Here is a 288,358-nt window from a genome sequence, read left to right on the forward strand (position 1 = left end):
CTCAGCCCATGGCAATGTAAAGTTCGTGGCAGGGCTGTGCATTGATGGTTCAGATGTTGTTCTTGACTACATCTCAGCTGAGGGTCACTGTTCTTACATGAACTGAACTGATGATCTTGGAATCTGCAGTTGTTTGAGCCAAGAGACATTCCTGGTGGCTCCAAAAGACATTCCTGACCCACCAATAGCCTCCCATTGGTGCACCTGTAGCCACACCTCCACCCCCCCACCCCCGTGTCCCACCCATCATTTCTGTACTAGTCACTGCTTGCCATCCACATTTTAATTTCTTCAATTCCCGAATGGAAACCCTGCATTACACATCAGTATTATAATTTGTGGCTTTGGCACATGGCTCCAACGTCTGAACCAAAACAGACCTGAGGGCAGAAGTCTACAGAGTGAGGGTGATGATGAGAAAAGTCTCTATGTGACAGTGATTCCTCTGGTACCTAATCGTGAAGGAGCCACAGGGCTAACCTCAAAGAGGAAACTGTGGGAGTTGCCACTTTATCAGTTTTTAATTTGAGCTGTCTGCAAAGCCAGGCCTAAATAATGAGCAGATGGATGTGATTCCTACAAAACATCATTAAAACGCTTGCAGCGCTGGCAGAGGCAGAGCCAAAAGGCTCAGAGAAAGGGTCCACGCCTGCTGGGCCAGTTTTGCACCCACAAATAAACGGTTCCATATCTCTCCATTCTCTCTCTCTTTTTATATCCCTTTTAATGTCCATTTTTGAGAGATATTTCTTTGTGTATTTTTTTTTTTTTTGCAGGGAGGGGGGTTAAACGAACCCAGTTGCCATGACAACCCTGTTCCTAGTTTTTTACAGAGCAGAGTAACTGAATCTAGTTCTCCCCTTTTTTCTCCTCCCCATTTCAACATCAGTGCAGCAAGGCAAGCTTTGAGGGCTAAGCCGATTCCCAGCTGAAGCCATTTTCTATTTCTGTCTGCACTAAACAGTTTCCAGCTTGTTTTGACATCGCTGCAAGTGTGTAAAACTGTACTGACATCGACTGCTAGATAGTGTGATTAAGCCTCACTGAAAGTGTGACTGAATCCCCACAGGTGCTTATATTTAGTGCAGACAGGTAAAAACACTGACGCCTAACATTTATATAGCAAATGTTTTGTGAATAAGAGAAAGAAGATGAAGGTTTTTTGAAGGGAAAACCCAACATTTTGGTGAATTAGTCAACAAGCATGTACAGACCTCTTTTAAAAACATTGGGCCAGGGGCTCAGAATGGCTCAGTGGTCTATTGCACTGCCACTATGGCCTGGGGGTCATGAAATTGAATCCAGAGCCATGGCACTTTGCAGTCAGCGGCTGGAGTCTGTGTTGCCTGCCTGACAATGCTGCATCAGTGGCAGTTTGACAAGAGGCAGTGGCTGGTATTGCATGTATTCGGGGCACCTTTACCTTTACTCCTAGTGTCAGAAGCATCGCTAGTGCTAGGGTGGGGGTGGGGGGGTGGGGGGGGTGTTCAATTGATGCTACCAAACTGGGAGTAAAGTTAGATAAACCAATTTATTAAACTAGCTTCTGAGATTGTGAGATTCACATGTTTTCTTCATTATTTCTTATTTGTGATTTGTTCAGTTTAAGAGGAAAATGGGATCCATCATTACACGAGCAGAGCTGCAAACTTTGCAAAATATACTTTACACTGTTTACACAGACAAAAGACTTTTCTTGAGATTTTTAGGAAGATATTAGTGCATCTGGCCCATTGATAAAACAACATTTTGGAAGTAGGTGGTGTGTGTGCAGTACAGCTCCAGGGGGCCTGGGTTTGTGGGTTCGATCCTTGCTCTGGTCACTGTCTGTGAGGAATGTGGTGTGCTCTTCCCATGTCCGCGTGGGTTGGGTTACTCCAATTTCCTCCCACCTCGCAAAAACACATGCTAGGTGAATTGGCTATACTAAATTGCCCCAAGGTGCTTGTGAGTGTGCGAGCGAATGTGTGTGTGTGTGTGTGTGTGGGGAAGAATGGAAACAAAATTGTGTTTTTAAAACATTAAAAAAGGCGCCTGGATGGTCCAACGGATTAAGACACTGTCACTATGATTGGTGGTTGGCTAATTGGCAGTCCAAATTGGGGAGAAAATCAGTGAAAATCTGATAAAATTATAATAATACAACTTTTACCTTTTAAAAAAGTCGAATACTCGCTCAGTCACTTATTCACTATATCCGTCTGTTCGCCTAGTCATCCTTTCATCAGTCCATCCATCGACTAGTCCATCCATCCATCAATCCATGAAATGTACCTGTATGTGTTCATACTTTTAATATCAATAGTGTGTGCAGTTTAGTGCAAGTAATTGGACTGTGGCAGTGTGTTTGATTTAAATTCAAGGAAAAAAAAAATGTGGAGACAAATAATAGTTAATGGTATCCATTTTTTTGCTTTTCTTGAATTGAGTTTTTCAGGCTTAGACAAAATATGTCACAAATAATTCACCTTGGCAAGGATTTCCCTCTGAGCAGTTTTCATTAAAGATTTGGGGCCTATATGTTTAAACTAACGCAAATGTCACAGTAAATCACTCTTCACTGAAACAGCAGAATGCTGTTATTTTCTATGCAATCCTTAAAGGTCCCTCCATGACAATAATTTAAGGTAATGTATGTACCAGACATATATAATATGCTTTACTGGTAGCTGTCTATTCTGGGCTCATGGCCATGACCAGGATGGATAAAACAGTATGGCTCGACAAAAGGCCTTGTGTGTGTCACTGTATTTAATACTGTATAGATGGTGACTGGTCACTCCTGCTTTTTCCATATGCGGCTTGGAAAAGTGACCTTGTCCTTTGAATCATGATTCTGTGTACTGGGCCACTAGAGTGAAGACTGGCTTATTAAAGGGACCCAAAAAAGACCACCAAGTAGTAAATCTGAAATGAGAAAGTCTGGATCCTGTAGTGTGGTATCCTTCAGCTGTGTCACATAATCCTGACTAACTGATCGACCAAGTATACACTGTAGAAATGTCCTGTACAACCATAACTGTGAAAGTACAATGAACTGTCAAAGTTTTTCTTGTAATACATAATCTAGCTGAGTACAATGGCAGCACATGACAGGGATATTGGGATCTGGAGTGCTTTAAAGGATAATCTAAATCCGTCTGGTTACTCATGGGATTTGAGGTGTCAGCCTGCAGATTAGAGTATGGAAATTACAGTACCTTGGTGCCAGGTTTGTAAATGTATTTCTGGATATACAAGCATGACAGAATGCAGTGCGGTATTGTGACAGAAGTCAAAATGCTTCTATCATATCATATCAACAATGCTGCTTTATACATTACACCCTGTAGGTAATACTTCTGTTGATGTGGTAGATATTATGTAGAATTTTCATACTGCAAATTGCTTAATTCAACAATAAAAAAACTATATTTCAATATTTTCAATCATGTGCTCTTCAGTTGTTCCTTATATTGTGGAGATATTTCATGATAATTGAATAAAATGTTAATGAATGAGTAAAAAAAATGATGAGGATAAAATTGTTACATTTATTTATATTAAAAGCTTGAGTTTGGATTTTTGGATTTTATAAATTAAGTAATAAAGGAACAAATCTGATTATTTTGTTTAGTTTTTGAAAAATGAAGCTGTCCTTTCAATTGTGTGAACATTTAGTGTGGAATTGACCAGCAGAATGACTAAAATGCTCAAACATAACAAAGCAAAGTGTGATTATATTAAATATACAGTACATACCAAGCAAAAAAACTTGTATTTCCAAAATACCAACTTAACTCCACATTCTTAATTAATTCCTAATTCTAACTCAACATAATGAAAGAATTAAGTAAACCTAACTTAAATACCACAAAAATGTGGGAGCACTTAAGCTTACTAACCCAAACAAACTCAGAAATGAATAGTTGAGAGACACACTCAGTTCATTTGTATAAGATCAATGTTTTGGCAGATTTTGAGTTGAGTTGAGATTAATTTATTCAGTTGCATTGTATTGATTCAGTGAACTGTGAAGTGAAGTGTTTCAATGGGGACCTCTAGGGTGTGCCTTATGGATGGTTAGTTCAACCTTGATGAGTAAACCTTACACCTTTTACCATTTGCTTATGCCACCATCTATTTGCATACTGTGTGTGCCCCCCTAACCCCTCACTCATTTGCAGTGTGTATTCATTCCCCCCAGGCTACACCTCCGTATGGCCACAATGTTGAAGGTAGGTCCACTTTCTCTGCTGCTAAATGTTGCATTATGTTATTTGAATGCTACAGGGATGTTGCCATGGTAATTGTTTATATGTCTGCTGGCAGTAACCTACTGTCCTAACTTTGTCAGTTTAAATAGTTATTACAATTCACTTAATTTACCACATGTATTCAACATGTAATTTAACACATGCATTCAGGGTATTATTATATGGTACTAAACTGCAATAATTTTTCTCAAGCCATTTAAGTTCACTTAACATCAGGTTCTACAGTGTGGAGCCAAGACTTTGGGTGACAGCAACAATATGTTCTTATAAAAGGAATGTACAGTTATATCATTAATAGTTTTTCTTTTTTTTTTTTTTAGAAAGTTAATGTTTTCTTATGACAGTGGCATTGTTTTACAAGCTTCTTATAATGTAGACTCTAGTCTTTGGCGCTGCGAGGATAGAATGTTTATGCGGTGAATGGAGTGGAGGTTCAGGTGGTTAAAATGGCCTCCTTTCCTTTAGCCCCAGGCACAGAGCTGAGAGAGGAGAGGAATCTGGAAACTAAGCTGAAACAGACAGGGAGAGAGGGAAAGAGAGAGGAGGGGGAGAAGGGGAAGGCTGGAGGTTTAAGAAAGCATATGTAAAGAGAGGAAGGGGGGCAAGAGAACACACACCACTTTACCTCTGAACCCCAAAAGCATGTGGAACTCATTAAATTGCATTATGTCATTTTTTTTCTTTCTCTGAGGGTTGGACCCCTCGGTGGTCACATATGTGGTGATCAGAGAAACTCCTATATCTCTGCATCTCTCAGTCCCTTCTGGTTTTATCAATGACAAAGAGTGTGCAGGAGTATCACATAACATCGTCTCCTTATCTTTAATTTAAGAGTTTCTGAGTGAAGCACCTGGATGTCGTGACGGCTCCCCTGCCTGCTACTCTCTCTCCAGCCACAGCAGCAGAACTTACCACTCATGCTAGCCCTGAAAATGACAAGGAAACTGAAGTAAATCAAAAGAATGAGAAACATCTCTCTATGTGCTCAACTCACAGAGCCAATCAAACATTTACAAATAGAGCTTTCATCTAGCAAATAATAAACAAACATGTAAACAAATGTAAGTTTGGGTCATTTCTTTCTATAAATTATTGGTTTGGAGATGGGTGGTTTTCCGAGGGTTTTTTTTTCACCTGCCTTTTTTAGTCTGGTTAAATTGGACTCGTTTGGCTCATTCTCACCCTTGGTGCAGTTCGTTTGGACAGGTATGAAAACAGTAATTGCACTTTAATTCGGACTGAATTCGAACTTTAATTCGGATCCGAATTGAGGTTGGGTCACATTCTCACCACGAATAAACCGCTCCAGAGTGGAAGACATTATAAAAAAGCTCCAGAGTTCGTTTGGCACTAGGCTCTTGAGAAGAGGTGGTCTCAGTCTAGTTCCAAACAAACCCTGGAACTTTTTTATAATGTCTTCCATTTCTCCATCGATTAAAAGTACAAAGACAAAGTTAATATAATAGAGAAACACAACATAAAATATGTATGTACATGTATAAGAAAGAAAAACATAGCAAACAACCGCACATGAACAAATATGTCAAAAAACAACTTGGAATGAACTAATAAATAAATCTACAATAAATCTACTAATACATCTAATCTAAGATATAATAACCTAAGGATGATATATACTGTAAAAGCCTATGGTCATCATTTATATCTCTTATGCTCTATACTGTACAAGCCTGAAGTCATCATTGTAACCCTTAAGTTATAACATATTAAGAATATTTTATATTGTTCTATACTGTAAAAGCCTGAGGTCATCAATATTTTCTTTAGTTATAATGTCTCAAGGATGATCCATACTGTAAATGTCCATAATGTCTTCATTATAATCCTGTTAAAATATCTTAAGGATGCTTTATACTGTAAAATCCTGAGGTCATCAGTGTTATCCACAGTTATAATATCTTAAGGATGATCTATAATGTAAAAGCCTGAAGTCATCATTATAATCCTCAGTTATAATAGCTGAGGGATGTTCTATACAGTAAAAACGTAAGCTCATCATTATAAACTTTAATAGCCTAAGGATAATATACACTGTAAAAGCCTGAGGTCATCATTATAATCCTCAATTATTATATCTTAAGGATGATCTATACTGTAAAGGCATGATGTCCTCATTATAATCCTGTTATAATATATTAAGGATATTCTATGCTGTAAAAGCCTGAGGTCATCAATATGAACCTCAATAGTCTAAGGATGATATGTACTGTAAAAGCCTAAGGTCAGTCGTCATTATAATCCTCAGTTGTGATATCTTAAGCATGATATATACTGTAAAAGCCTGAGGTCATCAATATTATAATATCTTAAGGATAATCTATAATGTAACAGCCTGAGGTCATCATTATTAAATTCAATAGCCTAATGATGATATATATACTGTAAAAGCCTGAGGTCACCATTTTAATCTTTGGTCATGATAGCCTAATAATGATTAATACTGTAGCTCAGTAACTGTTAGATATACATTAAGATATCTAAGTGGCTAACTGCTCATGTTAGCCATCTATGCTGGCTCCATAAATGTAAGGACTGAAGCTTCTGTGCTCTTTGTACTCTTTAAGTACAAACAGGATAGAATCCATGTCTAAAAATCAGCAGCAACAATAAGAAAGATGTAAAACTTACATGGCAGTTGTTCTTGAAGCTGACAAACAGAGTAGCCGTGTGATCCAGCAGCACAGCATATTAATAAAAAATGAATTGTAGTATGTCATATAAGCATAATGTCATATACTCTACAGTTTGTGACTGGACATAAAAATGCACCCTAAGACAATCACTGGGAAATGTTGGTTTGAGGATGATGTTCACTAATAGATATAAAGGAGGTGCCATCTGTAACGTAAAATACCTCCTTCCTGTATTTACCTACTTGCTCCCACCCCTGACAGGTCTGACCAATAAGTGAAGAGATCTTTCTGACATGGTTTATTGTGATGCATTTTGGTGCGTTAGCATTTTCCCCTGTGTGAAAACAAACTAAACCATGAGGGAAACGCTCCAAGTTTTCAATCAATGCATTTGGTTTTGGACTGAGGCATTTAAATGTCTTCTTAACTTTGTTTAGTTTGAGACTCATAAAGACAAGATGTTAAAGTAAGACCTTTTATATTGTTTACTTCTGTAAATTTCATACACTGATTAAACACAGTGAAAGTGGGAAAGGGTAGATATTTGCTTTAGTTGAATAAATCCAGTTAATGTGTTTGTTACCACACGGAATCCTTTACAAAGCACGTATCCATCAAAACTGATTCCTGTGAGATGGTGCTGTTTTCAGCGTGATGGTGCTGTTGATTCCATTAGGCTTCATGGAGATTCTGTTAGTTTTACCATTTCGTAGAAACAACTACTACACAAACGATATAATTGTCCACTTCTGTAGACAGCCCTAACATTAGAGCCTGAGGCTGGAGTAGAAAATGACTGACCACTTGAAAAAGCAAGAAGTCTTCTTGTTCTTCTCCTCTCTCCAGGTCAAAAGCATGGCCCTGGACAGTGCCCTCCTTTATCTAGAGGTCAAATGCCTGGTGGCTAACCTACAACAATCGCTCCTGTGGCCTGACAATACAGGGTTTGTCTTGGTCTCAGGGTGTGTGTGTGTATGGGGATGTGCAGGAGGTTGTACCTGGTAACTTTATCCCCTTCCTCCGTTTAGCCTTTCATCTTCACACAAAGCCCAGTCAGCTGTCACACTCTCTTTGATAGCGTCCTCATCTCTGTTATGAGCTTAAAGTCCTGCAAAGGATCCTGTTCCAAAAGGAGTCAGTGGAAGTGTACAGTGAAGTTCAGCTAAATGTGATTGTGGATTTCTGGACTGCTTGTGCTTGTGGTGTCAAATACAAAGAAAATCACTACTGTGTTCATATCAAACTACAGTAGCTGTAAAAATGTGTGTTTTTCCAAATGAACTTTTATGTTTTTTGTAATGAAATGCATTGTATTACATAAATATGTGTAATATGTTTACAATATAATGCAGGGAAGCAATGCATACAATCAAATTATAAACTTATTAGTCAAAAAAGTCTAGATGCAGTTATTGCCTCTCTTTACAGCTGAGCAGGTTGACTGACTTGACTGACTCTGGCTGTAGACAGTTGTAGATCAATAGTGTGGAGAAGATATTATAATTATTGCCTTAGTAACAGATTGTGAGGGGTCACTGGGAGCCAGTGTCATTCTGGTTCAAATATACAAATAACATTCCCCTTAAAATAAAAGCAATATTTTTACTGAACAGATGTGCTGGTTCAGTATATTGTTGAGCAAAACTCACACCTTTCCCATTGGCACCTGGCATAATATATTTGCATATTGGACATATCCTCCACCCTCAGTCACTGTCAGTGTGTAGTCATTCCCCTCAGGCTACATTCCCTTAATCGATTGTATTATACATATAATGGTTGACTGTTTGGCCTTACTGTAAGAGCAAGTTACTATTTTCTATACTGCTGAGTGTGGCACTATGCTGCTGAGAATACAGCAGTATTCACACTTGCATTACCACAATATTATACAGTCAGTGTTTTTGACAGATTAATAAAAGACAATTGAATGAAAGAATAAGATATTTAAAAATGCATGATTAGCTGAAACTCAACTGAAGGTGTATAAAGATCCAATTCAAGTTTTAACATTAATTTTGACTAATTCTAACCTAATTGAGTTTAGTTAAGTTTTAGGCTTCGACTTAAGAAATAAATAGATAGTTTGTACTGAATAAGAAAATTAACATGAGAAACATTAGCTTTAACTAAATTAGAAGGTTTTAATTTAATTAAATACAAATGTAAATACTAAGTTAATAGGATAGGAGCAGGGTCCAAAGGCAGCTGGACATCAATTAGTGTACCGACCATTGCTTGACCCCCAAAAAAGCTGTCTTATAGCATGTGCACTGGAGTCTCACAAATAATACTACTGAAATTACAGTAAAGATGAAATCTCAGACAGATGCTTTACACAGGAGGTAAGACAGAAAGCGTCTTGCCTTCTGTGTGGACGCCGAAGCTTGGGGGTCACTGGACCTTCCAACAGGACAGTATTCCCAAGCCGACCTCAAAGTCCACCAAGGGCTGGTTTCAGAAGAAGTCCTGGAAGATTCTGGAAGATTCAGCAGGTCATAACAGCAAAAGGCTGCTCTATTAAGTTCTGAAGATGTTTGTCATGAAGGGATTGAATAACTCTGAGACTGCAGAAACAATCTATTGTGTTTTTGTAGAATGCAGAAGCAGACCAATACTGGATTCATGTAAATTTGGCTGCCACTGCACATTAAAAAGGCTAATTTCATTCATTTTAATATCATTGCTTTTATTACTATTGTAGTGGTCTTTTTACAGAAGTGGGGCCTCTAAGTACACCTGTGCTCAGGGACCTTTCAACGCCCTAATCCATCCCTGCGTGAGGGTGTGTAGACCAATACTAGATGAGCACAGAAGGAGTGAGTAACAGTCTCCTCAGTGAAGAAGATGAAGTGTGAGGAGGAGGAAAGGCACTATAACTGGAAGATGAAAGGCTGAAAGTGATCATGTCAGTGTGTGATTAAGAAGAATGTCAGTCAGCACACAGCATCTGCTTCCCTTTACACCAGTTACTCAGCTCTCTCTCTCTCTCTGAGTCATGCCCTTTTTGTGGGATTTGGAATTCATCCTGCCTTGCTCTATTGCCTCTTGTGTCTCGTTGTCAGCCACTGATATCAGATACGTAAACTGAAGTGTACTGAAGTTAATATACTCAGGTGAACTGGAGAACGTGAGCAGGGCCGGCAAGTTGTGGTCTGGGGTCGAATCAAAAATGTTATGCTTCTAACATCTATATTTCAGCTGGGAAGGGCTGCCATGGCCTGCAAAAAGTATCTGGACTTTACCTGGAGCATCTGGAACCACTTGATGAGGTCTGCCTGATGTGTTTTCTTTCTCATTTGCTTGTTTAACCAAGGTGGCACTAACAAGAAAACAGTATACATTGATCAGCCATCACATTGCAACCACTTGCCTTATATTGAGTAGGTCCCCACCAAAACAGCTCTGATCCATCAAGGCGTGAATTCCATAGGAGTATGCTTGTATGCTTTCCCATTTGTCCTGCTTTTAACATCACCTTCAAGAACAGGCTGTGCACATGAAGCCTAACATACCCATCACCCTCTTTGATAGATACAATTATAGCAAGCTAGTCAATGTTATCCACTTCACCTCTCAGTGGTCTTAGTCTTCTGACTGATCAGTGTATATAGACGGTCAAGGCATTTCATTTGACTTGTCACGTTGCCTCAGTCTACTGCAAATCAGCGGCAAATTTTCACAGTGAATTGACCAATAGAAGTGCCCCATTGTTGATAGACTTCAGTTCAAGCCCTGATGATGCCACAGCCATTTGTAGACGAGAGACCAAGAGAGAGTATAATTGGTCTTGCTCTTTCTAGGTGGGCAGGATAGCCCCACGTCTTTGAGTGGTGACTCTTTGTTAGAGAAGAAAAAATGATCTTAGTGTAAGTTGATATGGGATGTAACAGGTTCCTATTCCTTCACACACCATGACATATACACAGTGTGATAAAACTCAATGTCCTGATTTACGTTGGACTTATGTTGAGCAGTCAGTAATGATGTTCTAACACTAGTGTCTTTTCGGGACTTGCTCTGTGAGTTCGGTGCATTTGGTCAGGTGTAAAAGCTGTTTTTGAGCCTGGGAGCAGCCTAAAGCGCTCATCTCTGGTCCTTCTGAAATTGGTGGTCTGAGGTTCGCTTCTAGTGGATTCTGGTGCAGGCCACTGCAGGTGTAGAAGCTATCAGCTCCTGCCACCATGTGTGGAGTTTTGTGACTGGTATATTTTTAATGTGGCTTTTTCGACTTATTGCCAGCATGGCTCAAAACCTTCTCCTGCGAGAATGGCTCCTTGTTTGCAGGTGTTCCTTTGCTGCTTGAGTGTTTGTATTCAAGGACAATAAGGAAAATCAGTATAGTATACAGTACTGTAAGCAACACTACTAAGCAAACTACCAAAGACTCCAAATCAACAGGATTTAGGCTATTTTTTAAAGCAGCGTAACAGCATGTGTTTGTTTCCCCACTGTGCATTCCAGAGACAGATCCTGGCTGGCCACTTCTGGGGCCGTTCCAGATAAGCGTGCTGGAAACCGGAGAGCAGAACTGATCAAAAACATTCCCAACATCAAACCAGTCTCCTTATAGGGCCTTCACTTCTCCCACTATGAGGTCCAGATTTTTTTTTCCCTCTACGAACCAGGAGTGTGTCCATATGTGTGTATTTAATCACCTCTCCATATGCACACCATTACTTCTCTGTCCATCCCCCTGGCAAATAGGACTTACGTGTGCTGTTTTCTGTAAAGACAGACTTGCGCCTGCGACAGGACTCCTGTTTACTGAAAGCTGAAGAGATGTTGTTCCCGGTACCTTTGAAGTTTGACTGAATGAATATCTATATAATCTAAACCATTCATGGCTGCACATGCGTGTGCATGTATATGCACATGTGCACACATCTACACACAAACACACAGACACAGACACACACACACTGGATTTTCCTCCCAACTTCAGGCTTTATAGTTAGGTTGTTCAATGCTGCCCTCTTCTGGTCAGATTAGGAGTGACTCCCAACCCTCAGTCAAGTCCTGACATTCTTTCCTTTGCCATCGGTTCAAGTTAAACAACTGATTCTTATCGTTTGCTCTCAGAAGACTGGAAATGACACTCGTAAACATCTTCAGCATGACCAAAAACTGTCATTTAATATTGATTTTGCCTTACAAACCATTTGTGCAAAATAGTTTTCTCACAATTGCAAAAAAAGGAAGAAATCAAGGCCACATGGTTGGTATATTACAAGTGTAAACTGTTTGCCAAGTATACAATGCATTCTTAATAAAGCCCGCTCTACAGAGAGCAGGGGAAAAGGATTCACAGTCTTTAATATTAAGTGGTTTTGTCTTGTTGTACAAGTGTGTATGCTAACAAAACGAACACCTGCATAAAACTATAGAGATTCTTGGACACAGAGGTTTAAGAGCACTTATAAATGTCCAGAAAAAAAAGATGGAGAATGGACACATGGTATGATTCGTCCAGAGTTCACACCATATCATCACAGAATATGATGACTACATGACCAGCGGTTTGGACACATTTTTTGACTCGCTGTTGTGTCACACACCTGCAGGTATAATAATATTGAAATATTGTTATAAAAAAAAAAAAGATACAAATTTGTACAAAAATAAACCACTGATTCTAATATCATGAGGCTATGCTCAACGGTGATCTGCCATAACGCCAGTCTCAGTGTCATATCAACATATCAACTATAAGGCATTTCTGTACCCTGAATGACGGCCTGAAGCACGATTGTCTGCAACATGGGGAAAAAAACTGGGTGTCTGGATTTGATAGTTGCATAGCAACTAACTAAAATAAAATGAAGTGAAATAACTACGGACTGGACAATTAACGCTCCCTGTCCAGGCTGGACAAGTCAGTAAGCTGATGTGCTGTAATGTAGTGACACTAGCTGGCAGGTACAGTATTTATCATGAACACCATAAGCAAAGAATCAGAGAAACGCACACGGACTTCATTTCTACAGTAACACAGGAAAACTCCGCCCCCTGGTGGAACTTTGTGTACTTCACACATTAATGACCCTGCTTTAGAAGGACGTTTGATTGAATTGTGCACAGTGGAGTAAATCACAGAAATGGGATCTCGCTGCTGTAACCCTGAACAGCAAATTTCAATCTCAGTGACTGGTTTGCTGACACAATAGGCTATGTGACATGAATATAGCTGGATGGAATATCTAAACAGTGAAGTTTGCATGGCAGAGTATGGAAAATATGTAACATTCAATGTGTCAGCTGTAATTTTCACTGTCTCCTATATGTACAAGACCCTGAAGTCCGTTCTAGGCACTGAACTGCACATAGTCTTGTATGCATACAGTATGTGGATTATATTAAGGCAACGTAAAGACCCTGTATCTTAAGGCAGATGATTGCTGAATTTGTATCCTTTAAGAATAAACTTTATATTGGATTTAGTCCCTATTCCTACAATTTAGACATGTTTATGCATTGGAAATCAGAGTAGACAGAGTAGATATGTGCATGAAAAATATCGGATATCGGTCCACAATTCCCATATCGATATAGCCCTACTGAAAAACTAAGCATTATTCTCAACCAGACAGATAATATGAAAGGCTCTCAGTGTGAACAGTGGGGGGTTTTGCGTGAAAGCAAAAATCGGTTAAATTCAACAACAGTTATGTTTGAAATTGATACGGCAGCAGTTTATGAAGAAAAGGTGGTGGACAGTCAGTAACCCTTGCCGAACAAACTGAGACTGACTGTTGAGAAGCTCCAGAGAGAGACTGGTCTGTGCTTGTTTGTCCATTTTATGTCTTCAGGGAAGATTTCAGCTCCTCACATTAATCGAAAAGGGAACAAAGAGAAATGCTGACGTGGACTCGAGCCATTCAGTCCACTGGAAATGTCTTGAGGCAGATTATGCTGAAAGGCGTATTGACTACGCTCTTATTTCAAGGCCACGTGAGGATTCCTTTGCAAGAAACTGTCATTTTGTTCAAACATGCAGCAAGGAGGGAAGGAGGGAAGGAAAGGTCTTCTTCAGCCATCATACCAACATCATCTAAAGAGGAGATGAGGAAACTGCTTTCCTTTCTTTTCACACTTTTCATATAAAAACACATTAGCATATAAATCTTTACATTCTATTCAGGCTATTTTTATTTACAAAGTGAAAGAAGAACATTTTAAAAAATACCAATAATTATAGTCATTTACAAAAGGAACATTACAAGTCGGCGGTGATGACCGATTCACTATACAGGAGTCTGTTGGAGTCGGCCAGCAGGGCCGCCTGAGCCGGGTCCAGCTGCAGCCCTTTCTGAGTCATGTGTCCAAACATGGGCACTGCGCCACCCTGCATGGCCGGCATGGGGGTCAGGGCCACGCAGTGGGAGAGCAGTGGAGTATTCGCGTCGTGGTTTGAGCCTGTTGAAGGCACGCTGGTCACATGACCGGTGCTGGTGGAGCCGCTGGCACTGCTGGGGGAGCGGCTCTTGGGTGGAGGGCAGTGCTGGACCACTCTGGTGGGTGCCTGAGCTGGGGCAAAGTGGGCAGCTGGGAATGCAGCGTAGCCCGGGGGAATTGCATATCCATTAACAGGAATGAAACGCTGGTTCTGTGGAATAGGTGCTGCCATGAAGCCTGCAATCTGGCCTGGAGGTAGCCCTTGTGGAGCCCCATAGATGTAGCCGGCGTACCGTGGGCTGCTGAGGTTGCTGACCGGGCTGGCGCTGAGGGAAGTGGTCTGAGTAGTGGCATTGCCCCCCGATGGAGTGCTGGAGCTTGCATGAGATGACAGGCCCTCCCAGGCACGCAAGCGAGCATGGATGTCCTTGAACCTGGGTCTCCGGGCAGGACCTTCCTGCCAGCATTCGGTCATTAGCGCATACATACGTGGAGGGCAATCCTCTGGACAAGGTAGAAGCTGCCTCTTGCGCACCATCTCCATCACCTCCTGGTTGCTGAAGCCATAATAGGGCTGAAGGCCGAAGCTGAAAATCTCCCAGAGCACTACCCCAAACGCCCAGATATCAGAGTCTGTGGTGAACTTGCCGTACGCAATGGCTTCTGGAGACATCCAGCGGATGGGAAGTAACGTTTTGGGCTGGACGCGGTAGTAATCGGACGCATAGATCTCCCTGGACAGTCCCAGGTCAGAGATCTTCACGTGCAGCTGCTCTCCTACCAGTATGTTCCTAGCTGCAAGGTCCTTGTGGACAAAAAAACGGCCGGACAGGTACTCCATCCCCGCAGCGACTTGAGTGGCCAGGTGCAGGAAGTCCGCGTGGTCCAGGCTGGATTTGACAGTGCCGTCCTCATCACTGCTGCAGCCTACATCAGAGTGCGGGGAACGCATGATGAGGAACTCATGAAGGTCTCCAAGGGCCAGGAACTCGAAGAGCATGCAGACGGGCTGCTCCTGGGTCACCACACCCAGCAGACACACCACGTTGGGGTGGTGGAGCTCTGTCAGGGCGGAAGCTTCCTGCTGAAAGTCCCCCCACTGTTGTGGACTGGAGAAATCCTTTAGGGTCTTGATGGCCACCAGCTGAGCGTGCTCCATGCCTGGCAGATACAGGTGACCCTTGTAGATTTTGCCAAAGGCGCATTCACCCAGCTCCTCCATGAAGCGCACTGCAGACAGAGGCAGCTCTTTGGCCTTGCTCTAAAGGAGAGGAGATTAGAAAGAAATATTTAGGGTCAACTGTGGTTTTGGGTCCATCTTTCATGTTTGGTTATGTTCCTTTTTTAGGTTTCATCCGCCGTAATTTGATAACCACATTTAACACACAAAAATTAAATACTAAAAAAAAATCCTTTTAAAATGGTTTAAAAGGACCCATTCCTCCACAATTCTGCTAAACCACTGAGTTTACCCAGCAATCCAAAAGAACCTTTTTTGTTGCTGACCACTGCTTTGATGTAGTTTAACCACTGACCCTGTGACTCTGACTCTGTGGCCTCTGACTCCTGCTGTGCCCAGCAGTTGAACAAAGACTATGTGGCCTAAAGATCTGAACAGGCACCCACACATCAAAGTGATATATCTGCTTACACGGACACTTTAGAGCTGCTGTAAAGAAACCAGAGGCAGATTGATTAGCAGACTTAGGTTTTGAGGCTGTATATCTCCTGCTGAATTCAGGCCACCAGATTGAAAATGATGAGGTACCCACAGTAATCAAACACAAGCAGTCATTTTTAGCTGTGATGAAGTGGGAGGTTAGAACTGACTCAACTCAACTCAACTTCTACTGAATCTACCTCACAGCTGAACTGAGGATGTCCAGAACTTTTTAAGACTGAAATAAAAGTTCGATCCCTGATAACTCTTGACAGTCTTGACATACGTCTTGACGGTGAGCTTCAAGTACAGCCTGCCTTGACCTGCAATCCTTTAGGATGCATGGTAGACATGCATGAAGACTCTTCTCTCTCCTGGCACCCAAGTGGTGGAATGAACTTCCAGTCCCTCACGGTCTTCAAACACAGACTCATCTTCAAAAAACTAAGATATTTATTAAACAACGGGTTGCACCCATGATGCGTGTTCTTTTCTATAGGCATGATGTGTATCTGTCTCTCTAGCAGCACTGGCCTTTGTTTTCTGGCAGTGTCTGATTTTAAGGGTAGTTTGGACTCCAACCTATTGTGCTCCTTCTAGGTTTTATTCCCATAATGGACATTAAAGCACTTTTGTAAATCGCTCTGGATAAGAGTGTCTGCTACATGCCATAAACAACAGAACTGATAGTCATCCAGAACTACATTCTGATCTCAGCTATTCACAGCAATATTTATACAGCTTTTCAGATTTACTTAAGGAGATCTCAGCAGATGAAACATTTCACTTCATAGACTGACGTCTTCTACCAGATTGGTCAGGTTTGCCAAGGCGGTGGCAGAGGAGACATAGAGAGATAAAGGGGCAAGAGAAGAATAGAGATCAGAAACTCTTTTCTTCTCTTGGAAAATGAAATTCCAGCCAGAAACCAGGAAGGACGTAAAGAGTGGCTCTCATGAAAGTGACAGCTGGTTTGTGTTAGGATCAGCTCAAGCAAAGACTGGCCACATCTCATCCTTGATCAACTGCATTGTGGATATTACTGATGAGAATGGTGACCTCTGTTTGACCCTGGCTTGAACTTTGCCTCACAGCTGAGTCTGCTTATGAGTGGTTTGAGTACGCTAGACGAAGCTGAGTAAACATCAGTAGTTGGTTACATCTCTTATAACAGAAATGCAAAGTGTGCAGTGAGGGTATGTGGGAATGAACTATGTCCACAGAATAAAAGGGGTTCACTGAATCGGTTTCATTGAAAAGTGCTTATTTCAGCATGAATGAAATACACATTCATGGGTTTACTCTACCTTTTAAAGGTTTAGGATCGGTTGGCATGTTACTAATTAAGCAATAATACACAAGCCTGTGGCCTTCATTATAGCACATACCTCGAGTGTGTTATTGTGATTATACCACAGGATCATTATCAGGGTTTATTGCTAGATTTTATCATCATTCCATGTGGTAAAATAGTCCTGCTCTGTCAGTCACCGTGTTGCTAAAACATCATTCAATTATTCAGTCCTAATAGTTCAAGTAAAATTCAAAAAGTTAATAATTTCCCAATCCCAAAGATTACAAGCAACAGCCAAAACATTAGGTGGAGTTACAGATTATATTCATCCAATGGCTACACACACTTATACACACAGCTAAACTTTCTGTTGCTGTTTCGTAGTCACTTACTCTAAATTCCAGTTATGCCCTCTACCTTAACTGGTGCAGAAAGTTTAGCTCCCTCTGAATTCTGTGTCTCAAACCACACAATGTAACCTACCCTTCTACCGAGCATCACTTTGAATATGTACTGCTGTTTTAAACCCACAGCGTCTGTGATTAGTGTGCTTATGTGTGGTTTGGGACACTGTGTGCTTAACAGAGTGAAATCTCCAGCTTTTAGCCTCAGTTTTCTTCTAGTTTTCACTGGAAGGATCAAGCTGGTTATTAATAGCTTCATCTTCCAAATTGAAATGGAAACCAATGTTTTCAAAGCCAAAAGATTTTGTTATGGCTGGTTTTTGTCTTGTAAACGCGGGCATCGTTGCTAGGTTACATATGTATGTGACTGAGTGATACTTGAAGAGTATTACTATTATTATCATGCAACACTGGCACTCCTGGAACATCTCTCAGCCAATCACAATGCAGGGTCGGAACTAACTGTGGTGTAACGACTGTTATTTTTATTCAATAATAACTTACACAGCTAAGACTAAAAACTATACGCTACACACCAGAACTTATTTTTACATTTTTATTCAATATGTAAAGTTCTTGGGAAGACTAAGAAGATATTAAATGATACATCATATTCTAATGATCTACTAGTAATTTCTTAATAAGTGGTCTGCCACAAGATGTAATCCCCACACTGCAAATGCATTGTGCATTTTAATTTTATCATGACTTCCTTTTCAGTGTTTTACAGCTTTTAAAGTTCTTCCAGAAATCTACCATCTTTTTTTTCTTCTTACAACTTTCTACAAATGAATTTACAGTAAAGACAAGAGCAACCTTTTGTAAATGCATCTTTAGACTGCCTTACTAAATATAGTGTACATCATTTCCATATATACTGTACAAGCACAATTTAGCTTTAAGGTTATTTGTATATGGAAATGGTCTAAAATTGTAGCTAAATTCAATGTATCTAACATAATGCATTTAAGAGAGCGGTGGGGGTGCAATAACTAATAGTGCAGTCACAAAGCCCTGTATAAACGCCCCTCACCTCTCATCTCATGGTTGACTGGAGTGCTGGCCAAGGTCAAGCCTAGTAATATATATAAAGGCAACACTCCATGCTGTTCATTCACAGAAAGAGTTAAAAATGAGGGTCAGAACTCTGTTTTAAAGTATATTTTTTAAATTAAAGAAAATGACCAATGAGAAGTGCAGTGGCAAGATTAACAATTAAAATTCCTTCTCTGAGAAATTTCAGTTGTTTTCAATTGATCCAACTAAACACAATTAACCCGAGGTTAACTAAACCAGCCTGTGTAATGTGAAGAATGCTGTGCAATTACAGCATTTAAATGATTCACAACACTTCGTAAACTACACATTTCAATTAAACTCATTTTAAATAAATGCACCCGAGAGGGCAAGTTTTATCAAGAACAGCCATTAAGTGCTATGTAAAGACTTCATGACGGAATGTGTGTGTGTGTGTGTGTGTGTGTGTGTGTGTGTATGTAAAAACTAAAACGCTTCAATGATTTCTTTTCTTCTTACACACTCTACACATACCCTAACTCTATTAAGACTTCTAGTGGAGCACAGCTGCAACCACTGTATGCTCAGGTAAAATCTGTCAACATCTGATACGCAGGAGCTCAATAAGAAGCAAGTGATGCATTTCACCTCTAAATTTCTGAACACTCTCACTATGAATATATGATATGTGTGTGCCAGTGGGCCCCCACTGAGCGGAGTCAAAACACTGGCTTAGTGCTCTGTGTGTTTTTGAGAAGTCAGAGGAGGCCTCATTTGAAGTTGCTTTGAATGTAAGGAATGCAGAAAGCACAATAATGACAATGTGATGGCCCTTAGATTCTTCAGCCTCAGTTTGATTGTATCCATATGCCCCCTCTCTCTGCCTCTTCTGCTATGTTATTCTTACTCTTTGGACAATAAAGATGAAGACATTTGAAAGGAGCAGAATGGAATGGCAGGAACCCTGTGTGGTAGGAATTCTGAATTGTTGTAATGCTGTTTATCTAAAGAAACAGTTGGCACAAACATTATTTTCCACAATTTCCCACTTACCCCAAATGTTACTGATCAGCAGAGACATGTCTGGTGTCTGAAGTTTACTTCTTTAGTTTTGCAGTGGAGTAATGCAATCATTTTAGCTGACAAGCAATGATGGCTTATACTTTGTTAGCACTGTGCTAACTGCTTTTGACACTGGCGCTGAGCTTCAATATCCTCCAGCTACTCTTGCTTTTAGCCATGCAACTCTATCTGATTTAGATACTGCAAGCTATTTTTTATAGATAACTATGTCAGAAAACATAAAGTAGACACCATATAAGGCAAATTGAGGTTTCAGAGTTTATCCTGTTTTGTTGGCGTAACTGTCTACTGTCCAATGAGGGATTTCTGCCAGATTTAAGAGCATTGCTGTGCATTCAGCGACAAGAGCTTTAGTGAGGTCAGGATTTGGGATGATCACCACCCCCAACCTCATCCCCAACTCCCCAACTCATCCCAAAAGTATTGGATGGTGCTCCATCATCATTTCAGAGAACACAGTTCCACAGCTCTCAATGAGGGGGGCCTTATATGCCTGGCATTAGGGATGGTGCCAACAGGTTTACGTTTATCTGCCCCAGAGAGTCTTATTCTATTGGCAGTGCTTCTTTACAGGGGCTAGACAAACTGTGTGTGTGTGTGTGTGTGCATTAGCACATTTGTGTCAGTAAACTTCAATTAGCAGGGGTGTCCACAAACATTTGGACATATAGTGTTGATCAGTCGTAAAGACACAGTAACAAATACAGCCTGTTTGATTCTAGGATAGGATAAGAGGCTGTTGGAAAATGTCATGTAAACCACACAAATGTGCTACAGGGCCTTCATATTAAACTGTTCAGATGCCTGGTCTTTAGTGACCACCTTTCTCTCACCTTTGGCTTGTAAGCAGGGAGCATGGACATCTCCACATTCTGGCCACGCACTGGCTTTGGCTGGCGCTGGGCAGGAGGGCGGGAAGCTTTCTGGTTGTTTCGGCACACGCAGATAAAGAAGAACAGCAAGCCGATAGCTAGAGGGATGGCCACACTGGGAACCAAGATATAGAGGATCTCCACACTGCCGCCGCGCTTCTCCTTCGAATCTGACCAGCACAAACAACATAAACACTCTGTGTGAGAGCTGAAGTAGTGAGCTGCCCACAAAAATGCTTCATCAGATTTGAAAAACAAACTGCTCAGTTTGTTTCAATCATCTAGACATCCTGCATCCTTCTGAAATACCGCTTCCTGAAAATGCTGCTGTCTAAAGCACTAAAACATCTGCAAGCCATAAAAGTATGTTAGAAGCTCGGTTAAGGAGAGTCGTATATAGTTAACAAGATATCTGTGCAAGTACAACTTTACACCATGACAGATTTTAAGGAATACTTCAAATTAAAACACAAAGCGTCAAATACAATCAATCAGCCCAGACCAAGATGTTTGGTGTTAGAAGTATCCTTCTTTAGTTTTGCAATGGAGCTAAGAGCCTAATGTAGACAATCTGTAATGGATGTTTATGGCCAGTGATAAGTATGAATAGTGGAAAACTGAACCGCCTCAAACTGCAGCTGTTAAGTAATCTCAGCGGTGTTTGCCATACAACCGTATGTCATATAACTAGAACCAGTAGTAACAAATGTCCTGTAATATGTATGTAAGCTGTGTAACATGTAAATTAGGTATGTCTGTGTGTGGTGTTTCTCACCACATTGAGGGATGTCACACAGCTCCATGCGCATGCTGTCGTCCAGAGTGAAGCACCATGGGGCCTCATGCTTGTTGCCAGGGTTGCGGCAGTAGGAGTGGCCGCCGTTGAGCTCCGGGTAGCGAAGGGCCAGGTAGTTGTGGCTGTGGGGGTACTGAGAGTTCCACGGCTGGCACTGGCGGCCCGACTTGGTTACGCTGGCCGTCCCGCGATAGTCTGCGCCGCTGCTGTTGAAGCATTTGTGATCTACGGCAAAAAGGAAGAGGAGACGGTATACAAATTGCACCAGAGAATGTCTAATAAAGAGCACAATTAATCAATCAGCACAATACAGGATGAACGTAAAAAAGTTTAAACTGTAAAGTTTGCACTGCTTGACAATAAATAATGTCTTAACTCTCCAGGAGATTTGAAACACCTCTTCTTACATTCTGTTAAACTATTTCTTACTTATAGCTTACTGAAAAAGAAATTCTGAATAAAGCATGATTTTCAAACTTTCAGTACATACCACATTTATTTTATTATGATTTATGAGTATAAATGTGTTGGCCATGTTTTATTTTTTTATGTCTAGAGATTTCTAGAGAAATGCATACCTAAACCTGTTTAGTTTCCATTTAATGTAAATAAACAAATGAAAATCATTATGAAACTAACCATTTTAAACACTTACAGAATTATGTAATTACAAGTGAATATGTATTTAATATGAATCTGATTACATAGGTTTCATCGGTCCCAGTTTAGCCTCCCTATAGATTGTCTACAGATGTTCCAATCAATCATCAACAAACTATCTGGGTTAGGGGTTCAGGTATTGGGTTTTGGATTCAAGGTTAGGGAGAGTTTAGTGGAATGGAAGTTAGAGGTTAATAAACATCTAAAAGGTACTATTCAAATAAATTGTTACCAGTTCATCTAACAGTGGGTGCTGCAAAAAGAACGGATTTAGCTTACTTTTATTAATGGACTCTGCCATGGGTATTCCTATCCTCATGCAGTTGGCTGCCTCAGGGCTGTCCGAGGCGGCCAGATCCTCACAGTTGGGCAGTTTGAGGCGTTTGAGGATGATGGGGTTGGAGCGGGCGATGATGTACTCGGTCTTACACAGGTCGTTCTCCAGGATCTCACACTCATCCTTACACAGGTCCCGCGGTTTATCTATCCCGGAGCTGCGGTCGCATGTTGGGAAGGCGAAGTGGCACAGGGAGGGGATGGCAAACTGAGAGCAGCGATCTGACAGGTGGTTGGACGTGCCGATCATGGTGAATGCAGCTGGAGATGAAAGAACAGTAAGAAGTTTATAGACAACACAGACACATAGCCTATTTAAAGTCTGTGGACAGCTTCTGTGATTATTTATTTGATTCTTCTCTTTATTTAAAAAATCTGCTCATATGTTGAGTATGTTGTGCAACATCCTAAATAATGTCTTGACAGCTTTCTTTTCCAAACACTTGTTAAAAGCATATAAACCCCAGGGCACTGTACATACACTCAACACAAAGTGCTTGAGAGTCTGCCATTGGCCTTGACTGATGATCACAGACAATGTCTGGCTTCAGAGCTTAAGGGCTGCTAGAACTCGAAGTATACTCTTAGAAATCACTCACAAAAACTAAGGTCATTGTTGAAGACTGTTTCAGAGCAGCCCGTCTGCTCACTATACTGTGATTTAACACCATGCCTTTCAGAAGAACGTTGAATTGATCCCATAAGAGGCAAGTCTCAGCTCAGTGTGGTTTCTCTGCAACCCTTATGGACAATAATAAGGAGTTACTAAATTACCAAAATGAGATAGTTCTGTGGTGCAATACATATTGGGTAACACAGAGAAATGTTAATGTCCTTGAAAGACAGGGCTGGCAATGGTTCCGTCACATGCCCGACGTTGTACCCGCACAAATAATAATAATGCAAAGTTGAAACAGTTTCTCCATAAATTGCTCATAAGAACATATGTATAATAACATTTAGACACTGCTTTTGGTGCGTCTGAAGGGTTCCATGCCTCCAAAACCACAAAAACTGATATTTGAACAACACAATGTAAGATTCTGTGCTGCTGGAAGTGTGTAGCTCTTAATATTGTATTTAGTAGTACTTAATATTTTCCAATAATGCAATAATCCCGGAAATATTATGCATGTTTACTCATAGTGTTTAATGTCACACAGCCGGGCAAAGGCTCATCAAGGATAATAAAGTACTGTACCTGTTATTTGAGTTTCGATCTCTCCCTGCATCTGCAGCGAATCTACAAAGATGCTTCTGTTCCCGATGAAGCGAGCACAGGCAATTCCTCTGTACGGCTGGCAGAAGCCTTCCTCATCGAAGTCCTCCCTGCAAGATTGAAGATGACACAGGAAACAAGACAGTTAATGTCATGAACCAGAATGGAGAAAACAAGTAACACATGCAATGACATGTGGCTACTAGCGACTTCTGAGAAAAACAATGACCGTCATTACAAAACCGGTATAGACACTAATGCACCAGAAGGTTCATTTGCTACTAGGTTTCGCCTAAAAACCTGAAGGTTACTTATAGTTGAGAAAAGAATCCCACACCCAGTGAAAACACTGCAGTTTAAATGTTAAACACTAGGGGGCAGCAAGAGTCATAACATTCTAAAACTGGCCGCACATTCAGTGTATAGACCTCTGCTCTTACTCAAGTGCCTAGTACTCGGGCCTGACTCAGCTTTGTTATCCAGCACATGAGGAAAAAGATCCTCCAGCCCAATCTAACGCAGACTTGGGACATGAGAACATAAGTCAACATATCATAAATACAGAATAGACAGACATTACTGTTTGATGTACATATATGAAGGATGTGACATGGGGTGTAATTTGAACCATATGGATGGGTGTTTGTGTTTGAGAAAGAGGCAGTGTCTGAGGGATCATGGTTTTACTCCGGAGTGTCATGCCGCATGCCTTTTCCCCAGTGATGTCATACTATTGCACATTAGTGAGGTCACCAACAGCAGAGCAGTTCCTTTCAGTAATAAAGACAGCTAGTGAACGTTGCATTGTTTCAGAATAAGCAGAATCAACATAGAAAGCTATGAAATGAAAACATCCACTAGCTGGACTTTACTCAGCACTTGTATGTTCTTCCTAGAAAACTTACAAGCACTGGTGTGTGTGTGTGTGTGAGCGACCAGAGAGAGAAAGAAGAGAGTACATTTACATTTAAGGCATTTAGCAGACGCTTATCCAGAGCGACTTATAAAAGTGCTTTGCTATTTACTGAACAAAAACCTCAGCTAGTTTGAATAGGCTAAAATGCAAAGATACCTCTAAGTTTAGACATCACTAAACACAAGTCAATAAGGTGACCACTCTGCTATTCGCCCAAGTACTCTCTGAAGAGGTGGGTCTTCAGTCTGGGTTTGAAGACAGCGAGCGACTCGGCTGTTCGGACACCTAGGGGAAGCTCGTTCCACCACTTTGGTGCAGAAAAAAGCCTGAGCCGTACTTGAAGCCCGAAGGGCTCTTGGTGCGGATCGGCTTTTGACCACTGCCATCAAGTACGGAAGGGCTGGTCCGTTCTTGGCTTTGTAGGCCAGCGTCAGGGTTTTGAATCTGATGCGGGAAGCAGCTACAGGAAGCCAGTGAAGAGAACGCAGCAGTGGAGTAATCAGCATCTAATAAACTAAAGCCTAATCTGCAACTGTAATATTGTAGTACGCTCACTCTCTCTCTCAATAATCACAACACCATCATTTCCATTGTGACCAAACAACACTGACAGACTGCATGTTTTATTAAAGAGTGCATGCATTGACCTGTTTAATTAGATTCAAGTCAAAATGATAACATTTCAGAAGAAAAAAAAATAAATCTAACTTTTAACGTAACTTAAAGCAGCCTTATGAAAGAACTGGTATTTCTGCTCATGGGCTTCTCATTCAACAGACGTGAACACAGATCATACTTTTGGCCCCGCTCATGAATACACTCTACATGTGCATTAGTTGACCAACTAAGGATACAGAACCAGTTTCTAAAGTGAAAAAAACATGTCTTCTGACATGGCTACAGCAATATGACAGGTTTTTACACAAATATGTGTATATATAAATAGGTTGTGTTGCGTTATGCAGTTCACGTGTTTTTGTGCAGCTTTACCAGAGTTACACAGTGCAGTAGCAGTGTTCCAGATAAATAGATAGATAGATAGATACTATAGATACTAGATAGATAGATACTATTGGTCCTGGTAGAAATTTAGCAGCCAGTAGCAGTAACACAATAACAGCACAATAAATACGACACAATAAAAAGGAATAATGAAAATTAAACATACAGATAAATAGTAATAAATAATAAAAAATAAGAATAAGGATAATGGAAGAAAAATGAATGGATGAAAAATAATGTGCATAATGTGCAGGAGTGTGTATCAGCAGATATGACAATACTGGACTTGGACTTTTTATTTTTACAGACCGTAGATTAAATGCTGGCTGGAGTATACAAAATAAAGGCATTCCCGGAAATTAATTATTTTGAGGTCAACTGTTTGCTACTAATCTTCATATGCAAGCAGCTGTGTGGCCATTTATAACATCTTCTGAGTTAGTGCTACTCAGTTCATTTAAAGCAAACAGTTGCCACAAATTATTTAAGAGCACTGGTTTCCCCCAACAGACCACAACAAACCTGACCCGCCAAAGACATACGCAAACATCAATATGCATGTTTATATATAGGCTTTCTGTTCTCCCTTGTCATTTAGCCTCCAGTCTGCGGTCACATCCGCTAACACACTTCTCTGACGCACACACTGCATGGCTGTGGGGACACCGCTCCATATGGCTGCTGTCCCTGGCCTGTTTCATTTATTCAATGCTTTTAAATTGACAGGGTACACACACTTAATGGATCAATGTCAGCAAGAGCGTTGGGTGAGCGGGAGGGGTAAGAAGGGTGTGGCAGCCGTGTAATGATGAATGTATGATCAACATTAATGCAAAACATATCCACGTTTACACACACATACAGATGTGACAATGCATTGTGGAGATTAGGCTCCAATAACCCATTTCAGCACAGACATGGTCACATGCCACTCTCCTCTCAACTCCTCGCTCTAGCCGAATTTGAACAGTGGTTTTCAGTCCTGATTTTTAGTGCCTTAAATAATTAAAAGAAAAATGTATTAATAGAATAAAAAAATCGTAAAATAATTGACATGGACAAGATAATGTCAGCTAGAGGTTCTGAATGTTGGTTTGATTTTTTGATTAATTGCCCAGCATTAAAAGAAACTCTGGTGAGATTGCAGTTAGTGCAGTTAATTAGAGCAAATCTGATGAGCACCAAAGCAGCTATTGATCCACTTCCAAACAAACTCTGCTGTGTTTCATTTACAGTATGAACACAATACTGACCAAAGACATGCTGACCCACCTTTGTTTTGGTTCAATGTCTAATACAGCAGTGTGAAGCACACACGCAACCAACAACTACTCTATGAGTATTTCCATCCAGCCTAACGCACGGTCAGGCGCTCAACTGAAAGGCATCTTTGAATTGCTAAGATGTTGAGCATATGGAGATGTCAAATGCTGCATGCCTGCACAGCGGAGAGAATGGATTTGGGTTGTGAATATTAGTGCACAAACCCCCCAAGTCTAATAAAAGCCTGCAGCTTTTTCCACCCAGCAGCACTCTCTGGAGAAATCTGTCCTGTCATCATCCAGCCCCTTCCCTTAAAAAGCATTCAGCATCTCTTAACACGTCGCTAAACCCATTTCAAACACGCACCCAGCTTTTCTCACGCCGCAGAATGATCAATAGGAAGCGGAGGCGCTCACGTCACTGGAATCTGTTAATAACGCTCACCGCTATACTTTGCAAAAATGAGTTTCTGACAGTGAATCAGGTGTGATGGAAAAATCTAAGCTTTTCATTGGGGATGGCCTGATTTCATGAACCAATATTTCAGTTCTGCTGTAGAAACACTGAAAGGAGATCGCACACCCAAACACACATCTTTCTACCATTGTGTGCTGCCACATCTTGTTAAAACACATGCAAAGAAGCCCTTTAGAAAGCTCTCTGTGGGTTTATAGGAGAAAGCTCAATCATAATCTGACATACACAATCATTTTGGTGGAAATATTGCAGGACCATTGTCTGCTGCCCTCTGGGTCAGTTTCTCCATCTAAATTCTCAATAGTTGCCACAACCCTCTTAACCCCTTTGTTTTTCCTTCCTTTCTGTTTTTCTTCCCACTGTACTGTTCCTGCTGTTCTGCCTTGGTGCTGCCCCAAACCGGTCTCCACTTCCCTGCTCTCTGCTTTGATGCTGTCCTGCTCCAACTCCTGACCATTTATTTTACCTTCTGTGTTGTTCTCTGCTACCCAGTGTCAACCAAAGGAGAATGGTCCCTCTCAAGGTTTCTTCCTGTTGGACTCGGATCTCTGTAAAGCTGCTTTGAGACACATCAAGTTTTCCACAGTCATTGGCTTGAATGCACATCCCAAAAGTGTACAGATTGAAGGAAACTCCTCTATGCAGCTAAACAGGCTGGCAGCAACGTTTTTAATCTTTATATTTTTATGTTCTGAAATGGAAAATGACCCGTAAAAACTGAACCCTTCTATAAAACATTGCAGACATACTGACGAATAAGCTCTCATCAGGCTCCTATTGTAGTCTCTGCTTTTTGTCAACAGTGAGACCCATACTTAGTGGTTTTCAGCTCATCTAAATGCAAACGTTTATGTGCCCATATACAATTACTCCATGTACCTCCAGTTTCCAACCCCAAACTTTCAGAATTTTTATGTAGATACTAAAATCAGTAGCATATTATTCATTACACTCTCACATTTACTGCAGTCTGGATATTAATGTGTTTTTTCTGCACCATATTCATGAACAGTCTTTCCAAAGATCCACTCTTAAAGAGTTTCAGTTAGCTAAGGTGGGCAGAACGCCTACAAACATAAAGCAGAAACACGATGTGTAGAGGCTGTGCAGAGTCTGTACTGCTTGCAAAGAGCAGTGGGGACATAACTGGGATTCCTCTGTAGTTTCAATGACACAGCACCATATGTAAACTCTGGAGAAGCTAAAAAAGAAGAGCCTGTGTTAGACTTGGCTCTGTGGTGTGATGGAGCTCGGGAGGAGTGTGTTTAACTTTAGGCTCATTTGTCTCTGGTTTTTGAGGTTTGTGGTGTGTGACCGTGGCCGGAGAGGAAGGGACACACAGCCACTGAGGGACTCTCATTAGAAGCAAGGAAGAAAGAGAGGAAAGAGGTCTAATGTTACACTGACACAATAGCTGCCTCTATTAGGAGAGCACAGAACACAACCCCGTAACCCTCTGCTATCCCAGAGGAAGGGCCGAAGAAGGGAAAACTCAATTCAGCTACATGGAAAGACAACTCCATACACAATTATGAATGATTACACACATTACAGGCCAATAGCTTGGAAACAAATCAAATTTTATGTGTATATGTATATATACACACACACACAGAGACACACACACACACACTAATATATATATATGAAATATATATATATATATATATATATATATATATATATATATATATATATATATATATATATATAAAATATGTATAGAGATACAGATAACAGAGATACAGTAATGTGTTAAGTAACACTGAGTCTGATGACTGTCTCCAGCAACAGTGTAAAACTGCATTTTTAATACACTGTAGAGAATGGTTTGTCATGTGGTAACATGTCTAAAATAATCCTTACTTATTCAAATAGTTTGAATAAGTAATTATTTTATCCAGATTGTTTATTTGAATGGAATAAACATAGTTAATTTAACTATGTTTATTCCATTCAAATAAACAATCTGGATGAAACAATTACTTATTCAAACTATTTATTTCAGTTAAACAGTTTGTCATCACTACATATGACAAGTGTAGTGCTATTATTAGCCTCTGCTAAGGATTATTTTAGACATATTGACTTGGGTTGGTCAGGAATTAGATTTTGATTAGAAAAACATTTTTATACTATAAATATTATAATATAGTGCATTAGACAGAGAACCTAAATTAGGGATGGACCTTCCGAACAACATTCTGTGGTCAAGTACTGAAATGTACAAATGATGTTGGATGATCACCACCCCACCTCATCCAAAAAGTATTAGATGGAGCGCAGTTCCACTGCTCCACAGCTCAGTGCTATGTATATAGATATACATACAGACTATATAAGTGAGAGCAAATTCCTTTTTAGGGGCATTTTATGTTGGGCTGGAACACAATAATGGATATAATAAATTATTGGTCCTGCTCTAAGCAAACAATGTTTTTTTCATTTAAACTTAATTTTAAAGTTTGTGTTTGATGAACACACTTTTTAAACATATTTTTAAGATATTTGTGCTTGTAAGTGCATTTAGGCAGGTCTCCTCATTATAATAAACAGAAAAAGGAATTAGTGAAGTTTTAAAACTGAACATATTTAATGCACATTAAACAAACTACCGTAACTACAGTTACATTTGAATCATATATCAAGTTCTTATGCAAATTATGCGTAGAGCAGACACTCAACAGTCCCGGCGTTTGCTTACACGCTGTTCAACAGAGTGATTTACTAAACAAAGGGAGTGTCAGGGTCAAGCTGTTCAGAGTTAGCACTGACGGGAGGGGGGCCGTACATCAGCCAACAACAGGCCAGTTTATTTTTCTGTCCACTGACCCGGAGTGTGTACGACTCCTCCAACAACAAACAGAGCTGCCAGACAGAGGTGTGAGAACAAGGACTGGAAGTGTGTGTGTTGTGTCTGTGTGTGGATCCACATACAAAAATAAAAAAATAAATAAAAATCAATAAATTCCAGTGTGGGTGTGGGTTTGTGTAAAACTTAATTGAATCCTGACACTGATGTTATTTGGGTTACGTGGTATTCAGTTCTTGTTAAATCCAAAATCTCGGGGTAAAACTCTTGTTAAAAAGAACAGCCAGTTCTAGAATCTGACTGGCTGAGCCATTTTCAAAGCTGCCTAATAGGCTGGTGGTCATCTGTGTGCCGCCAAAACACCTCACTCACTAGACCTATTAGGGTATCCTGTGATATCTGGCAATAAAATGTTCCAGCAGATCCTTTAAGTCATGCCAGCTGCAAAGTAGATCCGTCATGGATCTGACCTGGATCCAGCACATCCCACAGGTAAATGTGGGCGCACACTAGGTCAAATATAACAGAAACTGGCATTCATCAGATCAGGCAACCCTCTTCCGTTGCTCCAAGGTCCAGTCGAGACATTTGTGTGCCCACTGGGCACTAGGCACTTTTGAAGGTGGACAGGGAGTCCAACAAGACACTCAGACTGGTCTGCAGCTACACATCAGGGTACCACAGTAGCTCTTCTGTCAGTTCCACCCAGATGGGATAACCTCCCCACACACTGCTAAGCCATTTCACCCTTCTCGGACTGCCTTCGCCAGTTACTGACCACAGCAGACCAGCGGTGGTCTTATTATTCGCTTCCCAAGACTCACTCAAGTGCGATCCACGAAGGTCCCACCTCACAACTTACAGGACTTCAAGGATCTGCTGCTAACACCTTGGTGCCAGCCACCATAGGACACCTTCAAAAGTCTTGTGGAGTCCATGCCTCGACAGGTCAGAGCTTTTTTGGCGGCATGAGTTGCACTTAAACAATATCACAGAGGTAGTATCATTGTTATGGTTGATTGGTGTATACTGCCATGCATTACTTTTTCATATGAGCAAGTTGTATGGGAAGTTTGACAGATGTAGATTTTACTTCCACTTAATGCTGCGCCCAAGGACAATCCATAATAGTGGTAAAACCACTGTAACGCACAGCCTCTTGAGGCTTACTACTGTAGTAAATCTGCTGTTATCTGGGGTCTAGAGTTCACACAGTAATCCTTCCTGCCCCCAAACACAACTGGCAAACCTCAACTCAACTCACTACATGATTCAAGTAATTGCAAGGCAATGTACAGTGCAAATCCTCTTTACTGGAGAACGTTCCGTCATGTTTAAATATGTTCAGGGTTGGTATGTGATGTTCTTCCCCTGTGAGTGGCAAAAAAGCCAAAACCCATGGATTAGAAATTAGAATCCAAATGCAGCTACTTAAAGACAAGAACGTGCCTGTTGAATGCAGCCTGCATTTCCTGAAGACGACAGGAGACCCAGAGTAATTATGCCTTATTTCAGGCTAACGTCATGTTGAAGGAAAACACCGCGACAGCCCGTAAGCCACGGAACATCCCAATAAATCAACTTCCTTTCCTGCTATCAAACTGTCTCTGTCTCCCTTAAGGGCTGCTCTACCTACTCCACTGCATAAACTAAGCAAATGATTATCTAGATCTCTATTACTGGTGTATTATTTCTCATTTTAGAAAGATCACAAACATGAACAGTGTTTTGAACAAAGGCTAGAAGACTGAAGAAGTTGAGGTCTAAACAGAAATCAATCTTGTACTTGTAGGCATGTGTTTAATAGAGATCAAGGGAATTGAGTTCATGCTCTTTCAGTAAAAGTCAATTTATAGGCCCCTGGTCCCCTTGAAAGCAAAGGCAAGTAAGATATAACATTCCCTCAGTGAAGAAAGTGGCAGAAAGACAGCGTTTCAGGGCTCTCATTCATATTTACAGCTGTGTCTCCAAACATGTGCCCTCTGCAGCTTAGATGGAAAAAATATCAGAGGGGGTTTGGCAGCCAGACTTTGCTCATGGAAAAGCTTGAGAAGGAGACGATGGATGGAGAGGGGCACTGAGAGAGGAAGAGGAGGAGGAGTGAAGGCACAGTGGAGGCTTGCTCAGTGGGAGAGACTGGGGTTACTATGAGGCCTCCATATGGTATGTAAAAGAGTCAGGATTGCAGTCTCCAACTGAGTGTATGCACACAGCAATAGCTTCAAGTACTGACGTAGAGAGATATTTCACTGAAAAATCAAAGCTAAATTTTTAGACTTGGCGTCTGAAGGCTTCTTAAGCTCTGCGCTGGAGCTACAAGGATAATGTAGCTTACATTAAGTAAAAAAGCTTATGTACACCAATTAGCACTGAGCAAACAGCATGCCTAAACCGTGTTTAGCGTTGAGTAATCTCAATTAGACCTGCTTATGTGGCTGTACGACATGCCTCTCTCCACAGAAAACACAAAAGCCTGGATGTTTGTTAGAAACCACACAAGCTTGTCTTGTCAAGTTAAGTGATTTTAAATGTGTGTGTGATAAAGACATGCAGACACACAGTCAAGTGAAGCAAAGTCATGCTAACAGTCAGACAGTTCTCTTTAACGGGACAAAATGAAGCAATCATATGTTGCATGGAAAGCTCAGTGGCTAATAGCCTCTTTTCTAATAAGAGCAGAGGATTCTTTCTTTCGATTTCTCACAGGATGTGCACATGGGCAAAACAGCGGAGTCATTCATTAGTGAGTAGTTCAACCAGGACAAAGGGACTGCTATCCAACACACTTTCTACCTTTACCTTGTTAAACAAACAAGGACCCTGTTGTTGTAAACAAATGAGGACCCATTGTGTTTAAAAAAAGAAAAAGAAAAAAGAGGACCTCATGAAAGCAAACAAGAACCCTGTTGTAAACAATTGAGGACCTCATTTTTGTAAACGAGGACTCCAATGGTTTAAACAAATGAGGACCTCGTTGCTGTAACTAATGTAGCACCAGAGCTGGGTAATATAGTCTGTAGTGTATTTGGCAATATTACACTGCTGTTTGTGGACCTCTAGCTTTTCTTTATTAAAAAAATAAATGTTTTCTTGGTCAGTTTACACTAATTTAACATAATAAATAAAAATAATATTGATTATTTTTTTATTCTTGATATAGATTTGTTTTGATGATGTTATTTAATTTTATGTTTAGATTATCAATACAAATTTGGCATTAATCCCAGTATTAATTTGAAAGCAGTATTAAGTAAATTATATTATAATTATAATTATATATATATACACATACACACACACACACACACACACACACATATTTACAATTAACTACTTATATCATCATTTTAGCAAAATTTACTTCTTCAGCTTTTTTTATGTTACCAAAACATTTACAGCACAAGGTGTTCCCAAACTTTTGACAGGCAGTATATGCCCCAAAATCATCCACAGGCTGGTATTATATACAACAGCGATGTTAAACAGACTAATGCCCCCTTATCAGATAGGGAACATCAGCAGTCGACTTAAATAAACACCTTCTACAAACAGGTCTGCTGATGTAATGGGGTTGTAGGGGTGGGGTAGAGGGTAGGGGGATAGCGTCAGATGGACGGGTGAGGGTCCATGGTGACCTGCCCTGATCACCCCCATGACTTGGAAAGCAGTTAGTCGAGGGGCCAGCCTCAGCGAGGCGGCTCGAGTTTCACACAGCATCTCCACCACAGACCATGCCAGGGCAAAGGGGACGTCCCCAGTGACTCATATTAAGGCTCCAATCTTCAGTCAATCAACACTTAGTTAAGGAGATCCATAACAAGGCAGAGACTGAGCTTTTGTCTGTGGCTTTCTGACTGTGTGAATGTCTGAATGGTAAGGCCTTTACGGAATTGAAATTACGGAATTGACCAAAATAAATGCTCTGAAGGAAAGATGCTTATATTATACCTGATAATCTGAGTGCAATAAAAAGATACTTAAATAGTAAGACTAACAGTACGCCCTGCCATGTTAATTTCAGCTGTGAATATACAGCGGCTTAACTATAAGGCCGTTTTCACTCGTTAGATACAAAAAAAAAAAAAAACAACTCGAAAGGAAAGAAAAAACCCAGAGGACCTTGGCCCCCCGAGTAAATATGGCGGATTTTATGAGCCTCATAAATCAATGTGCCAACTCAACACGCCTTTCAAACAAACGCTAGCTTATTTTAATGACTGTATAATTAAATTAAAGCCAAGAAATGTCAACATCATCTAAAATATCATACCTGCTACCAAAGACATGAAGAAACTGACATATAACTACAAAGCTGAGAACTTAAGTTCCCCAATTTTAATGCTGTCCATGACTAGAAGTGGACTAAAGGCTCCGCTAAATCCCTGTTTAAGCAGTGACCTTCCCAAGTGTCTAACTCTGACTTGAATAGCTTTCAGAAGCGTAATGGAAGTCGTTACTTAAAAGCAGGGCAGGGGGGCCCCATTAGGATGTGCTCTTTTAGACTGTGCTGAGGTTTTCCGAGACCTTTCCAGTGCCTGTGCCTTCCCGGTCCAGCCTCGAAGAAGAAGCGAGGTGGTGGTCTGGTCTTCGTTAAGATCCTTGTTCGCTCTACTATTCAACTGGAGAAAAGAGGAGAGAGCGAAAAAGGGGGTGGGGGGTCTCCTTTTGCTCCAGTTCGTTTTTTTTCTCACAACTGAGAGAAAAGGTTCCCTCTCAAGCCAGTCTGAGGAAAGTTAAACAGTCTTGACAAGGCAGCGACGGTAATATTAATCTTTTCAAGCAGGCAGAAAACGGGATGCTATAAACAATGTGGTAAAGACGAGGGGCCGCATGCTTTTCAAGAGCCTGGTACTAAAGAAGTCCCCATCGACATGCTTCACTAGGAACCAGCAGCACGGCTACACTGTATACATTAACCTGTCTCTTTGGAGTAAAATCTCAGCCCAAATCATGTCTGTTTACACTGAACGGATGATATTTTGATAAGGCAAACTTATGGTTTTCCTTCTCGGCTCTTCCCTCATATTATTAATTTGCTCCACTTTCACATGGATTGAGCTTATTCTTGGAGAGGCTCACGATGGCAGACTGAGATATGGCTGGGATATCTGACGCAGTTCTGACAATTAAGGGCCAGTGACGCATAATCTCTGTGAGAACCACAAGGAAACAACTGAATTGGATAGAAGAGAGCATGACAGACTTGCTAGAACTCCTTTTATAAACTTTACATTTGCCCAATTTTCTACTTTTCTTGAATGTAATCAGTCAGCCAATGTTTGGCTGCTACGAGCCTCATATACACCAATTAGCCAGAACAACAAAACCACCTGCTTAATATTGTGTAGGTTGACCTTGTGTTGCCAAAACAGCTTTGAAGCATCGAGGCATGGAAACCACAAGACATAGCCATCATTAGCATTTTCAGTGATTTGTGCTACAGTAGCTTTTTTGTGGGATTGGACCAAATGGGCTAGCCTTTGCTCCCCACGCCCATCAATGAGCCTTGGGTGCCCATGACTGCCACGGATTGTCCTTCCTTGGACCATGTTTGGTAGGTACTAACCACAGAGTACCTTTACACCCCACAAGACTTGTCATCTTGGAGATGCTCTAACCCAGGCATCTAGCCATCACATTTTGGCGCTTACTGTTGATCCAAAAGAGGCGTCCACTGCAAGTGTGTCAAACACAAAACGCACTCCTCAGACCTCTCTGAGAATGGTCTGGTTTATGTTACCATGGCACCACACGCAGCCTTGAGACAGAAAAGGTGCACTTTTTAGCTTTTTACTTGGAATTGCTGGGGTAGGCTGACATACCCCTTGACCCACTTTTAGGACTGCCTATTCCACATCGAGAGGACAGCAGTACTTTATGAGACATTTTCAGAAGACACACTTTGTACATTTCCACTGGGGGCCCAGAGGAGCCAGAATAACTTAATCAGAAAGAAAACCCAGCTTTAGGTTCCCAGGGGCTTTAATACTGGACACTCAACATCAACGGTCTCAGACCACATGCTCAACCTTCTGCTTCGCTTCCTTCACCCTTCCTACACCGTGGCGGCAGCAGACTTCAGCCTAGCTAAGCAGAAGAGGAGCTGATCTGGGCAGAGACGTCAAATCCCCTGACCATAAATTCGGCCTTGTCTATGAAAACATTCTGCAAGGAGGGTAAACAACAGGCACTACATTAGCCTAATGGAGAGAGATATATCGCTACACAAGAGAGACTGTATGAGTGACATTTGGGCCGGAACAACGGTGGCCATTGTTCAACTTCTGGAGGCTCAGTCCCTTCCTCATCCACGGTGTTCAATTACCGCCACTCCAGGTGGTCCCCATAAAGAAGGCAATATAAAAAGCTAAGGGCAACATGAGAAAAAAAAATCCATATTGCATTTATTAAAAGACTATGAATAAAGTTATTTAATGCATGTTGTCCTAAGCAGAGAGCAGCTGAGAAGTATGGGTTCACCAGGAGGCTGGGTGCACAGACCGCCTTTACATAGTAGTCTAGGACCAACTTCCCTTCACAATTTTTCATGTTAGGATGGCTCAAAGCTGAGCTCAGATCTAAAGCTAATAATCTTGCCACACTTTAGGAAAACCTCAGAAGGTCAGACTGAGGAACTCAGCTAAGAAGGTATAGCTTGTTCATACCTAGTAGACTTAACGTACAAGATGTTTTTGAAAACTCATTAAAATCAAAGCAGAATATCAATTCTATGGTAAAGACAGAGCTTCACTATAATTAGAAGTTCTAGAGTGTCTAGAACGTCTAATACCAACATTAAAAATATAATCCTGCTTTCTACTGAGATTTTTCTAGTAATGTTAAAATAGTAAAATGCTGTTTAACAAAACGTACTGGAGGAACATTTCAAACTTAAAACACGTGGAGCCAGGCTTTGTTCTTCAAACTAGCTCACAAGATCTTAACAACTTCTTCAAAATGAGAAATTGTGGTTGCTCTAGTACTAACATCACGGTAGTTATGTTAGTATGGCATCTGTTCTAATCTGGAGTTTTTACAGGCAAATTACTACTCTCTTACTACTGAGATAAATGGTTTTAAACAATGTGCCTGTACTGCATGTGATCATTATATTCAGAAACAAATAATAGATTGTTCTAAAGTGTGGAAAAGAAGCTGTATGTGTTAGTCCATGTGCTTTTTGGTCCGATCCTCTGCCCACCACTATCCTTGGCCTTCTTATCTGAAAGTCCCCCTCCCAGTCTCTGTTCACAACCCCTCAGCTCATCTGTCCTTCAGCTCACTTCTCACTTTTTGTCCATTGACAGCAGTCATCCACTTATCCTCCACCATATCTTATCCTCCACTACAGCTGTATGATTAAAATATGCCTTGAAATACAATAAGAAATCCACTGCTCAACCAATAACGTGGCCCAATCAAAGGCGGTCTCTCCTTGTGTCTGTATGAAAGACATATTATACAGTTCTACATTCTACTATTCCTCCAGCCAGCACAGTCCCACCACCAGTCTTCATGAAGCTCTGGATTCATTAGTGTCCCTGCCATAGATCCCAGCTGGGAAGTTCCCTCCTCTCCCCTCATACCAGCTGGCTCTGGCCCTGCTGAGATTGACATTTCGACATGTCCCTGGAAAAAACGTGGAGGGGGAGGAGAAGAAGAAAGCAAAGAGGACAGGGGGCTGACTGAGCCCTTTCCCTCCTGATGAGGGCTGGCAGGACGGTGCTCTTTGATGATGACACTAATGATAACCAACAGGCCAAAGTGAGCCTCAAAGGAAGCCCTGTGTGCACCTTAATGAACGCGGCGTAATGACTGCAGTTAGCCCAAGCGCTCTGCCCTCTCGTCTGATTGAAGTTTAGGGGTACAGAAGCGGGTCTTGTTGGCTTTAATCAATATTAATGTGGGCTGGAAGGTGGCCAGGCGTGTCACGATGTCATGTGTTTGGGTCTAAATGCTCATCGGAAATCCTGTACTCTTTCTGACAGAAGCTGAGGCTACAGTTTTTCACATAATTCAAGCAGAGATCAATATGTATGCAGTTTCAAGAAGATCGGTTGATTGTTCGTCCTGTAGTGCTTTTACCAGAATGAAATATGCTAGGTAATTACATTCATAGTGGGAATGGGTCCATAATGTACCTTACAAAGCATCTGCCAGCTTATTGCTACGGCTGCCAAAGAGTCATGGCAGCCGTTATTGAAGTTGGCATGGAGATGGGCGACGGTGGGGAAAAACAGGAATGAGTGAAGTGTGTTTAGATTTACAGTGTGCCTAATCGCTATATTACGCCAGCCACTGTCTTCCCTCTCGCTCACTTACTCACACACACTCACTTTTCTTCAACAAGACTTTTTACCCTGACAGATCTGTCTCTGAAATAATGGCTAGCATGTCTGGCGCAGGACATATTTAACTATACTATACCAGAGCTGGGCCTAAAATGTGATGATTTAGCACGTTTGCTTAATGAAATGAATGCTTAATGTTTGCTTAATGAAATGAGTGCTAAAGTCATGGTTTAAAGCAATATAATTAATAATTAATATACATTCCTTAAGTAGAGGAACCTTCATGTTAGAAATACCTTATTACAAAATGAATATCTTTAATTTAATCCCAACATACAGCCCAGGATTTCTGTATGGAATTATTTGATGTTAACACTTGGAATAACCGTGAAAACAAAGTCTGACAGAGGTCAGCCATTAGCAGAATAGCATTTTGATGTCTTAAAAAGTCAGTATCTGAATCATGTGTTCTTTCTGATCGTGCAGTGGATTTGTGTAGTTTTTGGAAATCTAGGACCTTGGGTCTCTTTTGTTTCCCGGAAAAGTGCAAATTGTCAGTTCCACAACACATCAGTTTCACCATCAGTATATTTTTTAACAGTTTAGAAATTCAAGTGAAATGTATCACTTCTTAAATAAGACATCAGGCAAGAACTCTAGAGAATACAGAAAAAAGTAAAGGAAGAAAACGTAAGGATAAATCAATACAAGCTGACCCTAAAATAAGTTTTAAGGTTGCAGTATGGACAGTAGTCATGGTACAATTCCAAATTCTAGTCAAAGTAGCCCTCTCTGTCTTAATTAAGCAGACGTTCATAAAACAACTTTAATAAGGTTTCAACAAACTCTGTGATTTCTGTGATTTGATAAGCATTCCGAACTTTTCCTGACAACTGTTTCCCCACTGCTATTGCTGCTAGCTAAATGCAAACATTTCACCTAAGCCTATGTGCCTTATGCAAAACATCTTATTGGTCAAAAATTGAGGGTTAGGTTTACTTGCCCTGGACAGATGCACATGGCACAGTCTACTGAAATAAGTGTAACACAACCTGTGAGACCAGGCAACCAAATATGGAAAGGAAAGCTAGTGATGATGCTAGCATGAAAACATGTGCTCCAGTGGCATAATATAAAACCACAGAAGAAGGTTAACACAAATTCCTTCTGCTGTGCTGCATCATAACCATGTTTAAGACAAAACGGAACAGCTTTGCCTTCGGCTCAATGGCTCTTGATAGGGCAATTAACTCATCAGTTCCTTAAGGAGTGTTTTCTTTTTCCCCTTCTACGCCACCATAGTTAATGCTTGGTAATGAAGAAGCTTGGATGAGGTACAAGGTAAAGAGCAAGAAAATAGACTCACGGTGAAGGCCTTCCAGACTGGGGTGTTGGCAGAGGATCTGGAGAAGAAAGAAGAAGGTTTTTTTTATTTTTTATAGCAGGTCAGGAACAAATCACTCACAGGGCCTCTGAACACATGCTGCCAATGTGGACCACTGGCACAGCAGAGTGAGGAATAACTACACTGACCTCATTTCACACAGCTCCAAAATATAGCTCTGGACCTCACTGTAATAGGTTTCATGGGGTTTCAGTGCTGACAGTTTATGACAATGTTCTGGCAGGAGCGAAGGAGTGGTGTTATATGTTTACTGACAGTAAGGTGGCATGAATGATGCATTACAAATGATGTACTACATCATGCATGTAATGAAGGGGATCAAATCAACACCAGAAAAAGACATTTGCAAATCAACTGTGAAGGATTTATGCAGCCATAATGTTCAACTTAGTGCCTGAAGAATAAAAGAAAAAACAACAACAAACCTACAGTGCTTTGAATTGGCTTGATTTAAATGTGTACATCAGATCCACATGGATAAAATATTTGACATCAATATACGTATTGTCTTCTAGCTCACTTAGCTTTGGCGAAAAACATGTTGATGTAATATTATTCACTGTATTTATGTGAAACAGATGTACACATTTGAATCAACCCAAAGCCAGTTTTGAATGGATTACTTAAAGAAACAGTTTGGCTAAAAATCGAATCAACATTATTTGATTATATTATAACACTTACTCCAGCTGCAGTCCATTAGTCAACACATGTTCAGTATCTGAAGTTTGATTATTTAGTTTAGAACAGGAGATGCTAGGCTAACACTGCTAACAAACACTGGACTTAGATGGTCACTGAATACGTGCCCGAAAACAACATATTCAGATCTGTAGTCCACGTGGTTTAGGCAAGAGGCAGCAAAGGGCCCCTTTTAATTCTCCAGAAAATGACCTGCTCTATTCACAAATGGGCTCCCTCAGATATTTCCTGGACTTTTTACTAGGATTTTTACAACCCTGCTAATTCTAAGTAATATTAGAGTGTACTCTGTTACTTACCAAACTTCACAAAGAGTATTCCCGTGGTAGAGACAGTGCCATAGCTGTTGGTGGCTACACACTGGAAATAGCCGGTGTCTGTGGTGTCCAGGTTGCGAATGCGTAACCGCGAGCCGTACGGGGTCTGTTTGTAGGACACGCGTCGTGCCTCTGGAGCCACCGGAGCGTCGTTCTTCAGCCAGCGCACCGTAGGCAGAGGGTTCCCTGAAACATGGCAGTGCAACTCTGCCGTCTGGCCCAGGGAAGTGGTGATGTTGTTCATGGGAGCATCCAGCCTGAGGAAGTGGTCTGAGGGGAAAAAAAGGGAGGAATTGGGATTCAGATCAGTATCATTTTAGTATTCAATCATTTCAGAGCCTCTGGACTGAACAAGAAAGGAACACTTTGGCATGGCATTGCAGAAGTCTTTAAAAAATGCACAGCTCTGCAATTATCTGACACATTCTAATTCTTCACAATCTATTTTTCCTTGGGGGAATATCTGCAGCCATAGATTGGCATAAAGTGTGTGTGCTCCCCTCTCTGTGTGTGTGTGTGTGTGTTTGTAGGACATACACTCTATCCCATGTGTAACAAACCACTGCTAACTGTCAGTTAGGAATCCTTTACAAGACATTTTGTGGTTTCTTTGGTGGTAGTAAATCATTACTTTGTCTCACCAGGGATGGGCCTTGCCAAAAGTACGGCAGAAACTCTAATGTCTTATAAAAGTCTCTGGAAACTTCTAACTCCAGAAAACCCGCCTTGCCAGGCCCGGACAGGCTTTGATAGACGCCCAGCACAAACATGACAACCCCCAATACCCCTTTAATTGTAGGGAAAGCATAATGGGCTTGTGGTGAACTCATGAGCCAGGCTGACCTACAATCAGTCTGGGCAAGGACAAGAGAGGACCTGATGAAGTAACACAGCCTGTGGGACTCTCACACAGTCTCTATATATAAGAAAACCTTGTAGCTCTGGAATGGTGACTTTATAGGACAATGTAATCTAACATCTGTTAATGTCATTTAAAATCTTCAAAGTTTCTATTTAAAATGCACCAATATGGAGATTGTGGGCCAATGTCAATATCCTGGTATGTTTTGCTAAACATATCCGCCGATGCCGATAGCAAAGTGATTACATAACCATTTATAAAAAATGCTGAAATTAGGGCTAGAGCTTCATGGATTACTCTGAAATATAACATTCTGTAGAATTGCAATGCAGTGACAGTAATGAACCTCAGCGATTTCAGTGCAACTAAATGTTCTACTGTTATGAAACACAGCAACTGGCACATTTTCAAGTAATAAAAGACCACAGTAATGTTCTTCTATCTGCCCCCTTTTAACTGAGGACTGCTAGAATCCCTGCCTATTCCAAGAAAACCAACAAAATCACCACCATCCTTCCCGGTAAACTAATTTAGGCTTTCCTTTTCCAAGGTTCAAGTCTGACCACTATAGGTAGTTTATCATTAAGTGTTATTCTCAGATCAACGCTTTCCTTGTTTTTGAATAATCTGAAGTGTTTGGTATTAGGAAGCAGCAGGGGCCTGAGGGTTAGAGAAGCGGCTTTGTTACCGGAGTGTTGCCAGTTCGATCCCCTGAACTGACAGGATGCAACTGAAGTGCCCTAAAGCAAGGCACCCAACCCCCAACTGCTCCCCAGGATGGCGCAGCTGGGGCTGCCCACTGCTCACTAGTGTGTGTTCACTGCACGGATGGGTTAAATACGGAAGACATCCAGACAATTTGTGTGCAGCACAATAAGTGTCCCTGTGCATGGGAAAACAACTACATACATAAAATGACGAGGATGACGATGATGATGATACACCAAAAGATTTCTGAGGGTTCCCAATGATAGTGGCCATATACTGCTGTTGTATTTTACATTCATTAAGGTTATGTGTGTTTTTGTGTGTGAATGAGTGAGTGTGAGGATGGCGGGAATGAGAGCTGTCCCAGAAAGGAAAAAAAGTTGTTCCATAGTTTAATTCTGAACTCTGTGGGGATTCCTGAGACTTCCCGCAGTCATGTGACCTGTTTTGGCAGCCATGCTCAGACAGGCTCTTGCTGCTGGGGTTTCCTGTCTTCTGTGTGGTGTTGGCATCACAGCTAACTCCAAGAATCGTTATTCTTTTCTCAGCATGAGATCTGAAAGCTACACAAATTTTAAAATAGCATCTTTTACAGCAGTTTACAATAGTCTACTCATTATGCATTGCAACAATAAAATTACATCGACTACATTTTTTCATTTTATATTTCACATACTTAACGTGCAACGTTTGTGCAGTTTTATTTTCCAAAAATGATCAGTCATTATTATTATTATTATTATTTTTATTTAAATTTATCTTTTAATCAACTTCTTGTTAATTGCTATCGCAAGGCAAACTTGGAGTAGGCGGAGATACAATATGTAAATGAGCTATTGCATTATAAAAATAGTTATTTATAAAGGGCTGTTTTTGCAGCTTAGTTTCCACACACACACATTATATATGTGTATGTATTATAAATGTTTGTGCAGTATAGAAAACTATTATTTTATTAAAGCGAGGAAAATGCTGTTTTCCATACTAGGCGTCCTTTAATGCTTGTATCTTTGCCATAGCAAATGAGTAGCAAAGGGATATTAGGAATAGAAGCAAGAGAAGAAACCCTATTCCAATGACTGTCTTTCATAGGTACTCCTGTCTACTGGCACTAAGTAGCAGTACTTCATCCATAGCGGCCTAAATAAAGCACTCAGTACAAATGCACTCAAAAATAAATATCAAGATATAAGATATCAAAGCAGCGCATGTATACATCTTTTTAATTGAAATTTTATGCATCTTTAGACCTTAAATTCTAGTCTAATCGAAGGTCAGTAAATATAAGTCAATATTTATATAAAAATTCCAAATCAATGCTAAATTATGAAAAATAGAACTGTGATTAAATTAGTATCGTTTTATTCTGCATTAAGACATTAACGGCAACCTGTGTAAATAACTGTACCGTAACCCCATGTAATTTCAGAGGCATCCTCTCAGAGTCCGGTCTCTGAAGCAATGTCAGGAATGTGACTTTGACAAGGAAATTAATAAAAGCATATTGAGGGGGAGCCCTTCAGGGTTTGGAGCCCTGGGGCCCACAGCTGCGTGGGGACATGTGCAATATTACTCTCCCTGTGGAGGGGAGTCAGATTCTTCTTACTAGTTTGCACTTATAAGCCAAACACGGGTTAAACTGCTTCTGACAGGATTATTCGTTTGAGCATTCCAACTGTTATAAGGCATTTGCGGGCCTGTGTAAGAGGACTTTATAGATGCATGTATATAAACTGAGAAGGTGCTGTGGGAGTAGATCTGATAGCTCGGAGGGAGGTTTGCTAGTCTAAAACTATGCCCAAGTAAAACTACTGTTACTTTAAATAAACAAAGACCAAAGTAGCAGTTATAACTGCTGCAAAAATCAACATGACTAAAAAGCAAAATGAGCAAATCAAAGCTGCATGAGTGCCAAGTTACTTTCACTGGCATTACAGAATTGCAGTACAACTCAACAGCTCATACAGCTCATATGGCCGGGCGGGGTTTGTTTTACTACTCACTTACTTGAAAGGGAAAGATGAGGGAATGCAGCAAAGCAGAGTGGGGCACTCATACACCCTATCACCTGCCTGCTATGGAGTAGGAATGAATGTGAATAAATATGAATTATAATTCAAAGTGCTACAGAACATGATGTAATAAATAAATATTGTCCACAACCACTTTTTTATGTGCTAGGCTTCATTTGTTGAGCAAAGAAGCTAATGCCAAGGGAAGCTAAAGCCAGGGAGAGCCTAGGGAAGCAAGTGGGTATCCATGCTTGTGTATCTCTTCTCACTGGAATACTTCAGACTAGAGCTACCCACACACCCACAAGGAAGCCAAACCCCAGAAAGCGAGCAGGTGCTTGGTGGGTGATGGCTAAAAGCTACCTTTGGCCCAACGGCTACAATCTCTTCAGCTAGATAACTGGACACAAAGATAAAGGCCACCCTTTCAGTTAAGACTCATAAATCACTGCAAATAATTCAAATGTTCTTGTTAAAGTGAGAAAAACACTTAAACACTTTTTAGGATAAAACAGAGGCCTGCATATTGACCTGCACAAAGCCACCATAACCTCATCATGATAACACATCCAGCCCGCCGTCGTTCACATACCGCTACTTAGTACAGAGATGGCCAGAGATATTTTTCCTGGATAAAATCTGTTACTTAACCTCAAACCTGCAGGTGAAAAACCCGTACACTTCACCCGTCTTTACAATGTGCCATTCTTTCCTTCTGTTCATCCAATCTCCCTTCCTCTCTCCTGATCTAGATGTGTCTGCTCCAGGAGACATCCTAGGGATAGGTTTTTTTTTCCCCTTCCCAGGCGGATCTCTCCTCTAGCCCTCCATCTTAATCTCCTCTGTCCAAACATCAGCTCTTTTACAACAATATACAAAAGCTGCTGTCCAGAATAACGGATATTAGCACTGAAGTTCAGTGCAGACACACACTGTGAGTCACCAGCCCAACCGTTTAAAGGCACGCTTCCAGCACACACACTAATGCAGTGAGAATGTGATGACTACTCCTTACTGTATATTCACTCACACTTCACTTCACTTCACTTCACTTCACTTCACTTTACTTCACTTTACTTCACTTTACTTCACTTTACTTTACTTTACTTTACTTCAATGTGGTGCCATGTGGAAATGGTGTACACTTGGGATCCAAATCAGCAGATCTTTGCTCGGACCACGTGATTGGCAAAGGGCCAATTTCCATCTATTCATCTCCTTAGCTGCTTCTTCCTGGTCAGAGTCATGGTGGGTCCGAAGCCTACCCAGCATCACTTGCCGCAAGGCAGAATTACCCCCTGGACAGGGTGCGCTTCCAACACAGTACCAAACACACCCTTTCACACACACCTAGGCACAATTTAGTATAGCTAATTCACCTACCATGTGTGTTTTGAGGAGGTGGGAGAAAAGTGAGAGTACCTGGAGGAAACCCTTGAGGAGAACACACCAAACACCTCAGAGACAGTGGCTGGAATGAGGATTAAACCCATAAACCCAGGCCCCCGGAGCTGAGTGGCCGACACACTACCTCCAGGGCCATCATGCTACCAATTCCACAAATAATAGAGATGTAACAATATGACGTATTGAACTGAATTAAAAGGTCATACTATATATCTCCACTTTGAGTGTGTTAGATAGGGGCTAACATTCTTTTGTGAGCAGAATTTTACATCCAAACAAGACAAAACAGCATTATATGTTACCATGGTGTTTTATAGTCATGGGTTCCCCCTACAGGCAGGTAGTGTAATTCACTGTTACCCCACTGCAGTAAATACAGGCTGTGCATTACAGGATTTTACACAAATATGACACTGTGCTACACAGTTCTTGCGATAAGTCTGGTGCAACTTCACTAAAGTCACATAGTGAAGGTGCCGGCGTGCCAAGCCAGGAGTTGCAAGGACAGAGACAACATTCTCCCTAATAAAAGGCGTGTGATTTCAAGAGAAAATGCTACATAATGTTGCTTTATAACAGCTTTTGTTTTAGACATTGTATTTTAATAATAGTGAATTATTAAACTGAATCACATCTTCAGCCACTCATTTTTGCTGTGCAGAAAAATACACTTAATTACAATTTTAAATAAAAGTATGAGTTTGGTGAATTGTTACACTATGATGAATATGTAAACTATGTGTCTGAAGGCTGTATGATTATACAGGTCTTATTGTGCTGTACTGAACAGCCAGTTGCCACTTTCAGGTTTTCCCAGTGTGTTTCGAGCGCACATTCACCTACACTGTGTGCGAGAAATATTCAATTCCAGTTCCGAATGACATTCAGAGACATCATGCTAACTTAGCATCCGCAATGTTGGCATGTACCTCGTGTTCGAATGGTACATCTGCAGATGCTGTTCTTGAGATATTTGTGCAGCTGTGCACATGCTTATGAAGCCTGCAGTGTGTGAGAGAGCAGTACATGCACATTTGAGCACCAGGGTTTCAACACAGCATAGAAGAAAATAAACGCAAGACTGTGGAAGATGTGGCAGTGCGACCGTGGTGACGTAACTGATGGACACATGATCACAGCGTTCCAGATTCTACCTGCAACCTCTTCTAAAATGTGATGAACTTCTAAAGTGAGAGCTTGGCAAAACATCCTCATTGCAAATGTAGCCAACGAGTAAAAGCAAGTAACATAGCTTAAGACTGAAGTGTGTAAAGTCTTAGTCGTTTTTATAGTCAGCAGTATGTTATGAAGTGTCCGAAACCTGATGTTTAAGGTAAGCAGTTTGAATGATGGTAATTGGTGAGTTGTAGGCTTAAATGACTTGCTAGCTATTTCAGCAAACTCGTTTTGGCTGTAGAAATACACTAAAGGTAAAGGCAACCTTGTGCATATCTGATTCTTCACCACACTGCAAGTTGTAAAGCACACCTCTGAGTTTCAGTGTAATCAAGGCTAGTGGAAAGACTAGGAAAGGAGGGAAGAGAGGAAGGGATGAGTTGTGAAGAAAGGGAAGAAAAAGGTTAAGGTCTTAATATTCTTCTCTTACGATGACAGGCCTACTCAACTAAAATTTAAATATGTAATTCCAGTGCAATCTTGCCAACAGCAGTAAATCCCAGACCACATTTCCTTCATTTAGGCCAGTCAACCACAGCTGGATCTAGGTCAGAGGTGAAAAAACAGAAGAAACAAAGAGTTGAGAGTAGGGGGAAAAAACATGATGGAATGGGGTCGTACATGTGGAGGAGACAGATTACAGTCATTTTTCATTTGCTGGGTAATCCTTAGAAGTCTAGAGTTAGAGTTATTATAGTCATTTGCCATGCATTTGCTTTACATTACATAATTGTTTCTAAGAACTGATGTAATTGTATAATTAATGATTCTGTTGAACAACAAATTACATTTACAATCACTTACAATTTACAGTTGACTCCATATTGACTGACTCCAATCTGAACTGCTGTTTTGACGTGAACAATTAAACATGGTAAAGTAACGCAAAAATGACTTTTCCAGTGGTTTCCTAGGTCATCATCAACCCTACAAACTCCACTTCCCATGATTCCGCAGACACATAATCCAATAATCGCAGAAAATCAGATTTCGCCAGTAATCCAATCAACGCATTTACATACACTTGGATTATCAGATAATGGGAAAAAACAGGTCTACATGAGTCAGGCAGTTCTTGGAGTTCTGCTTTGCGATCAGTCAACAATGTAAATGTCACATAAAACCCAAACTTCATGCTACGGCTTTTTCTTTTTCTATCTTTTTTTTTTTTTTTTTTTTTTTTTTTTTTACAAACAAGATCCACAATATGAACATAAATTATCTGGAAGAAGGCTGCTATCTTATTTCCGATACCATGGTCTGTTTTCACACATGCGCAGACTGAGAAATCCGAGACAACTACGGTTAAGAGTATACATGCACTGAGCAATCCGATTACTGAGCTAAAATCCAGCTCTCTTTATTGGATTTCTTAATCTGATTTGTAGACCTTACGCCGATCTAAGAAATCGGAGCATGCTGTTTACATGATCACTTGAATAATCAGATAACTGCAGAAATCCGATTACGAATGGATTTTTGAGCGCATGTAAACGCTCATTGTCACATGCCCTCAGCCAACCAATCCTGGTCTGTTCACTAGCTCCAGGTCATCAGTTTGAGTATGAACCCTGTTCACCTGTGTTTATTATTATCTCACGTTATAAATACTTACTACTGTCCGTCACCCTAGTACTGCTATGGTTTACCGTTGCATGCCGAGCATTATCTTCTGCTTTGTATTTTGGTGATGACCAGTTTTGTACGATTTTGCAAATTTCTCTTTCTGTTTGCCAGTTTGGTTGCTCATTTTGTTTGACCCTCACCTGTTTTTCCTTCTCTTGCATTGTCGTTTCCCTGCTTCTCCTTTTTCTCCTTACGTTTTTGACCTGGCCTGGCTTTTGTGCCACTCTTTTGAATTCCCCTTTGGTTAATAAAACCATTTAGCAGTGTCACATCCACAAGTGTTTGGCTACTCTCACCAGCATTACAAAAACCAAACAAGACTGAACACAGCCATAATTTTGTATATAAATATATATAAAGGCATTCAAGCCCAAAACACCATGACGACCCTGTAGTGTTAAAGCACTGAAACCATGAATGGAAACCAGAGATCTGAACTGTAACAGCATGGAAAACCCCAACATGTGCAAATACACACATGCACGCACACACACATATATATACACACATACACAAATGCCTGACAGAAACGTGGTGATGTCAGTCACATAATAAGACGCCTTCACAATTTTGACTCCCGGCTGCTGACACATGTTGATACACTGCAGCTATGAATGCTGTCTCCTTTGGCAATCAAAACCAAACTCAGGCTGCAGACACAACATCCTGCAATCACTGTCCATCTGCCACCTACTGCAGCCCTCAGCTCCTCTGCGCCGCTCACACACACCACACACACACACACACACACAGGACGCAGGGCACAACTAAAACAAATACAGCACCACACACATACTCACCTTTCTGTCCTGCCCTGGAAACATTCCAGCTGGAGGCAGTCACAATGCTTGGGTCTGATGGAGCTTCTGCTCCTATAAGAAGGAAGGGAGCACTTTAATTTCTATTCAGTGTGAAATACATGCTGAAACACACACACACACACACACACACAAACTCTAGTCTTCCTTATAGAGACATTTCAATAATGGTCTATAAAGAAGGGTTCTCAGACCAAAAATGCACAGATGGTCCAAATTGTTGGTCCAACCCAACGAAAATGTGAGAACTCTTTGGGGCCCCTGTGGCCTGTTTTAAGAACCACTGCTTTATAGTATCATCCACACCCCAAAAAAAATCAATTTTGAGAAATCGGAGTCAATTCTAATTCACTGGATTGGGCTTGAGTTTCCTAAAAGCTTCTTAGCACAATCATTTTTAAATAGCTGAGCGAGCATCACACCGAACACACCCTCTCTCTCGCTCAGATGCTTTTTTGAAACTAGGCCCTGCTCTTTTTTTTAATGTATTACTCCTACATTTAACTAAATGTCAGTAAGTTCAGTCTCTGTCATTTAGTTAAGCTGTATAGCCTCACAGAACACACAGCAGCAGGATACATGGTAACTAATGCTGTGTTGAGTTTGTCACTTGTGGCTGTGCTCAGCAAGGTTCATTCTTCAGCCAAATCATTGGGTTGTGAATGGGTGTGTAAAACTGCCCATTTTTTCACCCAGACCCAAAGTATGACCCCTATGTAGACATCAGAGGACGGTATAAGTAAAATAAGTAAGGTGTGGAAACGATTTAGACCCGGTTTACACCTTGTCGCTTCATGTGTTTTGAGTATCAGGATTGTATCTGGATAAGAAGAAGCCACATTAAAAGACGCATTTAAAAACAGATACAAATCTGAACCCCCTTAAACCATATCAGGAGGTGGGCCGAGACGCATTTGAGTCACGTGTTACAGCAGTGTAAACACATCCATCTCTCCAAAATGCATTAAACAACCAAAACCCCTCCCAGTCCAACTGAAACACCAGTAATAACTGATGTGCAATGCACAAATTTGCATATTCCATTCCACACAGTAATCAGATTTCAGTCTGACTAACCGGAGACGCATTTGACTTCCCAGTGTAAACGCATGTGGCTATACTACACCAATGGAGTAACAGTGTTTAAACATGGGCTTAGTAAGTTGTGGTAATAAGCTCTCATTGCCACACCTTAATATGTCATGGCCACAATTCATATTTATTTATTTGGGATGCCACCAGCGGGGCTCTGTAGCATTCTATGGCCCCATGAATTAATTTGCATAAAGTTGAGAAAATCTCAATCTGATTTGTTGCTTGTTGCTAAATCTTGGGACCTTGTTGCTGCCTGCTTCCTCAGGAAATGACTGGTCGCTTGTCACTCCATTGCCAACAAATGTGCAGAGGATCTCAGGGAATGCCAGATTGTGTCTTCTATGGCATTAATCCAACAAGCACCATTATCATTTTGAGTGAGTTTTGGATTTTAGCTGGTCTAACCACACATCCACCCAGAAAAGTGAGTGAAATTTGAATGAAAGCAGCACTGGTGTCCTACGAAGAGCAGGTAAAACAGCCTCTAATACACAGAGATTACAGACTTGTCAGTGTACCGAGGAGATTTCATTACAGAGCAGCAACACAATATCAGCAAGTGTTGACAGGTTTGGAGTGAGCAATGCACTGCTCACAATGAGGGCTTTTGACTGGGAGCAGGGAAAATTTCATCTCTTTAGCTGCTGAGGACAATAAGCAATGCACAGCTCTCTGCTGGCCACAGTGAGCGGAGTCTGCTCGGAACAGAGGTGCATGGTGTTTAAGGAATGCGTGGCATTAGCTCATTTCTATTCTCTGTCAATCATGGAAACCAAGGAATGAAACCAACATACTGCACACTCAGGAAAAAGCAACAAGCCTGATTTGTGGACAAGCGTGCACCTCTGGATACCCTTACGCAAACTGAAGCAGTGCTAATGGATCATGCCGGCTCCCTGCTGCCTGGGCTCGGTGTGGAGAATAAATCAGGTCAGTAGTGACTCATCCAGAGAAACTCTGGAATGGGTGCCTTCTTTCCAGTTTACACCAAACACCCCCTCGCCAAACTCCCAACAAAGCAGCCCACCCCTACGACAAAGCAAACCCACTCTAATTACCTGTCCTCACCCTTGTCTGACCGGGGCTTTAAAAAAAAAAAAAGTACCAGGTCTTCGGGATATGGGCAGAACAATCAATTGTGATTGCACAGCTTCTAATTGTGGTTTTGATTTGCAATTTATATTTACAGAAATACATAATTAGCCTTAATGTGACATGGTTTAAGGCCAGCCTGCATTATTCTGAGGATGTCCAATGAATGCTTCAATATTTTCAAAAGGCATAAAAAGTTATGTTCTTGTTAAATTACTATATTTCAAAGATTTTTTTATTTATCTTTGGTTTTAAAATAAGAAAAAGTTTGGGAACCCTACATGGTAAGTGCTTAGTAACAAGTCTCAAGCACCACAGCTTGTAAATAGTTTTAGTAGCCAGTTATAAGTCTTATATATTTTTGCTTCTACTCATGGGAGTCTTGGGTCGCCCTGCATGAACTACTTTCCTGAGATCTATTCACATTTTCAATGATGCTTAAGTCGAGGGACTTTGTGAGCCATGGCACAACCTTCAACTCTTGTCTTTTGAGGCAGTCCATTGTAGAGTTTGTGGTGTATATAACGTTATATGCATATCATTTTATGATTGTATTTTGATATTCCAGTAAACTGACAAAAGTGAAAAGTAAAATGATAAAAGTTATAATGATATAATGATAATGGGTTGCCAGGCGTTCCTGATGCTTCAGGTTTAGGCTAACCCATACTTTAACTCAGTCAGGTCCTGCTGCTCTAACAGTTTGGTCAGTGAAATCATACAGAATGATGGTGGTGATGACTTTTCAAATTATTGCATTGTCACCATCATGGCAACACTACTTTATATGGTAGCAAGCAATTTAGCTGGATTTATTCCACTGAGATACATTACATAAAACAATTAAAACCTCAGAAAACACTTCAAATTGAGTTTTGCTCTGTTCCACTTTTCGCAGTATATACACACCAAAGCTAACGATATACAAGACTTCAACACAACAGAGAACCCAATATAAACATCACAAAGGCTGAGAAAGGAAAATTCCTGCCAACGGCAACTGCTCAAACACATCATCGGAGAAGTTTTACTGTTCGTTTAATTGTTTTGCAATAAAAGGGTTTTAATTCATATTTCACTTCATTTCAGAGCCTTTGTTCATATGTCCATCGGACCCCCTCAAACAACGCCTTCCTTTTGTTTTAGGAAAGATAAAACAAAACCCGGAGACGCTCTTCTGTGTTTAGTTTAATATGTAAAGAGCAGAATGTGCGAGAAAACTGTGTAAATAGACACAGAATGTACACATGGCAAAGAGAAGGCAGAAGTGTGACCATGTTAACTGGGTGCTAATTTGCCATTAAATACGTGTGATTTTACACACCCGTAACAAGCTGCTAATATATACCCACACCTGTTAATGCCAGTGACGACTCTGGAGCATGACACACACACACACACACACACACACACACACACACACACACACACACACACACACACACACACACACACACGCACGCATAAATAGGCTGGGCTGTGTGAGGAACAGGTGGTGTAGTGTTCTCTATAGCTACTAAGCTATGAACTATGTTTCTCGATCCTATCACGTTTCTTTATTGTGTATAAAGCAGATACCTGCTAACTCCTTTTAAAGGCTAATAAGTGTATGATATACAATACACATCACATTATTTAGGTTTAAATACATTTGGAACAGACAAAGAATTACAAATAATTCAATAATTAAACAATTAAACACATTTCATGCTGATGAATTTACTAGTAGACAAATCTGTCATCCTACAAAGTGCCAGATTTATGAAAATCTCTTTCTGTGCTTGTCATCCTTCTGTAGATATTTCCTCTGTATTCTGTGTGTGTGATTCCTCTTTGTTTACGTTCATTAAGCAAACTTTTGAATTATGGAAATTTCACTAATGAAGAACACTCCTTCTCGAGTGAACACATGCCAAATATAACACAGCACTGATTACCCTGAAGAGAGCAGCACTAAAGAGCATTAAGGTAAAGAACCACCCAAGAGTGGGGCAGAAGGGGAGAGAGAGGGAGAGAGAGTGGGGAGAGGGACCAGCTCAATATCCAAACAGATGAAAAGCATTTTTACTCCAATTAGTCCACATCTGCAGCCTAACCCATCATTAGACAATCAAGCAAGATCTGGAAAATTGCAGGGCAATTTTAAGATTAGTATTCTAATGTTTCCTCTGACAACAAAGGCAGGTTTTATTATGACCATTTGTGACTGATGCCCTGAGAATCAGAACTTCACAGTCACTACGCTGCCCCTGAACAGAGAGCAAACAGACTGATTCAGGGCCACAATCAACACTGAAACACGAGCCAGGCTCAAATCACACAATTTACGATTCACTATACACAGGAGTTAAATTAGTATAGAATGGGAAGATCTAAGTAATTAACGTATACAATCTAATGTGAGACAGGTGAAAATTGCCTGATGTGTGTGTGTGTGTGTGTGTGCGCTGAAGGGGTCATTTTCTGCATTCAGCAGAGTTAAAAATGTTAAATCTGGTCTTATTGTGACTGTACATTTTTCATAAACCTCTTCCAGTTGGTTGTGACATGATAATGACATCATCATGTCATAAAATAATCAAAAAGCAGGAACTCTGAGTGGAGAAGATGAATTTCAGAGCTGTAACACAAAGGGGAAACTTGATTTATCCTGTCTTTTGTCAAATGTAAAAAATCTGATCTCATTTGTTAATTGTATTAAGTTATCAATATGTATATCACTCCTATCGACAGTCCATTCAGTTCAAATATGGAAACTCATCTTATGTGATTTCACGAAAACCAAGAAATTGGCATATCTCCGCTTAGTTGCCGTACAACCCTGTAATCCAGCTCTGATGATGGAAATAGGAATGTTAGGAATATGAATATTGTAGCCTGAACTACTGTTTGAATGAAGTACAATATGGGGCAGCCAATGATGACTGAGCTCATTTACATGCATATTTACATTTATACTATATATTAAGATTCAGAAAAGACTTCAGGCTTTTATTTCAACCACACAATCATATTTAATTCAATTCAACTCAGCTTTATTGTCATTATCCAATCACAATAATGTCCATTAAATCATGTCTCATTAGATTTTATGTCAAAAACAAAAGCAAAATTCCACTATTAGAGCACAGGGCAAGATATTGGGGAGGTGCCACATATCTGGTTGTGTGTGCATGTGGGGGAAAAACAAATAAAATCACATATTCCTACAGTTTAATATGATTCTATGATTTGTTTCATAACCCCGATATTATAGCCTTTCATGTGGTTCATATTACTGATACGAATCCTATTAAACTAGAACAACCTGCCTCTTTCTCTTGCCACATTTGCTGGAGAAGGTAATAAACTGCAGTGTATCCTGAACATAAAACTTGACTATGCCTTAAAGATGTTAAAAATGGAAAACTGTATTTAGCTTGGCATAGTTGAACAAGGAGAGTTCAGTATATAGACGTGGGATACTGTGAGTTAGGTTATTGAGAGGAGAGAGTCATTTATTGTTTGCTGGAAATTATTCATAGGTCATACTTTGTACATGTTCACTGGTTGACCATTGAGATTGATCTGATCAGAAAGAAAACATGGATTTAGGTTCCTTGCAGCGTTATGGAACATAACCAGCATAACCAGGGGAAAGATTCATTTGTGTTCTGGAATAGCCAATAGCTTTGTAGACTGCAAATATAAAACATTGCTGTCAGACAAAAAACCAAGTCTCTCTAAACTTTACAACAGAAACAAAATCCTTCTTAGCTTTCAATGGACGTCAATGTAAAACAATTTTATTCCAAGTCTTTTTAGACCATTTCTACCATTTCTATTGGTCCATTCATCACAATGTTTTAACATAAAGCGAAGACCAACCGTCTGATTCAAACAGAGTCAAAAAGTCAATAATGGCTAAACAGGAGATACAAGGCTATTGTGTGAGGACATCAATACACTCCCCTATTAAATTTTCCAACCGAAGCAGTATGTTTATTTACACAATACAGTTTTATGATATGCAGACCTTGTTGTGTTTTTGGTGATTCTTCCTAAAGTGAAACTAAAATCATGCAGGAGGCTGCAAATATCCTGTGAACTTCATGCACTTGGAATCAGCACACATCCACTGCCTTAATGAATTATGACTGTAATTATGCAGGGCACTGGGATATGAACGGAAAAACTGAAGCTGGCCGAACCAATAAGTTAGACAATAAAGCTGTTTGATTACGGGTGGAGAGTGCGCAAGCAAGCCCGGCACTGATGAAGCTGCTCGTAAACTCGTGTTTGGAGATGGGCGCAGATCCCAGCTCCAACACCGGAGTTTATTTTGGCTTCCTCGTTTCCCCACTGTCAGTGCCCTGCAGCACCTAAATAATGAGGCTGGTCAAGAGAATCGGAGAAACGGGCCGAAGAAGCTGTGCAAAGGATGGAAAAAGAAAGAAATGTGGAAAGGAATCACGACTCCATCACCTCCTCCAGGGGAATGTGAGAAGGTTGGGAAATATGGGTGTTTATTGTGGACAGAAGAAGAGGGCTTGGGAGCTCTTCGTCACAGCTAAGCTAACTTGACCTGTACACGAAAAGGCAACAATGCACAGGCAGGGAGGGAAAGGCTCCACCTGAGTGCACCACCGGCAACAGGAACCGACCTGCCCCCCAAATCCTCCAGCACCTACCTCACCGTCCTGTCTCAGGAAGCTGGTCCGTAACGTGATAAGTCTGCCCAGGCTCTAGGGAGCCAGCTTGCCTGGTACAGGCCAGCCGGAGACAAGCTTGAGACTGGGCAGTGAACCCAAGCGAGTGGCTGGGACACGGAGGGTGTAATACAAGGACCTCTCCCATTAGCACAACAAACGACAGAGCGGAACAAAGGCTCCGGAGCAGCTGCAGGCCAGTCCTCTCTGTTAGCCCGCTTCAGATAGACAGCAGCCAGGCCCACTGTGGGGCTCTCCTCCTGGGAGCCGATGCTAATGAGGCAGTGCTAGCCTGAGGGTGCCGAGACACCGCTGAGGCTTTGGGCCTTAAATCATTGATGGTAAAATAGCTTTTCAGGCAACTCAGTCTGCAGCTCAGTGGATTTGCATGGCTCAGTGGAGAGTCGCTCTTGCTAGAGCCTCTCAGTGAGTGACAGCTTGACAGCCACTCAGCCAGGTGAGAGCCAAACAACCTCTACACATCAAAACACCCGGTACTGAATTCACTCTTATAGTACTGAATTAACTCTAATGGCACAAAATAGAGCTGACCGTGTTCAGTTATTCAGAATTTAGCATTTTTAGGTTTCCAATTTTTCCTGATTTTCTGATCAATAATGCAATTAAAAAAAAGGTTTATCCAGAACTGTTTAAAATGACTGCTCCATTTTTTACTTACTTCAAATCAAGTGCAATTTTTTAATGAAAATGTTATTATTCAAGAAACTGGCTTCAAAAGGTGAAGTAAAGTAAAGTAAATACCTACAGAGGCAATGAATCAACCAATTAAATATAAAACTTTAAATCAACTAAGATTAAGTTTATTAAGTTGATTAATTAAGCTGCACTCTTAAAAATGAAGGCGATACAAAGGATTATTTAAGTGATTTTTGGTCCCCCCCCCCCCAAAAAAAACACTCTTTGATTAGAGAGACGCGAGTGTAAAGAACCTTTACAAATTTACAGGTTCTTTATACTCACATCCCGGTTAGCACTTCTATGACAGAGGTCACTTACAGGGGGATCTGACATCTGGATCTGAGTCCGGATACTGGACCTGTAACCGACAAACTGTTGAGAACTATTTAATTTTGAGGGAGTGTTCATTTTAACCACTGTAACTTTTCTCTTTCTAACAATCACATGTGGTGTAAATATCCCACACGATGCTACTCGGTCAGATCTGTGCATTATGATGACAGCTGCCTCTGTGAGAGAGACACTTTTCCACTACATAAAATGTTGACATAACTTCTAGATTACTGTAATATATAAATTATGGTACTGAATCATAACACAAGTTAGACATTATGATGTTCCAGGCCTTGGATTGAGGAAAAAATTCTCTAACTGGACCTTACAGAATTTTACCTAAATACTCCTGTTCTATGGCATCGCTCAAGGAACCCTTTACAGCATCAATCATTTTAAGAGTGTAGACACACCCAGGCTTGGTTACTACACCATTTCTAAGGCTCTTGGACTGCTCAGCGAAGTGAGAGTCATAATCTTCAAATGGAGAAAACTTGGAACCATGGTGAATCTTCCCAGAAGTAGCTGGCCCATAAATGTTGTGACTCAGATAAGGTCAGCATTTTTGATGCCATAGTAAGAAAGAGAAAAGGCAAAGACTTGATACAACATTATTATTTATAACTGAATAATAAGCCTGTGTTTAAACTGAGGACTGAGGACAACTGTATTGTCAATAGATTCTTGGATAGTTCCACACATTTTAAATCCTTTTAAAGTCAAAGCCATTTTTTTCAAATGAATTCAGATGTGATGCGACATCAGAAGAACCTTCGTAAAAGGATTCATAAGTACAAACAGGCCCGGAGTCACAGCAATGTGGGCTAGCGTGCTGACAGTGCCCACAATTCTCTCTCACGCTCTGAAAAGAATTAAGTGTCTGGGAGGTTGCAAATGACACCCGTGGCTTGCCACAGTGCTAATTCTATTACATGCTAATGTCCATTTAAGGTTGTTTAAGTAGTCTGTTTCAGCATAGATCATCTAGACACCATCGCTGTTTTCCAGTTCTTGTAATGGTACATAATAGGGCATAATAGCAATAAAAGGAAATGTAGATGTGTGAAACTCTTCCATTGCTGCTTCATCTGAAGTGTATTTCTATTTTAAAGGGGCAAAAAAATAATAAAAAAATAACACAGCTGCATGATGTTGCTAAACTGCTACTGTAACTCAAGCAGTGGGTCTAGCCTCCCAGAATGATGGGCATTACTGGAGGCATCTCATGCACTGTGGACAGAAGCATTGGGAAAGATTAGCTTTTCCTTAAAAAGCTTATGCCTTACATCAAAGCAGAGGCATCGTTTACCCTGCAGTTTAATTCCAGAAACCGCGAGCTCTGTTTGTTCAGACCTGCCACACGTCACAAACATGATATTGATTTACCATTTAATGACCCAAGCTCTCGCGTGCCACTGTGTCCAGGCATCTCTGGTTGCACTGGGATCATGCAGGAATGCACGGCGAAATCCACGCACCATTTAGATCTATATCAGCACTGCCGGTGCGCACATGCTGCGTGCATACACCCACCATATGATGACAGCAGTCCTGAGCGAAGATTTGGGACAGATGGGTTCTGGGAAGCTCCAGTTAACACGGAGGAATTTTAAAAGTCGTTACAGTTTAGACAGCACACGAGGTTGGGGATTTGGTCCAAATCTGTGCGCTCATGGTCAGAATGAGCCAAACGCTTCAAAGGGCCATTCCTCCAACTCATCAGAAATCGATCGGATGATGCAGGACAGGGAGAGATCAGTCGAGAGGCATCTTGCATCGTTTACTGTCCATGACAGTAATGTGCAATGATTACATAAAGAAATACTGATTGCAGAAAATAATGAAAGCTAGAGAAACTGATTTAGTGTTAATAACACTTCCTTAAAATTGCCAATCATCAGAGACCTCTGTACCTTTTACATCTACCCAGGCAGCATCTGGCCCACATCTGTCAGGTGCTCACACGGTACATTCTAAACATGCGCTAGTTAAACACAAAAAGGCTTACACAGTGGAACCAAGGGAGCTGACCGTGTCTTCACAAGGAATCAGTGCAGCATTGTAACATCCATAGATACAACACAGGAAAAAGTGCTACAGAAAATCCAAATATGTGCATCATTACATCAATACAATGTAGTTATCAGAAATGTTTCATTCTGAACTGTATCGTTTAACATTCATGCCAACATAAAGAACGCATACAAGTATGTGGACAGTGGCTTTACACTGTTCGAAACAGGCGCCTGATTTTTTGGACGTAAAGGGAGAATAAATGAGCTTTTAGTGGTAAAACAAGCACCCAGAGCTTTCTCTTTAGATGTGTGTTTCCTTTCTCTGGACACTGGCGTGGGGAAAAAACATGGTCATGAGGCCCAGTTCACGTTGCAACCCGTATTCCCATAACTGGAGTCGAGTGGAGATGCTAGTGCTGCTCTCCATTATCAATACCACCATATTTCTCTTGAAGTTGCCACCATTTCACCAGCTTTTAGCAGGGCTTTCGCTAGTGTATGCCAATTTTGGGGGTGTAAATGTAATGAGTCGAGACAATTTTAGGGTTTTGGAATTGGCCCATTTTCCAGCCCTGTTTTGGTCATCTCTGGATTTTTTTTACTGCTGTTACTTTGGTATAGTAATCTTGATATTACTGTGATACTGAATGCATCACTACCCTTTTAGTCTGGATGAGATCAGCCAGTATGATTTGTGTCTTGCAAAGAAGAGATGGGAACAAGAATCAATTTTTGCGTCAGTTCCTCCAATTCTGCAGCTGTTTTCATGCGCTTGTAACTTTTTCTGAATTCAACAAAAGGTTAACCTTGAGTTATGGCTGGCTGTGCAGTTGGGAAATGAAGACAAGTATGATAGCTAAGACACAGGCCATTTGTATTATCAGCGCCTTCATAATTTGTCTGCAAGGGGAGTAGTGTTGCAGTTGCTGTTCCTGCATTGATACATTCTCCCCAAAACACCACTGGGAAACGAATCACATTTGTGGATTCCGACAGTGATCAATACACGCCGTCTGTCTTAAAAAGCTATCCGTTCCTGGCTCCAGGACAGTCTTCACAAGTCTGCCCATGAAGAATGGAAAACATCTGTAGACTTACGAGTCTCCCGCTCTCTCTCATACTGCATCTTTGTCACCTGACCCGATGGTGTGACAGTCACGGCAAGATGAAATGGATTAGGAGCCAGACTGCTCTGTGTTTCCAGTAAAATGGACAGGCCTTTATGATTTCTTCTTTTTTACGGGCCAGTGTTCCTTTTGTCATTGGGCCAGCTCTAGACAGAGTGCCAGTAGGCCGTTTTTGAAGCCTTGGCTGCCTTCAGCAATCTCTCCCGTCAATCAGGCCGACGCTCTCTTAATACTGCTGCCTACATGGGTTAGGGAAATAAGCAGAAGCGTTCCAGTGGCTAGAATGAGGAAGCCAGCAAGAGAATGAGAGCCAGAGCAAGAGTGAGAGAAAGCGTTAGAAAGCATAAGAGGATTACGGTCTACGCAACAGAATTCTGCCAAAACCTAATAAAGTTCCATCAAGGCCAGCGCAGAAATAGTGCAGATATATCTGCTAAATGTGGGTGTCTTCTTGAGGAATCGAACCTTGATTGATACACTATATTAAAGAATAACATTATTTCTGCTGTGATATGCGTGGCCCTGCTGAGTATTATTCCTCCGCAAAACCACAAAGACTTCCCATAAGCAGACAACACAGGGGGAAGCACGGATCAGCTGTCAAGGAAAGGAACAGACAGTCAGTTCATGAAGCGAAGCTTTTTTGTGGTCGCAGCAGTGGAGGGATTCCATTTGAAGCTTATATTAAATGTAACATGGCTTTAACAAGGGACTGACTGATCTGTTTCCTCTATCAGAACTGATTCTGATATCTGAACTCAGGATATCGTTCCATACAGATCTCATACCAGTGCTGTGTTTAGGTACTCTTCCATATTACTCTGAGGGCTAAGTTTCAAAGTAGCAAAGAACACAATCACAAATACACAGTAGATGCTAATGTACAGAAACAGCATGATACCACTTTTCCTTCTCCAATACCAACTTTGAGTATAGCTTGATCTCGACTAATTCTTTTAAAACTTTTGAGCTTTAAAATGAGTTATTTTTAATTGAAGCATCTAAAGGAGACTTGGTCTACTTGGGGAGGGAGGATTTGTAAGTGAATTTCCAGTCTTAATGAAATGTTCTTCTGTGGTGATTTGAAGGAAAGTAGAGGCCCAGATGGAAATACTCCACTCACGAGTGGAAAGTTAATAAAAGTCCTTTTTTCAAAAAAGCTGATATGGTAAAATTATATTTTGTTCAATAGTACTAAAACTGTCCATTACAGTCCGAATTGCCCATACAACATTCAAATTTATCTTCAGGCTTTTTAGCATGTATATAGTCAAGCACTTCCCACGCACATATATACTTTTGACTGTAACACTCCATAGAGTTCGTGCAGCACCCCATATGCTTGTGTTTTTATGAAGTGAACATGGCCGACTAAACGCAGAACACAGAATGATGTTGGGACAGCCTGGATTAGTTAGGGAGAAAGCTGAAAAGAGCCAAGGGTCTATCTATATGGTAGACAGGACACATTAGCGCACTGGTAGCAAGTGTAGCATAGATGTTAATGAGCTAGGCTTCTAGCCCACAGGACTTAGTGGGTGCAGCTACACCCGAGCGATGTGAGAACGGTAGATTCCAGCCAGTTACTGAAGGGTTCAGCGTAAGGGCACAGCTCCACTGGGCCAGTTTAGTGGATCAGAGGGGCAGAAATTTCCCGATGATTACGTAACGGCTGCAGGTAACCTGCTGTATGTCTGTCTTTACCTGCCTCCGGCTGCAGCCTGCTGGAAAGACTTCCTACCATAAACTTTAAAAACTGCCTAGCTTACTCAGTAATGCTCCTATAGACCTTTACGTCATGCCAAAGACCCAAAAAAAGCAGATGGAACAACTGGGAGAAGTGTTGGCAGTGGTCGTTGTGGTTCAGAGGACAGAGAGCAAATGAAAGAGCTAATTTGAAGTGAGATGGTATGCTGATATTTACATTTTATTTTCTCAACATTATTCAGAACAACAAAGCATGCGAGTCTAAGAGGGGCAAAGTCATGAGTGAAAGGAAGGATGAAGAGGGCACATAAACAAAGATTCCTTTACCATTACCTCATTTCCTGTCAGGACCTTGTCGTGAGACGTCCCAGGCTGCTGAGATAAAACGTATTCCTGATGCAGCGCTGCTCGAGTGAGTGCTGCTAACCCGTAACATATTGCGCCGATTCCTGGCCCTGAATCAATACACCAGGCCTGGTTAAGGGAGCGTGTTGATGTTTTAAATGGTTAATAATGTACAGGTAACAGAGAAATTCCTTTAGCAAAGAGGAAGTTCCCCTAACACAGCCCACTCAGGGTGAGGGGAATCTGGGCTTGATTAGCCATTTCATTCCCTTTCACCGCCACCACCTCGCTCAGCGTCTGGAACCATCCATTTACATCTGGGTAATTGGGGACACATGCGGGTCTGGATTTTCCCAATCACTCCAACCCCCAACCAGCTTTATCCCGCTTTAGGGTGTTCTGTCGGGCCTCGGATAAGATCCAGCGCTACTCAGTAAGAGAAGAGAGTAGAAGTACAGAGGTTTTGTTGCTTAAAAAAAATCACATGTGAAAAGTTCTGTTGAGAACGCTATGAGCCAGAACCTGCTAACATATGGGAGATGTTTACAGTAATGTTTGGCTTCTGAGATCTTATCAAATGTTTTCATTCAGAGGACCACCTGCTCTCACACTGTTAAAAGTATAAGATCCCTGAGGTTCTTCAGTTTGAAGCTGTACAGGAACCTCCTAAGGTGCTTTAGGGGAACCCTTAAGAAAAGGTTTTTAGAAGAATAAGGTTCCTTGAAGTTTCCACAAAGCACCTCCACAGTTTCAAACCTGAGAACCTCCGAAAGTTCAAGGATCATATACTTTTAACAGTGCAGAGCAGTGCTCTTATGCCATGAACAACCTTTCAGAAAAACAGGGATTAGCTCTCTTTGATGATTTATCTATAAAGATTTTATGGGATGTCAGGAATTTGGAGCCACACTGATGCTTTTCATGAAGTTTTACTTCATACTAATAAAATAATAATAACATAACCAGGAATAGCAGGATATTAACATGTGTAAGAGATCTGTGACTTTACTGGAGCTGATCAATAGTATCATTTAGTTTTACTGAGTTGCTGAGGTTTTTGGACCACGGTGAAGAGGCTTATATGACTGAATCTTAGCAACAGATCCCTGGAACTTTGCAAGGACATCTTTCCTGTCTATACAACTATGGACAGCACGTCCCTCAATCAAGCAGCCAGTATTGTTAGCTGTACCAAAGATCTATTTTTTTTTTTTGCTGACTTCAAATCAGGGCTGCCCAAATCCAACCCTTGTTAACTACTGCCCTGAGAACTTCAGTTCCAACACACCTGGCTCTAATATACAGATGCTCCTGAAGGCCTCAATTAACTGGATCAGATGTGTTAGATTAGAGATGGAAGTAAACTCTCCAGGGTGGTAGATCACAAAGACTGACTTGCTTTCAGTGAATACTGAATGTGAATGAACTGAAAGTTGTCAGAGCTACTCCAGATCCGTTTGTTTGACTCCGGGAAGGAGTTTCAATGTCTCTACTTACAGTCTCTGGTTTCTGATTACGTTTATCTCATATCTGTGGCTGAGACTCACTGGAAAATGTAAAACTTTCACTTTTATGGTATCTGGCAGACACTCGTGATGTGCTTCTTGGGGTGAGGGATCAAAACATAGTCTGCTGTGTGAAGAGTAGTGCAAATACCCATTACGTCTCTCATAAAGAAGGGCTTGACTGCACAGAACTGGTTTTATGCATTCAAGCAATGTTACACTGCCTGGATTTTGAGGCTAGGTGACAATGATAATCTGTCCATCTGTAGAAATTTAGTGTTCCATTAAGGTCTGCTCACCGTTCTGACTTGCAGACCACAGGTATCAACAATAGTTTCAGCACCATTGAGAACTTTGGTCATCTAGATAACCACCATATAGCCATAATCCCTGGTCCCTCAGAGTTTGACTAATGTGATCTGGGTCATAAGGCACACACACAGTGGGGTTTTGCCTTTAAAGTAAAATGAACCAAAGTGCACTTTCAATAGCATGATGAGCTGGAGTCTAACCTGGTCCAGGTCCCTTATGACTGCAGAGAGAGTTAAGAGTCTCTCCCGAGCTCAGAGGGGTTCTGCCTGTCTGTCTGAGGGCCGCCTGCACTCCGCTGCGTTTGATTCTGCACATCTGGAATAGCTGCTTGGTGGGTTAAGGTTGCCCACATACACTGCCTGCAATGAGCAGAAACTGCTGACAGTCCACAGAGACCACCATTCCTATTCTCTATCCCTCCACGCCTTCTTCCTCCATGTCCCAGCAGCACAAACTGTTTTATGGAGTCTCAAGGGACCGGTAACAAACGTTTAAACTGGAGAAGGATGGTTTGTGCATATGTGCATTTGAATGGAAGAGGGAAGAATGAGTGCAAAAGAGTGATGAATGACTGAAAAAAGTGAAGATGGATACGCAGGGAAGAGGATGGCGACAGCAAACAGGAAAAAGGGGAAAAGATGATGATAAATGGACAAGCGATTTTTGCTGACAAGCCCTGAGAAAGCTTGGATAAGTGTCTTAAAATGTCAATACAATGCTATCCCTGGTGAAAGCACCAATTTAAGTAACTAACTGAATCCTATTTTTGCACAAAATCAAACACAATATCCACTTACCGCAAATGTAGCTGTCAAGACAGGACAATGCTAGACAAGTCCACTGTCCATTTCTCCTTTAAATCAACTCGTCATACAGAACATGAGATGGGAAGAGAGAAAAGGGGATGAAAAGGAGAGGCGGAGAGTAAAGCAGAATCCGAAAAGGCTTAAACAGAAGCAGTATGGCAGCCTTTATCCACTCGATCTGTGTTTTCAGTGATGTATGTGTGCATTAGTCAGTTTCAGGGTTCCAGGCCCTCTGCATGCAGAAGATCGTAAATTAGACTGGTGGAATGTCTCGCCATCGACCAGTCGTTTGCCTCCAGAAACACCATCCCTGCTGCAGTAATCATCATCCTGAGGACTCTTTGATTTCACTCACCACTTCTTTCACACTGACCTCATTTTCAGCTTTCCTCTTTGCCATTTCCAGACCAGTGTTTCATAACTAGGAGGATGTGAGAGGACACATGGAGAGGTGGAATGTGTTATGGCTCCACTGGAATGGCAAGAGCGTTTCTTAGAAGGAACACTAAATGGGCTGCAGAGGGCAATTATGCACTCCAAGCCACGGATGGGTCAGGACCCAACTAGCAAATTCTCAATAATACACAATATGGCCAAACGTACTGGGACACTAACTGTTTCTTCTGAAATTAAAGGTATTAATGATTTTGGGGAATAACTGTCTCTACTGTCCAGGGAAGGCTATCTAAGAAGTCAGGATGCTAAATGATCACCACCCCATCCCATCCCCAACTCTTAGACTCCTAGATATAAAATACAACTTAAAGTAGTTGAATGCATTCATTAGAAGGGGTATCCATCTAGTGAAGGTCCAACCCTTGCCCTGAACCTTTTTGTGTTTCCCCTGCTCTTAAGCATCCAATCCAATGAGGAAAGGCTTGTTAAATTAGCAGATTAGGATCAGGTGTGTTAAAAAAGGGAAACCACCAAAATACGCAGGGCGTGGTTTAGCAGCCACTGTGTTACTGTACTGAATGTGAAGCAGAACAAATGATTACAGGAGCATAATTAGTTAACCATCAGTGCTCCCTGACTACCTCTCCAAGGGACATAAAGCGATCTTTGAAAAGTAACAGCTCAAGCCAAACACTGTTTTACGACACAGCGGGGCCGTCAGTCATCCATCACTGCTTGAACTCATGAAATAGGTGCCTTGACCCTCTCTCTCCCGCGAGAGAGCCAGGTCAAGGCAGGCAAGGCCGTCTGGTGACCCACCCCATTGACTCCTGCAAGGTGGGAGAGACACGGGCGGCCCAGGCGCGCTAATGACTTTTACAGCAAGTCTGCTTGGTTTTCTGACTTTACCCTCAAACACGCCTGTGATCGTTCACACAAGAAGGAAGAACAAAGATGAGCCTGGCTTGCAGATCAGAGCCAGGGTTAGGATCAGGCTTCAACCAGTCGGCCTGGAAACATGGAACTGGGGGAGAAAAACAAACGGTGAACCTTCAAAACTAAAGGCCTTAATCAATCATCAGAAATCCTTCAGACAAGCTTGAGCAGCTGCAAAACTAAAAAACATTTCATTATGTAAAAAGAAAATGTAATGCCACATGTTTAAGGAGAACTTTAGACTGACCAAACTGGTCATTATTTGCACTCAGTGTATAAAGTTTTCTACTTTGATTGAACACATGTCAGTAAAGCTCTTCCACAGCGGTCTTGCCTGTATCCTGTCCTCAGGGCCTGCAGTCGTTTAGCCTTAACATGGTGAGAGGATCCAAACCACTGTCAGCGCCTGGTGAATCTCAATACATTCACTTCACATGATCTCACCATAAAACTCCTGTGCCCGGCCAAACACACTCATATCATACGAGCGCATCTGTGCATGTCTGACATTTGGTGGACATGGGGAGAAGGCAAATATTTCAAGCGCTGAACTGGTTAAAGGCTTATAATGAAAACTCTGCAATACCAGTGCAGGACTACAAATGCACACACAGTTGAATAGTTTCCTTGTTCTAACACACATCATCATTTAGCTCCAGGGGGTTTGATACTAGCTGATAAAATGAAGCAAGCATCTTTTTACTTTCTCCGAGTAAATGGCCACCCGGCTCGACCTGCTGGAAGACTGCCCGCTAAGGTTCCCTCTACCTTCGTCAAACCAGCTGCCACCTACCGGTCCAACCAGCAGGCCAAGGCAGACCAGCGGCTCACCCGCCTACCACTGCTACCTGTTTAGTGACCATGTTAAAACCATTATTAACTATCTGTTGTATCTGGTTTGGTAATTTTTATGATTAATGTTTAAATAGTTCTGACCAGAGGAGGATGGGTCGGATCCCCCTTGTGAGTGTTGGTTCCTCCCAAGGTTTCTTCCTCCAGCTCTGAGGGAGTTTTTCCTTGCCACTGTCGCCGTTGGCTTGCTCACTGGGGGTCTTTGATCCATCATATCTTACGTTATTTTCTTCTTTCTTCTTTGTCTCTGTCTTTTATTTATGTAAAGCTGCTTTGTGACGACAACAGTTGTAAAAAGCGCTATACAAATAAATCTGACTTGACTTGACTAGAGCAAGAAAAGCATTGTTTTAAGGGTGGGGTTTGGGTTAGGGTTGTCTACTGCTCACATTTGAACCGATACCGGTACCTGGAATTGGAGGCTGTACCCAGTGGTAGTGTTTTTCAGTACTTTGCTTTTTCTATAATAACCAAAAATGTCAATTCAGTTGTAAAAAATTGAATCTGAACACTTTCTATGCTCTCTACCTCCCTTCTTCCCTCCCAAAACCTTCCCTCCAACCTTTAGTCTGTCGTGAGCATGCGGTTACGTGAGAAAGCACATGTGATATTCTTCCCAAAATCTAGGAGTTATAGCAATGGGGGTAGTTTAGTGTGTTCAAGTGCAGCGTTTGGCACCCCGTTCATGTGTGCGTGTGGGGGTGTGTGGGTGGTCTCCTCCATAATTCAGAGTTAGCCAGCAGAGGTGAGTGGGTTTCCTTTAAACCAGCCTACTGTGGCTACAGTATTACAGTATGTAAGAAACACAGAGCATAGGATGAATTTTAACAAGACACTAGCGCTGGGCGATATGGAACAAATGTTGTATTGTGATATTTACAGACATTTTTGCAATATTTATTTATTTATTGACATGCACACAAAATGCATCAGCAGGGAAAGATTTTGAAAAACCTTAAAAAACGGCCCATGCTTTTTTATTCAAAAGCTCTTCTATTTCCTACAATTAAACAGGACTAAATACGCTCGTTGTAATGAAATGCGCAGTTGGTGCATTGGAGAAATGGGAACCGACAGAGATAGGAAATAGTTTAATGCCTTTACACCCTGCCTACATCAAGCAAATTATGAAATTGAAAGTTTTCAAATGTACAGAATGGAGGAAGAACACCGGACACCATGTAGAATACTGGAATCCTCTCAATGCGAAAACAGTGATGATAAATGCTTTCAAATCTTTACTGATATCAACTAGCATTATGATGTGTAGAGTCCTTGCTAAATGCGACTCAATTAATATTATTATTATTATTTTTTTAATTTATTTTATATTTTGTCTCAGCAACAGTGTCTACTGAACACAGTCTTCTGCACCGGCTCATAAAAACGCACACTCATACACACTGATCATTTCCACCAATTCAAGACACTGACAAAGAAAAGCTCGAGAGGCCACTAAAACGCAACGCATGTCCAGTCACTTTAAGCCTGAAAGGGCTTTTGTACGTCCTCAGACGCAAACATGGGATGAGTGGTGAAAGAGAGGAGCGACATATGGAGGGAAACTGGGAGGAGAGAGGCTTCATCTGTCTATCTCCAGAGTATCATTGATCAGTGGGATCTGAGGGGCGCAGCTCGCCGTAAAGCCGTCGGAATCTCAAGCAGACTCCGAGAGAAAGAAAACAAGGCCTTTGTTGCCTTCTCTCCGAACCGTCCTCTAATCGGACACATATGACCAAAGAGAGAGAGAGCGAAAGAAAGAGGGGGAAATAGAAAAACAAACTCATCGTGACTCCTTTGATGTTTGCCGTTACATAATCCAAGCCAAAAGCCAGAGTCGAAGAACTAGAAAACAAACGAATGCAATCACGCTGTAGCTAACATTTGACATGTCAGTGGTCCAAGTTCGAGTGGCACGAGGACAACAGAAAGCGGAAATATCTGCTAAATGACTGGGAACGGGCCATTGTTTGGGGAGTGTTTACAGGGCTATTTCAGTTCTGCGTGCGTAATTAGATGGTTCTGCCTAATTCAAACCAGCCGCCAGGAATGTACAGTAGTAAGTAAGAGAGCAAGATGAAATGACAGAGTAGCTGATTTGAGGCAATACATCAGAAGAGCCAAAGGATGTCTTAAATGTAGTATGTGTTGCTACAAAAAACATCCATCATAGGCAATCCTAATGAGCACTCTTCATCTAAATAGCACAAAGGTAAAGTAAAGGCTGAGGACAGTTTGTGGTCTGTGAATATACACCACAGGTGGTCCTTTTTCCGAGGTCATGAAAGGTGAGGCTGTCACTTGCATCACAGCAAGCCTACTATGTCCAATTTAGAAGCAGACCTTGTTGACGTAAACTATATTTCTTAGTGCATCTTTCATTTCAAGCATTTACAAGCTCTTCCTGGATTAAGCTTCAGTGTAATGTCCCCAGAGTTAGCTTTTATATGATTATACACAGGATAGAGGTAGTAAATGACTTTGTTTACGCTTCTTTTTCAATGTTTTAAGATGGGTAGTATAATTAAAATCAACATTTGTTGGGTTAAAGGTTATTTCCTTTCAGTTGAACAGATACATGCCCGAGGCATGTGGATGTGGGGTGTATAGTGCAAGTCACCCAAGACAAACAAGACAAGCTGAAAGGATTCAACCATTTCTTTTCGGCTACTGAGGTTAGGATTAGTTACAATAGCCGATGGACAATATCGATGGACAAAAACTTTGTATCTCCAAAAAATATCATTCTGCCCAACAGAAACAATGAAAAATTTTTACCTTGACTTCTACTGAAAGTTAAGAAGGTATTTTCCTTCCCATGTAAAGGTGCCATTTTAGAGATATATGATTTGATATATATATATATATGGGACAAATTACATTGTTGTTACATATATCTGGCCCATTTGGCCCAGACTGGATAGCCTTTGTTGCTAATCCAGTGTGTGTGTGTGTGTGTGTGTGTGTGTGTGTGTGTGTGTGTGTGTGTGTGTGTGTGCATGCAACAAAGGCTATCCAGTCTGGGTCAAATGGACATAAGTCTCACCCACAGACTGTGGGTGACCTACCCCTGTCTAATGTCGAATGTGAATTATATGGACACACAAGTGTCGAAACTGGACCATTGAGTGACGAAAGAAGACACACACACACATGTACTGCCAATAGAATGGGACTCTAGAGCAAATGAACACGTCAAACCTACTGGCACTATGCCTAATGCCAGGCATGGGCTCCCCCCGGCATTGAACTTTATATAACTTTGAGGTATATATTACTACTGCATGTAATATTTTACATATTGGACATATACAGCCCCATGTGTTCCTGCACAGTATATAAAAACAAGAGCGTGCAGGTGTGCGTGCGCAAATGTTGAATGTATGAATGGTTTCTTGAGTTGTTTGAGGACACTGAGCAGCACAGTAGAGCAGCCCTGGTTCCATTACAGCTCATCAACAGATTGCCTCTAAAGAGAGGAGTGCAATTACACACATGCTAACTGCTAACCTGGCCGCAGCCGTGCCAACAACATCTGAACACCATGTTTCCACTGGATGGTTGACCTGCCGCAAAAAAGGATGCCAAATGAATTGCTAAAACCTAACTCAATTTAACATGGCTCGCTGATTTTTTTTGTTGTCTCTCGGACAGCAAGGATTAAGTCTTGAGCATTTAGCTAACACAGCAATATGACTGTCGACATACCAGCACAGTCCGCGCTACAATTAGATGAAATGGGATGGATTATTGAATGGAACATTTACAGTGAATTGCTGTAGCACACACACACACACAGTCTGCCCGAGTACAGGAGTGACACAAACAGGCGAGTTCCTGAGCTCAGTTTAACATTGCCTGTACTGCTATGTTAAGAACAGCAAATTCTCAGTCTTCGTTTCAGTGCCAAACCACACAAAACACAGAGGGAGAGGGAGAGAGAGAGAGAGAGAGAGAGAGAGAGAGAGAGAGAGAGAGAGAGAGAATAGTAAGAGATTAGGGTATTTATTTGGAGATGTTATTGAATAAACTAATACATACACATTTAATGGTGTAAATATATATATATATATATATATATATATATATATATATATATATATATATATTTATCTGTATATCCTTTTAGGAGATCTCAGTTACAGCCAGTGATAATAAATGCACGGCTAATTTCATCTTTGCTGTTATGTTTACTTGTAGCACTGTATAATAAGTGGAGAAAGTCTGTCAGAAATCGAGAACCTACAGGATTGTACAGCCTTGATCTTCTCAGAACTGAGAACCTACATGATGGTATGGCCTTGATGCTCTCAGAATCGAGAACCTACAGGACTGTATGGCCTGATCCTCTTAGATCTGGGAACCTACAGGATTGTATTGCCTCGATCCTCTCAGATCTGGGAACCTACAGGATTGTATGGCCTTGATCCTCTCAGAACTGACAACCTACAGGATTGTATTGCCTTGATCCTCTCAGATCTGGGAACCTACAGGATTGTATGGCCTTGATACTGTCAGAATCGAGAACCTACAGGATTGTATGGCCTTGATCCTCTTAGATCTGGAAACCTACAGGATTGTATGGCCTTGATCCTCTTAGAACCGAGAACCTACAATATTGCATGGCCTGGATTCCACTCAGTTCAGTGGCACCAGCACACTGCTCCAAATCCAGGCCATGAGCACATGAAGCCAGCTTTCACAGGGAAGTCCCTTCTTCCCCTGGCCTTCCACAGCATATAAAAGCTGGCCGAGGTTAGAAGCTCTTAAACTTTTACAAGCTGACATTATCCCCCTGTGCTCATGGGGCACTGCCGCACAGGAAGACACATGGCACCAAAAATGCACTCTTGTTCTCCTTCTTAGACCAACACCATACTTGAAGTACACCAATGAGCCAAAACATTATAACTACTCACAGATAAAGCAGATTACACTGATCTCAACACAAAGATGCATGTCATGGTATGTGTATTAGATGGTAACTGAACAGTCGGTTCCCCTATTAGAAATGGACAGTCATGAGCGACTTTGACCTGGGCTACGTCATTATGGCTAGATGAGTTTCAGAGCATCTCCGAAATAGCAAGGCTTGTGAGGGGCTCCCGGTGTAGAGTGCTGAGTACCCACCAACACTGGTCTCGTGTCGTGGCAACAGGGTACTGTACTGATGCACAAGAGCAACAAAGGCCATCCTAATTGGTCTGAACTGACAGAAGTGGCAGAAATGACAGAACCGTTTAACAATGGTTATAAGCAGACAGTGCATCACACCCTATTGTGTATGTGGTTTCATAGCTGCAGACCTTTCAGGGAGCCCATGATCCCCCTTTTCTCCACCGAAAGCATCTACAATGGACACATGAACATTGCAAATGGATCTTGGAGTGAATGGCCGGGTATGTGTGACGCTCTGGAAAAAGAAGTCAAATTCACAGCAGACCCAACTGACTGACAGGAGTTAAAGGATCTAATGACAATGTCTTGGTGCCAGAAACCACAGGGCATCATGTTTTGGTGGCACGAGGAGGACCAACAGCATGTTAGGCAGGTTTTGGATCACTGGTTCTCTACGGCATGAAATAAACTATGAATTAAAAACTGAATTACATATTATAGAATTCAGACAATAATGACATGTGACCACAACAACATATGTTCATTATTATCATGAGCCTGATCTTTGTAATACTGATATTGCAACAGATGTTTCTGTAAGTGATGTAGTGAAGGCATTCACACAAACCCAGCAAATGGAAATAACTTTGGTCAAAATGATGTTGCGCAATTCAAGTGCGTCAGTAAATTCTTCGAGTACAACATTCATTTTCCCGGACTCCATTCTAGTATCCTCACTTTACTATAGGAAAACTGTATTCAATCACAGGCCTTTCAAACCTGACTACTCCTCATGCGTTTCTGTGGAGGAAAGGCCTCACAAAAGGCATGGTTGGCTTTTCACATGGTGTTTAATGACTCATGCATCATATTCAAAATGACAACAGAAAATGAGAGCACAAAAGGCCTTCAAAGAGTGCTGAAAATGTAGCGTGACAGATTGAGCGTTTCTGGCACAAAGTAAGTGGTGTGAACAGAGCCATATGAACTAACACTGAGTGGGTGAACAACCCTTTTCACACTCCGCAATGCCGAAGCGTGGCCGCTCGTAAAACTCTAAACCGCCTCTTTAGTTTCACGCTTGCCCTGACTTTTACAAGCCAAGCCGGTGGCATGTGTGTGTGTATGTGTGCTCTTGACTGGCAGATTGCACATGAGAGTAGCTCGAGAATCAGACTTTTGCATACTGAAACCTGATCCAAGCCTTCATAACACCACAGCGATTCAAATATTAAACATGAAATGAAATGAAAAATATATTCATTATTCTAACATCTATTATTATCCAAGGCTCCCAATTAGCATGATGCCAAGTAGTCATACACCTTTTACTGTATGGAATACTGTTGTAATTTTGGCTGAAACTGTATACTGTATACAAATATGGTTTAATTATAGCAGAATCCTGCAATAATTTATATACACCCACACAATACAATTATTTGCAGAGGATGCTGGGAAGGTAGCTTGTCTATGAGTACTTTAGTATTGGGCTTAATTTCCCAGCACTCTTTGCTGTTTTGTGTTAGGCTGCTAGACAGTAATACTTGACAGTATTTTTTGGTATATTAACCACACTCACTGCTGTAAATATTAGCAAGACCAGATTGTTGGTTTTGAATTGTTATATTTAGCTGAATTTCCCACATGAACATGTGTGAGAAGCATCTACTGTCGAATGCTGTATACAAACTATTAATTTCTTGTAGTGATTAAGTAAAAATACAGTAATATTCTGTGTAATATGGTTTATTACAACAATGTGCCAACATTTTTCACCGTGCTTTAACATAAACATAGAGCATTTCAGTACCATCCAATATCAGAGTAATCCATCACTAAATTCCCAGCTGTCTCTGTGCTGGGCAGGTTCCAAGCGGAGTCTGTCAAAAAGTTTGCTTTACAAATTGCTAGGCACCTTATTTAGATTTCAAAAAATGAATTCCTAAATTACAGTGAAACTGGTAAATAATACCAGTGTCAAATCATCTTTCAGCATAAAGATATTAATCCTCAAAATCTGGATCTGCAATCACCATTCCTGCTAACTGCCACGCAGCACAAAGGAACATATTTTAAATGGGCTTGTGCTGCCCCAGGTCCACTAGCTTTCCCTACAGGCCAGCTCTGCCTCTCTGAGTGATGAATACAGGCGGAGGCTCCATTAATCATGGGGACACAGAGAAAGGTGTTGGGTAAAGAAAAGTGACACTGGCCCCAGTGTGTAATGCAAGCATTCATGGGTAAAACTGCGGAGGTGAACTCTCTGTGTGTGTGTGCATGCCTGTGTGTGTATGCATGTGTGTTGATTCTAACCAGGCCTGGCTATTCTCCGTGAACGGCTTGATGAGGCAGGAAGTGGCCCAAAGCGAGCAAGGCAAGTCGATTGGAGCAGAAGCCCACACACACAAAGGCGAAGCTAGTACAGCACACAGGGCAAGGCCCTATTCAAGCGGGATTAGTTTTTCCAGGGGAGCTTCTGTAATGGAATTTGTAAGGGATTTGAGTGACCGATTAATAGGAGATAAAAGAGCTGTAATTTTTAGGGGTCAACCAATAGTCTGAACCAATCTCAGTCATTTTATTGACATTTCTATTTCAGACTTTAAACTGGCTTTGCTGGCAATAAATAGAAACAAATAGTTCAGTGAATCAAATATCTAATATAGTAAAGAATCACATTGGCATGTAAAGGGACATTTGTTTGGTCTTTATATATACACATCCAATATTGGAGTAAAATAAATGATATTGCGAAGGTAAAATCTGCCTCTGGTAGATCTGTTATGGAAAATTCAAATAATGTTCTGGGATTCACAGAATGTCCTGAGCTGCCCCTTGCTATCTGCTCGATGCTGTACCTGGACCATTTGTGGTTGGGTGCTGTTGCTTGCCTACCCTCTGGTCCAAGCTCTCCCACTGTGTAAACTACATATTTGCCACAATCCTCCTAACCCTTTTGTTTTTACTTAATTTCGGTTTTCTTTCTATCTTTTTGCCATGTCCCTGACCTGGCTCTTCTTTACCCTGCTGCCCACTGTGATGCTGTTTGAAGACTGTCCCCATTTGTAAAAAAAAGTACAATCTTTCTTAAAAGTATAATTTGCTTTGAGACACATAATGTGTGCAGTTACATAGATCAGGCTGACGCATACAATACATAGATGCACTACCAACTGCTACCAACTCAGAAGCCTAAGTTAGGAGGTAAACATGTAATTGAAAGCGTTCATTACACTACATTAGCCTTTTATGACAGCTGAAATAAACCTGCATCAACATTTATGAAGGTTTACTCCAACAAGCATCAGTTGACATGGCATTGTTGGAAGTGAAATGACATCAGATCTGACAAATGCATTGCAATAGGCCTTTATAAATAGTAATGTAGGTTTATGTAAGTCATTTATTTTTTTCACATTTCCTCAAATCTTGTGTAGCCCTAGTAGTCCCCAGAATTTCTATTACTGATAAAGCTCCACTCACTTTAAATGTCTTAAATTCAGGCTGTAAAACTACACTCAATGCAGGTCATACAGAAGTAGAATCATCAGTAAGGTTTGAATCTAAAAACCATGAAAGAAGCTTAACGTCATTCAGACAGAACATAAAGATACTGCAGCACTATCAGTGCCCTATTACCCTGAATACTCGCTGCTAGATCACTCTTCGAAAATGAACTGATGACAGAACACAGCAGGACTCCCTCCACTCCTCTGTGTCTGTCTCACGTCACACACACACATACATACATCTGTACAGGCAAACACAAATCTACACACACACACACACACACACACACACACACACACACACACACACACACACACATTGACATGCTTTTTTGATTAGCTGGCATCCATGAGGAAAGAGCAGAGCTAAACAAGACAGTGAAAAAAGGGGTGTGTGAGTGACTAAGCATGTGTGAGTGAGTGTGTGTTACTCTGTGTGTGGCTTCAGTGTTTACGTGTGTGCTTTTGTGTTTGTTGTATCCCACTCTCTTCAATCAGTGTTCATCTACAGGCATATATACTGAATGCATATGCATGTGTGTGTTTGTGTATGTGATGCTTTACATATATTTTCAAGATTTATTTTTTTAGAAACAGTAGAACTAAAACAGGGCTATCTACAGGCCTACAGGACCTGAACTGTATGATTCTATCAGTCTGTCCTGTGCTGATGAATGACGAAGGGACACCAGGTCCAGCTTGGCTTGTGATCACACAATGGAATGATGAATAGAGGATAAGAGCGTGAACGCACAGACACGCACAGGCCTCCAACTCCCATAAATCTCAGCCTGCTCACCAGGGTGTGGCAGCCAGGGGTGCATGTGTAGGGGGTGGAGATGGGTGCTAAATGTCAAACATGATACACTAACAGCTGTAAAGCTGCCTCCCCTCTAGGACAGTTGTACTGATTGGCATCTGACTAATTTGGCCTCATGCTCTTTAGCTAGCTCCTCATGCAACAGTGTGGAACAGGCCTGGAAGATCCATTATAACACACATTATAATTATAACAGTCTGGCTTTTATGTAGAATTTTGTTGATGTTTTTTTGTGTTATGATATATTTATTACTATTTATTTGCATTTTCTTGTCTACATCGTTAGATACAGTTTTTGTTTTCATATATAACATTTTATTGTGGTATTTTAATTTTTTTCTATTATTTATTGTATTCTCCAAACTCTATTGTTCTTTTTTAGTTGGAAGGCTTTGTTTTTAAACCTATTTTTAATATGTTTTAATATGTTTTAATTTGTAATGTTTTGTCAATTGGATTGATACAGTTTAGGCCTGACTGATATGAACCAATAATAATGTGTAATATAAGTTAGTGTTAAAAACAGTTAACACTAACTGATGGTTCATAGAAACACAGAGTGTGGTCCAATAATGTTGAAAATTCATAGACAGTTCAGTGACAAACTTTATTTATGATTAAGAACAGTGGAGCTAAAGAAATAGTGCTAACAGAATAGCGCTCTCTGGTGCAGATAAACATGAACCTATTGGCACCACGCTTAATGCCAGACGTGGGTTAGAGGAGTATAAATCCCCCCAGTACTGAGCTGTGGAGAAGTGGAACTGTGTTCTCTGGAATGATGGTGCTCCATCCAATACTTTTGAGTTGGGATGTTGATCATTAACGCAGACAAACAGAACCGGTTCTATTTAAAAGTGTAGTTTGTGCTTGTTTGGTGCTTGCAGAGCTTAAGGGTTTACTTCCCCAATCACAGCAGTGCTTGTGAACGCAATCAAAGGAAAACAACTGGGTCACATCCCCAAAACATAATGAACAGTGCTTTTCCCACACACGAACTCTAGGGTGAAAGGGTTCGGAGTGTACCAATTAAAACGGTGGAGGACACGCAAGCTGTACTCAATTAGGACCAATCAAACTATTTGGCATGGAGAATGGAGGAGCTCAGTCGCTCAGCACCTGGAGTAACTGAACAGCGAGAAGAGAAGGCTGCAGGTCACCATAGCAACCTGGACCTCACAGCACTCCATCAATCAGAGAGGTATTTACGAGGGTCTCTGCTAAGACACTCTGAGATGAGACTCATCACAGGGGATTTGCAGAATTCCTACAGTATCTCTTCCATCTCCGTTCTTCTAGTTAACTTGGTCTGTCCACTGTTTCCCTCTGTGCTCTGTCTTTTTTTTTTTTTTTTTTGCTCTCACACTTGCTGTTTCACTGTTCATTGTGGGTTACTGCTGTTTCGATACGCCATTGAAAAGCATTTACATTAATACACATATAATTAAACAAGTACGTAAATAATTACATTTACATTCTCATGCGTTTACAGTCTCACACTCTCTTGGTTGTGAGTAATATACCTCAGTAAGACAAAACATTAAGACTACCTGGTCATTTGCGTACCACCAAAAACAGCTCACTCTACAAGGCCTCTGAAGGTGCCCTGTAGTATCAGGCACAAAGACCTTCTAGCAGATCCCTTATAGTTAGCTGAAGTGAGGTGGATGACACTGCATGTGTATCTGGCCATCCAGGTGATATAAAACTAAAAACAGGACTCATGAGTCTTGGCGACATTTTTCTTAGCTTAGGTCCAGTCCAGACGCTTGAGTGTCCAGTCTGGGTGTGATGCACTCAGTGTGTGTTTTGAGGTACTCCTCCCGTAACCATCGTGACCATTTCTGAGACTTGTGCTACAGTAGCCTTTCTGTTGGATTTGTACAGATGGGAATGCCTTCATTGCAAGCATACGTCGTTGAGATTTGGGTGCCAAACATGCCGTCGCCGGTTTTGCATTTGACCCTTCTCGGACTATTGCGGGTAGCTGCTGTTTCAGACAGTGACAACGAGGCACTTCATGTACGAGTGGATGATCTATGTGTTGGCTCAGGGGTGTATACACTCCATGGTAACAAGCTGTGTGAGTGGAAAGATGTGCTTGGGTCTTGTCTACTGACTGGCGTTGTTATCAGTTGCATTAAAAAAACAAACAAAAATAATAACCCCACACATATTGGTCGACCCCTGGTGAGAAATAACTCAATCATAAAATTACACCATGCCTTTCATATTGCCAGCAATAAAGCTTAAACCAGAAGTCACTGTGGGGAAGTCTCCTTTCTCTAGTTGTCTCTCCTCTGAAGTCAGCACAATATATGCCTCAGCACTACACTCATACATGCATCATACACGCATCAAAGCTCTCCTGAGGGCAGTTCTTTTTCTCCCACTCATTACTTTAATCCTCCATAAGACAACTTCACAAGACTCCACAAATTCTTACTTGTTTTACAACTGATTTACCTCCCTAGGTAATTACATAGCTATGCTACAGTGCACATAAATCCTCACAAATGTTCAGAAACAAACTGAGAAACAAAAGTTTTACCACCCTGTCACACATTCTCTGGCTCGGTTACTTTTTTATTAATTGCACTAGACCTTGTTCGCAGCTTGTACACATTAAACATGTCAAAGGCATAATTAATGATCCTACAACTCAGCATTCAGACTTTTTTTTTTCTTCCAATCACGTCACAGAAACACTCGTTTGCAGCAGACGAAAGCTGCAAGTCTTCTAATATTCCCCAAAGATAAAACTGAACTCCCCAGTCAAATGGAGTGGACTAGCAATTTGAGGCAAACCCAATAACCACTTCGCAATGCATCCATCTGCAGCACTTCATATTAAAATCAAAGTTCAATAAACAAACCCATTAGTAAAGCGGGCTGGTTTTGGTGCTATATGGCTTGAGTCACCAATCGCTTACAAACAAATGAGCTCTAAGAAAGGGAAAGACTGCAGGTACAACATGCAGCTGCAAACAGAGAGCTCAGGAATCTAATAGAACTCTTGTTAAAGCTCTCTTTCTTTACAGATGTAGCAGCTGAATTACTCAGCAGTAGACTGGCTTGTCACTCTGAATGTGGTTTACATTCTAGCGGGTGTAATAATGATGTCAGTTCAGGTGACGGGATAAAGACTTTAGTAACCTGAGTAGCGAGGAATATTAGTCAAACATGAGCTGACATGACAAGAGATTGACCAAACAGCACAACTTTCACATTACACCAGTCACCTGATACAACAAAACAGTGTGTAATGAGAGTCTCAGGGAGAGAGTGAGAGAGACAGAGACAGAGTGAAGGCAGAATGTCAGTGCTTTCTCATTACACTTGTATTCCTATGCATGAAAGTATAGTATAAAGCAGTGGACAAGAATCATTCTTAAATAAGCTTAGAACAATTCCTTATCCTAACAATTCCTAAACACAACACTATCCTTATTTTTGTGAGGTAAAGTGTTTATGTGTATAAAAATCAAAGAAAATATGTAATCCTTTACTACAGAACTGTGACAGTATAATAAAATTGCTCCTATAAACAGTAGTCTCATTTATTTCACACTTTTCTGAGACGTCTGCAGACTATGGTGTTGTTTACCGTTATAGTTGTAATGGGTGGGAAAATACAGAGCTAATTTTATCATTTCTAACTTTAGAGAATGCCTTCTCTATGAAATCTCCTAGCTGAAAGACCTCACGGTCATCTCATTGTCATAATCGTGCAAAAACAACACACATCACTTTATTTGGAATGGCTAAGCTACGATGAAGCTGTTGGACGCTTGCAAGCCTGTTGATTGAGATTTTCCATGTGTTTATTTCTGTGTGTGTCTGTAAGAGTGACATTACTACACCCTTAAAAAGGAGAGTTCTTCAGTAACAGCAACAGTTAGAGAACCACAGCTTTGTCATGTTGGCACACAAACTTTGTATCTCCAAAACGGCAACTTTACAGGAGAAGGAAAACTTTTAAAAACCTTTTACATGGACTTCCATTGAAGGTTCAGGTATTTTGGAGCATTTCTATTGGTCCTTTAATAATGAAATCTTGATGAAAGTTCTGAATTGAACAACTACTGCTTTCAACTGCTGCTTTTTGTAAATAGTTCCTAGAAGAACCCATTAAATGCATTGCACAGTTGTAATATTCACATTGTCATAAACTGTTTCTTCTAACCACCACCAAGCATCAACTTTACCATTACATATACACTGGCCTTCTCAACACATCTGAAAAATAGTCAACAACATCCTGTGAGACTACAGCTGGCTTTGAGATCAATGGATCGTGCTTATAGAGCATTCTGTTAATACTACGTCACTTTACAACACTAATTTGCATTCTGGCAATGAGTCAATTTGCCCAACTGGAAACAAAAGCAAGAGACTGCTTGCGCTGCCACATCTTTCATCTGAAGCACACCTATACATTGCATCTTTGAAAGCTGAGCTCTTGGTGTTAATGGCTGCTCTGAGAATATCTGGCATTAACAAATGCTCCGCTTAAACCCACAGATTCTTCTCCCAGCGTTCGCTGGACATCAGCCGAACTCCAGGATGGGAACAATGGACTTCAGAGATTCCCCAGTTTTTCGTTAAGCCTTACTGTACGGTTCGACCTTGCCTGTGCTTAGGCTCATCCAACTGTTTGAACTGAGTTTGGAACAGCACTAATAGCACAGCACAATCTTTCACCTCCGACAAATCCCTGAGTTACATGCCATTTCAAATGTAGGTCACTCTATGTACAGCTGATATACAAACATAAGCCATGGATATTTTCTACATACACAATCATTCTAGGGATATAAGCCAATGTCTTTACATCATATACACCATATACTCTTGAGTCCTTGACCAGCTGCTTCGACCATGCTGACTAAAAATAGTATATGTACAGACTCTGCATTTGGCAGATCAAATTGCTGGAAGCTCAGTCGGTGACAATGTTCTTTGACGTCTTATTTAGCTGCTTATTATGGTTACATCGCTTTGACATTGCTAAATATGTAGGAGCACTGGAAAAACAGCCATAATATGGACTCACCTTTACAATGGACCCATGGATCATCCAGCCAGACACATGCAAAAGAAAAAAGAAAGCCTGGTTAGTTTAAATTACACACCGTAGTTACGATGTTCACATATCGCCACCCCCTTGCTTTGGAGTTTATTATTTATGACTAACTAACTACTTTTATGAGTAACTATGTCACTATCATTTTACGAGGGTTATACAGCACGTATATTCAATATTTGTGCTTAGACCAGGGGTGGGCAACAAGGGGCCGGAGTCCAGCACAGTTTGCCGATTTCCCTGCTGTAACATACCTACTAAATCTGGCAATTAACAGGTGATTTGAATCAGATGTGTTTGACCAGGAAAAGCATGGACCTGTGCTTCCAGGACCGACAGGACTGGAATTGCCCATCCCTGGCTTAGGCTATACAGTCATTCAATAATCATGACCTATGAGTAGGCGTAGATGATATGGTAAAAACAACACAATAAACAATATTTAACACAATATTAATTATGATATTTGGACATGCAGACAAAATGCATCAATAGCAGCGGATTCTTTAAAAATTGCTATTCTATATTTTGTGCAGTGGTCTTTAATAAAAATGTACTGTTCTCTATCCAGTTACAGAGGACTGATTAAACTCCTTATAATGAAACGTGCAGTTGGTCAGTGTTCTTTAAGCAGTGCTTCCCCAAGCCTACCTATAAGTACACAATACCACTGGCCAGCTTGTCCATGTATTTGTAAACTGGGGATATGCTAACATTGACAACATGTAACACTGTATTTGGACCATAACAGCACTCGTATTATTTTTTTTTTTATAGGCCATGCTTGACATGTCCTTATCAGCTGAAACACCACGGCTGGGTCTAACAGCTTTCCAAAACCTACTATTTTACTACTAATGTAAAAAGACCTGAGAGCCAGACTCGGCCCAGCCTTCCTCCTTTTAAAATAACAGAAACCTGAGCCAACCTCAACTGCCACTGCTTTGTTAAAAGCACCCATTTCCAACATTTTCCTTTAAGTCGCATTAAGCATTAAGTCGCATAATAACTCCCACCCACCCTACTGATCTAGCTCCAACACCTATTTACCTCTTCTTATCTAACATTCTTCAGAAAAGCCCTATTAACTGGATCAGATTTGGGTTGAAGAATCATTACACGTAAAACAAGTGTTTAAAATGATGGAAACTGTCTCAGGGAAAAGCCCATAACCTAGTGCAGATAAGGGTGGCGATCAGAACTCCTATCAGACGCAGTGTGTCAGTGTCAGCAGCACTACGCAAAAGAGAGGTTTTGAGGTAGCACAGCAAAGGAAGAAAATGTCATTTAGTTATTTCATGGTCCATTACGAATGTGAAATGGCACTGCACAAAAGGGTCTTTCAGCTCAAAGTCTCAGTATGGCCTAATAAACGCAGGGCTGGAGGCAGCTGAAAGAGAGGGGAGAGAAAGAGACCAACCCAAAGCCAGATGCCTCATAAAAACAGACATATGATATCAGTGAATATGACTCCATAGCACAGCCTAGACAGGTCAATACTAATGATTCAACAATGGACAGAGACTTGGAGTGTGCAAGGGTGACATAATCATAACGCCCAAGGGATGAACCAATACTAAATCTTCCAGAGGCCCATAATCAATATCACAATGTCTACATTTGGCCATGATGAGGCCAGCACCAATATTTGTCAGTTATTACGTTAAAGCAAAAGTTAAATGACACTCCTGCGGACGCATCTGCTCTGTGGATAATAAGCACTTGCAAACAACCATAACTTAATCCAAACACACATAACCTTCTGAACTCCTGTTGCTTCCTACTCATCTTGAAAAAGTCCCTAAATATAAGAATATAATAAGAATATAATAATTAGGCATTGGGTATCAAACTGTATTTACAGCAAAAAAAACAAAACCCACTCTTCCCCCTCCCCTCATCTCTGCTGCCCTAAATTGCTTACAGATTGGCCGAAATACTCGATGCCAAGTCGGGATGGCGTAGATCTGGCTTGTGTGTTCGCTGTGGGAAGGCTGAGGCTTTGTACTGCTGCCTCTGCACAAGCCAAGGCCTGACGAAAGAAAAACAACTAAAGCGCTTCACTTAATTTAATAAGAAGATGGACCTATGAGATCATCAGCTGGAGATGAGGGGATGGGCCCACACAGCGGTGACACATGGTGTCTACTTTCTGTTAGAACTGGCCAGGCATGGCGCCTCAGCTCACTCCAAAGCCTTCTGTGAGTCTTTCCTGCACTGTGCCAACTAGTCCGACTTCTTATTTAGGGAATTCATATGAACATGCAAAAAGCACTTAAATCGTAGGTCTGTTTAGATGCTGAAACACTGTTTCGAATAAACTACGAGTGACGGCAGTTTATTTTGGTGGCTCTGCTCCGCAGAAGATTTCCCAAGAGGAATTAGACAGATGAGGAGGGTGGATGTGTGCGTGTGCGTGTGTGTGTGTGTATATGTTATCTAAATCTGTCTTCCAGAGCATACAGGTCCAGACAAGGCTAGTACGACTGGCTGGTCTGTAGTATCTGCCTGGAGCTTTGCCCATGCAACATGTAGGATTATTGCCCATGATGCTGCACTTACTGTTGAGATGCACTGTAATAGTTTCAAAAATAGTTAAACAGTTACATAGAAAGACAGACTTTATGTCCAAATGCACACACATAGCTTGTCTTGTCTAGTCCTGCTAGAGAGGACCTGCCTATAGAATAAGACTCTCTGGAGCAGATAAATATGAACCTATTAGAACCATATCTAACGTTAGGCATGGGCCAGCGGGATTTAAAACCCTCCAGCATTGAGCTGTTGCACAGTAGAACTGTGTGCCCCATCCAAAACTTTTGGGATGAGTTGGGGATGAGGTTGGGGTGGTGATCATCCAACATTCTGATCTTACTAACGCTCTTGTCGCAGAATGCAATCAAATCCTTACAGCAATGGTCCAAAATTTAGTAGAAAGCTTTACATGACAGTAGAGATAGTGAACTCATTTGAATACTCTTGATTTCAATAATGAAAAAACAATGAACGAGCAGGTGTCCCAATACTTTTTTCTCTCTCTCTTTCTACTTATACCTTTATATATATATATATATATATATATATATATATAAAAATAAACGCACACACACACACACAGCTTTTAATAATATAATTTACAGTACAAAAACACCAGACACCAGGACTATGATGATTATTAGTAACAGCAGAAGTATTAGCAGTAGTACTTTAGTAGTAGTACTACAGAATTTAAAATATATAAATATAATATATATTACCAAAAATGATATTGTTTTGAGCCCAAGAACCCTTTTAAATGATTCATCCTAAGCAGGCCACATAAAACAAGCTCATCAATGTACTTTACTGAATGAAAGCGACTGTTCCTCAAACAAGCCAAAACAGCCACAGTTAAGCCCTCTAATTTCCGTTTGAAAGCTCTCTAGCCTCTTGGGCCTGAGACAGACCGACAAGCCCAAATGGAACTCACAGAACACTGCGATTAAAGCTAGGGCTGTTTCAAGGCTGCCTGTTGCTTTGGGCAATCACTTTTTATTTACTGACATGCATCACTTGTTACTAGGAGGAACGTTTGTGCTTCATTTACCCGAGCAAGATGTTACCACTTACCTCTGTTTTCCCTTTGACTACTTAGACACGCTCCACCGTTTCTCGATTCCAACAGTGCCAAAACTGAGAGCAGCTTCAAAGTGGTCATGATTCGAGCCAACAGTGACCAGATTAATTGCTACCAATCTACGAAGACTGAGAAACACATGTCCGGCACACCAGTCTAACATCGACATTCCATGCATGAAAACACGAACACACCTGCTCATCCAACATTCTTCTAAAATCAATGGTATTAACAGAGTTCAGAACCCTTTTCGCTTCAGAAACAGCCTCTATGCTTCAAGAAGGCTTCACACTAGATGCAGCAACATTGCTGTGAGGATCTGACCGCATTCAGCCACAAAAGCATTAGCGAGATCAGGTATCTTTGGGATGTCGCCATCCCAGAGGTACTAAAGAACTTCAGAGAACACAGTTTCAGTGCTTCACAGCCCAAATCTTTTGGAGTGGGGGTGGTTTGAACTGTAGCATTGGACATGGTGAACTTGGGCTCACTTGAGGTCACGCTTTGCTTTTGAAAGGAGATTATACAAGCTGTGTGTGTGGCAGTGTCAGCAGCAGAAGTACCAAAAAATAAAAACGCAATAAATTATTTTAATATAGCATAATAAACATATGGTCTGATTTTCTGATGATATGCAGACACAAATTACATCTCCTTTAAAGTCTTTATACCCGCAGCAGGCACAATAAAGTATGCGTGGAAGAACAATGATACCAGAAAGCCATCAGATAGTACAGATCATAGAAAAACAACCAGGATGTTAGCCATGGCGGGGCTATTAAGATAGGACCTTTCAGATAGATCTAGTACTTTGATTGCCATGACACGGCTTTCTAGAAAGCATAAAGATGGGACCTTGAAGATAGCTTCACCTCCAGGACACGTGAAGCATTAAGAAAAGCAAACAACGGCTAGCCTTGACTACCTCAAAGCTTTCTCTGTTAGGATTACTGTCATAGCCAGAAAGAAAGACTCCTCATAAGAGCAGTCTGAACTTACAACGAAAGGCCACAAGGCTCACCAAGAGCATGGCAATCTACTAAATCAAGATGGCTTTTCTGGGAAACCGTTCTTCAAAGTCAGCGAGCTAGTTAGCTGATTATGCTCAGCTTGTTTACTGTGGGTTAATCAGATCCTGATCTGTAGAAAATGACAAGTTCATAGAGAGGGCACGCAAGGGACAGTTCAGAAATCCTTCTCCAACTCTGCCTCTCTTGGTTTTTCATTAATGCTAAAGCTAGCTTGACTCGGACACGGGCTGCTGGCGGGTGGGACCGACGAACTGATAAAAAGCAGGGGTACCTATTTTAGTGAACTGTCAGCTAGCAGCTCATTGAGTCTTACAGTGAGTCGATCTGTGGCCCTTAGCGAAGATCAATATCGCAAAGCATGGCAGGCTTTTTAAGGGGAGACTATTGTTTGACAAAAAAGGTCGCAAGGTCTGACAATCAATACACGGAGAGTGTCAGACTGGAATGTGACCGTGTGCGCGGGTGTGTTTCTGAATGCTGCCTTAAGGTACTTGCTGACTGGTAGCTTGTCTTTCTGCCTCTCACTGCTCCAAAAACATCTGCTACGCTTGTCGACCATTCTCTGGAACAGAGGCACATTATGCCTCTAGCTCTTATCACTCGATCGGAGCAGAGCAGAGCAGAGAGCGAGCGAGAGAGAGAGCATGAGAGAGAGAGAGAGAGAGAGATTTTTCAGGTATAAAAGGATGCCCTCTGCGCTCAAACATGCCTGGGATTCCAGCATGGCGGCTCTTTTATCACGCTTCAACAGGGTTTATAGTGTGGGCTCTGTAAACCTACCCGCTCATAAAGAATTACTCATAAACACCCAGCAACACCTGAAGATACTTTTATGCCTGTGGGGACAGACGAACACACACACACACACACCACTAGTGTGGCAATGTGGGCATGTTTGTGTGTGTGTTGTAAGCTCCAACACACACACACACACACACACACTTTAAGGACTACTGTACAACCGCATTTAGAGACATTACGTGGATTTCCTTACTGAGCAAGTCCTTAAACCTCAGTCAGTCTATCAAATGCAAATCCGAATGACGCCATGTTCACATTGGTTCAGTTCCTGTTAGGGAATCAATATCCTGTCATCCCAATTATATTATATTCTAGACTGTAAGAGATTTAATGATAGTAAATACCGATCTCGCTGTGTGATTGGCTGAGAGACGTTCCACACGTGCAAAAATCCCCCAATAACGGCACTCTGACTGAATCGCTGTACTAGCAACCTTAGTCTGCTGTATCCCAGCAATGTTCCCAAGCCATTAAAGGTGGCCTAGAATGGAATGCTGTATTTCCTTTGGAAGTGACTGTTTGCGAACCACAAACACTGCTGTGTCCTCCTTTAAAAATCTGTAAAACTTCATTTTTTACCCCAACCGACTAAAGTACTCCCATTGCAAGCTCTCTGCGCCAGCATTCCAGACAGCCCATTGCTCTTTTTAACAAGCTGCATCATACTAATGGTGCAACTCAACGTCATCACTGCTGTGAAGGCATCTTTCATTCAAATGTAGCTAAACTAGCTAATAACATGAAGATAAAGGCTGGTTACATAGCATACCAGGGCCAATATACACTATATGTTCAAATGTTTGTGGACACCCCTTCTAATGAATGCACTGAGCTACTTTAAAGTTGCACCCATTGCTGACACAGATGCACAAATGCACACACAGCTAGTCTAGTCCCTGTAGAGAAGTACTGCCAATAGAATAGGACTCTTTGGATCAAATAAATGTGAACCCATTGGCACCAAGCCTAATACCAGGTGTGGGCTAGAGGGGTATAAAGACCCCCAGCATTGGGCTGTGGAGCATTAGAAACATGTTCTCTGAAATGATGGTGCTCCATCCAATCCAATGCCTATCTCCCCTCCCCTCCCTTCCCTTCTGACAAGCCTGCTGGACAGTCATCACATGGCCGACACCAAGTACATTGATTACAGCATAGGAAAGAAAATAATGAATATCCTTAATAGGGGAAATGGAGTTAGTTACCATAGATTCAGACTTGATTCATATTGAATCTGGAGTGGAATTTGACTGATTCCTAAACCCCTGTTAATGTCGACAGAATGACCTTGAGGAGTTTAATTTAATACATGAGCTCTTGAGCATGATGCATGGATCAAACACTAAACTACACTAGCGAATGCGTGCGGACCCGCTTAGACACTGAACTTTCTTTGAACTTGCTCACAAAAGGTCAACTTGAGTAACATTACCCAGCATCATTAGTGATGACATCAAATCAAGCCTTGTGGCTTTAATCGAGGTTCTGAAGTGGAGGGAAGTGATTTGGATTAGTGGGCATAAAGCACAGGTTCCCAGGCCAGGAGACCCACTGACCCGCTCACCTTATTCACCTCTAATCAACTGTGTGATCCTAATCAGGTGCGTTACAGCAGAGAAAAAACAAAGACAAAGAACAAAGTCCAGCAGGATAAACTGCAGTAGTGTAAAGTGTATCAGTTAAAGAGTACCAGTTGCTACATAAATACTCACCTTTTGAAAAGAGCAGTATTTGAATGCATCGATTAAAAAACATTTGAAATGGTTATGAATAAAAACCCAGAATCTGGGAGAACTGTATGTATTGGATTGGTTGATTTAGAGATGTATTTTTGTATTACTGAATAAAATAACTGAACCTTAGACCCCGTTTACACCTGGTCACTTCATCTTAAGTATCAGGATTGTATCTGGATGAGGCCAAGCCACATAAAAGTGCAAGGAAGGGAAGTGGTCTGAGACGAATTAGAGCCATGTTAAATAGCAGTGTAAACAAATCCATCACTCCAAGATGCCCTCAGCAGTCAAATCCCCTCCCCTTACTGCAATAATTGTAATAGCTGCCACGTAAAGAGCAAATGTTCATATTTCATTCCACACGACAGTCAAATTTCAGCCTGAGTAACCGGAGACGCATTTGACTACCCAGTGTAAATGCATGAGGCTAAAATCCCATCAGGATACAATCCACTTGAAGCGAGTAAACGAGTTCTTACATCAATAAGTGTTCATTGTCTCTGTGGCGACAATAAACAAGGCATTTACATGTGCTACAGACATGTGCTACCCGCCTTGCCCTGTTTTCTGTCTCTTTGTTTACGTGTTATGTGCTTTCCGGTCCACATGTCTCTGTGTTTGTTTAGGTCTACCATGGGCCTTCTTGTCCACATGTTCTGTGGTGTTATTTTCATCTCGTCTCCACCCTGGCCCCGCCTTCCCCTCAGTGTTTTAGTCTGTTGCTTATTTGCAGCCCTACCTTCTTGTCATCTCTCCCAGGTGTTTTCTATCTCGTCTAGTGCAAGTAGTTCTGCGTATTGTTTTGCGTGGGTTATATGTTGTCACGTATGTATACTGGCTCATGCTTAGATGTTCTTGTGGTTTATGTCTGCTTTTGACACCCGTGTTTGTTTTCACTTTGGCTTGCCTTTTTGGGTTTGGTTTGATCTCTGTAAAAACATTCTCAGCATTTACGTCCAGCTTTCCTCCTACAATCGTGATAGCCCTTCTATTCGGCCTACAGCAGTTCAGCTCTGCCCATTTGGAGCGCTTTAGCATGAATAAAGCACAATACAGGGCAGCCGATTATTTACATATATTGGTCTTAAAGGCAAAAGAAACAGTGGTTAGAAAACAATGTCAAACAATGAATCCTGACTATATTTGGAATATAATCTATAAAAATATAAAAAATTAAATACAGGGGAAAATGTAGACGCAGTATGAGGGGTCATTTACACAAGATAAGAAACCAGTTCAGTAAAATCCCTGATGTTTATGTAGCCTTTTGAAGTCTTGTCTGTAGCTCTTGTTTACTATCGTGTCCCCTCCTCTCTCACACACACACACACACACACACACACACACACACACACACACACACCTCTCTGATCATCATCAAAATCTCGCAAATCACCAGCGGAGGGTGTAGGTGGTGGGGGAAGGCTCAGGGGGACAAGCGGCCCTGGCACTCCGGGGGTCGCTCACTCTTGTTCCTATGAAATTAGACACCGAGGTCACCTGGGTCACAAGGTCAGAAAGGTGAACGAGGTACAGGCTGCACAGGCTGTCCAGTGGCATCACTGTTTCCACAGACATACTACATCCACTAACAGTATTCTGACTTATATATAGGTCCTTTTATGGATTCCAGCATTTCATACAGTGTCAGACACCACATAAGCAAGTCAACTGACCAATGTGTTCTTATTATTTTGGCATGCACTCTGCACAACTGTAATTAGTGTACATGCGGTTATATTATTTCTTGACAACATTAACCTTGTAGCTTCAGTCCGTGAGCGAGTGGGAAGCTGATGAAGCTAACTGGATGCTAGCTGGGTACTAGGCTGAAAGCTATACTGTATCAGACTACAATCTCTTCAGCTAGCTTACTGCACACTTTGTCGACTGAGAGAGCAAAGCAACATTATACAAGACGTTTATGTTACAGTGTTAAAAGCGATGCCAGGCTAGGCTATGCTACTGTGGGGCATCACCATGCTGTAAACCAGCTTATCTTTTTTATTCTGCAACAGGGTTTGAGCATTTTCTCCCCCAACCATCATCGTATTCTTACGATTTATACTATACTTACTTTGTATACTATTTTATATCAAAGCAGATCTTAAAATATTCAATAAATGCATTCTGTAGTACCCTTAGGCAAATGGGGCACATGTTATGATTTAGGCAGGTGCTTAGCTTGCATATACAGTACCTGCTATTAAAGCACTGAAAACCTGGGACAGTCACAAAAACAATAATACTATAATAATTCATCTGAGGCCAGGCACTCATTATGGCCATATAGGTGTTACTGGACCGTGTTTATGCTTTTAAACTGACGGTAGTAGGGAGTACAAGCGTATTGCCAAGTCACAGTATGTCCTGCGAACCCCAGGAAAGTGAATCCAGCATTAGACACATTACACTAACAAGCTGCTCAGTGTCTAGAATTCAGAGTCAGTGCTTTGACATGAAAATGAAATAGAAAACAAATGAATCAAATGAAACTTTTTAATTGATTGGAACTCTGTTTGCCCACACACAGAGATATAAAACAGAAAGGGTAACCTCCATCGCTCTCCCACTGACACACACAGACACACACACAGCTCTGGATACTGTTGCTCCCATTAGCAACAGTTCAGGAAAATCTGCTGTTGTGTATGCTTACTGTCCGCTACTGATCCCGACCCTTTAAAGATGCAGCGAGAGAGTATGGGCACGTATGTGTGTACAGATGTGTGTGTGCCTGCATTGCCAGAAGACCATCTAAAATACCTCAGTATGTAAGGGTACATATGTAAGAGTGTGTGTATGCAGAGGGCTCGTTGATGTTCAATCTGATTGTCTGAGCTGCCCTGATGTACAGATAGCAATGCTCCACGCATTGAACCTCTACAGGTCATCAAAAGGACGAAAGGTAGTAAATCTAATTGCCAAAACATTCCAGGACTGTTTGAGGCAAAGCTTGTTTACGACCATCGGCAGAGTCGACGAAAACAGAGCATTCGCCCCAGGTTTTTTTTTTTTTTCTGTGGAGGAACGTTTGATCCTAGATTATCTCTGCAATAATTGACCTACTGGGTAAGCAATGGATGAGGGGATACAAGGAGAAACTATCCCCAATAGGTACGAGTTCAGATTTATAAGGAGTCCAAGCTCATTTTACACAGTACACATATAAATTTAATGGAATAAAACACAATCTTTTACTGAATTTAGCATTTGCTATCGCTCCAGTCACACCCGCATCCGTTTTCAAGCTCTAACCCATGAGGTGGAATAAGTTACACTATGATAATTAACCATAATTAATAAGACAGACTTCACAATCTGTCATAAACATTTGGTGACCCCTGGTCAAACTGTAAAGAGAGTAAATAAGTGAGTAAAAAATATAGATAGATATATTTAGATATATTCTTTTTTGCAAATTTTGCTTAAATTTGATCTCTCTCTAAGGTAAATGTTTACCAAAGTCTTGATGAGACCTTAATGAGCTTGTTAGAGCTATGGTTAGTCTATGGTCACAATCATCATAAAAAAGGCCAAGCTTTATAAACACTCTGACACCTCAAAACCTTTCCCAACAACCAGCAGCCATGGGCTCCTCTAAGCAGCTGCCTAGATGCTAAGAAAAGAGCAAGGCTGTTTTAGGTAGTTTGTAACCTAATGAAGAAATGATAACTACCAGGAACTGAGGAAGTCAGATTGAGGGCTGGAAGACCAAGAAAACCTTCTGAAAGAACTGTTTGAAGGATTTCTAGGAAGGCTTTTAAAACCCTAGTTTGCCAGCAAAAGACCATCAGGAAGATTCAGCTAGATTTGGAGTAGTGGTGCACTGACACCTGCACAAATATGTTCTGAATGGAAGAGGCCCTTAAAAAAAAACAAAAAAAAACATCTCTTCATCCTCTTAATAAAATTCAGCATCAAAAGATGCAGACTGATTAAGTGCAAATCTAACTTTTTGACCCCAATGAGCAAAGGTTCCATTTTGTGAAAACAATTCAGTGCCGTGATGTTCCCACCCAGGGGTTCGGTGGGTGGCAGTAAAGTGAGAGAATGACTTCAGCCCTCATTAAATGGGCTGCTGGCTGCTCCGCCCGGCGTCCCTGAACTGTTAGAACTACAGTCATGGACAGCTGACAGAGAGCCGTCAGAACTGCTCTAAAGACAGCTAATAAAAGTAATAAAAGTATTCAAATAAATAAATCCTGCACTGTATGCATCACACACAGTAAAGGAAACTCCAAGTTCTTCCTTAAATCTTACTGCCCACAGTACTGCCCAGTTTAGAGCATGGTCTGCTCTTACCAGATTAAACTCTTCGACTGAAATGGTTCTGTGCTGGACGTTAGCAACCCTGGCCAAGAGACCTTTTAGTTTCTTAAAAATGAAACAGCAACTCTCCTTACACTCGTCAGCCTGACTGTCTAGCTGGTCCTTTGGCTGCCTTACTCTGCAGTATTTTTTTTTTTTGCAGAGAGGGCTGAAACACTGTACAGGGGACATTAATCACAGACCCACTGGAGGTCAGAAGCAGTTCACGGATCAGCGCTAAGCAAGTGAGCGAAAGAACAAGAGGCTTCCACAGAGAGGCTGCACTACTAAAGCCCTGCTGAACAGGGTTTACCCCACAATCCTGCCCCAGACCAGCCTCACAACATGGCCCAGGTGGGACAAAGAGTGAGGGAACGACTCCACAGGAAAGCAGTGTGTCTCTGGTGGCAGCATGCAAGATGTTAGCATGGGAAAATGTAGCCCGAGGTATAAGTCTGGCGATTCTCTTAGTCGCTCAGATTCTCCATTCATTTATCCCTGATACTCTGGACCGCAAGCTGGGGTGGACATCATTACATAAACGGACATAGAGTCACATTAAAAGTAAAAACAAACAAACAAAGGTATATGAAAGCCTCCTGAGGTACATGTAACTTAATCAAATATGACAGTACGGTGTAACATTGGTGAAACACACACATTCAGAGAGTCACACATATGATCAATCCTAGTGGCCTTAAATTGGGCCATAACATCCCAAAAAAAACAACAGCTCTGAAGAAATTCTCAACAGGGTCTGATAAATGGTCATGATAAATGAGCTGCTCCCTCTACACATACATACACACACAAACACACACACTCTCACACAGCCATATGGCCTGAGCTCTGGACTATATTATTTTCAACTCTGTCGCTAGAACAACAGAGCTTGAAAGGGAGTCTGAAAGACTATCTGAATCCATACTGCACTTACAGACCATTCCTGCATGTGGCAACTGGACCCTTTAGAAATATTAGTTTTTATGCGTTGTCTAATATGTAACAGCAGCAGATGATTTGGTTGACTGCCAGATATTTAGCTAGAAAAAAAAAAAGAAAAAAAAAAAAGAGTGTGAGTAACGAAATGTTTTTTATTTTTTTGCAACAGCACCAGAGCAAGAATATGCTTACTTTGAGTCTGAACACCGGACGGGGGGCACCTAGGGCTGGGCGATATGGTAGAAATACTATATCACTATATTTAAAGACTTTTTTTTTCGCAATACACAATATTTAATCACAATACATTTAATCACAGACTAAAACATCAGTACCGAAAGATTCTAGTAAAGTACTATTTAAAGACTCGTACTGAATGCAGTGATTTTTATTTAACATCTGCTGCTCTTCATCTGAATAAACCAGTCCAATTACACTGTTAGTAATGAAACCTGCAGCTGATCAGTGTTTATTAAGCCAAGATACTAACAGTATCCTCGATATGCTTAGAAATGTATAGTTACCACGATACCAAAATTGATCATGATACAATAAAATATTGTCTTATTGCCCAGCTCTAGGGACACCAAGGCTAGCTGACTTATTTTCATTTTATGCAAAATCATTTTGGGATTTGAGAGTTAATAAACCACTTTGGTATGGTTTGGTATGTGCATTTTTACAGCATTACACCAAATTACAATGCTACAATGTATCATTTGAGTGATGCCAAAGAAGAACCAATTTGGTTCTATAAAGAACCACTTTGGTAAAGAAGCAGTGAGTGTGAAGAACCAAGCAACGAAAGACTTCTTTAAACCCTAAAAGGTTCTTCACACATACACTTTACATTTACATTTACATTTACGGCATTTAGCAGACGCTCTTATCCAGAGCGACTTACAAAGTGCTTTGCTATTTACCCAAGAAAGAAGCCTTAGCTAGAATAGACTAATAATTCAAAGATACCTCTAAGCTTAGACATTACTAAACACAATACAATAAGGCGACCATAGTACTCTATTCACCCAAGTATTCTCTGAAGAGATGTGTTTTCAGTCTGGGTTTGAAGACAGTGAGCGTCTCGGCCGTTCGGACACCCAGGGGAAGCTCGTTCCACCACTTTGGTGCCAGGACAGAAAAAAGCCTGGACGCTTGTCTTCCGTGGATTTTGAGGGATGGCGGGTCGAGCCGAGCCGTACTTGAAGCTCGAAGGGCTCTTGGTGCAGACCGGCTTTTGACCATTGCCATCAAGTATGGAGGGGCTGGTCCAGTCTTGGCTTTGTAGGCCAGCGTCAGGGTTTTGAATCTGATGCGGGCAGCTACAGGAAGCCAGTGGAGAGAACGCAGCAGTGGAGTGACGTGGCTGAATTTAGGGACATTGAAGACGACCCGTGCCGCTGCATTCTGGATGAGCTGCAGGGACCTGATGGTGCGGATAGACAAAAGTATTGGGACACCTCTTAATCACTGAGTTCAGGTGGTTCATTCAGTCCCATTTGTGAAATGATTATGAAATGAAGCCCTTAGCCATGCAGTCTGCCTTTATACACATTAGTGAAAGAACAGGTGGATCTAAAGAGTCCCAATGTGGTACTGCAATAATATGCCACTGTTGCAACAAGTCAGTTTGTAATTTTTTTTTCTCTCCCATATATTTCACAATCAACTGTTAGTGGTATTAATGAAGAGTGAGAGTGTTATACATAGTGCATTACAGTTTAATAACTGCAGAGTGCCAAACCTGCTGTTGGAGCTGCAAAGGTGATTCTTATTTAACTAGTTTTACACAGACATTGCTGTATGTAATCGGTTATCTAAGAATGATGGTTTCTGTCCCTTGTCAGTGCAAATATCTGTAGTTTGAATATTATACAAAAATCAATGTAGAAGCAAATAAAAGATAAAGTAAGAAAACACTTAATTTATTGAATTATGCTTTGAACCATTCCATTTATCTGCCCCTCTGTGTATTTATACTCTTTGCTACAGTACAGTTAATGTGAAAATAATGACTACTGAACTTCTATAGATAGCTGTAGCTGCAAAACATCAGACAAAAAAAAAAAACTTGTACAGTTCCTACAATTGCTCCGTTATATGATCACACTGTAAGCCCCTCTAGAGTGTCTGGTAAATGTCATAAATGTAAATGTAAGGCAAAGAGACAAAACAGAAGCAGAGTCGAAATAATTACAGACAAGCTGGAATGTAGAAGGGGTGGCTCTCCTTAACGATGGAGAAAGTAAAGGAGGGATAGTGGGAGAGAGCTCTGTATAAACACCTTTCTGTCTTTCCTCTGCATTGACTTTGTGACCTCTGCCCTCTGTTTGCGTTCTGTTTGCCCAGGCGCCCCACAGCGCGTCATCCGGAACACAGGGCTGATGACTGATGAACTTTATTCCTCCATTACCACCCCGTCGCTCTCTCCTTCCGCTCCTCAATACCACCCCTCCGCCCATCGGCCTATTCTAAATGTAACCAGCTCATTCACCATCCCATCCCTCAACTCATCCCTGACACTCGCATAACTATAACAGAGAGAGAGGGGAGAATAGAGCGGGGGCAGACATTTCCATCAGCGCAGGTGTGACAGTAAATGGGTGGGACTGAAGGGTGGGAGGGGAACAAGGAAAAGAGTTAAAGACAAGGGAGATATCAAGCAGGGATTAATCGAAGCTGCTAAAAATACCAAAAAGAGAAGTCACAGCTCAGCTTCTAATAGAGCTGGTCATTTTTACATGGTGTGGACAGATTTAGCATTGGCTAATTCACAAGGGACACTCTTAACTGCTATTTACTGTTCTCCACTTCTTCAGCCAACTGGAAGAAAGTGCTGCACTTTTGCATAAATAGCCTGTGGCAGTAAAACCTCTTTCACTGGAACTTCATTGTGGTTTGCTCTAGAATTCAAACACACTGACCTTACACTGTACTTTTATTGAGACCCAGTGCCAGAGGTGCAAGCACTTGCCCGTTACACCTAATGCAGGTCAAAACCAGAGGTTTGCTTCTTTTGCTGTTTTGTAAAGAAGCAGTGAGGCAAGGTAGAATGAGAAAGCCCTACAGTGCAGAACAGTGGTGAGGAAGCAAGCTTCTATCAACACCACGCACACCACTAACGAGAGCCTGATCAAAATGAAATGAACACTGCTCGGATATTCCCCGTATAGCCTTACCCTCACATTCACACCTCTTAAATGGACCCCGCAGTGTTAATGCATTTGTCTCATCTTCAAAGCCGGCTTGTCAGTGTGCTGGCATTAGCAGAATCCTAGAAGGCTCTAATAGACAGGGTGAAATGGGCAGGCATGCACACATCTACATACCACTCACACCTCTAATACACCCTGATTTTGCCGAAGGGCCTCAACCCAATGACAGACCAGACTTCAGGTGTGTAAACCACATCTGGGCCAAAGGGTTTTCACTGTGTGATTTTATTAATAGCTTGTGTCAAATTATTAATTACTTAAAAAACAGCTTTTTAATACCAAAGAGGACACTTTGATAAACAAAGTGAAGTTGATTGTTGTAGGCCAAGAGACTGCAAAAGTTAATGAAGAAGTAATTGGTTAATTGGGGGATACAGAAAACAGAGAACCCAATAACAATAATAGTAATAAAAATAATAATAAGAAGAAGAATATTATGTATGGGACTGTAGGAATAATGGACGGATTGATGGTAAAGGTAAATTATTAACAATTACCACATTTTGTTTGCCAAAGCCAGGCCAACATGGTTCAATTTCTGTTAATGCCACAGCTATTCATCCCAGAGAGCATCTCTGGCCTCACTCTCTCTGGGTGGGTAGGATGGCCTTCCCTCTCCCTACATCACTGTGAGCCAGCATGGGAGTCTGTTAGCTGATATAACAGAACTGGCAAGTAGCTGTCGTTCAGCAGTCCAATGATGTTGCTTTAGCAGCAGTTTAAAAAGATGTAGTTGGCTGGAATAATGTGATGAAGGGTAATGGAGGAGGCACATGGTTTTTATGTAGGTGAAAAGGCTTCCACTGCAGAAGAGCGTTTGAGCTAACCGAGCAAACCAGCATAGTGTTGGTTTTCATCTCCTACACAAGGCCTTTTAGTTAGTTTATTAAACAAATAATAAAAAACAATAATAATATTTCCAATGGTTCTAAAGCCATCCAACACCAGCCAGTAGTCAACATCTAGTGATCATCATCTCTAATGTGCTTCCTTACTTTCAGCTCAGGCGGTCTTCCCAAGTATCCGTCTTCACACCACATATGGAAGTGTAGGCTGTGTGTGTGTTTTTGGACGTGTGAGGTTTGTTAGTGGCCTAACCATGACCCCAGAGCCGGTGGTCTCATTAGCCCATACCTCCATTGACCTGTGACAAAGAGCGAGAGTGGGACAGGAGCAGGTCTCTGACCCCACCACACACACACACACACACACACACACACACACACACACACACACACACACACACACATCATAACTGAGCCCTGAGCCCCACAAAGGTGACCGCTGCTCTTTTTTGTCTCTCACGATTTCTTCTGCTCTCGGCTGGACACGCACACTCAAACTCTGCTCTCAAAACACGGTGTCGCGACTTAATGCACTCCTAATTCCTGAACTGCGCCATCGGCGTGGAACTGATTGGTGCAATTAAACTTTTGTCAGAACGGTGATTCTTTCTCTTGCTCTTGAAAGAGTGGCTCCCAAAAGCTCTCTCTTCCTGCCTCTTTCCCTCCCCCTTTTCCCTGTGAACTCAGGAACCTCTCCAAACTGACTCCAAAAAAAAGACACCCCCCCACCCCACCCCACCCCACCACTCCTGTTAAAACACTCTTCCACTTGTGGGTATATAACTGTTCATGTCATGGCTATACAGTAGATCATTTGTGAGGTTTCATACGGGTCTTTCCAAAACTGATATGGCTGGCTTTAATCCTCACAAATCAGGACTCGGTCCTGTGCTGTGAGCACCCCGAGCATCCAGCCTTGTCTTTCAGTAGATGCTTTGAAGAACCGAAGCATCAACATACTCCAACAAATGATTTTAGTCCAAACAAGCCAATCGTTAACTAGGTTACACCAAGCATTCACTACTTCTAATGAGGTGCAAAAGACTAAAGGCCTCTGTGAAACTCAGCAGGATGAAGTTCAAGAGGCTTGCATGAAGTCGAAACCACCTTTACAAGCTTACGTTCTGTGCTTTCTTTGGGCTGTGGACTCCAGTGGACTGCAGGTGGCACTATGACAGTTTATGCTCGTTTCAGTGATTATATAGAAGACTGCATGCTTTCATGTGGTGCTAATGAAACGGCAAATGAAACCTCTGTGCAATGTCTATGGCTATTCATTTCATTTCTTCATATATTCTCCGTATTTTGATTGCCAAAGCCAGATCAACAGCATCTCCGCAAGACATATACTGAGACCTTGAGAACATGTTTCATTGTTTTATTAAAAAACTAAGAAAAGGTTATAGAAAGAAAAATTAATATTCACGATTCTGCACAGTTTCTTGGAGTGCTCTTCAACTGGAGCTTGATTTTTGTATTGTCTCAGAAATCTGGACCCCACTGTATGGTTTTAATATACTGATATACAATATATACCCTCACAAGCCCAATATCCAGCAATCTATATATTTTCTATTATGAAACAGGACGGAATATACAACTTTTTTTGACCGCATAATGGAATCAGTATGTTCTTACAATCACTGTAGGTTACATTAAAGTGCACACATGCAGCCAAACAAGCAAAACCTGTTGCACATGGCACAGCTTTGTGCTCTCACTCTCTCTCTCTGTCTCTCTCTCTCTTCCACCATTCACAACGCTCTTTCAACAGATACAGTACTTCCTCTCCTCACTCATCACACAGACACAATACTGTGCTCCCTTTCTCTGCCTGATCTTGCTTGGCTGCTACAAAACAAAATACCTTTTCAAGGCTCTCAGCACTAGTTAGTTTGATGGATGGACTGATGGTACGGCGGGTGAGGAGAGAGGCGCGCAGAAGAGCGAGCCGCTTCCTCAGGAAAACAGCGCGGTCTGTTTGTGGAGGTCAAAAAGAGGCCCGCTACGCATGATGAATCAAACAACCTAGCTGCACTGTTGCAGAGTGATGAGCTTGACAAACTCCCAACGCACTGCTGGGGATGGGCTCTTTAGGGGCAGTGAGAGATGCACATCTGTAGACACACACACACAGCAAAAGTTCAAGGGCTGGACGCCCCTGATTCAATGTATGGTTTTCATCAATTTAATATTAAGTTCTACAGGCTTATGTTTCCAAATATTTGAAAGCAGAAAAATGATGAAGTTAATACTGATACATGGATTCTGGTCTCCAGGTCAACTGAGCTATTTTTGTTTTTGTTGCTGACTAAATTTTAATGTTGTCAAATTGCATGTACTGCTTCTTCCAAAAGCAAGGTTATTAAAAAGAGTTAATCCTGCTTCTGTTGGGGTAACTGTCTCTACTGTTCAAGACTTTCTACTAGATTTTGGAGCATTGCTGTGAGGATTTGACTGCATTTAGACAAGAGTGTTAGTGAGGTCAGAATGTTGTTGACCTCATCTTAAAAGTACAGCTCAACTGCTGTACAGCTCAATGCTTTAGAGATGCCTTATAGCCTCTAGCCCACACCTGGCATTAGGCATGGTGCCAAAAGGTTCATCTGCTCCAAAGTCTATATATATATTCTGTTGGCAGTACTTCTCACAGGGACTACACAAGCTGTGTGTGTTGCACATTTAGACATATAGTGTTCATTTCATTAATAATAAAAAATCATCACACTAACTGGGCTTTGATGTTACAACTAGACCCCAGTAATTATGCATATGAATGTCAATAGCTACATATCTCAATAGGTACATATATATATATATATATTTTTTTTTTTTCTTTTTTCTTTTCTTTTCTCATATATTCTCACATATATACATTCTCCCAAGTGCTGGAGAACCAAACTGGAGAAGTTGGAGTGGCATATTTTTATATATATATATATATATATATATATATATATATATATATATCATTCATTAACAGTAACTAAACTCACTAATGCTCTGCTGGCTGAATACCATCAAATCCTCACAGCAATGTACCAAAACATAAGTAAGGCCTTTGTTGAGGAGTAGGGGATGTTTCAGCAGCAAAGGGAAACAAACTATTTCTATTATTACCTAGTGAATATGCGGTGTCCAACAATGAATAATAAAAAAGGCAAGGTCTCGATGACCACAGTGATGACCACAGCGATGACCATAGCAACACTAATACATATCATCAGCATGAGTGTACACATAAGCATACACTGCATATGGTTTTTTGCCAGTAGAGGTTCGAGTTTCAGCAGGACACTTATCAGACGAAGCCTCCTTTCAGCACTTCGCTGCACTTGCTAACAAGATTCTGTGCCAGTCCAGCTGACAACTGCCATTCCCAAAAACTAATTCTGGCTGCCACTCACAGCTGTGAGAGAGAGCGTGTGTGTGTGTGTGTGTGTGTGCTACTTTTACCACAGCTACAGTAGCAGCCTCCCGCCTGCCCCCCCCACCCCATCACGCACGTGGGTTAAAGGTTTGAATAAGCACTTTGTGGCCCAGCGCAAGCCGGTAATGACATGCAAATAGAGGGTTAAACCCACAATTGGCCACACAAACATTCTGGCTTCTGATTTGTTTGCTCAGGCTGCCAGTCACCCGAGGCCCACCTCCCCAGCAACTGTCTGCTCACATTCGGGGAGAATGCCACACTTGTTACTTGCTGTTATGCTTTTGCGCAGCAGGGTTAAGTCGAGTCAAATCTGACAAGTAAATGCTTCCAGTGACTTCCCAGAGCAGGTAGCATCTAATAGGAAGCGAAGTGCGCTACTGGAAAGTAGCGCTTTCTGCTTTTTCGTCGACATGTCACGTCAACTAAGACAGCCAGCGACACAAAAACACTGCAGACAATTAAACGCTCGTGGAGAGTTCTTTATGACAAGCTGGTGATTGTGGCGGTTTTAGAGGCAGGCATAAATGGGGCAGCGGCGTACATTTAGACTCCGCTGGAATTCGCTGGAGTTCCCAAACCCAGCTAGAAATCTCTGAAGGGTGGAGCCCTAAATGACAACCCTTGTCAACACCAGTCGTGGCCACAAGCACCGGACAACCTCCTTGTTGTTTTTTAGTGAATGCGAGGGACTTCCAAAGGAGCGATATGGAACCAATTAGGCCCGCTGCCATTGTTTTATCTTCCAATACTGAGTGAAAAATATTCTAATGGTGATGTCTCCCCTTTTATGATTCGGGGTGATTAAATCAGGGAAATCTGATGTGGGAATCAGTGCCACATGCTATCTTACTTTGCCTCTGAAAAAGACGCAGCTGCGTTAAGCGTCTGGGCTTTTGGGGATTGGGGAGGAGGGTAACTGCTAGGTCCTCTTCTGTGCATGGGAGTTCTGGAGAGTTTTACTCAGAGGAAGGCATCTAGTCCCCAAAGAAATCCATAATCAACCTTAAATCCCAACACACACATACACACACACACACACACACACACACACACACACACACACACATTCTTTTTTTTTTTTTTGCCTTGCCAGCAAATAGAAGCCAGGGACTGCGTTCGCTGGCAATAATGTGCCTTTTCTTCTCTGTCCCAGCTCGTGTTTAAAGTCTGGAATCTGCTTCTTCTCAACTCTGCAGCAACAATCTACTTGGCACCACGCATAGCTGGACCACACTTCAGTTACTTCTAATAAATAACACAACCACGCAAAAAGCCATGGAATTAACTGATAATTGTTACTGGCTTTTAAGGACAGACTGCAGATATTCCATGTGCTCTTTTCGCTGCTTCAGTGTTTTCGTTCGGCTCGACTCTGAGGAGGGTTAAACCGCAAATACTTCCAGTCACCCACAGTAAAGGTAGTCTCGGGTCCAAAGCAAAATTAAAAGCCTCTCGCTTTCAACCGGTTAAGCTTTAATAAATCCTTTGCTCAGAGTAAAAGGCAGTCCGCAGACAAAAACAGAACATGGGGGAGAGGGGGAGAAGGAGTGAAAGAGAATTCATATATAAAAGGCAAGATATATAAGAGGCAAAACAGTTTGACTATAGTGTTACAAATCTGCACATTCTTCAATCTCTGGAGTGATGGAGCTCCATCCGATAATCTTCGGGATGAGATGGAGTGGCGTTTGAGATCCAGAACCAATCACCTAACATCAGTACCCATACCGCACTAATGCTCTTGTGGCTGAATGCAATCAATCAAATCCTCAGAGCAATCTAGTGTAATGTCTAGCATTCCCTGAAGAGCAGTAGTTACAGCAACAAAGGGGGCACTAACTCCGTACCAAGTGCCTCAATTTTGGAAGGCACATTTTGGAAGGAAATTGAGAAGCCTCTCGTTTTCCATTGGTTGAGCTTTAATAAAGTGTAGGCAGTTCAGAGACATAAAAAAAACATGGCGGAGAGACCGTGAAGAGAAGGAGTTGCAGATGAAAATCTTTATTACATTTGTGTGTATAAATATAAAGCCTGACAGAGGTCTGACTCCTAGACAAATCTTTCACTGATGCTTATAAATATGTCAGTTGAGGAATCCAACTGAAAATCATAAATTTTTCCCATTCCGATTCTGTTCAACGAGATGATAGGAGTGCATAAATACGGTCACAGACCATTGCCTCTGATTATTTCTCACAAATGGAATATTGACAGATCAGAAAGAGCCCAGCAGAAACCCTCCATGTCTGCAGCATACATGCCTGCAGGGCATGTGGAACTGCTTAAACTGTGATCAGGCTATGTTGTATTGTGTTCCTGACTGGCGAAGGAGGCTTGTGCCCTAGTCCAGTCCCCACAATGTCACAGCTATTCAGTGTCCTGGTGTCCATGAGAGAAAACTGACCCCCGGTGCTCTCGCTGGCTGAGAAGAATGGCTTAGCTTCTCTTTCCTAGTTCCTCGTCTAGTCAGAAGGACGTTGTAGATCTTACTGCAGTAAAGGGGGATGAACTCAGTTTTGATTCCACTTATTTTAGTCCAAAAGGAGAATAACCATTGGAACATCTTTTTTAGTCTAGACGTAGGCTTAATCTGGGTCTGAAAAATTGCCCTATAGTGAATAAATAATTCCACCGAATTATGTAATGCCTAACACACGTTCCTGAGAGCCAATTTGATGATGCTCGCAAGTTAACGATTACAGCAGCTCTGCAAGAAGGGCACTGCAGTTCCTTACTCAATCGCTAAATGGAACTACAGAGCTTGTGCACGGTGGCTGACACCCAACACAGTCAGAGTGCTACTCCACTCCGTGTGCTCGTCAGTCTGCATTTTTAATTTTTTTTTTTAACCATATCTGACTCAAACACACACACTTGTAGAATGTATAAAACAAATGCTCATCAAAAGAGGAATCAGAGTAAAGTCAGTCCACTGTAATCAGCCCAGTACAGTGAGTTTGAGAAAACAGCAGAGCTAACAAACACCACTAACCACACAATACAGCAAACAGTGTAGACCACATTTAATCACCACCAAAAGTACAGCAGCGACAGTCAGAAAGCTGAAGTAATCACATCCAGAACTCTTCAGTTTTGATTCCACTCTGAGTGTCACACTGGACGGGACGGGAAGCATGTTTCTTTTTAAAAGACACAGACCAAGTAATGCCTGGAAAAGCTAATGTGACATCCAGCCACACGTGTTCAGCACGATTGGCCGATCAGTTCTGGCCCCAAAAATACTGATCAATCCATCTCTAGAAGAAAGCAAGTAAAAAATAAACGGGCTGACCAAAAACATCCTATATATCATCTTAAGCAGGGGTCTAAGCAATGTGTGCCGATGAGAAGCCTTCATGCAGATTTTTTGATGATGTTTGCCAAAATAGTTAATAATTACTAAATATGTAGGTTATATTTATATATACACTAAATATGAACAGACTCGCCTTGTGAACACTACAGCTGACCTACAGCTTTTTCACTAACGATGACCACTTTTTTCAACATACTGAGACATCCTTTGGAACCCTTCTACAGGTCAGTACAAAGATGCACTATGTGGAATCTGAACTTGATAGGATAAATGTCTGTTTACTTACAGTTATCTGCACGTCAAAGCTTTTTAAAAGTAGCCTGTGGATAGTTAGCCCTCCACAAGAATTCAGTGCATGTTTTAGCGTCCACCCAGTTATATGGATCAAAGGTAAGACAGATCTGCCCTCCTCTCATTAGAACGCCATCAATCCATCTCATCTACAGCCGCTTGTGCTAAAGCCTGTCATTTACGGATCCTACGTGTTTCTACCCATACTTCGGCTATGGCTCAGTAACAGCGCTAAACAGAGTGCTCGGAAAGCTCATCTCAGGTTAAATACCTGTTGAAGAGACGTAGGTCACAATTCTATTAATTACAGCCCCAGCTTTCACTAAATTTGCTTAGGAAAAAAAAATTCTCTCTTACGTTAGTGTCTTGGAAAGGAAAGTGTAGGAAATTTCCTACTTGAACCTTGGAAATTCCAATATTCCAGCTGGCCCAAAAGGAACGCAGCATAAGCTTTCTTACATGGACCTGTTTAACTTTTTAGGTGTGCCACTAAGTATTACAAGCTAGGTCAGTTAGGACAGCGATCCTATTGGATGTACATATAGGTTCTTCTTTTGCCAAAGGGCACCGAGAAGACTACCAAACTATCTAGTACTTCTCAGATCAGGCTGATTTCGATCATTTGAAGCTCTGTCCGAGATGACAATACAGCTCGATTTTAAAGCAACACAGAGCAACATTCACTAAAGAACCAAGCTGCACATTAACTCATCAGGCTATGTCTCAATTTCACAGAATTACTGCCTCGCTTTCTCATGTGCTTTCCACATGTATCCTTCTCCTCTTCGCGTTCTAGCAGTCACATGTTCTCGGCCAGTTAAAAGACAAAACTTGAATCTGCGCCACAACGATTTGGAGGAACAAAAAAGAAAGCTCAAAAATGACTGGGGGGCTTACAGATGAAAATCTTTGCTTACATTACACAAAGCTTTTATTAACCAAAAACACTCCCCCCTAACACATAAATAAACAGGCGTAAACACACATAAAGCATGCACGACTGTTCAAGCATATGAATCGCTTATTATTCTAGAAATACATCAAAATGTAAAAAATGTAATCTCCACAGTCAATCCATCTACAGTTTCACAACCCTTACAACGTAGTACTGACATGTATATTGTACTCTGGGAACACTGAAGTCATATACAGTCATGATGAATGTAGTCAAGAATTCCAAAGCAAGACAATTCAAAGCTGAAGCTTTTGAAACGGCGCCAAACTGTATCAAGGAAACGAAAGGAGAGAGTTTAAATGGGAAGCGACGGTTTTATGTTTTGGCCCCGCTTTCAATGGTGCAAACACAAAGGGGGCAAGGGCCGGAGGTGGCCACTTGTGTTGTGAAGTGCCGTTTTGCTTCGCTGTTGTCATTGCATCATATTACAGTATCTGAAAGACATCAGAGCATGCACGGCCTGCTGTGGTCAGCCTGGCAGCGTGCGGCTAGCTGGAAAATTTTGGGACCGTGTCATGAAATTCGAGGGGATCATATCGACATGGGAGGGAGGAGATACACTGGATAAGCGGATCCGTGGCACAGCATGCCACTGGCTGGGAATGAGGTTTTGGCAGGACTTGTGTGAATTACAATGCAGATATGAAAAGGACAGCAAGTTCACATTACAGACAAGGGGTGGAAGAACCATGAGTGGAATAGGTGGTTAGACAGTATATCCAATTAGACAGGAATGTTTTGAGCTTAGTGGTCTGACTAATGCTACGGTACATCCAGAGGAAGGAACCATTGGAAAAATCTGCAAGATTGCTCTGAGGATTCGCTCGCATTAGAGTTCCCCGAACTGCGATCTCCAGGGGAGAATCAATAAAATATATACATTATTTAAAAACAATCTTCTGAAATAGTATTAGTGTTGTCAGGGACAGCGATAAAGATCTGAAGAAGAACGGAGACGGCCCGTCTCCTCCTCTCCCTGCACGTCACTGCTCACAGACCCAGATGTGTGCAGCTGTGCCTACTCTGCTCTTATATAAACATCTGTACTGGCTTTCACACGCAATAGACACCATCCATGACTTTGTGTTGGTGTATGTACAAAGGATTGAGAGATATAAAAAGTGACAGAAGGAAAGAAGTGGTGCCAGTTCCAATTGTCATGAGCTTCAGGACTTGAGAACATGCATTTGAGGCTCTTTACAAGTTACAACCACTCTTCACTGGCAGACGACAAGGACTAGTAAAATGTGTAGCTTGCATATGGATGTGTATGTGTGTGTGCGCAACTGAAAATGTACTGGGAAGATAAAACCACAGCAAAAAGTCAACTTATCTTCTTACCTGAGGAACATGAATGTTCTCACTTTCAGAAGGAGCGCTTCGTGCTTCCTTTTTAGGATTTACTGACCTTTTCAATGCATGGCTGTTGTTATAAGCCAAAAAGAAATCAGGAGAGAAGACTGTTAATCTCATTTTAACAACAGAGGGGTCCTCGCCAAGCGGAATTCTCACTTCAGTGCTCCATCACTGCCTCTGGGAGGACCACAGCACTAAAAGACAAGTCCCTTGCTGATACACCAGTTTCTATCAAGTTCATACAGCCTCTAATGCTGGTCCACGCCATAATGGGTGGAACCAAAACTTTCCATTTAACCTGTCCAATAAAGTCAGGAAGCATCTAGAATAAAGCTAAATGAGATCGGAGCAAAGTAGTAGGGGTGTAATGATTTGTAGAACTTTTTATAGGAGGAATTAAATTTATGATACAGGTGCATTTCGATTTAATACAATTTGGATACAAAAAACGAGGAGTGCCTAAAAATGTGCCTCATGTAAATGTTTCCTTTTTAAATTTTTCATTTATAAAAAAAAAAAAAGAAAAAAAAAAAGCAGCTGAGATTTATAGTAGTCTCCTGGTCTAATGATCTACCCATAAAGTATTATACCACCAAGCTAACACACTAGCAATAAGCAAACATGGTCCAACAATACATGATTCACTATATGAGCAAAAGTATTGGGATACACCTAATTTAATGAACCCCTGAATCATATAATTAGGGGTTTCATTCGATCCCATTATCACAGGTATATAAAATCAAGCACCTATCCATGTTAGACTGCCTTTATACACATTTGCAAAAAATGGGTGGAGCTCACTGAATTCCGGCATCTAACAAGATATCCTATTCCAGTACTGTAATAGGACGCCATAAGTGCAACAAGTCAGTCTTCCCTCCTAGCACAAGAAAGTCTCCAACGCTCTGCTGACTTGATCAATTCAGTTCCAAACCCCCTCCTCTAACATCAACACAAAAACTGTGCAGTTAATGGCATGTGTTTTGGTGGTCGAGTAGCTGCATGTAAGCCTTACATGACCAATCACAATGCCAAGTGACTAATCCCGCTTTACTATCTACCTGCCTGACTGCATTGTGCCAACTGTAAAGTGTGGTTAAGGAGGGATAATGCTACTGGGTTGATTTTCGGGGGTTGGCCAATAGGTCCCTGAGCCCAAAGGAATGGATATTTTAATACTTCAGCATACCAAGACATTTTGGACAATTGCACGCTTCCAACTTTGTGGAAACAGTTTAATGAAGAACCTTTTCTCTTCTAACATGACTGCTCCCCAGTGCAGAAAGCAAGGTCCATGGTTGCATGGTTTGATGTCCCATGGACATGCCTAATTATTCGATACCCGATCCAGCTAATTTTGTTAGTATCGGGACTGATATCCGATTCTAGTAATGGATCGGTGCATCCCTAATCACATCCATATTAAGTAGAGGTGATGCACACCTTGTGTGGATTCTTAACATTTCTGTATGGAGGTCATATTTTATTATAATATGATGTAATCATTTTTATTACATCATCTATGTATAAAGTACTAAAATTTACTATTTGCAAAGCACCCTAAATCAGGTGCATAGCAAGTGAACAATACTAACTCTTGAAGATCAGATAACTCTAGAAATTTGAGGGAAAAAAAAAATCTAACTTCCCAACTTCCTACCTCTACAACCTCTACGTCTCAGAAAAAGGCCATACAGAGAAAGTTGTACACAACTTCCAAGAAAGGAAGAAAGAAAAACTAACAACAAGAGGTAAGAGAGAAAAAAAGAAAGGGCAAGTACTGATACAGAAGATCAAATTTACAGAGATAAGAGACAAAGTGCAGGAGATGGGACAGAAACCAGAAGAATGAGCAAGAAAGAAAACTAAGCAAAGGAAAGGAATGTTGCCTGCCTCAGAAGAACCATATCAAACAGACTGCTCTGACCTATATAAGCTAAGCCTTCTCCATCTGCTGCTGCGGACCTTTGTAAACACAGCTAGTCTTGACTCTGAAGATCATACAGAGGGTCCAGATGAGGGCCAGTGATAAAGAACCTGTATTCCAAGCCCCTCTCAGACTTCTTATCTGTGAACCATCACGCACCACCTGCATTCAGCACACCCGCTTTTGACAGACAGCTGGCACCACCCCCAGCCTGCCCACCAGTCGGCCGAGCAAAGGCCTCTTTTGTCCCCTTTGAGCTCTGGATGGATGTCTACAGAAGGGGGCTGTCTAACAAGGCCGGGCCAAAGTAGGTACCATGGAGCAGGGCAGAATGTCAACAACAAAAAGCCCTCCTGCAGAGACCCAAAAGCAACAGACTTTTGAATTGTGCAGATGAATAACCCGAAGCTGCTGCACTGCACTGAGGGGCTTAAAGTTCAAAAAGGTATAGAACTACATGTACAGCACATTAACCCTTAGCAGGCTACAGTTTTTTACTGTTGATTTCTATTCTGCATCAATAGATTACAGACATAAATGTGGTGAAAACAGGCATAAAAAAGGACAAACTCTTCTCTTCTTCTTACAAACACACGAGAAACAGAATCCAAACTTTTCTCCATGTGTTTCAATAAGTCAAGAGTAGGAACGTCTTTAAAATCCCAACATGCTTTTTTGTTATCGCCTGCAATAACTGCGACTTTTAAGAGGTAAATAAATTCTTTTTTTTCAATCCACAAAGTTTCCATACCGCTTCCTTTCTAACCGTGAGGCCGTGCCATTTGTTTCCAATCATGGAGTCCCAAAGGCAGTAGAAGACAATGGTGGTTATTTTTCACCCTTCGAGGAGTTTGGATGAGGCCTATGCAGACAAATCCAGACAACACAAACAGAGTTTCTCCTTAAATCTGCCACACTCCTGACAGGACCAACCGCTACGTATGATGCTGCTCCAGCAGGCCCCTCTGAAGCTGACTGTTTACAGAGACCTTAATTGTTTTCCTTTTTATTCCCTAGCAGAACAAAGAGCTAAGCGAGGACACTGAACAATGACAGTTGACATTTCTCTTTACCATAAACCACCAACAGGGACTACCACAGGAGGACAAAGACAAAGGATTCCAGCAGAAAGAAAATAGGACATTCAATACTAGATTCAATATTGTGAGTTCATAAGTCATATTTTATGTGGCCCAACTTTATAACGGAGGCTTTTGTAGTAAGAATTATAGACATAAGAATTCATACAACACATTAAAAGCTTCACATTTTACTTTTGCAACAGAATAGGCCCACCTAGCCTGAAATATGTGGGGTGAGTTACCTACATATCTTCCCAATAGGGGTCTAACGGTACGCGTGTTTGTACCAAACCATCACGGTACGGGAGTCCAGGTTCGGTGCATGCAGTCAGTACCTGCTATTAGGGCAAATACAGTCATTTTACACGTGTGCATGCCACCCAAAGCTGTAAGGAATGGAAAGTGGAAATTGTAGTGGTTTAGTAGTATGGCTATGGTACTTGTTCGCCCTTGGATCTTCTTTCTCGCTCTTGTCTCTTTCCCCTCTCACTGCCCGTGTGTAGAGAGAGTGACCCATTTGCTCATTTTTATCTGTTTATTCTTTAATCAATCAATCACTCACCGGTCTCACTTTTGGATTGGAAGAGCCTGACCATAAGCAAGTATGGCTGGCTTTAAACACATTTTCTGTATTGTGAAATCATCGTGGAGTGGACGAAGACGACGTGTCAGCGTTTTTTTTTTTTTTTAGAAGTGCATGGAAACATGTTAATATGCTAGTGCAAATTGAACTGTACCTTTTATGAACCATTACACTTTTAGTCATCAACCAAGGACACTTACATGTTCTTCCTTATCTACTGAAGTCTATACTATGGACTTTTAATAGGTACATTTGACTATATGCATGCTAACCTTAATGTGTCTTAACCAGATGCCAGGAAATGTACAGATTCTTTAGAATAAACTGAAATACTAATAAATGAACACAACCGTTAAATACAAATAACACAAGCACTCATTGACCCAACAGAACAAGGCTACAACACAAATGCATTAAACAAAAGGCCTTCTCTGAGAAAAAAGCACCTCAGAAAGACTCAAGTCATGATTTACGAACCCTTTTTAAAGCCCAGCAATTCCTAACAGCTGATGTATAAATCACGTGCATGTAATGGATCCTTATAAGCTAAAGAAGAATAATTGATCTATATATTGTCCAGCTACGCACTTTCTCTCACCCCGGTCTCGAGTGTGTGGGCCTCAGAAAGCGTCTACAGCTGCTGTACTGTAACTTCTCCAAAAGCATCCCTCTCCATTTCAACACAAGCTTTCTTTGTCAGACCTTCACAGCCAAGCTAAAATGTCCTGAACCCTCCCAGTGGCGTGTTCTTTAAGCAGCAGGGCAGGATTTACAGTGGGAGCCTAGGGCTGACCTCAGAGCTCTGCAGGTAAAAGCTCTGGCTGCAGTATAGGAACAAAAATCCAGCGACACATGTCAGAGGGGAGTTAATGAGGGGGCTCGCGTCTGGTGACGGAATGAGAAGCATGTTCCACTGGACAGGAGCAATGGAGAGATCTATTTCAGTCCTAATTTAATAAGGAAGAAAGGATAATATATCAACATTACTGCACGACTGCACGTGGCAGGGAAAAGTTACTTTCTGGGAGTTCATGTGCGTATGAGCGCCGAGATCCACAGAGACAAATATTATCATATAAATATAAAAAGTTAAAAACTGACTCAAGTGGCTGCTTTGTTCACAAAAAAGACAGGCATGAATTGTAGCGGTCATCCCAAAACCTCAAACACAAAGCTGTTTAAGCATTTATTTTTGAATCTTTGGAAAACAACAGCTGACTTTTATACTGTAGGAGCATTTTGTTACAAATAGACCAATAGAAATGGTTCAAAGGACAGATTAAATTCCTGTACATTTGTATTATGTGTCTGAAATGGACATTGTACAGATCAAGGAAAAACATCCTGTAAAGTTTTGGGTTGGTTATGACAACGGTAATGTGAATTTCTGATTTTAGTGTCACAATTATAACTTAACCCCCCTGGTTTAGAATGATTAAGCAATACCTTCTGCCCTCAGTTGACAGCCTTAACACACAAACAATCATGTGAATAAAAGAAAGTAGAAAACAGGGGCAACAGAGGCAAATCAGCACAGCACAATTAAAAAAAATAAAAATAAATAAATAAATAAATAAATAAATAATAACAATTATTATTATGTATTATTCAAATATTAGTCTGCAGAAAATAAACTTAATTATTGTAGACTGAGAGAGTATGTGGCACAGGAGAGCGAGCAAGGATGAAAAGAAAGAGAGAGAGAGAGAGAGAGAGATGTGAAACAACTGGGCAGATGAGAATAAATTTAGAAGTCTAAGAAAAGAGAGCAGAGTTATGAAAGCTCGTTCATGGTCAATTAAAGGAACCAGCCGTTCTAAACAGGGCTGTCTAGACGGGGTGAGAATGGGTGTTGGATCCTCATGGTAGTTTGATCAAAGCATCTTACAGACATTTAATTAAGACCCCAGTTGTGTTTACTTGTGGAAAGGGGGGGGGGGGGGGGGGCATAATGTGCCCCCTTTAATAGGTAGTTGTAGCTTGATCCATGTCTGTCATCAGTTGGGAGCTACTAAATCTAATTAGCCAATCTGGTTGCTTAGGGCTTTTACTTTAATGGGTGTATACAACAAAATAAAAAGGCTGCTTAAACTTGTAATCGCAATTATTTACATGGCAATTGATCTTCATCTTAAATTTCATGATGTGTTATAAGCTAAACATACATAGACTGGGCATGGTAAAATAGCCCCTCTCATACAAGTTTAGAAATTACACAAGGTAGTGACTTTTATTAGGCAAATACCAGCTACCATAATCCTCAGGCCTCCTGCTGTGGATAAACAGAGGATATTGCCAGCTAAGTTATATGTAGTCATGGAAAAGTCATTTATTCAGAACAGGGCTCCAACCAACTACCCGCTAAGCCCTTCTAAATCCATTTAATCCTAGTTCACACATAATATCATTATAATTCCACAACGTGCACTGGCATCGCGACGGTAAAGCCCGCACTGAAATAACAGTCAAACATCAGGTAGTAAAAGTTCCTATTTCAAGTAAATGGACTTGAACGTGACACTTATTTAAGCAGTGTGAACTAACCGCTAAATGTAGTGCACACCTGCTGTGTGTAAGTAAGGTAATCACCACTTGCAGCCCTAACTGACATCAAGAGTTAAAATTCCTCGGTGGGTGTGTGCAGATCACAGTCATGAAGGAAAGCATTTACTTTTACAATCAACTTGAAGGTGTGGCAATGAGCATCTACTGACCAGACAGACACACACAGACCTAGATCACACGAATACACACACACACACATACATATATATATATCCCGTATCGGATGATGCACTCTTTTCTTAGTCACTGTTTTCTTATTCCAGTGTTACCTCTGGTCCATATGTTCCAAATACATAGTGGACATACCAGGACACTGAGTAATGATCATTTCTCGTATAACGAACCCCCCACCTCCCATCCCCTATCCCCTGTCTTTCCCTTCCTCTGTCCATCGATGTTTAAAGTGCCCCAAATCTGATCTTTTGCATCATATGGGGCACAGATGTGTTATCTGTGTGTCAGTGTGAACATCAGAAACACACAATGTGAATTTTTACATTTTACATTGGGCCACTTTTTATATGTGGTATTGAAATCTGATACATCTGATTCAATATGCGACCATAGCACTAAAACCTAAACATCAGCTGATTTTTTTTTTTTTTTTTTTTATTTCCATCGGCCTCACCTCGGCTGACAACCTCAGATACCACATGATCTCTTTTAGTCTCTGGGGCAGGTGAAACACAGGCAGTCAACTTCTGCGAAAAAACACCTTTGGACTTCACTCTGCATAGTTCATTGGACTGTGGGTATACGGTCAGCACTGTGATTGACTATTCCATATGGTAATCAACTTACCTTATCTAGACCAGAGAAATAAAAACCAGGAGGTTTTAAATCTCAAGATAACAACATAATCTCTACAGCATAATTTACAGGCTGTGTGGTATGGTGACTCTCGTGCACTTACGGCCATATCACTGCACCCTGCAGTTTAAAACTGAAACTGAATCCTTTTAGGCCCCAAGTACTGACAGCACAATCTCATTCTTTTTCGCTTAAGCTACATTTTGGGCCTTTTCCGGGGAACTGAAGGAACTCTTGTCATTTCTATTTTCAGCAGCTTGCCTTTATCAGCGGAGGCGGGGACTCTTGAGGCACTGTTGGGCTTACTTCAAGAGTGTGTGCGCCAAGTGTCTTAAGTGTGTGTGCAGTCTCTGTTATCTATCACACCTCCAGAGAGACAAGGCTCCTAAGCTAATCAAGCTGAGATGTGGACTTGTAAGTGGCCCAACTAAAGACGTGTGCATTCCGTTAGGACATATTCACGCTGACTGACTTCCAGGAAGCTGCACAGAATGGAAAAAAGCAAGAACTTCAGAGGACAAGTTAAACTAGGAGGCTAAAATGTCTGAATTTGGGGAAGGAAACTGCTAATCCTCTGGGGGAAAGGAAGCATCTTTTCAACAACTGGCTGTTATTGTAGGTCTTGGTGAAGATTTGTGTGAAGCAGGTGTATAAGGCCAAATGTAATGTGGGATTCAAGTACATTCAACATACCCCAAGTGGTAGGAAGAAGGTCCATGTTTATAGTGAAGTTAAGGATAACTTCACTATACCTATATGCTGCACACATCAATGAGCCACAGCATGATGATCACAGACCACAGTAAATATGTTGATTATCTTGTCGCAATGGCGCATTTCAGGGACTGGAATATTTGTTTGGTGTTAACTGAACAGTTAGTTCTTGTAGCTGAGGTGAGAAATGGGCAGCTGTGAAGACCTGAGTGACTTTGACAAGGGGCAAATTGTGATGGGAAGGTGAGACTCTGAGCATATCCAAAACAGCAAGGCTTGGAGGAGGGCTCCTGGTGAGTGGCAGTGGAGAGTACCTATTGACAGTGGTCCGAGGAGGGACAAAGTCCCCTAAGGCTCACTGATGCACAAGGCCAAACTGACAGATGGGCAACTGTAGCACATTTTGGGCAATGTGTCAGAAATTTTGAATGATGGTTACAGGAAAAAAAATATATAGCACCTACAATAGACATGAAGTTGCCTGACCTTAGAGCAATGGAAGAAGGCCGCCAGGTCTAGTAAGTCCTGTTATATTCCGTACTCTCGGTGGCTCCACCTTGCAACTTACAGGATTGAAAGGACATGCTGCTAATGGCTTAGGGCCAGATACTACAGGGGACCTTCAGAAGTCTTGTAGAGTGAGATGTTTTGGTGGCATATGGAGGACCAACGGCATATTAGACTGAATGGTCACAGTGTTTTAGCTTATCTGTGGGTCATTTTGGAGATATATATATATATACACACACACACACACACACACACACACATACACACATACATACACACACACACACACACACACACATATACATATATAAAACGTAAACTCCTACTCAGAAAAACACTGTAATGTAATTTATCATGGAGACATTGTCGTATTACTCAACCCTATTCACTCTTTCGAGAGTCTTGCAACACTTCAAACAACGTCTAGCAATGTGATACATTCAATAGTCCCTAGAAAAAACTTGATACAAGAGCATTGCAGCAAGAGAGCCGTTTCAACAGAAGAGCTTTTGTCTTATGCGTGACACACTCTTGAACATAAAAAGCAATGATCCACAGCAGAAAGCTCCCTTTGTGATGCCTTGCTTGAGAAACAGTTAGGGATCAGAATAACGTTATTCTAACCCTTAATAACAGAAGCCGAATGACTGACAGAAAGACTGCGAAACAAATTTCGAAACGTCTGTCAGTGTCTTCTTTCATCGTCAACCCAAAAAAGACTTCTACCCAATGGCTAATGGGCTTTAAGCATGTACAGTATTCTCGATGACAAAACAAGAAAGGAATACTGCCTCAGCTGCCAGTAAGCACATGCATAATCACTTGAAGCAGTGTCAAATCATTCCCAAGCTGCTGCCTGTTGGTATGCAGGCCTGTCCATTCCTGGTTTTCTAAGCACGGCTTAATAACTGTCCATTTCCAAGGGATCTCAATTAATTTCACAGGTGGGAAAGGGGAGAGAGCAAAGGAAGAGAATTCCTCCCATCTGCTAAAAGTAACACTAACACAGAGGTAAATCAGAAACACAGCTGTCGCTCTCTCAATGTGGAAAACATGTAGCCTGCCTGCAGAGTACAGTGTGCGGGCAAATCAGGCAAATCAGCAGTTTTACACAGCTTGGGAAGACAGGAGCGTGATGGATGGATGTCTATTAAAGGCTAAAGACGCTCATAACAGACAAAGACGCTTTGTCTTTGTGTGCGTGTGTGGGCGTGCATTTGCTGCTTTTTTACAGTAGGATTAAACTACAAATATTAAAGTAATCATAGTAATTCCTAGGGAGGAGAATAAATAAAAAAAGGCATCACTAACTGCCAGTGAGCTACCACACCATTTGGAAGACTGGAGTTCAAGTCCCAGTGTGGGTGACTATGCTGCACCACACCAGTAAGAGTCCTTGGACAAGACCTCTAACATGAGCAACCTTGTAAGTCGCTCTGGATAAGAGTGTCCGCTAAATGCCCTGAATGTAAATGTAAGACCTCTAAAGACCAGGACGTTAGCAGGAGATCCTTGAAGTCCTGTAATTTTCATTGTGAATTTATGAGCCTTGGGTGCCCATGTCGCGGGTTCATCGGTTGTCCTTTGTTGGACCACTTTTGGTAGGTACTGACCACTGCATACCAGAAAAGCCACCAAAGACCTGTCTGATGTCTGACCCAGTAGTCTAGCCATCACATTTAGTTGTTGTCAAAGTGGCTCAGATCCTTGTGCTTGCCCATTTTTGCTCCTGTTAACACATCGCCTTCAGGAACTGACTGTTCGCTTGCTGCTACTAGATCATACCACTCTGCAAATGAGGATAATCAAGGTTTTCACTTCACCGGTCAGTGGTGATAATGTTATGGCTGATAATTGTATATTACTGAATAAAACTGTTCACCTGTATGTTTTAGATATGCTAATCAGTGTGTCTCTGTCCTTTTAAGTCATCTGTATCTGATGGATCTGATCCTCTAATAGAATGTCAACATGAACGTGACCTATTTAAATAAAAGGACAGAGTCTTGTCCTAAAAAAGCATTGAATGTATTTTCAATTATTTCAATGTATTGTGCAACACTACCCAACACCTGTCTCTACTCAGCCCCACAGAGCTTTCTGCTTGAGCTTCCTCTTTCTTCTCTGGTTTCAGACACCCCGCAGACTCTCAGGGTCTTTGGCCTTTAGGCCCCACCTACACTATGAAAGCAGTGGATTTGGCTCTTTGACAAACAATTCTTCATCAAAACCTCTACTCCCTCCACCCATCTGTCTGTAGATCGGGCTTAGCCACCGTCCACCTTTATCTAAAGCACACCCCTCAACCTCGCTGCCGGTCTGCCGTCATGCCAATCAAGTTCTTTGCTTGGGTCGAGAGTTATTCTCATGGATCCGAAAGGAAACACAGGGTGCCTCCTTTCAGGACCCACCACAGGATGGCCTAGGTTGTGCGGGACAGCCCCTTACTCCCCTGAGCTCATGAAAGGACCAAATCCCTCCCACAATTTTTTTTTCCCCTGGCTCTATCCAACCATGAAGGAAGGGCTGGCCTAACATTCCTTCATTACTTGCTCACATCTTTTAATTCATCATTTCCTGTCAGTGAATAATGCCTGTATTCCTGTGGTGATTTTTCACACTGTGCACTACATCTATAAAAGAATGGCTGATATAATAGTGCTTGTTTTTTGTCTTTTTTAATCTCCCTTCCAGTTTTAAAATACTGGCTGGTAGAATAGGGTTAGATGCTGGCCCTACTGTATTCGTGCAATTATATTTTAATAGATATACACCGATCAGCCGTAACAATAACACCACCTGTCTAATATTGAATAGGTCACAACAGATCTACTTATTCGAGGCATGGGTTCCACAAGATGTCCTGAAGGTTTCCTTTAAGTTGTGAGGTGAGGCATCTATGTATCGCATCACTGAGCCTTAGGTGCCCATGACCCTGACTCTGCTTTCTCGGACCACTTTTGGTGGTGCTGACCACATGCATACCATAATTTGGTTCTGGTCACGGTGGCTCAGATTCTTTTGCTTGACCATTTTCCAGCTTCAAGAACTGACTGTTCTTTTGCTGCCTAATATAACCCACACCTGCCAGAAGCCACTGTAGATGAAGATAATATTAAGAATATCAATGCTCATTATTGATTTATTTATATTATATTAACAGTATTTCAAACATCAATATTACATTACTGTTAGCAAATGACCTTATGCAGCCCCACTGTACAGTCTCAATTCTTCTGCTGAAGATAAATGAATTTCTTAATCTCATCTGTCTCGCCAGTCTCCCTCTTCAATCAGTCCGTGCTTTATCATTCCTCCTTTGCTGTTCTTTCCAATGCTGCCCTCCAGTCATTTGGCTGACTGCAGAATTCCTGCTGCTTTTAGTGTTTCGGGTATCTCCATTTAGCATTCCATGAAAACGGCACATAAAGTGGATAATTCAATCACAGAGTTTACCAATGCAAAGGTCAGGTGTTTTAGTCCATTTGACCTTTGCATTGGTAAACTCTATGATTTAATTATCCACTCTGTGTGCCTCTTTTTAATTTAAAGTTAAAGGGTATATTTGGCCATATTTGTATAATTCTACATAGCCACAACATTTCAGCAGCTGCAAGAATTTCCCCTAAAGAAAAGACTGGATGTGTCTTTTTTTTGAATGAGCTAACATTTTCTAACTAGCCTTTTTTTGGATAAGTACTGCCAATAAAAGAGAACTCTCTGGAGCAGACATGAACCTATTGGCACCATGGCCCATGCCAGGCATGGGCTAGAGGGGTATGAAGCCCCCCAGCACCGAGCTGTGGCACAGTGGAACCAGCAAACTTGGCTCCAGCAAACTTCATCCAATACTTCTGGGATAAGCTGTGGAGTTTGGGATGAGGCGGGGTGGTGATCATCCTCACAGCAACGCTCTAGAATCTAGTAGAAAGCCTTCCCTGGACAGTAGAGACAGTTACTCCAACCAAAAATAGGATACACTCTTTTTAACAGCCTTGAATTCAGAAGCAACTGAGCTGGTGTCTGAATATTTTTGTCCATATAGTGTCTCTCTAATTCAGTTTAAATTTGACAAAAATGTAATGACTAATTCAACAGCTGACATAAAATGTTGAAGTCCAGGTGCTGAAGGTTGGAGCACTAACAGAGAGCCCCCGTAGTCGCCTACAAGATCTCTGCTTTGATAGACAAATGGACTTAGAATAACTCAGACAGAGGTGCCCATTTCCTGTTCTCCCAGAGAGAAATGAGGGAGAAAAAGAGAGAGAGAGCGCGGGCGAGAGAGAGAGAGCGAGAGAGTTCAACAGCAAACCCACCACTCAATCTATTTATAGTGAGGCCCAGACAGTAACTGCTAGAATCTGAAAACCCTCCTTAAACCAACACATCACGTCAGCGCACAACATGGTAATCACATCTCTAAACCCATAAATCTGATCAGGTAAGGCAGAAAAAACAACTTCAGGGGTCTGCAGGTTGGATCAGGCCTAAACAAACAAAAGTAATAAAATAAAGGATCTATTTTTAACAGCATTGTGGCAGGTGCTAATATATCTACAGTGATCTAAATCACAGAATTATTCATAGTGATTGTTGAACGTTACAGATTTAGCGCAGAACATATGATTTTCATGTCATAACACACAGAGGTAAGAAGTGGTTCAGCACAAATCAGCTGCACTGAAAAAGAAAAACAACAAGAAGGAGCCTGACTATGAGGACGTTTACACCAAACACCACATTTACATGTGTTTTTAAAGATCAGATGACATTTTGCATGGAAAAAAAAGTTATAAATTAATGCTACATTCAGAGGTAGTTAGAGAATGACCAGCATTTAACACAAATGTATATGTCTTCGATATCTAGGAATGTCTTACTTTGATTTCTTTGACATTCAGGCCTAGTAGTGAAGTATCTAGCTGCTGAGTATAGTGCATCTTTTGTATGTGGTCGTGTCTGTGCTTATCTCTGGACTCAAGTCCATTCGTACTAGCCAGGGATATTGCCTGAGTGGACAGTGAAGCACTGCTGTAAGTCACTCTAGATAATTTGCGACTAAATTCCATAAATGTAAAAGTATATCCCCCATACAGGTACCCCACCTTTCCACAAATTAAGCTAAATGTTTGACAATGTGTGCAAAAGAATGACAGGTATTCTGCACTGACCCCTGCAGAAATCACAGCAGCTGCAAGACAAAGGCCTCTCCTCCGCCAAAACCCTTTTTTAATTTACTGTTTTCAACTCTTTCTTCCGATATTGGCAGGGTAAAACGCACTGGTGAGAATCCAGGCCTACAGTAGGTTATGACGTACGACGTAATAAAAACGATGTATGTGTTGATTCATTTTTTTATGTGGGAACATTAAATTGGATCTCGTCTGCTCACACTGAGGACGCATTTGAGTGATGCATGTAAATAGTATCCAGCTAAAGTATATCCAGATACAATCCAGACCTGAAGCTTAGAGAAACATGTCAACAAGAGCTTTAACTCTTCTTTAAGTCGACCCACGACACCAGCTTCAAACTCTAAAGACTCTAAAGGAAAAGGGAGCTTCAAAACAAGGGGCAGTTTGACAGACGAGAGACGTACCATGAAAAAAAGTGAAAACCACAAGAGGCATGATGAGGGCAGCTCACATAATGGGGAAGCATTGATGGGAATTGTTTAGAAGTATGTGATGGGCTGGTAGAGCCCACTACCGAGGACCCCCCTCCCTTTTTTTGGAGCATTGCATATGACTAAATTGGGTACCGTCATGCGATACGTGTTTACAGGTAGGCTGCAACTAATGTTGGTATGAGATTTTCATCATGTAGGTATGTAATCTCTTGCTCCTCTCAGCCTAAAGTAAACCTAAAAGAAAACAAAATTAGCTATAAGTCAGCCTTAAAGTAAGAATTCAAGCTGCCACGCTGGAGATAAACAAGCGCTTGTTCTTGTTCTTCATCCAGGCCGCGTTCTTTTCTAAGCTTTGATTTTCTACCAATTCGGATCTTAAAATGGTCATGATGTTTTCCATTCCGACCTTAACTTGTATACTGAGTTTTGGACGCATTCCTGCAAGATGTTCGGCTTGAATATGGACTCATAACTAAAAAGTGCTGTGAAGTATGCTTCAAATGAATTGGTTTTGGCTACACTTCCTTTGAGAAGAGGTGAAAATGGCTCTACCTTCCGAGAAATATGTCTTCACCAGCTGCTGTTGCCAGACTATTCGGCCTTGTTATCTTTGTCTCTTTTTTTTCCCGCCTCCTCACTCTCATTATGTTTGGACAATTTTTCAAAATGGGAGCAGACCTACACCAAGAAACAACATTACCCCATGATGCAAGGAAATCAGTTACACTTTCAAACCTACAAGCCCAGGAATTTGGCAGCAGTCATTATGGGTTGTCCCAACACAACTTTGATCCATCGTTGGTTCACTATACAGAGAGACCCAGAAGCCTAAATGACCAGATTTTCACATGTAGATGTTTTGGCAGTGTGCCCTTCAGGCTTGCGCGCTTCAAAAATCCCGCCCCATGCTTACCAACCTCTCTTGGCCAAGCGTCTGTCTAAGACTGTCTAAGACTAGTGACAGTCACAGCTGGAAATATTTTCCATTTGCTATCCTTCAGCTGGTAGAGAAGCCAGACGCTTGCTGCTTCACCACGCTGAAGGAACCAGAACCAAACAGATATGGGGAAACTGTATATATATGGGGGGGGGTGTATATACAGACTTAACTACATAAAAGGAAAATCATGCACCAGCTACATACAGAAATCAGTCAACATGGCTCAACTTCATGCTTCTTTGCACTAAAAGCAGTTCCTCCTTGTACTTATTTTCTAGTATGGTCTTTAAATCGAAGTAAGACGGGGCTGCTGCTTCCCAAAATCTTGTTGACCGTAAGACCAGGATCAACATGGCCTCCGATGACCTACATTCTCTTTGTTATTGCACATATCCCGGCCCGCCATGAAACCACTGCTAATTGCTTTCACGTTACAAAGCACCTAGGCAATCTTGGGGTCTATCCAAGACCACCTTGAAGATGTGAAACTCTAAGCTATGCACCTGACTTCTACTTTGAGGAAAGAGAAAAAATGCAAGCATATTACTGTTATTTTTCTTCTTTTTCAGAAGAAATAAAAACTGGTCAGCACACACGTGGAGTGTTGACAGTAAGGAAGGTGACTGGGGGGCTTGCTGCCTGTTGAGAATGAATTAATGTCATAATCTTTATGGAGGAACTAAAAAGTAACTTCAAGCTTATTATGCAGGTTAAGACAAAGGACTTTTTTTTCCAATATTTTTGAAAATAATTCTGTAAATCAGACAAAAACTACAAAAATGTCAGAATACGTTCTTTTACCACTTATATTGTCAAATATTGTGCCTCAAATGTCACGTTCCATATCAGCCTTAAGACAATTAATATTATTGACTACAGCAATAATTACAATTTGTGATGATTTTATACAAACTGTCATCTTTTAACTGTGATGCTTATTCATTCTTCTTACTGTACAAGTATACCAGGACATCTCTCCTGTAAAAGGAACACGGTTGAGGCCGTCCCAAAAATTTGGAAGTAACGCAAAGATCCACTTGAGGTTAATAGCGTGAGATGATATTGTAGATGTTTTGAAATACATCATCCAGCTCAGCATTTTCCAATGGTTCAGATGAACTGTAAAGCGGTTTCCCCACAGTCATTTATAGCTCAATTCAAAGTGGCTCTGCTATAATGAAAGAAAGCACTTCCTTTTTCGGTTATAAGCATCATGTGAACTTTACAAAAGTTAGAAAGTTGATGAGCTTTCTGTTATGTTAGCTTTTGTGCTTAGTGATGGGTGGGGGGGTGAGAGATCAGATTATACTGTTGGAGGCCTGGCCACAGATGACTGTGAAATTACTGGAGATCGAACCTACTAACTAAATACCACTTGTTTCCAGTTTTTGTTTTTGCTCTCTAAACCAATTTTAGTGGCTTGCTTAGCCCCCTGAACTCCATGGAATTACTTATATTAATACCCAGCCAGTTTGTTTTCTTATAATTTCATGTCATTACCAAATGATAATCCTCAAAGTGCATAATCACTTTAAAAAAAGAAGGTTTAGTGGCGGTCAGATTTTAAGGTGTATCGTGTGCACTACACTACCATATAAACCTACATTTCACTACAAATCTTACTGAAAAAAAGAGGCAACTTTATTAAGCATGTAATTGCAGTTAAACTTGCAAGACCCTGAAAATGAAAACACCTGACAGGCTGTACATGCCAGGCTTGCATACTCGTTATTTTCCATGGGCTGGTGGAACAATAACAATGGCCTCAACTTGATCGGCTCGGTGTTTGGACGTGCTATAAAACAGCAATGAATCATATTGAACATGCCTCCCTATTTTAAATCAGCAACCCAGCAGTGCATGTCAGAAATAATAACCCAAAATGCCCGCTGGCCTCGCAATGGGCAACTGAATATTGCGCCAAGCTGCATATTTCACTAGGTTATTACAAACACAATTATATAAGAAGGCAGCATGCACATAAACAAATGTTAATTTCCTCGAACTAGTTCAATAAATAACTACAGCTCCATTAAATAAGAAGTAACTCTACAATGGGTCAAATGCAGACCGGGAGTAGGCGTGTTTGTAGAATTAATGAGACCTGATGGAAGGTTTCCAGTTAAAATATCACACAGTAAATTCAGGAACAATAGGTGGACTCGGACGAAGGAGTTGTAGAGTTTTCGGCAGAATGCAAAGGATAGGGAAAGAAAGGGATTATTATATGACATTTGGGTTATCAAAAAAATAATAATTCAAGCATTTTATTAGTAAGACGAGAAATTATGGAGAAGAGAATTACAGGGCTGTCCCCTGTTTTAGGGAACTAAGACTCTGTGGTCATCATTTAGTGGCCTGGGACAGAGATGCACACAGGTGTGGTTTGGTTTTGAATCTGGAAAGCTGGTTAGACCATATGATCCATATTTTGCCAGTTGCTGCAGTGTTGTGTAAAGTCACAATACACTGCAGTTTCTTAATCTGCTAGATGGTAATACGAACCTCACTTACTACTACAGAAACCAATTGAAGCCAATGTTGAAATTCACTGTGAGAGCTCACGAGTCTGGTGTTATTTTTTATTATTTTTTATTTTTTAAACCATATCTGACCCAAACTCGTGATTGGCAATAGCTGCAAAAACACTGATCGGTCCTTAAAAACTACAGTTTATCTTTGGGTTGTTTTGCATATCAGTCAAATGACCCTTTCCTGTCACAGTCGGCAATGCTTGACCACAATAAGCAACAAAACCTACAAGGCTTTTGATGAAGGTACGAAAACTGACTTAACATGGTCGGCTGCAGTCATATAATGAAGTGCAATTTATTAAATATACAGCAAGAACTCCCAAATCGTACCAAGAACAAAGATATCCTCAATATGTTCATCTATAGATAACTGACAATGTCAAACTCCTTCTTGGTTCTAAGCAGGGTTAGATTTAGGAGTAAAGGTCATGGATACATCTAGGATGAAAATTTAGGGTTTTGGGGTGACGTTAGGATCAACATCATCTTATTAGACTGTTCCATTTGAATTAGTTTAGTTGCAATTAATAGGTGTTTAGGTTATGACAGTTTAGGATAAGCTAACCATTTACAAAGGATCAACAAGAGACCAAAAATATCTTAGTTTTTCTGGTTCAGAGATTTCTCTGTGTTGTTCTAATCGCCTGCCATACTGAAATGGCCCTTCTATGACCCATGCTAGGGACAGCAAAAGTGTATACTGAGCGTGTAAAAGTGCAGAACCACCTCCCCATGGACATCGGAGTGGCAAGGCTAAGACATTTGCAGGTAAACCACATCTTTTTAAAATGTAGAACCATATTTAATTTCAAACAGACTGTACACAGCAATAACTGGCCTGTTTTGCCTATCAAAGTACAGACAGTGAAGTAAAAGCTGCTATTAGACAGCCAAGGCATCTCTCTGCTGTCTCCTTATTCCTCTCTCCCTCCAAGTCTCCAGTTAACCACTCATGCTCTATTTTTCCTCTTGCTTTGCCTCGCGAGTAAATCACTTTTCTGTGCGAAGTGCGCAGAGTCCAAAGCGGTGAGGCTGCTAATTCATCAAAGTCCAGCTTCCTCTCACTCGTCCTTCGTCTTTACGTTCCCTAACTGTTGACACATGAAGTTTTCAGGTTGATGCAGCCCAATTTCCTGTCTCTTTGAAATCAATGCTCGCTAAGAGAGCGGCACCAATAAATGAAGGTGAAGTTGGGATTAGTTCAAACACCTTTGGGAAAAAGTGTACATTAAAAAAAAAAGAAAAAAAAGAAGAAAAAAAAAAAACCACACAGCCAAGATTGACAAACATGCAAAAGGAAATTAAATAACTATTAAAGGGGAAATCTGAAAGGCCCGGTTCAAACAGGTAAACTCAATTTTCCCCTCTACGTGCTGAGATTTTGATCCGCCTCCGAGAGATTCCGCTGGGGCTGAGGAGGCATTCCACATCCTGCCAAATATAATTTCCAACTCGAGATGGAAGACAAGATTCCTCGTCGCTGTGGGCAAACACACAAGCCAGCCTCATGAGCACTGCTGTGTTTTACAGACATGAAAGACAGATTTGGACGGTAAACTCCAGAGTGACTGAATTCATGGCTGCTGCTGCTGCTGCTCATCAGTGGTGGGAAACGGACAGCAGGAGAAATAAAGAGAGGAGAGAATGTCTGAAACTGAATGTTTTATGTAGGGGTGCATAATACATCAGTGCCTATATATTACTTTGGTAATAAATAGTCAGAATGTATAATAATAATAATAATAATAATAATAATAATATCATCAGTATTACAACTACAACCAACTTTTTAGAACTGAATTAAGCATTTAAATTATTTATTTAACTGACAGAAATTGAAAGACAAAGCTGATTATTTTCTAATGTCTATATGAATCAGGACAAAATCCACCTGGTTTAACATTACAGATGTACAGAATCATAAAACATTTATTTTCATAGGTCATAAATGTGGTGAAATGATTAAAATGCTGATATTTTAGCAAAACAGTTCAACTATCACTAAACATCCTACTCATGTAGAGTTCAATAAATGCAAATGTGTCTTAAATATGCAAATATAAGTTTGAAATATTGTTTAAAATAAAACATCTGTGCAATGCCGATGCAATACTGATATCAATGAGCATCCCTAATGAGGTTCTCCTCAGTGTTGCTTTAGTAGAAGAACCAGTCCCACAGTCCATTAATTGTTCATTAACTTCTTTTAATTTTACCTTATCAATGATAACCTGATACCGTGATATACCTGAAACATATCATACTGATACTGATTAGATCAATAGCGCCTAGCCATAATTTCTGACGTGATTTAGATATGCCATGGCTGTGTCAAATGACAATAGCCCACCGCCACTAGAAATATTTTCTACATAAGGTTTTGCACCAATCCAAAGAACCTTTTAACCCGGCAAAGTCGCATTTCAGAATCCAAATCATTCTTTAAGTTGTCATGGTTCTATATAGAACTACTGGCTTTTGTAAATTTTAGAAGTGAAGTACTGATATCAGCCACAGCAAACACCCAGGCAGGCTCACAGTCAAGAGGTTGAAGATTACAGAGAGCGCCCCCACCCCTCAGGTCAGTCTCTGCAGTAAAAGGCTCAACAGTGCGGACACAGCAGCGTTTCCCCTCTGTTTGCACATAGCTGGGCACCCTCCTCATCGGCCTCTGTGGCCTGCCTGGCTTCGGATCACAAGACATTAGGGAAATGAAGCTTTTTATTTCAGGATTCCATGGTCAGTGTGGTTAGGTAAGCCATTTCTGCCTTGCTGCAGGGTGAGAGGGGAAAAGGGCATGGAATGGAACGAGAGAGCAGAGTGAAAGGATGATGAAGGAGGAACGAGGAGAAAGAGAATCTGAACTGAAAAGAAAAAAAAGGGATTAAAAAAATAACAGATAGTGTAGGAGTGTTTCTTGCCCCTTCCCCCCTTACACAGTCAGGGTCAAGCAGCCAGACAGAACACCAACACTAGCTGTCTTCCTGAGCCTTTTATCCTCCACTGAAGTGGCAGAACAAACAGTGGCTTGTGCCTAGTTTTAAGCCACCGACAGTGACGGCTGCACAAAGGCCAGGCCTAAACAAACAGTTGTTTGAGGTTTCTGTGTTTGCTTGAAGTTTGTAGGCTTGGAAAGGGGCAGAGACCTCACTGTCATCTTAATCAATCACTGTGCCTGATGTGGAAGTACTCAGTATTAGTATGCAGAGACCAATCACTCCAAATAACTCCACTATCCCATAGAAGAGGCATATTCAATTAGCCCCACTTTTCACAGCCCTGCCACCAGCAGAATGGAAATCAACAGGTCGCATATGGTTTTTGCTTGTTTAAATAAGCCACCAGTGGACTTTGCATCCACACTGAGGAGTGTTCACACACTGCATGCACTACAACAGATCAGTGTGCAGAAAAACAAAAAAATGCACACAGCTTTCATTCTTGTTGAAACTGTGGACACACAGAGTCAGCATATAAACTCATCCAGAGCTCAGTATGGATCATTTATTAATCAGAATAATGATTTACATGAGTGATGTGACTTGTGATGTAATCTTATTCATGTAGGGGCTTTGTTTTAAATGGTGAGTTTTTGACATTAACAGTATCTACAATGTTTGGCTTATCTTCGTTACATATCAAATAACTACCACCTGTATGAAAGTATGAAAGGCTCCCTAATACATCATTTGTCAATCACAATTTCAACATCATTGGATTATGGTACAGCAGGAGTGTCCAATATGCAAGTTAGCTGCTTACAACAAATCACTGGATGTTGTTACAACAGTTTTTGTTACAACACTGTTACAGAACACTGGATTTTTTTTGTAACAGTACAAGAACAGTTGAGAAGAAGCAAGAGGTTCACGTAGTTTAAAAAACCATAAATCATTTTGGTCGAAAATAACACAAGCCAATCAAATCAAGGGTCTGCTGTTGTGTTTTTTTTATATATCTGAAGGAAATTGGAATCACACTATGCAGCAACGTAATTGCCATTTGGCATTTTAACCACTCCACTATAGTTAGGTTAGATCATGAATCCTGTAAATTAACTGGAGAGTAATGGGAGCATTATCTGGACAGAGAATCCATTTATGGCATCTACCTTCCTTAAACAAAAGAAAACTGCTACATAGATTACTGAGTAATCTTGTGCATCATACCATGTAAAACAGTCATGTTCCCGTGTGGATTTACCAGAAATCCATGAACAAGATATCAACCTTGAAGGAACCTCAGGAATAATGAAAACAAATCTACAGACTATCCACAAGCATGAGGGAAATGTGAGCAACCAATAACTACTGTTTACTACGCCGGTCTAAAGACACTTTTACAAGTCAAAGCTTACTTCCGCTCATTACATGACTCTATAAATAGCCTTCAGCCCTCAAGGCGGTCCATTACGTCATGTTAATTCACGCTCTGGCAGAGCAGAAGTTGGTAAAAAAAAAAAACAACAACAAAAAAAAACAACAACAGAATAATCACAAAACAATGAGATGAAAAGAAGAACCATCTCAAACCATGTCGCTTACCCAAGGATCTTAACATCACAGTGGCTCAAGCTGGCTTGTTAAAGCAGTGGCTTAGTCCTAAACTGCTTTAAAAAGCGCTAATCTTCAAAGTGAGCTTCTGGAGCATTCCTTTCATCGGCCTATGACCGGATTTAAGTTCATATAGCTACTGATATTAATTACTTTACAATGAATCAAACGCAAGCAGAGCACACTTCCTGCGTTCTACCACATGTGCAAGAAACCTAATGAGCGGATCATTTCTGTAGAGCTGGCTGACTCAGTAAGACATATGCAAGAGCACACATGGGCACACACCTTCTGGGTGACTTCAAATGGGAAATAATCCTTAAAATAATGTACTGGATTTTAGTCCTAGCTGTAAGTGTAAAGTACACAGTCCTGAAAAGCACAGCATTTGACAAGTTAAGCAGATACAGCTTCACCTGGGTTTCTGATGGACCAGCTGTAGTATACCAATGCATTCTCACACCAATCAGGACACAGAAAAAGGCTGGTAGTATATTTTAAATGATAAAACATTAAACAAATCAAAACATGACGTCTTCCCTATGCCAGGACAGAGGCATCGAAATGACATGCTTACCAAGTGCAGTCAGAGAAAGGCCCCAGAACACACAGCACAACTGTATGTCACACCTATTCTGCATCAAAAACTTACAGTGTAACAGTGTTTCATTGTACTGTAGATGCCTGTTTTATTATAACGACAATAAAGTTGAGTTAAATTGAACAAATTAGAGGTAAACAGCTGATGCACACCACTCTACAGAAGCTCAAATGATCATGCTTTGCTTGCAAACAAGGTTTTTGGGATCTAGTAAATACTCTGCCGGCGGATGTCAGATATACAAACACAATGAACCAAAAGAAATGATAGATAGGTGAGTTTGTGAGGTCCTGTAAGCATGCAAGCAATCTAATTAGATTCAGAATTTCTACAGAGCTGGGTGGCTCAATAAGACGTATGTGACTGATGAAACCAACACATTCCAGTCCCCTCATAAGACAAGGAAATCCTCAAATCCTCAGGCAAACACACACAGAAGTTAGTTATCCAGATGCTTTTCCCATTTGAGCCACTCGCAAAGCACAGCACATTCACTCATTTCAACAAGAGCTTGGAGCAAGTCTCCAGAAATCAGGTCAGCAGTGACAGCAGTGCTGTAGAGCAAGCCCATATAAAGATGGCAAGAAAAAAAGAATTTTCAGAGCAGAAGCCCTCCACATACTGCTGAAGTCTCCAAAGCTACAGTCAAATATTGATGTGAAAGAACCCATGAACAGTTCATAGCTATTAAAGTAAAATATATATATTTTGTATTGATTTTAGGGTGTAATTCATTAATTAATTATAAGCTCATTAAGTTAAGTTAAAGGCTCAATCTCACCTTAGCCCATGATAACCTGGTTTTCACCTTGACTGGTTCATGTTAACCCTGCAATGGACTGGTGCTCTGTCCCGGAGATACTCCTGCCTTATGCCCAATCATTCGGGTAATCTCCAGACCCACCGTTATAATGACAAGGGACAAGCAGATAAGAAGATGGATTGGAATGTGTAATCTAATAGCAATACAGAAGTGGGCCACTCTGACAAAGGGCCTAAACATCAGGCAGGTCTTGCATACTGGGGTGTTCCCTGTATGCAGTGGTCACTACCTACCAAAAGTGCTCCATGAAAAGATAACTGGTGAACTGGCTACGAGGTCATGGGCACCTAATGCTAACTGATATGATCCAGGGAGGCCCCACCTCACAACTTAAAGGATCTGCTGCTAACACCTTGGTGCCAGCTACCACAGGTCACCTTTAGAGATCTTGTGGAGTCCATGCCTCAAATGCTCTGTTATGGTGGTACAAGGGGGACCTACTCAATATTGGACAGATAGCACTCATATTATGGCTGATCGGTGTTTACATGTAGTAGCATCCACATGTCAACGTTTCAAGAGCTTAGAATGCAATCGTCACTTATTTAGTATGTCTCTTCTCGTCTCCTGTCATTTAGAACAGCATGGGGATAAACAGTGAACCCGTTCCAGATCTGTCCATCATAAAGTGTAACAGCAGCCAAATGAGGATGAGCCAGGTAGAGGAACTGGAGAGCAGCAGCTTGAAAAATCACTACAATTCCTGCCAAAGCATCCATTGGCTAAATATAATCACTGAAAAGACAGAGAGGGAGACAGTAATAGACGAAGAGAGAAATGCAGATGGAAGCAGAAGCTTCTTTAGCTCAAAAGTATTCCCTGGTTAAGACAAGCCTGAAGTAACACCTTCTTAGATCACTCACTGCTCTACTAAAGTTTCTGAGTCAGATTTCCCCCCAAGGGAGCCATTTATTAGTCCAAAATATTCCACGAACGACGCAGGGCCAAATTATGAATGTACAAAGCTCTCCTCAGTGATAGAAACCTGAGGCCGTCAAGACCAGCAGTGTGTGGAGGAAAGGAGAGAAGTCTCCCAGATGACAGATACCTCGCACATAGATTTTCAATTTTTTTTTTTTTTTACAAATCGCCTTAGCCTGAACAGCCTGTAAAGGTAAGGTATTTATTAGCTCCCTGGGAGCGCAGCACGCACAAAGACCCAACTGTGGTCTTCGTGCATCTAGGGGTTACTTAAGTCCTTAATACAAAGCAAACAGGCTTTAGAGCTTTACTCTCCGACACATTTACAGCTGATTTAAAAAGCCATCCTTTAAACGGTTTCATCGTGCCTTCTGTAAAACCAAATGTAGCGCAGTGCTGGCGCATTAGCAGGCCCAGGCGAGAGGAGATGCCTGTCTGATAAGTGCGGGCTCAGGCCGGATCTCTTTGATAATTACGGCATCCCATTTCCTTTAATATCTGAAGAATACGTTACGGCAGGTGATGCATGTCGGTGTCAGCGTTCTCCAAGTGGGAGCCGAACTGTTTAAAGGAAACCACAAACTTTCATCTGTTTGCTCTGACCGCTGACATTCAAAAGACATAGTGAGTGGGGGGCGAAACACATACAGCGGCTATGCCATCTAGCTTAAAATGCAGCCTACAGTAACCAGGGCTGTTGTGAGATGTGTTTTGCAAATATGGTTTCTGTAATTGATTCTTTGTGATAACATATACATATACTCCACAAGACAGAGATAAGCAGACCAACTGCATAAATAAACAGCCAATAATTTTTCACATAATTATCCAGATACACAGTACATTTTACAGTGTTCTGATATGATTTGACTATAATTTAAAATACTTTACTCTTTTGGCCCGGTAGAGCTCTTACTCTTACTATTAATTCAATATTATCACACAGTAACATAACTTCAATACACCATTAGTTACACAATCAATTACATTTGAATTTGATTCATATTTTATATAAATTGGTTCAATTCTGCACCTTTCTGCACCACCGATACAGAGTACCAAAACTGATACCGATACTGACTGGCTATGAATCCTGAACAGCATGTATTGGTTGAGTAACTGCACATTTGAAAAAAAAGTTTCAGAGCTATGAAACAATGAAAATTACCACAATGCAGCAAGCAAGTAGGGAAGCATAATCTTGCTAAGATCAACCAAACAGCTTTTTATTTAGTGTTTAAAATTCACATTTCATTACAAGTACACGTCTCTATGTAAAAATATACTACTAGTGTGTGGCCTTAAAAAAAAAGCTGTTTAAACTCAACATGGAAAGACACCACATGGAAAGAGAGTGCCAAAAGTTCCATTAAATGTCTATTTAAATGGTAATAACTATTTATGACTGTCTGTTCACTGGTTGCTTAAACATTTGGTACCATAAAGTATGGAAACCAAACTTTTCTATGTAAAAAAAAAAAAAAAAAAAAAAAAAAAAAAAAAAAAAAAGTACAGCATCAGAAAGCTTTGGTGCTCTCTAGTGCAGATACCAATACTGTGTGTAAGTACCAGTAACGACACAACACTACTTAAGACTATTCACACAGCAATTAGTGATTACACTTAGTTTTCATTAAGAAATAACAATGCAAAACATTTTTGTATTAAATGGAATGAAGGTTAGAAAATAATCTTTTTCTGACATCTAATAAGTTGGAATGAACAAATGAAAAGATGTTTCTGACTAAAACAATAAATCTAATTTTGCACAGCTTTACATAAAACTGAAAAAACGATTCCTCAAACCAGTTTTGTAAAGAACTATGCAAATGTACAAAATTCTTCCATAGTAAAACTTGCATCCGGTGCAACAGCAGCTCACAGATTAACAGTTTTAAACATATATAAGAAACAATTAACTGAGCTCAAATACTTAAAATACTCAAATACTTGTAATAAAGTGCCAAAATAACTGCAAAGAGCCTGCTTGCAAAAGAGAGCAGCTCCTTGACCTGTGCTCTGACCTTCACCTGGATTCTACATAGAGACCGAATGTAGTACTGGACGGTACATTTGAACACAGAAAGGTGCGGGTTGTTAAGATATAAGGTCTTTGTTGTCTACGAATAATCATTATTGGCCACCTCTAATATAGCGCACTATTTATCACATCGATGTATTATGACACTTGTATTGTGAAACTGCTGCCAATGACCAGCCTGGGAAACCTAGTAGGGATAAATTGACGCTTTCAGAGTAAACTTGCTTTCCGACATCAGGCAAAGGCATTCAAACGTCATAGTGAACAGGACACTGTAGTGTTTATTGTTACAGAGGACTATGGCTGACAAAATTAAACACAGCGCCGAGTCTAGAGCAACGTTCTAATATAGCGCAATGCTGCTGAAGCTGGATAATGATAGTCATCAGCTGCAAGCTCCTGCCAGTTGCTACATCACAAACCCAAACACACAGACACTAGGAAACAGTTCGTACCAAACCGTCCCTGAAGAAAGTTACATTAAGCAGACCGCAAGCTGCAAAGCTAAGTTCGAGCAGGCCTACCATCCCGAACAGCAGAACACCCAGCTTTCTCTCTAGAAACATTTCCTCATAGGGAGAGGCCTGCAGACCATGAAATTAATCAAACGATTAAAAACTGTTGATGGAACCTATCGCTGTCCTCTCACTGTATGCGTCTGCACAAGTCGAGCTGCATTTCTGTCTGGCCAGCCTTCAAGCTTGGTTATAAATGGTGAGATGCAGGCTCATTTTTTATGCCTGACACCCCTAATATACAGATTTAAAAGGGATAAAGAACATATGTGGAAAATGATTTTTAACTTTAAGCGATTAATAATTAGCGTTATAATATTGGGTTAGACGAAGCCAAGAGCATGATCAAGACAGAAGATGGATTATGGGGCTTATGAGGGTTTAGCACTTATTGTACACATGCTTGAGTGAGCATTCCTTCCATATTTACAAAGGATTTCTAAGATTGAGGTTTGGACGCTTCAGTAACTGCACCATGCATTTCTTTTTTTAGGAGACCAGATTAAACCTTGGAGTGTGACTGGGGCTTGCGGAACAATCCTCCCTAACAGGCCTTTTTTCCCCCCCAAGTAAAGTGCCTTTAGTGTCAACATTACGTCCTGCTCAACACCGCAACCAAACGGTTCCACCTCCATGATTTACACTTGCTCAACTATTATTAAGCCGAAAGGCTGGATTACCAAACAGGTCTGTTTCCATTTCAGCTGCTGGCCTCAGTCATAGACACGGCCTGGCCAGCACGTGTTGGCTGAACCGTCTCTCTGCCGTCATAAAGATGCATTTGACATGTTTAGCATTTGAAGAACAGCTCATGCGATACCAGCAATAACTGGTGGGGGACACCAATCCACTTATATCAACAGGAGACCAGGAGTAATCCACCTTCCGCTGACAAGCTTCACCCATGAAGCAAGAGGTCTTCATTTACACCCTACCATAAAACAGAGCCCATATCTGCAGTGCAATGGAAATCTACCACAGTGCACAGGGGTGACGCGACCTGCCTAATCTCTTTACTACACCAGTGGAGGCCCTTCTTAGTGTTATTGAACCGGGGACGTGGTTTCCACAAAATATGATCAATGACAATATGGGGCATATCAGATTATTTGGTGCACATGCAGTGTTTGATTTGATGTGCATACTTTACACTTTCATAACACTACTTCTCAATCCCTCGCCCAGGGGTCCCATCCAGAGCCCGTTTGGGTAGCTCTGCAGCTCTTCATGAGCCGAGTCAGGGGTCTCAGAGCAGAGACCTTAACCAGAAATATGCCTGCTTGCAAGACATTAAACCCGAAAGTCTATTCAGCAAACTAGAATAGATCATTTGAGTGAATCCCTGCTGAGGATGGCCATACTAGCCATACTACCCACAGTTCATCTGTGAGAGTCTACGTTTGATTGGAACAACAAGCCTTTATTCCTCAAGTGTCTTTAACCCACAGTAATGTGTCTTTCTATGTGGGTTAATGGTCTTTCTTCAGCAGGGTGTTCAGCAGCTCTGCATGATTGTGAGGTAAGTATCTTAAGGGGCTTCTTTTCACACGCAAATGAAGCAATCCTGGCCTTCCAAAGGAGCTCCAGCTGAGAGCCTAAGCTGCGATATACACACACTCGTTCATTGCCCTTTAAGAGCCCTATTGTCACTCAATAAAGAGCTAAAACCAATATGTGCTCACATCTGATGGAAGGGTCGCTCGGTCAACAACGAAAGGGATCCAGCAGCTCTGCGACCAGATCAACTGACCGGGGTGTGTAACTCCTGGTCCAGCGTTAGCGTCTAAGCGCCGGACCGAGCTCTCATCTCCGACATTATACACAGCAGAAAGAATTTGGTTTTATTTTTTGGAATAATTTAGTACTTTAAAGGTCATGGTCAAGAACTTCTAACACACCAGCGACCAGAATTATGGTCAGTTTAAGCGTTTTTACAAGTCAGCATCCTGGCTACATCTTACACAGGCTGCACGCGGCCACAGCTTCCTAGTTCCAGTCATGACAGATGCACCCTAGCTTACACTGGGGGTTATTTTAGCTTCCTAGCTTGAGCTTTAAGCTCACTTTTTTTTTACTAGGAGTCAATATTTCATTTCATCAAGTCATAAAACAATTAACACTTTCTCAATAAAATTTTGAAAAATTCATCTTAAGCAACACTGGTTCTCACGCCTGCTCATTTAGTACCACTGGTTCCTCCTGCTCCCACCACACCTATTCCCACTAATCAGCTAATTAAGCCCTTCCAGTGAGCCGGGTGTGAGTGTTAGAGCAGGGTGGGGGTGGTGGGGGGACACGCAGGTTAGTGGAACTCCACGATTAACCGCCACCATAATGCCAGCACTACCTAGCTATATTAGAAGCCCCCTCTAAACCTTCCAACTTCCTCGTGCAACAGGAGAAGGAAGATGGGCGATGATGCTCCAGAACTGTGGTTCCCAACCCTGAGCGAGAACTGGCTACCTGAAGAAGCCCGCTTTAGAGTTTCCACTGCTCCCTACAAATAAAACAGTTACTTAGCTGAGCCAGGCAGGGGAACGGGGGTCTCTGCCGCACAACGGAGGGTGTGTTAAAGCCTACCTGTTGCACCGTGCAGCCCGCCGATGAGCGCGAGGAAGCGGATGATCAGCAGCAAGCAGCAGCGGCGGCAGCAGCAGCAGCAGCAGCACGCGCTCCGTGCCCTGGTTACTGGAGTCTGTGTCGGACACATTTCCATAGCGAGCCCGCCTTACATCCACTGGAAATACTCTCTCAGGTGAAGCACAGTCACTCTCGAGGATCTCTCCCAGGTCCGGTGGTTCGCTTTTTCCCGTCCCGTCTTTTCTGGCGCTCTCACTCTCTCCCGGTTCTTTTAGAGCTCACTTTCTTTCGCCCCCGTCGCCTCCTGCTCTCTCGCTCTCTCATACCCCGAAGTCCACAGACACACACACACACACACACACACACATACTGTTGCTGCTGCTGAGCCCCCATGCAGAGGCCACGCGATCCGGTGAGGGTCAGTGTCGCCACCTGCTGGCGAGACTAGACACAAGCACACGAGATAGCTCTCATTAATCCGTGTAGTGTTTAAGAGCTGATCCGTTTAGTGTTCTGGTCCAGGTTTACAGGCTGGGTTCATGGGCCCATGTTGCTTCATAATAAGATGGGGATTCTGCAGTTTTTCTGGTAAGTGTAAAAAGTGTGTATTTAAAAAGGTTGATTGTCTAAACAAAAGTGGATGATAAGGGAAAGTTCTCATTAGTAGACTTGCTGTGGTTTCAGTAATTTTTCTTTTTAAATTCTCCTCATGTTATATATCACACACCCCTTCCAATAAGTGTGTTACTAGTATGTGTATGTTTTAATGTGCCTCTACTGCGTGATACAGGCATTCAGCTGTGCACACACACACACACACATTGTCATATTAATGAATGAGTAGGTGCATCTACAGCTGTTAAGCACATCAGTCACAGGTGAAGTGTATGTAGGACGTCAAATAATCTCACTCATACAGCTTATAAAGTAATGTAACCTGAGCTAAAATCTACAGATGTTCATGTTAACGCCGAGATCAGTGATGTGCAAAGTAGGACGCTCTGACACGCTGTGTCTAAAAACTTTTCCAGTATCAAAACCATATGCCTAATAACTGAACCATGGCAAATAATCAGGAAAAACTGGAAGAACATTCTGGAGATATTTTCCACCTAACTGCCATCTTCATTCAGCTGCAATGTCAGGTCTAGATATATTCTATTACAGTAAATATAAAGACACTAATAATGTAAGACGTCTTCAATCCAAAGCCGAAAAAACAGTATTCTTTAAACACACTGTGAAAGACTGACTGTATATATAACTGACTATGTCAGAGAACTTCTCTATACTTTACAAAACTTAACTAAATCTGAATCTCTTCACTTCTCTTAACTGTCCGCCTATGTCCTGGTTTTGTTGAAGTATTAGCCAGTAATCGAAGTGGGCCGGTAGAAGTACCAGCACTTCTGCGTTTTCCTTTTGGCTATTCTGTAACTTTTCTGCTTTGTCCAGTTCAGCCTCTGGATGATTCATACTGAGGCTATATAAACTAGATAACCCAGCAGGCACTACCTAACCCTCACCTGTTCCTGTTTTCCTGCCTCTACTGCATGATGCAGGCATTCAGCTGTGCACACACACATTTACATTTACATTTATGGCATTTAGCTGACGCTCTTATCCAGAGCAACTTACAAGGTTATTCGTATTACAGAAGTGGGCCAATGTAGTGTTAGGAGTCTTGCCCAAGGACTCTTATTGGTGCAGCGCAGCATAGCCACCCAGACCGGGAATCGAACCCCCGTCTCCCACATGGTGTGGTAGCTCAGTGGCAGGTAGTGGTGTTATCTGTTGCGACACACACACACACACACACACACACACACACACACACACACACACACACACACACACACACACACACACACACACACACACACACACACACACACACACACACACACACACACACACACACACACACACACACACACACACACACAGACAGTCATATTAATGAATGAGTAGGTGCATCTACAGCTGTTAAGCACATCAGTCACAGATCAAGTGTATGTAAGACGTCAAATAATCTCACTCAAATACAGCTTATAAAGTAATGTAACTTTTTCTTGCATGCCGGCCCATTCTGCTTTGTCCAGTTCAGCCTCTGGATGATTCATAATGAGGCTATATAAACTAGATTACCCAGCAGGCACTACCTGACCCTCACCTGTTCCTGTTTTTGCAACAAGTAAAGTACAGTGGGGTGAGTGTTTTTACACATGCATAATACATAGTATCACACAGATATTTCATTATTAAAGACTATATTATTGCACATTGTTGCACAAAAAACTATTGTATCCTCACTGATTCACAACAGTTTCACAATTTTCCCAATCCCAATTACAGTTGAATGTGAATATGAATCTGGCAGCTGTTCTTTACTTTGTGTCGAGAATTCAAGATGAATGGACCAACAAAACTGCTAGAAAATGACTTGGCATAATATATTTTTACATATTTTTTTTTATAAGTGTTTTTTTAGAGAGACACAGATTTTGTGTGACAATATGATTACGATAAAATGACCAGTTTTGCAAATGGGTTTCCCTTTGAGTGAACAAGTGTTTGTTGTATCAGCAATAGCTCCTAGTATATTTTCTTCACTGTAGAAATTTAAAATGGAATACCTAATTTGGTTATACCAGCTGATAAAAACGCCAACATATGAATAAACAGTGTATGGCACTGTTTCCCCTCTATTTCCAGCACTAGTATTTTGGTTTTAAATTCCTCATTAGTTAAGTGTGAGTTGATTATTCCTTATTGAATCTAGAGTGATGGTGTGTTGCCTCTGTTTAGATATGGAGAGTGGTAAAGCTTTGTCATATTATATCATCATATGTCCAGATTAAGATTAAGACTAAGGTCAGGTTAGATTACTCTAGATGTTATTCATCATATGTATTATTACTTCTGTTGGTGAACCGTGATTACTAGACCTAGGAACACAGTTTGGAATATAAATGTCACTGGTCGGTCAGGTAATATTAATCAGATAATATTAATAATAAAAACAATACATCTACAATAATACTAGCCTATTTTTTTTAGCTAGCTAGCCAACTTATGGTATTCTATTAATATGTTAAACTAAGCTAATGTCAGTGCACATGTATGTTTGGCCCTTTTAGCTTAAGCACTTCAAAACTCTAGTAAAATACCTTCTGTGTATCATTTGAAGCGAGTAAAAGACAATAACACACATTTTATCTTGTATGTTGCAGTTTTACACTGACTCGTTCAGTAAAAAGCTCTGGTGGCGCTGTTTTCTAGCAGCTACAGTTCGTAGCTATGCATCACCAGTGACAGTTCCAAGACTAGTGACGTGTTTTCCCATAAAAGTGGTCCCAACCACTGGACATCAAAACATGATTGGTTGATTGCAGGCCAGCTCCTCAGGATCTAACCCATACGAGCGCTCATTTAGAAGTATTTACCCAGAAAAGGTTTATGCTTGGCCTCTCAAGAATGCAGTCTTTTATTTTCAACCAAAACTTAATAATGGAATATAATTATTACTGTAAAATGTGCAGAGTTTGAATAGAAAATTATTCTTCTTAATAAAAATGAACCTAAAATCAGTATTTAGTTTATTTCCAGAATGAAATCCAACAGGTGAGTGACATTTTACAAAAAGCACATATTATAGCTGTCATGCAAAAACCTCCATTTTTTTATTAAAAGATTTTATCCACGTTATGTTGAAGCATCTTTCCCAAGGTGAAAAACAACCAGCTTCAAACTGTCAGACAGTGAAAATCTGCAAAAATTGTAGATACAAGGTTTTTGTGTGACAGGGAGGATAGAACTGCAATATGTTATTCTACAAATTTGATTCTTGCTTTAAATTCCTCATTCAGTTGGATAAAAAATTGTGGTCAAATGTGTGTGACTTTTTCCACCTGCATATTTTTACATTACACATCAATACATCTTCCTACATCATATGTCACAGTGTTCCTTAATCCATCCATTTGCCCTAAAATAAGGCCAGGAGGATTTATGCGTATTTAAAGCTGAGATGTCTTCACTTTCCTGATAGCCAGCACGCTCCACTGTTTCCACTTTAAAACAGCGCAGGGCCATAGGGATCGGACAGAGAATGGTAGCAATTTACAAGCTCGGGGTCTTGCATCCTGACCTGTTTCTGTTCATTTGTGTCATGTCGACAGCAGTGGAGAGGGCTCTGAGCGTGTGCCTTTTGAAGTGATGGGCTGTGCTGGCTCTGTGAACCCAAAGTTCATCTCTCATTTCCTTTCCCCCTGTCAGCTCTGTGACACATGCTAACGTTAGCCTGCGATCAAAGCCCAGCGTTATGACGCACCCCAGCAGCCTCTAATGTGATATTACACGAAGGAAGGCAGGAAGGAGACAGCTGGGTGCTTTTGCTCTGTGAGCGAGGGTACCATGCATATGTTCTGCTGCTAGGCCTGTTATTGAGTTAAAAACAGCACATTAAAGTGATAGTTCAGCAAAAAAAATAAAAAAAATCTGCTGAGCTTTTGCTTCCACCTTGAATGCAGTGAACAGTCAGGGCATGTTTGGTGTCCATAGTGCAGTTGTTATTTAGCTTTGCCCTCTAGCTATGATGCTACTTTAGTTAAGGAGCAATGGAAGCTTATTATACAGTGTATTAATGGTCACAGACTTGTCTTAAACCATGTTTAAGACAATAGTCAAAAACGCAATAGTAGCAGCTTGGCTTTGTTCATTTGCAGTTTTAAATGACTGATTGATGAATGATTGAATGATTAAATGTATTACACCTAAAGCCATTCAAGGGAAGATGAGTATGACCCCTAAGAGGGGACAGATAATGATAGCTGTTTTTTGAGCTTTTTCAAGGAGGTTAAGTGTCTGTAATTAAAAAGGGAAACAAGAGAGAGATAAATGTCTCTGTGGGAATGATTACAAAGCAACTTCAGTCTGATAAAATTCGTATTGAGACTATTCTGTATTCCCCACTGCTGGTAAAATGGCTGGCTATTATTAAAGACAGCTAGATCTAACACTTTCAAAACAGTAAATGAATAATCTGTGAAAACAGACGTCCTCAAAAGGCTCCTGGAGGGCAAAGAAAGGTTTGATAAAACATGATACTTTGCTTAAACTTTGCATACGCTATGATTTATGCAGTCTCTTCTGGAGTTAAGCATTCCGGCCTAGCAAGGGAAAAAAAAGAAAAGAAAAGGGCGCAGTGCTTTTTCTTCAGCCTGATTGCATCTAATATTAAACATTTGGAAGCTATTATCTGCTGTGCAGTGAAGGAGGTGAAGTATTTATGACATGGGGCTATTTTTTTTCTTTATTTTTCTTTCTGATGTCTATCTGTTTTATTTTCCCAGAGCAAAATAAGATTATTGAAATTGCAACCATGCACAGCAAAACGCATCTAATTGTAATGAGCAAGGAGTTTAAGGCCTGTGTGCTAAAGCCTTGTTTGAAGGACCGGCCGCTCCACCCTAAAACAGCAGAGCTTCGGAGAATAGAGCCTCTGTTCTGGACCACTGATGGTCTCAAGAGCAACAGAGGCTTTCCAGTTATAGGAGCAGGGCTTCTGCAGGAATGAAAAAGTGAGGAGGTGATTCCCAAATTCCGAATCTTCTGAAAATGTAATGAATCAAATTACAACACTGCAGGATCATTCAATTCAGCCTGACTGCTGACTGAAACAAAGATTTAGGGAAAATCAGACCAACCCTTGAAGTTGCACTTGTCACTAGCAAGAACAAGCACATGCTTTAGTTCTATGTAAATAATTTTCCTCTTGCAGATACAGTAGACACATATTTGTGGCCAGTTTGCAGATATGGATTAAAGAGAGATGAAATGTACACTATTCTACCCAAACACCGTCAACAGACCAGGACAGGTGTGGTGTCAGAAATGTCCTTCTTTAATCTTCATATGAAAATAAGAAGCTAATGAAGCTAAGCTTGAATAATTATTAGGAAATCTAAAAGAAGTAAGAATGGTAAAAAGCAGACAATTCTAAAATGACTTTATAATGATATCTTCATAACATCAGAAATGAAGTACATTTATATCCACATTGTCATTTCAGAATTTCTTATTTTTTCTAAAATACTTTAAATATTACCATTACTTTGCACACATTGCTATTGAATATAAAATAACAACATGGGCATAATATGAATTATATCCATGTATCATAAAGACTATATTGCTGCAGTGCAAAATGTAACTTAGCACAAGGATGATCAGGCTATACATACCTGCAGGGTGTGTGACTCATATGATTCATAGATTTGAGAAGAGGTGGTACAGTGCAGTGAATGTCTCATTCAGTGTGTGGAAAATGGGTCACAAAGCAGATGTTAATGATTGGCATTGGAAAGCATGCCAACAACCTTAGTGTAAGGAAAATAGCTGGATTTGCAGATGTATCAAAGCGTACAGTCATACAGGTCTACCAGCAGTGGCGACTCTCCCAGGAATTCTCGTCAGAATAACTGACAGACAGGGACCGTCTGCACATTTCACGACTTGTAAACGAAAATCACTTCACTTGCAGGCAAGATTTGCTTCTAGAAGGCAACAAATTTTCTCAACCCATTTCTGAAAGAACACTCCACAGGGAGCTGCATGCCATGAACATATAGATCAGTCTTTCTCAATCTATGAATCCCATTGCGCAGACCGCAGGTATTTATAGCCCAATCATCCCTGTGCAACCCAATGCCATCTGCAACAGCCTGAAGTTATTGCCACCTCAAACACGCAAGGTGATTAATTTTTTTTTAATATCTGCATGTTGTGAAAAGAACACCTTTCCAACTTTAAAGAATGTGGGTGGATGTCTCATGGTGAGTTGTGTTGCCTCCCAGTGGCATTGGCAATTCTGCACGGGAAGAGTGGATTCCACAAAATACCAGCAACCATCTGTTATAAGGCTGAGCGTACAGTTGCTTAAAGGAGCCCATGTTTGATGAGTGTTCGTACAAAGTTCAAAGAGTTCGATAATTTGTAAAGCTTGGACAATTGATTCTGCTGACAGTTCCTAATTACAGTTGGTGATATGCCTCAGGCCTGATTTGCTAGTCAAGGTCTGGGGAAAGGTCTTAACAGTGCTTACAATGTCCAGTCTTTTGCACAGGCCATTCATATATGCCACACTTTTATTAACTCTACCCTTTTAATGCAAAAGCCAAGTGAGCAGCTACAAAGTTGGTGCTCATTGCTCACTAATGTGAGCAAGGGTGTGAGGATAGTGATGTGTGTATGTGTGTATGTGTGTATGTGTGTATGTGTGTGTGTGTGTGTGTGTGAATGTGGTAGGGCATATTTGTAATCTTGGGTGGCCTTTTCTTACGTTATCCAACCTGTAGGCCTCTAATAACAATTTGGTATTAAATGGACAGTGAGGCATGTTTGATTATGCAGAAACGCATGTCGGAATTACCCCACAAGTGAAGCAAAGGCTATTAAGAAAATGGGCTGTGCTGTCATGTCTGGTAAGCATGAGTGTGTTTGTATGAGGGAGGGGGTCACAGTGAAAATAGAAGAAGGAAAGTGTCGAGTAGAGAGTGTCCGGCAGGATCATGTTCTCGTATTTATTTTGCCTGGCTTGAATAGTCAGATATGATAGCTTGGCCCTGATCAAACTGACCTGTTTCCAATTGACTTGTCGTAAGAATTTTGGTGTCTGCACATTCCTTACAAAGACACCTCTACAATATAGCAAACAGTAACATGTAGTCTAGTAAAATAGCTGATAGACTATAGGTCCGATTAATGAATCTCTAACACGGGAAGGTATTTTAGTCATAAAGTTACGGTGGCTTTTCTTAGTGTGCTGCTATTTCCATTATTACTTTACTCATGTCCTTATAAAGTAAAGTGGAAGAAAAAGCATGTCTAAACGTCTGAGCATGTCTAAAAGCCTGGGAAACGTGGAAGACGTGAACTCAAGGTGAAGTAAATGATACTTGGCTAGTGTAAACAGGGACCTTTTGCAGTGTACTGTAAGTACATTTGTGATTTACTTTACAATCTTTCTCTCTCTCGCCTTCTGTCACTCTCTTTCCCAGTGTTACTTGACTACTTCTCATAATGTCCTCTATATTTCTCTATCATGTACCTCAGGTTTTGACGAATACAGTACAAACGGGCCCAGAAGATTCAGTCAGACTCTGACTGAGTACATCCATAATTTTCGTCCTATTGCCTTCTACTTGCCTAAATGGTACAGAATAGGCATGTGATAGCCTAGATACAAACAGACCCAGTTCATGTTCTCTGCAGATGATTGCTCTCGCTCTATCATTACACCACAACAAACTACGTGTGGGAGTAACTATTGTGGAATTGGACATTTCCCTGAATTTGTAAAGTGTTATGCAATAAATAAACTTAAACCAAACACAAAGAGATTTGAGTTATTTTCATTAGGTGAACTTAGCAAAGGGTGCGGATTGCGTGGGCTTGTGTGGGCTTACTGTAACGAAAACAATCTCAGTTCCTTTTCTTAGCTGTTCGCCCCAGGGCAGAGGAGTTATTAGCTATTTATTTACATTACTCTCAAACCCCCTTTTGAAACAAACAGCGCACGAAGGAAATGTGTTCTTTCACACTGAAGCAGCATGGAATTGCTGCAGCTTGCTAGATTTTCCACCTGAATGTACATGCCCACAAATGGCCTTGTGTGCAGAAAATGTTTGACGAATAATAATATCCCTGGGAATTGCGTTAAACATGTATGTATATCATGTATACAATACCATATATATAATATATATATATTATTAAAATTATCCAATGCTGATAATGACCTCCATCACTTCCAATTTTATGATCACTATATTTGCGTGGGACTCTCTTTCTGATTGTACAATGCATATTTGTAATTATCATATCATATACCATGCATATCTTCTCTGCTCAATTAAAAACATGTATCTCCAAAATGGTGACTTCACAGCAGAAGGCAAAATGTTTTTTAATTTGAATGATATAAAATTTAAATAAGAGTTTCCCTCAATGATCACAAGGCATCCAGGCCCTGAGGCAGCAAAGCAAACCCAAACCATGATGCTTCCTCCACCATGCTTCACATTTGAGATTAAAGTATTCGTGTCCATGTAAATGTCCAATAAACATTTAAATAAAAAAAAAAAAAAGATCTCATTCAGGTCAGCATGACTGTGGGCTAATTGTTCACTGTGTAGACAAGCTATTATTACCTACACTGTATAGGTTGTCATGTAATCGTACAGTGTACATAATATAAGGCTTCATCGCGCTATATTACTCACTCTTGCACTGTCTGAGGTCTACTGCAAAGAAAATAAACAGATCTCTTTTGATGTGTTAAAGATCCTCCATATCAGATTAATTTATATATTCACAGTACATTGATGCAAATATGACTCCGTGCATCAAAGAAAGAAACCATGTCTACCAGAGGAATGTTTTGTGTAGCTCTTCAGGGTCTAACATTTTGAAATAATTGAATTATTTTTTAGGAGACTGTAAAATCTGATATCATTTGTAACTGATTTTTAACAGATGTGCAGAGAGACTTGATGCAGTTGCAGATGTTGTATTCAATCAGCCAGTTCTCTAGTACTTTAGAACTGCTCTGCACTATCACAGATACTCAACCTCACATGCAGTTGTGAGAAAAAGTAAGTGAACCCTTTGGAAGGACCTGGATTTCTGAATTCATTACTAACAAAACGTGGTCTGGTTGCTATCTGAGTCAAAAGTATAGACAAACACAATTTGACTAAAGCGTTGAACACACAAAGTTGTACTGTTCGTGTGTATTGAGCACATTCAGTAAACATCCACAATGCAGGTTAAAATGGATTGAGCATTGTTCCCTCAATGAACACGAGGCATCCAGACCCTGAGGCGGCAAAGCAACCCCAAACCATGATGCACCCTCCACCATGCTTCACATTTGAGATGAGGTATTCATGTGCAGTCTTCTTTTCCCCTGAACGTAGCGTTGTGCTTCTAAAAAGTTACATTTTTGTCTAATCTGTCAACAGATTTTTTTTACAGCAACAGCAAAGAGAAGAACAACAGAAGCATTACAGAAAAACAGTGGAGTGTTGAGTGATGTACACAGTACATCGTTTTTGTAGCCTTTATGCATCTCTATAACTTTGGATCTTCAGAGGTCTTCTGAAAGTTGTTTTCATTAAGCTATGGTTCACACCAACCATTTTTTCTTGGGAAAAGCAGATTTGTGAGTAAACCAGCTTTGTCTTTAGGGAGGCCTTTCCTTAATGGGCAATGCACGTGAAAAACCCACATGTCCTGCGTAATTATAATGAAAAAATACAGATAGCTCTATGAAGTTAAGAAGACGTTCACTTACTTTTTCTAGCCTGCACTGTGGATGTTTGTTCACTCAATGTTCTCAAATAAAGATACGAAAAGTACAGCTGTTTGTGTGTTATTAGTTTATTTACATTGTGTTTGTCTATGTTGTCTGATACAGACAGCTGTCTGATCTCTACTGGTAAACACTAATGGATAGACTACAAAGAACCAAACGGAAAACCAAAGAGAAAGCAATTCAAGGTCTTCGAGGCCTACAACTAAAAATACGATCATTTTTACCATTAACTGTTACTTGACGTAATGACGGCCAATCAAAATAAAGCCTGCAAGCCATTAGAGTCTAAGCGCTAGAACACTTTGTGTGTCACACCATGTTGGGTTGGAGAGCCTAGACAATACAGAGCCTTATGAGGAAGAAAACTCCCGATTTCATTTACCCAAAACACAAAAAGGAACCGGAGCGTTCCACTGTCAAAACATTACTTTACGTCACTTTAATTGGAGCCTCAACAGGTAACCATTTGCATCCATTCCATGGCAAAGATGATGTCATTTTTGTATTTTTTACAAATGCCTATCCTGTTGGGAGTCCTGGGTGGGAAAGAGCATGGACCTCTGAGAAAATGAGAGGTTTAAGAAAACGTCCTTCTGCATTTTAATTTGATATATTCACAAATCTAAATTCTTCTTGAGCATCAGCACCACAACTTAACCGATTACGTGCATACTGCATCTTATAGCATTCTACTGTAATATAGTGCAATGGCAAATTCATATTAAGGTAATTCAATCTGGACTATGCAAGTAGACAGCTAGTTTAAACATTTATGTTTAGTTTAGATCAGATTTCGAAGCCCTACTCTTGTGCCCCTAGAAGTGGTTTCTGATCTATTCAGCTTGGTCTGCAAAGAGGATTATGGTTAAATCACTCTTTAAGGACTGACCGTTTCTGAAAGCTATTGTGGGGTGGATATATAAAAAAAATCTGAATATATTTTATTATGCAGGTTTCCTGGCGGCGGCTCATTTCACCACCATGACCACATCCTTGTACTGATCTGAGAGCTGACTGGCTGAATTCAGCATTCCTGAAGTGATTACTATCACAGTTACTCAGACTTACACTAAGGAGTCTTCCTCCATCAAAGAAGTGTGCAATTGGCTCAGTATGAATAGTTTTTTTTCAGTTCAGATTAAAGAGGAACTCTAAATGTCAGCAGATATATTTCTTTTTTCCATGAATGAAATATAAATGTTCCAAAGAACTGACATCTCTAAAACACAGTGATGGATCATAACATGATCATGCTAATCATGTTTTGTAGTTATTTCCAGGCCAATGTGGCCTATAAATGACTAATATTAATATTTTTCTCTTAGATGTTGAATGACATTGTGCAACAGTTTAAACTATTCAGCATTCAGTTACATATCTGTAAAAGAACTGTCCAAAAGTATCCAGACAGTATCTTAAATATGAATTGAGCTACTTTAATCTGCACTTTCTCCTGACCTGTGTTCAGCTGTACATCCATATCTTGTATAATCTCAATCAAAAAGCACTGCAAATAGAATGGACCAAAGTATAAATCCTCCCAGGCACTGGGAGGTGACACAGTCAGAATACATGCTCTGAAGTGATGAAACACCACTGAATGACATCATATAGTTACTTACTTTTTTTTTTTTAAACAATGTCATACTCAAATTACCCATCACTGCTCTTGACATTGGGAGGGTGAGGACTGACACATAGACAACTAGCCACCGCCTCTTTTTTGAACTGCTGTTGATGTAACGTCACCGGGCAGCCAAGATTCTTGGAGGAAAGGGGCAGGTACCCAGTTCTGATGCATCGGCTAGCAGACGATGACCAGCACCACACTAAAGTGATGTAGGGAAAGAGAGAAAAGGGGATCTACCCACCCAGAGAGAGCAAGGACAATTGTGCTCTCTCTGGCTCTGGTTGCTAATGGCAGGCAGGCAGCATTACCCAGGATTTGAACCAGGAATCCTCGGGTCATAGTGGCTGCTGGACCTTTCGGAGCCCCATATACAGTTACTTATCAAGAAGAGTTTCTAGTGAAGGAATGTAAAATAACACCAAAACCAAAAACTGGATATCAGGTGCCTTTAATGAGTATCTTTTAACACATCTACACGCTGATATAAGTGCATATATAACCACAATATAAGTCTGTGGTTTAATATAATTTTTATCCATCTATTCACAGTAAATCAAGACTTTCTATTGCACCTATGAAACACACAACATGTGAGACGTGTTTGGAGACACAGAACAAATGGAAGACGGGACTGTGGCGGTGGATGGGGAATATAGGCCTGGTGGTGGACCTGGAGCAAGGCAATGCTGGTTAGAGTGATTTCTGGTCTGAGCTAGATTTGGGCAGTGAATGGGGCCTGTAAGGTCATTATGTGATCACGGTAGGGCCAGTGCGCCCAGTCTTCTCCTGGAGCTGAGAGATCCTCAGGGCGATGTCAACCAAAGGAGCCAACATGACCTAATGAACACAAATGGCACACTGTAAATACAGTTTAAAGCACCCCACTTCGAAATCCCATGTACAGAAACCTACAACAGATCCCTCTAGTCGCTCTTCCCAACTTACTATAAAAATGACTTTGTGAGTTCTTTATGGCACTGCTCTTTTCCTCCTCCTGTTTAGCTCCCCTCTACACTGGCCAACAGTAACTCAAGCCCAGACATTAAGTGAGAAAGTGAGACAGCTGCTGGGCCCAAAAAATAAAGCATGACCCAGATTTGCAGTCTCTATTTAGCCTGACTGCATTTGAGGATGATTCTCTTAGACAGCTTGATAGCCTTGTGATCGGCCTGATCAGAAATAATTCTTCTCAAAAGAAGAACCTTACTGAGCGCACGGCTTCACCTGCTGTGCGTGTTATCAGCATTCTGCCATAGCCAATCACCACACACCTGTGTGTGAGCAGTCACCTAAAGGGCAGACTCATCTATGTTTTGGGTTTCTTTAAGTCAGCATGTCTTTACAAATGTGATTGATGGTGGGAGAGAAGACTGATTTTCAGGGAATGTTTCCTGACCTTAAATACAGCATATGACCATAAAAGAACTTTACTGGGCTGAGATTCAGCCAAAACATGGCCTTATAGGCTTGCATAATAATTCAACAGATGTCAACGATAAAACTTTTTGTAAAGCCAAAACTGTTAATAAACCAACCATTCAAACTGCAACAACAGACATTCTTGAAGACCCTCCAGTAAAACGTCCAACAGGGTTATTTAATAATACTCTCGTTAGTAAACTCAAACTTAGTCTCCAGACAGTTTTTGGTATTTTGTTAACCAATCTTTAAGCACGCATTTCCAAAGAGTCAACTCATGGAAGTCTACCTGTGGATCCTGGTAGATTTTCTGAGGGTCCTTCTCATAGCTGTCTATGTAAAGTCTAATAGTTGCACCGGCGCTGCCTGTCCCACTGAGACGGAAGATGATACGGGAACCATCACTGAAGATGATCCGGAGGCCCTGGGAAAAAAAAGGACAGGATGCCAGGAATAATGGACACAGTGCTGGACAGCTTTAGGAAACATAAAATATGAGAGATTCATTTCATTTCATAATATTATGGTGTTTTTGTTCTCATGTTTCTCAAACACAATAAAAATGATGATAATTTTTCTCAAAGACCGTATCAAACTAGTAACAATTGGCAGATGTAGGACTGAAATTCTACTTTTCTTTCCTGCAGTGTTGCAGAGGAAGGAAGGGTCTAAATGAAAGGTTACTTCAGAGGTGAAAGAGTTTGTGTTTCAGAGATCTGGACTCTTCAAGTTTGACAAATTCAGTTACTTGAGTTTCTCAAAACAGACGACCATTTCAGCGGTCACATATGCCAAGATGACTGTTTACAAAATAAGCTCTGATTGAGGCTCTGTCTCCAGCTCACCTGTCCCTTTGAGACACTGGCATCCACTGGGTCTTTGTATTCAAAGTTATCAGCCTTCTCCACCTGATATGTCTTATCCCCTGAAGAGAACTTCTGGCCAACAAAAGCTTTATCGAACATGGTGTTTTGCAGGTGTGCAATCATCTTGTTAGCAGCATCTGAGTCCACCTCCTCATAGTCATACCTGTTAGGATGAAAAACACCATGAGAAAGGATGAAGTGGAGTCCACTTATCTTCTCTTTGTAAAACAGACATATTCTGAATTTACTTTTTTTTTTTTTTTTTTTACATCTCCAGAAGGAAAACAGAATGTAAATGTAATTATGTATTTACATTACTACAATTACATGATACAATCATCATGGTACATGACCTTTAGACTAAACCATCTGAACAATTACCAGAATGTACAATGGGAAAATCTCCAAAGCCTTTAAGACACCACCAGAGGGCAGTCAAACTACAGAACTGACTTCTTTAAATAAATAAAAAAAGCCTTCCACTCACACTTTCATGCAAACTGCTAACTGTGACTGGCTTCTGAATGCAACCTACTGTACATGAACAATGAATTAACTACTTTGTTTGGATCAGTCACCTGGTGAAGAAGTTCCTGCCGAACTTCTGCCAGTGCTCTTTCATGATATCCTCCACACTCTGTTTACGAACAGCCAGAATTGACAGCCAGGCGAGCACAGCCCATAGACCATCTTTCTCCCGGATATGATCAGACCCTATCAGACAAAAGACCTAGACTGTAAGAGCGAAAGCAAAAGACTACAAATAGCAATACAGTTGACTACACTGTCCTGCAAAAAAGGTCTGTTGGTAAACAAAAGAACTTGACCAAGCATACACACACACACACACACACACACACTCTATACACCAATCAGCCATTACATTAACGCCACCTGTTTAATGCTGAATAGGCCCCCTTGTGCCAGCACAACCATAGATCTGACCGCTGAGGCATGGACTCTAAGGGTCTGCTGTGGTATCTGGCACCAAGACTTTAGTAGCAGATCCTTTAAGTCCTGTAAATTGTAAGGTGAGGCCTCCATGAGCATCAGTAAGCCTAAGGTGCCCATGACTCCGTCACCACCTTCAAAAATTGATAGTTCACTTGCTGCCTAATATCCCACCTCTTGACAGTTAATGGGGCAGTGGGGCAGTGGTGGCTCAGCGGTTAGAGTGCCGGGCTATCAATAACAGGGTTGTGGGTTCGATTCCCGGGCTTGGCAAGCTGCCACTGTTGGGCCCTTGAGCAAGGCCCTTTCCCCTCTCTGCTCCCTGGGCGCTGGAGTTGGCTGCCCACCGCTCTGGGTGTGTGTGTGAACTCACTGCCCCTAGCTCACTAGAGTGTGAGTGTGTGTTCACTACCACAGATGGGTTAAATGCAGAGGGCACATTTCGCTGTACACTGTACAGTGACAAATACGTGCACATATCTACAGATGCCACTGTAGATAAAGATAATCAAGGATTTTCACTTCACCCGTCTGGTGCTAATGTTATGGCTGATCGATGTATATAAATACACAAAGTAAACAGAAATACTAAACAAATAGTTACCAAATATAATGTCTTTTAAAAGCAGTCAACCCCCTTAAAGTCAGCAGATTTGATTGCAAAGGACACTTGTGCTGACTGTTGTAGCCAGGATTTATTTTGCAAACTATTTTAAAGTCAAAATTCATTCATTGCTCTTAACATATGCTGCTAGCAGAAATATTCAATCTCTTTAGACTACTACATAGTAGAATCACATATTCCTGCAGTAAGAGCCTTAAGCCTGCTGAGGTTAAGGCTAGGTAAGCCTTACTCACTTTTTGGAGGTGATTCCATCTATTCTCTCTAGCACATTTACTCAGGTGGGTTGGATGATGTTTGTGGTCCACAGTTTTGTGGTCGTGGTAGTCAGCCTTTCCTGTGTTGCATTGGCTTTGTGTCTGAGATTTTTTCCTGCTAAATGTTTCTCCTAAGATTTAGTTTTTTCAGCAGACTGAAGCAGGTTGTCTTGTAGTATTTTCCTGTATCCATCCATCCATTCATCCACCCACCTTGCATTTTAACATTTTTGCATTAATATCTCCACTGAAAAATATGTCCTTATGAAGCTCCCACTCCCATGCTTCACTGCTGGAATGATGGTTGTTCAGGAGTGGGAGACATTAGGCTTTGAATCTTTGGGGAAAAACTATTTTGACTGGCACACTCTAATGCCTTCAGTCACCTGTAAAGTGTTTTCTTCAGTATTGGCTTATCCAAGTCAATGTGGCATTAGCATTAGTATTAGCAGCCATTGGCTAATTTTGTTGAACAGATTTGTCTACTGGTCCACTCACCAGTGCCGAAACTTTCCTCTCCACACAGAGAAAGTTTTCCAGCATCCATGAGGTTACCAAAGAACTTCCAGCCTGTGGGCGTTTCATACAGCTCCATTTTCAGAGCTTTGGCCACACTGTCAAACACAAGCACAAACCATGAATGCAGAACATTGAATGGAACATCCAACAACCAACATGCTCCAATATGTGCAGTGCAGTGTAAGTTCACTATCTTTCAGTCTGTGAAATCATGAAGTGACTGGAGTAAAATGGTACAGGGATGAGGGCTGTTCTTACTTGTCTAGAGCACCACTGGTGGGCATACTGCGTGCCAGTCCTTTAACACCAGTCTTCTTGAAGTAGGGGATGCAGGTGATGTTTGCACCAATCACAGCTACCGAGTCAGAAGGATTTACAAAGAATCCATGCTTACCCAGAACCATGTTACGATCCTAGAGCAAAAGGGCAGATGGAAATGAGAGTCAGATACTGAGCTAGCACATATTCTAAAAAGGTCCTGAATATCTACTGCTACATACTGGGGTGTCTGACAAGACTGGAGAGGTTATGCTTGAAGGATATTCAGAAAATAGAGTAAACAGCTAATGTTAATTAAGAATAATTCTGACACAGTTAGATTAGCAATAACATGTGGGATCAAAGTAGTAAAATTTCCATTAACTTTCTGCTCAAATTACAACCAATAAAAGGAAAATGTGTAAAAAAACATTTTCAGTTTTAGATATTTGAGCTTGTTCCATTTAGAAAGGCTGTAGCCTTGTTTGTAAGACCACACTGATCTCCTCCTTAGTCTTTGGTATACCTTCACCCTGTGCTAGTTGTGTTTATTTTGATGCATCCCAGACCACACACTTTTACATTAACAAATGCACTTCTAATGGTGATGCACTTCTAATAGTATATATGCTATTAGTGTGGGAGTGTGTAGTTCAGGACACAGGCTTTGTAGCATGTAAGGGAAATCTGTCACACACTGTTAATAGTATAAGTTCATTGAGGAATTTTTAGGCACATAACCTCTTAATGTGCTTTGAGGAACCTTTGAGGAACCTTATTTTTCGAAAACCTTTTCTTGAAGATTCCCTTAAGCACCTTAAAAGGTTCCTCTACGGTGAACTTCTACTTTTAACAGTGCATAACACATAATAAAGGCGTAAATGTCAATTTTCTCTACAAACAACAAATCATTCATGTACTGAACTTGAATAGAGAAATGCACTGTTTGGCTACAGCAACAAACATTTTAAAGCGTAAAGATGTATGGCATAAAAAAATACTATGGACAGAAATGTAGCTACTGTCAACTTAAATGCAAGCCAGTTATACACAACAATGTTATACAGAACAAAACTCATATACATATCAAATACATTTACCTGATTACATCTGAATTATTACGACTAGCAAACACAAGCTAGTGTTTTTTGGGTGTGGGCACACTCATTTGCATATGAATAATAAAACAATCTCTGATTAATGGGGACTGAAAAAGCATGAACACGTACACCATCACCATCAAAAGCTGCTCCAAAGTCATATTCACCTCCCTTCATAGTATTGACCAGGTCAGCAGCGTAGGTGAGGTTGGGGTCAGGGTGGTGACCCCCAAAGTCTTCAGAGGGGACACAGTTAACAGCAGAGTTGGCAGGGGAACCCAGCTCTTCACACACAATCTTCTTCACATAGGGGCCCACCACTAATTGTGAGAGATAATGTAAAGAAAAGCAAATATATGTCAAATAATCATACCAGCAATAACTTCATAACGTCTTCATTTGACTCACCATCCAACATGGGTGTCCTATACCACCTCCTATAGACATTTTTAACAATGTCTAATTCGATGATCCTAATATGCTGTGAACATTTTGGAATCACTGGTTATTTTTATATTTTTGTCAATGAAAATGCATTTTTAAGATGTTTTACCTAATATTAGTTTTTTAGAAACAAGGAATTACGAAATGCTAAACATTTAATAGTATTAATAGCGTACAAATAGTGTACTTCTTGTCATTTTTCCATCAGTCTCAACATTAGTTTATCACTTTTCAAATACAACATTCTGGATATTAATTTTACTGTAATTTCATTCTTGATGATAGACGCAGTATATGCCAAATCGTCTAAGCTCAGGCCTTCGGCTCAGCAACTGTGCCACTGGGTGCACCGGATGTCAAATTAGAATCAGGTTATATGTTTACCTTCAACCAAATAGGATTTTTTATTATTTGCCTTGCTACAGTGGTAATTCCACTGTAGGCTATTTTAAATACTACAAATGTCATAGAACATATTTCCTGTAATCTGTACAGATGTACTGAAAATTATGCTTGTAAAAGGAATGCTGTGGAAAAAACCCTGGTATAAACATGGGTTTTCACCATTCACCAAGTTTCCAAGAGAGTGAGCCGGTGACACACACACACACACACACACACACACACACACACACACACACACACACACACACACACACACACACACACACACTCACTCCACAGAAACACTGAGCACATTTATTCTGTGAGTTATTGAGAAATATGAAAGCAGGCTCAGGAGAGCTCTCAGCCACACTTTATCACTTTGCCCTAAGCCACACCATCTGGAAAAGACTGTACTTTCCTATAACATTATGCCTGAATAGGTACAGCAATATTTATATTGTGTCCTATGAGAGCACAGAACAACCATTACTGTGCATTGCAGATCACCACAATTCAGTTAAACAGCTTACTTACCTCCGTGCATTGCATCTAACCGGACATTGATATGATTGGGTCCAGAGAGCAACTCCTTCAGGGCAGCAAAGTCAAAGATGTCTCTGAGCATCTCTGCATATGACTCCACTGAGTCAACAATCTCCACTACACAAAAGCAAAGACAAAACAATTAAAAAACAATAATTAATAAACCAACCTGATAAATGACAAGTAACTAGAGAAAGACAAGATCGAAGACACCTGTGAAGGGCTTGAAAGTGTCCACCTCAAAGGTCTGTTTGCCAATGGTGGACAAATCCACTTTGAGCTCTGGGCAGATGTGGTACTCTTGGAGGCCTTTGCTGATCTGGAAGATTTTATCAGTAATTCCCTCTGGGGCAGGGCCTGGAGAAGGCAGATTTGGAGGGTTAGAATTTGTAGGCACGTACCCAGTGTCTTGTAATGCTGTGCAAGAAGAAAAGAATGTAACCTACACCACTACACTACCCTACACATTACACTGATGTATTAACATTTTCTACCCTGGTGTTAACCAGCTTCATAGATGGGAATCCCCTGGATAGGTTTAGTCAAGTTTAGGAGCCCCCTGATCAAATTAGCCCCCCATCAAACTCCAAGCTAAAGTTCTTCTTTTTCTTCCAATGATAAACAACAGGGATAAACATGGTAAGATTTATCAAAGTGCTGACAAATTGTGCAACAGCAGATGGGCTACAGTCTTTAACTGTAGCAGATAAAATGGCCAATTTGTGAGGGAACATTCTTTTTTTCTGAATACACAGCCTGATATGGTATAAAATAGTATAAAAATGATCCATAAAACAGAAAACAAGACATGCTGTTATAGGTCATGTGTGATACACATAGACCAAATCACAAGCATATGCCAGTGAGAACATTCCCACTCAGGTTGTACAATTTACATCAGCAGTGGTATATTCAATGATGCTATATGGCCGCAGCTTAAATATATATCTGCTTTAGAGGGAGATATGCTTAAACCTGTGCTCAATCAAACAGGTGGTTCAGACACAGACTACACAGACACTGGGAGAAAACTATGAAAATGAATGATAATTTAAAAAATAATCATTTAAAATAGTGATGAGGAGGCTACTAATAAGGGCCTGCAAAGCAACGTCGCCATATTTCCCCATTAAACATCTTGTACCTCCAGTGGAGATGTTATACTTGATGCCAAAGTCTCCATTGGGACCACCAGGGTTGTGGCTGGCGGTGAGAATAATCCCGCCAACAGCTTTTATTTTGCGGATCACGCAGGACACTGCGGGCGTGGACATAATCCCATTCTGACCAATGACCAGTCTGCCAATCTGAAAGTAGTAGTTTCAAAGAAGTCAAAAATGAAGTTGTTGTTGTTGTGCCTTGTGCATGTTCGTCATATGAGCATACTATCACACACAACACTGAAAAGACTATAAACTATAGCTTTAAACTATAAACACTATGAACTGTCATCTGATGTACGATTTATATGAGTCACAAGGAGTCATTCTTATCATTCAATTATCATCAACACTAGGACTAAGTGTGGTGATTTTTTTTTTTTACTCAGAATCAAATTCAGGTGCATCTGACCATGAAACTCACCAACAGGCGCTGGCGCAGGGCTGGAGCTGCAGTGCCATTATGTGCCAGTAGTAAATCAGTGGTTCCCAAGCCTGGTCCAGGGGGGCCCCTCAGTCCCAACAGACCTGATCCAGTTAATCCACTGATTAACAAGGCCTTCCTGAAGTGAGGGGAGTGTGGAAACCACCAAAATGTGCAGGCCAAGGGTTCCCCCAGGACCAGGATTGGGAATCAGGATGGTAGATGGTGTTGGAAGATGAATTAGGCCTTTAGAAATTTGGCGACACACTGTAGATTCAGTACTGTTGACAATGAAGTCTGCTCTGGTGTCATTGATGTTTCTCCATTAAAAATCACAAGCTTAGGCTTAAATTTGGTCTGTTTAACCCACTCAAAGACTCGATTCTGATCTAGGAGATAAAATATATACATTCATATATATATATATATATGAATGTGTGTATGTATGTATGTGTGTGTGTGTATGTGTGTGTGTTTTCGCTAAGGACTCTCCGTGGTGCTGCGTGTCAGCACGCACGCGCCTCCTTCACCGCACCGCGCAGCCTCAGTAATCGCAAACCCCGAGCACGGAAGCGCGAGCGCCGCCTCGCTGCGATTCTGCAGCCGCAGCTGGCGACCCTTTCAAAAGTGCCTACACTCCTGAGACAGGAGCCGATTTCTCATATAGCCGGTCAGCAAATGTCAAAGGTGTCTCTTGACGTTTAGGCGACCTCTCCGGAACGGTCACAGAAAAGATCACGCAGGTCATTTGGCGCAGGTGAAGCTAGAAACGTAGCTAGTTTCTCTGCAAGAAACCCCACTGAGCCAGTTTCTCTTTTTAAGACTGAATGATCGTGTCCTTGCAAAAGTGCACGTATTGAAACACACAAGATTGCGAAAGGTGTCCTTCCTCTGTAGCACGAGAGCAAGCTGCGTTGCTAAATGCGCCTGCTAGCGAAGTGCTTAACGCTAAGCTAAACAACTAGCTAGCCTGCTCACTATGAATCGGATAAATCAGCTCATACTGACCCCATTGGCTGCAGCGATCTGGACGATCAGCTGAATGGCATCCTTCATGAAGAAGCGACCGTCCCCTCCCACGACCAGGGTGCCCTCTTGCCTCTGAGAAGGCTCGACGGTGGATATAATGCTCTGGATGAAGTTCTCAGCATAGTGCTGGTTCTGCTGGAACACCGTCACCCTTTTCCTCAGGCCGCTGGTTCCGGGCTTTTGGTCAGTGTAAGGCTTGGTCTTGACCACCGTGATTTTCACCATTTTTGCCCAGCAGCTCGCCTGTGTGATCCGTGTGGTTCAGGGGGATGTGGGCCGTGTCACCTCCTCTCGTACACACACTGCTGTACTCTGTTGGCAGTCAGGCGGTCACGCCCACCACAACATTTAAAGGCAAAGTACACCACTCCTCTAACGCAGAAGTGTGTGTTAACTGTGGACACCAGTTAAGTCTAAATGGAAATATTTCAACAAGGGTTCTTTAGTGAAGGCTATGATTAAAAAGCAATATTAAGTTAGTAAGTTTAGTGCATTATTTTTGTAAAAAATATGCATAGAAATATGCATCATGCACGACAAGTGATCCGAGGTCTTAACATTTACTAAGGTTCTCTGACCTTGATTTACAGTGATTGTCAGAAAAGGCCCGGTGATGCAAAGTTAAGAAATACTCTTGACTCTGCAAACCTCAGCCCAACAATTAAGCAGCCATGGGCTCTTCTAAGCAGCTTCATAGCACTGCTTAAAAATAAATAATGTATGCCCACAAAGCAGCAGCAGTAAAAGACTATATGTTGAAGTGAAACAAGGAGTTAACAGATCTTTCTGACTGTAACCAGCAAAGATATGTTTGGAAAACAAAGTGTAGAATTTCACAGAAAGCATACCTTACCAACTGTTAAGCACAGAGTGGATTGATCATTCTTTGGGGTTGTGCTGCAGCCAGTGACCAGTGAACATTTCACTGATAAAGAGAAGAGTGGATTCAATTAAAGATCAACAAATTCTGGAAGAAAAGTCTCTGTAAAAAACAAAGCTGAAGATGCAAGACAATAGTCATAAACACCTTAAAAGCCACAACAAACTACTCAAAAGATGCAAGTTTAAAGGTTTTGCTTTGACCTTCACAGTCTTCTCACCTAACATCCTCAAGTATCTGTAGGCAGAGCTCAAAACAGCAGTGCATGCAAGAATGGCAGCCCAAGAATCCCACAAGCCTAGAAGCCTCTTGCAAAAATGGAAAAAAGGGAATGGATTTTATGTTGAAAGACTCCAAAAAGTGTTGTGATGCTTGCCAAAGAGGGTGTTGACCATGCATGATGTCTAAATCTGGCATTTTTTCTTTTTGTGAATAAAAGTAATTTTGTCTAAAATATTAAAGAAAGGTTTCACTACTGTGAAACCTATCCACCCTCTTAGCAAAAAAAAAAAAAAATTAAATTAAAATTATATAAAAAATTAAAAATTATTATTATTTTTTTTTTATTATTTTTTTTTTTACAGATTTTAGTCACAGTTTCAGTGGAGCTGGAAACCACTGCTAAATGGAAAGTAGTGACTGTGTTGGTCTGCAACTAGCTGACACTGGAGGCCTGGGAAATGGGGAAAAACAAGGTTGTACCTTTTGCACCCAGACCTGGACATAATTCAAACAAGAACAGAGTTTGTTATGATGCAATGTTTGCACACTCATGACGTTGCAGTTTTCTCTCACAAATATAGGCTAGAAGGCAAGCAGTTGAAATTGGCACACCCTTTTTAAATAGTAATAAAACCTGCTTAAAAAAAGCCATGCGTGTTTAGCAGACACATTAAAAAATTCTCTGTGAATAAAGACATGATATTAATCAAGGTGTTAAACAATAGAAAGAAGCTGGTGCACTTCTGTGTAAAAACACTGTGGAAGTGGAAGAGAGACACAGTCCTTTTTAAAGACTCGAATAATGCGCCATGTGACATTTACTGTCCCGGGCTACAGTTACAGTAGAGAAAGTCAAAGGGCATAAGAATTGGCTGAGGTGTATAAATAGAAGGTCAAGCCTGCATGTGGCATTAAAGGCTAGGGGCGAATAGGCATAAGGCCTATGTGTCTGTGTGCAGTGCTCTGGAATGTGTATGGCTGCCAGTCTGCTTGTAGATGGCCAGTGATCTCATGCAGAACAGAATACAATATACAGTGAGTGTTCAGAGAGTTAGTGCTGCTCGTCTAGAACACTAACACTTTAGGAAGGGTGATCATGATTTGACTATTTGTTTTTTTATTTATTTAAGATAAGATAATCCTTTATTAGTCCCACAGTGGGGAAATTCTCACTGTCACAGCATTAAGGGATAGCAAGACACTCAGTTACAAAAATGTAGATAAATAATTTGCACTATATACACAATATAAATAAGAATAAAAGAAAAAAGCAATAACAATATTATTTCCAGGTTATTGCAAATGACTCTTAATTGCACATGTGTGTGTGTGTGTGTGTGGGGGGGGTGTTGCACATAGTATTTCTACATTGACGGATCTCTGTTCCCTGAACATGTGTGTGTAGTTTAAGTGTGTGTGTATGTGGTCCGCTGGGAGCAGTGCTGGTTGTGCAGTCTGACGGCAGCAGGAAGGAAGGACCTGCGATACCGCTCCTTCACACAAGCAGCCTGTGACTAAAGGAGCTGCCCAGTGCTGCCAGAGTCTCATGCATGGGGTGGGAGCTGTTCTCCAGCATGGATACCAGCTTGGCTGTCATCCTCCTGTCTCCCACCACCTGCACTGGGTCTAAGAAGCACCCCAGGACAGAACCGGCCCTCTTTATGAGTTTGTCCAGTCTTTTCTTATCTGCCGTCGAGATGCTACTGCTCCAGCAGACCACTCCATAAAAGATGGCAGATGCCACCACTGTGTCGAAGAAAGTCCTCAAAGGACCTCAGTCTCCTCAGTAGGTAGAGTCTGCTCTGGCCTTTCTTGAAGAGTGCAGCAGTGTTGACTGACCAGTCCAGTTTGTTGTTCAGATGAACACTCGGGTATTTTTTTTTTTTTTCTGAAAATTCTTCCTAGGGGGGAACTGTTAAATTGTTTTTGTGTGCATCAATTAAAAGAGGAAACCCAAACTGACAAGATGTTTTTTTAAATAAATGTTACAGATGTTATGTAAATGAAACATTTCAATAGCTGCAGTTATAAATTGTTTGAATATAAAGTGTCTATGAAGTAAATGGTTTTCAGGCCTATGGCCTGAACAGCTCACAGCTAACAGACTAGCAAGCTATTCCAATGAAAGCATTACAGATTTTTCTAATTCTCTTAATGTACCTTTAAAATGGGTTTACCAGCATGTTGGGCTTTAGACGTCTGCTTCTTTTGTTGCTTAAATCATCACACGCTCGTCTCATCTCCACAGCAAGTTAATGGTAATGTCAAATACTCTGCTTACACACGGATTGACATACTATTAGTAGACAACAAAGAGCAGTTATTTTAAAGCCTGTCTGTACTTTTGTCCATTGTTAACAATATTAGCTAGTCTAGATCCAGTGCAAACAGGTCTTCAATTGGAATAATGAGAAAATTGTGTAAATTAAATTAAATTTTTGTCAGAATTGCTGCAACACACCAGAACACAGTAGTGTTAAACATTGTATGGAAATATTAGTAATATATATATTAATAGCCTTTAAGAAATTAATACACAGTATGGGGAAGTGAACTGATATGAAAAACAGACTTGCGCATATAATATGGTTAAGTAGATCATATGGTTAGTTTAGACTGTAGGGTTTGTGTGTATGATCTATTTCTCTGAATTTCTGAAGTGCTAAATTGCTTTTGAAGGAATTAAAAAGAATTGATCTAACATTATGTATATTATTGTATCATTAGAAACTCTTGAAACGTCCAGCTGAGAGTTTCCTCCTGTACAGCTACATCTACTGCAGCTACTATTGACCTGCAGCTCATTTACATTCATGCACAGTGCTCTTTCTCACAAACCAAACAAAGGGTAAAGGCAGACACAACAGCTGCTGCATTTTAACATCAAGTACAAGTGCTTTAAAAAGTCAGATATTTTAAAGCATACAAGATAATAAAAAGTATAATAATAATAATAGTAAATCAGAAGCTAAAAAATGTGGTATTTAAGCCCAGGAATTGCAAAAAAAGAACATTACCAGGAAATAATTTATCAAACCCAACATCAACATAATGGTAGTGTCAGAGTAATGTATTTAGATAAGTATTTTCCCTTTAACTACGTAATGTGGAATTCACCTGAAAGGCTAAAATGTCAGTGCTGTATTAAAATAACTGATCAAATAAGATTCAGTTAAACTTGACTGGAATAACTGATTATCCTCTTTCTACATTTTGAACATGAATAACATATGAATGTATACTCAATCATCATTTGGCACAGATGTACTACACTCTGGTCCTCTGCTCTACCCAGGCTTGTTCCTTTCAGATGCTGGATAGCGCCTCCTCTTGGCATGAGCAGTTAACACAGCACTTTTTTCAGCAGTCACTCAACATGTTGACTCCTGCTGCTAGCACACATTAGCATAAGCTGCTTCCTTATTCTAAAGGGACCCTAAACAGTACCCTGGTAATCCCTATACACTGAAAGCAGAATGTGTGTGAAGAGAACAGTAGTTGATTAAATACTTTCATTTGGTATTTGTGGTCCATCAAACACAACGTAACACACTCTTCAGTAGTAGATTCTTCAGTTATTTTTTGGAAGCAATAAGCAGTTATTCACTGCTCTCGATACAGCCTGAAGTTCGCTTCCAGCTAAATGTTTACCAATATATATGTTATGAATAAGGTTTTAAATATAAATGATTGACAAATATAAATAAATAGACAATGACATTATTGCACTTATATTGGTAAGCAGTGGAGGTTAAAACTTGTTTGACATTCTCACACATCTAACTGCACAATGCTAAAGCACTTAATCAAAACAAATGCACAAGACACTTTTAAACAACCCAAGTGTTCACAAGTATTCCCCCATATTGCACTCACAAATGAACAACAACTGGTATAGCTAATCCTCAAGGATATAGCTATATTTCAGTCTAGCTGACATCAGGATGGTGATTGCTCAAAACTCTCCGAAACCTACCAATCAAACCAAAACATCTCTCAGAATACAAATGAACACCTTTTAATGATTGTTTTGACCCAATTAAATGAAAACTGTATTTATCCCACATATTAATAAACTGTTTTGAGGTGGGTTAATATTAATGATCATTTTCCAGATTTTTTAGTTGAATCAACTTTTCATAATTGAGATTAGTCTGTTTCTATTGGCAAATGGAAACTGATTGGCCTATGTATGCTTACAAAGTACAAATAACAAACTGCACTGATATTGGATTTACTGGAGTTACTGTTGAAGTCAAAAGTAACTAACTAGCTAACTTAACATAACTTATGCAGCTTTGCCAAGTACAGAAACACAACACTTTAAAAATGCTACTTAAAGTGTTTTTTTCTAAAAGAACACAAACACAAAAATACACCAAAGCACCAAAGGAGTACAGGAGCACCCCTATGCCACAACATATGTCAGTTTATGGGCTGACCAACCTTATCAAAACAGGAGAAAGCAGACTACTGCCAAAAAGACAAACAAACAAACAAAAAGCTTTACAAATATAATAGACTTGAAGCAAGCTTTCACAATCATCTGAGGCCATATCTCTGTCTAGTTGACATCATGACCACAAGTCTGAGAAATATAAGATAAGGAGGGGGCCAGGGTATTCTATCAAATAGCGTAACCTCTAACTCTGTATCGGACTAACCCAGTTAGTACAATCACTCACACTATACTGTAGACATCAATACTCCAATCCAATCAAACCAGCTATACCAACTTCTTGTCACTGACAACCTGTAATGGTTGACCGTTGTTAAAAACTTAGAAGACTATATAAAGACTTCTTTAAAAAGACTTTATAAAACTGAACACCACTGAGTTGTCTTAACCTTGATGAAGCATGTCAGTCTAGTTGACATCAAAATGGAGATAACACAAAACTCACCAAAACACCCAACTAACCACACCGAAACTTCTCTCGGAACATGGAAAGTAGTCCCAACTCCAATTAAACCTGCCATACTGACTTTTTGTCACTGGATGACTGGTAGATGGCATTAAAAGCTGCCACAAACTCACTGGCAGCTGCCACTAACAGCTGCCACTCCGCTTGTGGGTTTGTATCAGACACCAGTGGCAGCTTATGAATCTGACTGAATATCTGGCCCATATTCACAGATATGGCAGCCCTGAAGTGCCAAATATTTTAAACAGATCTAGTGGGTCAACAATAGTGGTTGAAAAGTTGAACATACATACTTACGATTACTATTAAATGCAGCTTTACACTGGTCTTTTTGTTCACTGAACCCATGGATGTTTTAAGTATGGGTGACTTTTGCAGTGTGATTCCAATGGAAGATGGTTGTAAAAGCAAATAATCTTGTCACAGTGGACTAAACAGAAAACCCAATCTGATCATTTAAAACTTTCAGAACCAAATAATAAAACACAAAGACTATTAAAAAAAAAACACACAAATCAACTGTATATTATTGAACTGCCCTAACCCTGATGCTACATTTCAGACTAGGTGACATCAAAATGGAGATTAAGCAAAACTCACCAAAACACCCAATCAACCACTCCAAAACTTCTATCTGAACACAAAGTAACACAGAATTACAATGATTCAACTAAATGTACTTTCTTATGAAATAAATATTAAATCCAAAGACACCCCAATGCATTATAGAAGCATTTTTCTTTCACAATATCATCAAAAAACAACCTTGTCAGACCAGCTCTAGGTTGTGAGCTACGCAGGCTACTGCCTGGTGAAGTCTGAGAAGTATGAGATGGGGAGGGGATCAAATGATTCTATGAAATAAACAGTCTGTTCATAATACAGACACACTGACGCATTTTTTTTATTAAATTAGTAAGCCAGTTCTGCCCAAATGATCATTTGAGGTCTACCCGACTGTGATCATTCAATATTCAATACTAAAACACCAACCAGCCACACTGAAATGTCTCACAGAACACAAAGTATCACAGAATTACAATACTTTACAAAACTACTACTAAAAGCACTTTCTTATTAAACAAATACAAAACTCAAAGGCACCCCAAAGCATTATGGGAGCATTTCTATGCCACAAAATCATCATGTCACTATATCAAGCAACCTTGTCAGAATAGGCCCTGTAACTACGGCCACAAAAGGTCTAGGAAGTACAAAATGGGGAGGCATACGCTAGAAGCCTGTGATTGAGGCACCAGAAGAATCTATCAATTACTGCAACTTGTAACTTTATACAGGACTAATGCAGTTGGTAAAATCAGTCACACTACAAACACTATGAGATAACTACAAACCTACCATTCTGACTTCTTGTCACTGGCTGACTGGTAGATGTCATTAAAAGTTGCCAGAAACTCACTGGCAGCTGCCACTAGCAGCTGCCACTGGCTGACTGGCTGCTGCTTGTGGGTTAGTATCGGACTCCAATGGCAGCTTATGAATTTGACTGAATATCTGGCCCATATCCACATATATGGCAGCCTTAAACTGCCCAAAATTTTATTAGATCTAGAGGATCAATAATTGTGGTTGAAAGACTAACGGTTGCAGGTGGGACTTGATAGAGTAGATTACTACTCTATGCCGCTGATGAACACTGGTCTTTTCCACTGAACCCATGGATGTTGTAAGTACAGGGAACTTTTGCAGTGCGTTTCCAATGTGGGATGGTTATAACGGCAAACAACCGACAACAACGCCCTAAACAAAAAAAAAACCCAAAAACCCAAACATTACTAAAAACTTATCAATACACCCAACCAACCACACCATAACTTCTCTTGGAACACAGTTCCAAAGTAACACAGCATCGCAAAGTTTAAGAAAACTACTTGTAAAAGTTATTTCTAATTAAATTAACATAAAATCCAAAGGCACATGAAGGCATCATGGGAGCTTCCCTATGCCATAATATCTTCACATCACTATATGGGAAAACCAACCTTCTCAGACTGGGCACCCTGATTCTAGTTTGTGAGCTAGACAGGCCACTGCCTGGTGAGATATAAGAAGTTATAAGAGATGGGAAAAGGACCAGAGGCTTTCTACAAAATACAGTTAGAATCTGATTAACACTGGTCTCCTTCACTGAACCCATGTAAGTCATAAACACAGGTGACATTTGCAGCGCATTTCTAAAGCTTTATAAAAGCAATTGGTGCACAACAGAAAATCACTGAAAACATTTAAAACTTCTGATACACAAAAAAACAACAAAATTAACTTCTATACACAACAGTAAACCATTGCACTGTCCTAGCCTTGATGCTAGATTTCAGTCTAGTTTACACCAAAATGGCAATTAGTCAAAACTCATCAAAACACCCAACCAACCACACTGATACATCTCTTATAACACAAATTAACACAGAATTGCAATGTTTAAGAAAATACTTATCAAACTAACATAAAACCCAAAGGCACCTCAAAGCATTATGGGAGCTTTTCTATGTCACAATATTATCACATCACTATATGGGTAACCAACCTTGTTAGAAAGAACACTCTGAAGCTAGTTTGTGAGCTAGGTAGGCTACTGACACTGGCTGACTGGCAGCTGCCACTAACAGCTGCACTCCGCTTGTGGGTTAGTATCAGACACCAGTGGCAGCTTATGAATTTGACTGAATATCTGGCCCATATCCACAGATATGGCACAGATATAGATCTAGTGGGTCAACAATAGTGGTTGAAAAGTTGGACATACGTCAGAATAACGGCTGCTATTAAATGCAGCTTATTAACCCTGGTCTTTTTCACTGAACTCATGGACGTTTTAAGCATGGGTGACTTTTGCAGTGTGTTTCCAATGGGAGATGGTTATTAAAGCAATTTATCCACAACAATGATATTATCACATTTGACTGAACAGAAAACCCCCTCAGATCATTTAAAACTTTTAGGACCAAATAAGACTGAGCTGTCCTAACCCTCATGCTAGATTTCAGACTAGTTGACACCAAAATGGCCATTACTCAAAACTCACCACAACACCCAACCAACCACACCGAAACTTCTCTCAGAACACAAATTAACACACAATTGCAATGTTTAAGAAAAATACTTGTTTAGTTTGTTTGTTTGTTTTATTAACATAAAACCCAAAGACATCCCAAAGCATTATGGGAGCTTTTCTATGCTACAATATCATCACATCACTATATGGATCAACCAAGCTTATTAGTAAGGGCACCCTGAATCTAGTTTTTGAGCTAGGTAGGCTACTGCCTGGTAAGGTCTGAGAAGTACAGGATGGGCAGGGGACCAAGAGATTCTATGAACTAGCATAACCTCAAACACTGTACAGGACTAACGCAATAAGTACAATCACACTATAAAATACTACCAAATACTCAATTCATTCATAACACAGGCATAGTGGTGCCGTTAATCACAATATTACAAAGCTAGATCTGTCCCAAATCAAAACAAGCCAGACATACTGACTTGCTAACTACCAGCTGCCACATTATCTTAGTCTAGTTCACACCACGACGGTGATTACTCAATACTCACTAAACTACCAACCAACCACAACAAAACTTTACTCAGAACACAAAGTAACACAGAATTACAATACTTTACAAACTTACAACTAAAAGCCCTTTCTTATTAAACAAATACAAAACTCAAACACCCCCCCCCCCCCCAAAGGATTATGGGAGCACTCCTATGCCACAATATCATCACATCACAAAATGGGTAAACCAACCTTGTCAAACCGGGCACCCTGATTCTAGTTTGTGAGCTGGGCAGACCACTGCCTAGTAAGGTCTGAGAAATATAAGATAAGGAGGGGACCACTGTATTCTATCAAATAGCGTAACCTCTAATGCTGTATCGGACTAACCCTGTTAGTACAATCACTCACACTATAAAATATAAAATAAACCATTCATTCATAACACAGACATACTGCAGACATCATAATGTTGTAAATTCAGTTCTGTCCACAATCAAATCAAACCTGCTATACTGACTTCTTGTCACTGGTGTTAAAAGCTGCCACAAACTCACTAGCAGTTGCCAATAGTTGACGGTCACTGAAAACTCAAAAGACTATAAACAGTTTTTCTTTAAAAAAAAATAAAAAATAAAATAAACTACTACTAAAAGCCCTTTCTTATTAAACAAATGCAAAATTCAAAGGCACCCCAAAGTATTTTGGGAGCACTGCCATGTGACACAATCAATTAAGGTCTAGGAAGTACAAAATAGGGAGGCATACGCTGGAAGCCAGTGATAGAGGTACCAGGAGAATCTGTCAAACATTGCAACTTCTAACTTTATACTGTACACTGTACAGTGACAAATACGTGCACCTTTACCTTTTATGGCTAGTGTTTGTGGCTTTTACAACCCTCTAGCCAACACTTGGCATTGGGCCTGTTGACCTTTTAGGCTCACGCATGGCTCATCCAGAGCATCCAGTTTGGTTAGCATGGTTTGCTATGTAGATTGTACCATATGTGTGTGCATTTGAACACCAGCGTCAGCCGTGGGTGCATCTTAAAACTGACCCCACTAATCAGAAGGTGTCCACAAACTTTTGGACATATTAACTACATGTCCCTAATGGCAGTTTACAAAGTGCTCCTGATTTCCTGTGTGTAAGAAACAGTGATAAGGGATTGATCCTGAACACAGCTTCTTTTACAGCGGACTCTGGTTCTCCTGGCCAACAGAAAAGGCTGAGCAAAGGCTAAAGCATACTTTAGCTAATATAGAAACAAAACACATCATACAACGATATAAAACGATGTAAAAAGGTGTTTGTAAGTTATATGTTATATATCTCGGCTGCTAAGCTTGCAGGCAAAGGGAAAATGGCGGAGAGCAACCACAAGATGGCGGTACCTACACGTTTAGCTTGGAGGGCGGCAGATGCGTCCACCTTGATATCCGTCCACCTTGATATCCGTCCACCTTGATATCCGTCCACCTTGATATCCGAACACCCAAGAAGGAAAGCGCTGTAATTCAAACGTTTCTAAAACGTAATTAACGGTGGTTTCACGGGTTGGAAACCGAGCACATAAATATATAATTTATCACACATATAAAAGTCCCTAAATGTCTCTCTAAATTACAGAGTATTTTTCTTTTGATAGCTGTTGTTTAAAAGTCCGACAGAAATGGTACGGCAAATAAACTGTAAATCACGAAGAAGTAATCAAAAACTCAGACCAGCAGCCTCGTCTCTGACCAGTCTGAGAGCCATTTTAAGAAAACGAATAGTCCTCGGGAAGCGCGGAGGGTTTTTTAATGTTTGAAATAGTTTTACACATCTTTTAGAGAGACCTTAAAACGTGGGCCTGCAATGACACTTTTTTAGCAAAAGCAATTTCCTCACAGTATTTATGTTGAGCTGTGAAATGTGTAAAGTATCAAACCATAACACTTTGGTGGTTTGTCCACCCCGAATCAAAATGAAGAAAAGTGCCTCAGGCGTGTGTCCACTTGAAAAGACCCTGATGTAATGTCCCAGGGAGATGGGTCACTCTGCTGAACTAATACACTGCCCTGTCACCCAGGCAGAACCCCTTTAATTTACAGGCACCCACACACACCCCATAAAAACACACACAGCCCAGCCCTGCTAACTCTCCAATCTCTTCCCCCAATTATCAGGCCTTAGGCTGAGGCAATATGGCTGGCTTGAAGCTCTAGAAGTCTCTGCAGTAATCTCAAAGCCCCCATTCTTCATCCCACTGCATCTAGCTCTTTTTTTCCAATCTCTTTGCTTTGACGAGACCTGCTATTATTTTTCCGCTGTAAAGCAAACTAGCTGAGGCTAAAGTCAAAAAGAGTGCAAACAAAGGGAGGGAGATCGATACCAAAGCTCTACTCATATCGACCAGGAGTAAATATGCCCCCCAAAAAAGGCCCAGAATAACAAAAACAATAATGAAAGAAGTATAGCCTGTAGGATATGAAATTAAGACAGAGTTTAACAACAGTAGCCTATTCTGTCCAGTATCAGCACGGTTCTATGTCTGCCAGTGTGTTTAGGTCAATGAACATGGGGGATTCCCTGCAAAGCAAACCTGAGTGACTGTTTGTACTTAGGCCTATGTGAGAATTTGGAATGAAAAAAAAGCAATATGGTCATTCAGTATGATCTAATACAAAGGTTGATTTTTGAGTTTTCTATATAGGCATAATCACACTATGCTAATAGTCAAGTCAAGTCAAGTCAAATTTTTTTGTATAGCGCTTTTTACAACTGTTGTCGTCACAAAGCAGCTTTACATAATTAGTACTTAATAAAGGACAGAGACAGAGAAGAAAGAAGAAATAACATGAAGGGTCAAAGACCCCCGTGAGCAAGCCAACGGCGACAGTGGCAAGGAAAAACTCCCTCAGAGCTGGAGGAAGAAACCTTGGGAGGAACCAAGACTCACAAGGGGGACCTGACCCATCCTCCTCTGGTCAGAACTATTTAAACATTAATCATAAAAATGACCAAACCAGATACAACAGAAAGTTGATAGTGGTGATATTAATAGTGTCAGACAGACACGAGTCCATCTAGGTTTCAGCACGGCCACCAAACAGGCAGCAGCGGCAGGCGGGTGAGCCATGGGTGGTGGCGGGTTGGGGGGGACCCGCTGGGCGGACTGGTAGGTGGCAGCTGGTTAGACGCAGGTAGAGGAGACCTCAGCGGGCAATCTTCCAGCAGGTCGGGCTGGGTGGCCATTTACTCGAAGAAGGTAAAGAGAGAAAAGTTAGTTCTAAATATATACTGGGTAGGGCCTTCCTCCAGCTCATTCTCTTTGACCTTTGTAGTGACACGGTGCATTATTATGCTGACAGTAGACGTTAGAAGATGGGTAAAATATGTCTCGGAAGGGATGCAACTTCAACATCTTCAGCAACTCAAAGTACTCAAATAGGCTGCGGCGATGATTGGTACACTCAAAAACAAACTTTCCAAAATCGGTACCACATAGCTGAATTGTGCTTTTTCAATATAAACATATTCATTTTGAAATAACTGCTCTGCTCTGCTCTGCTCTGCTCTGCTCTGCTCTGCTCTGCTCTGCTCTGCTGTGCTGTGCTGTGCTGTGCTGTGCTGTGCTGTGCTGTGCTGTGCTGTGCTGTGCTCAGGGTGAACCCGAGACCTCACCCTAGAGATGGTAGCCTGGGGGGGGGTGACCACACATTGATGGTGAGTGTGGTCAGAGAAACACGGTCAGTATGCAAATAGAAAATGCCAGGAGCCAATGGGAAAGGTGGAGGTTTTACTAATTAAGGTTGAACTGCCCAAATATAAGGTACTTAAATTCATCGCCATGCCCAGAAATGCACTTTCAAGCCCCAAACCGTCAGTGACCAATGAAATTAATTGTGGGCGTGGCCATGCCAGAATGCACCTTGTGTTCTGAAGTTTTTAAAAAAGCAAACATTTCTTGTTTCCAAGAAATAATGGAGGATCACAAACAACTCATTCAGAGTTACTGTAGCTGTTCTGTCAGCCCCAAGTGTGGATTGTTATTCATATCATTTCACCGATATTGCCCAAATATTTCATACATTAATGTAAACCAATGATGATATTTTGTCACTGTTGAAACCCAACCTTATGTCCAGAATGGTGACGTCTAGAAAAGAGGAGAAAAGCATTCTTAATCTTTTATGTACATTAATGTGTAAGATTGGACTGTCTGCCACTATTAATATCAGCACTATTAACTATCTGTTGTATCTGGTTTGGTAATATTTATCATTAATGTTTAAATAGTTCTGGCCAGAGGAGGATGGGTTGGGTCTCCCTTGTGAGTCTTGGTTCCTCCCAAGGTTTCTTCCTCCAGCTCTGAGGGAGTTTTTCCTTGCCACTGTCGCCGTTAGCTTGCTCACTGGGGGTCTTTGATCCATCATATCTTGCGTTATTTTCTTCTTTCTTCTTTGTCTCTGTCTTTTATTAATTACTATTTATGTAAAGCTGCTTTGTGAAAACAACAGTTGTAAAAAGCGCAATACAAATAAATCTGACTTGACTTGACTTGACTTGACTTTACTCCTGTTAATTTAAGGCCATTTCTCTTGGTTACATAATGAATCTCTTGCTTAATTCTTAATAAGCAGTAGGTATTTCTGATGCTGTAAAAGCAAAAAAGAGATAAAAACAGAGACTGTTTTGTTTCAACAGTGACAAATTCAATTCTACTGCAGTCCTGACAAGAAAGCAAATTACCTTCATATTTATAAAGCTCACCAGTGCGTTCATATCAGAGCACAACATAAATATTTTTGTGTCAAAATGTATTTAGTTCAGCTTTAATGTGGCCTGCTGGGGTCTTCCAATCGATAAGAGTGGGCACACACAAACCTGCATGTCGGTCGTGCAGAGAGTGTGAGCCTTGTGCTGAGAAACACACCTTTAATGGGAAATCTCTGCTCTCTGTGTGGCTTATTAATCTAGTCCCAACAGCACTGTGTCATAATAATGTTACCTTAATCTAAAGATGAAAACCAATCAATACAGAACCATTACTTACACCCTTACAATACAGCAGTATTTTCAGAACTGTGTTTACAGTTTGGAAGAGATGGTGTTTTATCATAATAAGGAAAACAATCTCAGATTGTGAGTGAAAATCATAACTTACATACATTTCATTTTAATATGCTTTGATGTCCAGGAGAAGATTATTAAGTATTACAGACACAAACATCACTGTCTCATAAAATAAACAGCTAACTATAAAATACTAAAACAAACATCAAACACATGCAGAATAACTCTGGGATCTCACAGGAGTGAATACTGACTGGCTGGCAGGCAGGCAGGCAGGCAGGCAGGCAGGCAGGCAGGCAGGCATCACATCAAACAATCAAGCACACCAACGGGATGGTAGCCCTGCACACCAACCGCACACCAGCTAACATATCTTAAAGCTGTCAGCACACCAACCAGCACACCTTAAAGCAACCAGTACATCAACTGACACATTTACAACCCGCCAGCACACCAATCGTCACATCTTACAGCAGCTGGCACACCAACTGGCATATCATAAAGCTGCCGGCATACCAAATGCCACACCAACCGGCACATTTTGAAGCAGCTGGCACACCAACCGTCACATCTTAAAGCTGCTGGCACACCAACTGGCACATCCTTAAAGCAGCCAGTACATCAACTGACACATTTACAACCCGCCAGCACACCAATCGTCACATCTTACAGCAGCTGGCACACCAACTGGCATATCATAAAGCTGCCGGCATACCAAATGCCACACCAACCGACACATTTTGAAGCAGCTGGCACACCAACCGTCACATCTTAAAGCTGCTGGCACACCAACTGGCACATCCTTAAAGCAGCCAGTACATCAACTGACACATTTACAACCTGCCGGCACACCAATTGTCACAGCTTAAAGCTGCTGGCACACCAACTGGCATATCATAAAGTTGCCGGCATAACAAATGCCACATCAACTGGCACATTTTGAAGCAGCTGGCACACCAACCGGCACATCTTAAAGCTTTTGGCACAACCAAAAGCAGCTGGCACACCAACTGGCATATCTTAAAGCTGCTGGCATAACCAACCTCCACAATATAAAGCAGCTGGCACACCAACTGGCATATCTTAAAGATGCTGGCACAACCAACCCGCACAACTTAAAGCAGCTGGCACACCAACTGACACATTTATTACCTGCCGGCACACCAATCGTCACATCTTAAAGCAGCTGACACACCAACACACACTGCCAGCACCAAATGCCACACCATCCAGCATATCATATAGCTGCAGGCACAACAAACGCCACCACTTAAAGCAGCCGGCACATCAACTGACGCATACTAAAGCAGCCAGGATACCAGCCATATCATGTTTGTCTTAGAAGAAACTTAAGATTGTTAAAGAACTTTTGCTTCACATCTTTACATCAACACTGCATAAGAATGTACTTCACGCTATGTTCTAGAAGAACCTAAAGAGCCTTTCTTAAGACAATCATTTAAACCCCTAAAAATGACTAGCTCAGAGGTTCTTTAGCTAAGGTTAAGATTATGTTTTCTTATACAGCATCACAAAAAAAGGTTCTCTGACTTGCATAACAATATCAGAGCATTGTCAGTGTCTAGTCAATGTATTTGTTCCATAAACAATGAACAAATCTCGTTCCCTACTAAGTCCCGCCTCCCTAACCCACATCCCTACAGGATCGGGTTTGTTGTTTCTTGCTAACATGTGAGAGGCTGTGGTTCTGAGAGCACCAAAGCTCTGTCAACTGGATGTGCACATAGGCTAAATAAGAGCCATCATTCAACAGTTGCGTATGCAAATACAAAGGCTGGAAGTGAATAAGTTAGGAACAGTGCCTATAGCCAAAAAGTACTGCACTAATGCATACATGAAACTGTCCCATCAAGAGGCACAATTCAGCTATCCATAAACACTGATAATTCTGCATTAGTGAAACAACATTCAGCAGCAACTCACTCTTCAACATTAACACCATGCAGCTACAACATTTCAAACAGCAGACCACATAGGGGAAGGTAGCTTGGGGAGAGTGATTTCACACTGATGGTGAGTAAAGGGGGCAAGACACACCCTGTATGTAAATAGGTGGTGCCAATGGGAAAATTATGAGTTTTACTCAAATAGGTTGAAAACCACACACAAACCCACTGCATATTACTGAAGCTGCACGGCTGACTCTGTTACTGAGTCAGTCTGATGTTGAGAAACATCAACAAGGGAGAAATTATTAAATCATGTGCAGTTTATTTTTTGCGAGTGTCGTTTTAAACTTACGTGGACCAATCACTGTTTACTTGCAAGCATTTGATGAAAGCATAATGTTAATGTGTTTACATATTTAAAATGAGTATAATTATACTATACATTTGTTAGTATATTTACAACATACTTAGACAAACACATTTTTTAGGGAGGAAAGATTCCATGGGCTAGTATACGGAAGAGCTGGCAACCCTGCCAAAACATTAGTGTGTGTTTGGCAATTAGCCTAATTGGTGATAGGCTCAGTCAGAATGGCAGCCAAAAGAAATGAAAGGTAGATACATGGTAGATACACTTTTTCTCCCTGTTCATTTGGCAGCATCAGTGTGTTATTTTGTCAGGTGACAGAAACAACCCGACTGTGTAGAAGCTCAGACAGAGGAGAGGCAGGTGGAGAGGCAGGCTCACAGATGAAGTAGACTGAAGATGGCTGAATTAAGGATAGACAAAAAACCTAAAGGTTGTTTTTTCACTTATGCATGTTTACTTGTTTAGATGTTCTATCATAAGGTACATAAAGCTGTGATGCTGTTGGTCAATATAATCAAAATTGTGTGATAATGGTTTAAGGAACACACTGACAGGAAAACTCCCTTGTAGTGGGTTGGCTATCAAAAATGCAAAAAGCCTCAGCTTCCAGGGTGCCCCCTGTGGACCACTTTTATGCCCCCTACCAATGCCAAAATGAAACCTATGCATTTGATTAAAAAACATGTACTAATTGATTTTATTTCTTTTTGCTGGCTTTGATCAAAGATGTGCAAGCAGAAAGCATAATACAATAATATACTATATCATGATATCATATCATTCAGAGGTCATTCTGAATTCTGAAAGTTGGACTTTCTTCAGGTGTAGAATCATGTCATTGGAAAAACTTTATGAGAAACAAACTGACTGCATTTCTATTGATGCACAATCATGAAACTGACACAATATAAACAACAACTGGTAGATTCACATTATGTCAAAAAGCGAAAAGCAGCAAATATGGAGATAAGAGGTTTAGATATGAGGAGCTGCACGGAAACCAAAGAATTAAAAAATCAAGATTAGTATATTGTAAATATTTGACAAATGAGATGTAGTCGCGTGTTTGTTTTTCTCTCGTTGTGGTTTTAGGCTAAACGCTCTGCAGGACGTTTGGGCATGGCGCGTTTTTACGCATGATGTGCAAAACAAGGAAAAAGTTGAAGTACACTCAGCCATAAATGTTTTTATTGTCTCTTAGTGCTGTAGCGGGCTCGTCCTATGTTACACAAGCTTCCCTAAAATACCACAGATGCATAAATTTTACCGATCAATATGCACTGAAGTAAAAGTCATATAAACAAACAGAAGTACAACAGAAGTACATTGCTTTACAATGTACCAGGCTCCTTTAGGATGTGCCCATTGGTGTGCCGGATGCTTTAAGATGTGCCGGTTGGTGTGCCGGGTGCTTTAATATGTGCCGTTTGGTGTATCTGCTGCATTAGGATTTGTGCCGGTTGGTGTGCCGACAGTGTTAAGTTGTGGCAAATAGTGTGCCAGATGCTTTAGTGTATGCCAACTGCTTAAACATGTGCCGGTTGGTGTGGCAGCAGAGTTAAGTTGTGCTGGTTGGTGTGCAGACAGCTTTAAGTCGTGCCGTTCGGTGTGCCGGATGCCTTAACATGTGCCAGTTGGTGTGCCAGCAGCTTTAAGATGCGTCAGTTGCTGTGCTGGTAGTTTTAAGATGTGCTCTTTGGTGTGCCACCAGCATAAGAATGTGCCAGTTGGTGTGCCGGATGCATTAAGATGTGCTGGTTGGTGTGCCTGCTGCTTTAACATGTGCCAGTTGGTGTGCCGGATGCATTAAGATGTGCCGGTTGGTGTGCCTGCTGCTTTAAGATGTGCTGGTTGGTGTGCCTGCTGCTTTAAGATGTGCTGGTTGGTGTGCCTGCTGCTTTAACATGTGGCGGTTGGTGTGCCTGCTGCTTTAAGATGTGCTGGTTGGTGTGCCTGCTCCTTTAAGATGTGCTGGTTGGTGTGCCTGCTGCTTTAACATGTGCCGGTTGGTGTGCCTGCTGCTTTAACATGTGCCGGTTGGTGTGCCTGCTGCTTTAAGATGTGCCGGTTGGTGTGCCGGATGCTTTAAGATGTGCCGGTTGGTGTGCCGGATGCTTTAAGATGTGCCGGTTGGTGTGCCGGATGCTTTAAGATGTGCCAGTTGATGTGCCTGCTGCTTTAACATGTGCCGGTTGGTGTGCCGGATGCTTTAAGATGTGCCAGTTGATGTGCCTGCTGCTTTACCATAAATTTGTTTATTTATTTATTATTTATGTAAGCATTTTTTACACACACAGAAAACACATAAAATAAATAAGTAAACAAAAATGCTTAACTCTAGTCTGAAACTTTGGACTACGACAACCAGAAATCCCAGGCTGAACTGGCGCGCAGTTAAAATGCACTCGGGGGAAACAGCGCCATTAAACGTTCCTCAAAATGTGTACATTTATTTATTTGTGTATTTCATACAATGCTAAGACTTCATATTATTTATTATAACATCACGGTGTAATATCGAAATACAACGACGTGGTAATTAACAAACAATGTTTAATCATTTAAGCACTCTTTTCTATTCGTTTCCCGGGGAAGTAAATTTCTGCCGTACGGCGCCAAGATATAAACAACAGCGTCTTAAGTTCAGTTTTAGGTTTTCCTTATTTTGAGGAGCTTTCCAGTCTTTGGTAACTAGTACTAGCTATATTTTACAGAAAAACGAACGACAGTGGAGCACAATGCCGTAAGTTTCACTGTTTCTTGACTTTTCTGAATTTAGTCATTAATTAAATGCAGATGAGAAACTAACTGAAGACCAAACCTAGATAAATAAAGGGATAAAACAAGGGCTGCGTCCAAAACCACGTGTGCTGTACATGTGCCAACGAGGGCCGATGGTTCAGACAGGTGTACTGATGCTGAGACAGTTTACAACCTACTCTTACTTTGTGTCATGTAGTTAATCTTGAGTTTATCCTTGAATTTGGATCGAGGTGGCAATAAACAAATAGCTAGCTAGCATTGTCGAACGAAAGATCAGACTTTCAGTCAGGCTGTTTAACTGGACTGTGTTTTGTTCAAATACTGACTAAAATGACGTCATTTAGATATGTAATGTGTAAAACATTCAATATTGGAAGTTGTGCTTGAAAGCTTGTATAGTTGTACAGTTAATTTTTCCACTTTTCATTTTTTGACATGTAAATGTAAATCTGTCTGTTGTTGATCTGTCAAATTTCCTGATAAATGGACTAATAGAAATACTCCAAAATGGCTTGGAATCTCCTGTAAAGTTACTGTTTTAGAGATTTTCACATGACCACTGACTATTTTCACAGACTGTGTGACTGTGTTGCTTGTGCGTACCAACATGTACAGGTCTGAATGCTTCAACCTGACATAGAGGGTTTGTCTGGGGGCTGTTATTTAGCTGGCATTATTTGGGTCCTCTTGTCCTGTTGGAAGAAAAGGTCACTGCAAATCAATACAAGGATATGCTGACTGGTCATCTTTATCATATAATGCAACATTTCTATCCCGGTGGAAGTAATTTCATCCAAGACCAGAGTACCTGCATCCACGAGGCACGCAAGGTCACTGAATGCTTTAATGAATATGAAAATTCAGGTTTTTCATAGACTCACATGCTGCGCCCTTGCAGCTCACAGTCCAATTAAACAACAAGTTTGGGACCACTGTGTTGGACAGCGCTCTCCTTTGTTTTCCTTTCATTTTTCATCTTTTTGTGGTTTGAATTAAACGTAGTAATGCTGCTGTGTACATTATTTAAAAAAATGTTTTCTTTTGCAGTGTCAAACGAAATCTGTTGGGAGGCAAGGAAAATGTAAGAACTGCACTGACAACTTTATATATATCTCACCCTTCAGTTATTCATGCTTGGATTCTGGTGGTATCACTGGAAATTCATTTATTTACTCTCCTATCAATTTAATTCCCACCCACTAGCTAAATCTTCCCTCATCACAGAGAGAGTTATGCTATTTATGTTCTCTTGGTCACAATCACATCTATAGATGGCTGTGGCATCTCTGGGGATCAAACCTGTTAATTTCTGATAATGAGGCCAAGGCTTTGAGAGCACCTCACTTGCTTAGCTTTTACTGATTTAGTTACATCTCTCCATCCTAACACACAACAAACAGGGCCCAGTTATGTTTTACGCTTGTCATCATGTATAAACACCTTAGTAGCAGTTATTGTGTGTACATTTTGGACAAATAATAATAGCATTTGCTGTCTAGCTTCAGAATTTCACTAAAAAAAATTAAATATAGGTCCTCTGACATGTCTGTCTGACTGCCTGCCTGTCTCTCGTTATTGAATTGTTTTCATCAAAATATAATCTAGACTCCATCAAAGAGGCCAAATCAGAACAAGGTCTATTCCCCTGTGACTGGGACTGTGCCCATGAGTCCAGCTTCCAAAACTCAAGGTACTGGAGTTCATTTGTATTCAAAGGTTTGGTGATTCTGATGACCACATTACACTTTAATTTCTTATATACATTCTAAGACAGAGAGCATTGAAGTATATGGCAGCTTCTATGCCATAATATTTACATACCATGATTTTGCTTTTCAGTTTAGCAATATTTTAATTTATGTATTTGACAGGTCTTAAGCATTATATCCACAACCTAATTCACCTTAAAAACATCTGTTTTCCTGTTGCCAAGCAGTTTGTTTTAGGTTTATAATTTTGTTTTGTGCAGTTTGAGCATGACCTGCAGAATCTGAAATTTGTAAAGACAAAGATTCCATCAAAAAGAAAAAGTCAAACAGACATTATTTCATAATAGAGTAACAGCACTCAGGAAGCCTACCAGTCTATGTGGCAGCTCTATGTGAGTGTATCAGTCACTGTGGTCTTGCTGGGATTTTTACTCAAGTGTAAATCCAGCAGTGATAAGAGAGAGAATGGGCTGCTTCCAGCAACATCCAGCAAAGAAGACTAAAGCCGTTCTTCTTATAAATCTTATAAATCTCCAACTCCAATCTGAAGGCCTTAATTAAATGGATTAGGTTAGTCAGTTAGGGTTGGAGCTAAACTAGACTGCTGGACTAGAGGATGACTTAACACCGTTTGTGTATCAGCATCCACAGTGTGAACCTGAACAGTGTGTATGACAGGTGTGTGTTTAAAGCGAGCAGGAATCATTAACTTTCCCTCTCAGTAGCTTTAGCATTAGTGCCCAGGAAGTCTGCCATTACTGCAGCGAGACTCTCTGTGTCTCTTGTAACCATAACAGCTGTCTTTCTTTAAACTGCTTTGATAGATTGCTGATACCTAATACCTTATCAGCAGGTAATTCCAAAACCAGTGGGAAGACTGTCAGTTCCTTAGGAAGAAAAGAGCCAAAGACTGAAGAAGAGAGGTGAGTGTATTTGTTGTTAAACTCAAAACACCACCCTGTGTTATGTTGTTCAGCTGCATGCTTTATATGTTTTAGCTGTCAAATCCACAATTTTAAAGAGCTTTTGCCAGTAAGTATTGCATGATACATTATGTAATGCACGGCTGTTATCCATATTGCTACGGGCAATTGTACAGTCAGCTTTTTCTTCTTTTAAAAATGCACATAATTTATTTTACTGTTTAGATTGTACGCACCATCTTACTTTTCTGGTTAGTGAGAGTGATATTATTATCAGACCATTGGAACTAAAAGATATCTCTCATCATTAGGGGATATTTCCTTTGTCCCACTTGGCTGATGGTCATTATGACTGATCAGAATTTAATGACAGGACATGGAGGGAGCTTCATCACCAGCCAAAAGCCGTTGTGATTTACACAGCACTAAAAATAGTTGGATAAGGAGTGTTTAAGAAAAGACCTATTTCCTCTCCAGCGCTTACTAACACAGGGTCCCGCGCGATCCATCAAGACAAGCATTAGTTTTGAATTTTATAGTGAAGTCATTTAAGAGGAAGCTAGTTAAATATATATAAAAACATCAATAAAGAGAATGAGCTTATGATTCATTTAAGAAAGTATTCATTTGAAAGAGCCATCTCCGTGCCACATGGAGTAGCACAGAATGTTCACTGGAACTGGATCACAGGCACCGTTGTGAGGAAGTACATCAGAGGATTGCAGCAGTGGTAGAGGTGTAACGGTAGACAACATTCAAAACTCAATTTGGTGTGATGATTGATTGGTCTGGCTCAGATACCCAATTTTTAGTGCTTGTGGTCCCACTCTCTGACAAAATGACCCCCACAAAATGACACCTTCTTGAATTTGTAATAGATTTATTAAGCAACAACAAATGAGAGTGGGTGTGTGCTCAACATAAAAGCCACCCCAACCCTTCTGGCCTGCTTCACTCTGATAGGCTGCTGTGAGCTGCCTTTATTTTGCTCATTGACCGTAGTTTTCATAAGGAAAGATGGTAAATGAGAGCTCCCCAGTAGAGACTGAAAGGCAAAATTCGATATACTGATTTTACATTGATGCATCCTAAAATCATAAACAGGATTTAATGTCACATACTACTAGACTGTTTTGTTGATTTCTAACTCACTGGCAGCTGTAAATGGCAAATATGGGAAACACTGAATCAGAATTCATACATTTAACTCTTCTGTTTCTCCAGAATGACTTTTTACAGATCTAAAGTGGAGGGATCTGTAGAGGCGTTAATGAAAACCAGGAAACAGCTGGAGACATTAATGGTATGTATGGCACATTTGGTTGCTTCTCTCCCCCTTCAGAACATGAGGTAGTCTAATAAGTATTTCACATGGAAAGGTTTGGACCCCCATGTTCAAGTGACAACATAAAAAATGCCACAACATTTTAGATGTCATCCCCTCTATGATGTTAAATCAATCAAATAAACTGCACAGACTTATATTCTCTATAAAATGAATAAAATATGTAATATGACTATGGATGCCCAAACATTTGCATATGAATGTGTACTCAAGTTTCCTAGTTCATCCTTAAAAAAATACTTTGTAAAAATAATGGTTTTATTTAAATTATTAATAAAAAAAGTTTTTAGAGTGCATGAAACCAGTTAATTAGCTTGTTACCATATGGCTTCATTCTAGGTTTATGCTTAATCCTGATCAGGGAAATCAGCCCTTGAATGTTCACTTCTTCTACTGTCTTTGTGTATAATTTGTTTGGGTGTAGCCAATAGAGGGCAGCAGTGAGCTGCGCAGGGTCTTGCTGATGAGTCCTGCTGACTTGCACACTGAGCTCAAGAGGCACAAAGAGCTGAGTGAGTCCTCATTACACCATGTATTCTCAACCCTTATGTGGCTTTAATCACAGCTGCTGTCTGCATGCACATCTATACTATTTCCTCTGAATATTCAGACATAGAGGGGCAGTTGTATGGAATTAACATTTTTTTTGTTGTAAATTGAATAATAAGCCAGTATTTGTTTGTTTTTGGTTTTTTTTCTTTTTCTTTCCCCAGCATCTAAGGTTGGTAGTTGTGTAAATGCAGCACAAAGGCATGAGGATTGCCTCCAAGGTAAGTGGATTAATAAAAGTAATTTGATCTTAAAAATAGAAAATTCAATAACAGCCATGTTATTTCTGCTATGACCATTCTGGGCAGGGCTAGTACACTTAATAAGGCCTTTTACCTGGACAGGGATTATGTCTGGACTACATGAATTTATAGAAAATCCCCATTCACAATCAGGTGTAGTCCAGGACCTGGTTTAATCCCTGTCTGGGAAACCAGTCACCAGTGTTTAGCAGTTTGTGTAGAGCAATGTATATATTTGTATTGCTGCAACTTACTTAACCATTTAAACAGTCTATGGACAGCTAGCGGGCTGAAGTGATATTACAAATTTCTATTAACAAAGAATAGCCTCTGAATAAATATTCCTAATTATGTAATAAGCCTTGTTGCGTTAAGGGGTTAAAGACTTTTTTTTTACCAGTACAGTTGTTAAATTGCCCAATTTAAATCTAAATACTTCATTAATATTTTTATATTTTAAAAAAACATGGCAACAGATTAAATGGTTCATAAATTAAACAGTGAGACAGTTTAAAACTATTACAAAATGGCTTATTTTGGTTGTTTACAATAGCCAGTTCTTTACATATCCTATCCAGAGAGACCATGTGAATTTGACCATGTAATGGGAATAGGCAAATGTAGTGGTGTGAATCTTGCCCAAGGACTCCTAGTCTGCTGTGTTAATGGCAGTTGTCATTTGTCATTTCTCCATTCCAACTGATTGGAGCATTAGATGAACAATATAAGGATGGCAGCTGCATTAAAGTAATGTTGATTTTCTTTCTTTTCTTTTTTAATTTTTTTTTTTTGTTTTTGGGACACTGATTGTATGCTAACGAACATGTCTTTGCCCATCTAAGTCAAAATAAGCACATACAATTGATTAACCTATAAGGCTGAATACAATGTCAAAGTAATGCTTTTTCTTTTGGATTTTCTTATAAAAAAATTATTAAAAAGCTTATTGGATCAAATCATAGTTATTGAAAAGTCGCTTAAAGCTGAAACACTACTAGCACTTTAGTAAGAGAGTGACTAGCACACTTGCGATTCACTTTCAGATGAGCACTGTTTCACAGAACGATCATTGTCTGGCTCTAACAGGAGGATAAGTGGTGCCCTGTATTGAATTGATTCAAATCACAGTATTATGATTGTGACCTTTTTGCTTTGCTTAAAAGCGTCTGAGAAAGAAAACATTTGGTGTTCCACTCATTTATGGCCCATGATTGATTTCAGGCTCTGAAGATTTTGGTTTTGTTCACATGAGGTTTGAGAGGGCTTTGGCATTTTCTCGACTCAGCCTTATCAGTGCTAGATGACCATAAAAAATGTTTGCTGCAATCACTGCTGGAATAAAAGGCCCCTTCATTTCCAAGAGCAAGAACAACATTTAGTTTTCATAACACAAACAGCCGAGCGCTTCTCTTCATGGGACAGAATTAATTTGATTATTTCAAGCATGTATTGTGCCTTCAGCAAAGTTGCACTTGTGATCCAGTCACATAATGGTGATTTGTAGCAAGTGAATGGGGTGGATTGTAATGGCGTTCAGCATGTTTTTAAGATAAGGTCGTTCAAATTGTTTTAATTAGTCACACTAGAGGACCTTGGCGTATGCGCCGCTAGTAGCTCAACACCGCAGGAATGTCACATTTTTGATCACATGGTGGAGCATGAAATTTATCAGTGCGCAGAGCCTGTCTTACAACAACAAAGTACACAATGTTTTCACATTGATCGCCCAGCGCTGTGAATTGAGCTTCTGTTGCTGTGAGACATACATTCAGTAAACAGTTTGTTATTCAAGGCTGCGTAGGCGCACAGCTATGGATGTGTCGGCGTGTTGAATCAGGGTGGATGATCTTGATGTTTTAAGGCTCACATGGGGTTAAATGTTTGCTTTGCTGAGAGGGAGAAATGCATTTCTGTCATTCATGTAGAAACGATTACAAACGTAAGGATGGATTGAGGAGGCATTTTCTAGAGAAGACATGGCATGGCAGTACTGCACTTTTAATGGTTTCTTTGAACTGTTTGCTTTCTGGGGCAGAATGAGTGCACAACATACATCTTTAATAGAAAGGCAAAGGCCTTTTAACTATAACTTTGATGATTAGATCATTGACTACAGCTGGTAGCTTTTCTGTACTCATGTAAAAAGAGTTGGTTGGCGACAGATGGAATTTGGCTTCCGCCTTTAACCCATTTGTGCAGTGAACAAGCACAAACACACTAGTAATCAAACACATACAGCGACAGCGAACATGCATGCCCGGAGTGGTGGGCAGCCATTGCTTTGGTGCATGGAGAGCTGAGAGGGTGAAGGGCCTTTCTCAAGGGCCCAACAGTGACAGCTTGCCGAGCCTGGGTATCGAACCCACAACCCTGTCGTCACCTAAGGAGTTAAGTGCAGATCTGAGAAGAATGGCCATAGATATGAAATAGAGCCAACTAATTTATCTAAACTGTACCGGTTTGCCAAGAAGAGTGGTCAAATATCCAACCAACATTCTCCCAAACATTTGCTATCACAAATGTCTGTTTAAGGTGTGCTGTATGTTCAGTTTTGATCCTGTGTTGATTTCAGGGGGGAAAAAGTTTGTTCACCAAAAATTACACAAAATTATATGTTGTACAATCATTCACCTCAAGACAAAGACGAGTCCAAAGAATAAATTGAAAGCCTAATTTTCCCACAACATTTGTATCCAAAATGATTGTATTTAAACTATAAAACGGACCACAGAAGTATCTTGTATTCCCCACATATTTTTAACAAATGGATATTATAGAATGAACGCTGTTGTATATTACTAACACAACAGTAGTAAGCTCCTAAAGAGCAGAGAAGGTGGGCTGACCTCAGTCACTGCAGTTTTAGTGACCTCAGATTTTTTTCAAACTAGTGGAACACGCTGGTACTTTCCAGAAACAGTAATAAAATACTGCTTGAATTTCAAGCAGCTAGGTGAGCTTGATCTAGAGAATATGGAAACTGAGGCAGCCAGAGCAGAAGTCAGTTTGGTAACCTTGGTAATGTTTTTCATGTGGAAAGTGTATATTTAAGAGCTAAGGTACAATCCAGTACCTTAGTCCAGTATTCGGGGATGTCATGGCCATTAGTTTACATACTTTTCATTTCACTTCACCCTTTTAAGTATGTAAATACAGGTTTCTGAATCAGCTGAATGGGAGAACTCTAGGTGCTCTAAGAAAAAAAATAAAAAGTGCTCCTTTGAAAAACATTTTTTGTTAAAGATCACTATTAAGTGTGACTATTCTACATTTTTCTTCTATTTGATTATATTTGACCTAAATCCACTTCCGTATGTTGTAATTCATGTTTGCATGGCCGTTTTCCATCTTCTCTTTATTCTTTTAACAGACTTTCTGTCTTAAACTGCTACAGGATGAATGAAAGGTGATATGTAAATAAATGCATGGTTGCAACATCATAACTATAATAATTAAAAATTGATGATTACTGTTCTTTTTAATAGTGTTTATACTACTACATCAAAATTTCTTGTTTTAAAAAGCAAAGACGTTTTGGTTTATGAGCCCATTCAAGATGGGACGCAAAGTCACTTCTACTAGGTACTAGGGTTGCACACAAGCACACAGTCACCCGAGCTGCTGCGATTGTGAGGATATGACACTAGTTTGTGTCATGGCCAAGTTGAGCGGCAGGCAGTGTGATACCGCCAAGACAGCTGAGAAAATCCACAAGGATATTTTAACTTTGACAGACAAATGTCTGTCAATCTATGAATCCATGTCTGTAGTGCTGGGCTTCTTCTGCTCCTAAATGTTCCCAGTGGCTTCTGCAAACATCCCTGCTGGTTGTCAGCCTGAAGTAATAATCAGGAGTTGTTTGAGAGCATAACCAAAGTCAAGGTGCTGAAGACTAACAGGAAAGGCAGAGAAACACCAGAAAAGGGTGAGGTTCAGAGGTTCTCAATGCTATGAAAAGTTTTTCGTAAGCATTCTTGAAGTCCCCACTCCCAGCAGTTGAACTGGCTGTAAATTTTCTCAACTCGTTCACGCATTACCAAGTGGTCAACCCGGCCCAGCATGTGCTGATGAGCACAAAATGGAAAGAGAGCGCACAATAATTCTGGGGCAAGTTTGCTGCTCAGACTGGGGTGAGGGGAGTGTGTGTATTGATTATTTGTGTGTTGCAAGAGATTTGGAAAATTCAATTAAAGGAGTTGAGCAAAGGATTCATAAATCGGTCCTTGCCTCCGCCCACCCCCCGCCCCTACAGAGACATTGTTATGTTCTAAATCAATGTTGCACTTCACAATATATTTTCTTTGGAGCATGAAAATAAATAACATTTAAACAGTTCTGCTTACCGCCGAAACAAGTTTTATCTTCAGCACAGCCCTCTGTCACTGCAAGGCGGCCTCCTGCGCACACCGCTGAGGTAGTAACAGATTTTTATGGCAAATGTTCCATAAGAAAATCCTATATAATGTGAATTTTGCGATGGAAAAATGAGGAGGAAGGGGACGGATCAGCAGTATAAAAATTGATCAGGCCGCAGATGGGGTCGAGTCAGGGGAGATTTGTAAGACAGCCTTAATAGACTGTATTAAAGAAAGATTCCTTAAAAATGTAATAAAACAAATAGGTTTTCAGCAGTTGGCTGGGGAAAGGGTCACAGACCCTGCTCTCACCACATCAATCTGGTGCTGTTGATGGATAAATGGGGTCTGTTTGGGCTGAATTTTATGCTTTTTTATGCTTTTTCTTTGGAAAACGGAGACACAATTAAAGGCATGCTGTATATTAGAGAGCTTTTCGTAGGACAGGTGACTAGCTTTTTTTTTCCCATGGCTTTGATACAGATTCTATCATATGCTTTTATGACCACATACATCTGCAATGGAATTTCATATGGAATTGAATACATCACTATATGGTCCGAGGAGTGTTACAGTATTCTCATTTGAATACAGATTACAGGTGTGGCTTGAACTATGTTAGTGTGATCAGCTCTTTGTGCTTTTGTCTAATGTTATATTGTTTACCCCCCCCTTCATAAACCTGTGTGCTTTGTCAAAACCGATAATGTAAAGCGTGTATTCCATTTGTGTGGATCTCACAGGTAGAACACAGACTGGCAGCTCCTATGAGTTTCTGAAGGAAATCTTAAGGCAAGTCTTTTTTTCTCATTAACACTCACTTGCAAATGGAATAGCTCTGCTTGTCTTTGGAGATGCTGTCTTATCTTATTGTCAGCATGCGTGATGCACACCAAACAGTCTGTCAGTCTTGAGGCAGTGAGACGTCTGGGTAGCTGCCAGTCAATTCGGCATGTGTCAAAAGCAGACGGCGCAGCAGACACCTTCCCATCCGGCCTGAGACACATTTACACTGAACTTGCTCTCCTCAAGGGCTCCTGCTTTTCCTTTTCACCCACAAGCTGACAAAATGTTGATTCTACGATGTGCGCCGAGCTGCGCCGCTGCAAAAATGTTTGTACCTCTGGCATGCTGTCGCATTAGAGCTGATGCAGACGGAGATCTATACATGCACGTTTGAGAAAAGCTGAAGGAAAAAAAAAATTAAACACACAAAGCTGCTTGTAGAGTACTAAAATTCTGGCTTCCTGTATTGTTTTTGCACTTCCATGCTGGTGGATGGATGGCTGCGGTTTTCATGTTTATCTCTTGTCTCTTTATTTGGCAGTGGCTGAGAGCGCCAATCTGAACAACAGCTGGTGCCCACACAAACCATTTCCTATTTCTGCTCAAGATGGATCATATAACTCTCACTTTATCACCCCTGGAGGCCACGTGAAGGACAAAAGCGCAAGGTGGCGCATTAACAGTGTTGTTTTTCCATGTAAATTACTTCTTTTGTTAGAAGGAAAGTATTGGGATGCAGTTTGAGATGGCCTATGCTTGGCCATACTAGGCTCCTGTAGTATGCTATAAACCAACCAAATGCAAAAAGAGAAAGACATTCTTTCCTATGCTGAGGATAAGCTATGTGATGTGATGTGATTCGATTCACTAGACCTCCAGCTGTCTACTGTCTTTACAACTGACCCATCAGCACTTGCTTGATCAGGTTTCTTTACCTCCTCTTCAGACCATGACTTCCACCATACATTATTACTTCCAACTTCCATACCAGTGAACAGCAGAGGGGCTAACCAACACACTGACCAGATCCATCAAGCACCCTGGCCTGGGCTGGTCGTATGTTGGTTGGCTCAAGGAAAGAAAACAAATGTTACCTGCCCATTGGCTCTTTTGTCCCAAGTGTGCCTCTTTTTGTCCTTCATTTCTCAATGTTGTTTTGCATTTATTGTATTTGAACCAACAGTCCATTGTCGTGTGTGTGTGTGTGTGTGTGTGTGTGTGTGTGGCCGCAGGGCTTGTCCAAGCTGTATCACTATAGCCCCTTTGTGACCTGATAACATTTACAGTTGTAATGGATTTTTTTAATGTCCGTCATTAACTCGTCTGAAAGAAGGGTTGGGGTGGAGGGGAGTGTGTGGGGTTGTGTGCACCTTTGTTCCTCTGGTATTTCAGCTTTATGGCACTGTGTTCAGATATGTCCCTTCCCATCATTTTTGTTTTATAGCTCATGAAGTCGATGCATTTTTATTGTAACGCACAGCCTTTGTGTGGGCATGATGTCTAGTTGTTGTGTGGCTAACTCTTTGTTGCTCACTTAAAGTGTTTGGGCTTAAATTTAGGTCTCATAAAACATAAATACTGAATTATGCTTGTGGTTAATTGCATGGATTTCTTAAGGATGTCAGAGTTGCCTATTTGGAGAAAGACACCCATACACACAAATGTACAAAAGCATTTATTGATGTGTAGAAAATCTGTAAATAAAGAACGTTAACAATTGGTCCTTCTCAAGATTCATTTTCATACGCTCACGTCACAGTGAGGAACTTTGTATTGGCCCCATAATATTTGTGTCATTTAACAAACCTTTCCCTTAAACCATTCTTAAGAATTGCCATTCTAAACTATGCTGAGGGAACTTCCCCAAACCATCTATTAAGAGGAAATCTAATTTCCCAAAGTGAGCCCATTCATTCCAAACTGAAGGAATTGTCCGTTCTCTTTGTCATCTTTCCCCATGATCTTCCCCTGTTCGTAGGGTCCTAACTGAAGGCTGATGATTGGTGCCTGGAGACCCGTCTCAGTTTGTTTTCTTTTGGCTCTTTTTGCTGGCCGGCTCTGTCAGTTGGACGAGGTTGAAATATAGTAGCATGGCCAGGAAATGGAGGAAAGAGAAAACGGAGACTAGCACTGGAAACAAATCAGGCAGCCTAGCCGGCGGCTCCAGCACCACGCTCGTAAAGCTCAACCCAGCCATGGCCACCAACGAGACTGTGAACTGTAAAAAGACAAGATGAAGAGCACCTTTTCTGTTACTGCAGAAAAAGACATCACTAAGACTGAGAGATTTGACGCTTTTCAGGAAAGGGAGACAGCGCCACAGACCTATCTGCCTCATTAAAAGGCCTCCGTAAGCTCATAAGTAGCCGTTTATTTTTGTCAGAGGGAAAGAAGATGAGTGCACTTCTAGAGGTATAAACATTAACATGTCTATTTAGGATGCTGGAGTGAAGGATCAGTAAGCAAGACTGGTAACAGAAACCCTAGCTCTTATCACAGGGCCCCATTATTTATGCTGCTTCTGTAAATAAATGTCTAGGCCTGTGCTAATGTCACCCACTATATAAAGTGTCTTCAGACATTCAGACTTGTCTGAAACCCGTAAACAAATACCTGAAATGACATGAATTGCATCAAGATAATTTAACATAGAATAAACAGTGATGCATCATTTAATCAAAGTAGGTTACTTGCAGCTACCCTAAGCTAATGTAATACCATATGTTGCTCTGCTTACCATGCACTTGAGCAGCAGGCTGAGGTGGTGTTTGGACAGGCAGTGCTGAGTGAGTTTATGACAAAAGCCCAGTCGGAGCTCTTCCTCTGGGCCTCTGTCCAGAGCGGAGAGGAGGTACACACCAAGGTAGAGGAAGGCCAGCGAGGTCACCACATAAGGCAGGAGCAAACCGTCCTTCAGCAATAGGGGGAGCATGCTATAGGACAAACGAAAAGTACAAATATCCAGCATTGGACACCTTAGCCAAATCATTTATTTTCGTTATGAGTATTTCCCTCTACAACCTTAAAGATTAGCCATAGCATTTGGTTCCTCACCTCTGGGATTCCTGAAGAACAACAGTTTGTCTATAAACTGACTGCCAACAAATCTATCTATTTGGTAAGTTTTGCAACAACACACACCAGTCACTGTGAGTCGAGTCTGGCTTCATCATGCCACTGAAAACAATACAAATGCTCAATTTAAACAGCACAACATTCTGCTGCAATTTGTGTTTGGGATATTAATGTGTGGCAGTTGGTTGTCTCTGTGTTTCCCCTGCGGGTGTTTGCTCTAATAGCCTGACAAAAAGCCCTTCACTGAAGAAAATTTAATTATATTCTGTAACAAAAAGAAGTATGTATTCCAGCAAAAGACGAAAACACTGAATAATGAAACAATATTTGAGGAAGCAGTTTGTATAAATCCATGACACAGTGTTTGCACAAAAGGCCCTTAGTGAAAAGGCATGTGGGCTATGTCATGATATCCATACACTAAACCATGCGCACAATAATTAGCTGACCTGGAAGGATCCGACACCATCTAAGCACAGTGGTGTCTGTTACTTTTTCTATTAATATTAGTTTTGTTATTTGCTTCCTTGGAGTAAAATTGTGTTTGGACATTTTAAAGTAACATTAGGCAAGAATTTGTTGTTTTCTTTTTTATTGGGCTGCCCCATACAGTTGTCAAGTCAAGTCAAATTTATTTGTATAGCACTTTTTACAACTGTTGTTGTCACAAAGTGGCTTTACATAATTAGTAATTAGTAAAAGACAGAAAAAAAGAAAAATAACATAAAAAGACAAAAAAATCAACACAAAAATCAAAGACCCCCAGTTGTGGAGCGTAATTTACTGTTACACCAGTGCCATAAACACAAATGACCATACAAAAACATGCTGAACAGCTTCAGCTGATATGACAACATCTGAAGTGAAAGAAGCTTGCAGACTATCGCGGTAGAGTACTCTGGTTATGCGGCATAAAGGCCAAACTTAAAAGAATGGCTACATAAAGTGGCTGTAAAATTCTCACCGTCATTCCCCAGCCTTTCAGCTCTACTCCATGATGTATTTTCTTTAGCCTACATATTTTTTTTATAGTGAGTGTGTTGATTATCATATAAGCTTTTGTGTTTGGCTTCGAAGAACATGAGCTGTTCTGCTGCTGTCTTGAGGCTCATCTGCTTGATCTGCAACCATTATAACAGAGCTTCGATTGGTCCGCCTTAATTTAACGCATCCGTACAACACAGAAAATAGAGCAGGCTCTAATTTAAAAATGTATGTAGCGCCACAGTCTGTCAGTTTCGGACTCTGTGTAAAAGACATTGTTGACCTACGTGTAATCTGACCTGCATTTTTTTGTTTTTCCTGTAAAAATCGGACTGTAAACAGGCCTTAATGCAGTTCTCTAGAGATGGCTTCTACACGTTCCACCAAAGTTACACTGTGCAGCACCAACAGTTTTGGGCCTGGAGTGGCTGTGACAGAGATACTATTCTTCCAATTATAAGTAAGCTGTTATTTTAAGGGAAAATTGCTATATAATGTTGCTTTAATACAGCAGGATCAATGTGTCTTATATTGTCATTATATTATATTGTCAGTTCCCTTCTTCACTGGAGGTCACATAAAAAAAAAACAATACTCATAATAGTAAGTGGCAAAAACCCTTGATGGGAACATTTAAAAGGAGCAGCAAAATTCAAGCCCCTTAAATTTCTCCTTATTTTTTGTTTACGTACACGTTTTAGCTATGGAAACAACTTTTCCATACTACTCTACTCTACTACTTACCTGAAAGTGGAGGCCAGCAGGAACCAAACAGCCATCAGTGGAATTTCATTCATCATGAGGCACACTGGTCTGCAAATCAATCAATTAGGAAATTAAACCGCATTCTGTGTTACCACTCACCTACGCATTCTCATACTTCCCCCTTTCAGTTGTCTGTGAGCCACACACTGTGGGTTGATTGTTGATACTGTACAACAGTCATAGTCACCCAACGCTTAGTTTAAATTCTAAAGCTCCTTAAAAAGGACATCTAGTCTGCGGTAACCTTAACAGGTAAGACAAGAAGTCCGAGAAAAAGGACATTGCAACCATGGCAAGCAATTGTCTATTGGCATAATTAGTTCTCTGCTAATGAGAAGTATCTTTAACAGGCATGCTAAAAAAAAAACCTGAAAAGTATCCTGCAGGAAAACACATTCACCTGATGTCAAAGCTATTATTATCTAGAAGGGGGCTTGTAGGTATGACCTCCCCAAGCTCTCCTCACTGAGCCAGTAATTACAGGACATACGTTGTGATCCTGTTACACCCATACCATTGGCCTCAGAGCTGATCCTTTTCTTGTGCGCACACACATACGCCACTGTGGCCCAGAATTCTCTCCTAATCCAGTGACATGCATTACTGATTGATTTGAACAACAGGTGCAAGATATAACTCAACAGTTAATAAAGCAACAATCTGGATAATCTAGCTTAATAGATCAAGGAAAGCTGCAACCAAATCCATGCAGGTGGCACCGCACACGTTCTGTACACATAAGGAGATGTTTCGAGGTAAATGATTATACGGTTTTCTAGCCCATGAACAGGCGCCATTAAGGGGCAAAAGTAAATTGCTGGCCATTCCACGTTAGACTAGTCTATTGTCCGAGCCTTGTGTGTAGACTAAATTTTATATTGCTGTGTACAAAATAATATCAAGAGACAATCTGCAGAAAAAGGCTTTATCAGTATTGGTCGGATCAAAATCGGTCCTACACTGATAGGATCTTCCATTAATTAGTCCATGTTTTGAGCCTCCAGACTGGTGACCTTTTTATTTCTTAATATTACCCCATGCAGACGTCAGACAAACTGCAGAACATATTTATTTTTATAGACAAGCTGAACCTATTTAACATGACTGCATCATCCATATCCACATTATGTTGCAACTAACCCCACCACATTTAGGCTGTCCCTCCTCCTTGCTAACTCTTTAGTTATTTACATGACAATGATACTACATTAGAGTAAAGAGTAAATCTTAAGAAATCTTGCTTCCCCTTTACCACAATATTAAAAGCAGGGTGGGAAAACACACTCCTTACAAGCTCCTCATAAGCATATATATGCATATATTAGCATAAGCTCCTTATAAGCACATATGCTATAACCAACTGAAAATGGAAATAATAACACAGTAGCAGGCTAACTTTCCTCACTGGTACAATCTTATTGTAAATATAATGTAATCATACCTGTACAATGTACTGTAAATACACTGTAAATGTACCAGTACCAGCATTGTTTTGACATGATTTCTGAATAGTATATTTATATTATATTAAAATATATAACAAACATCACATTGGTTAAGAGGTTTACATAACCCATATTTCTGCAGTATTGAAAAATGCATAGCATCAAACCAACACTGTACTGTATCAAACCGAATGATTAATTTTGTTTATCTTTACAGCCCTAACATACTGGGTTCTAAACTAGATCTTGAAAACTTAGAAAACACAGATAGCATCACCAGTCCAGAAGTTTTATATTAGTGCATTCCATATTATTTTGCATCGTTTCAAAGCAACAGTAAGAAATATACAATTCCATCTTTATCCAATGTTTTTAAAATATTTGGGGGGGGTGGCGATCAAGGCTAAACAAGGCTCAGGGCCCCCTCCATACAATGTTATAGACATATTAAGAAGTCACACACATTAAGAGTTTTATACTGTGATACAATAAAATGAATAGAATGGGCAAACTCACAAGGCCGGCAGCAGGATGGACTTCTCATGGACTTGAAAGGAGAAGAGGAAAAAGGCCAGTGAGGAGTTCACCTATAGTACAAGGCCAGTTAGATGATCAAGGGCCAAAAATACCAACCACTGAGCAGTTTATAACAAAGAATTATAAACACTTCGGCACCACTTACCAAGGCCAGCTTAAACTGCCACAGAGTAGGTTTGGTCAACAGTTTAATTGACGAGGGCAAGATGGATAGGACAGTGAGAGCAAAACTGAAAGAAAGGAGAAACAAAAAGACAGAGGTCATATATTCTCTACATCACATTTTCCATAAACATACACTATATGTTAAAAGATGTTTGCGGACACCCCTTCAAATAAATTTAATTGTTGTATTGGCACCATGCTTAATGCCAGGCATGGGCTAGAGGGGTATAAAGCCCCCAGCATTGAGCTGTGGAGCAACTGTGTTCTCTGGAATGATGGCGCTAGATCCAATCAATACTTTTGGGGAGTGATCATCCAACATACTGACCTAAACTAAAGCTCTTATTGTTAAATGCAATCAAATTCTGACAGCAATTCTCCAATATCTAGATTTTTGGAAGAAGCAATGAATGAGCATGTGTCCCAATACTTTTTCCTATATAGTGTACACAGACCTAGTAATCAAAACCACATCATCAAACTAGAGGATGTGACTGCCTAATCGTTATACATGCTCATGGTCAATCAGTAGTACTCCAGCTATGCAAAAGTTTTCAAACCTTGTCCCCATGGGCATCCTCTAAAGAATGTAGTAACTGACCAATCCATTAGGGCAGTGTTTCCCAACCCTAGTTCTTAAATACATTTGCATGTTTTAGCTTAAAAGTCCCCTAGAATTGGCTGTAGGCCAGCCAATCGGAGCAGAGCTCTGAACCTACCATAAAAAAAAATCAGCATGTTTCATTCCCAGGAAAAACAGCAGGGTTGTAAAGAGGCTTGTAAAACTACATCTGAGCATTTTTTTTGCCACAACCAAAGTCACATACTTACTATTTATTCATTTGGACCTTATTCAAATATGGTTACTTTTAATCTGGACCTTGGGAAACCTTGCACACAGCAGATAGCACAAATAATCTGAGCAATCCCATGAAATTGGTAAAGAAACACAGCAATTGACGCTCAATAGAATCACAGACTTCAACGTACTGAAGACTTTGAGTATAGAGTATTCACTACAGACCTTGCTTACTCGCACAAAATGACCATGTCTAAAATCCCTCAGAGAGGCTATTTTTGAGCTTGGAGATAAGGTAATAAAAGCCTTTTGTTTAGTGAGAAATCTCGACTCAAGCTCATCTGCAGATTACTGGCCAGATATCATTTGTTTACCAAAGTGCACAGATATCCTTAAGGTTTGATAATCTTCAGTGCACTCAATCGTAATGAGGACTGCATAAAGTGTACTGAAGGCCGGGTGGTAAACGGATGGAGGGCGATAGTAAACGGATGGACGCAGGATTACCTGAGGAGCAGCTGAGTGTCTCTGGACAGCAGGGTCTTGATCTTTATCAGTACGTTCAAGCTGCACCATGTGTTAGCCACTTTATCCTGCCAACACACAAACACACACAGTCACACATGATACCGGTCACATAACATGAATAAACTCATATTCATCAGTAATGTGAAAAAATGTGTTTGTTGAGAAATAAAGAAAAACTGAAATCATAAACATGAGATGATCATGGTAAACAGGCATGTTTCTAATGTTAAACCTCTTTGCGGTTGGTGTAACGGATGACGTAATGGATAACACCACTGCCTAACGCACAGAAGGCCTGGGTTTGACGCCTGTCTGAGCAACCCAACTAAACGAATTAGAATCCTAGGGCAAGACTCTTAACATAGCTTATTAACATAAGATAAGAGGGTCATAAATGTAATAGGACTTCTACGATTACTTTCTCCATTAAGGGAAATGAAGGGCTATCCCAGCTCTACTGTTGCAGTCATAACAAAGCCTTGTATGCAAAGGTTTGGATACCCCTATTCAAATGACACGGCATGACATGTTTATAATTGAATAGAAACTTCACAAACAAACCTATAATGTATACACCAATCAGCCATAACATTAAAACCTCCTGCCTAAAATGATGTAGGTCCCCCTTGTGCCACCAAAGTGCACAAATCCACTAGACACAGCCAGTATGAACCTTTTCAGGTATCTGTGCTAGAGTACCTCTTACGATCAGACTAGACTGGGTAGCCTTCGTCCCCATGCCCATCGTTCTGTCAACGGTTCACCTGTTGTCCTTTCTTTGTACCACTTTTGGTAGGCGCTAACCACTGCATACTGTGATCACGCCACAAGACTAGCTGTTTTCGAGATGCTCTGACCCAGTCGTCTAGTCATAACAATTTGGCTCTTGGAACGAGTTGCACATTTTTCCAGGCTCCAACACATTCTTCAAAATCTGACTGCTCACATGCTGTACTAATATGTATATCTCACTCCTTGGCATGTGCCGCTGTAACCAGATAATCAATGTTATTTATGTCACTTCACCTCACTTTACTTTACAGTTTTAATGTCATGGCTAATCAATCTATAGGCCATAAAATATGAAAAATATGAAATGAAAGGAATTTTAATGAATAAAAAATATGTTTACTCCAAGTTACATGACTTCAGCACATGTTGCTCTGAAACAATGGAATTCCACAGTAAAAACTGTATCTGAGTGGCTTGATGGCTGAAAGTGAGAGTACCAAGCTATGAAATTAGGCCCCACAAATATGGATGCCTTCTTTAAATACCTTTCAGCTTTTGAAGAGAAAGCAAATAAGTGACATTACTCCAAGTAACCGTTTCCCAACTGAAAGTGTCATAAAAATTCCTGGGAGTTTTGAGTGACATTTGTGCACAGGGCAAAAGGTGAAGAACTACTCCTGCCATGAATCTCCCTGTCAAGGATCTGGGATGTCAAAAAAAGCTATGCACTTATTTGTAAACTCAGAGACATGAGGTTAAATGTGTGCGAGTCAGCGTGTGACTCCTCTTTCTGCATGCCAAGCACATTCCCACCAATCTGCACCTAGCAAGGCCTGCAATTTTGCCATCCAGAAGACGCCGGAGTCCCACCCTTTAGGAGGCATGCCCAGTGACCGCTAGTTTAGTCTATTTCTGTATTTACGTTTACCTTGCTACTGGAGTGCTGTCATTGCATTCCTCATAGACTACGGGCCTTCAGCAGTTGTGAAACAGTGTGATTAGTAACACACACACACACAGCACTGCTTCTAGGCTATGCTCAATTTTGCCCACTCTTCACAAACACAGCTGCTGCAACTTACAGCTGTCTGTGTGTGTACCAGCTGAAGTACAGTCAGAAGACCACCCCCACCCCCAAACTATGCATATCCAACTGCAAATGACTTGCTCCAATCAGTGAGCTTGGAATAACTTCCGGAACAACGTCTGTACTCTCCACTTTGACCCAAGTGTCACAGGGTGGCCTTTAGGTTTGCTTCCCCCTGGCAAAATGGGCAACCCGGCTCAGCGAAAGCTCAGGCCAGTCCGCGGAGCCTGTCACTGACCGCAGCATTTGGTTCCATTTTTGTGTGAGCAACTTGAGATGGCTTAACGCAGGCCTGGAGTGAAAACTAACGCCCACAGTTTGTCCTGGCCGCGTTGCTTACATGTACTTTTTCACAATTAGTAAAAGCAGGTGCCACCCATGCAGTCTGCCTTCTCACACACACCACCCTTGCGTTCATTTCACACAGGCCACACATGCACATTTGTTTTTATACCTTGTCAGGACATGCGATCATACATACTGCCGCTGTCACACAAAAACTTTGTATCTCCAAAATTGCTTTTGGAAAAAAAACTTTACAAAAAAAAAACTTTACAAAAGGATAAAAACTTCTTAACTCTTAATGGAAGTCAATGTGTTTCTATTAGTCAACATGAAGTCTGAAAAAAGTTCAAAGGACAACTGCCAGATTCAGTGACGATATACAAGTCATTTGTGTGATATTTGTAAGTACCTATGGGTCAGTTTCCTAGACAGAAATTAAGTCTGAACTATATTTTCCTTTCAAAGAAGAATCTCATTTCTGAATGATGTTTAGTCTAGGACTAGGCTTAATCTCTGCCCAGGAAACTGACCCTTTATGTATGTTTCTAAGCCTACATTCTTAAAAAATAATAATAATAAAATGGGTCTTTGAGCAATGAAATCGAAGAACCACTTTTGGTTCCACAGAGAACCATGGGCCTCATTTACCAACCTGCTTAAGTGGGTTTTAAAGAAAAATCTATTCTTAAACCCTACTTACACAGTTTTCACAAAGATTCTGACATCCACCAGTGTTTTCTTATTTGGGATTTGTTCAATTTACAAGAACAGTGGAATCCATCATTATAAAAGCAGAGCTGCAAACAATTATGCAGTTTAAAAAGACACCATATATGATGATGTAGACTGTTTATTAGGACTTTTCTCAAGAAGAAATGTAAGACAATTCTTAGGAAGATACTGGTGAATGTGGCCTCATGTGTAATAGAGCTGTGTCAGTGTGTATGAGCCTTCTCTTGATGTTCTTCACACTCACACATCTCCTTTACAAAAATGGTTCTTCTGTGAACAAGATGGGTTTTTATGACATTGCTCAAAGAACCATTTGAAGGACCTTTATTTTTATGAGTGTAAGCTTTAACCTCAGCAACCAACAAGAAATTACCTTACCCTTGAAGAGACAAGTCTCTTTAAAAAGTCCTCCTTTCCTACAAAAAATGTATTTCCTCCTCTTAATTCTGTCCTGAAAATGTACAAAAACAAACACACACACTCACACCCACAGGTTCGTCACCTAGGACTTGGCCAACACTCTCCCTTTCTCCAGGTTAGAGTTGCTCACACTCTGTGTATTATGTTAGCATCATGTCACAAGCAAATGTGTCATATATACTAACTCCTGAGCCCTCATCAGAATTTTCAATTACTTCTCACATCACAGCACCTCCACAGCAGTTGCAGGGTACGTTTCAAAAGCAAGCCGCGAAACTTGGCCTCTGTACAGGACTCCGATACTGGAGGCATTAAAAAAGTGGCTTTAGACAGTACACAGGCTAGGGCATATAGTTTTCAGTTAAGCCCAGCCAAGCTGATCCTTTGTTTTGTAAAGGTGAATGCGATTACTCACCCACAGTGAGTCCTTTTGTCTGGATTTAACTGACTACAGGATACTTAATGTTGGAGTTTATATGTCATTGAACAGTGGTCTAATTTGTACTATGGTATTTTAAGTACTAAATAAAGTATGCTCGCTACTGTGTCTATCTATCAAAACACAGGAGAAAAACAGCAACATTGTGTATATCGCAGCAAGTATCCACACACTCACACATGCATGCATACATTCATAGATAGATACAATGCATTTGGATTAGGATCTCAAGGGCATTTCCATGCCAACCGCGCATTTGAAAGTTATCCGACAGGCATGGAGAGGAGTTAGCAGAGCAACAAAGAGAAGCCCCAGGTCAGGCTGATGTGCTGAAAACCTTCTTCTTTATGCAGTAAATAAGGCATAGTTTTATACAGTGCTGCCTTCAGCTCCTCCTTAAGTAAACCATGGAACTTAAAAATGATGTGTAATGGCAAAACCAGTGAAATTACTCCTGAAAGAACCACATAAAGGGTAGACCCTTGAAGAAGAACTACAATACAGAAGTGACCAGATTAATGATTTTATCTGGTCAAACTTGGCTGAGCAACAGTCAAGTCTAAACCTCTGTAAGTTCGAGGGCATACCTCGAATAAGCCACGGTCGACGGGGAACAAGCGATGCAGAACCTGCAGGATCTGCTGTGGATCTGACAGGAAAGGCCACCAGCAGAGGGCAAAGGCCGCCAGCACAGTCAATGAGATCTTTACCAGCAGAAGCATCCTGCATGGAATAAAAACAGCAGAAGAATTCTTCAGCAGTAGGTAACAACATATGTATAATGTCTTCCCAGTCTGGGAAATCCCTCCCTTTTGCCCTGTCCCTTTTTGAAGAACAAATATTACATTAGAAAAATACATTTAGTTGGGTTTATGGCATCCATTTAGATTATTCTCGTCTCATCATGTTATGATACAGAAAGATCTCAAATTCCCAAAGTCTCCAACAAAAACTACATGTTTGCTCACCTCATACAGGAGGAGGGGAAAAAAAATCTTAACTTTCTATGGAAAGCATTGTAAAAAGATTAGCATTTCTATTGATCCACTGATCATAAAATGGTCACACAAGGTAAAAAACAATTGCCATACTTAAATAATGTCAAACAGTAAAAAACACAGCAGAAATGTAAAAGTTTGTTTGGTGATATACTTTTTTTTTAATGCATTATGACATTTAACGTTTATTATAACATCTCTTTTTTCAATTGAAACATTAAATGTTTAAATATAATCCAAATATAATCAGTAATTTAAATTTAATCATTCATTTAAACATTTAAACCCCACAGGTTGTGGTTAGTTTCTTGCAGCATCTTCTTAACCACAACTGTTCCTTGGCAATGTCAGCAATGCCTTATGTCCTTAAAATGTTTGTGTTTGCTCTAAGTGTGTCTGTTGGAGTCGCTGATCCGACTCAGCTGTAGTGGTATAGTTGCACACACCGGCATAGCAGGGAGGGTCAGGCATGGTCAGAGAGTCATCTGGACATATTTTCCCAGGCAATCTAATCCAACAATGCAATTGCTACCAAATGCCCTTGGTGCACTGTTATTATATTAACAGATGTAAGGTAGCAAGAGCGGGTTGTATAGCAGCAAGAAGATCCCATTGGGGAGTGGATGCTAAAGCTCAGTTTCCACCTCCACGTGTTAAACTTAAGCCACTTGAAACCTTAATAATAATTTATTAAGCATAATTGCAAAAGTGTTCATGTACTAATGTATAATCTATGATTATCTGTAATAAAATAAAAAAGCAGAGCACATAAGCATGAAACAGCCACTATGAGGATGAATGTATTTCTAGTGATACTAATAAACAGACTACTGTGACCCACTATAGCTAGCCTATAATTATGTCAGAGATCTTAAAGTAAAGACCATGATCTCTATATTTCACAGCCTCTCCACTCATTAAAGGCCACATCCACACATATTTCAATATTTTCTCTGTCTCCAGCAGCATTTCTGAAAATCTCTCTGTCCACACACGAACAGCATACCAGCAGGGTAAGGGACACAAACACCTCACAAAGCTTGATATCAAATTCATCAAGAGGCAAGCGTAATAACCAAAACAGACCTAAATAATTTTTTTCTGAAATGCTATGCTTTTGTTGACAGCAGGGCAAAACGCAAAGAAAAAGAGATCTATAAAAAAACCTAGTTAAAATGAACCTAGTAAGCATTACCGAGCTGGAAAGCTAACTCATCTGTCTCTCTGTCTGCCACAGAGAACATGAAAATGTTTTTTAATGCAGTGGACACAGTGGGCAGTGACCACTTGCATATGTCGAGCCTGTTTCACTCATTTCTCCACATTTGCACTTAGTTAATAATAAGCAGACTTCTGTGTTTTGGACAGAGATGTCAATCAAGCACAGTGATTAGAATTGTTCCAACTGCACATCATTCGATGCAAATACACACAAATATAATAACAGTTGAATAATAATGTGAAAACTAGCAGACTTGGATTTAAGATGGATAGGAAAGCCTCTGCATCTTAAACAGTGTCAATGGCAATTAATTCTAGAACTTCTAAAACTTACCCTCTGCCCATAAGGCCTTGTTTGATGCACTTGCCCAGGAGGAAGCAGAAGAAGGGCAATGCGTGGTACAGCTCCATCTGCTTGTAATTGAGTGCCAAGGTGAAGGCCACAGACCCAAGCAGGTTCCTGCCCAAACCAAGCCCCACTACGCCCCATAAAGTCAGACCCAGGCTTATACTGTTATATCTGAAAAGTATTTAAGGCGTAGTGCAAAGTAGTGCTGTGTGTATCATGCATGTCTGAAGGTCTGCATGGTTCTCACAGATCAACAGGTCAACACAGATCAAACAATGTAAAGGATACTGAAAATGGCCATAGTCGATTAGTATGAGTCCTGGATAAAGTAGGATGCACAGGGCTGTGGCAACCTTTGAAGAAAGACAGTGGCAAAATTCATTCTTTCAGAAGGAGAACATTGTACTGCAATGGTTAAAGGAAATACAATACAAAACAAAGCCACATTACCTTTCTTTTAGAGGATCCATCACTGAGGTAGATGCAGTAAAGGATGACTGCAGGAAAATATATCAATATATCTGCGAAAAGAACTAAGAAGTGGAGAAAAAATGAGAGAAAAAGCACAGATTGCATAGATCATGGTGCAAATACAAATAAAATCTTGAAAATAGATCCACCCTGTGTATTTTGTAGTACTGCAAAAGTGAGAGACCACACTTCTGCTATTTTCTTTTCAGTGAAACCCACCATTAAATACAAGTTATTCCGTTTTAGGAAATATTTCCAAGGAGATATGAGACATAAGATAACCCATTTGCATACGAACGGGGGGAAGTCAATAAATATAAAAGAACAATAAGTAAAAAAAACAGGAGAAAAGATTATATTATAGTGACAATGGCACTCCTAACAACTGAGAAAATTGAGCTCCAATTTCGCTTCAAATCGCTTCAAAGATGTTTCTGAGAAAACGACTCAACACTGTGGGTCTGAAAGAAAAACGACTACCCAGGTACTCCGGACCTTAACATCATTGAATGCGTTTTGGATTACATAGATGGTAAAAATCAGAAAATGCTTCAAGGACTAAACTTTGGAGGTGTGGAGAAATTTCCCTGCAGATTTCTGCAGAAAAACTCATTTCTTTGTGTCTCCTAAAAAAGGCATTAAAGCTGTAATAATAATAGTAAGTCACTAAGATTAATTGCTAAAAAATGAATAAAAAAACTACTAAAATAATAATTGATGTAGTTAGTTTGATTTTCGGAATGCTAAAAAAGATGAACTTGTACTTAATGTCAGCTGTTTTGGCTGGAAATAAATAAAAGATGGTCTCTGACTCCTGTGCAGTACTGTATGATTAATGTTAAGAGTCATTCATTTGTTTATTTATTTAACACGTTGTGCATTCACATGTCCACTTGCCTGCTTGCCCACTGCAGTCATGGAGAATACAGTTACACACTTACCTGTGGTGCGCATGAACAGCTTATGTGAAGCGCTCTCATAACCTCTAGATGTACGCAAACCCACCCACGCAGGATTGATCAGTTTTGCCCTACACACACATATGCAAACACAGTCAGACATGCAAGGAATACACAACTTCATTTTAATAAATGTTCAGCTACATGGTGGTCATATAGGGTTAAACACACACTTACACATGACCACATAAAAGACTGTGGTAGGCTGTGAGAGGGGGGTAGTCCAGACCCCAGTAGCCCAAATCATTGTCTGTAGTGTTGAAGTACCTTAATGGGCGCAGGAAAAAAGAATACAGCAGCATGACAGATGCCATTATTTCCAAAGGATGGCATATCACCCTAAAATACCTGTAGTAATCTAAAATGAATGAATGAATGAATGAATGAATGAATGAATAACAAACCAGTCCTGAACGGGAAGATTGTAGGTCACTTCTTGCCAGTGCCTCTGTGCTTCATAGTCCCCAAACATGGGTGGTTTGCCAGCGCCTGGAAGTCAAACCATTGGAAATGACCGCTGCATTGATTAGACTGTACAGTACTGTAATGTAATGTAATGTCATCTGTAAATTAGCCGTGTTTTCACGTATTATACCAGGGGCGAATCGATTTACAGATATACAAAAAAGCGCCAGATCAGTGCTGTGCTTAATGCAGAATTCCTACTTTGCTGGACTGACCCCCAAAACATGAGTTTTCTCCTCTGTATACAGCTCAGCCATTAGCTTACACCATTCAGCTGCACACTAACCTGAGTAGGAACTGAAAGATACAGCCCATCTCGTCGTTAGACCGAGCAAAACGCATAAAGAAATTAGGCTCCAGTTCTCCATGGCTGGTAGCCGGTAAAAACGTTAAAATACAACACCATTAAGCGCTATACTGTAGTAAAATCTATCTTGGATTTCTCCTCCAAACTGCAACTGCTGCTTCCTGAAAGCTCGCGTCAGCACAGAGCACGCGTCTGAGTAACCCGGATGTTGTGATCTACAACTCATAACCACGGTGTTTTTGGTCTGTAGATGTTTTGAAGATCAACGGCTCTTGACTGAACCCACGTCAAATATTCATGTGTTCGAGTTGCGTTTGCTGTTGGTACAGAAATTTCTCACGTTGATGGGTCTTACTTATGCTTCTTATGGGGCTTACGGTATTTGAGTCTGCTCAGAACTCTGAACTGGAAATATAATACATATAAAAATATTCATTAAATTGTAATCTAATAAATCTGAGGATCTTCTACCATGTTTAAAGGCACGTATATATGTGTGTGTGTGTGTGTGTGTGTATATATATATATATATATATATATATATATATATATGATATGATAAGTACCCGTGATATAGCCCTTTAAGCAGACATATTATTGCTAACATATTAATTTTGTAGTTTTTTTTTTTTTGTTTTTTTTTTTTTTTTACAGATTTGCTGTACAATCTGGGATGCAATATACCAGACAGTAAATGTCAACAGGTCTTTTTGGCTTGACCATCATGGCAAGCATCTCAACTGCAGTTGATACACGATTTAAAAGAAACAAAAATCTTACTCAGCACAGCAATCTAGCTTGTGTTGATTACTGAAACTGCCTGTATATCTGGTCTATATGCTTTTAATTTCACTTTTTTCTCATCTTATTATTGATTCTGATTTATGCCACATGGATATTACATGTTTCCTGAATATTTAAGGGTTAATTCTAACCCCCTTGGCAACTTTAATAGAGCACACAAAATCCATAATATAATATGTAGTGTAAAAATCGTAAAGACAATTCACATGATTTAGACACAAAATCAACGGTTCATTCGCAGCATTAGTCTGAGGTACAGTTGTAATAGTTGTCAGTAATCCCACTAACTACAAAACAGACATAGTGGATTGCTCCATGTCAAATGCCACTTAATAGCAATTAACTAAAAAAGAGGCCTGATAAAGAGCACTTCGGCTTGTACATTTTTTGAGCAACATAAAGCAGCAGAGTTCCAATGAAGCCAATTATTTAGAACCCACATTACAAATTCATTGGCCACTATACTACTTTTCCATCAGGTGATGTGATGCTGCTTATGTGCTGAGATAATGTATACACACAGGTTATCCATATCAGGAGTAGTTTCAGGAACACCATGACCATTAATTACTTGTTCATGGATTTAAGAAACATAACTGTTGAAATTAATTAGTTCCATTGCAGTTAACCCCACATATGGGGTGGGTTGTCACATTTGCTTATCACTTATCCACACTCTCACTAAATAGAAGCAGCGTTGTATAACCGTCCATTAAAAGGTTTTGGGGAATCAAACGTTGTTCTCCTTTGCCATATCTTCTAACAACCATTGATTGATTGATTGATCGATTGCTGTTTTATGAAGACTGGTCCAATATCCTACACTGTTCTAATGTTGTGCTCCTTCTTATTATGTACAGCATTAACACTGTAGAATTACATTACATTGTTTTCTTCACCATCTGTCCTTCTGCTAGATGGGACCAAATCTATTCTCTCATTGCTTTATAAACAGAAGCTTGCCATTTTTGGGAAGTGGGTTTCCAGCACTAAGAATGTTTGTGTACTAGAAGGTAACAGAGCAGAATCTTGAATATTGAACAGATTTTTTATTTTTAAGATTTCAGGCTCATGATTGAACTTAAACTAAGTGTTTTTTTTGGGATAAAGTACCCTAACCAGCCTGTGTTATCCATTCTCACATCCTGTCTCATATCTTGTTCTGTATAAGACCTTTATGGTGTAACTCGGATTTACCTCATTTACCTAGAGAACAGGTTTTGTCTAGGGCAACCGTTTCTTTGTGGTTTCTTACCTCAGATATCTCCACAGTTCGTCTCAGGAGCATGTCTCTGTGGCAGTGTTGTATTTCTCTCGGATCAGACGTTTGATAAGACATGCCTCTTCGTGGTGAGCACATCAAACATTTATAAATAATAACCTTGGACAACTGCTGATTTGCAATGACACTTTCATTACAATGAGCAGCCTATTAGTCATTGTCTCCTCCATTAGTTATTAATGCCCCTGTGTGCCAGCTTTACTTTGTCATTTATTGCTTCATCTCTGTGGCTTTGAAATATTTAGTAACAGCTGTATCCACATTTACTGTTGATGATCAGCTCCAGGAGATGGCCGTGCTTGCCACTGGCTCTATGATGAGAACTGCTGTCTTTGTCCTAAACTACATGCTGTCTTATGTTGTGGCCAGTAGAACTAAAGGTCATCTTGGTAGGAGCTATGTTATAGTTTCTCTTCTGATATTTAGGACTTGGTCCTAAATATCAGTCCCATGGCTGTTAAAACCCAAAAAAACCCACAAAATGCATTGGTGAGAGATGCACACCTTTATCTCTGTGTGCAGTTATCTGAGCTCTCTAGGTGTAGCCTGTGTTAGATATCTCAGGACTTATTTATTTGAAAAAATAGACAAACCAATAGACAAATGACAGGGGAAAGAGGGTTCTGTTGTAAAGACAAATAAAAAAAAAGTTTGAATACATGAAAGGCCATTTGCCTGATTAACAGGTTTTTTCATATATTGAAGGGAAAATATCTAATATAACACCAAGAGGGTTTAACTATTGTTACTAGTCACTAGAACATTTTTTAGAACTGTACTCTTAAAAATAAAGGTGCTAGAAAAGGGGGTTTAGCGATGTCATAGAAAGGCATATTTTGTTCCATAAATAATATTTTTTGTAAAAAACTAAAATCTTAATATTGAATTAAATATCCTTTGTATTGGCATCTTTAAACATTTGAAGGGTTCTGCATACATATATCTCTATTAAAAGATGGTTTCTTTATGAAACCAAACAAAAATTATTAATTAATTTCTTTAGCACCTTTATTTTCAACAGTGATGATAGAAGTGTAGCGTAAATGTACTATATGTTCAATAACTAGACTAACTAATCCCTACTAATTGTCATTATTAAACTTTCAACCTACTGTTTTTCCACCAAATTATTACCTATTGTATGTATGATATGGTCAATTACCACAGTAATTGTACATAACTGTAATGCTGTGCTTAGGAAAATGACAGAAAACAAATTGACTTGAAAGATACTTGTAATAGAAGTCAGGCGGAAGGTGTTACAGCAACTGCTCATTGACTTTTGTTATAAGTGTGTTTTAAGTCTGTGAGCTTTCTGTTCTGTAATTAAATACAGGGACGCATGTAAAAATGGTTATTTACTGTATGTCACAGTTGTAGCAGATTGAGATCAGGTTAAAAGTAGTAAAACCTTTAGTAGTCTTTTAACACTCTCTCAGATTGTGTCAGGAAATCTGTAGACAAACTAGGTGAAACAGAAAGACCATAATGGGAGGTCCAAACTTTTCTGTGACTGCAAGAAACGCTTGCGCTTGTGGCATCAGAGCAGGTGGGGCAACAAATGTCAGCTTCCTTGACTGGTGACCACTGAGTGACCACTCCACCCCTTGTCTCTTTTACAGGGACATCCGAGTAATTCTGGGTGAAAAAGGTGGCTGCTAACTTTCACACACCATAAAAGAGACGCAACCTATTAAGAGTTCACTTTCCTGACTTCCCTGATAAGAACTTTTAGTGTTGCTTGTCAGTATCTGTATATTGTTATGCTATATATTAAAACCTTTCACCCTTTTTTTTTTTTTACACCGTTTTAAAACTTTAAATGTTGTTTCATGGTAAATGTGTGAATAATAAATGTCTAAAATCGCATTGGAATAAAATATGAATGTACATAAAGAAATAAGCTCATAAAAAGTTAGCATTTGTATATGATATGATGTGAATGTATGGTGTGATTCACTTTCAACAAATCATCTTTGCAGGAGAAAGGAAAAGCCATCTTAACTTTCAGTGTAAGTCAATGTAAACACATTTCTCATGGAAGTCAATGTAAAAACATTTTATTCCAGGACATTTGGAGCATTTCTATTGGTCCATTTGTCACGAATTCTTGACACAATGTAAAGGGCGAGCCCAATTGCTTTTACTCTCTGTCCAAAAGAGTATAGAAATAGTATGAAAAGTGAAAATCATTTATAACATTATGTTATATATATAAGTCAGCTTCATCAACGGACCCGAAAACATGCCGTCTCCTTATTAAACGCACAGCCTTCATTCACGTCATTCAGAATAAATAAGCCTGATGGTTATTAGCGATGTCAACAGATGCGTGAAAATCATACAGATGCCAGCAGATGCTTCTCCTGCAGGTTCACTAACAGAGCATCAGTATTCCAGATCAGAGCTCCAGAATGTGTCTCTTGTCTAAATTGCTTTATAGTACGGATGGTCATGTGTGAAAGCGCCACCTAGTGAAGGATTGAGAGTGTAATCCTTATATAGGCTGTGCAGAATTATTAGTGATGGAGAATCAAATGATAGTGCTGAACACTGGGACTGGATTTTTTTAGTCAGTGATATAAACTCGTGAATGTTGGGTAGCAGGAGGACAGTATAGTGCATTTGCTTTTACTTAAATTCACGTGTACAGGGAGTGAGCGATCAGACCTGGGGAAAACTAAAGGATCAGACACGAGAGGAACCTTGTTTTATATTATATTATATTATATTATATTATATTATATTAGCATTTATTTATTTATTTATTTATGTATTCATTTATTTATTTTCTATTGATTGTCAGTGTTTATTTTCATACGTTGTTACTTGTTACTTTCAGGGCCAAGCACGCGATTTTAGAAGCGCTGGAAATGCATTAAAAGAACGAGTCAATTAAAAGCTAATTAAGAAGACCCTCCATATTAGGACTCGTGGTCGTGCCCCTGATGTTCACGAACCCTGAATAATTCAATACTATAAGATTTCCGTCCCGCTATTTGCTTTATTTTCTACACCCTGACCCAGCAGTCCTCTGGTCGCTGAACACACTGCCCGGGCAGTGAAACGTGTGTGTGTCCAGTCTGAGCAGACAGCTGTGCTTCTCCTGTGGAAAGTGAGTTTAGGAAGGCGAGGCCTTTCTCTTTTCCCATGGGGATCAGTGAAATGGTTAAATATAGCCCTCTAACCCTGTAACCCCAAAGCCTGCATGTGCTGTTTGTGTAGAGCCCATCAGATACACACAAGTGTCCGAGAGAAGGCTTCACTTTCCAGAGAAAAGGCGCCTTACACCGAGTCCTTCTGAGCTGGACAAAGCTAGACTAGACTAAAAGACTAGACTAGACATGCAGACTGTTTCACAGTATTTCATACTGTTTTTGAAGTGATGTGTGAGTGTTGTATAGCTTTTGGAAAACAGTGAAACACAAGCACATACTGTACACTCAGCGAGACTCACGCGCTTGGAGATGCCGTGTTTCATTAGGAATATAATTAATATATTTAAGTAAAGATTAAATGTGGCAGTTAATGTGTTAATAGTGACCGCACGGGCTATATATATATATATATATATATATAGCTATTGTTGTTATTCGTGTTATTAGATAGTGTTATATATATATATAATCGTACCTACATTTTAAATATTTTAAAAGTAGAGTAGAAGAAATTAGATAATATTGTTGATCCTTGAACAGACTACAATAAAACAAAACACATATAGAAATTTCTTTGTAAAATTTCCAGCTCTAGAATATATATCTATATTTATAATTTTGTAAATATATATATATATGTAATAAATGTTTTTTTATTGAAGCTGCAGTAAAATGAACCCGCTGCTAACTGTGCTCGGTCTTTCCTCGCCACATTTGAAGCAGATTCTAATCAATACGTACATTTACAATTAATTACAATTAATTAAAGAGAAACTTAAAGCCCATGTTCGACCGCATTTCTCTTTCAGCTCATCGGATTTAGAATAGATGCTGTCTGAGAGTTCATCTCTTTTTAAAAAATATTTATTAACAAACGTATTCAATTTACAACACAATAAAGCTACATAGAATACATATATATGAATCTGATTTTATAAACAGACTACTTGCCCATTTGTCGAACAAGTACATTTGATATTTTATAATAAAAACAAAATAAAAAACTACATGAATGAATCCAGAAACCATCACCTCAAATAAGCGAGAAAACACGCACACGCACCTGATAACGGGTGTGTGTGTGTTCGTGTATTTCCAGTGTTTCCATTATATATAAAGGACAAGTGTATATATAGTGGAAAATAAACTTCTCGATCATGATGTAAATATTTTAATTCACATATATATAATATATGTGAATATATGTATCCCATTTTACATCCATATAAATGGTGGAAAAGAAAGAGGAAGAAAAGAGGACTGTGTGAACAGCAGGTGAACGAACCCAATAATAATACAAAAAATAAAAATAATAATAATAATAATATTTAAAAAAAACATTCATAAAACAAAGAAAAACGTGGAGCAAGTACGTTTCATTCTTTTATACAGATATGTACAGATGTTACCTGTGCTGAACTCATCTTCCCTCCACTCTGCACATGTGTGTTTCAGTCTGTTTTCTCTGTACATGGCTACAGTGCAGTGACCGCTCCAGTGCTACAGTCTCTTCCTCCCTCCTTTAAATATTACAGTAAAAAACAGTTCTTGTGTTTGTGAGTCTTTTTCACTGCGAGGCCCATTTGGACGGCACCGCCGTACCGGCCGCGGTCAGAAACTGTCCTGAAAGAAGCGTCGTGGGCGCGCCGAGCACAGGCGACGTCCGCGCTAGGGACAGCGCGGGCGCACCGAGCACCGGAGACCGCAGGAACGCCGGTGATCCCGTCCCACCGCTGCCGCTGTTATTAGTGCTGGTGTTGTTACCGGCGATAATGTTCTCGATGGTAAAGGAGGGTCGCGGGCACGACGGCTCGCGCTTGATGGACGATGTGATGGGCGCTGGGGTCGTGGCCGCCACGGGCCCTCCGCCGGTGCCGCCCAAGCTCCCCAGCTGCAGGTGAAGGCCGGGCGCGAGCTGCGCCAGTTGCGCGCCGAAAGCCTTCCTGCTCAGCTCAGCCGCGGTGGGCAGCAGGGGCACGGCGGGCGGCAGTACGTGGCCCACAGCGGGCGCCATGTACGGGTACTGGAGGGCCGCGGCGTGCGCGTGCGCCTGCGCGTGCGCGTGCGCGTACGCCACCGCGGCCGCCGGGTGCACGCCACCGTAAGGGCGCGCGTATGGCCCGTACGCGGCGCCGAAGCCGTGCATCACCAGCGCCGCCTGGTCGCGCAGAATGTCCGGCTGGCGCTTGAAGCGCTTGCGGCGGCGCAAGAAGCTGCCATTGTCGAACATGTCCTCGGACTGCGGGTCCAATGTCCAGTAGTTGCCCTTTCCCGGGTTGCCCGGCTCGCGCGGAATCTTGACGAAGCAGTCGTTGAGCGACAGGTTGTGTCGGATAGAGTTCTGCCACGCTGGGAACTTCTCGCGGTAGTAGGGGAAGCGGTTGCTGATGAACTCGCAGATGCCGCTTAACGTCAGCTTCTTCTGGGGGCTCTGCAGGATGGCCATGGTGATGAGCGCGATGTAAGAATAGGGGGGCTTCACCAGCGCGTTCTTGGGCTTGGAAGAGGGCGTCGGGGCGCACGAGTCACCGGTGCTGCCTCCTCCTGCTCCTCCTCCTCCGCTCTCCTCCTCGCCGTCGCCTTTGCACTCGCCGCTGTTCCTGCGCTCCTTCATGTCAACGTCTTCCTCCCCGACCGCATCCTCCAGCTCGTCCTCGTCGTCGCCGAGCAAGCCGCGCGCCGCCCGCGCGCCCTCGCAGTCACTGTCATCGCGCTCCAAACCGCTGCCGAGGCCGATGCTGTCGTCGCAGTCGCAGTCGTCGCCCTCCCCGACCACGTCGATGTCCACGTCGTCAGGTGCGAGCGTCGTGTGCCCGGACATGTCGCCGCCGCCTGCGCCGGACAGGGTCATCGCAGCTTCGCCTGAGGAACCGCGAGAAACGCGGAGACTGTGTGTATGTGCGTCTAACTGTGTGTGTGTGTCTATGCGTTGTGTGCGCGTGAGCGCGCCCTGTTTCGGGTGGCACCGGCCGAGCGCTGAGTGAGTGCAGGCAGCTCAGACAACACCTTCAGACAGACGGACAGACAGACAGACAGAGAGAGAGAGAGAGAGGGAGAAAAGTTTTCTGTGCGCGTCCTCGGCTCTCTCTCCCTCCTGGTTTCCTTCGCGAGCGAGTTTTGCCACGTGCTTTTCCAAAACAAGCTAGTGTGTGAGTGTGTGTGTGTGTGTGTGTGTTTAGAAAGCAGCCCGTCTCTCTCGCTGTGCTGATAGATTACACTTTGCCTACTTTTCAACTTAAAGATATACCGGCGGGTTGGTCACGTGACCAAGACCCCCCACCACCCGCCCCGTGACGTCAGACGCCCCGCCGTCCGGTTTAAAGCAAAGCAAAGCTGAAGTTTGTGGCACGAATGCTTTTTTTTTTTTTTTTTTTTTTAACAGTTTTTTTTTTGTCAGCAAGCGAGACAACGGTGGTCGCACTCGGTCCGTCAGAGAACATTCAGCAGAGACAGGGAGAGCGAGCGAGAGAGAGAGAGAGAGAGAGAGAGAGAGAGAGAGAGAGAGAGAGAGAGAGAGAGAGAGTAGATATTACTGAAATCTGTAGATTTAATGCGCCAAAAAATAGAATTTTGCTGCAAAACCTAAAATCAGAACAGTGTCGAAAAGCTGCTGCTGAACCAAAGCGCCTCCAGCTCAGTCCGCTCTGATCACTGTGGAGCCCGTGTTCAATCTACTGCATGCACTAAAACACCCAAGTTCAATGTAAGTAAGTGCATTTTACATCTTTTGTGTGCCTAATAAAGCAGATTTAGCCGCAGCAGGTGGTGAAGCAAGGCTGCGCTCTTGTAGTTGCGCTGTTGTGTTGGTGTTGTGTGTGTGTATGTGTGTGTGTGTGTGTGTGTGTAGGCGGTGGGGGAGCGCGGAGGTGAAGCTTTAGTGAACTGGTCTAAACGCAGAGGTGATAACGACCTCCATCACTACACGCGTTTGCATGTGAAACAGTCGGAAATGAGCGAGCTGGAGGGGGGAAACACACGCACACACACACACACACACACACACACACACACACACACACACACACATATATACGTGGACACCGTCCAGCTTGCCGCGCGCCGCGGAGCAGCAGAGGACGGGAAAAGGAGATGCTGCAGAAGAAAACAAAACAATAAAAAACTACTTTTATTCTGCGAACTGTGAGAAAGTGTTGGCACCCGAACCAGGAGGTAACGCAGCGGTTTAGAGGCGCAGTGAAGCCGCGCGCACCTTGTTATTGATGATGGTATATTAGAGGACCTGGTCTGGGTCTGACGGACTGGAGGGAATTAAAGAGCAGTGTCCGGTCGGGCTGCACCGGTTATTTATTTAACAATGTATCTCCTTATTGATTGGCGTGGAGAGTCTCCACCCCGCAGCCATGAAAATATCCTTAATTAGACAGCAGCGATTATTCCAGTAGAGCGGAGAGGAGTGTGTGTGTGTGTGTGTGTGTGTGTGTGTGAGAAATAGAGAGAGAGAGAAGCAGCGCGACAGTTTAGCGAATGCAGCGTTTGAAAATTATATATTAATTGTTATATTTTATTACAAATAGAATCAATATACTTATTAATAAACACGATCAGACATGTAGATACTAAAATATTCACATATTAGCGCAATACAGTAATAATGCAATTGTTATTATTATTATTATTAGTAGTAGTAGTAGTAGTAGTAGTATTGGTAGTGTTTTCGTTAATAATAATAAACATAATAATACTAACAACAATAATAATACTGATAACATTTATAGCTATTGTTAATTATTGTGTGAATATGTTGTAATAATATTATAAATAATAATATTTTTTATTTTATATATATATATATATTCTAGTATTGATGGTGTATATATAATAGTCAATAAATCCAGAACTAATCGCATAATAATGTGCTCAGTGTTTAATACAGTTATTATTATTATTATTATTATTATTATTATTATGGTTGTTTTTGTTGTCATTATATGCAGCGGCAAAGGTTGTACAGTACTGTGTAATTTGATGTGATTTGCTGATGTGAGTTAAATGGTTTGTGTTAAAATAATGCTCACCTTTCTGTTTGTATTGAATACTAATGACTGTCTGTAAGTTCTGTGTTTCAGCTGTGAGTTCAGGAGGCGTGTTTTAGTTTTCGTGTTTTGTGCTTTTTACAGTTTGAACTGTTTGAACTGGATGCGCTGATAGTAAATGTCTGAGGGTCTTCACTGCTGAACTAAAGAACACAGTCTGGCTTCTGCTCTTCAGTTGAGTTGCTGTTGGTGGAGGTGCTGAAGCAGGGCCGTGTGTGTCAGTGACCCGTTGGATTTGCCGTCTATCAATACGGGACCACTTAGCAGATGAGGGCAACACACACCCACACACACACTCACTCGCACCTTTGGCTTTAAGATCCAACACTGGTGCTCAGTTTGCCATGGAGTTAAGTCTGCTTGCACTTACTCTGATTACACTCGAACATTTTGCCCTTTTCGATTTTTTAAAAATATATTTTTCTACTAATTTCCAAAATGAACGAAATCCAACGATTTAAACGGGGAAATTACACAACATAAGTACTTATGATGGGAAAATGCCTTTAGAATTCAGGGCCTGTGACATGAGGGTCCCTCTCCCAAATGACCTGAAGCCACTATCATCTCAGTTCCTTGCGCGCGGATCGGGATCAATCAATGTAGTCTTTTTAGGTGTAGATAATTGCAGTATGATCTGTGTGTATACATGCTATACATTGTATTTATTGGCGTTTATGTTGTTATTTAGTTTATTCATTCCTCACTTTTAATTCTGTTTTTTTTTGTTCATCATTTACTGTTTCTATTCATCACATCCGAGTGGAATTTGTTATTTAATGAATATAAAATGTTGTGCTTCATGATCTTAGCCTTCTTTATCTGTAGTGTGAGTTTAGACACACAGGTCAGGGGGATCGATCGTGATCACAGCTTCATTCCCAGGTTAACAGTAATCCCGGTTAATCCCCTTTATTTATCCCCTTTCTTCTTTTCCTCCTCCTCCGTCTTTCCCCGACATCATCAGAAGCTCCGCTGTTTGTTAATGAAATGCGCGTTTAAGCGCGCGCGCGCACACACACACACACACACACACACACACACACACACACAGGGCCTTTTAGAATGATGAGGTAAGGCTGGTGTGGAGCGGGATTACAGAGCAAGGTGAGCAGCAGAGCAGCCGCACGCATTGCAGCCGGACGCAGAACACGTCACACAATACCAGAAATACCATCAACAAAACAGCTGGATGGAAATCCTCTGAGAGCACTGAAATAAACCAGCTATACCCCCCCTCTATACTTTTGTTTCTCCCGATTTATTTTCGTGGTGTTTTGTAACATCACGCTTCATGATTTAACTAAACATATGTACTTTTTTTTTAATTTATTAAATCATCTTGTTAATAACTCTATAAAAACTGTGTTTTTATTGAATGTGTTTGAAACACATTCATGTGAATCTAAGCTTGTAAAATCGTGACTTTACGCTTTTCGCATATTTTAGAACTTCCATATTCCTTTACTAATTTTTAATTATCTTTAAAAGAGTGAAAGTGCTGATGTTTTACACCGTCTGGCTGTTTTGGTTGAATCTTCAGCAGTGTTGTAAAAAGCTGTTGGATTTCGACGGAATTTTAAATTAATTTGCATTTTGATGAAATTCTCCATGTTGGAAGACTAGTTGGTCGATTAAATTGTGTTAAATTGCTAAATATACATAATTCTGCAATATGCATCGATTTTTATTAGTTTTATTTCGGTTTTAGCTTTTGTCTAAAATGGTTTAGTTTTGGTTAGGATGAGTTAGATTTGGTTATGTTTTTGGTTTGGTTGAGTTAGATTGAATTATGTTTTTGGTTTGGTTGAGTTAGATTTGGTTATGTTTTTGGTTTGGTTGAGTTAGATTTGGTTATGTTTTTGGTTTGGTTAAGTTAGATTTGGTTGAGTTTAATTTGTTTTGATATTAGGTTGGTTTTGGTTAGGTTGAGTTAGATTTGGTTTAAGATAGGTTTGGTGGTGGTTAAGATGAGTTAGATTTGGTTTGATATTAGGTTGGTTTTGTGTGATAATGGTTTGTTTTTATAATGTTTTTGTTTATTTATAGTATTGATTTGGGTTGTTTAGATTTATTTAGTGTTGGTTTGAGTTTCGTTGAGTTGCTTTTTGAGTTTTTGGTTGGTTTGAGTTTTATTTAGCTTGATTTAGGCCGGGTTTGGGTGAGGTCTGGTTGGTTTATTTGGGGTTTTGTAAGCTGTTTGGTTTGGTTTAGTTCGGGTTTGGATAAGTTTTTTATTGGTTTAGTTTGGGTTTGCGTGATATGTTTGATTTGGTCTTTATTGATTTTGGTGTATAATAATTTAATTCCGTTTCGGGTTAGATTTTTGTCGATTTCGTTCAATTGTTTGGTTTAGTCCAGGTTTGGATTGGCTGTTCAGTTTGGTTAAGTGGATTTGATTTGATTTAGTTCGTTTTTTAATGTCCTCGTTTTCTAGATGAAATTTGAAACGCATGCGCCTTAATCAATAATTACGCGCAGGTTGATCCTTACAAAGCTGTGTGGAAATGAATGGCACAGTTAGCGCGCTTTTAATTACCCTTATTATGGCAATTATTTAACATCAACCGGAGTGATAAGCACGTCAGATTTAATAAAAACGAGTCATTCTCAGAAAACCCGCTGCTCTCATCCTGAGAGAGAAATGTCTGCGTCAGATGTGCTCTCGTTTAGAAGCCTTTTTCATTTAGATACAGTGTTTAATTGGATTTTGCTCGGTGGACACAGTGGTCCCCAGAGCTAGACCCTCCACAGGGTAAGAGTCTGAGTCGCTTTCCGCTCAGTGCTCGGTTTTCACGCCCCCCCCCCCCTAAGAATCCACTCTGTCAACCTGCAACTTTCTGTCAAACACTATGATGTGGCTCATTTTTATCCCTCCTTTATCTTCCCTTATGGAGCAGCAAAGCTCCAAAACCCAAACGGCTCTCCAAACCAACACCGTCTTATTTCCACCATCCCAAATCCAACAGTGGACAGAGCAGACTATAGCACACCATATCGAACACACTTGGTTCTGCATGACGTACAATTACAATTACAATTACAACTACAATTCACACACTGAAAACACACGCGTGCCAAGTTAATGTCCAACTGGAGGTGAATCAGTTTTCATTCCTGTCAAATTTCACGGTGAAATTAGACAATGTGAAAATAATGACGCCCACAATCTCATCATTCACTGCAGACTATTAGTGCATATCCTTCTGCAAAATGCTGAGAAGACTAGCAGTATCTCGCAAAAAAGCCTAATATATATATAAGTACTACTACAGTTTGAGATATGTTAAATAATACTGTAATTATGCTAATAATGCATGAATGATGATTTTTACACGTGGCAATATTTGTGCAAATTATTATTTTAATTTTTCTTTTTTATTGTTTATATATATATATATATATATATATATATATATATATATATATATATATATATATATATATATATATAATTCTGTCTCTTTTTCAGGATAAAGAGGTTTTGAAGCATACTGTTACACAAACAACGAAAATGTGTTTTTATTCCAATAAATAAAACATTATTGCATCCAAATGGTCCTTTGCGTTATCATGGTTCGATATGCAATCATTGTTTTTACTAAAGAATTCTTTTAGGAATATATATATATATATATATATATATATATATATATATATATATATATATATATATATATATATATATATATATAATCATAATTTGTTTCTATATATTTTTTTTAATTATTCATTTTCTAACAGCAGCTAACGGCTCTTCCTTTACTCTGCTTCCAGTGTCCTGAACGTAAAACAGCCTTTGTGAGGTGTGTGTAGGCTGAACCTCAGCCTTCCTCTTCCCTCTTGATGGTGACAGGAGCAGGCTGGACAGGGGAAAGGACACGTTGAGCTTGGCTAAACACATTACCATACCAATGTGTCCTGTTAAAGACGTGTGATGTTACCCGGTTTGTAGTCTCATTGTCATTTCGAGCAGGACTGAGGGAGCACATTAGCGCGGTGAGAGGGTGTTAGTTTATTTCTCAAAGCCGTGATTTAGACTGGAAATGGTGGGATTTAATTGGGTAATACAGCACGGAGAATTGAGGCTAATACGGCAATATAGCTTTACTTTGACATGTATCTACACACACACACACACAAACACACACACACACACACACCATAAAATAAAATGTCAAATGCATTATTTGCGTAAAATAAGGCTACATTTGTAACACATTATTATTATTGTTTTATTCCTGAACACGTGAGCCAGCCTTCTGTTCTAATTTTAAATGTAAAATTAAATTGTAAAAATCTCACTAATCATTTCAGAAATGTTCATTTGCCTCGTTTTGAACTTATGCACGCAGTAAACACGTGGTGAGTAAAATATTTAACTGCTCTTGTGACTAAAGGGTGCTGTACTTATCACTTGTACATATCTGTGGGAATTAAATATTGATTTGTGTGTAAATCACTGTATTCCTGTCATTAATGTTACGCGTTGTATCCCGAAGCGCACCTCGATGACCTTCTGAGCTCCATCTACTCTTTGGTATTGGTGCATAAATATCTGTAACATCAGTGTAAATTGCGCGTCATTCCAGAGCTCCTCTCTGATAATCCGCTCCATATTCCCCTTCAGTGATGTTGCTTTGGTTTTACCTAACGCGGCTTTAGAGCCCATTACCTTAATGGTGCATGTCCGGAGAGAGCGGCTCTGGCTGGGACGCGCTCTCGATCGGGACCTGGGATCATTTAACAGGGCCTAAAATAATTTAAAACTCCAGCCAAAGCAGATGAATTGGACCGATGCTCCTTTCTCCAGCAATACTTTAATATCAATGAGGTACAAAATCAATAGGGAGCAAATTGGCTATTGAGAGGCGTCAGTAAAATGTATCAGTTTATGTTCAGACAGGCTGCATATTGGAAGCTATTTGGGCACCCTTTGTAATATCAAACCAAAAAGCTGCGTTCTGTATTTTTAAAGGCATTTTTAACACATTGAGGATGGAAATATATATACTTTGATAATTAATTTTTATTAATCATTTGTTTGCCTTGCAACTGTACCTTTTATCCTAAATGGTCTTGATAGTCTCCCCATTATGACCAATTTGCATCAGGAGGTCTGAGAGAATTAGATACAGCAACACTGTTATGGACCATATTTGACAGTCACACCATTTTACTTTACAACAACTCTATTGAAACCATTTCACACAGTGGATTCAATAGAGTCAGCACCATCATGTCACCCTGGCCTTCCCTCTTATATCTCTTTTAAGATGCAATCAATGCCTTCAATTCATTATGCCAGAGTCTGCTTTAGGTATGGGCTTTGTCATTAGCCAATAATTTGCCCCTTTTTGAGTCCTGCATAAGTTCTCCTCTCTGTACTTCTACAAATGCCTCTGGCTATAACTACTAATGAAATCTCTTTGCTTAATTTGATTTTGCTGGTACACTTGCAGTTCTGGGTTGAACTTTCCCACGAGAGAGCCTCACTCAAGGCACTAAAAAGCCTCAGAGGAGGAGGAGGGGAGCCTTCCGAAGAGCCGAGAACATAATTTCCATAATTACCCAATTGGCAGCCTAATGACCTCGCAGAACAATAAAAAGGTCTGTTGTCAATTTCATCTCTGGTTCTGACATTCAGTAGATTCCTTTCTTGCATGTTGAGGGTGCACAAGATAACAAGTGTAAGCCCACTTTTCTTCATTCTTGCACACAAGGGTCTACGCAATTAACCTCTATGTGGAGCTTCAGAGATCTGCTTGTGCGTCCTCCTCCTCTCAGAGTGGGATAAATCATGGCCGTCTATGACAGGACAGAATTTAAAGACAAGTCATTTTCATATTGGCTTAAAAATGGATGGATGGAATTAGAAACAGAGAGCTGGACCATTAAAAAGCCCACCAGTCCCTCAGGTGCTTGCAGGCAGGACTTCTCTGTCTCTTGTGTACACTGTCCAAGTAAATGCGATGTGCTGTAAGGTGAGCTGTTGCCTGGATGTCATTTGAACCCTTGCTGTTAACCAACCATATGAATATATTTAAATGATCAGACACATTTCTGAACGCTATCCATCCATCTATCCATCCATCCATCCATCCATCCATCATCAACATCTATCTGTTTATGTGTCTGTCTGTTTATCTATCTATCTATCTATCTATCTATCTATCTATCTATCTATCTATCTATCTATCTATCTATCTATTTATGGTATACTTACAAAAAACGACAGTTCAAAGATGATTTAATCATAACACATTCAATAAACAATTAAGAAAACAGCATTGTTGCATGTCCTATATTTTGCAAAATGTTGCAATGGCTAGCGATATATGGTGCTCTGTTACATAATTATTAAATAATGCTTATTACTTGTATTTTCAACTTGCTGTTCCTCTCCTGCTGTGTCCAAGCCTGCACTGACATCACTTGCCTTTTATACTTTAGCTTTCTTATGAAACTGTTTTACAGTCATTACACAGTGTGAAACAACACTGTCTGGTTCCTAAACTGCAGAAGTAGCAGAAGTGTTAGTCCACAGCGCCAACAGCACTTTGGAACGGAATCACTATTACTATGTGCCATCTGTTGGTCACAACAGGTAATGAGAGTAACAACAGCATCCTTCAACAGGCATAAAATGATGTTGCCATTTTTAGGTCATCTAAATGGGTACTAGTAAGATTTCTATCAATGCTTCTATTTATTCTGCAAAAGTATACACAGAACTTACTTTTGCAGAATAAATAGGTCCACATACACTATAGGTCCACATACACTATAGGTCCAAATGTTTGTGGACACCCCTTCTATTGAATCAGCTGAAGTTGCTGAAGTTGCATCCACATCTGACAAATGACACAGCTTGCCCTGTAGTAGATAAGCATGAACCTTAATGCATTAAGGCCAGATGTGGTCTAGATGGGTATAAAGCCCCCCAACATTGAGCTGTGGAGCAGTGGAACGGTGTTCTCTGGAATGATGGTGCACCATCCAATACTTTTGGGATGTGTTGGTGAGTTGGGGGTGAGGTGGGTCAGTCAATTCCTCACAGCACTGCTCCAAAATCTAGTAGAAAGCTTTCCCTGGACAGCAGAGACAGCTATTCAAACAAAGGCAGGATGCACTTTTTAAAATACCATTGATTTCAGATGAAACAACAAATGAGTGGGTGTCCTATTACTTTTGTCCATATAGTGTGCATAGACAAGCTCTCGGTGCATGACCCTGACATCCTCCGGCATGTCAGCGCATTAGATCCCTGCAAGCTCTCTTCAGTCAAAGCTGAACACTCTGAAGATACACTATAAAACAAATTGTGAATGACTCCTAATGGCCACGTGTTGGGTGTTGCTCATGTTGTTCCCAGTTGAGTGGTCTTCCATTAAGTCCAGGAACTTGTGGGGAATCAAATTATTGGTATTATTTAAACACATACTAAAATCATCAAAGCATGGTGGTAAATTGTCATTTGGCAGCCAGGAACCTCGTCCCGGAATCCGGCGACTTTCAGCAGCCCAGCAAAAGGACTTGTTAAATGACTAATGGGACCATGTGACTGGACTTGAGAAGAGGCTCAGAACAGCAGATTCAATTATCATGTTAGAATTCTGCATGAAAACAATCTATACTAGAAATTAGAGCTATTCCTGTCAGATGACTTGCATCTGCAGCTAATTCTATTTGGGGGAACTGACCCCCTTCTTTGAATGTTATCAAATGTTTACAAAGTGCTTAATGTGCTAAATGCAATCAGTGTGGCCTGCTGTAATTGCGTGCCGGCGTCAGCACCCAGGATTCACTGCCTGGCCGCCTTGATCTTCTGAAACGGCCCAAGTGTCAGATTTAAGTGTACATGACTAAATAAACCTCTGAGTCAAGGAGCTGAGGTGTTTTGTCTGTGTTTTGCTTGGCTTTTCACAGTAGCTGCTGTGGGTTTAAAATTCACCACTTTCCTATGGATCTCGGCCCCTGCAGGTAAGATAATGTCAGAAAAGCAAGAGGTTCTTGGGTTATTTCTACTTTTACATGTTCATCTTACTAGTTTCCAAGGTCACATGTATGCATGTATATTCAATACAGAGAAATTCTATTTGTCTGTGTATCGTGTGGTGCGTTGCCCCACTTTCTTTCTAAATCACTGTCTAATTTTCTGGCTTCGAGTTTGCTGGCTTCTCCTCAAACAGTTACATTGCTATACACTGCAGGTGTAACATATGAATAAATGCCTCTGTCTCTTCTTAACCCAGCCCAGTGGGACTTTCGAAGCTGTTTGGTCGCATCCTGTGATAAGCCTAAACTTTTTTGCCTCATTTTTTTCCCTTCTCAGGACAAAGCCTTCATTCTTCCTCCTGTGTTGCTCTTCTTTATCACCCGCCTCAGGGCTGCGGCACAGCAGCCCCTCTCCCCTCCACCCCCACTTTAGTCTGTGGAAACCACATATTAAATTTGCATGGCATCAGTCACTTCATTGAGTGCTCAGCCGGATTCCTCGCTGGGTCATTCATCTGCTTGCACAGTCCGGACACACAGCCCAGACAAAGCAAGCTAGTGAAAATATTGAGGAAGTTACATACATTTCAACTGTTGTTAGCTGGGTCATGCTGCTTTGTTCCACTAATTTGCAGGAGTGATGTAAAGGAAGCTCTGGGGTATTTGTCCAGCTTTGGGATGTTTGCGAGCTGTATAGATGCAGTGATATAGAGTGTAGCTCAGTGATGTACAATGACTTGGAAACCAATGTATGAGTGCTTGACAGTACACAGTTAGTCAGTTGGATTGAACCTCATGGCATGTAAACCATGATAAACATGCATATAGGTCTCCATAATAAAACATTGTTTCACACTATTAAAAATAAATGTGTTACAAAGGGTTGGGTGGAACCATTTAAAAGTCTAAAGGATACTTGATGTACAGTTTCTTTCCCAATTAAAAAGTTCTTCACACATCTTTATTACAAGTGTGGTTCTTTAAGGAAAACTAAAGAAAACATCTTTACTATGATATGTATTTGCAATGTTTCTTATTGTTATTGTAAAATTACATGTTTTTGACATGACAACAATATTATGTAGTAGCCTATCTATAAACCCTCTGTCTCTCTCTCTCTCTCTCTTTCTTTCTTTCTCTCTCTTTCTCTAAAACTGTTTAAATAAAGTTAAAATATTACTTAACTGCTTTTCTTGTTCACATGTTTGATTATTAAACCACACTGAAAGCGTATTTCGTGAACTTTCATATGACATTTTCCACCACAGTTTACTGAAGTAAGATTAGCTTACTGTGTTCCATATCTTTTATTACCTACTTGTGAATTGACTCTAAAAGTTACAACACTGAAGCACAGACCTCTCTTTGCTGTCTCCAACGGCTTGAACTTCATGACCTATCCCATCATTGATTCAGACCAACAGAGGAGCTCAGTCTAGCTCCCACAAAACACAACATGTATGAGGGAGGCCGGGTTTAAGGAAGGATGTCAGGTTTAACTGGAGGTATCTCTAGCTCTGTTTGATTCAATATTGGTTAAGCTCTCTGGCCTGTGGTTGACGTTTGCAGCATTAACCATATTAAGTGCTTTGCAAACATTTGATTAATTTTCAAAGCAAAGTTTGGGCTTCTCAAATCTCATTTCCCTAACCTAAGTCATCTGACAGAATCCCACTAACTCCCTAGATAGATAGTTTTTCAAGTGGAATTCTGATACAATCTGATTACCTTTAAGCCTCCACAGCAAAGATCAGATTTCTGAAGGCTTTCTGTTGTGTACTCTGAGGGCACTGTTGACAGACAGCAGTTTGTTTGTGCCTGTGTTTTTTTTTTATGATAATCTTGTTTACAGATTTGTAATTGCTATTCTGGCCTGACATCTAATGAGGTAACTGGTAATTACTGGGCAAACCATGACAAAATCAAAACAATATTGTGTTGATGGAAAGTAACAACAATAAGGACACTTGGAAGACCACCAGCTAGTTTGTCAGTCCATTTATACATCTAATTCTCAATACGGACAATAAGGTTCAGTTACAAACTGCACAGCTGGAAATCAGTTCCAGCCGCAGGACACATGCAGTGTTTTAACCTGCTGTGTTAAGTAGTGCTCAATGCCCAAGGCAAACCTGCCAACTGAGGTTTGCAATTTAGATCATTCTTGGTAAACTGAATATCAGCAAACAATTATTCCCCATTTATTTCCTCAGTGTTGCCAAGAAAGTAGCTGATTTGAGTTAATACACATTATACATCAGTAACTAGTATCACAACACTGTAGAATAGAACACTAACTAAAATATAAGTCTCTATCACTGTAGGAAAGCCTTATGTCTCCAAAAGAATGTCTTTATTAACATCTCTAATTGATTAATTGATATAACTGGAAAGTACCCCAATAAGCCATACCATTAAAATCCCCTGCCCAATATTGAGTAGGTCCCCTTGTGCCTCCACAGCAGACCTGACCGTTCAAGGCATGAACGACACAAGACCTTTGAAGGCTCTGTGGTATCTGGAACTAAGACGTTAACAGCAGATCTTTTAAGTCCTGTAAGTTGTGAGGTGAGGCCTCCATGGATCACAGCCTTAGATGCCCTGCCACCTTGGACCACGGTATGTTTTTCACTTCACCTGTCAGTGGTACTAATGTTATGGCTGATCATTGTGGAATAGTATGGAACATTTCAATAGATAGTCCAGTCATCATTAAATGTTCACACAAAGTAAAGCATATATATGTATATTACCGCCATATCATCACATAAGAAAACTAACGTGAAAAACCATTGATCTACAGTGATATCTTTCACTAGACAGCAAGTGAACAGTCAGCTCTTGAAGTTGATGTGTTCAAAACAGGAACAATTTACATTCTTCCCTTTGGCAAGGATCAAATTATGCTGGCCAGACAACTGTGTCAGAACATCTTCACAACATCAGGCAGGCCTTGTGGTTTTGCTTTTTTTGTTATGCAGTGGTCAGTACCTACCAAAAGTGATTCAACACAGGACAACTGGTGAACCCCCCAACAGGATCATGGGCACCTAAGGCTAAAAGATGCGATCCATGGTGACCCCACTTCACAATTTGCAGGACTTATGTGCTGCTAACGTCTTAGTGCCAGATCACACAGGATGCCTTCAAAGATCTTGTGGAGTCTATGCCTTAAAAGGATTTGCTGTGGCCGCACAAGGGGGACCTACTTAATATTAGGCAGGTTTACTGTTGTGGCTGATCAGTGTAAATTAGTAAACCTAATTACTGTACGTTTTCTCTCCAAAATGTCAACTGTCAAAATGTCCAACTTACAGGAGAAGGAAAAACCCTTCTTAACTCTCAATGAAAACGAGCATATATTTTATTCCAAATGCTCAATTTAGGGCATGTCTATTGGTTCATTTATCATGCAAGTTTGACACATGTCAAATTAAAGTTTCAAACTCAGGCATTTATGTTGGAGTTGAAGCACATGAAAATATTAGAACATTGGTTCTGTTCAGACCAAACCAATGTCCTGTATGATCTGGACTGGCTAGCATTGTTCTGTATCTACATGGACAGGAAAACTACCTTTCTATCTAACCAGCCCATTGTCATTTGGCCTTTTGTTGTTTCCAGCCCTGGAGTCTGTCAACTGACATGAAAGGTAAGAATGAGGTTACTAAAACATATGACTGTTTTTTGGCAATTATTTGCCAAATCTGAAAAACTCTACAGAACATGTCTATGTCAATATGCTGCAAGCTGTTAGCTACTACAAATTCACTTAGTACATTTAACCTCTAAAGTCCATGGAACCACCAGAAATCCCAGACTTGCCTTCCTTATTCCTTCCTTAGTTTTCCAAGCACTGAATAATAATACATTATAGTGATATAATGTAATAAAACCCACAGGATTTAAGAAGCTATGCATTCAGATATAGAGATGTACACAGTGGTAACTTCCTATCCTATGGATAGCAATGATCCACCAATAAAGCCTGAAACTGATGTTTCCGCTGCATCTTGTGGAGTTGCACATTACACTGTTGGCAGCAGTGCTGCCAGCATCTCTTTTTTGTCCTGTCCTGTCCGGCTATCTGCCTACCACACCCCTTGGCTGGGTATTTCCAGAGTTCTTACTCACTCCTCACATGAGGTCCACATCAAGCTCTGGTTTCATATTAAAATTAGGATGTGATCAGGATGACAAGTCATAGAGGTCATCCCCACAACCACACACTAGACCAGAGAGCTATACATAAAGCAAATCCAATGACACATTAGCAAGAAGTGGGCAGATGAGGAGTAATTATCCATTTGTTGGTCATATTTACAGTGTATGGGATGAATAACACCTTACACTGTATGAATACTAAGGATGTAGTTCATATTAGTCATTCACAAATTATGCCTCCTATGACATGACATTCAATTCTGTTTAAAAATAAATTTGTTATGAAGTTCCCTGAAGTCCCAAACAGCACAAGGCAATAAAGCTTTAGACTGAAAATCTTTGCAGTTACTTCTATTTACTGAAGACATGTGCATTCTTTTGAATGTGGTAGTAGATGTGTGTGTATATCATAAATGATATGTATTAATAGCAATTAAAAATTAGTTGTCATTTCTACCCACTTGCTGTTTACAGAGTATCGTTTTACTGCTAAATACTACATAGAGCTAATAATAATGTGAGTATAGCTCTAATCTATTTATTGGTTCACACACATGTTGTGAAGGTGTAAAAGATACTTGCAAGCTTGAATTACATTGTAAATTTGTCATTGACTTCTCTGGCACTCATTTATTGGGTGAGCTTAGTGCCATGCCTAGGTGCTGCGGTACACGTGTATATTAAAACTAGTTGTTAAAGCTGCTAAACATGACAGTGTTTAAAAATGTGATTTAAACATGATGTGATACTTTTATGTTCACAAATTGGTTAAGATTAAGTGAAGATTTTCATAATGAGTCCTTAATGTTAAAATGGGAAGACAGGGAGAACACACAAACACACACACACAGTTGGATGTAAATGTAATTCCTTACATAACTAACTATGTAGTTAATTATCATTGCTGACATGCAAAAACCTTTTGTCCCCATCTCTGCCATTTGGCACAATGTAACTCTGGACTTTACATACTTTACTTCACCTTTCCTTACATATTTCACTTCAAAATGAGTTCAAATCTTTTCACATTGACTTCCATTAAACATTATCTAGTGAAGTTGACATTTGTATTTCACACATACAGCAAAATAACTGATTTCTCTAGGTTTCCAAAAGCTTCCCAAGTTCTGGATCTTTTTTGGTTCTATAAAATTCAGTGCTTGGCCCCGAAGTCCCTCACAAGTGTTCTAAAACTATACAGTCCTTGGGAACCCCTAAGCTGTGTCACCTTTTTATTCTGTTCTCGCTCCAATCATAGGTAAAAAGGATTACCTGACTCAGATGTGTTAAGAAATGGTACATGAATAATATATAGAGGTCCCTGAAGAGTGGATTAAAAACCCCGGATCTGAAATCTTTGCTTGAGGCTTCACAGACAAATACCTTAAGTGCACCACCTGTACTATCAGTGACAACATATAAGAATTATTTTGCCACAGTTCAGTAGGCCACAGGAATATCCAACTGTTTTATTTTTGTCCGATTACGCTCGGATTTCACTTGATAGAACAAAAAGTCATGTGTAAACATACTCAGGGTGTGCTTTAATTACAATGGGATTCTCAAATTTGGAGGCGATCAGAGAAGGATCATGACCATATTCAACACAAGTGTAACTAGAATGCATACACATGCATATAATCAGTGCATGAGTTGGCCAAGTGTTAACTAGCAGGTAGATGATCTTATCTGGCCACACTGGAGACATGCTTCAGTGTTAGTTATTGCGCAATGGGCGGTGCCATTATCTTTCATATGGCAGACCCATATGGGTTCAGTTTTCTTGTCTAGGCAAAATCGCACCATGCTACACCAAATAGAGTCTTCGAGTCAAACTCCTAATGCTACATTTGCCTTTCTCTGAAACTGGGTAAACAGTTTGTATATAAGTGTTAGAGAAATCTGGCCTCATATTCCATCCAGACATGAAACACATGTTAATGAAAGGAGTAAACACCGTAAATTAGTCAGCTGTCTTTGTAGAAGCTGTGTATTGTTGTGTGCTTGTAGCGACACTTACTTCCAGACCGTCCACACTTGAGTGGACCAGCACCGTCTTGTGTTAGGGGTGGAACTGTTAGCTGTGAGTTGTTTCCTGTTCCTGGTGGAGTCATTTGTTTCTTCTGGTGAAGGTCTCTGTTTCCCGACCGCTGGCAGGGCCAGATTAAGAGGTGCACATGGGATGGATGAATGCCCGCTGAATGAAAGATTGGCGGCCATGCTGGCTTTTTTCCTCCTTCAGACCTTAGCCTGTCAGAGCGATGAACCTGGTGGAGATATTATTCCTTTATGCAGTGTTTGTGCTTTTCAAGATCTTTCTCTCCGTCTCAATTCCTTTTGACATTAAGAATATTTAAAAAAAACATATAAAATGCTGAAAAAATATTTAGGACTTTTTTCTGTAATGAGCAATCAACCAGTGCAATGATACCAATCCTAGCCAACAGTGTATTTCAGAGTCTTACATTAAGTATTCTCTATATATAATGACCAAACTATGCATTTCACATCTAACCTGAAGAATCTGAGAGAAGAAGGAGGCTGGGAGAGAACAGTAAAGTGTCGGACAATTCAGTAGGTGTCGGTTGCCACCAACATTGTGACAAGTGTGCAACAACTTCTCAGCCTTGTTTATAGCCGGAGAGCAGAATGCCCTTAGGACAGCAAGGTCCATGTTCCGGACAGGTCAGGGGGTGGGTCGTGTCAGATGAAATACTTCATACAGCTTTAGATTGCCTGCTTTGACACACACATAGACAGAGGTTAGGTCACTAAATAGATATTGATCCAAGTCGCCACGACCCATGGAGCTGTTGTATGCGACATCTGAGAAAGATAAAAATAAAGGATGGGAAGAGTGATCTTTTTTCTCACCCTGGCTTGTCTTGACCTTTGAAGCCAGCCCGAGGCTTTCAAGGACTAGGAAAGTGTTGAATTAAAAGAGAAACAAAGTGGACAACAAATTCCTCTTACAGCTTCCTAAAGGATTCTACAAAACGTCCTTAATTACACATATGGCTCTAGGAAAATGCCTAAATTGGTATAGAACATTTTGTGAAAGGCTATTTTTTTGGTGGAAAAAACACTGTTTAAACTTTGTGCATCACATTTACGTTATGTTATAGTGAGTGATTCCACGATGGGGTGGCATTTGACCCTTTTAATGTTGACATTTTTGTAATTTAAGCCATTTGACCAAAATAGCAAATGTTCACATTTCTTTGTTGATTGTTGCTTCAATAAGTAACAGGGCTACTAATACTAATGACTTACTTACAAAAGAAAAAAATAGTTTCAGTCTGCAACTTAAGGTTATACTTTCAAAGTGACTATCATTTAATATTACAATATCAATGAAAATAAAGAAAAAGAAATTAAGCTTTTCACCTCTGATCAGATGATGCAGCTTCCTGATGTGTTTGATATATTGTATGGTTAAAGTTGTTCTGGTAACAGTTATGAAACATTATTATTCACTAACAAAGTGAAACATCATTAATTGTGATTTTTCCAGGTGTAGTTTGATTCACCATACTGCATGAGTTGATATGACTGTGAATCGTTATTGTAAATATTTTGTCTAAACAGACTGTCTTTGAAACTCGGCTATAGATTTGGTAAGTGAGATTTCATGAAATCATTGTACATGTTTACAAACATACATAATACATTTGCAAATATTTGTTGCAGAAAGTTATGATAGCCCTGTGATTGGTTTGGCTATAGAATATGCTATAATTATATTATTATTGCTGAACATTATGAATACTTAGCTAATTAGCAAGCTAATTCTGGATATTAACTAGCTATTGCTTAAAGCTGTGAATATGAAAATTTAGAGTAGATAACTTTAGGATTAGGTAGCTATCTAGATAACTTGTTTTTCTTGGACTTTCTGCCTAAAGCTTAAGTCTGAAATTTGGTTACTGTGTTTTCTTTTTGGTACCATAGGTTTTTATGCGTTTTTAAGGTGTTGTAACGAACCACTGAGTTGTTATTGACTGTACTCTATAAGTAATTATAGCATTGCTATGTGTTGGTAATGGTATAATTGCAATATTGTATTCCTACAATATTCTAATATGTTGTTATATCTTAAACATAACGATTTTATATGTACCATGATAACACTTTTTATTTTTATATAATAAATACCCATTTTCTTGAATGTAATATATGTTTAGACACATTTCATGGTGGATAAGGGGTGCTTCTCGGAAAGCTGGTTTGATTCATTGCATGCCCTGTTGTCAGCTCTTTGTGGTCATAGGCCAACCACTAGCCTGATGTCATTTCAGGGCATAGGCTTAGTCAGTCTCAACTCACAGTCACGAGAGTCCCCAATTTATGGAAACAACATCTAAGTGTGTGAACGACATCATTCTGCTGTGATGATGCAGGCTTTACAGTGTTTTGTAAGTTTCGTATAATTGTTACAGCTTCTCTGATTTGTGGTCTCCTTTCAGGCTTTTTAACTATTATCACATTGCAATGTATTCTGATATTTTCTAACATTTATTGCTAAATAGTATTGTGTTTACATATGCATGTATTATAATTTACCAAAGTCTCCATGGATTTTGAGACTGTCGTATCTTTTTGATTAAGTGACATCTCCCACTCTGCATTCATAAATTCAATACTGAAGAGGCCTATTGGCTTTAGACTTCATTCATCCCATATTAGATTTTTATAGAAGCTATAGAGTGAATTAATAGCCTATGCTCTAATCTGATTTCCAACGTTGTCATATTTTAAATTGACCAGATGTAGCAGCAAGATCCTTCGGACCAATGGGAGAAGCTATTTTATATATGTACCACCGGTACGCCTCAACTTTCCTGAGAAGATCCATCAGGTAATGAGAAATTAAATGTGGGCATTTTAGCCAGGATGGCACAAAAAGCGAATTACTGTCTGAATGTTATGGGTCCCCATTTAGGTTATTTATTCTTCAGTCTGTAGTTCTTTAACATTTGGTGGCATTTGGAATCTTAATCACATGTTAAGTGGGGACCATTTGTATGTTAATGGATCAATGGCATGTAGTTAATGTAAGTGTGTGGCTGAGCGCTGTGGTTTGAACTGTCACTCTGGGTCATTGACTACGGGAGAGTCAGTGTGCAAGGCATGACTGCATATGCATGTGCCTGAGGTGTGTGCTTCCTCACAGGGTTCTTACACCTTCAACTGTTTACTGGTGCTTAGACTTGAGGTTACATTTAGTTCACAGTCATCAGATATCCAAATGAGGTAATCCGATATTAAAATAAAGGCAGTGTGATCACAATAGCATCCATTGTCCTTCATAAAATTCTGTCTGAAATGGCATTCAGTTTACTGCCTTCTACTGAATTCTGAATTATGTTTAATGTTATAACTATGATGGGCATTGCATGTTCTCAATCAAGAAGCATTGAACAAGTGAACTAGAACTAAAGTTGTGGGATATTGATGAGAATAGGATGGTTCCATAAACATGCCCAAGTGTATTGTCACTGTCACAGGGGAAAAAAACCGTGTACCACCATTTTTCAGTTTTTCAATCTGGCAGTTGTTATTTGCATCGTGTCAAAATAACACAATCATTTAACCAATAAAAATGCTAAAAAATGTCAAGTCAAGTCAAATTTTTTTGTATAGCGCTTTTTACAACTGTTGTCAAGACAGAACAAAAAGAAATAACGTATGAAGACATGAAGGATCCAAGACCCCCAGGCCTGGAAAAAAACTTTTAACCATTGGAAGTTGAAAAGGTTTACTTAAATTTTACTTTACTGTAAATTTGCCATTTTGGAGATACAAGGTTTTGTCTGCCGGCACTGATTTATGCCTACAACGCACAACATAAACATAACATAAACAGACATATTTGTTTTCATAGTATGTTTAAGAAGCAAACACAGCTGCATATTAGCAACAACATTGCAACATGACTTTCATACCATAACACAAGCTTTTTTAAAGGAAATTGTGGAAGTTGGACATGTTCTATGCAAATGTGTAGCATATTAGCATACGCAACTGTAATTACAAAATAATTAAGGAGATAAATTGGCCAGCGAGGCGGTGGGACTTGGAGTTCTAGTCGGTTTGTCAGCATCTTAGCGTTTATCTGTAGAACAGTACTTTATGAAACAACCATTGCTGCGCACTGCATTAATTGTTATCATTGTCTTGGAAAGCAAACGCGTGCGGTGTGATTGCAGGAGGGGGAGAGGTGAAGAGGGAGCTGGGCTAAATGAGAGGGGGGAAATGAGAGTGGAAATTGGAGGGGGATTAGCGGCCCTGCTAATGAAGCAATTAGAGAGTAAAGCGTTCCACTCAGGTGCCTGGCCCCACTCTCTCCTCTCACTGCAGCTGCGATCTGATACCACTCTGCGAATACAGCCTCTGTGGAGACGTGTAGCGAAACAAGCATGTGTGTGCAAGCGTTTGTCCCCCCCCTTGTTTGTTTTGCTCAACATCCTCTTGGATCCCATTTCATTAAAACAGGCGTGGAGAGAGAGAGAAAAAGAAGGCCAGGAGGCACAGCGCGAACGCAAAAATGGATGGACGACGTGCTCTTTGGGCATCAGTTGGTTTGTTTTTTCATCACAGTCGACGCTGTGATTGAATAACTATGGTGAAATAGATGGAGCGGAGGTGGATGGATAAATACAAAGCAAGGGTTAGGGTGGAGATAGATAGAAAGCATGGGGGAAGAAAAAGGGTGAGACACAATGTCTTTGGCATTGACCCGTCGGCAATGGGGTAATGAAGCCCCTCTCAAAGTCAACAGTTCAGAAACTCCTTTGTCCTCCTAAAAGAGTCTTTAATTTTTAACACAAACTTGCACTTAGGTATGCATGAACTTTGCTAAAATCCAGAGACATGTGTATAATAGGGCCGTAATGGATGACGGCCACGCGCTCCGTCTAATGATGTCAGGTTGTTCCGCCGGGCCGCTGATTGAGGAGGGCCTAATGTAACTTTAATTTGGAGTGATGTATGGAGGGGGGCTGAGGTGGCCCTGTCGGGGCGCTAAGGACGGGTGCGTGTGTATCTGTGAGTGGGGGGAGTTCGGTTCAATGAACTCTTTGGAGGAGCAGCTGGAAGTTGCCCCCCCACTCGTTCCCTCCGGTACTGTCACCAGAGCCTCCTTAACCAGGATTGATAACGTCGGTCGCCTCGCTAACCCACACAAGCCCGACTATGGCACATGACACCCTCACAGAGTGGAGGGCAGGGCCAGTTGCCTTTGGTTACCAATGGGAGGACAACAATTTACTGTTACGAGACAAAGCACACTCTTTTTTTCCCTATTCACAGGTCCCCCTTCCCCTCCTTCTCTTCCCTCCTCCTTTTGAGCACAAATGAAGTGAGCGAATGCTAAATCAATGTTTTCAGTACCGCTCATCATCATCTTTATCATCCTTTTTCATTCTATTGTAACCAGGGAGCAGTACTTTGCAAGCAGATGCATTTGGCGAGTGGGGTTATGAGGTATTTTTGTGAGGTTTTTTATTAATTACTTGAAATTAATTTTTTTCAGTGTAATTTTATAATAATAAATGCATAAATATGTTGTTTAGCCACTAAGGTTCCAGATATTGACTAGCAGTCAGGTTTGTTCCCCATGCCAGTGGTACATTCTTTTCATTGAACAACCAAAACTGGAGTGGAGCTGAGCTTGAAGATGTTAAGGTACCTTTCCATTTTTATTATCCTTTGTGTTTAACTAAGCATTGAATGAGCACTGCAGCTAATTCCAAATTCCCTTTGTCATCATCGTTTCCAACTAGAAGTTGGGTAATAGATGCACGGTGGAGGCTCGTCGCAGGCCCGAAAATGAATAGTGAACGGTATTCATCAGCCCGAAAGGAAAGCGTCCCCAGATCCAATTATATATATTCATTAAGTGATAATGATATCATGGTCTTTTAACTGGGAAGAAAAGAGGGTAATTGAATAATAACAGTTGTACAGTCTCGAGGGAGAGGCCTGCTCAGCGCCGGGGGGACTGACCCCGTGGGGTAGACGGCTGAAGAGAGCGGATTGATGGAATTCTATTACCCCGCTGATAGATTTATTATGAAAGCCTGAGTGGACTCGCTGCTCCACTTTGTCACTCACACTAATCAGCTGCTGAAGGCTTGGAGCAAGGGGTCTATGTGTGTGCATGTGTGTGCGAGTGTGTGAAGGGCCTTTGGCTGCATCTCCCCCCACACCACCTCCACCCAGTGTCTACCGTGCCTGACAAAGACAAGGTTAGGAGAGGATGACAGACATGCTGTCCTCACCCAGTCCCTCTTGTCCCCTCACAAATGGGCCAGCTGAGCATCGCGACCTCTCGGGCGAGCCCTCATTTGTTTATTAATGGCCGACATGTGAACTAGCATAAGGACGCGGATTGTGCGGAGCAACAGTCAGGTGGCGGCACGCTGCAGCGGGTTGGGGGGGGCAATTTGTAAACGCTGGGGAGAAGGAGGATACATGCTCATTTAGGCCTGCTCGCTTCAGCATTATGTGCTGGACACGGGGACAAGGGATTAATGGGGTGTGCACACACACACACCCACACATACCCACACTTTGTTTTGTCACACACACTCATGCACACAGAAGAAGCCCTCGAGCTTGTGTGTGGTAGCTTGAATATGACACGTTCTGCATTGATTTTAATTAATAGAGCTTTGTCCTTTCATTTAATTATATGGTTTATTATGAAGCCCTCGCTGTATAATAATTACAGTGCACTTTAATTTGAATGCATCTTTTGAGACCTCAAAAATGTGTAAAGAATATGAAACAAAAATCATTAACAACAAATTACACACCGCACACTAATAAATAATACACACTACACAAAAATAACAGAAGACTTACCGTAGATTGGCTACAGTATATTTGGGCCTTTGGTGTAAAAATGCTTATACACATTTTGTTTTTTGTATACTGTATGTCATTTTTGCCTTTTCTTTATACTTCTTTGTGAATGTGTGTTTGCATGTGTTTCTGTGTGTCTTTCTACGCATGTTAGTTAATATGCTGTGTCTGATCCCTGGTGTTAGTCTTGGATTAATGGCAGAGACTGAAGCACTTCATTATCATGACAGCTGCCTTTGAGGGGTCTGCTCTCAGTGTGCTGATCTTTTTGTCAAGCATGTTCTCTTGAGAGGTTTAAGACAATATCACAGCCCTTGAGAACCCTTGAAGCTTGTGAAGTAACAACCTACAGATTTATAAAATGATTTGGGGGGGGCGGGGAGGGAGAGAGAGAGAGAGAGAGAGAGAGAGAGAGGGAGACAAACACAGAGCTTTGAGTGGGGATATATTCAAGTTCATCCCAAGCCCACACAGACACTAGCTACTAGAGGCGACATAAACATGTGGGCCTGTTCTCTCAGCCACAAACGACAGCACGTGTCTGTCAAAAGTGCAGAAGCTTTTCTTCAGTTTCTTAGAGAGTACTTCCACCACATTTTCAAATCTGCATGATTTAGTCAATGCAATGTAAACAGATTCAAAGTGGTTTGGTGTATCATTGGTTCATTGTAGGGATATGCTCACAGTGGTGCTGGCAGGAACTAGGGATTCTGATGTCTGCGTGTCTATTTTCTATTCAAAGCCCCTAGTGAACCTGCATCCATCTTCTGAGTTTTGTAAATAACACGTAAAGTTATTGACGGCAAAATAGTGCTAAATAAATAGTAGTTTTTGAAATATTGGAAGCTGTATTTTCTTACACTATGTACCACTCCACCATGAGTGGACTCAGCTACTTACTACTGATATCCTTAGCTACTTTAAATAGACTAGGATCCAGAAGATACCTCTTAGCTGAGATACTACTGAATACAAAAGTCAGTATGGAGACCACAATACTCAGATCTACACTTCACCCAAGTACTCTTGGAGGAGATGGGCCTTCAGTCGGAGTTTGAGGACAGCTAGCGACCCTGCCCAGGAAAAGTTCATTCCATCACTTCAGTGCCAGGACAGAAAAATGCCTGGACGCTTGTCTTCCGTGGACCTTAAGGGATGGAGGGTCAAGCCGAGCCGTACTTGAAGCTGGAAGCGCTTTTGGTACAGATCGGCTTTTGGCCATGTCTCTGGCATCATTAAACAATGTCTCTGGCATCAGTGTGTTTAAACCATTTAATGTCATAACTCTATGTGATGTAGCTTTGGACATTATTACAAGTTTAAGCATCTGGTTTCTATAAGCGAGCAATTCAGAGCAATTCTAAATATGTTTATCTAGAACGGCACATTTAACGTCAAACTACTCAAAGTACTCAAAGTTTTTCACATTTTAACAACTGGAGTACTTTTTGATGGAATCTCCTTAAAATTGGCCCATGTATTCCAGGCTGAAAATTCCGTCCTCTCCTTTGGCTGACCTTTTTCAGCTTCAGCAAACTCTCCTCTCTTCTGTAAGACATTACTGTGCGTCTCTCTGTTTGATGTCTCCTGCAGTAATCAGTGATGGGCTTTTTACCACAGTCTGTCTCCCCACCAACACCTCGCCTGGGAATGGACCTCCATGTTTCAAAACCTCTATTTAAACATTGTTTCCTTTGGTGAAAATATATCTATTTGTTTTCCACTTGCTTTCTACTACACGAGGATAAATATTTTGAAGCCCTATAAGCATAAATAATTGATTTATGCTAAACAACAAAGGCTCTTCCACTAATTCACATGGTGTGCCCAGGCTATTTGTTTTACAACATCATCCAGCTCTGTGATGTACAGAGGAGAATAATGTTTATGCAGGCTGGATTACATTTAAAGTAGGAAACGAGCATTATACGTGTGTCCGCTCTCCGCGAGACTGGTTCTGGTTAAAGCTCCATCGTAACATAGCGGCACTTCGCTTTTTGTTTACGAGCAGCAAGGCTGAACTGTAAACAGACTGCTTTGCTTGTGCACACTCAGCGTTCAAATATGACAGCACAAGTCAATCAGAAGTCCTTAACCCTGCTGACTTAATGACAGATATTTTTGGGATTTCCTGCATTAGGGCCTGAGCTGAAGCTCACATTGGCTTTCTCCATGAAATACCAGATGTCAAAGTCCACAGTCTGTCTATCTATCTATGTATCTATCTATCTATCTATCTATCTATCTATCTATATATATATATATATATATATATATATATATATATATATATACAGCCTGCTGGTGTGTAGTTTAAACAAATGGGCTCTTTTTTTCTCTCTGCCTGCAGCTTGTTTCAAGCACATTTGCCACATCGCCTGCAGTGATGTAGCACTGGACCAGTTGAAGTGGATCAATACTAAAGAATGGCTGTGCCTCGTTGGCATGTAATCATCTTGTTGGCTGCTTTGACACTGATCCTCCATTATGAGCCAATGAAGCATGCTGGACAGGCTCTGCGGTGGGGCCTGTTCTCATTGCTGCCGGAAAAGAGTGAAAGCAGGCTGGTGCACCTCCACAATACACACAAACATGGCTTGAATGTTCGTGTTAATTATATTAGAACTATAATGGAAATGGACTGTCATAAAAAGCAGAATTAGGCATACTGTGTCTTAAGTTAGATTTCCCAGTGATTCCCAGTGATTTCCCAGCACTTTAATTTGAGCACAAATTTACACATAAAAGTCATTACAGCTAAATAGTTCAAACATCCTTAAACTGCCCCAAGCTCACATTAGATGATATATTAAGCCTCCCAGAGCCTGAGTAGATTAGTGCAGTGGAATCTCAGGGGGTGACTGTCTTGCTTCTGAACTCACCAGGTAGGTTCTCCTCTTTCATTCTCCACGGAGCCTTAGACCTGTGCTGGACCAGCAAAAGGCTGAGCCTCTAACCTCACCTGAGGGAAGAGCAGATGAAACAGTAGCCTTACTGTTCAGATCTCTAGCATTATCACCTTCTCTGACCCTTCTCCCACCATGTCGTCCTGACCCCAGGAACGCCCCCTCCTCCCAGGCCTCATTAAACCATGCCTAGCCTCCCCTGTCCTCTCCATTCAGTCGTCTCCTGCTCCAACAGGGCTCCATGCTGAAAACGCCATAGGGCTGAGGATAGAGCCTTGTGGGACACCGTCTGGTGCTGGCTGAGCACTGTCACGGCTGTTTGCTGGCTCTCTGTGGGTATGCTGAGACCGGGACTGCAGGGGTAATGAGATTTAAGCCTTCTAATGGGAGATCATTGGCGTGGGAGGGTTTGGAGACTGATGTGAGACTGGCCCACACTGTACCCAAGTTGACAATCACTGTTACTAACTACTTGAACTAAGCATGATAAGTCATCAATCTCATGAACAGAAGATCCATAGTGGTCGTATTGTCTGTATGATGCATAGTGCATGGACAATGTTCTCCCACATCTTTTTTGGGATGAAGAAGACAAGAAGATGTTGATTTTGCTGTAAGAAACACTGCAGAGCTGCTATTCAATTATGCTCCAGTCTTCCAAATGTCATATCTCGGTCCACTTTTTAGAGCACAGACATTGACATACATACCTATGGCTATACCCTTTCATTTAGACACCATTTGTCTTCCTTAACTGCTCACCCTCTTTTTAACTCCTGTTCAGGCCTGAACCACATTTCACTAGCAGGGTGAGTGACACTGAAGTGGCTGGCTATCAGGATAAAGTAATGTATTCTTCAGATTGGTTGCAGCCCTGAGGTAGGACACCATGCTCACCTCCTGTGACTAGTGGCTTTGCTCCCTTCAGGTCTCAGCAGTAACTGGCTTTAATGTCATTTAGCTGCGGGGTGGCCGTCTCCTTACTGCTCCATGAATCCATTTCCAAATGCCATAACATTTCCTGAAAAGCCCCCACTTTTGAAATCCAATAATTAGAAATGTCTATTTAAAGTTCACCACTCCTGCGCCGGTATCAATTAAAAGCCATTTTCGGGGTGATCAGTATCAATTGTCAACAAATTAAATCCATGCACTTAAGGAGGCCGAACATGAAGGAACACATTCATCTGTGGTGGACACGGTTGTGGTACCCTTAGTGCTGTCTCTTAGCTCTTTATCTATAACTAAGTGATTTCAGTGTCATTAGTGCTTCACTGCTGGTGTTTGATCATATGGATGAAGACATTTTAGCTACTTCTCATTAAGCTATGATCACTGTAATTTCAGCACTTTTTTGGTGGACAATGGGAAATACTAACTGTTACATACATTTTATATACACGCATAGGTTATAGATGGCTGCTATTGCGCCTGTTCATAAAATGGGCCAGAGTCTCCAAGGAACAAATGTTTTTTTCTTGCGCTTGTAAAATAGAAGAGTAAAGGGAGGGATATTCTTTGTGTTGTGTTTTGTCCTAAAGGTACAGTCGCATCAAAAAAATTATGTAGTACTTCATAATGATCTATTAGTGTTAGACAGGAAGCTGATCATTTCCAAAAGGAAGCAAAAACCTTATTGTTAGCGATCCACCATCTGTTGTTCCGAGTTCTTCCATCATCAATCCGTTTAAGACCGTACATTGACTTCATTGAAAGTTGATTAGAAGACTGATTGCCAATCAATTATGCATACCTATTGTAAATCATTATATTTTCTCTGCTGACAGGAAGTTTGAATATTACATGGCACATGAATCAGGTTATCATTTTGGCAAAGGATGAATCCTGGAATCCGCTGCATTATGCCATTTAGAGCATAGAGATGTACTGATTGTTTTATTTCCTTGCAATTCACATTGATTTGAGTCCTTGTTTAGATCAAGCTGCATATCTACTGAATGGCGCTTTGTATGCTTTGTTTTGAGAATCTGATTTATTTATTTTTTTATCCTGAATGATTTGCTTCAGTGACTCGTCCTTGAGTCACTCTCTGGACATTAGAGTGGGAGCAAGGCAGCAACGGCCTGAGGTGTCACCTCTAATAAAACATTTATATCTACGGAGGAAAGCATGTCCATTGCTGCTGACCAGAGCAAACTGACGATGAAGGGAGTGGGTTCTTTTGATCTGAGTGTTTTTGCGTGGGGGAGCAATGGTGGTCATTGTCTGAGAAGACTCCCCCTCACCTCCTACCCCCCCTCCCCATCTCCCACTGCATGGGGCAAAGTGTTAAAGTCTCACAGTGGTAGCAGTAACTTCAAAAGCTGCTCCATGAATGGAGCTGTGTGACCCCTGCCCACTACCAGCAGCTAAATTGGTAGATAAAGAATCAGGGTAATTTGTATCAACTCAATAAGTTACTATGTGGCTAAACAGGAAGGTCATGACTTCATGCTGCTACTGTGGCCCCATGGCAACTGGACATCAATGTAACATCAGTTTTCAAAACACTACTCCCTCTACTCCAATCTCAGAATTGGCACTCTGTAAACAAGGCCCGATTGTAGAGGAGCACAACAGGCCAAATTATCTCAGCCTCATAGTAGCACGGTAAGGGAACAACTGGCAAAGGGAGGAAGTGACACTTTATCTTTTTTCTGTGCTGGCATGAAAAAAAATCTGCATATGTTTGCCTGCCAGACCAGCTTTCAGTATGAGATCATGGCCGGATGGACCCAGATTGGGATGGACGGGCGGGGGTGGACGGCATTGGCGGAGGGGGGGGGTCTCTCTGGTCTAGGGTCAATGGTGACCTTCTCGGCCTCATGGGAATGGCTGAAAATGGTATTCCCCCTCCATCCCGCTCAGTTTGCTCAGCTCTACCAAAATTCTCTGTGCAGTAAAATCAGTGTTGCCATTGTTGGGCCAAACAGTGCGTTCTGACCATGGCAAATGCAAAGAATGCCAGAGTCCGTGTCCTAATGGCCCACTGGGACATACAGATTTGATTATGAGAATGGTCAAGGTTGTTTTTCACCCCCTCCGAAGAAAGGGCCTCCTTGTTCCTGGCTAGGACAATGGAGCATCTAAGTGCCATGTGAAACTTGCTGAACTCCGTGCAATAATTCAAGCCTTTGATTTTACAAATGTTTTTTTGACGTCCTCCACATCTGCGAATACCTCCGCATTTTCTCCCTCTGCTTTGCAGAGCATTATTCGGCTCCTCAAAGCCATGCCCACCCCTCTGTGCCACTGGCTGCTTTGTACGCTATCTACAAGGCTTGAGACAGACTGATAAGGGGCAAAAAGACAAAAGAGGAGCAAAGTGACAGGGTGGGAAAGGAAAGAAAGGATGCATGGGGGAAAAAAAGGGCATGGAAGAAAAAGTTGGGCACGTACATAAGTTTTGCTATTTGGCTTTGTTGTTTGAATTAAAACAAAGGTTTCCTTCTTGGCTGTCACAATCCATTAGCGTATGGGGAAAGCTGCTATCAGAGAGCTGGCTGGCTCGCCCGGAGCTGGGAGTGAAGCTGACGGTGTGTGGAAACTAACACGAGCACTGCGCTGTGACCGCGTCACCTGCAATCAGCGCCAGTGCCCGGCCAGATTAATCATGACAGTAGGCAATATTTCCAACATTATTAGAAGAGAAACCTAATATTTTGGGACATCAGGGATCTGAGTTCTGGTGTCCATCAAAGTGAGAGCCTTCATTTTATGCTCCGTGGATGGGTAACCTCAGCACTTAACCCCTTTTAGATATTCCATCTCTCTCGCCTCCTGTCTCCTCTCACCGCTCTGCTCTGTGCCTTGGCTGAAAAATAAGAGATGCCTGGCTCTTCTAATGCATTCATCCCACCCACAATATCAGCAGCTATTACACCATGTTTTCCAATAGCAAAACAAGTGATTGTATGGCTGTATCTGAGAATAACATGTCTACACTGAGCGTGTTTTAACTGCTAAGTTTTGGACCAAGAATATTGGGAAAAAAATAGCCACTGAAAAAAGGGAGCTACATCTGCTGTATTCTGTAAAGTCGCCCTGAATTTGTTTCTATAAGGGGGAACCTTCCTCTTGTTTTACAACATAACACCATGTTCGTTGTCAGAATTGGGCTGCATCAATACATTTGGAAGGCACATTTTAATTACCTGAAAAAAAAAAATGCAATAATGGGTTCTTTGACCCCTCAAGGCTGAAAGGCTTATAATACACTGAGGGGTATTACTTAGTAACGACAGGGTCTTCTGCACACACTGGTAAGGCTATTCTGTAAAAATAGAAGGACCATTGGCTTTTTAAAGGGTTAAGTGATGCCATAGATTAACCATTTTTGATCCCGTTAAGAGCCGTTTTTGAAAAAGAGATGCATGGATATGTTAAGGTTCTTCACACTCACATCTCCTTTACAAAAATGGTTCTTTATTAGACAAAAACAATTCTGCTGTGGCATCACTTTGTGGCACCTTTAGTTTTTTAGGTTTGTGAAAGTAGTATGTCATTTATAACACTGTTCTGCATTTTGAGTCACATTGTGTAAAGTGTGTAAAGTGGGTTAGTTTTAAATGTGGCAAGACATATATTTTACAATTTTAACATTTTAAATATAATATTTGAATCTTATATTTAAAATGTTAAAATTGTAAAATATATTTGGGATGTATTTATTACATGATACTGCTGGTATTTGTCAGGTTTGAAAGGGCGCTTCTTATTTATAGCATTGCTTTGCATTAAATTCTGTATTTAAAGAATCCAACTTTTTTTCAGAGTTGAAATCTATGAATAACCACAATTCTGTTCTCTCTTTTTTTGTACCTATCCCATAGATTTCTCTATCATTGACGTTTTTGCTTAAATCATCCTCCAACCAGTATCTGGTTTATTTAACTGTCATTTTCTTCGATTTGTAGTCAATCTATAAGAAGCAGTCCATTCATTGATCTCTCTCTCTCTCTCTCTCTCTCTCTCTCTCTCTCTCTCTCGCTCTGTGGTGTTGTGGCTATTTTCTAGTCAACTCATGTTTGACTTGTCTGGCACAGGATGCTGTGCACTAATGTGTGACTGTTCATTAAGGGGACTTAGTGTGTTTAATACACCATAGCATTTCCCCATTTATTTAATTTGTAAGGCTCTGACATCAATTGTTGAGCTTCGTTTGCCCAGTCGTGGCATCAGATGTCACCGTTAATAAGGTGGAAGAGATGTGTGCTTGTGTGTATGTGTGTGTGCATGCATGTCTGGTGTGTGTGTGTGTGTGCACGTGCGTGTGTGGATGGACAGGATACTATACTGCATAGGTTAATGCTTGTATTGCATTTCAACAAAATGCATCCAGATTTCTGTATTGAGATATTGAGGGTTCTGTATACTGTATATAAAGAATGCATGCCTGCAGCTGAAACTGCAGTTAGTTAGCCAGTATTGTAATATTCACTTATGTCCTGTTAGGGATTGCTGTTACTATTTGTCTATATGAGTATCTTTATATTTGATTACCTAAAAAGGTATTTAAATAATGCGTATGTAGCTTGGAATAACATAAGTCAATGTATCAGGACTGATCTTTCACAAGAATTTAAAATCTTTTTGCAAGTATATGTAATATATATATATATATATATATATATATATATATATATATATATATATATAATATAAATGCAGCAAAACAGTAAGTATCAATAACATATATCAGCTAATGGCAGTGTGTTTTTTACTTTTTGATAAATAATGTACATTTTTATATTGAGCCAAAACGGTCAGGATGAATGGACTAATGCTTCAAAATGACTTTAAATAATTTTCTTTAAATTGACTTCCATTAAAAGCTACAGAGTTTTTTTTCTTGCCCTGTAAAGCTGCCCTTTTGGAGATATGAAGGTTTTGCATGCAGCAACTATAAGTGTGTCAACTCCAATGATCCATTGTTTTTTAATAGCAGATAGACCCAGCTGAACACTTCTTTTTACCTCAAAAACATGCTCAGTGGAGATTCTATTTCTGGTTTCTCTGTCAGTCACAATTAGACCAGAAGCTACTCTAATTCCAACACAGTCTCCTGTCATGGCCTAGTCATATCAGCCTGTCCTGCTCACCTGCCATGTGCTCAGTCACCTGGAGCACAGAAGCATTAGTCTAGCCCTAATGTCTTCAATTTTTTTTCAAATTACTTAAAGATGAAGCAGGGTGGTCCAAGGAAGTGATTGGCTCCTCTTGGCCAATGTGGTGGCCCACCTAGCGAGTGGAAAGTCATTAACAATAAACACATTTGTTTGTAGATTCAAGCATCTCACAATTTGAAAAATGCATTGCATGTGAGACAATTACCACCGGCACATGCAAACGCTAAACATCTGCTTGACTTTTGTTTCTTGGGCCATTTCCACATTCTTCTCTCTGGTATTCTGAGGCAAGACATTTATAATGGCATGTGTGTCCCCATTTCTGGTCACTTTAAAACCCTGTTGGCCTTTTAGATGGAATAGACCCACTTTTTTACAACGAAGGCCCATTTGAATATTGGGGCACAAAAGGATGTGTGTGTTGGCTCAACTCAGACAGCAGGCCTTTATGCACTGGAAAACATGACTTCACAACATGTCCAGTGCTTGGGCTAGCTCTCATTCATCATTCCAGCAGCCTCTAACCATAAGCTAGCTGCTGGGTTTGATTAAAATGAACAAATACAATGGCCAAAGGTCTTTGGTGCACAGTGAATGGCATGAGTCAAGTCTTGAACGTGGCCCATTGCAGTTAAGAAGCTCTTTGTCACAGCCAGAAAAACACGCATCATGGTGTTGTCCTCCAAGAGCTAAATCCTCCCACTCACAGGTCCAAGCATAATGCATGTATCAATGGTGGCCGTTCTTCTCTTTTTTAAGGTGGTTTCAGGCCCGGATGTGCTCCAAATAAGTCCACAACGGCCTACCAGAGTGTACATTTTAAATAAAAGTGTGGGGGTTAGGGGGAGTGAAAAAGGAAAAGAAGGAAAATTCTGTTGTAGAGGGATAATATATTCGTACCCACTTACTTTGAGTCATGTCACAAAAGCTTCAGTGTTGTCTATTCTCGGCAGCTGTGCCTGGACCACGAAACTCGGAATCCTTTGTAGGCTGCAGAAGAAAACTTGCTCTTTGTGAAGCTTTATGGAACATGATTTAGCGCACGCCTTTGCAGATCCTGTGAAGCATCTGCAGTCGCAACAGGCTAAAGAAAGTTTGCATAAATTAACAAAGTTATTGCAAATTTGCAGCCTACTAAGAGTTTCATGAGTAGGCTTGAAATGCTGACATTGTCCTCGAGCAGTAATGCAATATGAAGTGAATGGGGGTTTGAAGAGAAGCTGTTTACACAGTTAAGCCTCTTCACTGGGCAAAAACGAAACCCTGTCTTCACCGTTTTCCTCCTTCTGCTGGAGTTTCATTAAACCACTTTGTTGTGATTACATTTATTTCTCTCATGTGTTGCACATCAGATTTTCTCAGTGCGTCAACACATCCGTTGGAAGAATGGAGGTCATTTTAGAGAGTGAGTTGAACACCTGCGAAGTCTTCTAAACCACATTTTGCAGAGTATGAATGAATAACATTTAAAGGGCAGCTATTTGAGCTTGCAGTGTTGGGTGGGTGATTGGTCAGCACCAATGTAGGAATGCATGGGATAGGTTATATTCAGGGGCTACCAACTGAATAAAAACAAGGAGGGCAGATTAGAAGAAACAACGAGAATAGCTCAGAGAAATTGGAGCGCTAATATATCTCCATAATAGATGTGTTTTCCCAAGACATTCTGTAACAATTCTTCTCTAATTCGATTAGCCTAATCAAATATTACTTCTAACACCTAACATTTTTCATTGTCTCCCCACCACCATATCTCTGCAGACTGAGCTAGAGAGGGAAATGCCAAAGCCAATTCAGGCACATATGCACATTCTCTTGCTGTTACAAGACTATAAGACACACCACTCAAAATGGCACAACCATTTAAGACATGGATTTCCACCATGCAGCAAGTTTAGCTACTCGATTTGTTGATTGGTTGTTAGAGGTGAAGCCATCAAGTACGTGTGTTTGTCTCTTCTAAGTTGGTGATTTGTTCAGAGGGTCTGAGTAAGTTATTTATCCCTTCATTTTATCTCTATCAGGCTCTGTTTCTGTCCGATCTGCAGTTCTGCGTCAAGCCTTTACTGAACCCCATCTGAAAGGCATCAGACACGTACTTTCTTGGCAAAAACAAACGCATCACTTGGCTGCTTGTTTATCAGTTGAAATGTGATGATTGCAATGTAATAAGAGCAAGTGCAAAGGAGTCCAGTAGCTCTCCAATTCAATTTAGCTAAAACTTTGGCACAGAGGTGTAAAGCCACTATCACTCTATATCAAGATGTGAGAAAAAGGCCAGAAAGAGGTGGTAAGGCCAGTTTTCTCTACTAATTATGCATGCAGCAGTGTGTGTATCATCGGCTAGATGTAGCATCAAAACCCACCTATATGGCACATGATTTTCCAAGATTTAAAGATTGCCTGTGAACCACATGGACACACCATCGACCCTTCTTACTGTTGGACTAGTATTTAGCATTGGTTATTAAATGACCTACACTCACCCATGTCTATGATGATGATGATCTGAACTATTTGAAAACTATTTTAATCTGTTGTCTCTTGTTAGGTTATACAGACAACATTCTGTATGAGGGAGTATGGCTTGGACCTTTTTGCTGCCCAACATGAGAACATGGATGAAGAATAAATGGATGGATGGATTTGTATTTGAGAAGAATTTGCTTATGAATCTTATGGACCCTTTCTATACATTGCACACAGTGGCATGCAAAAGGTTGGGCACCCTTTTTAATGGTTGTGTTACTGTAAATAGTTAAGTCAGTAGAAAACCTGACGCTCAGAAGGCATCTAGTTAAACAGATGTGTGTATTAGTTTTTTGTTATTTACAGTTTTGGGGTTTGGGGCTTTGGCTTGTTCACAATCATTGAAAGGTCAGATCATGCAAATTTCAAGGCTTTATAAATAGTCTTGACTCCTCAATCTTTGTCCCAGCCATTTTTTTAGTTTGCAGTGTAATTAACGATGGCAGTCAAGTTGAGGTCTGGAAGACCAAGAAAACGTTCAAAAAGAACTTCTCATAAAACTAGCTAAAAAAAAGTTTGACTGCAAAAGGCCTTTAAAAAGACCCCCTCTGGAGTGGTGGTGCACTGTTCTATTATGCAGCAACATCTGCCTAAATATGAACTTCATGGAAGTGTCAGAAAATAAATCCTTTCCTGCATTCCTATCTCAACTTCAGCATCGAAAGTTTTCAAATTTACATCTAAACAAGCCTGGAAACACGTCCTGTTAAAACAGAGCTCTTTGGTTATAATGAGCTAATGTATGTAAAAAATGTTGTTTAACTGTTATACATGGGGCTGTATTAATCATGTTTTAGGTTTGTGTGGCCATCAGTGACACATTGCTGGTAGTGGGAGGAATAGATTCAATTCAATACCCAACAATACTGGAAAGCAATACAACAATAACAATATTTAAAAAATGTATCATTTTAAACATTGAGATTTTTGGAAATCATGTCACCTTTTACTTGCTTTAGATCTACATAGCAACAGAAATTGTGCATTTCACTTTATATAAGTTATGCAAATTGATGTAAAATAGCGGGTGGTTATAACTGTAATCTGCTGGGTAGGGCTAGTTTATGTGGTGTTGTTCAGGGTGCTCTTCTGCCTTGAGAATCCAGTGTTTTAGCTCAAGCGCCAGTATATCTAATAAAAATGTGCATTTTTACATTTTCATTTTCTCCATCGTTTGAGCCCTCTAGCTACTCTGTAATTCTGGATGAATTGACCAATAGAAATGCTCCAAATTACTTGGAATAACCTGTTATTTCACATTGACTTCCATTCAAAGTTCAAACATTTTTGCCCTCTCCTGTTAAGTCACCATTACAAAGATCCATGTTTTTATAGGACAACAATGATAATCATTCCAGACCTCATGTCTTAATTGTCTCCATAATGAAAGAAAAATGCAAAATCCACTTGAGCAAAATGTTTGTCTTCCCATGTTTGGGATTTATTGTTCGTCCTTGCCTCCTACAATAAATCAATCCTTATGTGCTTTCAGTATAATAAAAATTCTCCTGAATTCAGTGTTGTGTTCTCCTCTTCATGCAGCCTGTACAACGCCGCGTTTATATCCACCCCGATCCAGGCGTGGAGAGGCGACCAACAACAATGGTTGTTTGTTTTATTATGTATAAAGTGGAATGCATTTCACTTTCCTGGAATGTGCTGGAAAATTGAATCTCTATCAAAGCAGCATGCTCTGGATTACTTCTCCAAGTATCATTTCTCATGCCTGATATTTCCTGCCTTAATTGACTGCCTGCATTTGCACAGAACATAAACTTTTATCATAAAGCAAAAGATGCACACATTGTAAAATGGCTTTCCACTTACGAAGTGCACTATGTGTGGTCACAAGCAATTTAAGCTGCTTTAAGTAAATTATTTCATTGAAATGAAGCAAAACAAAATACCATTTTAAATGAACAAAAACAATGGGCCTTATTCACCAACCGTTCATAAGAAGACATTTCTTCTTAAAACCCCCTTATGCAGTTTTCACAAAGATTCTGACATTCAGTAGTGTTAGAGATTTGTTCAATTTATAAAGACAGTGAGATCCAATGACAGAAGAGCAGAGCTGTGAACAATTCTGCAGCTTGAACACATCATGAATCTGACCTAGACTTTTTGTTAGGATGTTTTTCAAGAACACTGGTAAATGAGGCCCAGTGTTTCATCAGTACACATGTTATATAGATAGCACAGTAAATAGACATAGGGCTAGTTACAATAGACATGACTTCTATAAGATTTTATAATGCTGTACCTTAGGGACCATAAAGAAGCATGTTCTGATAACACAGTGACAGTTTGATATAGATAACTATAAATTTTAATGTAATCAAAAAAAGTAAAAACTGCTAACACAAAAAGATTAGCCAGGAGGTCTTATGCAACTGTTTGGGCACCTTTTCCAATATGTTAAATTCAGAAAAGGAATTCTCTAGAAATATCTCCTGTAGTTTCCTGTAGAAGACATGTACACATAATTCACTTAGAAAATCTACAAAATGTTTCAGCTGTTTGCATCAGATATAAAGTGAAAGAAGGCTACATGCTCATCTTAATACTTAATAACCACTTAGCTGAGCATTATAGTTTTGTTTCAGAATGCTTGTGCAAACACATTTTAAAGCCTTTTATGCAAGATATTTGATTTGGAATTTTTTGGAGACAAAATTGGATTAATACAGTAAAAAACATATGTTTTTCTAAATCAGAGGTTGATTGAAACCCATTTGATGATGATTGATGAAGTTCTTGCTCTGGCCAACCTAATATGCATCTAAAGCAGGCTGAAGATTTTCTCAGAAGATCTAGTCTCAGGAATGTCCCCAAACACAAGACTGATGTACATCTGTCCTGTCCACTCACAAAACATTTCCTCTTCATACCAATGAGTAATTCATTCACAATTAAATGATTTTATCCCTTAGAGCCATGTGTTTTTGAGACTGGAGCCAAGATGAAAACTCCTAATAACATAAAGCATCCTTTATCTTTCATCAGGAGCGAGACATGACCTCTGGACAAACTGCTCATTCAGCGGCATGGACATCTGAGGAGCGAAGACTCCACAGGCACAGATTAATCATTTAACGTGTTGATGGGGTCAACTTGTGGCACTAAAAGCAGGGGTAAGCATATATTTGATATATTCCATAATATTCTTACTAGGTTGCAAGGAAAAGTAGCTCAAAATGTCTAGCTTTTTAATAACTGTTATTATTATTATTTAAGGCATGTGTAAACCTGGAAAACTTTATTTTAGGTCCATTTTAAGGGGAAATCATAGAATCTTGAACACATTGTACATATCTAACTGTGAGTTTGTAATAACTAAGAACTATAGTCAATAACCTTGTATTGTGTGTATTAAGGGGACTGCTGAGAGGTTACACACAGCACACAGTGGGGTCCAAACATTCGAGACCAATAATAAAAAATATATAGTTTGCATTCCTTCTTAATTTAATACAAAGTTTTTCATTTTGTGTGTCAATTTGTGTGGCAATTTTTTTACTTTTTTTTGTATCAAAATGCTTAGATGCAATTTTACATGCCCAGTTAAAAAAGTTAATGTCACAGGTTTATGATTTATGTCACAGGAGACGCATTGCATAGAATAGCATTATTCTTTATCACTGTTACAAGCACATTTACTAGTCTTTTTTGTAATCATTCCTGAGTCCCTTCAGTGTTGCTGTCCACCAGGCATAGTGTGTGGTTTAGCTAGCTAAAGAGACTGTAGCTGGGGGTTTGGTTTTCTTGTACTACACTTCCCCCTGTTGATGTATGTTTAGCTGTAGTCTGAGGTAGTACTGTTTGTTTTCAGGGTAGCAGAAAGCTGGAGAGAAAAGAATAGAGGTGAGCACTGGTCAGCTAGGGATTTATCCTAGCACAGATATCCTATCTGTTCCCTCTCCTTAGCTTCCTTGCTTGCCATGTTTGAGTTACTAAAAGCCATGGTCATGAGGCCTAATTCATGTAGGAACCTGTTTTCCTTTTAGTAGCTGATTCTGCAGGTCATGTGCCTTTCAATAAATTCCATCATTCATACTCCTAGATATTTACAGTACATTGCTGGTCTGCGTGACTTTGGCTGCCTAAGGTAAGTAAGACCCAGGCTCTCTCTAGGCCTTCTTAAACCCCTAAGGATCTTGTTTTCTAGTTAAAAAAAACCACCAGGCAAACAATGAAGGCTGTGTGGTGGCCTTAATGACCCACTACAACTGCCACCATGTCTTCATCAAAGGATAGCGAAGGGAGGGAGGGAGGTTAAGAGCGAGAGAAGGCTAGCCTTTTTCTCCCTGACACAAACAGTTGATACAACATGATGAGAGCTTTTCAAAAAAGCTGGCTTTGTTTAGCTCCTTAAGTGCTGTACAATCTTTTAATGATAGGAAGTTTTAGTGCCATCAGAGGACACCGGTACTGTAGACTCATCCTGTGTATTTGTTTTCCGATTGTGTGAGAGAAGTGATTATGTTTTAATGAGCGGGGCCTGTGCCTCACCAATGCTCTGGACAAAAGTTTATTTTTATTACCTTGCGGGAAGATGTTTGCTCATCTTTTCCTTTCTCTCCCTCACTTTTTGTCCCATGCTGCTTGAAGTGGTGTAATGTGATTGTAATGGGCATCTCCACATAAGGAAGCACTTTGCTCTATAAGCTGCTGTAGCAATCTTTAGTTTACCTGAGCGGCAACATTTTGAGTCGTTCTGGACACAACCTGGAATATGCGATACAAATCTTATCTGGTCACCTTTATACACTTACTATAAATACATAATGCATTTTTATTCATTTGCATAGACAAAGCAAAGTGCACCGTTGCCCTGACTATAGTCGTGTAAGCCAGAGGATGTCTCATGTCTTTGATTTTCTGTATTAAACACAAACTTCCCAAACAGGGATTAGGTTTAGTCCTGGACTTTCATTTTGCATTCAAATAAGAATCTCCATTCTGATGTGTAGTCTGGGACTAGATGGGACTGACCCTTGTCTGGGAAACCATCCCTTCAAGTTAAAGTTAAAACTGGTCCCACTCACTTAAAGCTGAAATGTAATGGCTTGATCCTTTTGTCACTTCCTAATTGTGCTGGTGGCACATTTATCTGACACAGTAGACCTTGAACTTTACCAGTGACTCCCTAACCAACGGAAGAGTTCTGTACCATGAGAAACAAAATCCTGAATGAACCATTTTTAATATAGCCTTTCATGAATAATCAGAATGAAACTGATGAAATCCTGATTGTTGTGAACAGCTGAAACAGATACCAGACATTCCATGATCGTGGATTGTTGAGTCTTAGACCGTCCTGACTACAACTTAACTACAACATCCAGATTATCTACTTATTAAGTTATCTCATCACCTCGGTCTTTGAATACTGAATCAATATTGATCCAAAGCCCACAGATAAGAAAAGTAGGCTTCTTACAGTACATACATACATTTTCTTACAGAAAATACACAGAAAAGCTGAAGGGAATTATTCTTTCTCATATATATATATATATATATATATATATATATATATATATATATATATACATAAAAGTATGAACCAAATGTAAGCTATTGAAGAAGAACAATAAAAGATCATTAAAACAGACTCATGTACTGTTTAATGTGAAAAGTAATTAATAACTGACTGTGTAATTAAATATGTAATTACACATTTACATATGCAATTTTAATAGTAAAGCAAAATGAGAGTAATAGCTCTCAACTAAGTGTTAAAATTTCATAGCCATATTAAACAAAATGAACTTGGAAGAGTCTGATTTTCTTTCTTTTTGTTCCCTCTGCTTATAGATATACATTCCACTCTCCGACCTTTTTTGCCATTTCTCCCTGAGCATAGAGACACCTACTGCCTAGCCCTCTGCTGTACCACTATGGCCTCTATTTAGGCCACCTCATCCCGGGTTGTATAAAGCTGTCCAGTCGTTAGAGAGAGCAAAATTACATTCCTGCTTTACTAATGTTTAATTACATTAATGTGCAATATCAGTCGTTAACGGGCATTAATTATGAATGAAGATGTAATGACGGTCATTAATATTTAATTAAAGGGCAATCAAGTGTTATTTGGCAGTGTTACAAACCTAGACACTAATAAAAGAATATTCTGTTCGTCCTGTAATGGGAGAAGAGGAGACAAAGGCACTCCGTGTTTTCATTATCATGTAATGTGAACACTGGGTGCATAGGTTATAGCTACATTTACTCAACCACTTACTCTACTTTACAAAAACAACACCTAGTCCGGCACTCAGTCAAACATTTTTTCAGTGCTTTTCAGTTTTCCCATGCGTTATATATGTTTTTTAAATATATAAATTGCAAAACCACAGATGGAAACCCACACACTCGCACACAGAAGCTTCTCCTGAGATAATGTTTCTTGTTGTAGTGTTGAGCCTGACAAAGACAAGAAATCAAAATGGAGTGGGTTGTTTTTGTACACCACTAAGTCTGTTTGGCATCGAATGAGGCCTCACAGTTTGCCTAGTGGCCCGGCCTGATGCACTGAGGAACACCCATGCAGCTGTATTGAGATGGTAAGCACGGCTTGTTTACTCAAAGTTTTCCTTTCTTCCCCATTCACAGTCACCAGTTAGCAAAACAAAAGGGCCTATGAGGCAGTCATTTGTCGAGTGGGCTCACGAGTGCGCTGGTCAAGCGGAGGAGGCTGGTTTGTGGTCCGGCACATGTTTGTTAGGGTGGGTGTCACCATTGTTTTAACCCAGGATACCCTCCCTCTGCCGCTTCTGATGTCTTTGTGTCTGTCCTCATGACTTTCGGATAGTGCCCTCCTCCAGACTGGAGGAAAGCTTAAGAGGAAATGTAAGCTAAATGTTTATTGCTGTATCTTTTCCATGGATGCCAGCTTTCCTCTTTACTAACTTACTAGATGCTTTCTCATTGTGTGATAAAATAAGCTAACAGTTAGTGTCAGGGTCACCAAACTCAGGATATGCTTCAACAGATCTAGGATGTGTTTTAATGAACCTGTTTTAGATTTGAAGAGCAACAATTATAATAATATGCAAGTCAGCAGATCTAATGTATGGGGCTCTGCAACTGTAACAGAGATCTGAGCAGAAGGCTACAAAAGGCAGCTGTGTTTTATGACTGTAAAGACTGAGGAACCATGATCAATACCCTGTAGGAAGGTGATGACCTACAAGGGTAGGTAATTATCTCATAAAGCAGAAGCTATCTTGTATATTTGGTCCCCAGTGGTGACCCTGCAGTCACAGATATGTATATCTGTATATATGTGCTGTGTTAAAGTGTTTTATGAAGTTTCTGTGGAGTACATTAGCACACACTTCCTGAAGATGCCTCAGCTTGAAATCTCTGAGTTGAAATAGACTGTAGATGGATGGACTTCATAGGGCTGCACAGCATCGGATCATTTTGGCACAGAATATTTAACATAAGATTATTAGTTATCGAATCTGACCCCGAAGGATGAGCTACATTAATGCACACTGTATATATAAATCTCGCATTTATATCCCCCCCGACATTAATGACCAAATGTTACTTTTCATTCATGCCATTATTATGATCTAGATTTCTTCATGAAGCTTTTTTTCTAGTTTAAAAAATTAATTTCTGTCTTCTTTCCTCCAACTAATATTGTGAGTGTGGGGATCTGTTGGTGAGGACTAAAGGAATTGAGAAGAAATGTTCTTCTGAGTGCCTATGTGTCACTTAGATGGATACTCTGCTGGACCATTTCATTTTTAAAAGTTTAAAGCTGGATGTGAGGAAGGCTCGAGTAGGAAAGGAAAATGTTGAGTTTCAAATACCAAAATGTATGAATTTTTCACTTTCACCTAATTTTAGTGCCTTTATTAATCTCTGCAGCAAGAGATTTACACAAATATATCCAAGGAAGTAGTGAGTGTGTTCAAATGTTCATGCATGTGTGAGTGGAATGAGCCAATCAGTTTGGTTAAAGGCCAGTGTGTGTCTGTAATAGACTTCTGGCGGAATATGGCTGCCATTCCTCAAGTCTTCAGTATGCAGAGAACACGGTGCCATAATTAAACACAATCCCCAATGTCACGCCATCGCCCATGCTGCACTGACCCCGCAATATTTCATCCAATTTGTGCCGTTTGACGGGATGTCCCCTTGCACAAGCTTTTTAGACTGACACTAAGGACCCAGGGGCCTCCACACAGTGGAAAGTTCTTATAGAATTTAGAGCCTTCAAACAGGATTTACTGCAAAACTCACTTCCCCCACCTTCACTGCAATGCTGCTGATGTACAGTGCCTGGGTTATGCTCCAAATTCTTTCCAAAACACAGTTCTTCCAATGCATGTAAAACAACACATCTTCTGATGCATATAAACTAGTTTGTTTTTTCAAAATAATAAGATGCCACACTGCATTAGCGTGATCTTAATGCTCATAGGGGACTACCTTGTCCTGGTCTTCTGTGCAACTACCTGTGGAACTATACAGACACATAAAAGATCACTGTGCACACCAGAGTGGCCCCTGTCATCCAAAATAATATAATGCACAGTTTTACATTGTGTTTTAAAAAAATCAATACAGAATATTGTACACAGCCAAAAATAGTGGGTAAATGTGGCTTGTTGCAGGTTTTTGGTAGCCATCAACACATTTCTGGCAGAATTCTGATTGGATATTTAATTCTATTTTTCTTCCTGACAGAATTAGTAATTAAATTCAATTAAATTAGTTAGTTTCCTGAAACGTTCCCGACTTTAAGCACAGTCAACATATTTTGGGCTGAGCTCAGGACTTCAGGAAGATCATTTTAAAAGTTTGATGTTAACCTGCTTTATCCATTCCTCAACCATGTTTGGTGTGCGTTTGGGGTCATAGTTCTGTTAGATCACCCAACCATGGTTGATCTAACTGCTTAGCTGGTTTGAGGTTATGCTGAACAATGAAGGTAGTCCTCCTTCATTATTCCATCTACTTTGTGTAATGTTGCTCCAAGAGACATTCCTAGTGTCAATCTATGATCATTCTTCTCAGATCTGCTCTGAGCTCCTTGGAACTTCCAACTGTACTGTGTGTTGGTCAATCCACTGAGCTATCAATTAACATGAACACAGTTTGGAGGCCTTGGCAAGTTAAAATATATTTTAGAACTTTCAGTGCCACTGAAATAAAAATCTAAGTGTGTATATACATACTTGTGACCCCCCCCCCCCACATACTGCCAAATAAAAAAGTGTTGTCAAAAGATCAGTCTATTCAAATGTGCAACCAAAACGGTAATATAATATAATATAATATAATATAATATAATGACAAAATTTGTTAAATAGTTATAACCATTTATAATAAAATGGTATACATACAGTTTACCATAATTCTACTCAGATTTATTTATTTTCATTTTCAATTTCATCACATATATCTGATTATATCTGTTTGTATATTGGGAGTGTTCTTAGTCATCTGCTGGTTATGTAGCTCTCTGAGGCTGTGTGGAAAGTGGTGTGTCTTGTGGAACTAATGGTAGCAAGAGCACAGTTCTGCTGCTGATGGGCTGGAAACCATAAAGATGTGCATGGTGCTGACGCAACACTTTTAAAGTGACTATTAACAGACAGGCCAGTTCAGCAGCCACCCCATCACTCTTACTCTCCAATGATCTTAACTGAGATGTGGAGACTGTGGAGTATCATTAGAGAAATACATTCCTTTATTCCTATTAGTTACACTCACTGGTGTCCAACACTATTGCCTTGGGTGGTCGTATGATTTCCCCTTCTATGTTAAGGTAAAAAAGCTTACTCACATGATGAAACTCACATTTTAAGACAAAATCAATGACACAATATATCATCACTGTTGCAACAAAATCACATATCAGCAAAATGATAGCTTTAAAGCAGCATTTTACCTTTAAAATCATGTTGATGCTTTACAGACTTATTAAAGAGGAGATTAGCATCTCTCTCATTGCTACTCCAGGCTTGGCATGCTGCTAACTGCCCTATGTAACTTTGGGGAAGCTTGCAGGACAACACTCATGAGAACTGCATAACCCGAGTCCTGTAAGGCGTCAGTCTACATGCTTTTTTTGCTTTTAGTGACAGTTCTGTTTCTCAGCTTGTCCAGAAATGCATGTGTAAAGCATGCCATTTTGTGATGGCTCAAAGTGCGTATTACACTTCTGACTGTAGGGGGAGTCCAGGAGTCAGAAAGACCAATTTGCGCATAATTCTGCTTTAAAGAAGAAAAAAAATAATTATTTACATTTAGTTTTACAGCATATAATTTACACTCTTCCTCAGAGCGACTTACAAAAGTGCATTGCTGTGTAAATAGAGTCCAAAGCTTAGATACTGCAAAATACATAAGTCAGTATTGATACCTAGACATAAGAGAAATGCTTTAAAAAGTGCAAGATAAGTTCTTTAAAGAAACCATATGCAGAATTGATATAAGTGGAAAGCGCATGTGAACGATTGTGGTAGAGAAATATTACAGCATTTTACACAAATATGATTTAGTTTGCAATGTCGTAGTTGTCATGAGCACTGCCCTGCCTGCTTCACCAAAGTTACATTGTGCAGTTAATAGCGTTCCAAGCTCAAAGTGGCAACGACAGAGACCACATTTTACCTATTACAGGTCAGTGGAGCATGATAGTGGTTTTGAAACTGTCATTTTAAGGTAAAAATGCTACATAAGGCTGCTGTAAGTGCTATTACAGTAGTTGAGTCTTCATTCAGCGTTCGAGTCAAGCTCAAGTACTCAAGTCAAGTACTCTTGGCTTGGGTTTTGACCATTGCCATCCGATATGAAGGAGCTAGTCCGTTTTTGGCTTTGTAGGCCAGGGTTTTAAATCTGATGCAGGCAGCTTTAGGAAGCCACTGAAAAGATCACAGTAGAGAAGTTATGTGGTTATTTAGAGTATCAAGATTTATTTCTAGTAATTGTAGATCATTTGTTTTGGTCTGTTTAGTTTAATACCAACAAGCATTTTCAACCAGTTTAAACAAATGAAAAAAATGTTATTTACAGGGTGAAGATAACGAAATAAATATGCCTTCTGGCAAATGTCTGCTTCAACCCAGTGGAACTCTTTCTGCTATGTCCTGAGTGAAGTATTAAATCAGCACTTGACTTCTGTTGAACATGTGTTTGCAATGCGCTCTAATCCTCTGCTGCTGAATGAACCTGCACTTATTAAGTGCACTTTACTTATAGGTTGTCATGGCTGGCACTGTTAAATAATTAAGAGCGACTGTAATACCTCTTACACATTCCTAGAACCACATCAAATAATACCATTCCCAGGAGAACTCTGAATCCTTCTGCACTCTCGGGGCAGAGAGGCTTTAAGGGCTTTGGGAGCATTCATGTTGTGGTGACACATTGCTAAGAGCTGAAACGAGTGCCCAGGAAAAGCCTGCTTGTAAAGGGCACAGGGTAGAGGAAGGGGAGAGAGGGAGTTTAGCTCCGGAGGGCTGCGATGGGACAGGAATGCTAACAGAGTGCAACCTGACTCTGCCTTCCCTAAGTGCTACCCAAACAGCACAAGCACACTCCGTCCTGCGTCTCACTCCCTGCAAAACTCAGACCCTGAAACTTTATCCATCTGGTGTGAATATTTCCCCAGTTCATATTCAGTTATTGTTAGAAGTGCTGCATGTGGTTCTCTTTCTGGTCATCATACACTATAATTCTTATCATTCCGTACTATAGCATTTCTGTAGGCAGGCCTCTTGGTATATACGTATTTTATTAAATGCAATTATTCAAGTTCTTTTAAACCGTTTTGGTTGAATCATATTTTTAAGGGCTTTATTTAAACATTATAATGTGTTGCAGTCAATGTGTTGTTTGGACTTTACAAAAATGATTGTGTGATACCACATTGATTGTCAACTTGATTGGTAGATTACATGATTATCTAGTTATAAGTTAATGAACATATATGTTTTCTCTTTTTCTTTTTAAAATGAATTAATGACAGTTGGTGAGTACTTTAGTGAGATAAGATAAAATAGTCCTTTATTAGTCCCGCAGTGGGGAAATTCACAAAAAAATAGAAAAATGAAAATAGAGGGTATGTCCTGTTTTGGTCTCAACATTATTTTGACCCATTCTTTTCTCTGTCTTGAGTCGAGGTGGATATAGAAAGTCAAAACCGGCCTAGTACAATGACTGTACTTGAGACTTTTGAAAACTTTTTTCTAGGTCTAAATAAACTCTGATCTTAGACTAACCAACAAGGAAAACAGGTAGCTGAACACTAGATAATATTAAATTATATTTTAAACTATATATAATTTAATTTAATATCATATTTTTACAAAATATATTTTAGGCTAAAATATAATTTAACGACAGCACAATCACATTTGCTTTTTTCAGTTCTAAAAGAATTCCAATTATTTTCTTTACCTCTCCTTCCACTACTATAATGTCTTAGTCTTGGCTAGGACTTAATATGCCCAGTTCTTGGGGCAGGTTTTAACACAGTCTCACCTCTAATGGTCTTGACCACAACACTAATATAGAGATTGAAGAAACTGCATTTTATTTTCGAATCATCTGTGGGAGGAAGAAAGCTCAGTTTTCCTATTATCTAGATTAATGCAGTCCATCCAGTTCAACGTGTCCTGTTCCAAGCAGAAAAGCAGGATACCCTTAACATTAGCAGCTCATAGGCATAACAAGAGCAGCAGTGATGTTCCCAGAGGTGAGAACTGCCTTTCTTTCCTCCTCCTGACGTAGGAACATCCTCACCTTATTAGCTAGGTGAGACATGGAGGGGGCGTTAGGGAAAGTGGTGAAAGTCGCAGTCCCATGCCGAGGTCTCTTGACTTCTGGGGAGGTGGGTGAGCGTGTGAGCTGATCACAGGAAATCCCATGCTTCTTGACGCTGTTTGTGGTCCTGGAGTGTTAGTTCTCACCCGAACTGCTTTTGGTGCTGTGGCCAACACTAGGGGAAGTTCTTTTAGCGCGTTCATAAAACACGCCAATTAGCATTGTCACAACAGCATTTAAAGTGGCGCTACTGAAAAGGCAGCCATGCACTTCAAAGCCGGGCGAAACACTTTGTACAAGTGTACACATTAGTTTCAGGTAACTGTGAATGATCTTTCAGGGTACAAGTTATGGTGTTGATTACCAGCGTGACAGGAACCATGATTAAAACAGGTAGATGGTAATGGCATAGCATTCATGTACTGGCTCTGTGTGCCTTTCTAAAGGGTGATGTATGACACCATTAGAATAACCTCACGGCCCTTAAAGACACTAATCTTCCTTGTCTTGTCCTTCACACATGCTTGTCTTGACATTTGGGAACTCTAGGACGTGTGTGTACATACAGTACTTGGGCTGTGTATGCTTGCGTGAGTAAGAGAGAGCTTTTGCGGGATTTGATATGCAGCCATTATCATGAGAAAGATGTGAACTGAAAACATGATACAGGTGGCAAAAAGATAAATAGTGTTAGGCACTCGAAAGTGAGGCTAGGTGGATCATGCATTTGTATTTGCAATTACCATTAACCTCACATGTTTAGGATACGTCACCTAGACTCGGCTTGTTGGATCTTGTTTGCAGGGCGTCAGAGTAACAGTGGCTGTAAACACACCGTATTACGGTCTTCCCAGCCGGGCCGCACTGGACAAATGTTTGTCAGAACACCTCTGTAAACACGTCCGCCCGACCAGGGTCAGCCAGAGGGTGGCTGACACTCAAGCTGTCTCACTGATACCGCAGTCATGTCAACGGAAGTGTAAGCATATACCCAGTTTTCCTAACGAGTCAACCTTGTCTTGGGGCTTGGAGGCATTCGCAGACTCTGAACACGTCCGCCAATCCTGCGTCCCCCGAAATACACGCTGTATTTTCAGCATGTGCCCCCTTGATTATTCTAGCTGATGATTTTGAGAAGATTAGGTTCTGCTTGCTTAAGTGCAGAGGCCTGAGAAGGTGACTGAGTGGCAGCTCGGAGAAACTTGAAAGATGATGGTTCATGAGGAATGGGATAAGGTGGGGGTGCTGGGAGCGCTCTAATTTTGATCCCACTGGTAGTTCAAGACAGCAGATCATGTCTCTTTACTCTATCTATCTGTCTCCGTGTCAGTCTGTCTGTCCTGCCCCTGCTGATTGGGACTGCAGTGGAGCTAGCAGAGATGAGAAAAGCAGACGTGGACTTTAAAGTCTTAAGTCTACTTCGTGCAATGAATAACATTTGTATGTGAGGTACTTAGTGGAGGGTGCCAAGGTTCAGGATTGCAGTGCTGTCTAAGCTGTGGGGCCTGACAACACTTGACGGACTGTAAACACTGTTGGAAAGAGCCAGAACTTCTGCTTTGGCTGTTGTGGGAGCCCCTACGGGCAGCAGGAGAGCACTGCAGGGCTTTATTTTTACTACAACTCAATAAACGTCAATAAATCATATAAATAAATAAATCATACACATTTTTTTTATTTAATTAATGAATGCCAAGCTTTGACATTTAGGCTAAATTGATGTAGCTTAACGAAAGACAAGCAGCTTTGACAATCACTGCAGCCTTAAAGATGCTAAAGAATGTTTTTATTCTGAAAAGTATGTAACTTTAGTTGGGGTGGAAGAGTGCTCAGATGATGTACAGCAATCCTATTTACAACTCTGTTATTTTGCCTCAGAATAAAAGACGCTGTTTTACTACAGAAAACAAGATGCTAAGCCATGGTTATTGGCTGGTTGACGGCACACATAAAAGCAGGACAAGAGTCATAGTTTTCAATCAGCATAGTTTTATGCTGTAACAAAAGAACTGTAATTCTTTCAGAATCTTACCAGTGGTGTGTCTGTCCTCTCATTGTGCAATGTGCTGTTAGCAGGTTGAAGAGATTGTAGCTGAGTTTGGCTTTCTCAAGTCTTACCAGTAAATAACGTAGTCATTTGGTATTGTTGGTATTACTGTAAAAGCAAGTATCAGCTAGCATCAGCTTTTAGCCTAGCACTGATATCCATTTTCTCCCCTGGCTTTTGCTTCATTCCATTCTGAGTTTGAGCTCCTGTTCTGTGAACAATGTCAATGGAAAAGCCATGGTCCTTAGGCCTGGTATGGGTACTAGTCTTAGGCCGTACTGGTACATCCAATAGCTGACACCCCTTCCTTCACACCTGCGGCCCTCAAAGCATGTAAACGTAGAGGACGTCTGATAACTTGCAGATACTGGTGGTGATGTGCAGCTCTCTAGTATCAACAACATGATATTCTTCCATCGCTGTCATGTTTTACTCTTTCACCAGTTTGACTAAGACTTACGTGGGCTGGGTTTACATAAATTAAGGTTATGCTGGACTTTCTTTTGAAGGAGAACACTCCAGTGTTTGAGGTGCATGGTATCTCAGTTCTATATACCAAAAACACATTACTCATTAATGGCAAAGAAAATAGAGCTTGACATTCTAAGTGAATTCATGTGACAACATGCAATATAGTGTCATTTTTGTGAAAGATCATGTTGAGAGTGACTCTGCAGTCTTTAGTGAGTATCTTATTTTAAATGAATTTACATAGCCTGATAATTTTGCTGATAATTAAACATGTCATTGTAGGGACTACTGAATGCATGGATACTATTTGTTTCCTGATGCCTCTGTGAATCTGTCTCAGAAGCTTTGCAGCTCTTTGCAAGACATGAAGGAGACCTATATATTTCATCCACGAAAACTCAAAAGAGCATTATTACTCTGACTTTAGTTGAGTCCTGTGACAGGTACTTGACATTTTCACAGCAACTGGTGGGTGTGTTGGCGGTTAAATATAAACAGCGAGTTTGTGGCATTGATTATTTGAGACAATCTTTGGAGTGGAGAAATAAGAGGCTGCCCAAAAGATAAATGATCTCCGGGTCGGTTTCATCTCAGCAAAGGCCAAAGCTCCCTTCTACCACCATTTGTGCTTCCAGTAGTATTAAAGTTTAAAAGTAAGTTGTACAAATGACCTGCTGGGGCTCCTAGCTCCCAAATGGCAAGTCTAAAAGGAACAACTCTGATATATCACAGCTTGGGGTTGCAGAGAAACTTGAGTTGCTGGGCTGTTACGCTAGATTTATTAGTCGCTGTATTTTTCTAGTGTCAACTGATGTTCCATGAGCCTGAGCCACCGGGGTTTAGTGTGACCTCTTTCCCACTGGCAACCAAAGGAAGAGTGTTTGGATGCCAGGCTATTCCTGTGAGAGTGTTAAACACAACAGATTAAGACGCTTCGCAAATCTCCCAAGCTAGCATTAGGCCACTTATCATATTAGTTTAGCCATACTGGTGCATTCGATACCGCAACACCCCTACCCCCACACCTGCGGCCTCTCTGGTAGGCTTGGCGACACCCCTTGTAACTCCAGAGGCATCAAAGCGCGTGAATGTGGAGGACTGCAGTGTCCTGAATTCCTGCGCTAAACCCAGTTTTGGCACCCACATCAAGCCAGGAAGCCCGGAAGAAACGTAAATCTGTGCACGCCTTGACACTTCACCCACTAGCAAGCTCACACACTTGGTAGTGTGTGTGTGTGTGTGTGTGTGTGTGTGTGTGGTAAACAGGTGTAAACCTGTAGGGTTTCAGAATCTTTCTTGCAAATGCACCAGACAGTTCAATTTACTGATCCTTTAAGGCCTATTCTTTATACAGCATCCATCCAGCCACATGAGCATGAAACATGACTGGGGTCAGCTTAGTGATTGGTTAACTGTTATGTGAGTACGCTTCTGGATGTTACTAAAGATACCAAAGTATCAATATCCACACATGTTTAGTCAGATATTCCATATCCGCATAGTGGTCATAGTTGTTGGATGACACTGGTCACTGAGCTTTGCGAACTATATCTGGCTGCCAAAAGATTTTGTCACATCAAACATTTATTGATTTACATTTTTGTTTATACAACTGTAATGTTCTCAGGAAATGTTTCCATATAAATTCTGACCTGTTAAGGAGGAATTCCACCATTTTTTCCCAAGCTCTGCATAACGCAAAGGTTGATATGTAAACAAAGTCATTCAGAGTGGTTAGATAATAGGATATTAGGAACCAGGGTCCATAATACAAATACAGATGATTATATTATGAAATTGTATAGATTATAAAATAATGGTTATTGTATTGATTATTGTGTTATAATATATAGATTATAATCCAAATATAGATTTGATTAAAAATATTTTATGAAAAAAATGATATATATGATAAAATAAATATATATATGATATATATAATAACTATATGTAATAACTATATATATATATATATATATATATATATATATATATATATATATATATATATATATATGGGCTATGTACTATATATATATAACTTAAAAAAAAAGTAAAAAAGATTTTGTAATATTAATGGCAGTAAAATATAGGTAAATAAAAATAAAATGGGCTATGTACTATTTTTCCATACATTGCTGCTTGTACCATTTCACTAGAAACAGGTTGTAGGCCAAAGTCTTAGCTTAAAACTGTCATGAAACAATGGTTCAGGGATCAAGCATCAGGCAGTGTAGCCATGTCCATTTAATACAAAATATTTTTGTGATGTAGCTTTTAGAGGCAATAAACCAGAGACATAAAAAGAGGACATTAAAAATATTGAAATATGAATAGGAGTCCTCATAACACTCAACATGGTGTCCACTTATGGATAATGTCCCGCCCTTCAGCAAAAAGAGCCTATCAGCTTGCTGGTTACACCACGAATGGAGGAGGATCAACAATATTCTGCTGTTAGTGGGAAAAGTGTTTCATGCATTATTGAACTTAATGCTAAAAACTACTCATGAGGTCATCAGGTTTGATCAGTGATTTAAAATGTGTTTTTGAAACAGTGATTGAACCTTCAGTTTCCAGTAATTTGGTCTCCCCCCCATTCTAAGAAATAGGAGTCTGGTCTTATGTGACTGGAAATAAATGCCAGAGTAATAAATGACGAGTGAGCAGACTTGACTATAAGACTTTGATTAAACTCTTCTCTAAACAACTCTGATAGACTTTGTTTACATCTTAACTTTTTAAGGATGCAGAAATGTTGAACCATCTGTGGAATACTATTCTTAGCAGTACTAAGAGACAAGCATTAATTTCATTAAGTACATTTGTTTTACTGTTATTGCAGCTATGATCATCTATGATTTAATAAAAAATGCATTTGACATATGACAGTCAGAACATTACATACAATCATTTGGATGCATGTTTCACAGTGATTTTATTTCACTTAAGGGTGTCCATGCTTTCATCATTAGCTTACTGATTTGTAGTGGAACGTATGACTAGACAGACACCATTAATACATGTGTGTATGTTTGGTGTCTTTGTGTGTGGTTGGGTGTGAGAGAGGTTGTACACATGCACATATATGGCGTAGGTTAAAAGGCAGCATGTGTGTATCCATAAGCCCTTGAATGCGAGCTGTTCACATAGCAGAGGCTTAAACTCAGGAGAAACTTCATGCCAGGCCTAATGCATGTTTTTGCAAGCGCTGGTGTAGAGTATACCACACCTCACACCTCCTGAAGCTGTCCGCTGACCGACACACAAGCCTCAGGAAAGCACTTTAGCCGGCTTAGAGCTTTTCCTGTTGTGCTGAGGCCAGGGTCAGGGTTGGACCCACCTCTTGTCTCTTCTTCACACACACACACACACACATGCACACACAGCTGAAGATTTTGGCAGGTCAGCTACTTTCTCCCTGTCTCTAACACACACACGCGCACACACACACATATTGATGGTCGTAAAAGTAGCCGTGCTAGCAGATGCCAGACCCTCTCTTCCATATAAGAGCAGTGAGGAGCTTCTTCAGCTGTCGCACTAAGATCAGCTGTAATTAACCCACGGCCATTTCACTTCTGCTGCCCTTTCTCTACTCTTCCTCTGCAGCAACTTTATCTGAGGGTGCCATGTGAACTGAAAGTGAGCGACAGAGTGAATTTACTGAGTGAGTGATTGAGTGATGATAGATGCTACTATACTTGGACAATCTCATATGAGTACATACTCAATTTTAAATGGCTTATATACCAAACAAAGTTCATTTGCCAAGGTGTCCGAGTGGCGTGAGCGTGAAGTGGCGCGATTTTATTTGCCCAGCTTTCTCTATTTCAGTCATTTTCATAAATGTCTCTGTTTGTAGAGCCACTGTAATATGCTTTAAAGTAAGACCTGGCCTTCTGATAGATGATTTTATTTCTGAAATTCATGTCTAGGCCCAGAGATTACCCCTTGTAATAGGGCATCTGAAGCCCAAGTGCTTTTTTTTCTCTCATAGGCGCGAGAGGTAGCGAAAGGGAAGGGGGGGGTGGTTGAGGGAGAAAATGTGATGGAGAAAGAAAAATCAGTCAGCTTTGCTCTCCTGCCCAAATGAAAAAAGTTTGTGGTGAAGATTGAACTCCATGAGACAAGATGTACCATCGAATCGATCTAAGCGGCATCTTTCCGTGACATTAAGGAAAGCATTGGTGTTAGGGTCCCCCCCCCCCCCTCTCTCTCTCTCTCTCTCTCTTTTCTGAGGAGAGGATAAAACCTCATTGTTGCTGTGCACTGCTCTCTATCCCCCTGTGTATGTGTCTGGGATTTCTCTGAGATTGAACAAAGTGGTTAATAGGTCATAGTACACTGTCATTCATAAAGTATTTAGAGAAAAATTGTTGCTAAAGCTGCCTAGAAAGCAGGAAATTGATCAAAGGAAAAGGAACAAAATTGAATGAATGTAACACTGCACATTTAATATTGCTTTAATTAAAAAAAAAAAAAAAAAAAGTCAAGCCAATCTACACATAAATGTAGAACATGCTGTTGCTGCTGCTCAAAAATCTCCAGAATGTCAACTTTACAGGAGAAGGAAAAGCTCTTCTTAACTTTCATTGGTCATTTTGGAGCTTTTCATTTTCTATGTAATTTTGACATGATGTAAAAAAACACCTGCTAGATTGTAATTATGGCAAAAAGTTAAAAAGTTTTTGTCAGCGTAGATATATAAGGTATAAAGGTACACAGGTAACACAATAGTTAATAGGTTACCATTGCATTGAAATAAAGAAACATGAAGAAATATTTTATCATTCTAACATTATCATGTTAATTATTTGTCATTTTCTCATTAATTTGCCATTGTGTTAGTGCTAAACAGCAGTGGTCTAGCGATGTTTTCATAATCTCACTTTCCACTGATTACGTACGTGTATTCTAAATTGTTAAAAAGGCTCCAAAAACACACTTCATCACTCTTCCCAAAGCGCTATGATAGAAACATTACCTAAATGGCTGGCAAGCTGTGGCTGTTAGCCGAATGCTAATAGGTGTCAGAAAAGGGGGCTAGAATTTATGACACACCATCTGTTCTCCAGCATGCAGCTCAATGTGTACTTCCAATGTTAGCTCTGGTAAAGACTTCCCCATTCAAACTCACTAATCACTTCTTCTAACAAGAATTAGCTTTCGGTTCACTCCGCCCAATAATGTTTTCAGCTCCTCTCCTCAATGGAATTAAAGTGTCATTAATTCTCTTTTGGATGTCTGTGAATAATCTGCTCTCGAATACGGCATTATTTTGTAATTAGAATACAAGCATCATTATCATATTTTGGTCGTTAAAGGAGTGACTATTATTATTCTCAGGTTTCTTAATGCTGTGTATCAGTGTTATTTATAACAGTGTTGTTTTGTATACAAAGTATTTTAATGTCTGGTGGGAAGGGCAGAACTAAGTAATTCAGAGATAAATATTAGTTATGCATATTGTAAGCAGGATAAAGAAAAAGATAGATGTTCAGAATGTATTATAATTTTTATTAAGTGAGAAAAAAAGGCTAGTATAGCAAAGTATCCCTAAAGCCTTTCATTTTATTATTATTATTATTATTATTATTATTATTATTATTAATAATAATAATAATAATAATAATAATAATAATAATAGTACTTGGGCTGACTCCAGCTTGTGAAGAAGGAATGAAGTTTGGTAGAGAACTCCATCCAAAGCATCTGTCCAAACAAGTTTATTCTTGCATTTGTCTTTCCTGGACTCCCCCAGGTCTAATGATGTCTAATACTGTCTGATGAAGCTCTAAAGATTTCCCATATCCTAAAACAGTAAAAAGCTAATTGTCGAGCCTCTGCCTGATTTACCGTGCTCTGCTTTATATGGCCGGCATCTGTAGCCTTTTACCCAGGTCTCTAAAGAGGCATACGTTATGATCCCAGTGTCAGTGAAATCAATCCTTATCAATTTTAAAGTTGAAATTTTGATTTCATGACTTTCAGGGGACCACCTAAGAGTGAAAATTACTATTTCACCCGCTTGTTCTATTCTCCATCTGCTTGCGTATTGATTGTCTTTCCCTATCTGGCTGCAGCTTAAAAAGAGTCAGAACAAGATAGAGGAAGAATACGGAGGGTCTGAATAACTGAGGATTCAGTCCAGTTAAATAAGGGTATTTACAGCTATACATTAGCCTGTGGGTAATTGAGTAAGTAACAGCACGTATTTCTTGTCTGCATGTACTTTTGGGGCTTGTATAGGTGTGACACAAACTTTCATACCTTCACTGTTATTACAGAACCATGTATCTCCATTTAATATTCAGTCATTATTTTATGCAGCCGCTGCTCTTTATATTGTGTTGACATTTTATGATGAATAGATCAGCAGAAATGCCCCAGAATGAGTTGGGATAGTATCCTGATTTTTCCTGCTTTTATAAACTTACCACTTTGGAGGTACATGGTTTGATTTGGATAGTGGTGATGTGTGTCACCATAGAGGTTATCATTGTAGCATATTGCTTCTGGATATCCAAGGTTCAATTAGCTTTTCAAACGAGATTATTATTATTATTTTTACATCAACCTCTGAAAGGTTCTTCACAGTTACACATCTTTGGCTTAGAAGAAATGGTTCTTCTATGGCATCGCTCAAAGAACCTTTTGTACATCATAGATGTCATTACAACAAACCTGTAAAAATGCACATTAGCAACACCTTAACACAGTTGCCTGAGTAGCTACACATAAACTAAGACTGAGTCCTTTTCTGCCCGTATTTTTAGTGTACCAGCTAAGCTAGTACATTTTTCTTGGCAACTTAGAGAGGTACAAACACTTGCAGTGTTGGCTGTAGGTCTGGGGAATATATGAGACCGACGATAAACCAATGCTCCGGCGCTAACTGGCCACTAAGTGGGTGGGACAAGGATGCCATGACCCCACTGGCCTTCCCACCAGTCCCTGCTAACAGCTTTGGCCCAGAGGTCAGCCCAATTTCCCCAGTGCTGAGTGCTCATTACACACACGCCCTGTGATAAATGCCCACGGCTGCACGTGGCTGCGTTGTCACGGCGCCCGTCGCCAGGGAGGCTGCCGGAGACGGATAGGCTCTGGGTCTGCATGTCTGTGCAGGAGTGGTTACCTAGCAACCCATACCTGAGTCTCTCTTTTTCTCTCCCATATTTTCTTTTCTTTCATCCTCTCTTGTGTTTCTTTCTCTCTCTGTCTTTGCTTTCAGCTCTCAGCCTCAGTCTTGGATGTTGTAAATACTGGGACAGAAATAGAGCGAGCAGAGGAGATAAGGAGACACCATTAGATGTAATAAAGCAACCTCCTCCCATTAACTCGCATGTGAGTCAAGAAATGCTGCTAAATTCCTGTTTGACCCCTTGTTTAAAGGAGTAAATGAATCATGCCAGGCTTAAATGGCTAACAAGGATTATGTGGTATAAGGTACCAGTTAGCATTATGCCATTTACAAATGTCTTTGCAAAATTGGTGGGCTTTGCTATTACTGATTTTTATAGACAGCAACAGCTTGACTGACTATTCCTTTAATCCAGCTCATTCAGCATCATTTTCTGAAATTTCCCTGATTGCCTTCATGAGTCAAATTGATTCAAAGTAGTTATCAATGCAACCCAATATCTGAAGAGTTAGCATAAAATGTATTTTAAAAAAACAATTTATGGTAGCGAGGTACATGCAGGACATCATACGGAAAATAATCCCCACAAATTTTAAAAATTTTGACCATTATTTATAATAACTGGACGTCCCCCTTCAAAGTTATATTGTTTATATGATCATACCTTTCTATGCTATACATTTAATCCACAGATTTCAGCATTTATTTTAGCTGTAAATAAAATGTGCAAGTTGGTCACTCCTTTGTTGTTCTAAAAATCATAGATTGCACCTTTAATGTGGGTCTGCAGTCTCCAGGCCCCTGTTTACTCAGTTTTGCCTGTTTGCACCAACCTGACAACAGGCAGTAATCTTCTTTTAAGTCTTAAAATACCTATGCAATAAACACCTTGTAAAACAATTTGCTTGTTTCATCCCGGTGCCCAGTTCATATGGAGGGATAAACTAATGTGAATGGATTTGTAAAATTATGTGTTGAATAAAAGTGAGTGTATTCGTATGCGCTGGCTTAAACAACACCTGGTATTGTACAATAGAGCATGTAATAAAATTAGAATGAGCTATATTAGAGCACGGTTCCTCAATGGACCATCTGACTTACTCACAGACTGGGTGGGGAGTTAAAATTAAGTCACTTTTCATGATGCGTGCGTGTGAGTGTGTGCATGCACAACGGGGTTAACCCAGGACCTGATGCTGGGGTATTATACAGAGTGCTGTTCTTCAGCTGTGTATTGGTAACTGTTCTCCCTTTTAAAGGCCTTGTTCGCACAGCAAGGCAAATCAGATTTGTTTCTAAATCCAAGTTTAGACCAAGTGTTCACATTGCAAGTTTCATTTACTCACGCATTCACATCAGCTGTCGTAGTAATGACGCAGGCTTGTGTGTGCTGACTGTAGACTTGGCAGTGCAAAAAGTTCTGATGTCAAGACTTGCTGTGCACCAAATAATACAAAACACATCAAATGTGACCTGACTGGTTTAACTTAGTCCAGTACACATCCAGACAGTACATTGTTTTAAAGCCACATGCACAGTAAATTGTGGCTTGAATCTGATTGGAAAAGGTTAAATTTAATGGGACTTTTGACTTTTTGACTCTTCAGACAGAAGAAAACCTTCCTGTGCTTAAGAAAACTGAACTGTGTCACAGAAGAACCAAATTTGCTTCCATAAAGAACCATGTTTGTAAAAGAGATGGGAGTGGGAAGAACCTTTAAATTGGCCAAAAAACAAAAACATTTACATCCATTTATTTTTCACCAAAAGTGATTCTGCTATGGCACTGCTTAAAGAGCCCTTTGTAGCAGATTAAAGAGAGTACCTAAACAAAGCCTGCTAAAAAGAGGTACTGCTAGCAGGTCAGAAAACAGATGATTATACTCGCATCCTCACCTCACTGCATGACTATGCTTTTGACTGTCTGCATGGACTTTATCATTCTCACTCACATTTTCATCTTGTATGGCTTGATGCCAAATTTACCATTTTTTCTTAATTTAATTTTGTTTTATTGATGTCTTTATTCCTGTTTTGCTTTTTATTATGAACCGTTGTCGACCTGAGGAGGATGGGTTCCCCTTTTGAGCTCTTGGTTCCTCTCAAGGTTTCTTCCTCTCTACCCGAGAGACTTGCCACTGTTGCCACTAGCTTGCTCAAAAGAGGCTTGGACCCGAATCCCTGTAAAGCTGCTTTGTGACAACATTTGTTGTAAAAAGTGCTATAGAAATAAAACTGAATTGAATGACTATCATAGGTGCAGGTCAAGCTTTTTTCACATGCTATACATCTCTGTGGGTGAGGTGTGTGAACCCATTTGCTTCTCTGGGCCTCATACACATAACCAGATTCACCTCATTAGTAGAACAGAGGTAGACAGATGACAGTAAGCGATTCTCAGGGTAGCCGGTACCTACACTTGTTTGCAGGAAGTGTATTGTCTGTAAATCATTATTATGATTTTGTTCTTTGCAATATTGGTATCCCAGAATGTTGTAAATATGTAAATGAGTCTTCTAACAAATGACAGTGTCTTGTTTGTTTGTTTGTTTGCTTATTTGTTTGTTTTGTAATCTGTGCGCATTCTGGCCAACCCCAGATGTTCCAGCTCTGTTTCTGTGTTTTGGTGAGTAAAAGCACTCATATAATTAAATAAATGTCAATCATGTGTTAAAATAAGCCCTTATGTTCTTCATGTGTGTGTGTCATACTGCTATAGTAAATATTAATGGAGTGCATACATAACTTGTTATATCAAGCTAAGTAGATTATTGATCTACTACCTGCTTTAATTCCCACTCTAAATGCACATTCTCATTGCTAGAGTGATAATTAGCTTCATCTAGGAATAGTTTATCTAGGTATATTTTTGACTACTCATTTTTCAAATATTGCTATAGTTATGATAAAGAACTTTCAGCTCTAGTGACCAACAGTGCCGCATCACCATACGGAGCAGCAGAGGGCAACCTCCTGCCTGCCTGCTGCCAGCCTCTCAGACCTGCTCTGCCAAGCCCTGTGCCATGCTACACATGAAAGCCTTTGATGTCGCAGTCCCGAAAGCCAACTGCTAGTCAAGTCAAGTCAAATCAAGAGGCTTTCTTGTCATCTCAACTATATACAGAGTACACAGTTAAACTAAACAACAGTCCTCCAGGACCATGGTGCAACACAACACAGTGCAGACAGAACACTGTAGCTGGATTGCTTGTGGGAAATAGCTGTAGCAGTCTTGTCGTGTTGGACTGAATGCTGTGATACCTTCTTCACAAACTACTAACATGTCCTTTTAGTTCCATTAAGCTACATTAAGCATGCCAGCTAATTTACACACACACCACATCATACAGCAATGGAATGTAGGTTTGGAAGCTAAGTGAACCTGACAAAGGTGTGTGTAGTTGTTGTGTGGGACCTGAGTGTGTATAAAAGATCAGAGGCAGTTTGGCAGGAGAATATGTGCTAAAACACTCTCTCACAGACCTCCATTCATTGCTGAAGAAACAAACACTTCTTGCACCGAGTACTGAAGATGCCACTGTGGACCTTCAAAGAAAAACCTTCAAAAAGTCTGGATGTGTGAATGGGTCTCTGGACATGTGGGTCAATATTTGCTTTTCTTGCATCTACAAGACACATTAAAACATAACATTTGGTATTATTGAAAGTCCCAGGGAACATTAAACATTAAACAAAATTGAATGAAAAAGTAAGATATGAAAAATATGAAACAATAGCCAACTGAGTTCAATAATCAGACTTGCCTAAAACTGTCAGAGTGTGGCCTAATATTTTAATCAGCACATTTGACTGTTCACAGGGTTGTTCAAGACGCTCTTCAATGACACCAGATGACCCACATTCTGAGGTGGTGATATAAGTATCACTGAAGTGTATGCTTGCTAAGTTAGCTTACTTATTTGCTAGTTTGTTTTTTGCTTGCTTGCCTGCAGAGAGCAAAATGTTTTGTGACTAATGCTGCGTTCCATATACCTCAGAAGTTGACTGATGATGTGCAATGCAGCCACCTTGGATTTTAAACTTGGTGTAGGTGAGGGTCTCCCAACGTTCCGACAAGGAAGTCTGACTAACTTGTCTTACCTACTTGGAAATTAGAAATTCAAACATCCCAGTTTAAACAACCATTCACACATCCAGGCTTTTTTCTGTCCTGGCACCAAAGTGGTGGAACGAACTTCCCCTGGGTGTTCAAACGGCAGAGTCGCTTGCTCTCTTCAAACGCAGACTGAAGACACAGCTCTTCCGAGAGTACTTGGACGAATAGTAAAATGGTCACCTTACTGACTTGTCTTTAGTAGTGTCTAAACCTAGAGGTATCTTTTTTAGCCTATTCAAACTAGCTGAGGTTATTCTTGGGTAAATAGCAAAGCACTAAATGTCTTATATGTAAATGTAAATGTAAGTTCAGATGAAGATTTACTCAAAATTAGAACCGCCCAATTGAAGCAACAGTATGTGAGAATTTACATTTCTGTCTCCTGGGCTCCCCCTACAGGTGGGAAGCATAGTTTGTACTTTAGGCTTCTTCTAAAGGACATGCACATGGGCATTTCTGGACAAGCTGAGAGATATAGAACCAGCAGTAGAGTTAAAAGACATGTTAACTGATGCAGCAGTGTAATATTACAGGACAAATACGACTGTGTTAAGAAGTGTTTCGCAGTTCTCTGGAATGTTTGCTGACCGCTTCACCAAAGTTACACAGTGCAGTTAGAGCCCAGAGTAGCAACGATAAAGACGCTGTTCTCCCTGTTACAGGTCAGTGGAACACCAAGGCGATTTTGTTATTATCTGGTAAAAATGTTACATAATGTTGACATCAAAACTGAGGTACGAATAGACACAGGAGTCAAGTTACTCATGAGGCCTACTTTGTAGCATACAAGCATATTCAAGCAGGACCCACATAACACATTATTCAGAACTCAGTCGTGGGGTTAGGATCTCAAAAGGGACCAAACATACATCCAAACAAAAATGTTCCTCTGTCTAACATGCCATTGAATTTTTCTACCACAGATGATGGAGCATGCACTTACAAGACTGTGCGTTAACTATGTGCCACACCTCCAGTATCGCAACGTTATGGTTTTCTGAGCATGAATACTAATACACTCTCCTTCGTAGACACAAAGCCACACAAGTATGGAGAAACAGATTGCTGGTAAAGCACTGCAGAGTCTGCCAAGCCACCCATGATGTATTGGGAATCACTCTGACACTAATTACCTTAGATTAACAGTAGAGTTTGGTGTGACAGTTCACGTAACTGTTTTTTTTTATCAGTTTCAGATGAATGGGTTGGGGGAGTTTCTTGAAGGATGCTGTTGACAATTGGATTCCCAACGAGTGAGTGTGTTGTAATCAATTTTTTTTCTTCCTCCTCCCCTCTCTCCTTCGTTCTTCTCCTCTACCCCTCCCTCCATCTGTGATGTGAAGGGGGCATGGACAAACCCAAGTAAATTGAGATGTTCTGAATTTGGGTACGTGACCACAGATATTCTTTTTACTGTCACGTGAGACCACAAAAGGCAGCACTTGTAAACAGACATAATCACATCTAGAAGACCACACCCATCTGCTTGTGTGATGCTTGGGCTGTAATTTAGGATTTTAGGCTGTGGAGGCTGAGCCAAGGAATAGGAGCTAACAGTGGTTAACCGATGTTATGCTATTTGTATTCATTTTGCCAGGCAGCCAGGCTGGTGATTAAGACCATGGCGTGGCTCACTCTATAACTCATATACCGTGTTTGAAACAGTGCCTGTAGATCCTTAATCAGGCCTGAAAATTTGGTCTGAAGCCAAATATGGCTTGAAATCATTCCGTCTGAACCTGACCTGACCCAGCCCACAGTACTAAGCTTTGACAGCAGAGAGACCAAATCAAGCATAGCGTTCCCAAGGAAAGTTCCTGCTATGTTACTATATAGACAGGGCTAATTTATCTAGTGACAGTGGAGGTGTTGGTTAGATCATTAATAAACAATATAAATTATGTGAATTATAATAACATCTTAAAGCAGCATTATGGAATTTGGACTGGATTATACTGCAGTCAGAAAGTGTTATTCATTCTTTGAGCCACCACTAAAGCACACGCTTTACAAGCTGAGAGATACAGAACTGTCACTGAAAGTGCAAGAAGCATAAGATGGAAAAGTAATATTATAGGATTTCACATGAATATGACTCGGGTTACACTGTCCTGCCTGCTTAACCAAAGTTACATAGTGCAGTTAGCAGCATTCCAAGCCTGGAGAAATAGGCACTATTCTTCTTATCGCAGGTCAGTGGAGCATCTACATCAACATTTGAAGCTGTTACATACTGCTGCTTTAAATGTTTTCAGTCCACACATGAACCTCTCTGCCAATGACACAAAGGAGTCCAGCATGGCTAATTGAAATTGTATAATACAGTCCTATAACGTACAGAGTAAGAATTAAAGTATACATGTAAAATAAAGCATGGCAAATGCAGGCCAAAACCGTTATGGGAGACAAACTGTGAGAAGCCTGAGTTACTTTTTACAGAACATTATTCAATATGCAGCCTGGTTCTAACATAGCTCCCCAGGTTCTTTCGGTCAGTCTGTTCAGCCAGTCCAGAGACATGGGCTATGCTTTTTGCCTTGGGAATAGACTATGTGTTTCTGTCCTTACAAAGAGAGCTTAGGGAGGATTTGTGGCTTAGTGGAAAGGACCAAGAAAAATGTTTTCTGATCAATTATTCACCATCTCACAATCCCTTTTGGGCAGAGTGTTGCATCTGTAGCCTCATGTAGCTCTCTCTCTCTCTCTCTCTCTCTCTCTCTCTCTCTTGCTCTCTCTTACTCTCATTCAGCTACCGCAGGCCGTTCTCTCCTGCCTCCAGAGAGCAGCCCAGTTCCCAGCCAAGCTGCTGTGGATAATGGTGGCAATTAATAATGTGTCATAATCCACCACTGGGCTCACAGGGGTGGGGCATATGTGTGTGTGTGTGTGTGTGTGGATGCATGTCCAGTGTACGCATGCGCAAGTTTTATATATGTGTTTGAAGGGGTATGGTGTCTGCCCAGTCTTTACTGGTACTTTTTGATGAGACGCAGGTGCCGTTCACTTCAGAGCATTTTGGTTGCGTATCAGGGGCCGGCGGGTTGCAGGCCAAGCCGCAGTTCAGCTCACACCACACTGGGACATAGCTGAGAGCAGGGCAGGAGCTGCTCCAGGTGCACCGGCGCCCTGACACAGCCGGCCTATTGTGTCGCACTCAGGCTGGAGTGTAAACCGCGTCACACAGGTGCGAGGCAGCACTAACCAACACTCACCCTGAGCAAGGCCACTGCATACACACTGCTGAGATGAGCCAAAGCCTTTCAGGATGGGCTTGAGGAAGGGGGCAGGAAGAGTGTCCTAAGACAAGCACAACATGTTTGTGTCCTTTGGCAGGCTTGTGTCACCTGAGAGAAGGCAAACATTTATTTTTACAAATGGGGGCGTGGTCCGAAGGAACCGCTGGACCACTTTGTAGTTACGTTTGGCCAGGGAAAAAATTGAGTGAGTGAATTTAATAATATTCTAATATAATAATAATATCATCATAATAATTATATATTTAGATATCTATCTATCTGTTTATCTACCTGTCTCCTGACCATATATGCATCCACCCATCCATCCATTTATCTATCTATCTATCTATCTATCTATCTATCTATCTATCTATCTATCTCTGTCTGTATATCTATATATTTGCCTGCTGTCCATCCATACATCTATCTCTAAGCAGTAGGTATAAGAGAGTGAAGGTACAACCCCATTCACAGTTAAAGCACTCTCCTCCCTCCTTCCTCTTGTTAAAAGTCTGAACTCTCCCCGACTGTGTAAAGCACTTAACAGTCTCTCCCCTCAGTTCCTCCCCCTTATTCCTCTATGGCTCCACTTCACTGCTGAAGCTTGCAGGCGGTGTCCGCTCGGTCACTGTGGACTCCCTGCCTGATGTCCGTATGTGTCGGCACATGTTGATTTAGTCTCGCTCGCAGTGCCAGACACCCCGGGTCCAGAGAAGCAGGCAAAGTTTACAAACCTCTCGCCATTTGTACACTCCTATTACCCGCGATAGCCGCCGCATTAGTAATTGTCAACCGGCCCGGCCCTTGCACGCTGCTCTCATTTGACCCAATTCATTTCAGTGGGTGTGTCTGGCTGGCATTGATATATGCCCCTGTGGTATTTTCCTGATGTATAATCCCTCAGATCTTCTGCTGTTGGGGCCACCTTGGCTTCAGTTAGGGCTGAGAAAACAATGGGGAGCCACGAGAAGCAAGTTTGGTTTAGATTTAGAAGGGGGAAGGGCTTTTTTGTGATGCTGCTTATCTAATATATACACAAGATCAGAGCAAAGACACACACTGGAGCACATGATTCTTTTGTGAAATATGGCTTATTCATTTGTGAAAGACACCTTGTTTTCAATCGTCGAGTGTTCTTTTTTGTTTTCGCAGAGAGAAAGGTCTCTTAAGTTTAACTCGTCTCTGTTTTGGGTTTGAGTTCAATAAAAAAGGACACATAGCATTTCGTAATGATCATGACGTTGAAAACAAATTCTTGAATGAATGGTTCATTTAATTCATTTGAATATTGGATCTCTAAACTAGTAAGCTTTTGAAAGGAAGCTTACCTTGAAAAGAATGATGACCTCAACATGAGGACAAGGGATGTTATCTGCTTTTCTCACTAAAGTGCTTAAGTCATTTCTTCATCACTGCAAAGCAAGACTGTTTTTGTCCAGGAGTTGACCTCCATACAATGCATGGACATTGTTTCTCCAACATAGGGCACAGAATGATCCAAAAGCTTCCCGCAAATGATTTCAAAGGACTTTTAGCTTCTGTAAAATCAAATTTTGCTATTAATGTCCTTTTAACAACTGATTACTCTAATTCGATATATCAGAGTGTTTTCCAGTATTTCATTATGAATTGCATTCATTTCCCTTGACCTTCTAGCTTTTTACAAGTGATATTTAGCTAGCAAACATGACAACTTTGTTACTATGACTGCAATTTAAAAAGGAAATGTTGTATTATGGAAGATCTTCCTCATAATTTACGTCATTGTCAGTACAAATTGCAAAACATTCTGTGAATAGGCTGTAAATCAGAAATAAAGGCAGCATTAGAAGTGGCAGCCCTCTGACCACTAATCATCCTCAGGTGACCTGAAAATATTTATCAGAAATTATTTAGTTGCTTATTCTGACACAGATGAAATTGTTAGCTGTTAATACAATTGATTACATGTTTGTCTACACTCACCAACACTTTAAGAGCATATTAGAAACACCATAGTATATTCAGAATCTTTAGAAACCCATTTCTGCACTCAATACGCCATGATGACAAAAACAGAATTATAGAGCTTAGAGACAGGATTATGTGGAGGCACATCTGGAGAAGGCAATAACAACTTTCTGCTGCACTCCCAAGAGCATAGTGGCCTCCATAGGTCTTAAACGGAAGAAGTTCGGAACAACCAGGACTCTTCCTAGAACTAGCTGTTACACCAAACTAAGTAACGGGGAGAGAAGGGCCTTGGTAAGAATTATTTACACCATTACACCACCTTCACCAGTCTGGACTGTTGGCAGGCAGGTTGGTTTCATAGATAATGCTGTTGGCACCAAATTCTGATCCTATATCGGTGTGCAAGAATGATCATGCCAGGCTGCATTTTCCAGTAATCAACACACCACTATTTTTGGTGAGCCTGTGTTCACTGCAGCCTCAGCCTTCTGTTCTTGGCAGACAAAAGTGGAACCCGACATGGCCTGTTGTTGCCCATAAGCCTCAAGGCTCCACATGCTAGGCATTCTTAGATACTGTTCTGCTCACCAAAATTGTACAGAGTGGTTATTGGATAGGAGATGCAAACAGAGAGAGCTAATTTGGATAATATATATATCTTGAGTAAATAAAACAAAAACAATGAGTGGTCTTGGAAGGCATGGTGACTTTTTTGCAGAGCTTTGTGCTGGACCCAGAAACGTAATAATAAATAAACGAATAAAGAACAATTCCTGAATGACCAAAATTTGGGAACACAGTGCAGAAAGGAGCCTAAGGCAGAGAGCAGATGGAGAGAATGTGGAAGAGCAGGTGCAGAGATGAAAAGGGCACAATAAAAGGGATAAAGGGACAGTGAGATGGAGAAAATGGAGCTGGTTGTGGTGTAGGTTCTGCTCTCAAGGTGATTGCCTCCTCTTGGAATTGTTCCTCACCTTCGGTGTTCTCCAGCCCAGGAAAATTTTCAACCTGCATTCCAGCTGTTCCCTCCAACACCCCTGTTCCCTTTCCCTGAAATGTTTTTATCCCACCTGCCTGCCCTTTTTTATTCTCGTAGCATGGTGGCACTTGGAGAAAAGCAGTGGCAGAAATGCATGAGATTCTTCTCCCATGTTCTTTCATTCTCATCCCCTCGACCTTGTCCACTTCAGAACAGCACCTTATGGCCGCTTCCCCTTTCTCTATATTGCTCTGCATAGCTTGGAATAAATCACTTGGGCCTGGACCAACTGGAAAGTCCTCTTTTTCTCCATTGGACTCGCAGATTTAGTGGCATTTCAAATAGATAAACACAAGCAACATCTATCAACACAACAAAAGGGGGGGCTTAATCAAAGGGTCCTGGTCCCCGGCCTGCAGTGTCTCCATTTACCTTGAGATAAATCCATTGGGGTGACCAGCGCTGCAGCGGGGGGCTGACAAATCACCACCGTCAGGCTGCTCTGTGCTGCGGCTTATTGGCCTTTCTCTAAGTGGTCTTACCCTTCACCGAAAAGGATGGGGCTTGTCAGACAAGGCCAGATTAAAGTTAGACAAAAAGAAATGATTTGTTATTAGAGAACACCCATTGTGAATCTCTAAAAGGGAAACAAATATGTATGAGGGCTGGATATTCTCTAGACGGCAGCTGTGTGTGTGTGTGTGCGCGTGAGTGTACGGTGGTTGGGGGGACAGAACGCAGGCAGAAGAAGGAGGGTTGGAGGTGAAGTGGAGGAGTGTGGGGTTGGAGGAATTCGATTAAGGAATGGGAAATGAGCGTGTGTGTGTGGGGAGGGGTATTACACACAAGCAGACATCATCATTTAGGGGCTGCAGAATGTTAAATGCTTTTTCTCTGTCTTTTACAGAATCAAAGAGAAAAGATGAGCATCAGGAGGGGAGAATCTTCATGCGCTCTGGTTCGAATGAGGTTGTGCTGACTGATAATGTAATGCAGAGTGAGCAGCGGTGGAGGTCAAAGCAATGGAAAAACATCCTCAAGGTAGTGCATGGTAACATAACCAGCACTTTTAAGAAGAACATGAACTAAAACAAGACTATTAATAATAACTTATATAATAGTTGTTTTGCATATATTTTGAATATGGAGTTAGAATTTGCATGTAGAAGTTAAGTGACAGCATGGTGAAGGACATGTGGGCCTTTTAGAAGTCATTGTGCACTTACACTAAAGGCAAATGCAGTGCAGTCAGTGCAAATACATTTTGACATGTAATTGACATATCTAGTCTCCACCCACGAAAGCAGTTTTTCATAGCAACAGTTGCGAGGTTGGACAAGCTTAAAAAATGTTCTCGGAAAAATGATCCTGTTCAATGGGAAACTTGAACATTGGTACCCTGGTCAAAACATTAAAGGATGCTCTCACATAGAAACGTCCCTATAGGTTGATTGTCCACTCCAAATATACAATCTAGTTGGCTGTTTTTTACCCATCCACCCAGCCTATTGGTAACACAAATGTCAGACAAACAGTCGAATGAGGCAGTGTAGTGATGTCACCAGAAAGGTCCTACATCTTGCACTTGCATATCGTTACAGAAATTTATTATATTAATAAAGTCTGTATACATGCACAGAGAACTGTGGTTAATTGAAGCCCAGGATGGATATGTCAGTTGGATATGTCAATTGGATTTCTAGACTGTGGACTGAGATTAATAAGGAAATTATGAGGATTCCTCATTTTACTATGATTAAGGTTAGGTTAGGAATAAGGCTTAATGTTAGGTTTAGTTGTAGATTGGGGAGTGGGGAGTCACCTGTAGTCTTATCCTCTCTACTAGAGGTTGCTGCGTTTTCTTTGAAAGCAGTGCAAAGCAATGGGTTGTTTTTCAAGGACCATTTTCAAGCTTTCACTAGGAGACCAGGCTGCAAAGTTGATGGCATATTTCTGCAATATTTTAAGCAAGACTACTTTTTATTTCCTGCTTTTACACTTTGAAAATACCGAAAAAGCAAAAGTTTGGGCACACTGCATGGTCAGTATTTTTTTAGGTCTATCAACAGATTTTTGCATATGTTTAAGTTGGAAAACTGTTTGGCCATTGCAAATCTTTCTGCTTTACACTCATTATCCTGCTGTAGACCATACTTTTCCAGCCAAAAACAGTCCACAGGACCTCTTTCTCTCTTTTGAAAACTTCTGAAGCTGAATTTTGTGGTAAGGGCACAGGAAATGTTTTCTTCTGACGACTCTTTTGATGACAAAGGTTGCAAATAATTAGCATAGTTGATTGAGTGTAGTTTAATCGGCCTTAAGTATATACGTTGGAGAGCAAAATAATAAGGTTAAACACCTGCTTTAGAGACCCTAGGAGGAGCCTGCTAGACACGCTCTCTCCCTTTCTTTCTCTCTTCCCTCTCTCAAAAACATCTACATCTTACTAAATATAGCACTCTACATCTGCAATCCCTGAATCCCTGCTAAAACCCACAACCCCCCTTCCCAACCCCTACTCCCATTTCTCATGGCCTTATGTTCTACTATTCAGAGTGCACCTTGAGACAGACCGCCTTTCAGCAGCTCAGGCCTGATGATGAAGAATGTCACATCCAGATGACCTGCTCCTCAGCCCTGCACTTTGGCTGGGGTAATATTAGTACAGTGTACTCTCAACTGCTAGAGAGTTGTGTGTGAGGGGCCTACCGAACAGAGGAGGAGGTTCTATAGGAAGGTGGAAAAGAAGGGGGGGCAGCAGGGTTGGGGCAGAGAGATAGGGGGATAAGAAAAAGCCAGAGAGAAAGAAAGAGAGAGAGCCTGTCAGGGTAATGGCCCCCAGAGATTGGCTGTCTCTCTCTTTTTTTCCAAAAGTAATCTCCACCAGCTCTAAGCAGGTGTACCAGGGCCCGCCACACCATAAATAAATGGGATTGGCAACAGAATGGGGAATCGCATATAAAGCAATAAAGCAATTTTCAATCACAGCCTGCGGGCTGGGCCTCACTCTCTGCCAGGTAGACTTCACTCAGTCCCAAGGTTATGGAAACAGTTAGTGAGACATGGGCTGTTCACACCTCTTTCACACAAACAGACACACACCCACACCCACACACACCACACAACATCTCAACAGCCAATGTAGTCACACCCAATACACTTTACAGCTTCGGCTGGTCACAGAAAGTGCTACTGTCCAGCACTTGCACATAACGTAACTTGTGATTCTTATGTGCTAACCAGTGGGATCGTTTACTTTAATCCGGGTTTGGTACCCTCTTAAAAGAATGTGCCAAAAGTGTTCATTTGGACTCAGTCTGCTCAGTCTGAATACTTTTCTGACACATCTTTTCCTAGACTTTAAGCCATATGGATGTATAGGTTAGTCAGGATTGGGTTGGGTTTTTGGATTGGGTTTTAACAAGTCAATTACAAGTTGTTTCCTACAGATCAAAAACTGTTCACCCCCCCCCCCCAACAGTAGCATGCCTCCTATTTGTTCAATTAGTGAATATGAATCAGTATGTTTTAATGTGTATTTGTGTGTCATTTAAAAAGTGGTTCCACATTTCTTAACATTATTATTATTATTATTATTATATTCACTAACATACAAACACCTTGTATCCCCAAAATGGCAACTTTACAGGAGAAAGAAAAAAAAGAAAAAAGTGTAAAAACATTTTACTAAATTTTGGAGCATATCTGTCAGCCCATTCATCATTTCAACACAATGTACAGAACAACTGCCAGAAGCAAACTAATCTATATTTCCAAATGTTTGTGGACACCCATTCTAATACATGCATTCAGCTACTTTATGTTGCACCCATTGCTGACACAGATGTGCAAATATGCACACACACAGCTTGTCTAGTCCCTGTAGAGAAGTATTGCCAAGAGAATTAGACTCTTTGGAGAAGACAAACATGAACCTATTGTCACAATGCCTAATGCCAAACGTGGGCTAGAGGGGCATAAAGCCCTCCGGTATTAAACTGTGGACCTGTGTTCTCTGGAATATTGGTGCTCCATCCAAATGTTTGGGGTGAGCTGGGGAGTTGAGGATGAGGTTGGATGGTGATCATTCAACATCCTGTCCTCACTAACGCTCCTGACAGCAATGCTCCAAAATCTGGAAAAAAGCCTTTCCTGGACAGTAGAGACAGTTACTCCAACAAAAGCAAGACAAACTCTTTTTTAATACCCTTGATTTTGGAAGAAACAATGAATGAGGATGTGTCCCAATACTTTTGTCAATACAGTGAATGACAAAATATGAAAAACAGAAAAAATGAACGAGAATGAGTTTTTTGCTCGACAGTGATAATGTGTGTCACTGTTATCACCTACTTTAGTCCACTGCTGCTCCCACAAATTTTAGGGTGGCTGTTTATTTCAGTTTGAACTCAGTAAGCATCCCAACAGAAGATCTTGCCAATTTGCCAATAAGATGGGTAGCTGTTCAGTTAATGACATATATGCACCAATATAATACTCAAATATATGCTCAAAATGTGCATTTAAATCCAACATGAGACAGATACTACAGTTATCACTTGCAAACATGTCCACTACTGATGAAGTTGGTCAGTATGATTGTTTTCCAAGAGTTTAGTAACATAACTGGCTCATCACAATGATTTATCAGCTTCATCTTCATTGTTTGTAAAGAACTGCTCTACATATTTCCAGTATTCAATTCCATTCCAAACCAGGTAGTTGCAGATTTTACAGATTTTACACAATTTAATATTTTTTATATGAACATTATCCCACTTCTAGACTCAGTTCCCCAACAGCAGACAAATACTCAATGGACAGTGTTTTACAAATAGTTTCGAACCTCTCTGGTGGTGGCGTGATTGTGTTAATGCTGTATATAATGTGTGAATACCCCTAAGACAAGCCATGGTTGTAGTGAATGAGGCCTATGTGAGGTGTTTGGACTAGGCCTGTGTGCTAGGTGTGAGTGTACACAGTGTAGATGCTGTGAGCGCAGCTGTGTTGCCTCTGTATGTGGAGGTATGTGTGTTGTACTCAAAGGGCAGACAGTGATAAAAGGCCATGCTCCCGAGACCCCCGGCTAGCCCAGCTGTGACAAATAGTTTCCCTAGCACCCCTCTCATCATGGCCCTGAAACCCTGGTGTGAATTTTTTTTGCAAACAGCTCGATTGGATGGACAAATGTTTGAGGAGCTTCGAAAGAATATTTGGTCTGAATAGGGCTAAGCAAATGTTAGCACAGTTGTAGTGACTGTCTGATTTAGTTCTTATGTGCTTTTGAGCAAGGGGCTGGAGAATATTTCGGAAAGCCATGTCATGGCTCACAAATTGTCACAAATCATGCTCCGCCCACATATGCTTTCTTCTGTTGCGACCATTGTGAGGTTGGACAAGCTTTGCAGAGGTTTGGGAAAAATCCTAATTAATCTAATTAGAAAAGTGTAGAGACCTTTATTTAGAATGGGTACATAACATAAGGTTTCCAGTGTAAAATGATGTGCCATCAAGCCAGACTCATCCAGTCTATTCCAAAAGTGTGACCTTTTTAAAGCATACAAAATAATAATTCAATCAATGAATCAATAATCAATCAAAAGTATTTTTTTTATGTTTTATGTTTTTATGAGCCATTTGTCATTAATGTGATGATGCCTTTTTTTGCCAGGAAACCTCTGTAAAAGAGATTGTGTCCTGTTAAATTAATAGCACTTAAAAAATAACAAAATATTCCTCTCTAAATTTAGATATTGTGACAAACATTAATTTGGACAGTTGCAGTTTCTCATTTGAATAATATATATATATATATATATATATATATATATATATATATATAAAAGAATGCACTCTGGCAATCAAAACAAAAATGCTCCTGGGTACATACTCCACATCTCATGCAAAAATCATGCATCTCCAAAATGGGAACTTTAAAGGAGAAGGTAAAAAAAAAACCTTCTTAACTTTCAATGAAAACCATTGGAGATCTGACAAAGCGGGAGGGGTAATCATCAATCATCAGAGGACGTACCTTTAGGGTCTCTTCTTTTAGTTAGTCTGTCGTAGTCAGGTGTGCCAGAGCTCTTAGCATCACTCTGCTAATGTTCACACTCTCTGTACTCCATGAGTCCATCTCTGTACTCCAAACAGAATTAATTCCATCTCTTTACCTTTTGTGAGTCTTGGGGCCTGCCTGACGCAGATGAAAGTTTGCACCTGTTGGAAGTTTGATCATCGGACTCTCCTGCTACCTGCCTTGACTGACTTGTTACCCACCCTACATTACTGACTACATTTAAGTTTACATGGATTCTACAATTTCTACTATTGTTATTACTATTACCGGCATTAACGTTCATCATTACTTTCATCATTCTTGCCATCACTCCTGTTGACTTTATCAGCACACCTGAGCATAGTAATCAGACTTATGATGATGATACAGTGATTTTAGCAAATTTAGTGACCAGAGATGGGTCCCCTTTGTGAGTCTTGGTTCCTCCAAAGATTTCTTACTCCAGCTTTGAGGCAGTTTTTCCTTGACACTCGTGCATTGATGTCACTTGATTATCTGGGGTTTTATTTTTTATGTTTTGATGATCTTTTGACTTATTACTGGATTTCTGCGAAGCTGCTTGGCCACAGCATCAGCTGTAAAAAAGACTATACAAATAAATCACATAATGTGATTTGATGTAAAACGCTACAGAAATACCATCAAATACTGACAGACACTTAGTTAGCAGTTTGCTGTTAAACAGTGAAACAACATTTGAGAAATTCTGTTTGATAGCCAGTGTATTTGTCCGCAGGGCATGGATAGGTCATTTGTAGAATCTTTGATGGTTTCTTGCTTGATTTTCTAAAGGATGGATAGGGCTCATTTCTTCCACCTGCCTCTCTGTTTTAGACACAGAGCACAGATGGCTAGAAAGCTCTCTGAATGTGGTCCTTTTGACACAACAGATATTTTATTGCTTTGAGTTAATAAATGTTACGCTGTTAAGTCAGTGAATTGGAATGATGTAAATGAAGGTCCATACATGTTTGCTCTAAGCTTTAAATCAAATACCTTAAAAGTTAACAAATAAAATTTGAAACTCTCTCTCACTTACACACACATCCACACCCACACACTCACAAGCATTCGCAAAGCGAAGCATTTCACATATCTTCCGATGGCAAGGTTGTTTGTGCACCAACCTTCAAATAATTTACAGCTGGCGAATCGTGCACTGTTAGCCACAGAAGTGTCTTTAAATCTCTGCCTTCAAAGTCAAACGTCAGATAAAGCACAGAGAAATAATGTTTATTTTCCACTCTGTGTCCATCCTTAGCCAGAGAGCCAG

At 40.5% G+C, this 288,358-nt stretch overlaps 5 protein-coding genes across 6 annotated transcripts; 1 reads left to right on the plus strand and 4 right to left on the minus strand.

Moving 5' to 3' along the window:
* Positions 1 to 12,043: 12,043 nt before the first annotated feature.
* ror1 (receptor tyrosine kinase-like orphan receptor 1) lies at positions 12,044 to 137,377 on the minus strand. Of its 2 annotated transcripts, XM_072684258.1 has the most exons (9): positions 137,064 to 137,377; positions 49,423 to 49,494; positions 40,814 to 41,101; positions 39,774 to 39,810; positions 23,629 to 23,756; positions 22,371 to 22,688; positions 21,411 to 21,656; positions 20,597 to 20,805; positions 12,044 to 15,566 (listed from the first exon to the last, which is right to left on the minus strand). In XM_072684258.1, exons 1-9 carry the CDS (start codon positions 137,197 to 137,199, stop codon positions 14,127 to 14,129), a joined length of 2,874 nt encoding a protein of 957 aa, XP_072540359.1. In that variant the 5' UTR covers positions 137,200 to 137,377; the 3' UTR covers positions 12,044 to 14,126. The 2 variants fall into 2 exon arrangements, with proteins under 2 accessions (XP_072540359.1, XP_072540360.1); XM_072684259.1 differs by lacking the exon at positions 49,423 to 49,494.
* A 12,126-nt stretch (positions 137,378 to 149,503) lies between these two features.
* On the minus strand, positions 149,504 to 159,363 carry pgm1 (phosphoglucomutase 1). The gene is made up of 11 exons (XM_072684260.1): positions 159,030 to 159,363; positions 157,582 to 157,744; positions 156,651 to 156,794; positions 156,429 to 156,554; positions 155,193 to 155,383; positions 153,964 to 154,118; positions 153,685 to 153,800; positions 151,935 to 152,070; positions 151,336 to 151,519; positions 150,780 to 150,914; positions 149,504 to 149,908 (listed from the first exon to the last, which is right to left on the minus strand). The coding sequence occupies exons 1-11, from the start codon at positions 159,273 to 159,275 to the stop codon at positions 149,819 to 149,821; spliced, it is 1,686 nt and encodes a 561-aa protein (XP_072540361.1). The 5' UTR covers positions 159,276 to 159,363; the 3' UTR covers positions 149,504 to 149,818.
* A 19,226-nt stretch (positions 159,364 to 178,589) lies between these two features.
* itgb3bp (integrin subunit beta 3 binding protein) lies at positions 178,590 to 190,283 on the plus strand. Its single transcript, XM_072683014.1, has 9 exons — positions 178,590 to 178,681; positions 179,749 to 179,782; positions 180,307 to 180,391; positions 181,261 to 181,333; positions 182,558 to 182,636; positions 183,103 to 183,190; positions 183,392 to 183,448; positions 188,568 to 188,616; positions 189,152 to 190,283. The coding sequence occupies exons 1-9, from the start codon at positions 178,677 to 178,679 to the stop codon at positions 189,156 to 189,158; spliced, it is 477 nt and encodes a 158-aa protein (XP_072539115.1). The 5' UTR covers positions 178,590 to 178,676; the 3' UTR covers positions 189,159 to 190,283.
* A 5-nt stretch (positions 190,284 to 190,288) lies between these two features.
* On the minus strand, positions 190,289 to 205,539 carry alg6 (ALG6 alpha-1,3-glucosyltransferase). The gene is made up of 14 exons (XM_072683012.1): positions 205,353 to 205,539; positions 205,006 to 205,090; positions 204,779 to 204,868; positions 204,584 to 204,672; positions 203,622 to 203,704; positions 203,460 to 203,524; positions 203,157 to 203,342; positions 201,191 to 201,326; positions 196,888 to 196,973; positions 195,562 to 195,646; positions 195,396 to 195,466; positions 193,414 to 193,482; positions 191,348 to 191,543; positions 190,289 to 190,828 (listed from the first exon to the last, which is right to left on the minus strand). Exons 1-14 carry the CDS (start codon positions 205,432 to 205,434, stop codon positions 190,631 to 190,633), a joined length of 1,521 nt encoding a protein of 506 aa, XP_072539113.1. The 5' UTR covers positions 205,435 to 205,539; the 3' UTR covers positions 190,289 to 190,630.
* A 6,645-nt stretch (positions 205,540 to 212,184) lies between these two features.
* foxd3 (forkhead box D3) lies at positions 212,185 to 213,468 on the minus strand. Its single transcript, XM_072683015.1, has one exon. It carries the CDS (start codon positions 213,466 to 213,468, stop codon positions 212,185 to 212,187), a length of 1,284 nt encoding a protein of 427 aa, XP_072539116.1.
* Between the last annotated feature and the right edge of the window lie 74,890 nt (positions 213,469 to 288,358).

Source organism: Salminus brasiliensis, chromosome 7 (assembly GCF_030463535.1).
Source record: "Salminus brasiliensis chromosome 7, fSalBra1.hap2, whole genome shotgun sequence".
Taxonomy (NCBI): Eukaryota; Metazoa; Chordata; class Actinopteri; order Characiformes; family Bryconidae; genus Salminus; species Salminus brasiliensis.

What these genes read in the sequence shown, in the direction of transcription:
- ror1 (XM_072684258.1), bottom strand. Translation starts at nt 137,199, where the DNA reads ATGGAAATGTGTCCGACACAGACTCCAGTAACCAGGGCACGGAGCGCG. An exon ending in CGGGCTGCACGGTGCAACAG is followed by an intron (nt 49,495 to 137,063) that starts GTAGGCTTTAAC and finishes TCCTTCTTATAG; the next exon opens with GAGCAGAAGCTCCATCAGAC. An exon ending in GTGTGACATCCCTCAATGTG is followed by an intron (nt 20,806 to 21,410) that starts GTGAGAAACACC and finishes TGTGCTGGTCAG; the next exon opens with ATTCGAAGGAGAAGCGCGGC.
- pgm1 (XM_072684260.1), bottom strand. Translation starts at nt 159,275, where the DNA reads ATGGTGAAAATCACGGTGGTCAAGACCAAGCCTTACACTGACCAAAAG. An exon ending in AGAGGAAAGTTTCGGCACTG is followed by an intron (nt 152,071 to 153,684) that starts GTGAGTGGACCA and finishes TTTGTCTGATAG; the next exon opens with GGTCTGATCATATCCGGGAG. An exon ending in GGCAGGAACTTCTTCACCAG is followed by an intron (nt 151,520 to 151,934) that starts GTGACTGATCCA and finishes TCATCCTAACAG; the next exon opens with GTATGACTATGAGGAGGTGG.
- itgb3bp (XM_072683014.1), top strand. An exon ending in CCAAAGACTGAAGAAGAGAG is followed by an intron (nt 181,334 to 182,557) that starts GTGAGTGTATTT and finishes CTGTTTCTCCAG; the next exon opens with AATGACTTTTTACAGATCTA. An exon ending in CAAGAGGCACAAAGAGCTGA is followed by an intron (nt 183,191 to 183,391) that starts GTGAGTCCTCAT and finishes TTCTTTCCCCAG; the next exon opens with CATCTAAGGTTGGTAGTTGT.
- alg6 (XM_072683012.1), bottom strand. Translation starts at nt 205,434, where the DNA reads ATGGAGAACTGGAGCCTAATTTCTTTATGCGTTTTGCTCGGTCTAACG. An exon ending in ATCTTTCAGTTCCTACTCAG is followed by an intron (nt 205,091 to 205,352) that starts GTTAGTGTGCAG and finishes TTTGACTTCCAG; the next exon opens with GCGCTGGCAAACCACCCATG. An exon ending in GCCTGCTGCTCAAGTGCATG is followed by an intron (nt 190,829 to 191,347) that starts GTAAGCAGAGCA and finishes GTCTTTTTACAG; the next exon opens with TTCACAGTCTCGTTGGTGGC.
- foxd3 (XM_072683015.1), bottom strand. Translation starts at nt 213,468, where the DNA reads ATGACCCTGTCCGGCGCAGGCGGCGGCGACATGTCCGGGCACACGACG.